General features: G+C 35.8%; 1 protein-coding gene, 1 long non-coding RNA gene and 1 pseudogene across 4 annotated transcripts; 2 read left to right on the top strand and 1 right to left on the bottom strand.

The window, feature by feature from the left end:
• Positions 1-76,621: 76,621 nt before the first annotated feature.
• CLIC5 (chloride intracellular channel 5) lies at positions 76,622-259,969 on the bottom strand. 3 transcript variants are annotated; one of them, XM_031964756.1, is made up of 6 exons: positions 259,284-259,969; positions 134,955-135,064; positions 128,359-128,484; positions 122,463-122,569; positions 90,767-90,951; positions 76,622-80,954 (listed from the first exon to the last, which is right to left on the bottom strand). In XM_031964756.1, the coding sequence occupies exons 1-6, from the start codon at positions 259,932-259,934 to the stop codon at positions 80,787-80,789; spliced, it is 1,347 nt and encodes a 448-aa protein (XP_031820616.1). In that variant the 5' UTR covers positions 259,935-259,969; the 3' UTR covers positions 76,622-80,786. The 3 variants fall into 3 exon arrangements, with proteins under 3 accessions (XP_031820616.1, XP_031820617.1, XP_031820618.1); XM_031964757.1 differs by lacking the exon at positions 259,284-259,969 and adding an exon at positions 196,493-196,793; XM_031964758.1 differs by lacking the exon at positions 259,284-259,969 and adding an exon at positions 169,639-169,816.
• Positions 196,939-201,169, top strand: LOC116423186. The gene is made up of 4 exons (XR_004233685.1): positions 196,939-197,374; positions 198,304-198,428; positions 199,026-199,221; positions 200,169-201,169. It is a non-coding gene; the product is annotated as an uncharacterized LOC116423186 (long non-coding RNA).
• A 15,061-nt stretch (positions 259,970-275,030) lies between the features above and the next one.
• LOC111720627 lies at positions 275,031-276,382 on the top strand (annotated as a pseudogene).
• The last annotated feature ends 11,976 nt before the right edge of the window (positions 276,383-288,358 follow it).

Here is a 288,358-nt window from a genome sequence, read left to right as displayed (position 1 = left end):
TGCTTCCCTAAAGTGGTATAAAAGGTCTAATTAAGAATACCAGAAATGGAATCTATATGATGAACAAAATATTCTCTCTTTAAAAATAACTTTAAAATATATGGAGGCTGAATTGTTCTTTGGGATCTTTGGTTAACAAAACGCGTTTTATAGGACTAGAGATGGACAAATATCTGATTTCCCCCAAAAAATCAAAAATTAAATTAAATGGAGAGAAAGTCAGATTCTTTAAACTATAGACTAGAGGACTTTTTTTTGATATCTTGGAAAATACTAGAATGTACTATTAAAGGAACAGAAAGAAGAGACAGATCTAAGATTGTGGAGTAGAGGCAGTAACCCATCTGAACTTTCTCAATATTACCCTCCAAACATCTTTAAAATAATGCCTCAAATCAAACTGATATCACCTGGAACTGCTATCCCTTAGTGGAATGCACTGATGATTTCACTGTATTTCAACATTTTTATCAATGGCTTGGATGAAGGCATAGATGATATGCTTATAAAATTTGGGAATGATCCAAAAAAGGCATAGATAAAACACTGAATGACAATTAGAATTCTAAGCAGTCTCAATAGGCTAGAATGATTGGGTTGAGTCTAATAGATGATGAAATGGAACAGAAATAATTATAATGTTCAGGCAGCTAAATGGCACAATGAATATAGAACTTGTTCTAATGTCAGGAAAGCCTGAGTTCAAATCCAGCTTAGATCTTAGTTTTGGAACCCTGGGCAGCTTGGAAGTATAGTGGAAAGAGTACTGGACTCTTAATGGGTTCAAATCTGTCCTCAGACACTTATTAGCAGTGTGACCCTGGGCAAGTCCCTTAATCCTGTGTGCCCCAGTTTCCTCATCTATAAAATGAGTTAGAGGAGGAAATGGCTAATACTCTAGTATCTTTGCCAAAAAAAACTCTAAAGGGGTTACAAAGAGTTGGACATAACTGAAAAATAACTCAATAACAACAAATACTGGACAAGCTCCTTATTCTCTATCTGCTTCATTTTCCTCAGCTATATTAGTTTGTAGAGTTAGAGTCCATTGTAACACAGCAGAATACTAACCAACCTAGTGTCTTAGGAAAGGTGATGTAGCTTCCAGACCTCTGCTTAAATTCTTTTTTTTAATTGAAATTTGATTTGACTTAAATTCAAAGTGACTACATGTTTTTTCTTTATTTTTCAGGAAGTCACATGAAGAACAAGAGAATAAATCTAACCCTCTCTTTGAAAGACATTTATAATTCACTTCTAAAAATCCATGCAGGGCTCCAAGCTTCCAAAAAAAATTGAGCCAACCAACTTAATTTCAAGCATTATCCAAAAAAAAGAAAGAAAATGTAAAAATTTTGTAATTAGACCTCTACATGGAAACATGTACTAAATAATTTTGGTAATTGTGGTTGTAACTGCTGCAAAGGCAAAGATGTGCCATTTTCACATGAACTGGTAGAATAGGGCTTGGTTTCTCTGATTGCACTGAATAAAACCATAGTATATTCAGAACTAGAAGAGACCTTAGAAAGCTAGGATACAAAATATAGTCACTCAGAGAAATCTTACTGAAGAATATAGACTATTAGAGCAGAGTATCAGAGCTAGAAGAAGCTGACTTCTATAGAGGATTATGGTGATTTGCTCACAGTCATTCATCCAATGAGTGGCAGAGCCAAAACCTAGTTCTTATTCTATCTCCAGAGTGATTTCTTCTCTACCATACCTTCATGAGTTCAGATACACCCTCAGACACACACTAGGAGTGCATAGGATAAACATGAATTGTAGCAAGTTTCTCAACAGATACACTATCATCTATAGAAAAAAATATCTAAAGGGCTTCATATCTATAGAATATGCTTATTCCATTTATTTGAAAAATATATTTGGATTGTTCTCTGGATATACTCCTTAATGATCTCAAGTGCATTTGGAAAGATATATTTCCCTTTTGGTTTGTCTCTTTGATATTACATCAGAGGATCTTTAGAAAAAGTTCTCTCTGTTATTAAATCTTTTGAGTATTCTTGTGTGATTTTGATGTGTATAAGAATCAAATTGGTAGAGGAGAGATCTTAAAGAAATATTTCATCTTGGGTTATCAACCCAAATGCTTTTTTAATAGATGAATTAAAATAAACATGTTGGAATGTTGTTTTCATGTCAGCTTTTAAATTCAATTTGGTGATTATAAGGATGACTTATGGAATATGACTTATAGAAGCCTTAATGCTCCAATTTCATATTTTCCTGAAGAATATTTTCAATGTCATAGCAGAACTGCTTAAATGAGTTCCAAAATAACTCTAAAGGGTCCCATCTAACTATCCAAACTGGATGAAACAAGTAGATAACGGGGTTGCTCAGACAATCCATTGAGTCGATCCATTAATGACTACATCTCACACAGGCACTAAGCATGAACAATTGAGCTGGGTGTAGAATTGAGTAGAAGGAGGAGTGTGGGTTGGATGACCATTAGGAAATTGTGCTGTGCCTTGAATGACGTCTGAGCTTTTCTTTAAACAGAGGTTCATCTTTTTAACATCAATATTCTTCTGAAGCTTCTACAAGGCTGTGAGTCATGGAACACGATGATAGGATCATAAATTTAGAGCTGGAAAGGATCTCAGAATATTACAGTCTTTGAAGAATTAAGGTTGGGGTTCACCCAAAGGGCAATGGAGATGCTCATGGTGGGTGTGGGTAGGCTGCAGCACATTGGCAACCAAGAATTATACAAGAGAAAAAGCTTAAAGACTGACTCAGAAAGAAAGATATATGACTGGAAAAGAAGGTAGACTAGTCATGTGACAATAATGAGATAAATGATGGGTTTCAGTGGAATCCATGTAATGTCAAAGCACCAGATTCTAAAACACTGGGGAGACTTCTTGTAGAAGATTTATGGGAAATCACTGACAAGAGTCATAGAGAATGGGAAGGTGTGGATGGTTGCTATCTGCATGCTGGAGGGACTATTCACATTGGTGAAACCATCAATTGAAGTATCAAAGTAAGCACTATAGCCAGCTATTGCAATTTATCAAGAAACCAAAATTTCAGGCTGTCTCCCAAGCTGTTTAATTAAATAGTATTTTTAAATCATAATTTAGTAATTTGTTTTTTTGTTATTGTTTTATAGCTGACTTTTTATGACCCCATTTGGGATTTCCTTGGAAAAGAAACTTGTGGAGTGGTTTTCTATTTCCTTCTCCAGCTGCTTTTACAGATGAGGAAACTGAGGCAAACAAGATTACTTGACTTGCCCAGGGTCATATAGTTAGTATAGATTTGAATTCATGAATATAGGATTTCCTGATTCCAGGCCCAATATTCTATTCATTATAACATTTGGCTTCCCAAAAAACTTGATTGCTTGGAGTCATACCGAGGTATACAAGGTTACTTCCCTTGACATTAAATATTTCCCACAGCATTGCTAGATATTCTTTTATATATTCCTTCCGTGCCAACTATTGCTTCTCATTGCTGATGACTTCCAAGTAATGCCTTCTCCTCAACCTGTCACTCTTTTCTCTTTGTGTTTATTCTGCTATAAACTTTAACCTGGAGGAAAAAAATAAGATGAACATAGATTTAAAAAAACAAACTTGCTTTTAATCTGCTATAAGTCTTGACCTAGGGGGAAAAAAAGAGGAGCCTAATTAGAAAAACTTGTTTGGAACTCAACTTGCACATAATTCTAAATCTAATCTTAGCCACCTTCTATGGCTACCCTGTACTATAAAGTTCTTGGAAATATTTCTGATGTATTCTCAAGTACTTTGCTATGTTCTGGATGGTCAACATTTCTTATAAAAAAAAACAGCTTGGTTTTCAGAAAAGTGGAACTTTTCAGTTAGGCTCTATTCACTATTTGTAATTATCTGGTTTATGAAAAGAATTTTGAAATTGTCATAGATCTGTTTGTTGTCATGTTGACATAGCCACAAGTCCACATTAGCTCAGATTTGTGAATTTAAATCTGTTCAACAATAATGTTACATCTTACATGTAAGATTTCATAAACTTCAAAATCAATGTATACTTGTTAATGTATTTGAGCCTCCTCACAATCCTATGAAACAGGCAGAGAAAGTATAAATCCATGCATACATGAAGGAATGAATGAAAATAAATAAATTTAAAAAGCATTTATTCAGTACTTGCTATGTGCCAGATACTATATTGTATGCTAGAGATACAAATACAAAAGGAAGATAGTTCTGAATTCATAACACTGCTTTCATGACATGGTTCCCTCCCAGTTTCTGACCTGATTGCTTCTTCTCTGTCTTTTTTGCTGGATCTTCATTCATAAAACACCACTAATTGTAGGGGTCTCTCAGTAGTCAGTCCTGGCTCATTTATCCCTCTTTACTACCTTGCTAACTCAACTGATTGGCTCTTTTAACTTCAATTAGTATCTCAATGAAAACCATTACCAAGTCTGTATAGCCAGCTCTAGTCTCTCTTCTGAACTTCAATTTTATATCACCAACTGCCTTTTAGACATTGAAAACTAGATAATTCTTAGTTATTTCAAATTCAACATTTATAAAACAGAATTCATTATTTTCACCAGCACTAACCTAGCTCAATCACTGGCCCCTTTTGTAAATTTTCAAATTACTATTGAGGTTTCTACCATCTTCCCAGCTGTACAGACATGTAATTTCTTCCTTCACAATAAAACTTGTACTTATGCTTTTCTTTCCATTCATATACGCATTATCCACTGAGTTTAAACTCTCATCACCTCTCACCTAGATCACTGAAATAACTTTATAATTGGTCTTTCTACCTCCAATTCTTATTCCATATGCCTGTCAAAGTGATTTTTTCTTTTTTAATGAGTTTTTTCTTTATTAACATTAGCTTTCTCAAAAGTATTTCATTTTCCCAGTTACATAGAGTTTTCAACATTCATTTTCATAAGATTTTGAGTTCCAGTTTTTTTCTCCTTCCCTCTCTCCTCTCTAAGACAACAAGAAATCTGATATACATTATACATGTACAAACATTTTAAACATATTTACATATCAGTCATGTTGGAAAAGAAAAATCAGAACAAAAGGTGAAAAAATCACAAAAAGAAAAGGCAAACAAATGAACAAAAAAGGTGAAAAGTAGTAAGTTTCTATTCTCAGTCTCCATTGCATATGGCATTTTCCATTCCAAATCTATTGGAATTGCCTTGGATCACTGTATTGCTGAGTCTATCATAATTGATCACATCATCTTGCTGTTACTGCATACAATGTTCTTTTGGTTCTGCTCACTTCACTTATCATCAGTTCATGTAAGTTTTTTCAGGCTTTTCTGAAATCAGCCTACTCATCATTTCTTACAGAACAATAATATTCCATTATATTCATATATCATAACTTATTCAGCCATTCCTTAACTGATAGGCATCCATTCAATTTACAATTCCTTGGCACTACAAAAAGAGCTGCTACAAATATTTTTGTACATCTGGATCTTTTTCCCTCTTTTATGATCTCTTAGAAGGGATATAGAACTAGTAGTGACACTGCTAGATCAAAAGATATGCACAGTTTTATAGTCCTGTGAGCTTATTTCCATATTGCTCTGAAGAATGGTTGGATCATTTCACAACTCCATCAATAATGCATTAGTGTACCAGTTTTCCCACAATTCCTCCAACATTTATCATCTTTTTCTATCATCTTAACCTTTCTGATAGGTATGAGATGGTAGCTCAGAATTGTTTTAATTTTCATTTGTCTAATCAATAGTGATATAGGGCCTTTTTCATATTACTATAAATGGCCTTAATTTCTTCATCTGAAAATTGTCCATTCATATCCTGTGACCATTTAATCAGTTGTAGTTTTATACATTTGAATCAGTTCTCTACATATTTTTCATAAATTTTCTCTCCTTCCCTTCTCTCCCCCCTCTCTCCCTGTTTCTTCCCACTCTAGTCATAAACTCCAATGACTATTACTTCCTGGCAAAAATACAAAGTCTTCTCTTTTTCATTTAAAGTCTTTAACAATTTGTTCCCTTCTTACTGAAAATTGTGAAAATAAAATTTATTTATAATTGATTTCATTTTTGTATTACTGATGCCATTTTTATAACTGCCTAAGTCATTTCATTTTTTTCTCAAAGTTAAGTTAGAAATTTGACTTTTCTATGAATCACTCATTGTCTCTAAGTTAAATGCAGAAAATTACTTTTCTTGCTCATCTCTATTCTTGTCTGTCTTAAGGAAAGTGGTTATTCTTGAAGCATACAGGAGGTTGCCAGAGAAGTCTGGCCTGTTATCCAAGATAGCCCACTGGTCCACTATTGCTAATTTGTCCTTGCAGGTAGACAAAAAAATGAACATTTCTTAGTGAAAAAATAGAAGGAGGTATTGTTGTTAGCTACTCATTGACGCTTTCCCATCAATCATTTTATTCCTCATGCCTGTTATTCTTTTTGTTCTTTAGTCATTTCAGTCATGACCCCAATTAGGGATTTTCTTGGCAAAGATACTAGAGCAGTTTACCATTGCCTTCTCCAGCTCATTTTACAGATGAGAAAACTGAGGCAGAGTTAAATGACTTGCCCAAGGTCACACAGCTAGTACTTAATTTAAATTCAATTCTTTCTGACTTAGACTAGGTCTCAATGCACTGTGCAACTTAGCTCCCACCTCTGATGCTATTGACTTTATAATCAACCATATACTATTTTCCCCATTTTTGATGCTGCCTTCAATTCTGAAGATCACTCTTTTTGTCCATAAAAGAGAGCTATTCCCTTCATTTGGGGTCTTAACTTTTTTGAGGGGATTGAGATCCGGTTTGTTGGAAAATTCATGTTTTATCACTAAAATGATCATGCTCAGAACTTTGTGCCCCAGTTTGCCTTGATTTATATCATAACACTAACTTTCCAGTCTTATACTTTACTCCCCTCCATTTACTTTATGGTTTGATCTAGTTGCAATTCCTTATACATAACATGCCCTATATAACATGGTGATCTCCCATTTCTAGAATGTTATCTTTCCTCACCTCTATCTCCTGGCTTCCCAAGCATCTTTCAAGATTCAGCTCAAATCTGCTTTCTGCAAGAGACATTCTACCAGTCTCCCATGGGTAGTATCTTGTCTTTGAGATTACTATTTTATTATTATAATCTATTCTAATAATCTAATATTATTATCATCTATTTTATTAACATATTGTATGCACTGAGTTATTTAACCCTTTTGTGCATTCCTAACATTTAGCAATTGCTGAATATGGAAATGGCAAAGCACTCTAGTATCTTTGCCAAAAAAAAATCTCAAATGAGATCACAAAGAGTTGGACATGTTTGAAAAATCGCCGATCAATAACAAAGTACCTCTCAGAGTGTCTGATTCACTCTGAGTATTTAACAAATATTCGTTAGCCATATCACTGATTCATGGACCTTATATATTAATAGCAGATGAGAGCATATACAAAGGAATGATGGTCAAAAAAAGATATTTTGGTCTGGAGAGTCACAGAGATGGTTAATAGAGTCATAGAGATTTAATGGTGTCATTTTGATCCTCTTAGAGCATGAAAGACAATTTATAGAGTCATATGGTAGTTGTCCCATCCTTTCAAATTGATTATTGTTCCTTGAGCAAGAGGTGGAAAATTCCTCTATGTGTGTTTGTGTGTGTATTTTGGGGTGATTTGCATATATATGTAGCATCAGGGCAGATGATAACAAGATGAACTGAATGGATGGATGTAAAGCATGATGTGAGGCTAGCTGGTTAGAGGGGAATAGGATATTTTGCATTCACTCACCAAGGATAATTCAGACCCAGGATAGAGTTCCAAAACCAAGATGAACTCTTCTTTGGTCTCTGGAAATAGTGTATAGAAGGACATTGTTCCACATGTAGCAAGCAAGGGGTTACAGCAATAAGGCTCAAGGCTAGAGGATGAAATGCAATCCTGAAGACATGACTTACCCAAGATCACCTAGGGAGTAGTTCTAGATTTAGATCTAGAATCATAAAAACATAGAAAGTTAGAATTGGAAATGTTCTGAGAGAACATAGATTCATAGGTGTTAAAGCTGAGAGGAATTGGAGATCCTCTAAGTCCAAATCCTTTACAGAGAAGTCAGAAAGTGACTTTCCAAGATTATATAACTAGTATGGCAAAGTTGGGACTTGAACTCGGTTCCCTTGACTTCCAGGCCAGTGTTCTTTCTATTCATATTTCATGTTTTCCACTTTCCTTTTTTTCCCCTTATAAAAGAACCCTATATAACTTCTTTACTTCTCAACTCTACATTTGTTCTTGCTATATGAAACTTAGATAATAATTATAATCCCATAAACTGACTTTTTTAGAATTTGTGAAGTGCTTTCTTTACTGATTCTGAGTGTCCCTTTCTGGACAATTTATGCCTTCAGACAATTATCTAGATCTCCAGGATCACATCGCCAGAATGTTTCAGAGGCAACTTTTGAACCCAGGTCTTTATGACTCCAACCCTGCCTTGCTGCCTCTAAACTTGACTTGTATTTATATAACAAAGCAGCTAGATGGTACAGTAGATAGAATACTGAGCCTGGAACCAAGAAAACACATCCATCTGAGTTCAAATCCAGCATCACATGCCTATTAGCTATGTGACCTTGAGCAAATCACTTGACTCTGATTGCCTCAGTTTCCTCATCTATTTAAAAAATGGGGAAGGAAATGGCAAAAATTCCAGTATCTTTACCAAGAAAACTCTAAATGGTGTCATGAAGAGTCAAAAATGCCTGAATCACTACATTTATATAGCAATTTAATGCTTCAAGAGAGATTTATTTACAATACCTTTTTGAAACTTAAACCAGACTCTGCTATTATTGTCACACTATTTTACAGGTGAAGACAGTTATTTTCTGCAGGATCAGGCAGTCAGCATATGTCAGAGGCAACACTTGAATCCAGGCCATTATAACGCAAATCTCTGAGAGAGTAACCAGAGAGTTACTCAGAATCAAAAGCAAGACTAAAACCCAGAACTTTTTCATTCCCACCCTAGCTCCTCCCTCACCACATTGCTCCCGCAGATGAGTTTGGCTCTGGCAACAGTATTCAGGCCACAGATGTAAGAAAGCCAGAAGCGGCTTTGATGTGAGGTGATACTAAATGTCATGGAAGAGATGAAGTTGCACATTCACGTGGGCATTTGGGTGCGGCGTGGGTGGGAGTAGATGTCAAATCTGGGAGTTTTGTCAGCTGCCTCTCTCCATCCTGTCTCTAATTGAGGAGCAAACAGTGGGTCAACAGAATCCTACATTTGTGGAGACTTCGTGGTGTCTTTATAATGAAATCAACACTGGATTCCCTTCCTTTCAAATCCGGCACAACTCCTTTGGCACTGTCTATTCCAATGAGAGGAGAACGACAGCATTGTTTATCCCTGCGAGTCTGGCCTCCATCAGTGGAGATGACATCACCCCTCACCCCCAGGTCCCAGCTAATGGAGCAGGTCAGTGACTGTGCCATGTATTATTGCCCGTTCCTGAATTTTATTCCTCCCCCTTCGACCCCACCTTTTCCAAAATGAGATTTTTATGGGGTAAATGATTCACTTATTAGGTAAAATAAACACACACTCAAAACGACATCAAATTGAAATGAAATGAGTTAAATTCAGAGTGACACGGAGCAAAAAGTCTGCCTGAAAATCGACAGACCCTCTTTCGAAGCGGGCGTGCCTGGATTCAGTATGGCTCCAATTAGGTTCCACTGGGAAGGGCTTTTAATGTTGCAAGTCTGCAGCCCTGGAGTTAAAGTTACCCCGGCTCTGGAAGGCGACGACTGAAGTTGGAAGGCTGAGAGGGAATTCAATACCATCCGGCTCCATCTATTGAAGCCGTGAAAAGCGGAGCACCTCCAAGCTGGAAAGGACCTTCGAGATCGTCCAATGCAGATCTGCTCGTTTTACGGAGGAGGAAACTGCCGTCCAGAATTGAGAAACCACTTGTCCAAGGTCACCCAAGTTGTTGGTGCGGGAGCTAGGCCTAGAATGTAGTTTCCTCGCCACAGAAGTTTGGGGAGGGAAACACACTGAGAAGAAAAACAAAGAGAACAAGCCTCTGGCGAGCTCCATCCCTTCCCTAATGAGGATGGAGACAAACCAGAGCCTTCAGTTACACCCAACCAGAGATCTGGACTTGTTCCCAGGAGATAGGACCTAAGCTGCAACCGCTGGGTTGAAGCATGCGCTCAAGAGAAGGAAAATGGAGAGGGAGCTCTCAAAACTGGGGGCCGCGCTGGCATATTTCCAGGGGCGTGTGATTGTTTATGGGTTCAAGTTGTGCTTGAGCCAGTTTGGCTTAAAGCTGCCTTTGGCTTTCCCTGGCTTGTCTGATTCTGCCATTATCATTTCTTCATATCCAAGACTCGGACAGGATTTTGCAAAAAAAAATGGCAAAAAGAGGGGAAAAAAAGGTTGAAAAGTTAGTCTGTGCAAACAAAATCCATGCTGTTTGAAGTAGAAAGAGAATAGTAGGCAACTAGGAAGCCCGGTGGATTTTGAGTCAGGAAGACCTGATTTCCAATTCTGCTTTAAATATTTACTAAACAGTGTGATCCTGAGCAAGTCACAACCTCCTTCAGCCTCAGTTTTTTCATCTGTAAAAGGAGAATAGTAATAATATTTACTTCATCGGGTTATTGTGGTGATCAAATAAGTTAACATGTGTACAACACTTTATTTTTATTTTATTTATTTATTTAGGAACATTTTAGTTGTAACCCCCTCAGGACATTTCTTCCAATCTGAAGTCAGATTCAATGGTTTGGTCTACAATGGGTACCTGGTACTTGAGATTCTTAGATAATCCTATGGCTGGTTATATGTATGTAGCTCATCAGACTTATTTAGCTTTTAGTAAAGATTGCATAGTAAAAGCAATTTTTAAAAAAAAAACCAACACCCCCAAATACCTGGAGTGTACTTTTCCACAAATATGATCAGCACCCATGGAAAGAGTAGGTGTAAAGTACTTTATAAAACTTTAAGTGCTACGAATGCTAGTTATTGTTATTAAAGGGAGAAAAGTTTTTACAAAGATTTTACAGATAAGGTCTGATATCTAAGCTATATAGGAAACTGTTAGAAATATGTAAGAATAAGAGCTATGTGGGGACAGCTAGATGACGCAGTGGATAGAGCGCCAGACCTGAAGTCAGGAGGACCTGAGTTCAAATATGATTTAAGACACATAAACACTTCCTAGCCATGTGATGTTAGGCAAGTCAATTAACCCCAATTGCCTCAGAAAAAAAAAAAAGAATAAGAGCTATTCCTCAATAGATAAATGATCAAAAGTGCGTCCTCGGGCTCTCCCTCACACACACACAAATATATGCCTAACCCCTACCCAATTCTTAAATTAAATATGCCTATTTATAGTTGTTGGCTACCAATTGGGTAATAATTTCCAAATTTTTTCATTCGTTTTCAAGTGGTTTTTCAGTTTTCTATTGCTTCAATAGTTTTCAAATTAATAATGCAAAAAAAGTTTCCAAAAGTTACAAATCACTAATTGTAAGAAATTTGCAAATTAAAACCACATGGAGATTCTATCTTACATACATGATATTGTCAACAGTGATATAAGATGAAAATAGCAATTGTTGAAGGCCTGCAGGAAGACAGGCACATTGCTGTACTTTGTGCAATTGTGTATTATTGGAAAGCAACTTAGAACTATATGCAAAAAGTCACTGAACTGTGCATAACCTTTGGCTGAGTAGCACAATTGCTAGGGATGTGCTCCCAAAAAAATTGAAGAAGGAAAGGATTTTTATATACTAAATATTTATAGTTTCTTTTTTGTTATAGCAAAAGAAAAAAATACATAGTTTTTCAATTGAGGAAAAACTGAATTAATTGTGGTATATGGAGAAGGAAGAGAAGAAGGAAAGAAGAGAAGAAAGGAAGAATAAAGGGGGAAAGTGGGAAGGAGAGAAGAAGGGAAGGAAGAAAGAAAGGAAAGAAGAAAGAAAGGAAAGAAGGAAAGGAAGGGTATCTGAAATGTATTCAGAAAGAGATTCATCCAAAAAGGAGTGTACAGTGAATATCGAATAAGATTAAAAGATATTAAGTGACATTGCAAACTTAGAAGGAAAAGGTCATTGTAAAGGATAGTAGTCTGGGAGAAATCTTGGAGGAGAAAAAATTTAAGCTGGTTCTTGTGTAATAAATAAATAAATAGTAAATAGGTGGAAAGGAGAAACATTCCCTTCAGGTGAGAAGTCCAATGTAGGCAAAAGTACAAAAGTAGGATAATGTTAAGGTGACAATCACTACAGCAACTAATAAATATAATATTTTGAATTTTACAAATCACTTTACATATGTTATTTCATTTGACCATACCATGGGAAGTAGGTACTTTTACTATCCCCATTTGATATGTGCAAGGTCACACAGCTATAAGTAAGTGTCTAAGGCAGGATTCAACTTCAGATCTTGCTGATCCCACATTCAATAGGTTCAAATAGAAGAGTGATGGGCAGTACAGTTAAAATGGGCCAGATGATAGAAGACTTTAAAAGTCATCAAAATGAATTTGAACTTAACTTTGTAAATCATAGAGAAAGGTATGGAAGGTTTTTGATTAGTGGAGTGGTGTGATCATGGAAGCAATATATTGAGAAATCTAGTTGGAGTGATGGTATTATCTCCCACCTGGCTACTTTTTTGAGCCTTCAGGATCTCCAGAAACTCATCATTCTGCAAGATGAAATCAAACCTGTTATTCCCAGCTCCTCAGATCATTTCCCCAACTCCTCTCCTACCTTCCTTACTCCCACACTGGGTACCCTACCCTCACTTTTCAGTTTCTATTTATGTGTTATTTTCTCCTATTAGATTGTGAGCTCCTTGTGGTCAGAGACTGTCTTCTGTCTTTCTTTGTATTCCTAGTGCTTAGTCTGGCACTTGACACATAGTAGGTGCTTTATAAATGTTTCTTGACTAACTGGTATGGAACTAAAGCAGAGAAATACGATCCTTCACTATTTATCTATTCTATGAGAATCTCTTGAACATGTCTGGGTAAAGACATCTTGGATAGTGCTTTTAACTTCTAGCTAGCATTTATATAACCCTTTAAAGTTTGTCAGGTGCTTTTAAAAAAATATCTTTTATTTTCACAACAATCCTGGGAGGAAGGTGCTATTATTGTACTTCTTTCACAAATGAAGAAACATGCAGAGATTGAATGATTTGCCCAGGGTCATACAACTAATAAAGATCTAGTTCCGGATCTGAAGTCAGGTCTTCTCCATTCTAGGGTCTAGAACTGTATTGGCCCTGTTCCAAATAGTTGTCCTGAAAGAAGATTAACAAGAAAGAAACTGGCAAACACAAAACCTCTCATCTGTCTTCAGAATGGCTTGCAGCCTCATGGTGCCCCAGAATAAACTTTTGCTTTCATGTTTTGAAATTCAGATATTCTCATGAGAAGTAATTGGGTATAAATGTACCTCCTACCATGGTTCTGAACGAAGAGTCAGAAGACCAAGTTTCTAATCCTATCTCTGACACTAATTAGTTGTGTGATTGTCAACAAGTCACTTTGAACTACAGTTTCTTCATCTGTAAAATGAGAAAATCAGATTAAATGATCTCTAAATTCCCTCCCAGCTGTAATATGCAATGCATCTCTGAGTTTGGGACTCATTCTCATGCCAAAAGAAGTTGGAATGAAGAGAGAGAGCCCAGAAAATGTCTTTGAGAGTGTGGTCTACCACAGATACATGACTATACTTCTCCATTTTTTTTGAGTGCTTAAATCCTGGCTTCTCTGTTTCATATCTCCCTCTACTGCCTATGTAGCCTGCCCACCCCTCTCCCTCACCCTTTAATTTGGTTAGTTGGTTGGTTTTGTTAGTGAAAATTGTGAGGTTTCAAAATGTTTCTTTGGGTATCTGTACTCTTTAAGTGGAAATTCCAGGAAGCCAGAGGCTTCTGGGTAATTTGTAAATCATAGGGAAAGGATCTGCCATTTTCTGGTCAAAGGTTGACTGTCTCTAATGACAAAACAAGGTCAATAAGTTATAGAACCTCTGCTACCCTACAGTCAGCAGACCCTGTTTTAAATCGCTTAAATTTAAATATAATTTAATTTATATTTAAAATTTTAAATAATTTCAGTGTTGTTTATTACAAATGAGGGGTATTGTTTATTTGAAGTTATAAAGGACTGACTAAAAAAGAAGCTCTGTTCTTAACTTGCTTTCAAATCTTCTGTTCTATCTATGAAATCAACTTTGGAGGTTCACTCCTTTCCCTGTACCTCTGTGAAAGTCACAAAGGGACTGGAACTGTGTGGATCCTCCTCTATGATCTTGCTTCTTCTATATTTGCCTTATTTAACTAAAACCAAGCCACTTTATAATTTGGAATAGCTAGGTGATTCAGAGGGTAGAGAAATAGACCCAGAGTCGAGAAGATCTGAGTTTAAAAATAACCTCAGATACTCATTAACTATTGTGACTCGGAACAGGACACTGTTCCTTCATCTCTCTTTGCCTTAATCCATTGGAGAAGGAAATGACAAACCACTCCAGAATCTTTGCCAAGAAAACTCCAAATGGAATCACAAAGAGTTAGACACAACTGAATGTTACTTTTATAATATTTTAATGATTGCTTCATAGGGTTATAAACTAAGAACTAGAATGTGCCTTAACAATGATGAAATAAAATCCCTTTAAGTGAAGAAAAGGAGGTCAGAGAAGTTAGATGTCTCATGCAGTTTAACAGATGTAGCGAATGACAGAACTGTATTCAAACTCAGCTTTCAGCTTCTGCATAAACAGAGAGATATGCTTGTATTTGACATTCACCAGTTGGTGAATACCTGGCTCCATCAAGGAAACACACAAAGCATCACACTTGTTCTAAGCATAGCAGAGGTCTAAGTGGTCTGGAGGGACCATTCTAGTGTTTGTGAGCCCAGAGATCCCCTGGAAACTTATAGAGCTTTCAGAGACAGTGCCACTCAGCCCATTTGGTTGCACCAATGGAGTTCTAGCTGGGATGAAGGTATAATGAAGTCCTGGATGTTTTGTGGCCACAAGGTCCAGTGATAAAATGATTCATTAGAAGTTATATAATGTATGTAATCTATTTCAAATTGTTTGTGATCTTAGGGAGGGGAATAGGATAAAAAGGAGAAAATTTGGAATTCAAAATTTTATTTTAAAAAACTGATTGCTAAAAATTGTCTTTATATTTTAAATAGAAAAAAATGAAATACTTTTATTAAAGAGAGAGAGAGAGAGAGAGAGAGAGAGAGAGACAGAGAGAGAGAGAGAGAGAGAAATTGAAGGAAGAGATCAAGTCAGAGGTTGTCTGCTTTTAACAGACCTAGCACTCTAGTTATCTGCTGTTGTCATAGGGTAGGTAGGTTGAGAACCTAGGCACTCGCTACTCAGAATGTCAATGCTGTCACCACATGGCTAGAAATAAGAAAGAAGACAGGATGAATCTCTTATTCATCCAGATGCTCAGTCACATTGTCTCTGAAGTACCTGGGGATTTTTGGGAGAGCTCAGGGTTATCCTCTCTAGAATCTCCCCACAATCATAGATTGATTGAAAATCCAAATTTTGCATCTTCAAATCCAGCACTCTTTTTAACTTACCATGTTATATCATGCTACTCTCCAATGGTGAGCCTGTTTGAGCCTTTAATTTGACAAAATACCTCTGTAGAGGAGGATTGATTTTTAACAGATTTCACTTCATTTCATTTCAATTCACATCAGTTTGATTTAACAAGTGTTTATTCAGAAGAGGGCTTTGTAGAGGGCTTTGAATACCAGGATCAGGTTTATCTTCTATTACTTGACACCGGGGAGACATTGAAGATTATTGAGTAGAAGAGAGATGTAACTGGAGCAGTGTTTATACTTTGCTTAAACTATTTAACATTTATATCTTTAGCTTAGCCTTCTAGCCTGTCCACAATTTGATAATTATATGTATATATGTGTATATATATGTACATACACACATATATACATAATTATCAGATAATGGAGTGCATATTGTATATATATACATATATGTTTATAATTTAGTATTTATTTTTAACATGTTATATTTTGAGTTTTAAATTCTCTTCCTCCCTTACTCTCTCTCCCATTCCTTGAGAAGAAAAGTGATATATCAATTATATATATATATAAAACTATGCAAAACATGTTTCCATATTAGCTATTTTTTTTAAAACAAGAAAAGTAAGGTGAGAAAATTATACTTGCACTCAGAGTTTATCCATTCTCTTTCTGGAGATAGATAGCATTTTTTCATGATGAATCCTTTGGAATTGTCTTGGATTATTCCCTTAATCAGAAGTCAAGTCTTTAACCGCTGAGCATCATTACAATATTACTGTTACTATGTACATTGATCTCCCAATATTTCTTAATTCATTTTGTATTAGTTCATACAGGTCTTGCCATATTTTTTCTGAAAACATTCCCTCCATTATTTCCCACAGCACAATAGTGCTGTACAATTATAATCATATCCCACAGCTTGTTCAGCCATTCTCCATTTGATAGGCATTTCCTCAATTCCAGTTCTTTGCCACCATAGAAAGAACTGCTATAAATATTTTTGTATGTATAGATTATTTTTTCATTTTCTTTGATCTCTTTGGCATTCTGAACTAGTAGTGGTATGTATGGGTCAAAGGCTATGCACAATTTTATAGTCCTTTCAGCCTAGTTCCAAGTTCCTATTCCTAATTCTACTAGGTTTTTCTGGTTCAAGTTAGACCAGTTCATCATTCAATCAACAATTCATTAGTATACTTATTTTTCCTTCATCCCTCATTGCATTTGTTTTTTTCTTTTTCTGATAGGCATGAAACAGCCTCAGAGTTATTTCAATTTACTTTTCTATAATCAATAATGATTTCAGAGTATTTTTTCATATGACTATAGATAGTTTTGACTTCTAAACACTGCCTGTTTATATCCTTTGACTTTCATCATTTGAGGAATGACTCATTTTTATAAATTTGACTTAGTTCTATGCTCAGTTTATATTTGAAAAATGAGAGAAACTTGCTATCAAAATTATGGTACCATTTAACAAAATGTAGTTCTTCTGATTATCCCTTTTAATTAGGTCTATTTTTGTTTTTGTTTTGTTTGAGATCATAATTGCTACTTCTGCCTTTATTTTTTTAAGTTTAGCTGAGGCATATTATATTCTGCTCCAATCTTATTTTAATTCAGTGTGTGTCATTCTGTTTTAAGTGTTTCTCTTGTAAACAACCTATTGTTGGGTTCTGGTTTTTAATCCTCTCTTCTATCTGTTTCCATTTTATGGGTGAGCTCATCCATTCATATTCACAATTATGATTACTAAGTGTGTATTTTCCTCTATCCCATTTTCTTCTGTCTCTTCTTCTCTCTCTTTTTATCTTTTTTCTCCTCAAAAGTCTATTTTCTTTCTAAGCACTGTCTCCCTTAATCTGTCCTTTCCTTTATCATCCCTTTCCCCTTTCTCTTATCCCCTTCTCCTCCTATTATTTGTAGTTATATAGACAACTACAGATATACACAAGTACATATGTATATCTATATACACACACATCCCTAATTTTCCCCTCAATTGTAAAGATTCTTCCTTCCATGCTGTTTTTATGTGAAATAATTTCTCCCACACTAACTCTCCCTTCGCCTTCTCCTAATGCATCCTTCTTTTTCACTCCTTCAATATTTTTTTGGAAATTGTTCTAAGAAAATCAACACATCTATACCCTATGTCTATGTAAATTCCTTTTAATTGCCCTAATAATGATAAAGTTCTTAGGAGTTCCATGCATCATCTTCCCACATAGGAATATAAAATAATTTAACTTTATTGAGACTATTATGATTACTCTTTCATGTTTACTTTTTTGTTTCTCTTGAGTCTTGTGTTTGAATGTCAGACTTTCTATTCAGCTCTCGTCTTTTCATCAGGAATGCTCAAGAGTTCTCAATTTCATTAACTATCCATTTTCTCCTAGAAGAATTATGCTCAGTTTTGCTTGGTTGGTTATTCTTGATTGTAATCCTAACACCTTTGCTTTCCAGGAAATCACATTCCCAGCCCACTACTTCTTTAATATGGAAGCTGCTAAATCTTGTCTGATGGTGACAGAGGGCCCACAATATTTGAATTCATTCTGGCTCCTTGAAGTATTTTATCCTTGACTTGGCAGCTCTGGAATTTTGCTCTAATATTACCAGGAGTTTTCATTTTAGATCTCTTTCAAGATGTGATTGGTGAATTTTAAAATTGTTATTTTACTCTCTATATCTAAGTTATCTAGGCAGTTTTCCTTGATAATTTAATCTGATAATTTCTAACCATATATTCTGTCCCTGCTTTATTTGAACCTTCTTCGACAACAGCTAAGTGGCAGGTAGGGGGAACAGTACATAGAATGCCAGGTCTGATGTCAGGAAGACTCATCTTCTTGAGTTCCAATCTGGCCTCAAACACTTAGTAACTGTGTAACCCTAGGCAAGTCATTTAACCCAGTTTGCCTCAGTTTTCTCATTTGTCAAATAATCTAGTAAAGGAAATGGCAAGCTACTCCAGTATTTTTGTCAAGAAAACCCCAAAGAGTCAGACACAACTGAAATGACTGAACAATAGCACTTCTGCAACAAGTTGGTTTTATTCACCATTCTTCCAAATCTTGCTTTAGGTTAGAAATTCTGTCTTCATCTCAAACTCTATTAATTGGTCTACATCAGTTCTTTCTATCCCTTAAACTATGCCTTAATTAAAAATGCTTTCAACGTAGTTTTTTGTTGTTATTGTTAAATCCTTCCCATTTACATTTTTAAAAATTTTAACATTCATTTTTAAAATGTTGAGTTCTGAATTCCCTCTCTTCTGTCACTTCTTAGGCCTTGATAAAACAAGCAAGATGATTTTGATCATACGTGTAATGCTATGCAAAACTTTAAAAATATTTTTCAAGGAAAGTGTCAACTGACAGTTTTTAAAGTTTGGAAAGACTTTATATTTGCTTATGAGTTGAGAAAGATGGAATTTAGCTATATAATAGCAAATACGAGATGAATTTAAACTAAATTCCAAAGTACTGTTTTACACTTACTGATGAAAAAGGATATTCTTTAATTCCATGTTTCTTATAAGTTCATAACCAGTAAACAATTTTAAGAGCCTTCTATGTGCCAGGCAATTGTGCTAAGCCCTAGAGATACAAATATGAAAAATGAAAGACAATACTTTATGCAGTTTGCAATCAAATGTGGGAAGACAATACACAAATGCAAATTGAAAAGACCAGGGCAGGGGTGGGGAGAGGAAACTTGGAGTAGTAAAAAGGCCAATTGCAGAGTCAAAAGACCTATGTTCAAGATCCACCCTTGACATATACTGTTTGTGTAAATGTGAAGAAATCACTTAACCGATTTCTGCTCCAGTTGATTGTTCAAATCTGTTTGTATATATGTATAATTATACATATATACAGACATACATATATAAATGAGCATGGCATAAAGCTTCAAATTTTAAGTATTAGTCTTTCTTTCTCAGCTATATATTCCAAACCAACCTCTCAATCAAATTTTCATTAGTATGTTGGAGAGAATTCACTATACTTTCCTATTTGCCCACTTGGGAAGATCCTGTCTGGCTCCTATCTCAAAAAAGAGGTTAGGTATAGAAGATCTATAGAAAATAGATTTGGTCTGATATAAATGCTTTTTAAATCTGGAGATGTGAACTGTCCAACATTCCAGCTGCTGGGCTCTTAGTGACAGCTAGCCTTCAGAAGATCTTTGGTATCTAGGATACCAAAATATACCAAAAATTCATCTAGGCTGATAATGCTCTATTCCTTTGTTGAACACTTAGAAAACATTATAGGGATGGTGCAGTAACATACTTTGTGAACATTGATATGTATTAACTTTAATAAAAATATTGATCATATCTGTGATTTCATTGATGCCTTATAGACCAGTGTAGATTGGCTTAGAAAAATAATCTTAGAGAATTATCTTGGAGCAAAGAGGTGACATAGACAGTTCCCAACTCAAATCCCAGTCTTCCTGACTCTGACTAGTTCTATGTTATATAGTCTCTCATATACTTAAAAGAGATAAACTAAATTTATCATGTTAATGAATGAAAATACTTTGCATTATGAGTTGGAGCATTGTGAGAATATTTTATGTGTGTATTTGTGTGTGTATATATATAGATATATTATGTATGTATATATACATATATAATTTATATATACATATGTGTATGTATATGTGAGTGTATGTGTGTGTGTGTGTGTATATATATATATATATATATATATATATATATATATACATATATATATATACCAAAAAAAACCCTCTCTATGTTTACCTTCCTTTCCCTCCTTTCTACTCTCTTTCTTCAGCATTGGAGCAATGGAACAAAGGCAGACCCCGTCATTTGAAAGAGCCAAAAATAAAATTAACGGAGGAATAAAAAACAGCTGGGGAAACCCGATCACTGTTATTCTGAGCCCATGAACCTGAAAAGATAGTTTATTTTAGAAGACAAACAAAATTTGCCTCCTGCTTGATCTGTGAGAGCATCCACCGTCAGAAGCCGTCTGCTGCATTTAATCACTCCAGGGAGCTGGGACAAGCAGTACAGGAGCTATAAACAAAGAACAGAAAGTCTTGGTTTCCATGTTAATTTGACAGTAAACAGGACTAATTTGACTTTGCAGCTGTTTATCGATACCAAAAGGAAAAATTGCAATTCAATAGAGAACACAGTAGCCCCAGTGCTGGGGCAGATCTGCTCCTAGCTTGTCAGAGGCCAGTCTGCCCCAAATCCTGCTCCATGTGAGAGGCCCGTAACGTGGGCTAGCACATGATGTGGTTTTCTCCTGGCAGTCAGGGAGCCCGTGGTAATATAGGATTCTGCCTTGGAAAATGGCTCTCTCCCTACAGGCCTTGGGATTAGCAGTCATTTGTTTTCCATTGATGGAGAAGGTTTTCCTGCAAAATGGATAATTAGGTGAAGTTTGCCTTTGGCTCCCTTCCTAACTGCTCTTCTCAATAGCCTCTAGTTTCATTCAATCATTGGACTTTTTATTAGGTTCCTATCAACATGCCAATCCATGGACTAGGCTCTAGGAGAAGTATAAAGTTTAGAGGAAAAATAATCCCTTCCCTTAAGGACATTATAGACAAACAGTAGGAGAAAGTAAAAAAAAATCCATATTTCATTAATGGTACCCAGAAAAGATATGTGGGGGGATGCTATGCAAGGTCCTAGGAGGAAAGCCATCACCAACATGGCAACCTATAGAGTGGTCAGAACACCAACCTTGGAGTCAAAAAATTTTAGCTTTAACTCCTCCCTTAGACACATTAACTGTGTGGTCCTGGGTCAATCACTTAATCTCTATGTATCGCTGTTTACTCCTGTGGAAAGTATACAGATTGGTTTTGTTGGCATCTAAAATCCCTTTCTGCTATAAATATGTGAGTTTATGAACTGGGGAGAGGCTTCTGAGAATTTGAGATCATGAATGCCTCCATTTTCTTATTCACTAATAGTGAATAACTAGAGACAAGTTCAGGGTCCATGTCCTGGTTCTCCCTAACTCCAGGGTTATCCCATACTGCATAATACAAGAGGAACACTTCTCCCTCTCTTTTCCTCACTGCCTGTATCCCAACCACCTCTCAAAGGAAAGGCATCCAATTAAAACAGAAAATTAAAATATGTAACCTGATTTTTCCCTGCTAGAAGTCTATGTAAACTTCTTCGTGTTCCTCTTGACCTTGCAGACTATGCCATAGCCCACTCAGAAACTGCCTTTTTGTATCCCCAATTCACTTCCCCTGTTCCCCATCAGAAGAGTTGAAGATATATATCTATACATACACACATACAAATATGTATATATCTATGATTTTTATTTGTGTATTTATATGCATATGTATATATACACACAATATATACATTTCTAGTTATATCTTTGACAAAGCATTTTAACTATATAATGGATGTTTGAGATCTGACATCTATAGATTTGTAATAGAGAGGAACAAGTATTACATCTCAGCCTTGAGAATAGGACTCTCAGTATTTGAGTCAAAAAGACTCGAGTCACCCTGGTATATTCTTGAAGAGATACACACAATTGCTGAGATAGTGAGAGAGAAAGAGAGAACGAAGTTGAGGAGCTTTAGTGGGAAGTCATTTTCCCCAGGGTCACCCAGGACTTCAGCTGAGTCAAAAACGATCAATTTTATGGGGATAATGGAACAAAAAAGAAAGTAAAAAGAAAGATTGAAAGGAGGAATAAAATGCAGTTGAGAAGATATAGATCGAGAGGTCATTGGACCTTAATGAGCATCTCCAGAGTAAAAGACTTGGGCTAAAGCTATAGTTTTACCCTTACCTCTGCAAGGACTTCTGAGGAAGTTAATAATAATAAAAAATAAAATAAAAAAGGTCTGCTCCTTGCCCCGTTTCCTTTCCTTATCCAGTTATAGGCATGGATTGCTACATAGAGCTCCAGGCTTGGAATCAGAGGTCAGATCTTGTCTTAGACACTAGCTGTATGACCCTGGACACTCAATCCTAGCTGCCTCAGTTTCTTTATCTACAAAATGAGATAGAGTAGGAAATGGCAAACCACTTCAATATGTTTGGCAAAAGAAGTCATGAGAAAGCATAACAGAAAATGGCTAAGCAACATATTTCAGATCTACGTACCACAACAACTGTGGGGATCATGAGATGTTTGTAAAATGCTTAGCACAGTGCCTGGCACACAGTAAGTGCTACATAAATGCTAGTTATCATTATCATCATTATTGTCATTTTCTGTATCTCGATTTTTTTTTCCTGAAACATAATGGGGCTAAGCGCTAGTTAGAGATAAACAAAAATTTTATTTATGCAGAGGCAAATTTCTGTCTGAGTAGTAGGAATTTTCCTAACTGAGAGTTCTGAGCTATTGTGATTGTGTTACTAATTTTTAATTGGAAAGGGAGCTAATTGTTGCAATAGAGTATGGCTGATTAAATCTCCAGAGGAGAATAAAAGGAGGGAGATAGATAGAAAGTTTTAAGGGACTTGCTCAGGATCACACAGCTAATAAGTGTCTGAGGTTGAATTTTGTGAATTTGAACTCAGGTCCTCCTGACCATGCTATCTACCACATCACACCCAATGTTATTGCTACAGTTTCTTATTTGAGAATGAGACAGTGACAGAAGATGCCTTTAAAATACCTTCCTACTCTAAATCTATCATTTTATGTTGGAGGAGACAGCATGGTCTTTGTTGGTTCTTAGTGGTGTCTGGCTCTTTGTGACCCCGTTCAGGTTTTCTTGACAAAAATTCTGACATGGTTTGCCATTTCCTTCTCTGCTCATTTTACAGATGATGAAACTGAAGCAAACAGGGTTAAGTGACTTGTCCAGGGTCATATAATCATTAAGTATCTGAGGTTAAATTTGAACTCAGGAAGATGAGTCTTCCTAACTCCAGGCCTTGTGCTCTTAACTACTGCACCACTTAGCTGCCCCAGCATGCTCACTACTATCTTAAGCAGCAAAGACAGAACTCCGATGTTAATTTTTTTGACTCCAGGCTTATGCCACAAAACTAATTTCCACTTGGGATAGAAAAGTAATTTTTATAGTCTTTTTCAAAGAAGAACTTTCCTCATTCCAAAATGTTAAAAAAAAAAAAAATCAAATACTTGATGGCATAATTTCCCCTTTACAATCAAACTGGAATGAATATGAGGTCAGCAATATTTACCACTGCCACCCATACCCTCCAGTCATTCAGTTTAGTAAGGAGGTGTACTGTCTTAAAGCTTCTTGTGTTCTATTACAAGTCAATCCATTTCCCTTTTAAATGCAATTGACTCTCTTCCCTTAAATCACATCTTCCCTGGCCAAATAAAGCACTCGGTTTAGAAACAGAACAGGGTGTTCAGCCAGCATCTCTCCATTTCACTTAAGAACCAAATGAAAGCAATGGATTTGCTACAACTCCATTTTGTTTAATGGAATCGATTAGCCCACTTCATAAAGCATAGTGAAAGGGCAAATATCTGAAGCCCAGACAGCAAAGGCCCATAGATGTGGCCTTGACAAATATGGAAACATCCCAGCACAGCTTGCTCCCTTAATTTAGATCATTTACTGATTTATTTGAGTGATTCATCACTTGCCAACCAAAAGAAAAAGGAAGGTACAAAGTTTTAAATAGCATTAAAGAAAAAAAGAAATTTGGAAAACCTAGGTAACACTGACTAGGAATTTGGAATTCTTATTCTGTATTCTTTATTACAATAATAATAATAATAATAATAAGCACTAATATAATGTCTTGGGGGTAGGTAAGTAGCCCAGTGAATGGAATGCTGATCCTGAAGTCAGAAAGATTTATCATCCTAAGTTCAAATCCAGCTTCAGATATCTTTTATCTGTATGACTCTGTATAAGTCACTTCACTTTAAGTGCCTCAGTTTCCCCATCTGTAAAATGAGCTGAAGAAGGAAATGATAAATCACCCTAGTGTCTTTGCAAAGAAAACTCCAAATGGAGTTATGAAAAGTCAGACATGATTGATAGAAAGAACAAGAAAAATAATGCTTTTTAGGTTTATAAAGGATATTGCATATATCATTTCATTTTATTTTTAGAACAGTTCCAGGTACTATTGTTATCCCGGTTTTATAGATGGGGAAACTGGGGCAGGTAAAAATAAAGGTCACATAGCTTGCAAATGTCTGAAACTGATGTAGACCAATTAATAGAGTTTGAGATGAAGACAGAATTTCTAACCTAAAGCAAGATTTGGAAGAATGGTAAATAAAACCAACTTGTTGCAGAAGTGCTATTGTTCAGTCCTTTCAGTTGACCCAAACTCTTTGGGGTTTTCTTGATAATTTGAATGTGGGTTTTTCTAATTCCTGTTCCATTGCTTCATTCACTGCATAATTTTAGCTGCCTTTAGGTGTGTTGTTTACCAGTAATGGTCCACCTGTCCCTCACCTTCCTGAAGGGAGTAGGTGAGGATTCTTGTCCTGGTCTGTCCACAGTGGGCTGCTTACCTTATCCTACTTAGAAGCAATGTAATATAAATCTACTTTCTATGATCCAGACCCTTCTCCTTATTCTCACTCCATCCCACCAGAAATGTTTTTCCTTATCCTTAGTTACAAGTATAGGCAACAATCCTCCCTGGATTCAGGAGTTCATGCCGGGCAGGATGCTACTGGAGCCAGCATTCCAGGTTGGATTTTGCAGCCAAACTGGCAAGAAATCCCTGAGAAGTCAGGGTGCCTGGGGGGAAGTGGGGTCAAGCCTGAAGGATTTGGGATTTGGAACTGGGATTGTGTTGTATAAGAACTAAACTGTGGACCTAATCCCTCCCTCCATCTCCAGAGTATAAAGTGATGCAAGATAGGGTGGGACTAATGTCAAATCCCATATGTTTGGGAAGATGTCTGAATATTTGTTACATGATTTTGAAGTAAATATTCCTTTATAACAACTAATGCAATTGTTAGTAGCTAATTGGAACTGAGGTTCAAGGTCATCCTTACTCTTAAGGGAATGATCAGTGGGGGCTGTAGCCAGTGGCAGTCTTGTCATTCTAAACCCCCTAAAGTGCTCTGGGGAATTTTGGAGGATCAATGAGATACAACATACCTGACTTTCAGGCAGAGAAGGCCAGGATATTACAAAAAGATATCAACTTAAAATGCATTTTAAAATAAGTAATAGAACCAAACTGCTAAGGGCATTGACTTTTATTTCCCAAACCACTTGTCAAATATAGATGGATCTTTCCCCTCACAGGCCCTAACATCTTCCATCCTGAATTCCCTAAAGATGGCATGATTTTTTTCTACTAGTTTCCTAAAATATTTCCATTTCTCTGTAAATATCACAACAATGTTTATTAAAGGCAAAATTTTGGTCAAATTGAGTCACAAATAACTGGATCAAGCTTTTGAAAGTGAACTAGTCCACTAAAAAAAGCTGTCTAATGGTGTAAAAAACATTATCCATATCCCATCCTCTTTATCTTAGCTTCTGGCATATAGTAGGGAAAGGCTTCTATAGTAAGTATTATTTATTCCAGACTCACAACTTTAAGTAACCAAAGTAAGTTGAGAGGAAGATGTCCAGGACAGTTTCAGAAATTTTAGCATCAGTATTCGGATGATAGGAGCTTAACTAGGTGATGTATTATATAAAATGCTGGACTTGGAATAAGGAAAACCCGAGTTCAAATACTGCTTCATATATTTACCAGCTGTGTGATACAGGGAAAATTACTTAACTTCTATCAACTTTATTTTCTGACCTATAAAAATGGTAAGGGATTATTAAGCATCAACAATGTGCCAAGCACTATGCTAAGCACTTTATAATTAATATCTCATTTGAACTGCTCAACTTAGAGAGACAGATATTATTTTTATTCCCACTTTACATTTGAGGAATCTGAGGCAGACAGAGGTGAAGTGATTTGCCAAGGAGTCACATAGCTAGTAAATATCTGAATCTAGATTTGAATTTGTCCTAAAGTCTCCAGGCCCAGTACTCTATGCACTGGGTCATCTCAGAGATAATAATAGCATCTATCATATAGGATTGGTATGTAGACCAAATGAGAAAACATGTGAAGCACTTTTAGAAATCAAAAATGTCATAGAATTAATAAAATTAAAAGCTGTTTATTTGAAAAGATTTTAAAAATTGTTGTCTTAAGATAATCTGATTTAGAAGGGGGGGGAGTCAACAAAATTAAAAAAAAAAAACATGACCAAGGAGAAATTACAACAAAACTAGAAGAAATAAAAAGAAATGGCAAAATTACTACCAAAACTTTTGAAAATAAAAAGGCAATGAACCATTACTTTCAAAAATAAAAATTAGCCAAACTAACAGAAAACCAAATAGACTTTAAGTAATCCAGTCTCAAGAAAGGAAATAAAACTCACTGTAATGTAATTACCAAAAAGAAGGAAAGGAAACTTTCTAATCTGATTCATTTATGATAGAATTCTATTAAACTTTTAAAGAACAGTTAGTGTTTATCCTACTAAAACTGAGATAAAAAAATGCAGAAAAAAATTTACCATCTTTTTTTAATGAGGCAAATACAGTTTTAATATCTAAAACAGACAAACATACAATAAAAAATAAGAATTACAAATAGAGAACTATTACTAAAGAATGTTTTTTCAACTATTTTAAATGAAATACTGACAGAAAGACTGCAGAAATTAATCCAAAAAATAATGCATTATGACAAAGTTGGATTTATATAGGAAGGTCAACATTATGAAAACTAATCAATACAATTATCTTTAAAACAACAACTAAAACCACATGGTTATCTCAATAGATGCATTATAATATTCATTTTTATTTTAAAAAGTTCTACAAATTATAGGCACAAAAAGATGTAATTTAATATAATAAAAAGTACCTACTTAAAGGCAAGCATTTTATACAATGAGGTTATATTAGAAGCTTTTCCAATAAATACAGGAGTAAAGCAAGGATTCTCAGGCTCCCCACTATAGCAATAGCATTAAGATAGGAGAAAGAGGTTAAAGGCATAAAGACAGACAAGAAAGAGAGAAAACTATCTCCCTTTACAGATAACATTATGGTTTACTTAGAAATTAGGGTGTCAGACATTCATTACATTAGCTCTGTGACTCAGGATAAATGACTGAACTGCCAAATGCCTCAATTTTCTCAACTATAAAATGGACTTGTGAAAATAATTTTTATAATAGCTTTTTCTTTTTCAAAGTATATGCAAAGATAGTTTTCAACATTCATCTTTGCAAAACCTTGTGTTTCAAATTTTTCTCCTTCCCTCCCCACTTCTCCCCTCCTCTAGACAGCAAGTAATCCAATATAAGTTAAACACATGCAATTCTTTTCTTCCTGGGTTATTTATACCTTCTGAATCCAATTCTCCCTGTGCAACAAGAGAACTGTTCGGTTCTGCACACATCTATTGTATCTGGATGTACTGCGACCTATTTAATATGTATAGGACTGCTTGCCATCTGGGGGAGGGGGTGGAGGGAGGGAGGGGAAAAATCGGAACAGAAGTGAGTGCAAGGGATAATGTTGTAAAAAATTACCCTGGCATGGGTTCTGTCAATAAAAAGTTATTTAAAAAAATAAAAAATAAATAAAAGGAGGGAGTTGAATTCTAAGAAAAAAATAAAATAAACATGCAATTCTTCTAAACATATTTCCACATTTATCATGCTGAACAAGAAACATCTGATCAAAAAGGAGAAAAAATGAGAAAAAAAAAAAGCAAGCAAGCAAACAATAACAACAACAAAGGTTAAAATACTATGTTGTGATCCACATTCAGTCTCTGGGTGTAGATGGTTCTGTCCATCATAACTCTATCATAATTGGCCTGAATCACCACATTGTTGAAAAGAACTAAGTCCACCACAGATGAACATCACATAACCTTATCGCAAGAGAACAATGTTCTCTTGGTTCTACTGTGAGGGTCAAATGTAAATAGAACTCAATTACCTAATGTTTAAAACATAATTTTCTAAAATAGAATCACTATTTGATTAGAACTTCTTAGAAAACTGCTTTCAGTTTAGCAGAAATTAGATTTAAACTAACATTTTATTTGTTATTGTTGAATCATTTCAGTCTTGTCTGACTCTTTGTATCCTATTTGGGGATTTTCTAGATAAAGATACTGGAATGATTTGTTATTTCCTTTCCCAGCTCATTTTAAGATGAATGGACTGAGGAAACCAGATTTAAGTGACTTGTCCATGGTCACACAGCTAAACTGAGGCCGGATCTGATCTCAGAGAGATCTTCCTGACACCTGGCCAGGTATTCTATCAACATTAAATGACCCCAATGTTTTATTGAATATATATTGAATATATTGAAATTGAATATTCAATTCATTACAAAAAACTAAAAGAGAAGCAGTTAATATACTTCCAAGCTATGGGTAAAGAATGAATTTTTAACTAAAATAATCAATGTGAGCAATTAGAAAAGCTACAATAAATAATTTTGATTACATAAAATTGAAAAGCTTTTGCACAAATAAAATAAAGCAGCCGGAATAAAAGGGGAATAATTAAATAGGAAAAGAGTTTTTGTATCAGCTATCTCCAGTAAAAGTTTGATATTGAAGTTATATAAAGTACTAATAGAAATATAAAGGACCAAAAGCCATTCCTCAATAATTGAGTGATCAAAGGATATGAATAAGCAGTTCTCAAAGAAAATTAAAACAAAAACCATGGTGAAAAAATGTTCCAAATCATTAATAATAAAAGAAGTGAAAATAAAAACAATGCTGAGATTTCACATCACAACTAGAAAATTAACAAAGATGACAAGAGAAGGAGACAATCAGTATTAGAGGGGTTTTAGAAAGAAATACATTAATAATACATTGGGTATAGAGTTAGAAATTGGTACAATCATTCTGGAAAACAATTAGAAATTATATAAATAAAATGACTAAAACATCCATATCCTTTGATCTAAAAATTACAGTACAAGGCATTTACCCTAAGGAGGAAATTCACACACACAAAAAAGCTCCATATACACAAAATATTTATAGCTAGTTTTAACAAAGAACTGGAAATAAAACTAATGTTCATTGATTGGGGAATGACTAAACAAGTTCTGGGACTTTGAATAGAATAGAACTGAGCTATAAAAATGATGGACATGATGGAAAGATCTACATAAAATGAAAAAAAGTAAAATAAGCAGAGTTACAAAAATAGGATACATAATGATTATCACAATATAAATTTAAAAAAACAAAATAATTGGAACTAAGTGGTGTGAAATTATAAAAAAAGAGACACCCCTACCTCCTTTGCAGAGGTTAGAATCTATGGGTGTGAAATATTGCATGTAATTTCAGATTTTTTTTAAAGTGTTAATCAGTTTTACCAATTTTTTTCTCTTCTTTTTTTAAAAAAAGTTCTTCGAGATCAGCCAAATCATTTCTAATGGAGCAGTAATGAACTGAACCAGCTATGCCCAGAAAAAGAACTCTGGGAGATGACTAAAAACCATTACATTGAATTCCCAATCCCTATATTTATGCACACCTGCATTTTTGATTTCCTTCACAAGCTAATTGTACAATATTTCAGAGTCTGATTCTTTTACTGTTGAACTTTTTATTTAACATCTACTGGTCATCCTGCCATCTAGGGGAGGGGGTGGGGAGGGTAAGAGGTGAAAAATTGGAACAAGAGGTTTGGCAATTGTTAATGCTGTAAAGTTACCCATGTATATATATATATCCTGTAAATAAAAGGCTATTAAATTAAAAAAAATAATAAAAAAGTTCTTTATGATAAAGGATAATTCTTTGGGAGCAGGAATGGAGAGATACAAGGGAAATATAGATGATACAAAACCAAAAAATAGCAATAAAGTCTATTTAAAAGAAATATTTAATTTTATTACCAAAAAGTTAACATTTATTTAAAAGGGATATTTAAATGCTATTATTGTTATTATTATTTGATGAAGCAGTTCTCCCAATTATCAATTTATTTTTTTATCAGTCATCAGATTATGGCAATTTACATAGTCTCAGGCCCTCACCATATATATGAGGCCATGACTAGATACAATTGGGATCTTATGCCTTCAACAATGAGGTTGGGTAGAAGAAGGAAGCTGTGTCAGGGAAAGGGAAGCTGCATCAAGAAACCACTAATTCTATCACATAAAGACATATAGAAGTGAATGAATATGAAAGGAAAAAATGTGGGTGATTGAATTAGGACAGGTATTGTGGTGGAGAGAAACACTCTAAATCAGGTTCATTGAACTCATTGAAGAGTATATTTTAGGAGTCAATAGGTAATGGCCACCAGGATTTGGAAATGGTGATAAATTTGTATAGAATTAACCTTAAAAGGAAAGAGTGCTCAGTGATAGAAATAGAGGGAGATTCTGGAAGTGGCAATGGCGAGCTAGGAGTTTTCTGACTCCTCCACTCTGATCAGTAAATGGGAAAGAGAAGGATGGGTAAAAGTTCAACAGTAATAGAAATGATAGTGAGAGAAGTAGAGATCTGGGTCTCAGTGAGAACTAGAAGATGAAAGACAGAAAAATGGGTGATTGAATAGACAGTATTGGTAATTATGAAACACTCTATCCAGGTTATTGGCAACAATGGAAGGAGTAGACATATCTGTAGTGGAATCATTAGGTAATGACCAGGATTTGGAATGGTGATAAATTGTATAGAATTAACTAAAAGGAAAGAGTGCACATGATGGGAAATAGGGAGATTCGAAGTTGGCAAATGGCATAAGCTAGGAGTTTCTGACCTCCATTGGATGAATGGGAAAGTAGAAGGATGGGAATAGTTCAACTAATAGAAATGATAGAGAGAAGATCTGGAGATTTCAGTTGAGAATAGAAGTATGTGAAGAGACAGAGATTAAACTTGAAGAAAAGTTTGCACTCAATTATGAATACCATCTTTGAGGCCAGATGGAAGGAGTAGTACATATCTGTAGGCAATCTTTGAGGATGAACTGCCTGAGATGGTAGAAGCAAAAAGAAGTCAATTGGGAATGGGATTGGAATTTGTGCAAAGATAACTGGGGTGAATTGGGATGAGGTGTAGAAGGTGGAGAATAGTTAATCTTGAGTAGAAACCTAGGAGTTTCAGAAGTCAGGAGACTAGGTATTAGGAGATAGATGTAACTTCGAAAAGTGCACTCAAATAATCATTTTGAAAGCCAGAGTGTGTTAGACAACTTACTTGGTCTTAGAAACTGCCTGCATTTAGCATAAACTAGGGAAAGTAGATGCCTGGCTTATAAGGTGTAACTAGGCCTTGCTTGGAGAAGCCTTAAAAATAGATCTGGGATATCAGTGACTATTAGGAGTAGATGTGAAGGCTCTGAGAATAGTCCGGGCATAAATTATGATGGAAAAGGCTAGAAGGTGTAAAGGACAACGATTTGATATATTTGTCCTTTTCCATAAATGGGAAAAGAGATGTTCTTATTATTAGCCTAAAGGCATAGGATTCAGCATCTATCTGAGGAGCAGAAGGCGAAGGTACATAGGGAAAATAGTTGGAAAAGCAACTAGGAGGAAAACGCATTGATAGATTCTATCCTTCTATAAAGAAATATTTTTTTTATTATAAAGGATAACTCTTTGGGAGCAGCAAGGGGAAGGTACAGGGGAAATATAGTTGGAAAAAAACTAAAAGAAGCAATAGAGTCTATTTAAAAGAAATATTTAATTTTATTATCAAAAAAGTTAACATGTATTTAAAAATATTTGCTATTGGTATTATTGGATATTGGATAAATATCGAATATTTAAATGCTATTATTGTTGTTATTTTTATTTGATGAAATGATTCTCCCCACAATTAAGTACTTATTTCTTATTAATCATGAGAACATGGCAAGTTACATGTATAGGCTTGGCCCTGGTCAGAGCCAGGATGATCTGCTCTGCTATCCTATCAATAACTCTACCTATAATATTATATGTACTTCAAAGCAGTGAAGATCATCTTTTCCCTTGGGAGCATTGTAGTCCTATTCTTAGTCAGCCTGAGGCAGAAGGCAAACAAATGACTATGGGTCCCATGCCAACTTTTCCATAAGAAGCCTCCTTGGGGTGACAAGATGCTTTGGTTTGGGTAAAAGATACTTGGATTCTGGGTGGTCTGTCCAGCTGCAGTGTCCAAATTCATTAGAACATCTGTCGTATGTTTACTTGGAGAATCCTATTTACTAAATTGTTATTGCTTTATTCCACTGGTAAAGAAAGGTCTATAGGTAAGCATGAAATGCTGGCACAGAAAGCTCTTTATGCATATATGTATCTTTATCTTTCTTATTTCTTCCCTTTTTTCTTTCTTCTCTCCTCTCTCCCCCCTGTCTCTCTCTGTCTCTGTCTCTCTCTCTCCCCCTCTCCCTTTCCTTTCTCTCCACTCTTCTTCTCTATGTTTTATTTCTCCTTTCTCTTATCTTTCTTTTTCTCTCTCATCTCACTCTTTTCTTCTCTTTCTCCTCTCTATTCTTTTTTCTCACCTCATTCTTTCTCCCCCATTCAGTCTTCTCTTCTCCCTTCTCTGTGCTCTTTCTCACCTTTCTTCCACTGTCTCCATCCTCTTATTCTGTCTTCTATCCCTTTATCCCTCTCCCTCTTCTCTGTCCTTTTTCTCTTTCTTGTCTCTTTTCTCTTGTTTGAGAAAGAGAGAGAGAGACAGGGGAAGAGAGAGAGAGAGAGAGAGAGAGAGAGAGAGAGAGAGAGAGAGAGAGAGAGAGAGAGAAATGAAGATGTAGGAAGTGAAAGTGCCTGAAGACACAAAATAAATAGAAAAAGAGAAATCAGATTTCCTAGCAACTAGTCTCTTATTTTTCATAGGGCAAAGTTATAAAAAATGAAAAGTTTTTCCCTTTTCCTTTTATCTACTTTCCCCAAATAATATCCATCTTTACAGGAATTTACTTGGGAAAACAGCTTTAACCAAAGTAGTAACAATAGTGGTGGGAATTTTGAATGATGTGACAAACTGCTGGGAGGAACAATTTTGGTCAGATGGGTCTTTAGTGTGCAAATATAGGTGGATTTTTTTAAGCTAAGACCTTTAACAAGTCTAGTTGAGGCAAGGTCATTCTTGGGGTTATTGGCTAAATTTCTTTCTTTTTTTTTTTTGTCATTCTTTTTTTTTTAATTTAATAGCCTTTTATTTACAGGTTATATGCATGGGTAACTTTACAGCATTAACAATTGTCAAACCTCTTGTTCCAATTTTTCATCTCTTACCCCCTACCCCCTTCCCCAGATGGCAGGATGACCAGTAGATGTTAAATATATTAAAAAATAAATTAGATACACATAAATTTCTTTCTTAAGAACAATGCCTTAAATTCAAATCATTGTAGCTCTTGTTGATTGGCCAGCAATGAGACCAACAACTTCCCTGATATCATGGTCTTTTTAGAGACTGAAGGACAAACAACAATCTCTGTGAGTAGGAGCAGGAGATGTCCCATTGGGACTCAACTGGAATGAGCCAGTTGGATAGCTCAACTTCTTTACTTTTCTCTTCTTTCCCTTCCCTTCCCTCTGTCCACATAGGGTAGCACACCCTTACCTGCAGGTTCTCTACCCAAAGGAAGGTAAATTTTGATGGCTGAAACCTCACAAGATATTTTGGGGTTTATGACCTAGGAACATGTCTTAATCACTATGGTTCTTATTGCTTTACCAACAATGGATCCTGAGTCAACTTGGTCATTGTTTGGGCCCTGATGGCTCAAAGTGAATGGAAATAGAAATTGTTCCTTTTTTAGACTGAAACCCTGAGGATATTCCCCTCTCAGATTGTTTTTTTTTTTTCTTTTTTCCGAGGTGGGTGGAGATTTGGGATTTTTCTGGGAGATTTTTTTTGACTCAGTAAAAGAGGCCATTCTCAGTTTCATTGCTTACCTAATCTTAGTCACTGATTGGATATCGCCTCAGTCAAACTGAGTTCTGTTAAAGACCTTAGGTTAAAAAAGCCAAGATCCCCCATTGTATTGGGGCCATTTTTAGTTGTACTGATTTTATCTTGCCACTGGACTCAAATGGTCAAGAGGAGAAAATGAAGCTGGTAACTTTGCACAGCCCTATCTCATTTCAATCCAATTCACTTGCATGTCATGGCATCATGGCTGAATGATGGATAAACAACAATAACAAATAGGTGGACTCTGATTCAATTCAATTCAATAAACATCTATTATGTGTAAAGCATAATAGTATAGGTAAGTGAGGGGGATAAAAGGACCAGAACAAAATATTTTCTGCCTTCATAGAGATTGTATTCATAACTATTTTATTTATACAATAAAATAACCGATTTTGTTTAATAATCTAAATTGTTCAATGACTAATGTTTAAAAAATTTTGGTATATTGATCATTTAATAAATATTAATGTTTTGATGCTATTAAAATGAAGAATATTCTCTCTATTTCTTTCTTTCAGTTTCTGTCTTTGTCTCTCTGTGTGTCCCAGCTTCTATTTTCTCTATTTGTCTCAGCAAAATGGTGAAATGGGAAAATTTGTCTTCATCATTCTTTATTCCTCTTCTCTTCCCTCCCAAACAATGCCCATGTGTCTCACCCCTATCTGTTTAGCATTCCTTCTCTGTGTATCCATTTCTAATCTTTTTTCCTATATATGTCAGAAATTCTGCTGCCCATGATTGGTGATCCCACTGCTACATTTTGAGCATTGTCCAAGTGACTCCAGACTTGCCAAATTCACGTGAAAACATACAACCATCTCCATTCACTCATTGCAAGGCTGTGTAGACTACTGGGTTTGAAATCAGAGGACTTGAATTCCCTTTGAGGTGAAAACCTTATCTGGATTGGTTTTGCATTTTAGATCAACTTGCCCTGAGATCTGAAGATGTGCTGTTCCCTTTTCCTCTTCACAGAATGTAGGGGGAAATGTCAAAAACAAAACCCATAAGGACAGTCAGGGTGAGCAAGCAGGAGTAGCAAGTTCAGTTTCTTTCTCCGGAATCACTGTATATTCTCCTTATTTTGCAAACTTTCCAGGTTTCTTGAAACCATCAGCCCTGTGAAAAGAACTTGTTTGGTTTCTATAGATCCCAAATGAAGGATGGATTTACTGGTAATTTACACATTTGTCATATAGAAATGATTTCTAATGATTCTTTTTTTATACCAGGATAGGTTTAGAAGAAAAAAAGAAAGGAAAGAATTTACTCAAAAATTTAGTTGTATATTTGAAAGAAGTATCAAGTTGTGTATATAATATTTGCAGTTTCATGTACAATCATCTTTTTTAATTGCACTATGTTATGAAAATGCTTAGTGTATTCCATAAATTCAAATAAAAGAAAAAGAAAGAAAAGTAGAAAGATCAATGTAAAATGAAACAAAGTAAGATTAGCTGATTAAGAATACTACATACAGATTTGGAAGAGGACATGGAACAAATAAAGTCTATTGCATTTTTTTTTTTGCTAGACTTTATGTCATACTCAGAAAAGGGTGAGCATCATTCATTACAAATTTCATCTTGAATCTTGTAGCATTAGACAAAGAATGTAGCTAGTATGATCAAAGGCAGAGGACCAGTCAAATGGTATTTAACCTTGGCTTTCTGTGTACCGGTGACTGACATTGCTATGTTTTTATAACTGCTGCTTAGGAACAATAGTTTTAGAAATAAAATATTGTCTAGACCTGGAGTCAAGTGAATATGATGTTAATTACCAATTCTTTCTGAAAAATGACTTTTTTCAGGTTAGAACATCAAATACATGGACAGTAATGTCAAATAAGTCTAAAAAATGATAGCTTGCAGCCAGATAATGAGGGGCCACAAAAGTCAGAGAAAATAAGTTTTATTTTATCCAAGATACAATAAAGATCAAATGACAGTTTCTGAGCAGGGACAGAACAGGAAGATTATTTTGGAAGTTATGTAAAGGATGAGACAGCTAGGTGACTCAATGGAAACACTGCTGGTCCTGAAGTCAGGGAGACTCATCTTCCTGAGTTCAAATTTGGCTTCAGACACTTTCTAGTTAAGTGAGTCTGGACAAGTCACTTAACCCTGTTTGACTCAGTTTTCTCATCTATAAAATGAGCTAAAGATAAAAATGGCAAACCACTCCAGTTTCTTTGTCAAGAAAAATCCAAATGGGGTCAGGAGGACTCAGACACAATTGAAAAAATGACTGAACCACAAAATGAAGGATAATTTGGATAGCAAGGGTAATCAATTAGGAGGCAAAGGCAAGAGTTTAGACAAGAGTTGATATGGGTCTACATTTGAGAGATGGTAGTTGAAAAGGAAAGCAGTGAAAAAGATGCAAAAGATGATTTGAAGGTAATTTCAATAGGACTTGAAAGCTGATTGGATGAGGAAAATGACAGAGAGGAAAAATACAAAGAGAAAATAATGCAGAAAGACTTGGAGGATTACATGGCCCTCAAAACACATAAGAATATCAAAAAGAGAAGTGAATCTAGTAGGAGAGATAATGAATATGTTTTAGACTTAGTTTAAGATGTCAATAGGATATAGGCATTTTTTGAGATATGGAGTACAAGAGATGAAAGAGTTTGATACAGATAGTTTCCATTTTCCCATTAGATAATGGAGATAACTAGAAGAAAAGTTTGGAGATAGAGGAGATAGCTACATAACTTGAGAAGTGAGGAAAATTACTGCAAGAAAGGACACAAAAATTTTAATGAAATAAAGGATAGCCCAGTTGGCATTAAATAGCATGAATTTATAGAAAACTTTACCCTGGACTTGTAATGTGATTTTCTTCAATTGTGTCTAGTAATTGAGGAGAATGACAAAGGCAGATTGGTTGGTGGGTGTTCTCACTGCTGAGAACTGATAGGATTTGAATAACAGAATGACCTTGGAGAAAGTTATTCAATAGTCAAAGACATTTGAGAATTGAGATATTTAGCTTTAGGATCAAGACTCAGAAAGGAAAAAATTAAGACCTAAACATAGATTATGACCAAAAAGGAGAAGTTGTGGAAATATGGACATAATCATACCTTCATGGTGTAATTAATTTAACAGTTTGTTTAGAAGAAAATGTTTTAGAGACCTTATTGAGGTATAGCATATACAAGTCTTTACTGTTATAATAAGCAGTTTTTTTTTGTTCCATGCACATTTGCTAAGTGCCCTACTATGTGCAAGGCAGTGTGCTAGATACGGAACGAGACATAATCCTTAACCTTACTCTACCAACTAGGTGGTACAACGGATAGATCATTGGCTTTGGAATCAGGAAGGCTCATCTTCCTGAGCAAAAATCCAACCTTAGTCACTTACTAACTGTATGAAGCTGGGCAAGTTTATGTTAGAATCCTTACAAGCTGCTAAGTCATTAGAATTGATAGAGACAATAATTATCTAATTTAGCATGGTTCAGTATGATTGATCTGATCTTACAAGGAGATGTTATGGGCCAGAATTTGAGACAAGGTACTAAGTGGAACTGATAGAAACAATGCTTGTATTTACTTACACCTTTAGAGAGCTCATATAAGCAAGAAGCTCTTAGGGCCAAAGAGCACTCTGGGAGAGCCAGAAGCCCTCTCTCGGAGGCAAGACAGATTCATTCCAACTTTCACCTTGGTGCTGGCTGGAGATATTTGGAAGAAGAGAAGCTGAAGCTGACAGAGCACTCTGGGAGGAAGCCCACAAACCCACTCTTGGAGGTGGAGTCAGATTCATTCCACCTTTCACCTTGGTGCTGGCTGGAGGTGAGCTAGAGGCAAAAGACTCGCAACGAGAGCTCTCAGAACCAAGGAAAGCTGAGGCCTCGGGTCCAAGGAAAGAGATAAGAAATAAACGTTTGGATTTTATCAGCTGGCTGCATTTGAAATGATTATTACTCTGAGCTGAAACTAAGGCTGCCACCAGAAAACCTCCCCAAGAAACCTGCTCCCACAGAGAACCATTATATTTTAAAGAAGAGAATACCACAAGTTTAACCCTATTTGCTCCAGTTCCTTAGCTGTAAAAAGAGCTGAAGAAGGAAATAGTAAGCTACTAAATATCCTTGCCAAGGAAAGCCGAAATAGGGCCATGAGTCTAACACAATTGAAAAAAAAATGATCTTCACTAAGCCCTTAACCTAACAGGAAATGGGAAAGGGATAAGATGAATCCAAAGTTAATTGTGTTATCGTCATGGTGCAATGTATAGAATTCTGTCTATGGGGTAGGAGGAGCTGGGTTCAGATTCCACATCTGCCACTAACTTTACCCATGTGACCAGGAAGGCAAATTACTTCACCTCTCTGGGCTTCTAGACCTCAGTTTTCTCATTTGAAAAATGAGGACATTGAACAAAACGATATTTCATTTCCCTTCCAGCCCTAAATCTATAATCCTATAAGTCTATCTTACACGAAAAGTTAGTTTAAAAACTACAAAACAAGGTAGTCCATGAGGTCCAAGGCCATGTGGGAGGTGACTTTTGACTTGGTCTTTATAAAGTAAAAGAGAAACAAGGTTTTAATATGTCTTCAAGTGAGGCTTCATAGTCATAATCAATGAGGATTATATCCAAGCTAAGGGCAAACTAGATGAATGTCTTCTACTTCATCGTATAATTTGGACAATTTGAACCATTCTTGGTGCAAAATGCAGAAAAAGATTCCAAGCAGGAATACACTCCCATAATTTGATTGCACAGTCAAATATCAGCCCTTGAAACTAAATCTACTGAGAATCATTATAAACTTGATGAAGTATGCCAGTTCAGGAAGTAGCCCACCCCAAGAAATAGTTTGTCTATGGGTTGCTGAGGAGACAAGGGTGTCTCCCCAGTCTCATTCAGGGATGTGAAAATATAACTGATGCAAGATAAATAGTGAGCCAATTCATTGTCCCACGTCCAACTGAATGTGGTCATAGCAGAAGGTTGGTGGTCTTTGATAGAGTCTAGAAAACAGGAGAGAGAGTAGGAAGAGTTGTTACTATGGCACTCAACTTGGTAATGGGTATTCAAGATTGTTCAGGGCATCAGGTGCCCCAATCTTAGACATAATGTTTTAGACAGAAATGTCCCTAGTTTAGAGAAGGAAAATTCCGTAAGCTAGCCTAGATTGATGGAAATTTATCTTAATAAGAGCTAGTTTCAGTTACTCTAATTCTATGCTTTCCAAGCAGATTTCCAAACCTGGAAATTGGAGAGTCAGGAAGCAAACCCAAGTCATCTGACTCCAAACCCCAATATTGCTCTTTCCAGTACAAATGGTTTCATGAACTGTAGAATACTGGAAAACTTTGATTGGTGTATGGAAGCATCCAATCTTTCTTCATGTCCCTCAGTTTTTCAGTATTCATGGTAAATCAGCCAAAGTCTCATTATTTTCTTGGATAGACTATTAAGCAGAATAAGGTAATTTCTATATATCTGTTTGAGGAATGGCACTATATAAATACATATGATTACTCTGCATATTTTAAAATGTTAAATATTATTAAATCTATCGAAGTATCACAAATGGGTTAAAATTGGAGGTATTTTTAAAGTACTGCTTTCCCTTTCTCTTCTTTGCTCTTATTTTAACTGAGTTATAGGAAAGAGCTTGAAATTGATTGAATAAAGTAGAAAGCATCAAGTTGTAATTTAATATGCTTCAGAGTTTATTTTTCATCATATATACATTCTCTTTATTATATTATCGTAATTTTGGTTCCCAAATTAAGTGCTCTAGCATTGGGACCAGATGTATATGTTACAACTAATGTTCAATGATGGGGGTAATGTCCAACATTAGCCTGAGGGGCTGGTTAATGTTTAATGTACTTGAGAAAAAAAGAAAATACATCTCCCATACATACAGAAAAACACTCTGCAGGTTAAGTTTCATTTTCTAGTTTAATCAGGAGAAATGAAGTCACAAAATCACTGAAGATGCTTAAAGTAATATTTTAATATTTAGTTTTTATTGAATAATAATAACTGGAATTTAGGTAATGCTTTAGATTTTGAAAAATGCTTTACACATATTTCATTTGCTCCTCACAAGAACCATGGGAGGTAAGGTACTACTATTACCCCACATTTTGCAACTGAAGAAACTAAAACAAGTAAAAGTTAAGTGACTTGCCCAGAGTCACATGACTAGTAAGCATTATCTGAGACTAGATTTATTCTTAGATCTTTCTGACTTGCTGTAATCCATTAAATCACCTAAGTACCCCTAATTGAAAATTAGACAATCTTCCTGGAAATTTTGGGCTAATGCTTGCTTTTAAACAACATTCTCCTCTTGATTATATAATATCTTACATTTTTAAAGTACTTTATAGTTTCCAAAGCACTATCATATACATTATGGCATTTAATTCTTGTAGGGCATTTAGCTTGCACAGTGGGTAGAGCATGGGGTCTGGTTTCAGGATTGTCTGAATTCAGATTAGATTATTATTAAATATTTATTAGCTGTGTGACTCTGGTCAAGTTATTTATAACCTTGTTAGCCTCAGTTTCTTTTCTGTAAAATGCAGGTAATAATAGCCACTTTTCTCTGAGAATTGTGAGGATCAAATGAGATAACATTTGTAAAGGACTTTGTAAAACAAAGTGCTAAACAAATACTTGCTCTAGTTATTATATTTATTTATTTTTGATTTTCCCCAGTTACATGTAAAGATACTTTTTATTATATATATCCCTTCATATTTCCATAGGAATCATATTGGAAGAGAAAAATTAAAACAAAAGGGAAAAACCATGAAAAAAAAATTTTTTTAAGTGAACGTAGCATGTGTGTTTTATATTCAGTCTCCATAGTTTTTTCTCTCGATGCAAATGACATTTTCCATCTAAAATTTATTGGGATTGCTTCGAATTTCCGAATCACTGAGAACCAACTCTGTCACAGTTGATCATTGCACAATCTTGCTGTTGCTATATACAATGTATTCCTGTTTCTGCTTGTTTCACTCAGCATCAGTTCATGTAAATCTTTCCAGGTTTTTCTAAAATGAGCCTGTTCATCATTTTTTAATAGAACAAAGATGTTCATTACTTTCTTATACCGTAACTTATTCAGTCATTCCTCAACTGATAGACATTCACTCATTTCCATTTCCTTGCCACTACAAAAAGGGTTGCTACAAACATTTTTGCACCTGTGGGTCATTTCTCCTCTTTTATTATCTCTTGCTATTATGTCAAGATTGCTAGTATAGCTTTCTTACAATGTGTTGTCTTATCTCTAAGAAGAAAGCAAGCATTTATTAAGTGGCTACTATGTTCCAGTAACTATACTAAGCTCTTTACAGATATTATCTCATTTGATTCTTACAATAACATGTTATTATAATATTATTACAAGTAATTATATATAACATTATTACTTACAATAAGTAATATTATTTTCCCCATTTTACAACTGAGAAAATAGAGAACAATAGTAGTAGTGACATGGTCAGGGTCAATCAGGTAGTAAATGACTGAGGCTAGAGCTTTTAACTTCAGGCCCAGTACTCTGTCAACTGATTGTGCAGCTAAATGGTGTAATGAATAAAATACTAGGCCTGGAGTTAGGAAGTCCTGAGTTCAAATGTGACCCCAGATACTGACTAGCTATATAACCCATGCAAATAATTTAACTCTATTTGCCTCAGTTTCCTCATCTTTGTGAAATGAGCTGGAGAAAGAAATGGCAAACTACTCCAATATCTTTGCCTGGAAAACCCCAAAACAGAATAATGAAGAGTCAGACATGACTAATCAGAAACAAAAACTGGGGTGGGGTAATCAGGTGCTACAGTGGATAGAGCACTGGGCTTAGACTCAGGAAGACCCAAGTTCAAATTTGACCACAGATACTATTTGTCATGTGACCCTGGACAAATCAGCTAATCCTATTTACCTCAGTTTTTTCATCTGTGTAATATGAACTATAGAAAGAAATGGTGAACCATTCCCATATCTTTGCCAAGAAAACTCCAAATGGGCTCAAAAAGAATGAATCAGAACTGAATAACATTAACATTAGCATAGGCAGAGTGACTTTTCTAAATGTTATAATGCTCCCAATATTTGATGTAGTATTCTATACAAAGTAGATCCTTAATAAATGTTTGTGCAATAAGTGAATTAATTTAACTATCAAGCCAATTAGAGGCAAATTCTTTTCTCCCTTATTTGGGAGCAGAAAAAAAAAGTGATGGAATTGTCCAGCATGGAGCTCTACCAAGATGGTAGATGGCAGACAAAGAGCAGATCAAGTCTAGAAAAGTGCTTAAATGCATCCAGTGAGAGGCAACTAGGTGGTTTAGTATCAATCTTCTAGTTAGGAGGACTTGAGTTCAAATTTAACCTCAGAAACTTGACACTTATTAGGTGTGTGACTCTAGGTAAGTCACTTACCCTACTTGCTTTGCAGGAAAAAAAGAAAAGGAAAAAAATGTACCTAAAAAAAGTAGGTAAAAAGTCTTTCTTTGGGCATACCACATATCATTCAGATGCCAGAGAAACCTGGAAGTCTGAGAAAGACCAATACTATAGCCAACAACCCCAGGGTTTTGTATTTTTCAAGGATGGGAAGGAGTGGATCTAGCTCAGCCAAGTGAGGGTGATGGCTGTGCTCCTTGGAATATTATTCAAAAACAGACCCATTTCATTTTCAACTGGAGGATTGAGTTTCCTTGACTGTTTTCAAGGCTGATATAGTCATATTTGGCTGCAAATAAACACTCCTTTTATTTCTTTTTATGTATTGGATCACTCCATAGCTGTCTAAGATAGTTAGTCTCTTTTTGATAGTTAGAATTATTCCCATGCTGATAAGTAGGAGATGATCAAAGTAAGATAGAAAAAAATGCAGAATGAATGATGCCCAGAAAAAATGATCAGGAGCCTTGTTTCCAAAGGCTCTCAGTGATTCCTTTTTTAAAAAAAATTAATTAATTGTATTTTATTTTGAACTCAAATAATAAAACAAGAATGTCTATAACATAGTAGAATATAAAAAAAGATATTTGCATGTAAAACTGTAGATCTATTATTCTCTTCTCTTGCTTAGGATGATCTCCCTACCCATATGCCTCCTTTCAAGGTCCATTTTAAGACCCTTTTCTTCCATGAAAGTTCTTAAAACCACTTCACAGCCCTTCAGTGAGCTCTATATCCATTTAACTTCAATAGCATTTCTTGAGCATGTTATTTCATTTCATTTATCATGTACCATTTTCTATTGTTATTTAAATTGTAAAGGGCAAGCCACTGCCTTTTCAAATTTGAAAGGATACATCATTGCCTATTCTACACTTCCTTGGATATGCAATGATAATTGTTAGCTTTTATAAATATAGTGCTTTAAATATATATTTTAAAATATAAATGCTAGCTTTTAAATATAGAATCAGGAAGAGTTGGACATGACTGAAGTGACTGAACAACAACAACAAAAAGTTTACAAAGCACTTTAAAAATTTTATTTTATTTTATCCTCACAATAATCATAGAAAAAAAGTAATATTATTATATCTATTTTGGAGAGAAGGAAACTTAGGCAAACAGAGATTACTTGGGGAAGGGAAAAGGAAGGCACAATTTATATAGTCCCTAATGTGTGCTTGATCTGTGCTAAGTACTTTTTACTAAAATTGACTTGATCTTTCATAACATCTCTGTAAGACAGGTGCTACTATTATCTCTACTTTACACTTAAAGAAACTGAGATGGAAAGAGATGAAAAACTTGCCCAGGTTCACCTAGGTAGTAAGTGTCTAAGGCTGGATTTGAATTCTTCTTGATTGTAGGTCCAATCCAGTGTGTCACATGACTGTCTTAGCACCTGGGCCATAGTATCAGGATAAAGTAGCACAGGTTCACACATTTTTGTAGTTCTACAATATCTGAGGAAGAGGATGTCTGTAAGTAATAACAGCTGTTTGCCCAGCTGTGCATCACCCATTCTAAGCAGCTGACCCAGATTATTGAAGGATTTATTTAAATGCTCTTGGAAGGAGTTTGGGGTTGAAGTGGGTCACACAGGTGGGTGTAGAGTGGTCTGGGTGTGGTGGATGGAAAATTGGCGTACTGGTAGAATAATATTGAAGCCTATGAATGATTGATAAATTATTTTGTTTTAGTATTTACCTATTCAGATTTTTAAATTAGATACAGGAGGCCATTCTTTGCCTCAATTTCTACCTACCCTTAAAGGTAGGCCCTTAAGGTTTACCCAGACCTTAGCTAAAAAAGGCCAAGGTCTCCCATTTCATCCAGGGCCATCTCCAGTCATCCTGATCTTTATCTGGCCACTGGACCCAGATAACTGTGGAGGGGAAAGTGAAGCAGGAGACCTGTCCCAGTCTTCCATCATTTAAATCCAGTTCACTTGCATGTTATAGCATCCTAATATCAGAGTCCTCTTCAAGAACAAAGGACAAACAATAACTTTTGTTTCAATAATTGGTAATTTAGGAGAGATTGTGAAATAGAACAAATAAGTCTGTATCTAGCAGAAAGAGAGAGAAGGAAAATGAGTGAGTACTTGGAATGTGATGGCAGTTCATCTGCCCTTGCTGTGCTTTCATGCAACTCTCACCTGTAGCTCCAAGAAGCTATACTGTTTTGGCAGACAGATTGAGGATAAGTGACAGGGTTCAGACGTGTTAGTGAGTTAGGCTCATATCTATTCCAAGAATGTGAAAACTTCCCCCAGTGCAGTGGGAATATGAGAACAGTGTATTCCAATGGCCGTGAAGGCAGCTGAAGCAGGTACTGGGGAGCACTTAGAGCTTGGTCCCCAAGATGACTCACTGCATCTTGGGACATCACTACTTATCTTGACTTGTGTCCTGCTACTGCACTTCAATGACTCTGGAAGAGAGAGTAAGGCCAATGACTTTCTTCAATTCTGTCTCATTTAAATCCAATTCATGAGCAAGTTAAGACTATTACCTTGTGATGTCATTAGTCCTTTTCAAAAATGAAAGATGAACAACAACAAACTCACACTGTATAGAATAGTCTGGCAACTAGGACTTTCCCTTTCCCATTCATATACATAAGCAACATATGAAGTAACTTGTTACAATAATTATCTCATTTGAAGCCTAAGAGACAATGTGATGGTCTGTAACGTCCATTCTGATCCCTTCTTCACCTTTAGATAAGAAATTCTGAGTAGAGTCATACCTATGCAGAGATTAGTTTCTTTACCTAACCTTACATTAATTAACTTCTAGCCTCTTTGACTGAAGTGAAATTCAATTTACTGGAAATTTTTGTATAATAAAAACAAATTTTATTATTGTCTATAGATAGAGAAAATTGGGTAAAGAGTGGACATTTCCTTGGGAAATTCCTTAGCCTGAGTCCTTCTCTCTGATCTGCTTGTAAAGTCAATATTATATTCTTTCTGCGCCATAGATCAATTTTCCTAATAAATGGATGCCCGTCAATTGGAAAATGGTTGGGTAAATTGTGGTATATGAATGTTATGGAATATTACTGTTCTGAAAGAAATGACCAACAGGATGAATACAGAGAGGTTTGGAGAGACTTACATGAACTGATGCTAAGTGAAATGAGCAGAACCAGGAGATCATTATATACTTCAACAATGATACTGTATGAAGATGTATTCTGATAGAAGTGGATTTCTTTGATAAAGAGACCTAATTCAGTTTCATTTGATCAAGGATGGACAGAAGCAACTACACCCAAAGAAAGAACACTGGGAAATGAATCTAAACTATTTGCATTTTTGTTTTTCTTCCTGGGTTATTTCTACCTTCTGAATCCAATTCTCCCTGTGCAACAAGAGAACTGTTTGGTTCTGCACACATGTATTGTATCTAGAATATACTGCGACATATTTAACATATATAGGACTGCTTGCCATCTAGGGAGGAGGTGGAGGGAGAGAGGGGAAAAATCGGAACAGAAGTGAGTGCAAGGGATAATGTTGTAAAAAATTACCCTGGCATGGGTTCTGTCAATAAAAAGTTATTATAATTTAAAAAAAGGTCAATTTTCCTTTTGTTCCTCAAGGTGTCTTAGAATTATTGTATTTGTTTTAATCTCTGGAATCCAAAATCAACCCCTCAGCATCTCTCCAATAAGGCAATTGTTCTGAGATAGCTTCTTGCTTTTATACAAATTACTTAAGGTGTGACTTGGTCTCTCTCATACAATGGCTTTGATTCAAGGAGATTTACAGGCCCTGTTCACATTCAGTTCTAATTGTTTGGTTCAATCAAATTGTTTGGTTCTTGTCTAGTTAAAGCAATGAAGCTAAAATGGAGTGATTTCAAGTGTGTAATGAGAAAACCAAATTATCACTCTTTGCAGATGATATGATGGTATCTTAGAGAACCCTGGAGAATCAACTAAAAAATTATTAGAAGTAATCCACAACTTTAGCAAAATTGAAGGATACAAAATAAATCCACATAAATCAGCATTTTTATACATCACTAACAAAATCCAAAAGCAAGAGATGCAAAGAGAAATTCCGTTTAAAATAATTGTCAATAGTATAAAATATTTAGCAATCTATCTGCCAAGGGAAAGTCAAGAACTATATGAACACAACTACAAAACACTTTCCACACAAATAAAGTCAGATCTAAGCAGTTGGAAAAATATTAAGTGCTCTTGGATAGGTCGAGTAAATATAATAAAGATTACCTAAATTAATCTATTTATTTAGTGTTATACCAATCAAACTCCCAAAAAACTATTTTATTGACCTAAAAAAAATAACAAAAAGAATTCATCTGGAAGAACAAAAGGTTAAGAATTTCAAGGAAATTAATGAAAAGAAAAGCAAATGAAGGTGGCCTAGCTGTACCAGATCTAAAACTATATTATAAAGCAATGATCATCAAAGCCATTTGGTACTGACTAAGAAATAGAGCACTTGATCAGTGGAATAGGTTAGGTTCATAGAACAAAATAGTCAATAACTATAGCAATCTAGTATTTGACAAACCCAGACCTGGCTTTTGGGATAAGAATTCACTATTTGACAAAAACTGCTGGGAAAATTAGAAACTAGCGTGGCAGAAACTCGGCATTGACCCACACATAACACTGTATACCAAGACAATGCTGAAATGGGTTCATGATCTAAATATAAAGAATGATATTATAAACAAATTAGAAGAACATAGGACAGTTTACCTCTCAGATCTGTAGAGAAGCAAGGAATTTGCAACCAAAGAAGAACTAGAGATCATTATTGATCACAAAAAAGATAATTTTGATTATATTAAGTTAAAAATTTTTGTACAAACAAAACTAATGCAGACAAGATTAGAAGGAAAGCAATAAACTGGGAAAACAGTTTTACATTCAAAGATTCTGATAAAGGTCCCATTTCTAAAATATATAGAGAATTGATGCAAATTTAAAACAGTTCAAACCATTCTCCAATTGATAAATAGTCAAAGGATATAAACAGACAATTTTCAGATGAAGAAATTGAAACTATTTGTAGTCATATGAAAAGGTGCTCCAAATCACTATTGATCAGAGAAATTCAAATTAAAACAACTCTGAGATACCACTATATACCTGTCAGATTGGCTAAAATGACAGGAAAAGATAATGACAAATGTTGGAGGGTATTAAGTGCTATTTTATTTTTGCACTCAACTACTGCTAATCTATCCTGGCTCCTAGATTTAATCAAAGAAACTCTGGCAAATACAATAAATCTTACCTCTGCTTTGAGGTGTCCAGAATCCTTCGGCCACTATCTCATATGGACACAGTTTGAGCACCACAGAGCACTCGAGAGTTTGGGCAGGCAAGTTTGATCCAAATTTATAGATGAAGAAACGGAGGATCAGAGAGATGTAATATTTTTTCCAAGGTAATATGTCTAATAAATGGCAGAACTTTTGACTTAAACTCCATTTTCCTCCATCATAGCTTCATATAGTCCCTTGAATGGCAACTCAATAATGCTTAATAAATAATAATTGACTTATTTTAGGCTTATACTGTGGATCTAGAACTGTACTGGAAATCACAGATCATCAAGCTCATCTATCAGAAGAGAAATTGAGGTCTAGAGAGGTTATGTGACAAGTAAACAGGAAAATCAGGATTTGAACCCAGGTTTCTTGACTCCAGAATCAGAGTGCTTTTTATTTTTTATTTTTGGTACCATGATGCATTTCAATAAGATTCCTAAATCCCCTATACAGGGCTGCCGAGAGTTTTTCTCTTGGGTAGTCCTAGAAAAAAAATTTTTTTAAAGGAAAGATGAAAACCAAATGGAGAGAATCCATAATTCTGGAACTCCTATCACATGCATAGGATTACAGATAATTTCTCTAGCAAAAACTTTCAGCTTCTAACATCTCTAACTCAAAGAATTTTCTTTGCAAGTTATTTGACATTTAGACTTTATACTCCATTAAAGTTAAAAAAAAAAATCTGTGTGACTCTGGTCAAGTCACTCCTATTTGCTGCAGTTTCCTCATCTGTAAAATAAGTTGGACATTCTAGCATCTTTCTTCTCATACTGAATTAGATACAACTGAACAATGACCACCACAAATGTGCCTGAAAGGCAAAAAGCAGTTCCTGCTCTTGAGGATCTCATTAGGTGATGAATAGATGAATAAATATTCAAACAACACAAGATGTACAAGCAAGCTATAGGTAGGGTACATTTATGCTATTATTGGAGGGGGGGAAGCATGAGCATTTAAGAGGGTCTGTTCTTGATGAAAGTGGGATTTCAGCTGAGATTTAAAGAAGATAGAGAAGCCTGGAAAGAGATAGATCCAGACATGGAAGATAGGAAATGAAGAAGAGAATTTAGGGCAAGGAAAGAAAAACTGAAAAAGAGATACATAGTAGTAACTCTGTAGCACAGCAGTATACTGAACAAATAAACAAAGATATGGAACAATTGCTCAGAATATCAGCTCCTCATCTTGCCTCCTTCACCCACAACTACGCACAACTATGCACAAATATATCAGGGATATCAAGAATGTCATAATGATACGCCATTGCCCATGCTTCTCATTTTAACCACTGTAATAAGCAAAACACACAGAGCACAACGCTGGCCCTGCACACTATAATTTTCTCTGAGCAGAAATGCTGCAAAAAGAAAGGAAAGAAAAATAGGGAGAGGGAGACAACACAATATTTTTTTCTCTTCCTAAAAAAAGCAATTCCACCCTCTTTTTCCTTTCATTAAACTTTCCTTAAGTGCTTTTATCGAAAACTAAGTAGCCACAGTGTTGGGATAGGGCCAGGAAATGATTGGAAATCCAGCGGATTTCTGGGATGATCATTGATGGGTACGTGTCTCATTTTTTAAATCCAGAGGCTCAGCAGGTCTGCACCAGGCCTGCATGCTGTATGGTTTCCTCACATTGAAATGATTCTCATTGCGGGGGAGAGGGTGGAAAATCTTCTCTGCAAACCTGTTGCCAGGTTTTATTGGAAAATTGCAAAGAAAGAAATGAGAGATAGCAAATTTTGCAATGAACTGTGATCTAAAGAGTTACAATAGAAGGAAAAAAAAGATGATTCCCAGACCAGCAATTGTCCAAAAATAAAACATTATTTTCTGCCCTTATACATCCATTCTTTCCTTACATACCTCTTTATAGGATTTAGGGCTGGAAGAGATCTGGTTCATGTCCCTTGTTTATCACTGTGGAAACTGAGGCTCGAGGGGAGATCCTACTTAACTAAAGTCATTTTGTTATTCAATTATTCCTGAGCCTTTGTGATCCTATTTGGAGTTTTATTAGTAAAGATACTAGGGAGGTTTGCCATTTCCTTCTCCAGCTCATTTTACAAATAAGGAAACTGAGACAAACAAAGTTAAGCGACTTGTCCAACTTCACACAGTAAGTGTCTGAGGCTAGATTTGAACTCAGGAAGGGGAGTGTCCCAGACTCCAGGCCTGGCACTTTATTCACTGTACCATCCAGCTGCTCTCTAAATAATAAAAACCAAATAGCAGAATTAAATTTCTAATAATGCTCCACATCCCTTTGCCAGTTGTTTTTCAGTATATTGCTAGCAAGAAACACATAAATCTTTTTCTTTTAGCCTTAAAACTGGAGGCTACTTCAGAAATCAATTAGTCCAATAATTTCTTCTTAGAGATTAGGTCCTGAGGGGGTAAACCACTTACCCAAGGCCACAAAGCTAGTAAATAACAGAGCCAGGCCCTCTCAACCCCAGTGAAACACTCGTTTTCCTGCAGCACTTTACTTCTCACAAATTTATTCACTTAGGTCAATGACATTCAGAGGCATCTCCAAACAATCCTAAGAAACCTTGTCTGCCATTTTCTTTCTTACCAAGCCCTTTTTGACATATCAAACCTTTCTGGGTCTTTAGCTCTTTCCAATCCCATGGTACCAAAGTCAAATAGAAGCTGATGCCTGCTAGTCTCATATTGAGTTAGAAACTGCAAATAAATATATATATGATATATTCTAATATATTTAAAAATCAGTCTTGACCTCACTTAGGCAAGCACATATTCTCACTGTTACATGCATAGATAGACACTTTAGTTGTTGCTAGGGTTATGGGAGAGGAGAGAGAAGGACCCTTCCAACTAGACAGCTATATATGAAAGTAGATAGAATATTGGGTCTGGATTCAGGAGGACTTGAATTCAGATGCATCTTCAGACACTCACTGTGCCTTAGTCTGACTCATAATCCTTAACTGTAAAATAAGGATAATAATAGTACCTACCTCCTGGGGTTGTAAGGATAGATGAGATATTTGTAAAGTATTTAGCAAAATGTCCAGTGCATAGAAGACGCTATATAAATGCAAACTATCATAATCATCATCATCATCATCAGTAGTAGTAGTAGTAGTAGTACTAGTACTAGTAGTAGTAGTAGTAGTAGTAGTAGTAGTAGTAGTAAGGTGCTTAACACAGTGCCTTAACAGTAGGTATTTAATAAATGCTTTTTTTCTTATTGATTCAGTTGCCAATCCTCTCACATTATAGAGACCAAGTAGGAGCCTCATGCATGGCCATGTCCTTTAGCAGGTAACCAAAGTAGTAGTATTTTTTCCATAGGAGACAAATAGTCTATGCTTTATTTCATGATAAGTATATTAATCTAATTCCCTATTATGATACAGATGAAGAAGCTCAATATGTACTTATTGATTGATTTAATTCAGTCTTCAGGTAGGTGGTACAATAGATAGAGGGCTGGGTCTTAATGAAGATTTGAATTCAAATCTGACCACATATATTTACCAGCTCTGTGACTCTAGGCAAGTCATTTAATGATGATGAGTTTTTTTTTTTTTATTTCCAGCTAAATTTCTGATAAGAGACAAAGGGATCAAAAGACTTGTAATACAGAGGACTTGTGTTCAAATCCAACTACCACATGATTTTTGGCAGGTAATTTTCTCTAGGACTCATTCTCCTCATCACTAAAATGAAAGGATTGACCTAGATGATTCCTAAGGTTCCTTCTGGCTCTTTAACTTTGATCCTGAAACATGAGATTTAGCTATATTAAAGAACATTTTCTTTCCATCATGGAGGTAGCTAGATGAATCAGTGGTTAAAGTTTGGGGCTTGAATTCAAGAAAACCAGAGTTCAGATCTGGCTTCAAATACTTTCTAGCTATGGGATTTGGGGAAAATCATTTTACTTTTGTTTGCCTTAATCTTGTGGAGAAGGAAATGTCAAGCCACACCTACATCTTTGCCAAGAAAAAAAAAAAAGCAAAAAACAAAAACAAAACAAAACAAAAAATCCATACAATTTCATGAAGAGTCAGAAGTGACTGAAACGACCACAGTGGCAATGAACTGTGAACCTCTTAGCTACTCTGATCAATACAGTGAATCATGACAATTCCAAATGATTCATAATAAAAAAAAATTCTATCCACCTATATAGACAGGAGCCATTTAAAAGGGATTAATTGTATCAATTTTTCAGTTATCTGCTACTGAACCTTTTATCTGATCTAACTAAAAGAGCAAAGACCCTTCCTTAATATATGCCCTCCAAATGTCTAAAATTGTGATTGATAATTAGAAGTTTCTGGAAGACATAAGAATTAAAATGAGAGCATCTAACTACTTGTCTTTCTAAGGTAAAGCATCTGAAATTTCTTTCCCACATCATTGCAAATGCCAAGGCTTGAAGAGGACTAGGACCAGCCCAGAATTTAAATTAATTCATAAATGGTGGTAAGAATAGGCTTGGCGGGGCTCCATTCCTTCTCCCTAATGAACTAGTGCATGATGATGGGTCAATTGAAGGGAGTGGCTGTGGAGACAGAGAGGGTGGTTCCTTCCTATCTCCCCCTTCTCTGTACTCAGGCACACTCTTAACAGTCACCCACCAGGGACCACCCACATGTTTATGTGAGCTGGAATGGGGCCGTAAGGGCAGGGCCTGGGCTGAGAAGCTGCACCATGTGTTTTGTTTTAGACTGGGGTAACTAAATCCCATTAGTGCCATGTCTGTATTGTTTCAGCCTCTATTCATTCCAGGGATTCTGCAAAGTGGCTCTATAACCCTAATTTGCTCTATTTTTGTTCACCAATGTAGAAATAGAACACAGAATGTCAGTCCTGGAAGGCATCTCAAAGATCATTTGGTCCAAACCCTTCATTTTATAGATGAGGAAACTGAGGTCTAAAGAGGGAAAGTGGTTTGTCTCAGGTCGTGATTACTGGCAGTCTAGACCAGACCCTGGAATGGTCACACAGTAGTGGAAAGAACTTTGGGTTGGAAGTCAGAGGATTTGTTTTGAATCCTGGCTAGGATGTTTAATGCTTGTCCTTTAAAACAGCTCAAACATCACCTTCAATAAAAGGTCTTTTCCATTCCCTTTTGCTACTATTCCCTTTCTGAAATTACCTCCCATTTACTTTATACATATCATATATGGATCTAGTTACTTACATCTTGTTTCTCCCATTACAATGTGAAGTACCTTAAAGAAAGGAACAATGTTTGTCTCTTTCTCTGTATTCCTAGCACTTAGCACAGTACCTGGCATGTAGTAGGTACTTAACAAATGTTTATTGATTGATTGATTATACAGACTGGCCTTTACTTGAAAACACCAGGGAAAGGGATCTCCCTTCATAAAAAGTAGTCAATTCTATTTTTGAAAAGTTCTCACCAGATAATTTTTCTTCTATTAATCTGAAAACAACTTTAAACCAATTCTGCCTTTGGTTTTCACTCAGAGTAAAGTCAAACCTTTATAACAGTCCTTCAAAATCTGAAGACATTTATGAGACCTACCTACATTTCTTAAATCCATACTTCAGGCTAAATATTCCCATTTCCTCCCTCATATGATATCATTTTTTATGATATAATTGGTCACCTTCTCCAGATGTGCTTTGATCTGTGAATGCCCTTTAAAAAGTTTGTCATCCAAAGAAGATTATAATGCATAGAGTCCAGAGGATCTCCTATACATTCTAGGTGCTTATTATTGTAAGGAAATTAACATAATTGGTGGTCACATCAAAATATTGATCCATAACGAGTTGGTAAACCATGAAAATGTACAGATCTTTTTCCTATGAACTACTTACAGTTCAGCTGAATTTCTCCAACCTGAAACTTGTACAGTAGAAATTTTTAAAGTATTGATCTTTACATTTGTTTTTAAATTTTATTTTACTGGTGTTAAAAAGCTATCTATCTTATCCACAAAAACACCACAGATGCCTTTGATGACTTGTTAAAATCCAGGTGCATGATCTATGAGTGTCAACAGCATTTCCCTAATCTAACAATTTTGTAACCTTATTTTTAAAAAATTCTACTTTATTTATTTTAATGTTAATATTTTAAAATGTTGACTTCCAAATTCCCTCCCTCTCTTTAACCCTTCATTCATCGAGAAGGCAAGCAATGTGATATCAATTATATATGTGAAATCATGCAAAATATATTTCCATATTAGCCACATCGCAAAAAATAAATAAAGTGGAAAAAAATGCTTTAGTCTGCACTAAGAGTTCATCAGTCCTTTTTTTATTTTTTTTATTTTTTTTTTGGATGCAAATAGCAACTTCATTGTGAGTCCTTAGGAGTCTTGGATCATTGTATTGATTAGAGCAGCTAAGTCTTTCACAGTTGATAATCATTATAATCTTATTTTTAAAAGAGAGACAGCAAGAAAGAGAAAAAAAGAGAGGAGGGAAGGAGGACGAAAGAGAGGAAAGGGATAAGAAGGGAGGGAGAAAGGAAGGAAGGAAGGGAAAGAGGGAAGGAAAGGAGGAAGGGAGGAAAGGAGGAAGGAAGATAGAGAAAGGAAAAGAAAGAAAGGAAGGGGAGAGAGACAGAGACAGAGACACATACAGAGTCAGAGATAGAGAGACAGGGAGCGTCAGAGAGAGAGAGAGAGACAGAGAGACACATAAGTACACAGAGTCAGAGATAGACAGAGACAGAGAGAGATATGATGTCAGATTGGTATTATTTGTTCTGGCTTGTAGTGATCAGTTTCCCTTTCTAGGGACTAGAATTAGACTAGGATTAGTTTCAGAATTTTGCTAGGGATTAACATTAAGTGTAAGAGTAAAATAGACAATAGGAATCTTCCTTTTTCCCCTCATGAAAACAGGAATACAAATTGTTTCTTGTCTCTGTAAACTCCCACTGTTCACAATTACTTAAAGATTCCTAAGGGAAGTTCAACAAGCACATCTGTAAATTCTTCTAGGACTGTGGCAAAATCCTGCTCCATATCTATCAGAATTCCGATGTTCTCCTAAGCTCCAATCTAGTTAACTGGTCATGTAATATTCCCCATAGCAAATTTTCAAGAAACAGTGCTGTGGCTACATTAAGGGTAAGTGCTTAGATGTAGGCAGTGTGTGTGTGTGTGTGTGTGTGTGTGTGTGTGTGTGTGTGATAGCACTCTGCCCATAGAAGCCTGTCTCTGGTATTTCCATTTTAGCCCAATGAGACCAAGCAAGCAAGGCTTTCCGGGGGTAATTACAGCTCAGTTCACTTATATGTGCTCGACAATAGTGTTGATATAATCCCCATAGAGGAGGCAGAGCATGTGTGAGGAGTTCCCACCAGAAATCTAAACAACGCCCTTGCATTGCTGACAGTTTAATAATGTGACAAAGTTCAGCCCGTTGAATGTCAGGGACAGGAATGCAGCTGGGGCTGGTCTGACCCAAAGCTTTAAAAATATCCCCTAACTCAGACCCAGCATTTGACAAATAACCTTTTCTTAGTCTGCTTGAATGCATCAGACTTAACCAAGTGCCATGTAGGGGCCGCATGCCACTGTTAAAATGTTAAATGGAGTGGCAAGACCCATCAAAACCACTTGGGGCTGACATTTATCTTTATTATTATTATTAATAATAATGCATATATTGCTTTTGGAGGATGCATTCCACAGTATTTTTAGAGTACTAAATCATGCAGCCATACATCAATGGGTCTGATAAATCACACAGTAAATCCAAATGCAAGGTAGTTGTCAGGTCAGACCTAAGGAGGAGAAGGAGGAGGAGAAAGAGGAGGCAGAGTCAGTTTAATTGCCCCAAAGTGGAGAACTGAGCAGGCTGGCCCAGAAAACAGGAATAATGACTACCTTGCCCATGACATTTCCAGAAGTAAATGGGAAGGGCTAGCTTCAGTATGAATTTTATAAGAGGGATCTAGAGAGTGGGGAGGGTAATTGAGAGAGGGGGAGATGTCAACAAACATTTAAACTCTTGGGGTTTCTATTTTGTCTTGTTTTGTTTGTTTTGTTTTCCTTCTTTCAAACCAGCCTAGACAATAATCCATATTAAATAGATTCAACAGGAGAAAACAACATCCTACTTTCCTTCCTCTTATTTCTATTCCACATTCTTCCTGCCTGTTACCTCCTTTCTTTCCCCTGTCTCTCACCTCTCCCCATCTCACCACCCCCCACAAAAAAAATTGAGGATAAAAAACCTCCAAGACAGAGGTAACAACAGACTCTGAGATGGAACCAGTTCTGCAGGCCAAGAGGTTACATATGGAGCCAGCAAATCATAGCCCCATGAAGGATATTACTAAGTTAAAGTTATGTATGGTAAAGCCCAAATCTTAGCGGTATTCATAAAGAGAAAGGTAACTAAATGAAAAGATTTAAAAGACATTTCATGAACTGGCTTTCCCCTGCTACCCTTTCCCTTCCACTCTCTGTCTAGGGAAGGATTTTTTATCCCCTTGCCCCAGATTCTCCCCTTTAGCTGATGGGAGGTGAAAAACACAGCCTTGTTTACCAAAGAAGGGACATCCCAGATGGATTTTAAGTTCATAGAATGTCTGAGGTTCTGTGTATGTGTTTATTGTCTTTTTTCTCAGATGTTTTAGGGGTTACCAGAAAAACCAGGCTTATTCCATGCCCCTTCTTAATTTATAAAACCTTGTGTAATTTCAGGGAAATTTAATCCATATGTTTCTGATTCATTTACACTTAATCATCGAAATCTTCTTTTGGAAAGAGTTTTTTTTTCGTCCCAGAAGCCTTTGCTTTCATTTGTTATGAGCCCTCTAAAGACCTCCCATCCCAGCCTACCCACTTATAAAGCATAGAAAGTTGTGTTTGGCCAAAGACAAAAACCAAACTGACCACTGAAGGTTTGCATTTGGTTTGAAATAGCGAACTCATGAACTCGCAGTGGGTTCTGGAAATGGGATTGAATTCTCTTTAGCCTCATTGTTTACACACTAAGAGTAGGAGAGCCTTCCATTAAAATGCTACAAAAAGTCAACGTGCAACCCAACCCTGAAAGCCTGAACCTATTGCCAACAAACCTTTGAAAATAGAGAAGAGGTATTGACTGGTTTGCCTTAGCCTTGGGAGCCCTTTTGGGCTTCTTTAGGAAAAAACCCTTCTGAATTGGGAAGAATATCTTAACAGATCACTAAACCAGAGGGACATATCCTCATACACTTTTGAAAAACTTTCAAATGTCATAAGCATCATTGTAGAAAGGTCAGATAGCTCCCCCAGTTCTCCATCCACAATAGAACATGCCCTGAATGAAAGCCATAGTACCATTGCTTTGATCCAAAATAAACATATGATTGATTACCAGTTTCTGATTAATTGATGCCATTTGGGTCCCCAGAGCTGCTGATCCCAGTTGAGGCCTGATTTTTAGCAATAAATGACTACACTTGCAAACCTCAAGGCACATGCAACTTTGGCACTTGATAGAACTCTCTTTGGATTTTCTCTCCCAAACCTTCATCTACAAAGCTTCTTTTCACTCCCTTTTTTCATTGACCTTATCCTCTCACTTGGCAAATTTAAAATTAGTTTCTAGGGAACTAAAGTTTTTTCTTGTTCTCCAAATGATCATTATTTTGCATCATAATGAGATGACCTTTCATTTCATTTCCTAGCTTCACTTTCCCATCCTCTTTCTTCCTTCAGCTCCCTCACAGAGCTATAAATGGGAATTTTTTTTAACTTTTAGCAAAAACATTTGGTGAGGGCTGAATGGCAGCCTCAGGGGCATAGAACACAACTCAACAGTTATACAAGAATAGAAGATGCCTGTTCCCTGTCTTATGGCACCATTAGTGTGAGTTGGCATTAAGTGAGACACTGTAATATCAGTCATTCCAAGGAGAAGGCACAGTCTTCCATACATATGAGCACCTAGAGGAAAAAAATTCTACTTATCTCCATAGTAGTTGTAGATCTGTTTGCCAGTGTTGTGCGAGGTACTGCATGGTACAGAACATTTAGACAGTACTGGGCCTGGAATCAGGAAGACCTAAATTCAAATGCATCCTCAGACATTTACTAGCTGGGGGACCCTGGACAAGTCATTTGACTTAAAACACCAGAGAAGAAAAAGGCAAACCCTCTAGTATCTTTGCCAAGAATGGGGCAGTGAGATGGCACAATGGATAGAATACCAGGTCTGGAGTCAGAAAGAGGCCTTTTTCTGAGTTCCAATTTGGCCTTAAATTCTTACTATGTCCTGTGTGACTCTAGGCAAGTAATTTAACTCTATTTACCTCAGTTTCCTCTTCTGTAAAATGAGCTAGAGAAAGAAATGGCAAACACCTCCAGTATCTTTTCTAAGAAACCCCAAATAGAACCATGAAGAGTTTGATATGATTAAAAAAATGACTGAACGACCCTGCAGAGAATATAGGAGAGGTATAAAGAATAGTTTCTGTTCTCTAGGAATTGATAATTTAGTTTGGAGAGACAAAACACATGACAATGAAATAGTTAAATGAAGTAATCATGCTAGACAGCATATATATGATTTTGTGTGTATGTGTGTATATATGTATATATACATACACACATACATATATATACACATACATTATAAATATACATATAATAAGATCCATGATTTCATAGGCAAAGGGAACTCCCAGCAATGAAATTTCCTCTACCAACGCAGTCATATAACTGTTCTCAAATTTAAAATCTTAGAAAAGTATCTGATGCACTGAGATCATAAGTGATTGCCTGGGATTACTCAATCACTCCCAGAGGCAAGACATGAACTTAACGACACTCAATAATTGCTACAAGGGAAGTTCAGATAAAGGGGAGTGTGATATTTTAGAAAGACTGTGGAACTTTGCTGTTTACTAGTAGTAGAATGTTAGATGCAAAATCATTTCTGTCAGCCTCAGTTTCCTCATCTGTAAAATGGAAGAGTACTAGATCACAGGTACTGCAGTTCTTGGAAATATTTCAGAAGGTTCCTGAGTTTGGATGGGAAAAATTAATTACATATTTATTTCATTATAATTGGTTTTCTTTGTAATCCTATGTATTTTTAAAAGCATTTAGAAACATTATTCTGAGAAGAGGGACTTCACCAGATTGCCAGTGAGACCTATGACATCCACAAGGTAAAAAGCCTGGATTAGGATATCTTTAAAATCTCCTTTAGAATCAAGATTCTATGATTCTGAGATCAGCTGAGGAAGAAGGAATTGGGAAAGACCTCAAGGAGAAAAAAAAATCTTACCGAAGTCTCTCTTTGTATGTCTCTTTCTCTGTGTCTCTGTCTCTCTGAATTTCTGTCTCTGTCTCTGTCTCTCTCTCTCTGTATGTCTCTCTCTCTGTCTCTCTGTTTTTATATCCTTGTTGTCACCCCCATAAGAACATTAAGTGCCTTCTAATAAGGGATTTTTTCCCAGCACCTAGCTATTCACCAGCACAGTGCACTGTGATGTCAGGATGTTAGTTTTAAAAAAAATGCATGATGACCGATGTAAACTTGACTCTGAGCTTTGCATTGTACCCTAGACCTTGGATCTGGTACCCCCGTGACTGCGGACTGTTTCTCTTTGTTGTGGTCTCCATCCTACTCCCTATAATTGTTGCTTCCACCTTCTCAAACCTTTAGGTCCCTAATTCTTGACACCATCATTCTTAGAATAGAAGTCAGCAGGATCACAGACCTCTCTGCCCTATCCATAGTCAATGACAAAGCTGCTTAAACTGTGGGTTGTGATCCCACAAAGGGTCATGTAACTGCATATGGGGATTGTGAAATTATAATTTATTATCAGTAAATGTTTGATTTGTATACCTATTTTGCATACTATATATCCAGGGTTACATAAAAATTTCTTGGGTGAAAAGGGATCACGAGTGGAAAAAGTTTAAGAAATCCTTTTCTATGGCAGTAACACTCTTCTTATCAGTGTTGATGTAGGGTAAGTGGCTGTGGCTGCCCCACCCCTGAATAAGTGTGTCCCCATCCTTGTCAGGGTAAGTCGCACCTGCTTGGACCCCTTTCATCAGAGCTATTTCAGATGATAATTTAGACCTTTTAAAGCCACCTGCCCAGCATCCACTCAGGAGATTTCCTTTTATCACAAGCTTATTGGGAGTAACTGGGGCACCTAATTATGGGGCAGGGGAGCAGGGTGGGATGATCTGTGTTCTTTGAGGATTAGCCAGCCTCCTTACTGCCAAATCCATGATCACCTGAAAGGAAATCCGAGTGCGGAGCACGGCAAATTTAGTCCTCCAGATGCCTAAAGGCAAGCACCTTTGAAACTTGGTCTTTTTTCTCCTTAGGAATGGGGGAGTTCAAAGGCATTTGATTTGGGGCTAGATGGAGCTTCGAGAGATTGCTTCCCCATACAGAACAAGGAAAACAAAAGCAAAAGAAATGCCTTCACAATCAGAAAGATCTTTCCCAATGCTTAGTGTTCATAGTTAGAGAAAAGAAGTAAAGGGCATTTAAGTGGTGAGACGTTTCAATCTGGTTGGTCTCACTCGAGAAAATGGGTCATGACCCATGCATGATCTGACTCACTTTTTCAGGATTCATTTCCAGAATTTCCTTTATCCAGAGAACTCAGAGACACCAATGTGCCCGAATCTAAAGAAACTATACCAAGGACAAAGCCAAATAGTTCAGGCTAATGTGTTTTTATTCATAAGTTTGTTGTACAGAGATACAATTTTGATTTTAGAATATATATGATATTAGGTTGAGGACAAAGAATTTGTATAAAAGTAAGAATTTCATCTTTATTTTGCCTGTTATTCAAGGCTGGCTTTCCATCATGTGATACCCAAGTTCTTCAGCTTTATTTCAGGCTATGTGCCAATTCTCTTTTCTTTTTTTTTTTTTTTTTTTTTGCTGAGGCAGTTGGGGTTAAGTGACTTGCCCAGGGTCACACAGATAGGAAGTGTTAAGTGACTGAGGCCAGATTTGAACTCAGGTCCTCCTAACTTCAGGGCTGGTGCTCTATTCACTACACCAACTATCTGCCCCCATATGCCAATTCTTTATATTCTAGTCAAATTGGGCTACTCTGACTACCTTTGATACACACACACATACACACACATTCTGAACTCTCTTGTCCTAGAGCCTTTGTTCACTTACTTTTGTGGTTATCAGTTGTTTCAGTTGTGACCAATTCTTTATGACTTCATTTGAGGGTTTCTTGGCAAAGATAATGGAGCAATTTACAATTTTCTTCTCCAGTTCGTTTTATAGATAAGATAATTGAGGCACACAGAGTAAAGTAATTTACACAGAGTCACAGTTACTACTGTGTCTGAGGCCAGTTTTGAAGTCACAAATATGAGTCTTTCTGACTTTAGGCCCACCACTCTGACCACTGTACCACCTAGTTACTCAATACTTGAAATACCTTGTCCCCCCTCCATTCCTATTGAACTGCTTTTTGTTATTTTTGTTATTAGTGACTTAGACAAAGAGATAGGTGGTATGCTATTAACTGTACAGATAATAATAATAATATAAATAAGGAGTGACTAGTCAACACACTACATAGAAAAGTAAACCAACATAGAAGATAAAAGTGTCTGGATCCCAAAGGATCTCAACCGACTAGACCATGGGAAGACATTCAATAGGGATAAAATATTGCATATGGGCTCAAAAAAACATTTTCATGAGTATATAATAGGAGGCATAGTTAGCACTTTGAAAATAATCCTGTGGGTTTAGCTTATGGAGTCCTACAAGCTCAGGAGAAATTAACAGTATTGTTTTTCTTGTTAATCATTTATTCTCAAAGATTATAATTTACTTTTCGTCTTATACCACAATAAATGTAGCAAGCCAAGAAAGGATGTGTGGGTTGCATTAAAAGAGGCTTAACTTCCAGGAATAAGGTGGTGATAATTTCTTTGTACTCTCCCCCAGTTAGACCATAACTAGAAGACTGATACTTTGTCCTAGGTGACAAAATTTAATAAAGTTATTGATAAGGTGGAGAACATGCAGAGGAGGTCAGCTAGAATAGTGAAGGCTTTCTTACCACTGTTATATGAGAGAATTGAAGGCATTGGTCAAGTTAATCCTGGAGTGGAGAAGATTCTGTAGGGATAAATAATTGTTTTCAAATACTTAAAGGACTATCATATGGAAGAGTGACCAATTAGATTTTTTTCTTCAACTTCAGAAAACAGAATTAATAACAGTAAGTGGAAGATGCAAAGAAATAAAATTAGAAAATATCAGGAAAGTCTTAAACAGTTAGAGATATGTGAAAATAGAAGGGGATGTTTCCAAGGTGGAGGCTTCCTACAGACTGGAAGTGGTCAAGCAATCAGATATGTGAGAGAAGGGATTTCTTTTCATTACAGCTGTTGGTCATTTTCTTTCCTACCTCTCAGACCTTGTGTACTACTTTGTTGTGTCAGGAGAATATTACAAGGAGAGTACCCAAGTCCTTTCCAGCCTTATATTCTATGATTCTATAAACTTTTAAAATAAGAAATGATTTATTATTTGAAACCCTCTATATATTCTTATCCTATATTATTTTGTCTTTCTTGATATCTGTATGTATGTATTATGTCCTCCTTCTAAACTAGATGGGAGATGAAAGAATGCCTGGAGGAGAGTGTAGTGGAAGGAGTGGAAAGATAGGAAGGGACCAGACTGTAAAAAGCTATAAATGCGAAACAGAAGGGTCTGTATTTGATACCAGCTATAATAGGAAGCCACTATAGTGTACTGGGGTGACATAGTTGGACCTGTTTTAGAACTTTTGGAAATTTTGGAAGATCGCTGTGAGGAGAAACTTAAAGCAAGAAATCCAGTAAGGAGGCTATTGAAATAGTCATAGTGATAATCAACTCTGATGGAAGTGGCTCTTTTCAACAATGGTATAATTCAGGCCAATTTCAATAGACTTACAAAGAAGAGAACCATTTGCATCCAAAAAGAGGACTGGGGGGCACTGAAAGTGAATCACTTCATAGTATTTTCATCTTTTTTGTTATTGTTTGCTTGCTTTTTTCCTCTTTTTGATCTGATTTTTCCTGTGCCACATGACAAATGAGGAAATACATATAGAAAATTTGCACGTTTAACATATTATTGGATTACTTGCTGTCTAGGGATGGAGAATGTGGGGAAGGGAAGGAGAAAAATTTGTAACACAAGGTTTTGTAAGGATGAATGACAAAAATATCTGCATGTATTTTGAAATAAAAAGCTCTTATTAAAAGAGAGAAATAAATTTAATATTAAAATAAACAGATAAAAAAGAAATAGTCATGGTGATAAATGATGAGAGTCTGCACCAACATGGTAGCTGTGTGAGTGGAGTGAAAGAGAGATGTCTGAGATCAGATCAGCCTAATGCTCTGGATCTCAATTGACTCTTCTGTCCAATGAATGGGAGAGATCAGCTGATCTCTGATACTCATTGATCCTCCTAGATCAAAATCCACCATTTTTCCTAGCATGATTTCTATGATCATTTACCCGCTCAGCTTTCTTACTTCCAGGATGATAAAAATCTTATTATCTATCTGTCTCTCTTTTCCTCTCCTCTCCTCTTCTCTCCTCTTCTTTTCTTTCCTCCAATCTATTCTCCTCTGTTCTCCTCTCCTCTCTTTCTCTCCTCTCCTCTGTTTTCTTTTTCTTTCCTTTCCTCTCTATTTTCTCTCAACTAGCATTTATACAGCACTTCAAGGTTTGCAAAGCACTTCCAAATATCAATTCACTAACAACAATTCTGGAAGGTTGATGTCATTTTTATTGTTCTTCAATTGTGTCCAACACTTTGTTAGACCACATGCAATATCACACCAAGACTGTCTGTGAAATTTTCTTGGCAAAGATACTGGAGTAGTTTCCCATTTCGTTCTCCAGCTCATTTTACAGATGAGGAAACTGAGGCAGAGTTAAGTGACTTAACTAGGGTCACATAACTAGTAAGTGTCTGAGGCCAGATTTGAACTCACAACTGGCACAATCTAGTTACCCCATTCTAAACCTTTGGTCCCCTGATTCTAGTATCCTTTTCCTGGCTTTTGTTATTATGACACTATTTTACCAATAGTTACATATGTGAGCCAGCAATTCTAGAATTTCACCTTTAATTTTCTTTCTGCCTCTTGGGAAGAAAACATCTGTTGCCAACAATTTCTTCCTACCCATGTTACTAAATAGGGCTATGGCCTTACTACTATTTTAATTTAATATCTCTGACCTATCTCCTTGGAAAGAATATTGAGAATTTTCATCTAGCTGAGAATTTTCTTAATATGAGAATTTTCCTAATAATTTTTCCATGAAGAGTGACGCAAAGAATTCACTGAATCTATCTATTACCTTCTTTTCATCTCTGAATATTGTTTTTGTATGGTTATGGTCATAGTTCCTCACCCCCAACCTCCTTTCTTTAATTCTTAAGCTGGTCTCTTAATTTTTATGTATTTATAAAGTACTTTGAAATTGGCTTTGTACTTTTTTGCAAGGTACTATGAGAAACAGTTCAAATGCTGAATACTGTGCAATTATAACAATCAAGCTCATTCCTGAAAAAGAGAGAGAAAAAATGTACCTCCCTCCTTTCTTTCTATATAGAGGTAGGAGACCATGGAGTTGGAACAGTTAGGTTTTAACCTAACTGTTAAACCTGATGTGCTGATTAGTCTTAAAAGATTTCCCCCCTTTTAAAAATTCTTTATTTTAGGAATAGCTCTCTTGGTAGGAGGGGTAAAGAGATATTTTAAGAAGTGAAGATAATCTAAGAACCCAACATTAAATATCTTAAAATTTAATTTAAAACCATGTAAAATAAACATTTAAAAAAGAAATTGCCTGTGATGATTTATTTTTTTCAGCTACTCATTTTAAATCCTCTAGAAAATTCCCTTTTCTAGATTAAGTAACATAATGATGGATTTGGTGATCTCTCACTCTTTCTAGAATGTTGAACATTTAATTCTGCTGTAAATCAGCATTACCTAGCACATTGTAGTGGGATAGTTATGTGGCACAGTAGATACAGTGTTGAGTCTGGAGTCAGGAAGACTGGATTCAAATATAGCCTCAGATATTTATTAGTGGGGTGACCCTGAGTATGTCACTTAACCCTGTTTGCCTCATCTGTAAAATGAACTGGAGAAGGAAATAATAAACGATTCTAGTAATTTTGCCAAGAAAACCCCACATGGGATCATAAAGTTTCAGACATAATTGAAATGACTGAACAACAACAGTGGTTAGATAATGTGATATAATAGAAACCACATTGGGCATAGTGTCAGAAAACCTGAACTCAAGTCTACTCTTAAAAACCTTGCTGGCACTGTGACTATGGGAAAGCAGCTGTAACTTAGTTTCTTCACCTATAAAATAGTGATAAAAAATACTACAACTCAGTATTGCCTACTTCATGATGAGGTGGTTGTGGTAAAAGTGCTTTATAAACTTTAAATTTCTATAAGAATGGGGACAGCTACATGATGTAATTGATAGAACACTACCCCTGAAGTCAGGAGGACCTGAATTCAAATGAGGTCTCAGACCCTAACTAGCTGTGTGATCATTTATCATTTAACCTTGTTTGCCTCCACAAAAAAAAGTTAAAAATAATTTCAATAGGAATGGGGGCTATAAAAAAGAAAAGTATGTTTGAATATTAAACAATATATCAACCAACACAAATATTATAAGCAGCATTCCACATCCATATTACCCTACCTTTAGCCCTGCAAAGAAGAAGAAAGGAACATTTTTCTGTATCTTCCTTGGGGCTTACCTTGATTGCTTTCTTTTTCTATTTTTTCTTTCCATTTACACTGCTGTAGTTATTATGTATATGGTTTTTCTGGTTCTGGTTAGTTCATCTTGAATCAGTTCATATAAGTCTTCCTATGCTTCTCATTCTTTATATTTATTATTAATTACAATGTAACATTCCATTAAACTCATGTATCACAAGTTATTTATCCCTTCCTAAATCAATGGTCATCTACTTTGTTTCTTGTACTCTGCTAAACAAATTATGATACATAATTTTAATGGGATATTATTTTGGTCATATTTTGTCATAAGAGATGATGAAAGGAATGGATTCACAGACACCTACAAAGACTAATATGAATTGATAGTGAAGTGAGCAAACTCAAAGGGATAATTTATATAGTGACTATGATCTGTGAAGAAAAACTGCTTTGAAAAATCTAATCATTCTGACCAATGTAATAATCGATCTTGACTCCAGAAGACTGGTGAGGAAATACAATACCTGCCTCTTGGCAATTAATCAATAGACAGAGAGATAGATAGATAGACAGACAGACAGACAGACTATAGGTGCAATAAGAGACAGACATTTTCAAATAGTAGATTTATTTCACTTGGTTATACTTATTTATATATCAAGGGTGATTCAGGTTTTTTTGTTCCTGAGAAGAGAGATTTGGGGGAGATAAATGTAATAATAATGAGGTCAAATTGGGGAAAAAGAAAAAAAGAAAAGGCAAGGGAAGGGAAAAGAAAAGAAAAGAGAACACAAGGGAAAAGAAAAAGAGTAGAGGAGAGGAAAGGAAAGAAAAAGAAAAAGGGAAAAGAACATAAAACAAAAAGCATCAGTAGAAATTTAAAAAAAAAATACATGAAAAGACCAGAGGAAAATTCAGAAATAGATGTGTATAAGCAAGATAATGTGAATACTACATTGTCAAATTTAATATATATTTCAGGTGGTGCTTTCCCTCTCTTAATTACTTTTTATTTGTGCTATAAATAAACAAGCTACACAGTTTGTGCATATGTGTTTGCTTGTCTCTTCCATTAGATTATAAGTTCTTTGAGGGCAGTTTCAAGCCCTAAACATAGTGAAGAATAGGCACTTTATGAATTTTCACTGACTGAATAACTGAAAAGACAAGCTATGCACAGAAGAGATTCTTGAAGTCTTGGAGAACTAAGACAGGAAAAGATGGATTAACAGTGAACTCAGACTTCACATCATTCAATGCAAACATGACAGTCTAGGAGAACTGACCTGATTATGATTTGATAATAAGAACAGGATGTGCTTGTTTTAGCAATTCCTGGGAATAAGCTGATTTAGGGTTCACATCAAAAGGATATGGCTGTTTCAGGCACTTTTAGCATAATTTCAAATTGATTTCCAGAATGAATGGACTAATTCACAACTCCACAAGCAGTATATTCACATGCCTGTTTTTGCACAACTCCTTCAAGAGGGATTTTCCCATCTTTCATCCTCTTTTCCAATTTTCTGGGTATGAGATAAAACCTCACAGTTGTTTTATTTTATGTTTCTCTTATTAATATTGTTCCAGAGCACTCTTTCATATGACAGATAAGTATTTGTGCTTCTTCTTTTGAGAACTATTTGCTTATATTCTCTGACCACTTATTTATTGGCTAATGGCTGTCTAATATGTATGTACATTCTTCTTTTTCATTTTTAGCTCGATTGTCTGCTACCTTTTAAATTTTAGAGCTTGAAACACAGGGATATTATAGTACCAATGGAGTCCATTAGTTCAATTCAGTTCAGCAAAGTTTTATTATGTTTATTTACCAAGGTCTTTCTTGATTCCCTCCAGCTATGAGAGACCCCTCTATCCTTCACTACTTTTTGTGTAGTTTTATATATATATATATATATATATATATATATATATATATATGAGTGCCTAAAACTATAGTTTATATTATATATATATATATATATATATATATATATATATATATATATTAGTTTTAATTATTTGTGTATATATCATTTTCTCATAATAGAATATGAGTTTATTGAAGGTAGAGACTATGTCATTTTTATTTTTGTATTTACAGAATGGTACATGAAAGTACCATTACATAGTACATAGTAGGTATTTAAAAGAAAGAATGAATATATATTTCTACTATGTTTAACATATATTGGATTACTTGTCACTTAGGGAAGGGGATGGGGAAAGAGGGGCAGAAATTGGAACATAAGGTTTTGCAAGAGTTAATCTTGAAAAATTATTTATGCATATGTTTTGAAAATAAAAAGCTTTAATAAAAAAAGAATGAATAAATACAGAGTGCTATGTTAGGTGCTAAGAATGATACAAGGGTTAGATAAGAAAGTTTCAGCTCTCATGGAAAAAGTAAGAGCATTAATTTCCCCAAGAACCTCAGAAAAGATATCATAAGAGTTAAAAATGTCAAATTTTGAAAAAGAATTAATATGGAACAATCAGAAACTCTGAATTGTTTGTTTTTTTTACCCTTGTTACCCTTGTTACTGAAGACTTTTCCAAATTGTACAAGTTCACTCTAACTTAGTATAATATCCTAGCAGCTCCTTAGCAAGAATGTGTATAAGCAAGATGTGTATAAGCAAGACAATGTGAATACTACATTGTCAAATTTAATATATATTTCAGGTGGTGCTTTCAATTTAATTTTCAATTAAAATTGAAAGTCAACCAATATTAATAGAATGATTTAAAGATGGCTTTCCTGCTGTTGGCTATAATATACATTTTGTGACTCTTTCCCTGGGCACCAGAATTTTTAGATATAAATCTTCTTCATTCTGGAAAGTATTGTGCTGCTTCTATCTCTTCAGTACCTAATGATTCGTCCATATTCTCTCATACCTAATTATTCCTCAACCCCTGAAATTGATCTCACCATTGAAATTGATCTCACTAAGGTCCCTAAATGATTTCTTAATTACCAAACTCAATGGACCTTTCTTGATACTTACCATCCTTGATTTTGCTATAGCATTTGGTACTAGCCCAGCCTTTATTTCTGGGTATTCTTTCCTTCCTTGGCTTTTAAGGTTCTCTCTTGATTCTTTTTTTTAATTTTCAGATTGTTCCTTGTTTTTCATTACTTTCCTCTTTCCCCCTATTAAATATTTGTGCATGTGTGTGTATGAACATGTGTGTCCCTTGAAGTCTCTGCTTTTGTTCCATTCTCTTCTCTTCCTGTACTTTCACCCTTGCAAACTTCTTCTGGTCCCATAGCTTTAATTATCTCATTCTTTCTTTCTTTCTTTTTTGCTGAGGCAATTGGGGTTAAGTGACTTTCCCAGGGTCACACAGCTAGGAAGGGTTAAGTGTCTGAGACCAGATTTGAACTTGGGTCCTCCTGACTTCAGGGCTGGTGCTCTATCCACTGCACCACCTAGCTGCCCCTATCTCATTAAATTTAAAATTTTTTGAATGTAAGAAGTATCTTTTGTTCCTTTTTCTATCACTAATACTTAGCCCTATGACTGCCACACAGTAGGTGCTTCTTGTTATTTGGCTATTTCAGTTGTGTTTGATGCTCTATGACTCCAGTTGAGATTTTCTTGGCAGAGATACTGGAGTAGTTTGCCATTTTCTTCTCCAGCTCATTTTAGAGATAAGGAACTGAGGCAAATAGGGTTATGTGATTCTCCCAGGGTCACACAAGATATATCTGAGGCCAAATTTGAACTCATGAAGATTACTCTTCCAAGCTCAGTCCTCTACGCATTGCCGAGGAGATAGGAAGACCTGAGTTCAAATTCAGCCTCAGATACTTACTTGTTTTGTGAAACTAAACACCTTTTTCTTCTACTCAATAAACTCTAGTGGCTCTCCATTATTTCCAGGATCAAATATAAAATGCTTTGGCATTAAAAGCTCTTTATAAGCTGGACCTTTCCTACCTTTCCTATAGTCTTGCATTTGAAGTGGTAATGTGAAGCAGGTTTGGGGGAGCATAATTTTATAAGATAATGGAGTAATGGTTTAATTTATGGCATGAAGAAATTGTGTCAAAGGCATCACAGGGCACAAATGACAATTGTCATTTATTAAGTGAAATAGCTCATGGACTTAATCAAATATGACTAAGAAAAACACTTAACCCCAATTGCCTCAGCAAAAAAAAAGAAAGAAAGAAAGAAAGAATGAGATAATTAAAGCTATGGGACCAGAAGAAGTTTGCAAGGGTGAAAGTACAGGAAGAGAAGAGAATGGAACAAAAGCAGAGACTTCAAGGGACACACACATGTTCATACACACACATGCACAAATATTTAATAGGGGGAAAGAGGAAAGTAATGAAAAACAAGGAATAATCTGAAAATAAAAAAAAATAATCAAGAGAGAACCTTAAAAGCCAAGGAAGGAAAGAATACCCAGAAATAAAGGCTGGGCTAGTACCAAATGCTATAGCAAAATCAAGGATGGTAATTAAATATGACTAAGAAAAACATTAAGCAACATGGTCAAGCAGTTTTTTGAGGAAACAACTTTTAAGATCTCAGGAGAGAGAAGGGATGAGGGCAAGGTCTAGGGAGGAGTTTGGTTGTCTATACTAATCAAGCAGTAGTCTCAGAGACTGGGGATAGGATAGATGGATTAACAATAGACTCTGCTTCACATCATTCTATGCTCACAAACTAAGTCTGGGAAAACTAATCTGCTTCTGATTGATAATAGGAACAGGATGGGATGATTTTTTTTTAGCAATTCCTGAGAATAATCTGGTTCAGAGTTTACATCACATTCTCCTCTCTTTTATATACTCTATAATTCTAGTCATATTTACTTGTCATTCTTTGAATATTCCACCTTGGGTTTCCTTGATTTTGCAATGGCAGTTCCCAATGTCTGGAAGGCTGTCCGTTCTCATATCTTTATCCAGCTGTTTCTAGCTTCCTTAAAATGTCAGCTCAAACAACATCTCCTTCAGAAAACCTGTCCTAGCTCCCTATCTATTAATACTATGCAGCCTAAAAACATTGCTAAATTGCACATAATTTTTGATCTAGCAAGACTAATACCAGGCCTCTAACTCCAACAAACTCAGAGAAAGAGCAAAAGGATCCCCATATACAAAAAACATTTATGGCAGTTTTTTTCTTGTATAAGAATGAAAAAACTATTTTTATAGAAAAGAACACTATGAGTGTGAACATCAATTGGGGAATAGCTGAACAAATTATGGTATATGAATATAATGAAATAATATTGTGCTATGATAAATAATAAAAAAAGATAATTTCAGAGAATCTTGGTCAAAACTTGTATGATCTCATGTAAAGTGAAGTAAGTAGAAAGAAGAGAACTATTAACACAATAAATATAACATTATAAAAACAGCTGCCCAGATCAATGCAATAATCAACCATAATTCCAAAGGACTATTGATAATGCATTGTTACCTACCAAATCTGTAAGAGAACTGATGGGACTCAATATGAATGAGACATATTTTGGGACATAGCCAATGTGAGAATTTGTTTGACTATATATATTTGTTATAAGGAGGTTCTCTCTCTGTCTCTGTCTTTCTCTCTCAATGGGGGTGGATGGAAGAGAGCAACTATAATGCTTATTAATTGAAAAAAATTAAAATTAAATCTTTAAAAATACAGACAACTGGGACTGATGTTCAACTTTCATCTTTTAGGAATTCTGAGGTACAGAGAGAGGACAAAAAGAATTACTATTCCTAAAAAAGCTAACAACTAAGTGCCTTTGGGCAAGACTTTTGGGGAGACTTGGATTGTCAGTTATCTTATTGGAGAGACTTTAACAATCTTTATGTAGGGAAGACATTCTAAAGAGAAATCTTATGGAGAACTAGATAAACAATTATTTTTCAATCTTAAAAATCTTAATTTGTTGAATTAAACATTATTTTCTGAAGAAAAGCAGTCAAAAAACGGCTGTGAGGTAGAACTGAATAAAGTGTTTTTCTGAGAAGAAAAAGCAGCTATTTTTTTAGAGTAACTGATTCATCACACTCTAATTTCAGCATTTTAGAGAAGTTGATAGTTGACATGGGTGAAAGGAATTCTAATAAATAGTTTTGTCTTTCCCCTGTTTTTCTAGAGCAAAGTGGTGATGCTGGTAAGTGACCTTTCTCACAGCAAATGTTACTTAAATGTTTGTCTACGTTTCTGTATATATGTAGGAATATATTTGTCTAAGTTCAGGTTTTGAGACTGAGAAGAGATTTATCTAATGGGAAAATTGGTTTCTTTGGTTTTATAAGAGTGAAAGATCTGAGCTAATTAATGATATTGTTTTGCATGTAAAATAATTTATGATATGATTTCAGATTATAACTACTGGATTTCCTTTGAAGTTCAATTTATAGTAAAATAACAAATCCAGAGCTAACCCTTTCATTTTACAGATAAGGAAACTGAAGCCCAGAGAGGCCTCATGTCTGACTCTTTGTGACTCCACTTGGCAAACATACTAAGGCAATTTGCCATTTTCTCTATCATTTTCAGATGAGGAAATTGAGGCAAACAGGTTAAGTGACTTGTCCAAGGTCACACATCTAGGAAGTGTCTGAGGCTGAAATTTAACTCATAAAGATGAGTCTTCCTGATTCCAGACACAGAGTTCTTCTATTGTGCCTCTTAACTGCCCTATTTAGACCTTTATTTTGACCTTAAAATTATCATTCTTTCAGGATTAGAAAAATCTCATTTCTTTCCTGTCCTTGCCCAGGAAAGGCATTACGTACTGCCATACCACTTGCTTGGCTATCCTAAGTGCCATATTGTTGTATCCATCTATCTTCTCTCTTACTCGAGATTCATCTCTTCTGCTAATTGCTCAACATTTAGGACGCAGACTATTGTGAGCCAAAGAACCCTGGCCTGGGATTCATAACTGGGTTCTGTTCACAATTCAGACACATGCAATTTCCTCACTTAAAAAACCAGAAGCTTGACAAAAAAAAAATCTTTAAGATCTTTTCCTATACTCTGATTTTTGTTATTTTAATTATTCAATTCAAGAAGCATTTTTGAGTGTATATTATGGCTAAGTTCTAGGGATATAAGGGAAATAAGGAAAAAATAGATTTTGATGTCAAGGAGCTTATAGTCTACACAAGAAAACAATATGTACACTGATAAGTAATTCAAAATACATGCAAAGTCATGGCAGGAGTCAGGTAGGATTGTGACTTAGAAAAGGCCTCCAATAGGAGATGTCTGAGCTGTGGTTCAAAAAAAATTAGAGATTTTATGAGTCAGAGGTGAGGAAAGAGAGCATTCTAATCATAGGAACAAAGAGAGGGAAGATAGAAATATATTATCATATACAGAAAAAATCCATTTTGCTACTGGCTATTATATACTAAAAAACTTGGTTAAACCTTCACAGAGCTGAAAATTTTTTGAGGAAGAAAAACTTACCCAAATATTATGAATATTTCATGAATTATGAATATTATGGGATAATCTATAATTATGTGTCAAATTACATGGTAGCAACCAGAATGCTCAATAAGATCATATATTTATAGCTAAAAGGATACTTTAGAAGCTACCTGATCCACTTTAATAATTGTTATTCAGTTTTTTCACTCATGTCTGACTCTTCATGGCCTTATTTGGAGTTTTCTTGGCAAAGATACTAGAGTGATTTTTATTTCCTTTTCCAGCTCATTTTACAGATGAGGAAACTAAGGCAAGCAGGATTAAATGACTTGCTCAGGGTCATACAATTAGGAAGTACTTCAGGCCAGATTTTAATTCAGAAAATGAGTCTTCCTGATTCCAGGTCTAGCTCTCTCTCTACTCCAGTACTACCTAGATGCCCCTAGTCCATTTTATCAATGTGAAAACTCAGACTCCCCAAAATTAAATGATTCATCTAAAGTCATGTGGATGTTAAGTGGCAGAATCAAGATTTGGGTCTACTTCTTCTAATGCTAAATCCACTTAGTATAATGGAGGGGGACTCAGTGAGGGTTGTGACAAAAAAGGACAGTTTTAAAGAGAAAGTAGGATTTGAGTTGGATTTTGAATAGGAAAAGGAAGGAAGGAAAGAAGGAAGCCTAGGATAGGGAAAAAAAAGTAGAATAGAAAAAGGAGAAGGAAAGGGAGTAAGAATGTCTACTATGTGCCAAGCAAGTGCTTTACAAACATTATTTCATTTGATCCTCACAACAATCCTTGGAGATAGGTACTATTATTATTTCCATTTTGCACTTGTGAAAACCAAGTTGGAGATTACATACCTTACCCACAATCTGCCCAATCTGAGACAGAATTTGAACTCAAGTCTTTCTGATTCCTGGGTATTATCCACTAGGTGGGTAGAAGAATAATAGATGGATATAGAAAGGGATGGAATTCAAGACTGACAGAGAGGAAAACTTTTGAAGAAGTTAGTCTGGCTAGTGGAAAGGATACATTTTGGGAAGTTGTGGGAAGATAATAGTGAGTAGGTAGAGCCAAATTATGGAAGCCAGGCAGAGGAAGTTTCCTTTGACATGGTAACCATGAAGAGGCCAGTCTATTATCTTCTCTCTCCCACAATTTCCCTCAGAGCTTCCCAAACACTGAGCTTACTCCAGTAATGTATGTGTCAACTTCATTATCAATGTGTACATCTCTGGAAAGTATATTGTCAAGATCAGTGAACTTATCCATAGCATTCAAAACTTCTCCATTTGCTGTAATCAATGGCTCCATATATGGATGATGTGGTGCTGGCAATGGAGTACCTGTATTTTTTTTTTTTTTTGGTGTTGTTAGACCAAAATTAGCACAGCTGTTGTGCTGACCTCATTGTTATATCCCTGTGAAACCTGTGTAGTATAACACCACCATGCCAGGAAACTGAATTGCTTTCATTTGAATTTTCTTAGAAGATTCTGAAGATCTCATGGCAGGGTAAGATAATAGACATTGAGGACCTTTCTTACTCTGTTGGACTGGACGTGTTTTGTGAAGGCCAAATATGTGTTACCAAAAAGAGTATTTTATGGAGAACTCACACAGAGCAAGTGCTCCCAAGATAGTCAGAAAAAGCGATACAGGACACTCTCAAGGTCTCAGAAACTTTAGAATTGATTGCATGACATTGGAGACAACAAGGACTGTCCAGCACGGCGTGCCCTCATCAGAGAATGTGCTGTGCTCTATGAGCAAAGCAGAGTTGAATAAGGTCGAAAGAAACACGAGATGCACAAAGTTAAAGAAGCCTCCCTCAGTGTTCATAGGGACTCTCTGTGTCCAACTCGTGGCAGAGCATTATGAGCTTGTATTGGTCTGATAAGACACAGCCAGACACGGTATAATTTAACTCTAATATAGTAATGTTTTTTTAGTCCTCTTCAAGAATAAAAGACAACAACCAATAAGGAGTCAGTGAAATACTGGAGCAGAAGAGTAAAGATGACTCTACAGATAAAAAGAATGGGGGAGAGAAACGGGATTTACTTGGTAGACTGTCTCAGTATTCCAGGAATGAGATGATGGACTGAGATACCATGTGTGTGCATGTATGTGTATGTGCACATATGTATGAAATGCATGAAACCTTGAAGGAACTCAAATATATATATATATATATATATATATATATATATATATTTCAACTAATTCATTTTTCAGCTAAGAAAATTGAAGCCCAAGATCATAAAAAGTAGTGACAAAACCAAGGATTTTTGTCTCAAAATCCCACGCTGTTTCCCCAATGCCATTGCTTGATGCTCTCTAGGAAACCTACTTGGGATTCTCTGGTCAGAAACTGATACTATCTTTCATTGCTATCAGTACCCAGGACACTCATCTCTTAGGGATCAGGACTGATAAATTTCCTGAGGTGACAATGAACTAAACTCAAACATCAATTTATCCTAGGTAGTACTAACCTAGCTCAATGCTTCATGCTTAAATTAATTTAAAATACATGTTATTGGACCGAGCAATAATAGTAAAACTAAAATTAGAAAGTTTTTGCTTCTTAAATAAATTGCCTGTATTTTCCTAGAAGCTGGCAATGACCCCCCCCCCACCCCCTTTCCTTTCTTTTTTCCTTTTTTTGCTGAGGCAATTGGGATTAAGTGACTTGCCCAGGGTCACACACCTAGGAAGTGTTAAGTGTCTGAGATTACATTTGAACTCCCGTGCTCCTGAGTGCTCTGTCTACTGCACCAACTTGTTGTCCCCTCCCCTTTTCTTTTCTAAAGGCAATTACGCTGGAGGTAGAATTCTTGGGAAAAGGTATATTGTACAGAGATTTGTGGGAGGGGAAGAAAGAGTATGGTTTGGCATAGAACAGCAGTGCAGGCCAGTGAACTGGGCTTTGAGGTCAATGGAGCTTTCTGGAATCCCAGAAAATTATGCCATAAGTGCAATCCCCTGAAACAATTTTATTCCACATTTAAAAGAAGTTTGATGACCCTTTCTGTTGAATTTGAAAATAAACCAAATTTTATTTGAATCATGTACCAATCAAAATTGGGAAATAATTTTATAAGCAGTTTAGATCCATGGGGAGAAAAAAAACCTTTTTTTTCCTTCATTTCAAAAGCATATTACATTTATTGAGGCTTCACAACAAAGTCCTATTATTTATTACCACAGTTAAAGGTCTAGTGAGAATCAGATGACTTTGTATTGGAGTATGTCTGCAAACAAAATGCTCTTTCTTGTGAGATGGAGAAATATTAATTATTGTTATATCAGTCTATAGATTTAGTAGGGTCTGTCAGAGGCTCGGAATAGAAGAAGAATATTCAATCATCTCTATTGAATTGCTGCTATCTTAATATAGGCTGGCATAGCCTATGTTAAGAGAATTTGCTCTTATATTAAGAGAACCAGGTAATAAGTGCTTGTCTCCTTAAATCTAGGCTTCACCTATAGGGCTTTAAAAAAAATCAACCAAATATTAATTTAAAGAAACATAATTTCTGCTATGGAAGATGGCTTCTGCTTTAACACATCTAGTATCAGCTTGGTATGTAACAGTTCTCTGATATGAACCTGGAAGGGATGGGGTAACATCACATTTTTAGTTCTTTTATTTATCAAGAGGATTACAATGTATAGTTATTGGACTTGAACTCAGAAGCCAAATAGATTGGCATTTTCTTTCTTAAACATAGAATGATTCAAAAGATCACATGAATTTGAAACAAGTTCTCTCACCACCAGAAAAGATCACTTCAGAGAAAATAAAAAATAACTCTCCAAATAAAACTTTAAAATAATGATGAAAGGTAGCAATGTCAAACACAAAAAATGAAGAAATGAACCTTGGGGAAACAACTCTATTATAATCATGGGATTAATGTTGTATCTGTCTAAGTAATATCTTCGATTTATACTCTCATTAAGAAGGTACAAAAGTTGTCTCACAGAAGCATTCAAGAGGAAATTTCTGTGGAGTCAACTTAAATTTGGCTATGGATACTCATATTTCTCTTATCATGGTTGATTTATGTTATTAATGTTTCCTTGAAAGACCTAATTCTTTTTTGGCTTCCTCAATAACTTTAATTCATTATAGAAATTTAGTCCATAGAAACAGATCTAGAGCTGGTTCAGTCTCTCATTAAGACTGTAATAGTGAGCAGAGTATATATGATAATCAGCAGGTCTTTAAGCAAATTTCCAAAGGAGAATGCAAGGATTTTCAAAACAATGAATAGGGAATAAAATTTCTGGTGTGATTAGAACTATAAAAGGTCAATGTGCTAAGAACATGGAGATCATATGATTCATCTCCTTATTTCACAGATAAAGAAAATTAAGTCTAGAGAGGGGAATAAGTTGTTAGTAGCTACACAGTGACTTAGAAATCAAATATGAAAATCCAAATATTCTGACTCTCAGCTCAGAGCTTCCACTATACCTTGCTGATTTTTAATTGCTCCAATCATTCCAGTTTTAAGATATTATTTTTAATGGACATTAATCAAATATGTATTATTTAAGTATTATTTAAAAGTGCCATTGTAAATGCTCAGTCATTGACTATGATGATTATACATGGGATTACCTCAAGAATCAAGATCATAATTGGCCTTAAAGATGTTATTTTTAAGAGATTTTCTCGCTATTGGCTTTGGGATATCCATCAGAGTTATTTGCATATTCCTTTTACAACTCTCACTAAAGCTGCTTGCCTTGGAACTGACAGTAGGTCCCTGTGTACACACTATCAAAGGTCTTTTAAGGGAAAGAAGGGTGAGGGTGTGGAAGCTCATAGAAAGGAGCAATGTAAAGTCTTTTCCAGATCATCTAGTTTGTTCTGTAAGGCTAAGGAAGCATTTCTGAGTATGACAGGATTTCACACTAATTAAAAGACCTCCGGGACCATTCAGGTCATCAGCCCCCAGAGTCCAATTCAGAACGTTTTCCTATAGTAAAAATGGTTAATTTCCTCATCAGGACTCATGTTTAAACATCTCAAGTTGCAGGGTTTCCATGGAGCCCGTGGAAAGGTTCTTTGAGATGGAGAACTGAATTGGCTCATTCTCTATTTTCAACCCTGCTTTCCCTCCACCACCCCTCACTCCCCCAGGGCTTATAAAAGTCTCACTGAGTCATTTCCTTCTACAGGCAAAAGGCAAAATACTGAGAATTAAGGTACATCCTTTTCCTTCTCTGTCTTCTGATCAAGATGTCATTTCCCCTTCCAAAATCCCAGGGGAAAGGGAGATTCTCTTCTCTGTTGCCACTATTTGGTGCTGTTCCCATGGAGAGACCAATACCTGTCTGTATTGACCATTGTGGGAAACGTTGAATCAAGTTTAGTGGTTTTGAGGTACTCTTTAAACCTTCTCACTCTTACCAGCAGGCAGTAAATAAGGAAGGATCTGGTCCCTGCCCTGCTATAGTGTTCCTCACAATGAATTCATTGGGAGACACACAGCTGGTGGGCAGTTCATTTTTTAAGCTCCCTGTTCACAGAATCCTTCCATTATGAGGGGGAAGTGATATAGGCAAAATGTTGGTCGGAACCACAGCAAGGAATTTTTTGTAGGTAAAAATGGAGGGAGGGGCCAGGAACAAGATGGGAAGTCAAAGGAAAGTGGAATAGCTAGCCTCAAGAGTGGCCACTGAGGGGAAGAAGCACATTCCAAAAGAAGACCACCATCATTAAAATTGAGACAAGTAAAGGAGCAGCTTAGATGAGAGGAAAAGAAAGAGCACTTATGAGATGGTATTTTCAGTGCCCTCTAAAGTTTGGTGCCCATGGATCAAACTTTGGTCACCCTGCCTTGGTTATAGCTCTGATGTCAGACACCTTATATATTTATTCTCTGACAAGGCTGGAAACATGACTTGGATGAACTGGTATATTCTACCAAATGGGACATAAACCATATTGAACTCTTGAGTTCAAAACACATAGCTCCCTCAGTATAAAAATCTCAAGGAATTTCTCCTTAAGTTATTCAAGACTCAATGGTACCAAGTGGGACAACTGGTATCAATGGTACCAGTGGAAATTTCTACTAATATAAATGAATCATCCAGAAACAACTAGATGGATTCATCTTAGAGTCAATAGACAAAGGAAACCAGCAGGTACTAAAGGAAAATCTTTTGGCTGTTTCTTAGTTCTTTGAGTGGAGATTTGGTGGTAATGAGATATAAATCATCCCAAGACCTGCCTGGCAGATTTCAGCACTTAAACCCTGGAGAGAACTAATTTTTTTCTTTTATTCCCATGGATCAAAACATATACATTGATAAATATACCTAACCCAGTGGCAAGCAAATATCAGTGCTCAAGCATTCCCCACTGGCAGGCAGACCCAGTGGGCCTTTTGGCATCAACATTGCTCCATCCCTTTACTCTCTCCTCCCTCTGGATAACTTACTTTTCCCTTGGCCTGCAATTACACTGGTTGAAAATCATGTATTCACCCTCTTTTTCACCATAGTCTGAGACATGTGAAAGTTTAGATTAGTTACTGCTGGGCAGCATTATAACAACATTACCAGCACCAAAAGTAGCAGCTGAGCCAGCTGTACCAGTGACTAAGTATAGGACTCACTGGCAAGAGGTTGCTCAAAAGTCCTGGCTGAAAGCATATCTGCCAGAATCCAGCAATCACCCCCACCCTCATCCTTGTCACACACGAGTACCTTTCTTGTTGAGGCAAAATTATTGCCTCTAACAAGATGTACTTAAAAGCAGCTCATATTCTTAGTCACTGGGGTCAACAAAAAGGGGGAAAGGGAAGCCAGCGTTGGTCACATGTTCCTAATGCACTCAAAAACATGGTTTGAGATGTTGGCAGAATAGCCAGCTAAACAATTCCAAGTGTGAGAGGCTTCAAGCACGTGGCTTAAACCAAAGTCAGGCCGTTGTCTAAAGAGATTAACCAATGGGATTTCACAATTCTGCCCTTCAATTTCCACAATGGGCAAAACCGGATGAACTCTAGATCTTTCTGAAAGACAGCAAGCTGATGTTATGATGACATCAGCAAGTTTGGTAATGAAAAAAATTATAAAATTTCCCAAGGCAATAGGGAAGAAGAGTCTGTGAAGCAGGAGTCTTTGGTGGAGAATGAGTTCTTTTGCAACAGAGGCAAGATGGGGCGAGAGATTGTTCAAGATTTGCAGAGTCGCTTGGCTACATCAGCATAAGCCATCTCGATTTCACTGTCAGCTGCACAGGTGTTGGTGAACTCATCTCGTGCATAGGCATTCTTGAGGTACCTCCATAGACCTGTCATCTCTGCAGGAATCTCATAGTTGCGATATTTCTTGGCTACAATCTGGAACAAAGACAACAGCAATTAATTTGAATGCATCTCTGAGGGAGCAAGAAAAAAGGAGAAAGGAAGAATAGCACGGCGATTGTTTTCTTGGAAAAGTATATTCCAAGATTATATTGGGCATCCTTACAAACATCACAGGCAGAAGGTGAAGTTGTAATATATATCCTTGATGTAGGGATTTTTTTGTGTTCATTTCTAAGCCAGCAAGACATTAAGAATCAGAGAATCTAATCCCTGAAAGGAAAATGAGTAGTCACTTGGTCCCAACCCCTACCCCATGTAAGTCTGCCCTCTCCAACAGCCTTTTAAAAATAACATATTGTTTCTCTCCCAATTACATATTAAAACAATTTTTAACATTTTTTAAAGTTTTGAGTTCCAAGTTTTATTCCTCCATCCTCTCTCTTCTCCTTGAGATAGTAAGCAATCTGATATACATGTGCAATCATGTAAAGCATTTCCATATTAGTTATTCTGTGGAAGAAGATAAATATATAGGAAGGAGGGAAGAAAGGAAGGAAAGAAGGAAAAGAAGACAGGAAGGAAGGCAGGAAAGAAGGCAAGCAGGCAGAAAGATAGAAAGGGAAGGAGGGAAGGAAAGAAGGAAGGAAGGAAGGAAGGAAGGAAGGAAGGAAGGAAGGAAGGAAGGAAGGAAGGAAGGAAGGGAGGGAGGGAGGGAGGGAGGGAGGGGAGGGAGGGAGGGAGGGAGGGAGGGAGGGAAGAAAGGGAAGGAAGGAAAGGAGGGAAGGAAAGGAGGGAAGGAAAGGAGGGAAGGAGGAAGATAGGCAGGCAGGAAGGAAGGAAAAGGGAAGAAAGGAGGAAGGAAGGAAAAGTGGAGGAAGGAAGGAAAAAAGGAAGGAAGGAAGGAAGGAAGGAAGGAAGACATGTCTGGAGATATAGAAGTTTTTATCAGGAGTCCTTTGGGCTTGCATTGCAACATTGTATTGCTGAAAATAGTCAAGTCATTCACATTGTTTCATTGTATTATATTGTTTTTACTGTCTTGAAAGTTCTGGTTCTACTCATATCACTTTGTATAAGTTCACATAAGTCTTTCCAGATTTTTTCTGAAATCATCCCACTTGTCGTTTCTTACAGATTAATAGTATGCCATTATCATATGCCACAACTTGTTCATCCATTCATCAACTGATGGGTGTCCCCCCTCAATTTTAATTCTTAGCCACCACAAAGAGTTGCTATAAATATTTTTGCACAAGTAGGTTCTTCTCCCCTCTCCCCATTTTTTCATCTCTTTGGAATATTGACATAGCAGTGATATTGCTGGATCAAACACCAGCCTTTTCAAAAAGGTGATCAAATGATCTATGCTTGAACATCCCTATTACCTAATCAAACAAATAATCCCATTATTGGGCAGCAATCTCTCTCTCCATTCCCCTTCCCAAAAAACACACTGAATCAAATTCTGTCTCCCTTCCATTTCTACCTATTGGTTCTGGCTTGATAAGCCACTTCAATTTGGTTCCATTAAAGAACCATAGAATCATGAACTAGACACAATCTAGTCCATTCCCTTATTTTACACATAAAGAATTTAGGACCTGAGAAATTAAGTGAGTTGCCAAAGGTCATGGATATTAACTGGCAGAAAACAAGATTTTTACCTCAGTTCTTTGACTCCAAATTCAATATTCTTTCCTGGGAGCATGCTGGGTACTTTGCTAAGCACTGAGAATTCAAATACAAAATTAAAAAAAAAAATAGTCCCTGCCCTAAAGAAGATTGTATCTTGCTCAGAGAAAATGCAAGCCACTTTGAGGAAGGAACATTAATAACAAGGTTGAAGGAAAGATCACACCTGAATTGAACCTTGAGGAAAGCTAAGGATTGCAAGAGAAGGATGGAGGGGAGGCGGAAATATATTCCAGATAGAAGAGACAGCCTGTGAGAAGGCAAGGAGGTGCAATACAGAGTTGGGGAACAAAATAGGGCAGTTTGACTAGAGCTTTAAGAAAATAAAAGTATATGAAAGTAGAATGCATAAAATGTACCCTGGAGCCATATTTGCATAACACATTCATCTCTGTGTAGCCTTTAATACTGGTGATCACTGGGATCTTTTTTCTTGGTGTTTTGTCAGTACTCTCTCACACTTCTTTTCTGAACTATCTATTTCCCAGTCTCTCTGATGTTGGGTTTTTCCTAACATAGTGTCTGGGGCTTTTACATGAGGCTATTTATTTATTTTTTAATGGTTATTACTACCAGGATAATATGGTCTTATGATATCATTGGGTGAAAAGAGGAAAACCGTTTGCAGAATAGCCAGTCAACCCATATCTAACTCTTTTCACTGGAGAGATGATAAGCAGTTAAAATAGTTGTTTGACAGATGTCATTGGAGTCAGAATGGCACAGGTTCAAGTTTCATCTCTGACACCTTTTGGTGGGGGCACTTCAAACAAGTTGTTCAACCTCCCTCTATCTACTCCAGGTGACTAAAGAAAGTAAGTTGCAGGGGCAACTAGGTAGTGCAGTGGTTAGCGCACCAACCCCTGAGTTCAATTCTGGTCTCAGACACTTAACATTTCCTATCTGTGTGACCCTGGTTAAGTCATTTAACCCGAATTGTTTTTTTAAAAAAAAGTTAAGTTGCAGAGAAGGGACCGAGCTTTCCTAATACATGGAATTAACTGCTGACATCACTTGGAATGGCTGGCTTTAGGATCATAAATTTTGAGTTAAAAGGGACCATAGAAACTCTAAGTACAACCTCCTTATTTCATAAGGACTAAGGAACCCAGAGAAGTCATTTGTGAAAGTTGACACAGACAGTAAATTTTTGAGACAAAATTTGAACTCAGATCTTCCTGAATCCAAATCCAGTGCCAGGCTATCTTTCATAGAGGCAGTTTCAAAACATAAACAAAACCTTGAGAAATACAATGTTTGAAACTAGGCAGTAATTGCAAGGAATGAAAAACTGAATTTATGAGGCAGCATCATGTTTAACCTAAAATAAAGAGTTCTCAAGGAAAAAAATCAGTAAATTTGAGTAGAAAAGATTAAGAGGAAAGAGATTTTTTTTCTTTCCTTTCTACTAAATAGGAAATGAATGTGTATGGATCAAAGTTACTGTGGCTATTATGAGACAACAAAATAGGTGACCAATGTACAGTATGTATCATTCTTCCTGAAAATCACTGAATGAAAGTGAAAAGCATGGTGTCCATGGGCTGCTAGGCAAACACCCAGCTCTCTCTTACTTCTTACCACTCCTTTTTCTGGTAGACAATATAATACTTATGCAAATGAAAGAACATTCTGATTTGGTTGTGTCCACACAGTATTTTTTGTAGGACAAAGAAACTTCTATTTGTTATGATTAGCCCTTTGTATACTACCAGCAAACAAGGTAGGTCTAATTTCATAGCTAAATTCTAGAATCTTAGAACATTAGCACTGGAAGAGATCTTAAGGGAGCATCTAGTAGACCTTTCTCCTCACTTACCTTACAAGTTAGGAAACTGAGGGCCCCCCTCAGAAAAAGTGCTTTGCTCAAGGTTACATAGACAAGTAGGAACAGAAAAGAAATCGGGCATCTGTAACTTTTTTCACTGTGCTTTGTAATCCTTTTTTTTTTCCCTGAGGCAATTGGGCTTAAGTGACTTGCCCAGAGTCACACAGGTAGGAAGTGTTAAGTATCTGAGACAAGATTTGAACTCTTATCCTCCTGACTTCAGGATTGGTGCTCTATCCACTGTGCTTTGTAATCTTTATAAAAATGAGAAAAGAATTTGTCTATTAAGAACATTTTGCAATTAATAAAGTGTTCACACCCAAAGAATCTGATCTTATGTTAATTTCTCTAATTTCCCAGGTGTTTTACATATAGCAGACACTCAATAACTCCTAACATTTGAATGATGCCTTGCTACCACTAATTTTACAGGGATGGACATTGAAGAACGGAGTGTTGTTTAGGCAAAGGCCACCTCGTGAGTTGGTGGCAAAAGTAGGTCTGTCTCATTTTTCCTGGGTCAAGTGTACTGGCTGCTAATCTCTCTGGTGTGTGTCACAGATTCTGTTGTCATTGGATAAAAAGGGATTATTTAAAACAAGCTGTGGGTAGAGGCCTAGCATGGCCATTTTAATCAAATTAATTGTCTCAAAAGAGGCAATCACCAATGTTGATAGAGGAAAAAAGTGTCTACAGTATACAAACTTTTCTTTAAAAATGTGTTGTTGTTGTTGTTTTAATAATATCACTTTGAAAACTGCTCTATAAAACAATTTGGAACTGTAACCTAAAGATATACAACCTTTGTTGTATTATACCCTTTGACCCAGCAATATCCACTAGTAGGTCTGTACCCCAAAGAAAAAAAAATTAAATGGAAAAGGACCTATATGTACAAAAATATTTATAATATTTTTTTAAATAATGGTGAAGAATAGGAAACTGAGGGGATACTCATCAATTCAGGAATGACTGAACAAGTTGTGGTATTATGGTTAGATAGAATATTATTGTGGTGTGGGAAATGACATTGGTGGGTTGGTGGTTTCAGAAACACATGACATGATGATCTACATGAACTGATACAAAATAAAGTGAGCAGAACCAAGAGAATACTGAATGAAGTAACAACAATATTGTATGATGATAAACTGTGGATGACAGCCATTTTCATCAAAACAATGATTCAGAACAGTTCCTAAAAACCCCTGAAGAAAAATGCTATCCTGAGTCTGAATGCCGAGTGTAGCATATTTTTAAAAACTTCTTGTTTATGTGTGCATTTTCTTTTGTAACATGGATCATATGGAAATATATTTTACATGACTTCATATGTATAATTGATATCGTATTGCTTGCCATCTCAATGGGTGGGAAGAAGAGAATTTGGAACTCAAAATTTGAAAAAAAAAAAAAAGAATTTTGAGTAAAATACAAACTCAATATGAGTCAATAGTGTGATATGGATCATGTTGAAGTGAAAGGTACCATGTCTAGAAAGAAGGAGATGATCTCTATTCTTGGGACTCTTTTAAGACCACATCTGGCATGCTGTGCTTGGTTCTAAGGACCACATTTTAGCAATGATGTTGATAGACTATAGAGTATCCAGAGAACATGTATTTTTAGACATGGACAATATGGGAATTTGTTTTGCTCAACTATGCATATTTGTTACAGAAGCTGTTTTTCTTGTGTGGATTTTTTTTTTTCCACTGAAGGGTGGGAGGAAGAAGAATAGGATAGCAAAACAAAACAAACAAATAAAAACAAAAACAATCAGGAAGAAAGCATCCAATGAAAGGTGAGCTATGAGAAGCAACATAGTGTAGTAGGAAGGACAATAGTACTGTAAGAAAAGAACTTGGATTCAAATCCTGGCTCTGAAACATTATGTCTGTGACCTTGGCCAATTCACTAAATGTTTCCAAGACATGTAAAATCAGGGAATCAAAATTTTTTATTTCTAAGCCCTTTCATGGCTCTACAATCTGATTCTATATGATGGTGATATGTTTTGAGTTTATGCTATGGGAGAATCTACTGAGGCAGCTAATGGTATTTCAAGTATTTTAAAGAATTAGGCTTGTCCTCTTGGAGAGAACTAAGAAAAAGAGGTAGAGGCTTCCAGGAAAAAAAAAAATTAGATTTCCTAATAAATAGAACAATCCAATAAACATTTAAGGAGTACCTATTACATACCAGGTACTGTACTAAACTTTGGGAATACAATTAAAAAAAAAAAAAAAAAGAAAGACTTCTTTCCTCAAAGAACTTACAATTTAAGGGAGAAAGACAATATAGAAAAAGAGATGAAAGGGGAACCACCAAATGGCATAATGTTAAAAAAAAAAAAACCAAAAAAAAACAAGCAGAGTTACTGATGGAAAATATAGTTAACAGCAAAATTTTGGAGGTTCTGAGCCATCTATGAAGGAAGGCTTAGGGTGGAGTTTATTGTTTCATCCTCCAGTCTCTAGTCAGAGGAGAGAAGCCATTGAGGAGCTGAGAAGGCCTAGAGATTATACTTCAGATGATCAGCTCATTCTCGAGGCTACATGATGCTCCAAGAAAGCAAAATCAAGTAAAGCTGCTGATGAAAAGTGGAAAGTTACCAAGAAAGTTCAGAACTTTACTCCAAAGCTAAATATATATATATATATATATATATATATATATAGTCTGGGCATCTGTAGTAGTAGAGAGAATGCTGCCTCTGGAGTCAAGAAGACATCTTTCTCAGTTCAAATCTGACCTCAGACACATAGACTTAGTCTATTGGGCAAGTCACTTAATCAGTTTCCTCATCTGTTAAATGAGCTGGAGAAGGAAATGACAACTACTCCAGTATCTAAGCCAAGAAAACCCAAATGGCATCATGAGGAGATGGACAAATTTGAAAATGACTGAACAAGGAGGAGAGCATCTCATCCCTCTGTAATTAATTGATTACAAGGATCACCTAAGGACCCCAATGATCTCATTTTAAAGATGAGGAGACAGGTCTCCAAGACAGTTAAGTGTTTTGTCCAAGTTAGCAGCAGTGGTAGTATTTCAACTCAGATGCTCTAATAATAAAGTTACCTTCCTTGCAATTTTCCTGGAAGCCCCAAAGAACTGCATTGATTTGACTGATTTGTTTCCTTGCCTGTTGGATGGACTTCTGGAAGGGCAAGCTACAAGTATTTCAGACAATGAAAGTTCAAACCAGGTTTTTGCTGAGAGCTCGAGCCAAGTGCATCCATGTATGAGGATGAACTTGAGAGGAAGCCAAGGGAGAGAGAATGTACGCACATGACTTTCTGACGTGCACAGGGACATTTTTGCCTCATGTTCTGAATTTGCTTTTTCATCTGAAAGCAGTTAGCTCCCACAGCCCAGATTAAGTCTTGGCTCCACAAGTCAAACTAGAGGCATGACTTGGCTCCTGTTTCCATATTTCCTGACTTGCAGAAGTTTGCCAGGTCTCTGGGATCTGATAAATGGGATCAGCAGAAATCTAAGGAGACACGATATGCTCCCTGGCCTCTTTACCTCACCATTGGTCATCCTGTATCTTATCCCTCATTTCTGTGCAAGAGTCACTAATTGAGCTTCCTCCAAGAAGGAAGTCCCAGAATAGACTCTGAGAATTGGAACCAAGTACACCACCTTGCCTGTGGCAGGTTTTCAACAAATGATCCCTCAGTTATAAAGTGAAGAGTTTGGATAAAGGAATGAATGAAATCTATTTTAAGGAATGAATAAATCTATTTTAATTTCCTAACTTTACAGATAGGGAAACTGAGACCTAAAGTGTTATATGACTTACATCAGGTCATAAAGCTAGTTAATGGCAGAACATAGGCAAGAACCCAGATGGCCTGATTTTCAATCCTGTCCTTTTCTTATCACCTCACCCTGGCTAAGAGAATTGGACTTGAATTCTGGCATTGCTAACAGGATCAAGTATCCTTCAAGACAAAAAAAAAAAAATAAAGTATGCTTAGGAAAGATATCAAAAGGCATGTAGTCCATTGATGACCATAAAGAACTATACTCTGGCCAGAACTACAAATGGCCACTGGATCAACTCCAAACCATTATTTTGATTCAAGTCATCAAGTTGTACATGCTTTCCTAGTCCATATGGGTACAATTGGCTCACTTACAGTTTCTGGCTAGAAACTACTGGCTTTCTTCTGATATTACCATCAGGAAGACCCAATTCACCCTCAGATACTTACTAGCTGTGTGATCCTGGCTAAGTCATTTAAACTATTTGCCTGAGTTTCCCCATCTATAATAGCATTTACTTCTCAGGGTTGTTGTGAGAATCAAATAAGATAATTTAAGTAAAGTTACCTGCAAACCTTAAAGAGCTGTATAAAATGTCAATGACCATTATTTGCAATTATTATCATTATTGTACTGTCTTCTCCTATTAGAATGTAAGCTTCCTGAGGGCCAAGATTACTTGCTTTTCACACTGATAACCTATATTTACCATACTGATATATGGTACATTGGTACATGGTACTTGGTACATTGAAAGAACTTACATTTCATTCATTTATTTATTCACTGTAGAACGGAAGAGAGTCATTCGACATAAAAGCTGTTATATTTTCAGACAAACTGCTGCTTAACCACAACGCTCCCATCTTACACTTGTGAAGTTGTATTTGAGTACCAAATACAAGACTTTAAATTTATCCTTATTAAATTTCATCTTATTAAAGTCAGCTTTTGTTACTCTGGGCTAGGCTAGAAAATCTTTTGGATCCTGACTCTTTTAACTACAGTGTCTAAGCTGTCTCTCCCAGCTTAATATCATCTGCCTTTATCTAAATTGTTGAGAAAAACATGAAATGGATCTCTGGGGGATTTTCCTGGGGAACTCATTTTATATTGACATAGTCCCTGTTTAACAATTAGTCTTTGATTCCAGCCATCCAACCAATTCTGAATTTGATTGTATTATCTAATACACATATTTCTCTATAAACTGGATGTAGAGACAAGATCCGAGTTCAAATCCTGTCTCAGACACTCATTAGTAGTGTGACCCTAGTCTGACTCAGTTTCTTCATTTGTAAAATGCTTACAGGTTGCTATGAAGACCAAATGAGATATTGTCATAAAGATCTTTGCAAACCTTTAAGCCTGCATAAAGTATTAACTATTGTTATTAGAATAATATATTATATTTTGTCAGAAGCTTTGCTAAAATCCAGGAAAAGTATATTCACAATATTACTCTCATCTGTATGTTCAGTAATCCTGTCAAAAAAAGAAATGAGGTTAGTGTGGCATGTGACCTGATGTTAATAAAACCATACTGATTCTCTGTAATCAAGCTTTCCTTTCTAATGTTCAGCATTAATGATTGCTCTTTAATCTTTCTAGAAGATGTCCAGAAAAGGGCAACCAGAATAGTGAAGGGACCTGAAGCCATGTTGCATTAGGAAGAATTGAAGAAATTGGGTAGATTTATTCATGACAAAAGAGGACGTTGAGGGATATGATTTCTGTTTCCAATTCTTTGAAGACCTGTCAACAGAATGAACCAACCAACAATTTAAGTATCTGCCACACATTAAAGATTAAGCTAAAGTTCTGGAAATACAAAGACAAAAAAAAAAAGGTTTGTTTTCTAGCAAAGAACATATTTAACTTGCTCCGTGTTGCTCTACTGGGAAGAACAAAAAGCAAAGTGTGGGAGCCATTGAGATGGAGATTTTGGCCCAGTTTTAGGGAGAATGCTTTGACAATCAGAACCATGAAAAAATGGGATAGTGCATTTTGAAACGGTGAACTCTCTGACACTATAATTGTTCAAGCAGAGAATGTTGTTAGGGTAACTGCAGAAGGTTCTCACAATGGGTAGGAGGAAGTTAGACCAACTGACCTATACTGTTCCTCTCAATTATATCAGGTTATGCTAAAACCTGATAAATATTTCATTTCATGATACAATCAATAAATGCAGTGCTAGTAGCTAGGTCCCATCGTTTGCTGTACCTTTTTTCTGCACTATTAAAAACTGAAGGATGGTGAGAAAAAAAATAGCTGCCTCATAGTAAGGTTTGCAAAAAACTTAACATATACTTTCTATCTCATCTGAGGGTTATTACAATGAAGCAGAATCTACTTGCAGAGCCTACATCATAAAAACCTGGAAAAAATTATAAGGGTCCTGTGTAGGAAAAATGTATCTTTGAGGGAAAGCATAGCATGGATGAGGGAGTAAATTTACTGACAGAAAAATGATAGCCCTGGACACCATTGGTAGTACCTCCTCTTGGAAGCCACCTAACCACAATCAGGAGGTTTTCTGCCTTACCTTGACTACATGGAGTTTGGGTAGCAGGTTGCAGTCAGCAAGGGTCAGCTCCTCCCCATCCAAAAATTTACGCCTGGAGATTTTCTCATCATCTCCACAAGTATCTGCATCTATCTCCTCAGGCAGGGGTGTATTTAGGTAATCATCCAATTTCTTCAATGCCTTTGTCAAGCCTCGTTCAAGAACTAGGAGGCAATACCAAAACAATTTTTTGGCAATGATTATTGATTCATTCAGTAACTATTTTATTTTTTATCATTTTTATTTATTAAATATTTTCTTCAGGTACATTTAAAACAATTTTTTGCATATATTTTTTAAAACTTTTAAGTTCCAGATTCTCTCCCTTATCCCCACCCTCCAGTCCCATTAAGAAACCACATGTGAAGTTATATAAAATATTCCCATAAAAGACATGGTGTGAAAGAAAACAGAGAGAGAGAGAGAGAGAGAGACAGACAGAAACACACAGAGAGAAAATGTTTCAATCTGTATTCAGACATAATCAGTTCCTTCTCTGGGTATGGATAGAATTCTTCATCATAAGTCCTTCAGAGCAGTAGTAAATCATTATACTGCTGAGAATAACAAAATCATCTATTGCTGATCATCCCACAACATACTTTGTATTCAGTACATTTCTCTTTATTTGAGTGTGTGAAGGACTTACCAGGTTTTTTCCTGAGAGCATCCTGCTCATTATTTTCCACTGAACAATATTCCATTATCACATACCATATTATTTAGCAATTCCCCAATTGATGGGCATCCCCTCAATTTTGAATTTTTTGCCCTGAGACAAGAGATTCAGCAACTATTTATTAAACCCTTCTTATGGATCCAGGTCACTGGATGGGGAGAAGGAGAGGGAGAGGGAGAGGGAGAAAGAGAGAGAGAGTCGCCATGGGATGTTCTAAATAAGAAATTCAGTAATAAATACAACACCTGAAGTTTAATGTCTCCTGGGTAGTCTATAAGCAATGTATATTTTCAATTCAATTTGACAAACATTATTAAGTGCTTTCCCAGGACAAAGCATTATATTGGGCATGGTATGATGATTGAAAAAGAAAGTATAATATTAACACAAGCAGTCTGTGGTTTTTTGCTCCATGAGATGTAGGAATTGTTTCATTCTTTACATTTGATTATCCAGAATCTAATGACAATAGCTGACACACAGAAGGTTTTTAAATAAGCTTGCTGGTTGATTTCTTTGCAATAGCACTGAGAGGTAGATAGTACAGGTATTATTATCTCCACGTTATAGATGAAGAAATTCAGAGAGAGTAATTGATGTTTTTCTGTCCACATGACTAGAGAGGGATGTCAAAACTTTAGACTAATTCTAGTGGTCTTTACACTACACCATCCTTTACACTTAAATAACAGGTATATTCTTATAAGATCATAGATTTAAGGCTGCAAGAGTCCTTAGAGGCGATCAAGTCTACCTCCTTTTTCATTTTATATATAAGGAAAATGAATCCCAGAGATTTTAAGTAACCTGCTCACATAACACAATGAATAAGTGTGTGAAGAAACATATGAAACTATGTCTTCCTGAATTCATTGTACCATGATACCTCTCAAATCATTAAGAGAAAACCGTGATGAAGAATCATGAAACCCCACAGTGATGATATAAATATGAAACTAGTTGGCCCATGGGATATTATTTTACCTAATAATGAATTTTAATATAACCAATTTATGACTCCAGATCCAATATCATTTTCTCTTTCCAAACTACTTTTCTCCTATCAAAGTTCTTTTGTAATAATACAGGATCATATGATCTGAGATTTAGAAACAGAATAGACTTTTCATTTCATGGGAAAATTAAACCTCCAAAAGATTCTTTAAAGTGTTCAAGATCACACAGGTAGTTGAATTCGAACTCATATTCTCAGACTTTAAATCTAGTACTCTTTCCATTGTACCATGATACCTCTCAAATAATTAAGAAATAACCTGTCTTGGGGAGAGAGGAAGGGGAAACTTTTTTTCTAAATAGTATTTTATTTTCCAATTATATGTAAAGATAGTTTTTCACATTTATTTTTTGCAAGATTTTGAGTTCCAAATTTTCCCCTCCTCCTTACCTTCCTCCTTCCCAAGACAGCAAATAATCTGATATACATTATACATATATCATCATTTTAACCATATTTCTAAATTTTTCATGTTATGAAAGAAAAATCAAAACAAAAGGGAAAAACCACACAAAAAAAAGAAAAATTAAACAAACAAAAAAAAGGTGAAAATAGTATGCTTCAATCTGCATTCAGTCTCCATAGTTCTCCCTCTGACTGTAGTTGGCATTTTCCATCCCAAGTCTTCTGGAATTGTCTTAGATCATTGTATTGCTGAGAGGAGCTGAATCTATCATAGTTGATGATCACATCATTTCGCTATTACAGTATACAATGTTCTGGTTCTGCTCACTTCACTTGGCATCAGTTCATGTTAAGTCTCTCCAGAATTTTTTTAAATAAGTCTGCTCATCATTTCTTATAGAACAATAATGTTCCATTACATTCATATACCATAACTTATTTAGCCATTTCCCAATTGATGGGCTCATCACTTTCCACTCAATTTCCAATTCCTTGCCACTACAAAAAGAATTGCTACAGATATTTTAACATATCTGGGTCCTTTCACTCTTTTGTGATCTCTTTGAAATATACATAGTTCCAAATTGCTCTCCAGAATGGCTAGATCAATTCAGAACTCCACCCACAATAATTAGCATCCCTGTTTTCCTACTTCCCCTCCAATATTTATCATCATTATCTTTTCCTGTTATCTTGACGGATCTGATAGGTGTAAGGTGGTATTTCAAAGTTATTTTAATTTGTATTTCTCTATTCATTAATGATTAGAGCCTTTATTCATATGAGTATAAATGGCCTTAATTTCTTCATCAGAAAATTATTTGTTCATATCCTTTGATCATTTATCAATTGGAAAATGGCTTGTAGTCTTATAAATTTGAGTCAATTCTTTATATATTTTAGAAATAAGGCCTTTATCACAAACTGTCTATAAAAATTGTTTCCTAGCTTTTGCTTCCCTTCTAATCTTGGCTGCATTAGTTTTGTTTGTGTAAAACATTTTTAATTTAATGTAATGAGAATTATCCATTTCACAATTCATAATGTTCTCTAGTTCTTCCCTAGTCATAAATTCCTCCCTTCTTTAAAAATCTGACAAGATACCTATAGGATGGGGAAGATTTGGAGCTCAAAATCTTACTAAGATGAATACTGAAAACTATCTTTACATGTAATTGGAAAAATGAGAGTGTGAAAGAGAGAGAGAGAGAGAGAGAGACAGAGACAAGAGACACAAAGACACAGGGACATAGACAAAGAGAGAAAGAGAATGAGAACCTTGATGAGTCATGAGTCATGAAACCCCAGATCTCAACAGAAATTGGTTGATGTAACTATGGAACTAAATGGCCCATGCAATGTTACTTTACATGGAATCAATTCATGACACTAGACAAGGTATGCTTAATGCCTGTGTTCCACCAGAAAAATGGCACAACCAGAGCAAAGAGTTTAATTATTGGCCAAGGACACCTCCAACTGCTCAGTTTCAACAAAATTTTTAGCCTGACTTTAATTCTAATAGGAGCAGAGGTTTTGGTTTTAGACAGGCTTTTCCCTTCACAATTTTCCTCCTTCTTTGCTGGTCTCTCAACAAATATACATGTTTTATCTTCTTTTCAGAACCCTTTTGTCGGAAATAATGGAATGGCACCAACCTAGGATGAATCAATTGAATTCCTATTGGAATTCTTGAAAACTGGCTAATGGTTGGAGGTTGTTTCCCAATACTTTCCCCTCCCTTGTGCACCATTCATCCTTTCTGCTTCATCATCTGCTTTGTGTTTCCAGTGTAAGAGGAAGAAGAGTCCAGAAATGAAGAAATGCCTGTGTTCCCTCAGTCACAGAGTCTAGACTTCCAAGGGTTTGTAAAGCTATGGGTTTTAGAAGAAATAAGGATTAATGGAGTTTTATTGTTTTTTCTTCCTGAAGCACTCATGACTTATTATTGTTTATCTAATAAGTCCCTCTGCACCTTTTAGTCATAGGGAACAGGAAAAGGGAGTATAAAGGAGAGCTGTCAATTGTGGAGAATACTGAGGTTGTAGTAGACTTGTAACAACAAGCCATTTGACTAATATTTTGACCAGCTCTTGATTGAGACTTCTTTAAAAAATAATTCAGATCTCAGAACTATATATTTGGAGGTATAAGGCACCTCAGAGGTTATCTAGCTTAACTGATTATTTTACAGATGAGGAAACTAAAGCCCGTGCAACTGAAGTGACTTGCCTCATGTCACAAAGGCAGCAAGTATCAAAAACAAGTTTCAAATTTGGGTTCCTTGATCCTCAAAATCCAGTGTTATTTCTACTATCTTTTCTATGAAAAAAAGAGGTCATCTACTGAGAAGTTGTTAGATCCAGCTTCTAATTCCACAGTTCACTTTGGATCTTGGAATCAGAAAGTCATTTCATTGTTCTGTGACATAGTTCCAATACTAAATGCCATAGAGAGTCACACTTTATGAGACTGAATAATTTTTTTCAGAAGAACACCAAGACATAAATCATCAGCATTTCTATATGTTACCAACAAAAGTCTAGCAGCAAGAAATATTCCATTTAAAATAACTGTAGACAATATAAAAGATTTGGGAGTCTACCTGGCAAGACAAAGTCAGGAAGAAGTATATGAACACAATTACAAAACACTTTCCATACAAATAAAGCCAGATCTAAACAACTGGAAAAATATCAAGTGCTCAAGGGTAAGCCAAGCTAATATAATAAAAATGACAATTCTATCTAAATTAATCTACTTATTCAGTAACATACCAATCAAACTGCCAAGAAATTACTTTATAGAGCTAGAAAAAATAATAAAGTTCATCTGGAAGAACAAAAAGTCAAGAATTTCAAGGGAATAAATTTTTTAAAATGCACATGAAGGTAGTTTAGCTGTATTAGACAAATTTCATAGTCCTATGTCATCAGTGAACCCAATCAAAACTTCAAATTTCATGTATAAGATGCTTCTGTGGAAGAAAGTATGTGTCCTTCTCCCTTTCCTTTCCCTCTCCCCCCCAACCCCAGTGTACTCAAGGTATACAATAGATTTAAAAGCTATAATCTGGTTTGGGATCACATCAAGGAAGGGAGAATTTATAGCGCAGAATTCGGCTCCTGTCTGTTTGTCTTCTGTCAGTCCCATTCATTTCTCTGCTCCTTAGAATCTGCCTCAATAAGAACAGGGCAAACAGCTTATGTGGAAGGGCACCATGAAACACAAACAAATCCCTTGGTCTCCACACCCTGGAAAGCCAACAAGCTTATCTAACAAGTGCTGTCTGCATTCAGATAGCCCTTGCCAAGAAATTTGTTTTTCCTCCTACCTTCCATCTCAGACCATTAACTCTGTCCCAATCTGGCAGCCTATGAATTCCATTACCTATTTCAGCCTAGGTCATGACAACAGCAGTGTATGCTGTACTTTCCATTTCAGCAAATATGAGGGGCGTATGATCGAAACCAGAGTGGCAAGAAAGCTTTGAAAATGTCCAAACAAGGCAGCTTAGATTTTTTCTGCCTTTGCGATCTGAAACCTCCCCCCAACCCCAATAACTTCCTTTGAGCGGCAGGCTGGGTAATTGTTCTGGCATGGGAAGCAAAAGTAGGGAGGGGTGGGGGTTTTCTAAGGTATCCAGAGGACTGTGATTCTCCAAGAGCTCAGGTTATTGACTAATACCTGTTTCTCTCACTACTCCATCCCCTCACCCCTGTAAAGATTTATCCTGTACCACACACAAACACACTGGGTGAAATATGTAATGAGGAAACAAGGGGAATAGTTCATAAATATTCTTAGCCATATGCAAACAATCTCAAATTTATTCCCCCTTCTTTTTTTTTTAAAGAGTAGGGGAAAAAAACCCACCCATTCCCTGATCACTTCCAGATTCATTGAGGTTGATATTACATAAGACCCAATATTGTTTTCTCATCGTAGAGAAATAATGACTTGGAAACAGCAATTTGAGCTAAGAAAATAATATACTCTTACCAAGGCACAGAGTCTGAATGGAGACTGGGAAGCCAAGTTTTAAAACACAGCCTCTAACACACTCAAGTATAGCTCAGAATTTCCTTCCTTTCTTTTTATCTGTCTTTTTCTCTACTTTTCTCTCCTTTTTTCCTTTCTGTTCCTTCTTTCCCTATAGTCATTAGCTATAGCAAGTAGTAGCTATCTAGCAATCCACTACCAGACTATATTACTCTCATGTTCAGTCAAAATTTACTTGGAAATGTGACCTTTAAAACTCATGGAGCTCTGATTATCCACATTTTTATATCCCTGCATCCTACAGTCTTCATTTTCATGAGCAGCCTTTTTCTGATACAAATATACACAAGCAAAAAGCAAGGAGGGAAATCATTGGCTATAATAATGGAGCCACCTAGTTTGGGAAAGCTGATAGTTCAATTTTTAGTATGAATACTCATACCTTGAAAATCAGCAAACTACAAAAGCAAGACTTGGTTTATTATTTTGTTGATTGTCTAGACTTTAAAAAATGATGGAGAAGATGGTAACAATGCAATGCAGATTTAACCTAAAACATGAGTTGCATGCATAATTGGAAAGCCAGTTAAAATATTGACAAGCATAATACTGGGTTGTGTCTATTAAACTTGAGAATGCTAATTTAGAAAGCAGCAGTCTAGTCTAATGGAGAAAACGCTGATGTTGGAATAGGAAGATGTAGGTTCAAATTCTACCTCTAAAACTATCTGCTTTACCATAAGCAACTGCTTATCTTCTCTGGTTCCATTCTTAATAATGTTTCAAAAATATGACCAAAGGACTTTATAGTAGTTTGGTTATAATATATTCATAGTATTATTATAAAACAACATTGTTAGGAAGAAATGTCATATTAGAAATGCATATGTTTTGGACTATATGGAACCAAATATAGTTGAATGAATTTTTCACTTTGCATCTGCTGTTTATGATCACATAGACTCAGCTGGAATGTGTAAAAATAGCAAGAAATGAAACAGGAGACAGATGAAAATTTTACACAGAGGCAGTGAGGTCGATTGGATCTGAAGTCAGGAATACTTTGAATTTCACTTTAAGTCTGAATCCCACTTATAATACTTATTAGCTGTGTGGCTACTACTTCTATGGACAAGTCACTGTTTCTTCATGTGTAAAGTGGGAATAATAGTAGTATCTCACTTATTTCTTTCTTTTTTTTTTTTTGGTCCTCATGGATCCTTTTGGCAGTCTGGTGAAATCAATGGACCTTTTCTTAGGATGATATTTTTAAATATATAAAATGCAGAAGATTACAAAAAATTGAAATGCAATTATCAAAAAAAAATTTAAGTTCATAGACCCCAGGTTAAGAATCCCTGAATTGTAGAATTTTACAAACTTTTTTAAAGTGACACCTGAAGGTTAGCAATTATTATATTTTTAAAGACTTCTTTGTATTTTGTTAAAAGACTCGAATCAGACACTGCTAAGACTGTTATTCCCAGGACAGCATCAATATATACCACTTCTTTTAAAGAAAAGTTAAGGAGTTACCACATCTTACTGATTTTTGATAGGAAAAACAAATATTAGCACTCCAATAGATCTGATTAGTGTGAATAACCCATCCGTGCTAGCTTATGGGATTCTTCCACATATCTTCCCATAAATCTAATGGGGAGAAGAAAGGCATCTGGGGAGGAGAGCTGGCACCTACTTTACTAGAGCCTGTCCTTGTATTCCTATTCTTGTATTGTCCTTTCATTATATACATAATAATTAAGCACATGGGTTTGTCCATTGGTGATCCCTCATTCTTGCTCTGTGCCTTTTTTTTCCCTGATAACATTCTGTATGGGCCTTAGCAGAATACAATAAAAAAGATGTAGACAAAAATCACAAAATTGTCTTCCTGGGCACCTAGTCAATCACTCAAGTGGTCACTGTATGTATTTGCATTCCTTACCTTATAGCACTCTCCCTCAGGTATTTGATACTCTCAAACTCTACTTGAGAAAAATCATATCTCATTCTCTTCTTTTATACTGAATTAGAACTAACTAATAATACCCATTCTGATAGGGATATTAAACAAGGTTTCCCAAAAGTCTAAATCCCATTTTTAGTTTTAATAGCTTAAAATGGCACTGAGATTTTTTGGGACACCCTGCACTTTAACTGGCTACCAAGCTACAATTTAATACAAATATTAATATCACCATGTTAGAAATGAGGAAACTGAGTCTCAGGGACTTGTCCTCCATCATAACCATACCACCATGTAAATAAGTAGTTCATTTGAGACTTATGAGATAGAATTGTAATTATCAGGTAAGGTTGAAGTTTGGAGATGGAGTGAGGAAGAATAAGAACTTCTCTCACACTTTTTGAGAAATCACCTATTTCAGGTTTAAGGCCTAAGGTTATGTTACTAATTTATAAATCTGGGAAAGAAGTGGTGTTCAGAATGAACCTGGTTTCTCTATCATTAGATTGAGAAAGGGGAAGAAGAAGTGAAAGAGCAAGACACAGAAAAGGAAAAAAAAGAGATTCGGGGAAAAGGAAGTAGAGAAAGAGAGAAGAGAAAGGTAGAGAAAGACAGAGTGAGGGAGAGATGTTGGAGACAAAAGGTCAGTGTCTCAACTTAGACTTATCTGAACATCCCAAGACCTTTCCGGTCCAAGGAGCAGGCTGGACAGCTCATAGGATAAATCTCTTTCATTCATTTGCCAACACTTCCATAATCCAAGCCTGACTGGAATAATTTCTTAGGTTTGGCTTCATCATTTCTGCATGGCTGGGCCCAATTTTCTTGGTCAGCTGTTCTAGAAGATCCTTCTACAACAGAGGAAATCGGACTTGGATTCACAGCCAGAATGGGCAGTGTTGTCAAATTGACACTGGCTCTGAAAAGCTCAAAAGATCTCATTTCTGAGAATACTTCAATGTCTTTGTTTTTAGATTTTCATGACAAAAAGAAGATAGAAGGGGGGGAAAGCCAGACCAGTTTACCAAAAAACAAAATGGAACTGGCAACTTAATCAAATCTTCTTATTCAACCATGTAGATTGTCAGAAAAAAAAAAGTTTATAGTGCACATTAATACAAAGCTTGTTGTTGTTGTTAATGGTGGTGAATTTTAGTTTGAAGTTTATTTTTTAGAAAGGGTTTCTGCATGAAAAATTTGAGAGGTTAATCTAAATGACCTCTAGGTTTCATAGGATTTCCTAAGTCTAAGATTATATGAAACTACTCAGTGCTCAGTAGACAGAATTATAGGTATAAAATCTGCTAGTCTAGACTATAGGTCAAAGAGGCATGTATTCATGGGTTTCTTTCATCCTTGGAAGATGGCAACAGGGGATGGGAAACGCTCTCTGAATGCCTCCAAGAGAAGATTGCCAGAGATAGCCATATTTCTGTTCTATTTATTTTCCTCCCTACAATTCCTCAAGAAATCCATTTGAAAAAGTTCCCAAGAACAGGGACAGGCTCAATTTTATATTTGTTTCCCTATGGTCTAGCTCAATGCTAGACATTCAGAGGGCATTCAATAAATGCTTTTTAAATGACTTGTTTTGAAGGGACCATATTTCTTGACAGATAGTCTATACAAATCAATATGACAATCTTAGGATTAGAAAGAGCTATGACATTTTCACTTCTTTTGTTGTTGTTTGTGTGAATTTTATTTTCTTTTTCATTTTTTTTCCTTTTTGATCTGAGTCTTCTTGTGCAGCAAGATAATTGTATAAATACATATACCTATATTGCATTTGCAAATATTTTTTACCATATTTAACATATATTGGATTATTTGCCATCTAGAAGAGGGGGGTAGGGGAAAGGGGGGAAATTGGAACACAAAGTTTTGCAAGTTTCAATAGTGAAAAATTATCATCCTTGTATTGCTTTGAAAATTAAAAATCTTCAATAAAAAATAAAATAAACAAATAAACAAAAACTATGAATTTGATATCAGATGACCTGGTATTGGATCCTAGCTCTGAATCAGAATGACACTGGTGAGAATATAAGGGAGAATCAGAAGACTTGAGTAAAAATCCTTTCTCTGCTGTACACTACCTGCAGTGTTGAACAAGTCACCAAAACTCATTGAGCCTCAGTGACCTCATCTGCCAAATGATATAGATGAACGTGATAGCCTCAGAAGTCAGTGACAGGTGTAAATTAATAATCCTATTATCCTAAAAAAAATCATTTCGCCTTGTTAAACCTCAGATTCTTCCTCTAGAAAATAAGGGGTAAAATCCAAGTGTCCAGAGACATTATATTTAAAAATAATAATAATAAAAAGCATTAGCTTTGGGTAATTATTTGGCTATTTTAAAGCAAGTTGGTGCTTGCATTTTTGTTTTTCTTCCCGGGTTTTTTATACCTTCTGAATCCAATTCTCCCTGCGCAACAAGAGAACTGTTCGGTTCTGCACACATATCTAGGATATACTATAACCTATTTAACATGTATAGGACTGCTTGCCATCTGGGGAAGGAAGTGAAGGGAGGGAGAAGAAAAAGCGGAACAGAAGTGAGTGCAAGAAATAATGTTGTAAAAAATTACCTTGGCATGGGTTCTATCAATAAAAAGTTATTTTAAAAAAAGAAAAAAAAAGAAAAAATAAATAAAGTATTTTTACATGGAAGGACCTACAATAAATAAATAAATAAAGCAAGTTGGGACTAACATACCAAGCTAAAAAGGTGAGTTACAGTATTTAGGATGACTTCAGCTTGTCTCTCATCCAATAAATATTATATTTAGGGTTTGGCTTATATATTATATAGCAATAAACATTTATTAAGTTCCTACTATGTTCAAGGCATTACACTAACCACTGGGAATACAATAAGGATCAAAAGACAATCCCTGTCCTCAAAGAGTTTATGATCTGATGCATATATGTATGAATACATAGGTGTGTACATGTATAAACATATGGATGAGTGTATACACACACACACACACACACACACACACACAGAAATTCACATTTAAAATGGAAGGGAGATAGAAAGTAAGATGCACCACTACAGAATCAAATAATTTTCTCAATCTCCTAAAAGCTGAATTTGAAAGAAAAAATGATCATTTTGGGAATCGAATGTAAATTTCCTTTTATTTATACAAAGAATCCCCAAAATATTTATCAACAACAAGAAGAAAGCAGCAAGAGCAGGGAGAAATTAAGCAAGCCAGACAGTGAAAAGAGCAAAAAGAATGAGCCCAAAGCGAGCAGCTATGAATGGAGCCAGAAAAGGGGGGGAGGGTGGGAGCTGGGGAAGCCAAGCCTTCTCACTGGGCTGCTAGAACGTGTTCCTTAGTAGTGTGCCCAGCTCACCCTTCAGCAGTGGGAGGGTGGCGACCTCTACTGACCTAGATCAAGCAAAGCACTTGGTTTTGAATCCTGCTCCTGTGCAACCGAGGGGGGAGAAGGAGGAAAGGGGGAAAGGAGAATGTGTGTTTCCTATTAGGCTTTCCAGAAACTCATAAATGGTTGTAAACCCCATTGTGCTAATAGAAAGAGCGACATAAATGCTGACTAAAGTTATTAGTCCTGGTCGTAGTTTATACGGCACACTGAATTAGGCTGAAAACAGCTAAGTTTTTTATGGTTATTTTATAACAGGTTATTATTATACATTGAGCCATAGGTTGGGCTTAATACAGATGTTCCTGTAATACCAGCAAGGAAAAAGAAGAAGAAGAAGAAGAAGGGGGGAGCAGACTGTGACCTCCCTGGGTGGTGCATCAAATGGTTAATGTTTCGGAAGTTCCACCACCTTGCTCCCCTAAAACAGTCACAGATCTAAAGCTTTAAAGTCCAACCTCTCTCCTATTTTACTTGAAAAGACTCAACTAAAAACCACTCAGATTGATATAGTTGGGCATAGCTGGGATTCAAACTCAAATCTATAATTACCAGAACCAGAATTCTTTCCATAGCACCAAATGACCTCCCCTGATGCTCTATCTTTGATGCTCTTTTTGCCTTTTTTCTGCTGATATCCAATAAAAGGTCACCATAACTGGCATAAGAACCCTTGTGGGAAGTCAGACCTCAATTTATGATTTTCCCCAATTTAAACAATTCCAGGTTCTTTTCATATTTTCAGCTTAGTGATTCTGTGACTGTCCTTTAAACCTCTTCCCATTTTTTTGTATTTTTTATTTATTTCATTAAATATTTTCCAATTACATTAAACTATTTTTGACATTAATCTTTAAAATTTTTGAGCTCCAAATTCTCCCCTACTCCTGCCTCACCCATTTGAGGAAGCAAATAATATATCAATTATACATATGAAGTCAGAAAAATATAGTCTTCCCATTTTTTGAAGGAGAAAAAACAAGTATTTATTAAGTGCCTAGTATGTGCTAGGGATTGTGCTAAGTACTTTACAATATTATTTCATTTGATTTTCAAAAAACACTGAAAAGGATTTAGCAAAGATCTTCCTCATGAGCACATCTTTTGTGGGGGAAGTACAACCTTGGGGATTTCTCATGGGAGGAAGGGGAAGTACCAGGGAAGAATTTGGTAGCTCAGAGGGAGGGATTAAGGAGGAGCCAGATGGAATGCACCTGGCAGAGCAGGTCCCAGATCAGATTAAAAGATATGCTAATCAATATCTCAAAAGTTGTTAAAAGATGCCCACAAATTGAAGGGTTAGACAATGGAGGCTTGGTTATACCTGGTAATAACCAGATGATATGGAAAGAGAATAAGCTCAAAGTTCACATCAACATGATATATCTCAAAGGCATCATTTGAATCCAAACAATCCTTAATAAAGCACTGTAAAATACTGGCATAAGTGTATGTGTGGGAAGGGCGTCCAGAACAATGCTTATTCTATTATAAATATTTAATAAATGTGTGTTGAATGAAACCCTAAATTGATACTTTATTCTTACCATGTTGCATAAATTAAAATGTATCTTATATTGGGACAATAATAACAGAAATAACAAAAATAATACACAAAGATTAGTAAATTCTTCAACTTGCTACTGTTTCCCACCTCTGCTTTAGGCCCTAGCTCAGATTTTTCCCTCCTTTGTACCTGTCCAAAATCAGTGCTCAAAGACAGTTTCTATGGACAAGCAGCACAAAAGGTGCCCAGGTCAAGCAATATGAAATGTTCCCTCAAATCCTGCTGAGGTAACCAAGGGCTGAGACAAGGGTGGGCCAATGGGCTAGGGGAAGAGTTCTCCTAGAGTTCTACAGACCTGCAGTGTGCTGGCAACTTTCTTGTTTAACAATTATTCTTCCTAGCTTGTGCTAAGTTCAATTGGTTCTATTTACTGAAGGGTTGCAAAGAGTTCCTTTCTAAATCTGGGCACATAGAGAAAAATCTTCCATAAAAGACTACACTGTGTATCTGCTCTTTACAGAGTGAAAGAGAAAATTGGAAGTAGGCAAGGGAAGTCAGGGGAACGATTAAGTGAAGCAAATTTATCTTTAGTGCTGCTATACCTTTTACAATGAATCAGAAAACAGCATTTCTTGAACACTGTGGTCACGATGAAGGGTTGGTGATTATATCTCAAACTATGTTCCATAGATCTCTGGTTCTCTACATAATGTCAAAAGGAGTCTGGGAGAAAGTTTTGAAGCTAATACCATTTTCCCTTTAAGATATTAAATTTGTTATTGTTCAATCGTTTTTCAATTGTATCTGGCTCTTTGTGACCTCTTTTAGGGGTTTCCTTGGCAAAGATACTAGAGTGGTTTGCCATTTCTTTCTCCAGCTCATATTACAGGTGAGGAAACTGAATCAAACAGGGTTAAATGACTTGCCCAGACTCACACAGCTAGTAAGTATCTGAAGCTGGATTTGAATTCAGATACATGAGACTCTAGGCTAAGTCCACTTGGTTTTATTTACTGAAGGGTTGCAAAGTGTTCCTAGCAGCCCAGTAACATATTAAATAATTTCATCTACAAAATACTAGTCACACAATATGGGCATATTAAAAAAAAAAAAGCCTTACTCTTTTCTCTGTTTTTCTCCAAAATTTATCCTTACCCAATCTTATCTAGTGTGGATGTGTTGGGTCCGGGATATATTCCTTCTCCTTCCTTTCCTTCTCAGACTTCTTAAAGCAGAATTTATAGATTCCATAAATGTATTTCAAGTACTAAGACATTCTGTGGGGGAATTGGCTTGGTGAATGATAATATGAATAGATTATTAATGAAGAATTGCTACCACACCTTTATGGTTAGGATAGGCATTATTATACTAAATATTAGAGATGTACTTGGGTATAAGACCTTACAATTTTTAAGCCATTGAATAGTTGGACAGCCAGGATTCCTAAATAATTTTCTCCCCATCTCACCTGTCTGGGAGAACACAAGAATCTAGGCTGCTAAGTAATGTAGTAGATAAAACCCTGCACTGAAGTCAGGAAGACTTGGATTCAAATGCTATCACAGACACTAGTATGTAAATCAGAGTAAGTCCCTTAACCTCTCTCAATCTTATTTTTTCTCATTTTTAAAATGGGAATAATAAAGTAACTATTCCACAGAGTTCTTATGAGATCAAAATATATAAATAACACAGGTAAAGAACTTTACAAACCTTAATGATATATGTATCTATATATCTATATATACATGAATATGTACATGTGTATGTGTATATGAATATGCACTTGTATATATACACATAAATGCTAACTATCATTATTATGAGTCATCCAAAAGGTAATGGCCTCCATGAATGGCCTAAAGGAACTCCATGCCATTTTTTTTTTTTTATCAAAGGCACTTTTAAGATATTTAAACTAATTTGTTTATTGTTCCAAAAATGAAACCATTTTTGAAGAGTTCATGAAACCCTGCATTCCAATTTGGAACTCAGGCCTGGTCATATAACCTTGAGAAATCCAAAGTAAAGTTGGAGAAAAACCAGAGAATCAGCTGAAATAATTCAGGGAAGGCAGGTAGGCTATAAAAGTTAGGCTTCTGATAGAAAGATAGAGAAGGCTTCAAGGAAATATGGTATACATTTATAAAAATCAAAGAAGATCTACAGACAGAGCTTGGGCTTGTTGGCTAAATTTCAGTAGACCAGGTTCTCCCTATTTTTACTCCCAACCATAAAGCCTGGAAGAGAGAATTTTTAGAATATACCAACCAAGAAGGAAATAGTATTTTACAAAGTGGCTAGTGAATACATGGAACTCCTTAGTCAAAGAAGTAGTAAAGGCTGCAAATATAAATAAGTCCAAGTAAAATTTAGATGAATTCATAGAAGGTAGATCCTTAATAGGTTATTAAGGAAAATTAGAGATATTTCAAATTATTTTCCAACTTCTAAAGTCACCATCATGAAAGATAATACATGAAAGATAATAAACCATGATCCTTTTCTACAAGGTATCCCCTTAATTCCCATCCTACAGATGGAATATTAGGTTTGATGGAAATGACCAAAATAGCCATTCATATCATACTGTGTTCTTTTGTATTTAGGGGAAAGGCTAAAAGTCCAAGAATTCTTTTTTCTATCCCTTAATTCAAACATGAGACCTTCCCACTTCCAGAACTATGGGCTTGTGCCCCATAGACCAAATCTGAAGTCTGCTGTTGTGGACCACTTCCCAGATGATTACAACAAAGTTCAAGCCTTAATGCAGCCTCTAGGACTTCCCACCTAATTAGATAAGAGTATTACCTTCCACCTTGTTCACCTTAACAGAACCATAAGTGGGCATTTCAAGTACTACTAGTACTGGTTTTTAAATACCTTTCCCAAACTTATCTATCCCAAGAAGACCAACAAAAAGTAGTTGACTTTAGATTAACAATTCATTCAGATGTGTTTCTAATCACCCAGTTAGTAGCAGAAGAAGAATGGTGTCTCATTGTTCCTGTTCTTCTATCAAAGGAAACCATCAATCTTTCCAAAGGTCATTTAATTTGTATTTATCTTATATTTATCAGTATGTACAAAATAAATAAATAGAAGGGGAATAAATATAAATAAAAAATAAGGTAATTAAATATAAAGTAGTTCAGGAAGGATACTAGTAAGTGAGGTTTGGAAAAAACATGTATAAGATGATTTTAGGGACTGAATCTTGAAGGAAAGAAAGGAGTTCTAAGAGCTGGAAATGAAAAGCAAATACATTCCAGCCATGTGGGACAATCAGAACAGAGACACAGAAATAGGACATGGAGAAACAAAGAGAAGGCCATTTTGACTGAATCTAAGGACACAAAATGAGAGGTAACACATAATGAATTTGAACCAGGTTGTGAAAAGCTTCAAAAGTAAACAGGAGATTATGTTTTATTCCCAAGGTAATATGAAGCCACTGGAGTTTATAGAAGAAACAAGTAATATGGTCAGACTTGTGCTTAAGGAAAATCACTTTGGCAAATTTGTATAGAATGGACTGGAGTGGGGAGAAACTTAAGACAGGCAGTTCAATGAAGAAGCTATCTAAGTAAAAGGTTGCTTGAATTCATGTGGTAGCTATTTGAGTAGAAAGAAGGTCATGTATGGGAGGCTAAAGTGGTTTTCTCTGATCCTCACATTTGAGAATGACTTCCCTTCTCCCCATGACCCTGACATGGTACTTCATGTTCTTATCATTCATTTCCTATACCTGAAGTGTTGTCTCTTCTCTTTTCTACTCCAAAGATTGCCTCTCTTGCTTCAAGAGAAAAATGATAAGATTTTGGAGTTGATTGGATATGTAGGATAAAGGATTATGGGAAGTGGGGAATAATACTGAAGAACGGTAGTGCCTTCATCAGAAATAAAGAGTTGTGAAATAAAGATGGACAACTGTAAATGTCTTTGCAATTCTCAGCAATACAATGATCCAAGACTTACTCTGAAATACTTATGATGAAAAATGCTATCCACAACCAGGAGAAAGAACTGATTGTGTCTGAATACAGATTGAAGCATTTTTTTTTTTTTTACTTTCCTTTTTTCCCTTGAGGGTTTTTTTTTTTTTTTTTTTTTTTTTTGCAACATGACTTTTATGGAAATATTTTGCACAACTTTACATGGGTCTCCTTAATGGGGGATGAAGAGGAAGGGGGAGAATCTGGAACTCAAAAATTTAAAAACAAATGTAAAAAATTGTTTTGCATATAACTGGAGAAAATAAAAATATATTTTAAAAACAGAAAAATGGATGTTTTTGGGAATGAGTTCTATTTGAGATGGCTTGAGTTTGAGATGTTTCTAGGACATCATTTGGAATATCCAAGATGTAGCTAGTGCTGTAGATGTGAGGTTCAAAGAAGAGATTCAGGCTGATTATTTATGATAGAGATAATAAAATGCATAGAGAGGATAATTGAACCCATGGGAACACATAAGGTCACTGAAAAAAGAGAAGTTGCCCAGGGACAAAACTTAGGGGAGCAGCCAGAGTTAGGGGACATGATATAGTTGATGAACCACCAAAAGAACAACCATCTATATAGGAAAAGGAAAGTGAAGTGTCATGAAGATTCACAGAGGAGACTGAAGAAAAAAGAAGGAAATAGTGGTCAATAGTGTCATGCAGAAGAGATATCAAGAAGGATGAGGAAAGAGAAGAAAAAATCAATTTGACAATTAAGAGATCATTAGATCATACATGTCATACCTCCTTGCAACTCTTCCTACACTGGAGAGAGTGAAGTTGGAAGTTCTCATGAGCTTGGGAGTGCTGAACGATGGAATAAATTGATCTGCACTAAATATGGCATTAGCATTCTATATCTTCTGGAGCAGATAGGGAGGAGACTTTCTCAAGGTTGTCTAAGGTGAGGTAAACTGGCCCAGATCAGAAACAACTAATTTCAGATGAGTGATGAGGTTAGAAGTCAGATGGAAAATATTTGACAGTGAATGAGATAAGAAAAAATAGAAGTGGTGAATATAAATATTTTTTCCTAGTAATTTGGTCAAGACAAAGAAGAGCTATAGGATGATAACTTGATGGAAGAATAGGATCTAGTGGAGGTTTAAGAATAGAGACCTTTATTGGAAAGGACTGGCATATAGGAGAAAGTTGAAAATTGGAAAGAGGGCAGGGAAAATTCAGGGGCAATGAAGAAGATGGCAGGGGCTAGGAATCAAAGGCACATTCTGAGGAGTTAGCACTTCATTGGAAGAGAATGTATTGAAAAGGAACTGTCAATGGTTTTAAGATGAAGAGCAAGCATCTTAGGGAGGGAATGGGGGAAAGGGGAGAAAAATTGGAACACAAGGTTTTGCAAGGGTCAGTGTTGAAGAATTATCCATGCATATGTTTTGAAAAGCAAAAAGCTTTAATAAAGAAAAAAGTTGAAGAGCAGGAAGTCCCAATTTTCTCATAAAGCATGAGGTATAAAGCTGAGGGGGTGGCTGAAGGGAGAAATGTGGGGGGCTTGGAAGAGATTTGGAATGGCTTCTATGAGAGTTAGATAAAGGAATCAATTAGGGAGGAATAAAAGACTATCTTGCTGCAGTGATAGTCCAGTTGATGATGAATAACAAGTATTTATAATGTGAATATAATAAATGTATTTATAATTAGATGCAGCAGAAATTTTTCCAGCTCCATTCAGCAGAACAGGAGTAGAATAAGTGAGGCAGATGGAAGAACAAAAAGGTAAAGGATTTAAGAATAAAAGAGTGGGTGCAGCTGAATTAGTTAACTAAAAACTAAAAGATTAAGATTGAAAAGAAAAATAAATAAAGTCAGAGCAGAGGAAATAGCCTGAGAAAATCCTGAAGGATCAAAGGATTAGATTTCCATGGATACAAATCAAGACTCTTTCATACCTTGGAGAACTAATGGTCACCTCCACACCATAAGGAGGTATCAGAAGAGGCAAGTTGCAGAAATCACAATTATAAATTGTTTTCTGTCTCTCCTCTAAAAATATGTCACAGTTCAACTAGGGAGACTTTAAAATTAATTTGGGAGACAGGAAGATGTGGGGCCTTGAAGACAACCTCTATGGGCTACAATTTCTTCACCTTCAAAAGGAAAAGGATGGAATTCAATGATTTCTAAGGTCTGTCTGTTGTTCGATGATTTTAACATAAAAAGACGTTATCATTATTTTATGTCCAGTTTGGCCAAAATGGGACAACCCATTCCTTCTCTCCCTCTCTCTTTCCCTTTTTCCCTTCTTTCCTTCCTTCTTTCTCCCCCAGGCTGGAAGTGTAGCAGCCATTCATAGCCTTGTGAGAAACAACTAGCATGGAAACTAACTTACTGGGCTCCCATTCTGGGCTGGTTTGCCCTACCTGTCACATATTGCTGGCAGACTTAGTGCAGGCTTCTGATTAGCTTTCTCCCTACTGCAGCTCAGAACTCCAAAACTCAAGTAATACACCAGCCTCAGCAACCCCAGTAGCTGGGATTACAGATAGGCTACATCCCGCCAAGCAACCTATTTCTTTCTGATGGTCCAGAAGGACTAAAAGAACTTTTCTTCAAGCTATTTTCCAAACACAGATGGGGGTTATAATGTAAGCCACTATGAAAACCTAACTGCAATGCCGAGTATGTATAGCCATAGACATAGAATGAAATGTACACACACACATACATACACATGTATACACATATATACATAAATACATATATACATGTATATATATATAAAATCAATTTTTTTTTTTTTAGTTTTAACACCACTATACTTTGCAACCAAGTGGGGAAACCTGGATTCTCATTCTATCACTAATAACTTTCTTGTGTAAGCACATTTTTTTTTTTCTGGATAATTGGCATATGTGGCTATTTATTTAAGGAGGTATGTGATGGCCTCTGGTGGTACATAAAAAAAAAATCAGAACACACACACACACACACACACACACACACACAGTGTATAGGCTATGTGAGTATTTCTCTCCCTATACATGCATATGTGTATATCATATGTATATATGAGCACATATATACATATATGCACAAAGAGATCCACACATACAGATTGCATAAAAAGGATTCCTCATAAAGTATGAAGGAGCAGTAGCAAGAGGTAAAAGAGCATTTAACTTATGGACAAATTAGTCATTTAATGTTCCTTTATTCCTGGCCCTTGATCTGACTCCAGGCCAGGCTGAGAGGAATCATTCTGGTCAGACGGCTGGAAATTCCACCGCATGGAATGGTGTTGGTGGTCTCCTCGCTCAGTTCTGAGGGGGGAGCCCACACAGTGAAAGGCCTTCTCATCCCACTAATGAATGCGCCCACCCACATAGGACCCAGTTCTCTCCCTACCCCTCCTCCACCATTGCCTTCCTTTCTGAGCAGCCACCACCACACGCCAACCCCATGCCCGCCCAAGGATTCATTTCAAGAACATCTCTGAGCCATAAATTATGAGTGTTCCTCTCCAATAATTCAGCCTCTGGAGATCAGCCCCTGGACAATTCTGAGAGGAACTAAGTGGCGCCAGTAGGCCCTCAGACAGGAGGGAACGTGCAACTCTGCAGGATGCCTCGAGCCCTCCCCCTTGAGCCCTGAGGAGTATCCTCGGTGGAAGATTGGGTGCACCAGACCTATGTTTGTTTTTCCTTGCAAGAATTTTAAGCAAAGTAAAAATATAGCTTGACTGACAAACAAACAACAACGAAAAACAAAAACAAAAACTCAACATCAACAACCAAGGCTGGACATTTACACATTGGAGTTGCCAGGGAAGTTGGGCTGAAGGGTGGCTTTGTGACCAGGTTGGGTTTGGAGAAAGCACCATGTGGTTTATGAGGAAGTGAAAGTAAGTAGACAGTCACATCCTTATCCTCATTGCTCTAGTGGGACTTGTTGAACCACCCAGTTGCATACCACAAAGATAACAGCAATGGGGACCTTCTCCTCCTCTCCTCCCAATCCCATTCCCTCAAATGAAGGGAGAGTGATACAAGTAATCACATATTGGGGCCCGGATACCTTCCTCCACAGGAGCTGCTTGATGAAGGAAGAGATAATGGATCACTGGTAAGTGTCACCCCACTTTCCCAATTCGGTGAAAATCCTCTTATTCATCTTAATGCCAGAAAACTCCCAAAGCAATTATGCCCAGAGCTAAGCAAACTAATTCAGGGTCACAGGATTATAAATTTAGAGCTAGAAGATGCCTTAAAAGTAAACCAGTCTCTAATTGAATTTTTACAGATGAGGAAATTGAGGTCCACAGAGTTTGCCACTAGCCCATGGACACACAGATAGTAAGTGGCAGACCCTAAGGTTGTTTGTTTTAAAAAATGCTCACAAGAACCTTAGGAATGGAAGCAGTTTGGGGGTGAGTAAGAAGAGATTTGGCATCAGAATACTTGAGATCCAATCCCAGCTTCATCAAGCAGCTTCTTTCTCTTCTTCCTCTACCACTCCATGGGTCTGGCTCTCCCTTGGTGTCAGGAAATGCTTTCTCTTTGGACAAATAGGAATAATTACTCAGATTACAACATCAGGATTCCCCCGAATCCCTTCATTCTAGATTTGGTATCAGATTTGGTGCCCGTGAGATATAATGGGGCAAGAGGATAATAGTAACTGATATCTAAACATCTGTTATCGACAGTCTCCTATTGGAACCTCCAGAAACTTCAGGAGATGAAAGCCTTAAGCATCACTTTCCCCATTTTAACTCACAGCATAAATAAGGGGAGTCGGGATCAGAATTTGAACCAAAAGCTTTTGGACTCCACTTCTGGCATTTATTTAGTACTTAATACCACACTAGCTCCTAAAGTTAGTCTTGAACTCCAGAGATGGCTTCTCAGATTTTACAAAGCCCAGGATGTGACAGCTAAAAGGAACTTTTATCCATTCAGTCTGATGGGCAGCTAGGTAGTACAAGGGATAGAGGTCTGAGCCTGGACTTCAAATCTGACTTCAGACACTTATTCGCTTATGGCCCTGTATAACTGTGTTTGCCTCAGTTTCCTTATCTGTAAAATAAGCTAGAGAAAGAAATGGTAAACCATTCCAGCAAGTTTTTAAGAAAACTCCCATGACTAAAACAACTGAACAACAATAGTCTAACAACCTTTACAAGTGGGTGAAACAAAGGTATAGATAGACTACAAACCATGCATCCAAAGTGATATAGTGAAAGAGACAGGTCTAGAACCTAAATAGCCTCTTCCCAATCTACTGCTCTTCTCATCCCCACCCTGTTCTAATGTTTCTTCCTTCTTAATCCCTATGGAAGGGGAGGGGAGTAAGAAACAGAGACTGTGGAAAGAAGCAAGGGAAAAGCAGAAGAAATTGAAAGCCTTGTAATTGAAGGGGCTTAGAATAATAAATACATGCATTTTCCTTTTTACATCATTTGCCACTTCCTGGAGATCTGGAACAGATTCTCCATCCTTCTTACTTTTATGATGCTTTAAAAAAAAAAAAAAAAAGAAAGAAAGAAAGAAAGAAAGAAAGAAAGGAAAGAAAAGAAAAGAAAAAAAGAAAGAAAAACATTGATCCTTTGATAGAAACAGGAGTCCTACACTTCCACAAATAACCGCATATATCCTTGTTTTAATCCTTTCAAATCTTTTTTTTTTTTTTTAAGCCAAAGAAATTAATTAAAAAAAAAAAAAAAAAAAAGGAAAGGGGGTGGAGAGCAAGAAGAAAGCAGCTGGAAGTTAGAGGATATCAAAGTACCTTCCACGACCTCAAAAGGAGAAATCAAGCTGGATCTGTGCTCACAATCTCCTTCTTTGGGTATGACGACACTGACAAAGACCCAGGCTGGACTTTCTTTCCCTGAGGGGCTATGACTGACTGACTGGCAAGCTAAGCTTTGCTTTCTCTAGCTTTCTCACCCCAAATGCCAGGAGAGGGCAGCACACACAACCCTATAAAAAGAGATGGGAAAGCAAAGATCTGGTCCAACTGCAAAACATGGAGAGGTCCAGAATTCATAATTGATGGGATTTAGAACCAAAAGCATTCTTGGAATCTCAGAGGTCATCGAGTTATAGGATCATCTTTAGGCTTCAATGGGCCCTCAAAGCCTATGCTTCTCATCCTGAGGCACACAGGTTAAGTAATACACCCAGGGTCTCCCAGATAGTGTCTAAAGCAGGATTCAAGCTCAAATGCACACGTGCTTCCAAGACCCTCATTTTACAGATATGAAAATTAAGGACTAGATGAGTTAAGTTACTTGTCCAAGGTTATTCAGGTAGGAAAGATCAGAGGAAAGGTTTGAATCCTGTGTTCATCCTACTCTGCTCACCTAGACTAGCTCCTTCCTATTTTATAGAATAGGAAAGTGAGGTCCCGAGAGAGGAAGTAATTCTACTCTCCTAGATCCTCAAGGACAGGGCTTCTTTTCTTTCTTTCCTTTCTTTTTTTGTCATTGTATCCCCAGTACTCCTCATAATGCATATTAGCCACCTGAAAAGTGTTTGTTGAATTAAAAGGAATTGCCTTAGGTAACATTGGAGAAAGCAGCATAATCAGGATGCAAACCTAATTTTGTTGACCCCAAATCAAGGGGGTCACTAAGTAAAGGGAGTGGGAGGGAATCCTGATATTGTAATCCCAGTAATTATTCCTATATATCTAAGAGAGAGCATTTCCTGGCACCAAGGGAAAGTCAAACTAATGGGTGAGAGAGGAAGAAGGGAAAGGATAAAGGATGCTTTTCTACACAAGGGCAATTAGCTTTGGTGGCAAGGACAGAGATGGAGAGCAGACACTGAAAATACTGTTGTCCACCTCTCACTCTATGCAAAAAAAAAAAAAAAAAAAAAAAGCACTGCTCCTTTAATAGCACTATAATTCCATAAATAAATACATATATCTTCTCTTTCATCTTTTAAAATTCCTTTTTTTTTCTGGAGGCGATTGGGGTTAAGTGACTTGCCCAGGATCACACAGCTAGTAATGATTAAGTGTCTGAGGCTGGATTTGAACTCAGGTCCTCCTCACTTTAGGGCCGGTGCTCTATCCACTGAGCCATCTAGTGCCCCTAAACTTATACTATATGTATAATAAAAGAGGAAGAGAGGAGCAAGAAGAACCTGGAGAGTAGGGGAAACTAAGCAAGGCTCAGACAGTAAATTGGCACAGTTGAACTAGCATCAAAAAAAGACTTCCCAAGTTGAAATCTGCCCTTAGCCACTTCCCCGCTATGTGACCCTGGGCAAATCACTTCATCTTTTTTGCCTCAGTTTTCTTATCTGTAAAATGAGCTGGTGAAGGAGATGGCAAATCAGTCCAGTATCTTTGCCAAGAAAAACCCACAAAAAGGGGTCACAGAGTTGAGCATGACTGAAAATTACTGAACAACAACCATCATTATTTCCAGGCCTCCATTCTTTTATATTAAATAGCCCCAGAGTTCTAATGGAGATAGACAAATAAATTTTTCCTTATATTTTACACACAGAACACATAGAGGCATGATGACAACAAGGAAAGTTTCTTTCCATCAATATGCCTTTCCCTAAAACCCTGGGGCACCAACATAGGTAATTTGGGGGATGGGGTGCTGGGGAGAAGGGAAAGGAGAAAAACTTCCTGCCCAAGTCTTGAGCTTTGGCTTCCTCTTCTGGCCAATGGGGACAAATATTTATATCACTGAGATACTATCAAGAAAATTGGCTTCCTTTGCATATATAGATAGATAGTTAGATATACAAACATATATACAAATATATGTATGTGTATATATGTATATATACAGGTATACACACGTTCCTTTGTATATGGTTCATGGAGGTAAAAGCCAAGATAGCTACTATAAGAATGAGGAAGAGGAGGAAGATGGCAAAGTCAGGCTAAAATACAGAAAAGAAGAGTACTAAGAACTTGGGATGGGCAGAAATCACACAAAACTTAGAAGAAAAAGAAGAAATAAAAACACTCCTACACACCCACATCCACACAGAAAACTTCAGCAGGAGTAGAATTGTAGAGTTGGAATATGCTGAGCCTAAACTAGGAGAGGCAAGGGAAAAGGTGAATGTCATTATTCTATTGCAAAGGAAAATATGAACTAAAATGAAATATGGAGGAGAATGAGAAATTAGAGCAGGCTCTAAGAAGTGAAGGGAAAAGAAGGGTTAGGGCAATAAATGGTGGGGGGGAGGGAGTATTTGTATAGTTTATCTTCAATAAGGGCTAGAGGAGGTGAAACAAAAGGAAAGAAAAGAAAACTTAAAAGTAGATTAGTACAATCAAAAGAGCTCTTGTATTTGGCATTGGGCATCCTGGATTCGAATCTTGATTTTGTCACTTGCTACCTGTGTGACCTGGATTCTCAGTTTCTTTATCTGCAAAATGAGGGGATTGAACTAGATTGCTTCTGAGGGCTTCTTTAAATCTATGTTTCTAAGAGTTTCTGAGAGTGATGGGGACATGGGAAAGTTTCTTTAAAAGAAATGTGTTGGGAGGGATTCATTGGCAGAGAAGGAATAACTTCCTAGTTAGAGATTCTTTGGCGAAACCCTTAATTATTATAATTTAATTGTAATGTATCCAAAGGACATACTTATGGTCACTGAAATTCTGAGAACTGAGGACTTTATGAATTTCAAGATCAGGATGGGGAAAAAAAAAAAAAAAGATTTACAAGCATTTCTCACACTTACAGAGGATTTTGCTCCTGGAAATGGTGCTTGCTATAAAAACCAAATTTGACTTTTCCATAAAAATGATAAAATATTAGGGGGGGCCTACTCCTGACACCTACCTTTTTATAGAAATAATTATAACTATTTAATCAACAATAAAACTTTTCAAAGTATCTGCAAATCAATAAAACAGGTCAATATAGTAACATCATATAAAATTATATTAATATTTTTATTTTAAAGATGAAAGTAAGGAAGACATGGGGAGAGATGGAAAGTCAGGGTAACATCAGGGAAATTTATCTCCATATCTATCTTGATTTCAGGCACAGATGTATGGAGGAATGCAACTTGAGTGAAGGAGGGGACACATACTTTTGGATGAAAATTTCCCATTTAACCAGGAAGCATGAGGACATAGCAAAACCCAGGTGTCAGAATCCTGGTATCATATTTTGCCTATGCTGCTGCAACCCTGAGAAGTAATGGAAGTTTCCATAGGCATTCTAATATTAGCACAGGTAATGAGGATTGTCCAATAGTTTTCTGAGAGTAGCTCCAGTTTTACTGGGAACCAAGATATTTAAGACCAGATACTAAATCTTACAGTCTTGTGACCCAGTTCTTATCTAAAGAGACTATAGCAATTGGAGAAATGGATAATAATCCCAAGAGAAGCTTTCCTGCCTTGGGTGGGACAGGGGGAAGTATGCACCTGGGATTGAATGAAAAATAATGATTTTTCTTTTTATACCCTTTTTAGTTTAATTCAATTAAAGTGCTACAGGAGTAATGATCTTTTTAATAGAAATTATTCATCGACAGCTTATAGTGAAAGAAGGAAATAACCAATAGGTGGAAGAACAAACCAAGAGACCAACACACATAAATTCTAGAGCAGGGGTCCTGAAACTATGGCCCACAGACCAGATGCAGCAGCTGAGGACGTTTATCCCCCTCACCCAGGGCTATGAAGTTTCTTTATTTAAAGGCCCACAAAACAAAGTTTTTGTTTTTACTATAGTCCAGCCCTCCAACAGTCTGAAGGACAGTGAACTGGCCCCCTATTTAAAAAGCTTGAGGACCCCTGCGTTTAGAGATTGGTATCTGCGTCTAGAGATTGGTATCAGAACCTGACGTGATCTGAAACAGGGGCCACTGCATGAGTGATAGTCATCTGCCTTTAGGATTCTGATTGAGAGGAGAAGGCAGCTTGATTGGAATATTGCCAGTGATTTGCCATTAGACTTCCATGACTGAGGAGAGAGTCAGGTTGAGGACTTTGTATAGCTCTAACTCACTTAAATCTAGGGATTTAAGGGAATTGTAAGGAAATTTAAGGGAAGACATCACCCTTTGTAATGTCACTGGTCTTCTTTAAGAACAAAGGAACAACAATAACAACTCTTCCATTTACAATCAGTTGCCAAGTCTTATGGATTTTAACACCACAATATTGTGAGAGTTCTCTCTATTTTCGCACCCAGCACTCTACCATCATTTTTTACTTGGAATTTTGCAGAACCCTCCTAATTAGTACCCTTGACTCCAGTCTCTAATTCCTTCTCCTCTTTCTAATTCAAACTCCATATTGCCACTAAATTTACATTCCTAAAACACAGATATTTGCTGAACAAGTTGAACAAATATCTTTATAGAATCTAGTAGGGAATGTAGCAGAAAAATAAGACAAATATACAATTAACATTAATACAAAGCAGGATATGATAAATGCATTAAGGAAATAAATGCTTTGGACATTACAATATTGTCTTCAATTAGGGATATCAAGGGAAAACATCATGAAGAAAATGGAATGTGATCTAAGCTTTCAAGATTGGTTAGAATTACAATAAAGATTGAAAGGAGGACACTGATGATAGAGATAATAGCATGAGTCCCACAAAAGAGTGGGGAGTGTCAGAGGGACAGAGTAGTAGATCCATTCTGGTAGGAACAAAATGTAATAGAATTATGATAGATACAGATAGAAAAAGAAGCTGATATTAGGATATGAATATAACAGAAGCTCAAAATTCAACAAGGAGCTTCAACTTAAATTCATCATGAGATAAGGAGTCATTGAAAAACTTTGAGCAGAGGAATGACTGCACTTTGGACAAGGTTTTTAAACTCTTTGTCTTAATTTCCTCATCTCTAAAGAAAATAATGAGAGGCAGCCATTGATTTGGTGGGTTGAGCATTGGATGAGAGTCAGGAAAACCTGAGTTCAAATCCAGCCTCAAATTCTTATTAGCTACGTGACTCTGGGCAAGTCACTTAAATCTCCATTTCTCTTAATCCACTGGAGAAAGAAATGGAAAACCACTCTAGTATCTTTGCCAAGAAATGTGCCAAACACAGTCACAAACAATCAGACACAACTGAAAAACAACTGAACAAAAATTCTTCACAACATATAAAGTAGATAGTTGAGAATTATTAGCTCATTTTAACCATTAGATGAGCCAATTCCCTTCTTATAAACCTTTAATGACTCCCTATGGCCTAGCAGGGGTCCTCAAACTATGGCCTTGAGCCAGATGCAGCAGCTGAGGACATTTATCCCCCTCACCCAGGGCTATGAAGTTTCTTTATTTAAAGGCCCACAAAATAAAGTTTCTGTTTTTACTATAGTCCAGCCCTCCAACAGTCTGAGGGACAGTGAACTGGCCCCCTACTTAAAAAGTTTGAGGACCCCTCGTAAAGCAAAGGTTTTTAACCTAGGGTCAACAAACTCAAGAGTGTTCATGAACTTAAATGGGGGGGGTGGGAATTACATTTTTATTTTTCATAATCTTTAAATATAAGTAAGCATTTCCTTTAATTATTTAAAGATATTATCTTGAGTCCATAGTTTCATCAAACTTGTTAAAGGAGTCCATTACACAAAAATGTTCTCCCTGACCCAGAGGACAAAGTCAAATATCTTCACTAGTATTCAAATCTATCCCCACCTTATCTTTCCAATCTTATCTCCTACTTCCCATTTTCCAAAACACTTTCTTTTGTTTTGTCCAACCAGTTTAGCCCTGCCTTTGCATCCTCTTTACCCTTCCCCTTCTAAATTATTCTCACTTCTGGGTTTTTCTTCTCTCTCACTCCCTCACTTTTGGGTTTTTCTTTACACTCTCACGCCCATTTCTTTATACCTTCCACCTTCTTTGGTATCTACCTGAATCCAAATCCTTCAGAACATAGGCCAAAGTTCTGCTATATTAAGCTTTGCCTGACTAGCTTTCTCTGCACCAAGTCCTCCAAGAACTCCTATAGCACTCAATGTGTATTTCATTGACTGTCTTGTAATAAGAATTATCTTCTTATGAACATCACCTCTCTCTAATTACATTGTGAGCTCCTTGAGGGACAGTGTCCTGTACACTTCCTTGAATATGACAAAATGCTTTGAGCATAGTGGTTAGTAAATATATGCTAATTGATAGATTGTGCCAAAATGCTCTTCCATTGAGTGTTTCCCTGGGAACAGGATGAGATAACAGAAATATCCATTGTGGAAAGAAAGGAGAGAAGGAAACTCTAAACAGGTATGGAAATAAAAATGATCCATGGAGACTTCTTATAGATGGAGAGGACCTCAGAGAACAGGCTCATTTTACAGGTAAGGAAATTAAAGTTCAGAGAAAGGAAAAATTTGCTCAAAGTCACATGACTACTATGTGATAGAGCCAGAAAAATAATGGGTCAGCATGTAGTATTCCAGATAAATATCTTTCAAATGGTACAGACATTAAATTCAAACCTAGAGAAGCAAAAACAAAACAAAAAAAAAAAAAAAAAAACAAAAAACTTTCTTTTATTGTTATTGAGTCATTTTAGTCATGTCTGATTCTTCGTGACCCATTTGAAGATTTCCTTGGCCAAAGATACTAGAATAATTTGCTATTTAATTCTGAAGCTTATTTTATAGATGTGGAAACTGAACAAGTAAGTAACTTGCCCAGGATCACACAGCTAGTAAGTGTCTGAGGCCAGATTTGAACTCTTGAAAATGAATCTTTCTGATTCCACTGAGACACCTTTCAGCATGAGAGATCTCTAGCTATTGTATTAGCCATGAAGCTGACAGTAGAGACCAAGAGTCCTAGCATTACATTACATTTTTTCTGCCCTCATCTCTCATGTCATGATGGTTTCTCAATCCTTCCAAGAAACTCTAACCACATGGCATATGGTATAATGAATTTGGAGTTAAAAGACATGGGCTCAAATCCCAGGTCTACTTTGTGCCATCTTCAGTCGGCCATAACCATTCTGGGCTTCAAATCCAAGGATGTGCTGGAGCCAGCTTGCATAGGCTCTCAAAAGTTTGACTGTTAAATTTTCGGTGTGAACATTTACACCTCAGAAATCAGCAAAGGCTACAATACCAAATCAGGGCTCGACTACTGTTTTGTTGATTGTCTAAATTTAAGAAAGTGATGAAGAGAATGTAATAATGCAGATTAAACTTAAAACTGTCAGTGCTTATATTTTTTGTTTTATTCTGAAGTCAGTTACGAATTACCAATATATCCCTATAATCAAGTCTCTCACCTATAAAATGAAAAAATTAAATAAAAAACTGAGTCATTATATATATATATATATGCAGTTCTTAACAAAGTATGATGGCACAGTAAATACAGCACCTATGCTAGAATCTGAAAAATCTGAGTTCAAACCAGCCTCAGATACTAATTATGTGACCCTGAGAAACCACTTAAACCCAATTGCCTTAAAAAAAAGAAGCATGGCTCAAGGGCCCTCTGGGATTCTCTTAGACATGTTTCAAAGGATCAGTAAGATCAAAACTAATTTCATGGTAATTGTAAGATGTTATGTACATTTTTTACTCTCATTCTCTTCTAAGTATGCAGTAGAGTTTTGAAGAGGTTACATGACATGTGGATTAAAGATTTAGTTACAAGCATGAAGATTGAGTTAATATCTCATCTGTATAACTATATTTCTGCCATTAATCATCATACAGATTATATATATATATATATATATATATATATATATATATATATATATATATGGCTAAGTGATTTGCCAAGGTCACACAGCTAGTAAGTGATCTGAGGCCAGATTTAACTCTGGTCTTTCCAACTTCAGGACTGATGTGCTTTCCACTGCATCATCGAGCTGCCCCTAATCATCACACATCTTAGATGTTAATGTTTGGCTACAAACCCAAGTGATGCTAAAAATACTCAGTGTGGAATAATTTGTGAATCTCATGCTTGATTCCATAATAATTGGGTTTACTTTTGTACTGAGAGCATAAAAAACAATTTTAAAATTTATATTTACAAAAATATAAAACAGTGATAATTTTTACCATTTTTTGTCTTGGAAAATAGTTATTTTTTCATAAAAGCATATTATTTGTTTTGACACATAATGGATTTATTGTTATTTTTAATGAATTTATCAATTAATTTTATAAATATTTTAAAATTCATCAGTTTTAATTTCTAATATGATAGTGATAGATAAACAAACAAAAATTTGCTCAAATTTTTAAGAGAATAAAGCATTCCTGAGACCAAAAACATTTGAAAACTGCTAGGTTAGATAACTTCTAAGGATTCTTCCAGATCTAAAATATTCTTCTAAAAGAGACCATAATGAAAGCAAAATAGCTTCTTCAAACTACACTGTCTAACACATAATCAAGCTTACAAATTTAGCTACTCCCGAACATGAGAATCCTTAGCACTGTTCAAATATAACTGTGCAACAATGGACACTTGGGAACGAAGCTACATCCCTCTTTCATTTTACAGGTGAGGAAATTAAAGCTCTCAAGCTCAGCAATTTTAAAAATAAGCTTAGAGTATCTACAATAGGGTCTCACTGACAATTTCCTTATCTGTGGCAATGGTGGAAGTGTGCAAAAGCAAAGAGAAGCTTCAATACCAGATGACATTTGACTGTAGATTTCATAAATGGTGATGAGAAGAAATAAAGATTGTGTGATGCATGCAAGACAGCGGGGTCCTGGGTCTGGGTATTACTCACAGGCATTATCTTGTTGCTTTGTGTTCTTAATGTATGCAGAGAACTTGGAGAAGATATCAATCCCAGCTGTGTTGGATTCCCTGTGTCTAGCAGCCAGTTTGGGATACCTGAAATGGAAGAAGATGGGACCGTAAATGGTTGTTTCTGATGAAAGAAAGGAGAACATAATTATCAACATCAGTGTTATTCAGCATTTTGGACCAGTAAATTACTTTAAAACGGTTTTTCTTTTCACAAATTGGACATGTAATAGATGAGATGAAATGGCTAGCCACAGTTGAGAGATAGACAAAGAGATTTGTCCAGCATGAAAGAGCATAACTTAGTAGTAAAACTGGTATCTAGACTCATGGTTTGTAGCCTATGTAGGAGCTGATAAAAGTAGAATTTTTATTTTCCAAAGGGAAAAAAATCACAAAGTAGCCCATTAGAATTGTTTCTTAGAAATTTAAGAGTATCAAAGCCAGAAGGCACTTAGAAAATGAAATGTTATAACATTTCAGAGAATGTCAGAGTTGGAAGAGAACTTAAAATATAGAATATTGGAGCAAAGGACATGGAATGTCAAAGTTGGATGAGACTTTAGAGATCATCTAGCCCAACAAATTCATTTTGGAGAGGAGGAAACTGAGGCTAGTTTTTGGATGATAATCTGTCCTCCTCCAGCTTTCCTTGACTCTTTGTGGCTCTACGTGGGATTTCCTTGGCAAAGATACTGAAGTAGTTTGCTGTTTCCTTCTCCAGATCATTTAATAGATGAGGAAACTGAGGCAAAGAGAGGCAGATGACTTGTTTTGAGTTATACATATGTCTGTTATATATATGTCTGAGACTAGATTTGAACTCATTTACATAGTTCTGACTCTAGTATAGATCCTCAACAACTCATACCTAGACTATTACAAAAGATTTTTAATCAAAAATTCTTGTCCCATTCCAATTGATCCTCAGGCACTTTGAGCAAAGTGACCAGCTGGATTCAGAAAAAGATGCTTTTACCTCTGAGTGGCTGGACAGTTGAGTGTTAGTTACTCTAGATTCTATATGTGCTGCTCTGCTCACTTCTCATTCTGTCTTTATTATGTTGTAAAGAATAGAGCTCTGTATTTATATATTTATATATATCTGACTTTAGTCAGGACACCTGAATCTGAATCCTGCTTCAGATACTTGCTTACAGATGTATGACCCTGTACAAGCCACTTCACCTCTGTTTGCCTCATTTTCTTCAATATAAAATGGGGATCATTAAAAGCTCCTACTTCTCAGTTGTCTTGAGGATCATATAAGATAATAATTGTAAAGCATGTACCTGTCACATGATAAGCATTATATAAATGTTAGCCATTATTCGTATTTTCTCACTTTGCAATCTTTATTTTAATGCATTATTTATTTTTAACATCCTTTTTTTAAAAAATTGAATTCCAAATTATTTTCCTCCTTTTCCCCTTTCCCCACTTATTGAGATAGCAAGCAATATGAAATCAGTTCTACAGATGAAATCATGCAAAACATTTCCATATTAGCCATGTTGTTTTTATTGCTTTTTTTTAAAAAAAAAAAAAGCAATAAAAATAGAGAAAATGGAAAACTCAGACTTCAGTTTGTATTAGAGTTCATTTCTTTTCTCTCTGGAGATAGATACAATTTTTTATTGTGAGTTCTTTGGAAATGTCTTGGATCATTGTATTGATCAGATTACATACGTTTCACAGTTGATCAATGTTGTACTATATTGCTGTAACTCTGTACAATCATTTCTTAGTTCTGCTTACATTACCGATTCATGTTTTCCCAGGTTTTTTTGAAACCATCCCCTTGTTATTTCTTAAAACACAATAGTAGTACATCACATCCATATACTACAACTTTTTCAGCCATTCCCCAGTTGATTAGCATTCCTTTATTTTCCAATTCTTTGCTACCACAAGAAAGCTGCTATAAATAATTTTGTGTATATAGATCCTTTCCACTTTCCTTTGATCTCTTTGGGATGCAGATCTACTAGTAGTATTTCTGGACTAAAGGGTTTCCATAGTTTTATAACCATTTGGGCATAATTCCAAATTATTTTCCAGAATGATTGGACTAGTTCCTGACTCCACAATGTATTAATGTCCCCATTTTTCCACACCCCCTCCAGCATTTGTCATTTTCCTTTTCTTTCATGTTAGACAGTTTAATAAGTATGAAGTGGCACATCAGATTTTTAATTTTAATTTGTGTTTCATCAGTCAATAGTGATTTAAACCATATGTATATGTGTGTGTGTGTGTGTGAGAATGATTATTGATAGCTTTGATTTCTTCTTCTGCAAACTGCTTGGTTACATCCTAGCCATTTCTCAATTGGGGAATGCTTCTTATTTTTTATAAATCTGACTCATTTTCCTATATATTTGAAATATATATTTCCTATATATTTGAAAAATAAAACTTTTAAAAGAAAAATTTACCATAAAAATTATTTCTTAGTATCATGTTTCCCTTTTAATTTTGGCTTCATTGGTTTTGTTGTGCAGAAAACTTTTTAATTATATATAATCAAAATTATTCATTATATTTCTCCAATCATTGTTATTTGCACATATGCCATTTAGTATCTTTTCAGATGTATTTGACTTATTTTCTATTTAATCAACTAGACTATAGACAGGGATAATGTTTTAATACACCTATGTATTCTCCACAGCACCTAGCACAATGATCAATAAATACTTTTTGATTGATGTAAACTGAATATTTTAAAGTTAATTCCTTGGCAATTAGCATCACCAACTGTTAACCTGACTGGTGGTCTTTCACCACCTGACTGGTGGTCTTTCACAACCTTACTGGTGGTCTTTCACTAATATGAGTTATACACAGATAAGAAAACTGAAAAAAATATACAAAATAATTGTGGGGAAAGTGTGGAAGTCTGAAGAGGACTAACAATCATGAGAGTAAGAAAAGAAGTTCTGAAAGGAACTAAGTATTAACAGAGATATAGATGAGGAGGGAAAGCATTACATAATTGAATGTTATGCATGGAGAAAGCACACATTTTGATGAACTGGAGACTACCCCCAGTGACCACTCAACTCTGAAAATATATGTAGGTCATCAGACCCTTACAACTAGATGCTTCTCTCCAAGGTATAAGAAAAGAACTTCTCTCCTGAGCCACTGATCAGAGCCCCTGACCAGAGGTATTCATATAAAGAACTAGCAGGAAAGGAAAATCCCAGACAGTTGTGATTAAAGATGTTCTTAGTTTCACATGTTGGGAGTGATTTTTATGTCTACCATTAACATTTCAAATAATTCTCTTAAATACCAGCAGAAGGAACATTGGATTGGTTGCTTATTGTACTGATCTGGATCTAGAATTTCCTTTGAATATAGGACACATCATAAAAATTAGATTTCTCAAGAAAAAAAATCTAAGATTAAAAAGTGAAAATTCTGAACAAAATATTTATTATGAATTTTTTTTAGAGATTTCTTCATTCAAATTCTTAATTTGTCCTTTTATTGTTATCAATTGCTTTCTTCATTTTATCCTTTTCATTGTTCTCTTACTAATGACATGATCTTAGGACATACTTGTATTTATAAAGTAGACATAGGGGAAAATTTGTAACCTATAATAAAGACCAGTTAGGAATATCCCCAAAATGGAGAAAGCAAATGGTCTGGTGAAAAGAAAATGCAATTTGGAGTTAGAGAATTTTCACTCAAATTGCACTTTATCACTTATTATTTATTATTGACCTACAGAAAGTCACTTAACCAACTGAAATTCAGGATTCTCATCTCTAAAATGAAGAAGAAACTTGCATTGGATGCCTTAGAAGTCTCTTTCAGCTCTAGATCTATGATCTTCTGATCCCACATATGGTAAAACTATCTAAGATGGCGGGGTGCATCAAGAATGATATCTTTGGGGTCTTGGCAACCAATGGAAGACAGAGTCATTGACAATACAATGGATTACCTCTATGAGCTGAGGAACTATATGTGCAATAGAACCTGCTACCAATCTCTACCTATGAGTGAATGGGCAGGCATTACAAATCCTTCCATGTTATATTGAGAGGGACAGTTTTCTTGCCAGTACATAGACATCCTTTGGGGGTCCTTATGCAAAAATGGTGGCCACATTATTGGAGGTATGAGAGCGCAAGTATGACTTAGGGCTTAGGATGAAAAATCTGAGCTTAAAAAGTACCTTGTGAGAGAGTAGGGAACGAAGCTACAAAGAACCTCACAATCCATTTTGTTCAATTTTCTCATTTATAGATGAGGGGACTGAAGTCAGGAGAGATTAATGATTTGCTGTAGGTCACACAGATAAAAGTGACAGCTGGGATTTAAAGCCACGGCCTCTAACTCCAAATCCAGAACAAATCTTTCCATTATACCATGGCTTCTCACTGCACCACTGGATTCCTGATACCTATTTTTCTCTCTCCTCTCCACTCTAAAATGCATAGATCTTTAATTCAAGTGTTATGGAGCATAATTATGACTTAAATATATGTCAAGTCAGCTATGAGTTTTAATAATGTATGTGACATAATTTCACCCACCCAGAGACCCTAAATATAGATAGATATTATTATCCAGTCCATCTCTCTCTCTCTCTCATTCTCTCTCTCTCTCTCACACACACACACACACACACACACACACACACACACACTCTGTGACACTTTCACTTATCTGCTATACTAGTGAACTAGTTCTTTACTGCATAGGACATCATGTGTGTGTGTGTGTGTGTGTGTTGTGTGTGCAAATTGCCTCCACTGATAAAAGGTAAGCCATTTGAACTTACTAGTTCAAAAGAACTGATTACTAAATTTTCAGTGTGAGCATTTACTAGCAGAAAATTAATAATGGTAATAATAATAGCTCACAATTTTATATGCCCCTTACTATGTACCAGGCACTATGCTAATTGCATTACAATTATTATCTAATTTGATCCTCATAAGAATCCTAGGAACTAAATACTATTATTATCCTCATTTTACAGAGAAGGAAATGAAGGCAAAGAAATTAAGTGATAGTGTGTCTGAGGCCAGATCCGAACTCAGATCTTTCCAAATCCAGACCTGAGGCTTGATTTATTGTTTTATTGATCATCTAGACATGAGAAAGTGATGGTGAAATTTTAATAATGCTAATTAAAACTAAAAGTGTTCCATGTGTATATTTTAAGGGGAAATAGAGCTAAATTATTAAATATTTACTAGCATTTATTTAAATATTTCTTTAATTTTGGACAGGCCCCCATATATTTCTTCATTGTGGTCACCTGTAAAGCCAACCAAAGGCAAAGCTAGTCCTCTTTTGTCCCCTTAATCAAATGTGATTGCCCAAAGCCCTAAAAGAGTAAATCTTGAAGTGAAAAATAAAAAATGAAGACAAGAACTCAGAAATAGAATATCCTCAAGTATCAGAATCACAGAGACTCAACTGGTGCTATTTAGAGCTGCTGGAGGGAACATAGCCATCATGACACACTATGGGTATTTGTATATTAAACATTTTAATCTCTAGGTGTGGTATGAAAGCATTTGTTTCCCATTAATGGAATCTTGGTATCAAGAGTGAATGAGGTAGGTCAGTCCCCTACTTTCCCTAAGTGGAAGATGGAAGACTCAAGTCAAGAAGGGGTATTTATACCATAAACCTTCTTTGTGTCTAAGCCTTTTTGGCACCTGATAGATTTCTCTATAAAATTTAAGTTTTCTCTGAGAAGACTCCAATTATTGCACTCTTTTGACCAAACTAAACTTGATGAACACACTTTTACAAATCAGACACATAATATTTTCTGATCCCAGTATAGTTTCTCCTCACCCCAATATTTCATAAGCCCCAAAAAATAAATACTCCCTTACTTTTGTGGAGTCAAGGTTTCCTCCAAGAACTCTTCAATCTTGTTGACATCAGTTTTAACATCCCCGTTGAATGTCAGAAATGGTGGATGGGTCCCAGGGGCCAGGTTATGCAGATCAGCGGGCTTTCTACAAAGAAAGTGAAAAGCAAGTGTTGGTTCATATTACCCTACTTAATGTTTCAGGAAAATTAAACTCAAACAGAGATCTGCTTCCTTAGTCACCTTGGGTGAATTCCCCATGTCAAACTTTTGGGAAGACATAGACAAGAGTCACATAGGATTAGTAGGCATGGATAAGTTGCAATCTGCATCCCTGGAAGGACCTCCTAAATTAATGAAATTTGAAACCTATTTAAATCTAATACCCGACTCTCTCATTCATAAAGACAAATCTGACCCTTCAATAAAGGCAGGTTTTATGTGAAAAAAAGAAAAATATTGAAAAAGGACAAGAAAAGGCTTAATAGGAAAGAAGGTAATGCGGTATAAAGTAGGCAATGGATAGGGTTAAGAGAGAAGAAACTTGGATTCCAGTCAGTGATTAACTATCAACTGATTATCCTGAGCTTACTACTTTACTTTTCTGAACTTCAATAAAATGATCAATAATATTTAAAAAATGATTGGTAAGTTCCTCTTTTAGCCCTCATACACTCTGGTTCCATAGTCTTGAATTTTACTGAAAGATAAAAAGCCCATACTTTGAGTCCTACTTGAAAAAAATGGGCAAGAACAATCCATAAATAGGTGATTAGCTATAAGCTTAGTTTAGTTATACCAATAGCTTATATATAACACCATATCTTTTGCTTTTAATAAGTTCTTTTGGAAATTAGCATAGTTTGGTAGCACAAATATCGTTTGCCTAACAAAAATATACTTAACAGAATAACTGAAAATAAGAAAAGTATGAATTGTGCAACAAATGCATCCTCAAAGAAAATTTTTCTCAGACACAGAGAATTTAAGATTCTTTGCTGACATTCTATATAAGATGAAGTGGTCCTACTATTCACTCTATAGCTAAATTCTGGTCACTTCTGATTCACAATGGTAAGACTACTACTGTGATATGTTAACAATCCCTAATAAAAATATCAGGCATTGGAGACCATTAGATAGAGAAAAAAAAAAAATCAACAGAGGCATATTAGACATTAGTTCACAAACTATATATCCCAACAGACTTTGAAGCAAACATCTATTAATAAACAATGAAAGGACATTTCAAATTTAGTTTCTTATGCTATTGTTTTTTCCCAACTAGGGATTATATATTCAACTCATCTGATGTTACTGGATAGAGATGTCTAAAAATGGCGTAGTAACTTAACAAAGAAATTATTTTGGGGTTTTTAAAAGTTGTTTCAAGAGTAGGTAGAGCTAAATATTTAATGATTATTACAACTTCAAGGAATTAATACCCAAGATAAATAGTCATACTGTAAGAGTACATAGTGTTATATAGTAATTGCATTTTTATTTTGTGACATACAGCACCATAGAATTTATTGTTGTTCTTCATCCTTCATTGTCAAAGAGATCCAATGACCTCATGAGAGTAATATCTTGACTTGTGGAGGAATTAAATTTAAGTGAAGCAGAGCTGCACAAAGTCATCAGCCTCATTTTCTCCTCCAAAGTCAACAGAATCCAATGGCAAGACAAATGTCAAGAAGACTGGTAATGACTCAGGATGCAATGAGACCATTGGATTTAGTGTTAGATCATCTTAAAGAACTCTTCATTTGTTGTTGAATCATTTCAATCTTGTATAATTTCTTGTGACCCCTTTGGGGTTTTCTTGGCAGAGTCTGGAGTACTTTGTCATTTCCTTCTCCAGCTCATTTTACAGATGAGGAAACTGAGACAAACAGGGAGAGGTATCTCGCACTGTGTCACACAGAGCTAATAAGTGTCTAAAGCTGGATTTGACCTTAGGTATTTCAGATTTCAGGCCCAGTGTTCTATCCATTATTCCATTTAGCTGCCCTTATTTCATTGTACAGGAGAAATTTTTATATAGAGTAAGGGAGTGACTTTCCCATGATCACACAATTAGTGATAAGAGAGGCAAAACTAGAACGCGGGGGGATCCCTTATTTCTCAGTGTAATGCCATTTTACCAGAAATGAAAGATTTGTAGCTAAGTCCAGTGGGTGGAGTCCTTTACCTGATGTTTAGATCAAAATCTGACACTAGTTTTATGACTCTGGAAAAGTTACTTAGTTTGTCTCTGTAAGCTTTGCTGTAAAATGGAAATAATAATGTCATATCACTCTTGTGAAAATCACATGAGATGATATTTGTAAAGCACTTTGCAAACCTAAAAGAACTATATAAATAAATGCTACTTAGCATTACAGTTATGGATACTGAAGAGCCTTCTTCACAAAGAAAAGGAATTAACATGAGTTTTGCTGCTCCAAAATTGCTCCATAAGGACCATAGGGCTTTTTAAATTAGCTGAAACTTTCCCTGTGTCATTTCCTTCATTAGGATGAACTTTTTAAAAACAAGAACTGCCTTACTTTTCTATTTGTACCACCAAAACTTAGCATGGTATTTTGTACATAGTAAGCACTTAATAAATCCTTTATTCATTTCTGACAGCAATTAAAAAAGAAAAAAATCAAGAAAGACGTTTTTCTGACATCTTAAATGAAAAGTACTTTTAATTCAGGGAAGCTAGGTCCACAATGGTGGACCACCACATCTGGAATTAGGAAGAGCCTCATTCAAATCCAGCCTGAATACTGCTTTACTGTGTAACTCTTGGCTTAAATCATTTAGTCCTGTTTGCCTCAGTTTTCTCACCTGTAAAATGAGCTAGAGAAGGAAATGGCATAGTGTTCCAGTATCTTTGCCAAGAAAACCCCCATTTGAGGTCACAAAGAGTCAGTCAGATATGACTAAAACAACCAAACAGCCATAAATAGCAACTTTTAATTAACAGCAAATAGCAATGTGACTGTATTAACTATCTGTGTACCATGACTGGTTATAAAAGACATGGTCAGCATAAGGGGAAAAAAAGCTGTGACAGGCCTGTGACAGTTTCTTGGTAATAAATAAGCACAATCAGCCTGAGCAGGTGAAAGTTGAAAAAGAAATAAAGAAACAGCATTAAACAAAGGAGAAATATTCCCCTAAAGTAAGAATTCTTACTTGGGATCCAGGAACTTGTTTTAAAAAATATTTTGATAACTATTCTGCAATACAATTAGTGGTTATTATTTTTTAATAGTACTATATATTTCATTTTATGCATTTAAAACTTTACGTGAGAAGAGGTTCACAGAATTCACCAGACTGCTAAAGGATCCATAATATAAAAAAGGGTGAGAATCCCTCCCCTATAGGAAAGAATAAGGTTAGAAAGAAGGGGAAATTCAATGTGAAGGATGTGAAGTTAGAGTTCCTCTTTAAATATACTCTTTGAAAAAGGGCCCTTTCTAGGGGCCTTGGCAATGGGGAAAGTAGTCGTGGAAGGGTTATGAAAATAAGAAGGGAGTAACTGGAATTAAGATCAACCTGAAGTTAAATTAAAATTGTAGAGAAATCAATTGGGAGGAGGGGAGTAGATTCTTGGGACAAGGGAGGAGGCAAGGAAGAATTTCAATTACATTGCTGTTCCCATACCATTCCTAAAACATACACACACTTACCAGCTGTGCTTTGTGGCACACCTTCCAAAAGCATTTAAAAAATCTCATTTACTTAGTTTCATTGTTTATTCTGTATGTGTTCCTCACTTCAGACAAATAAAAGGGCCTGTTTTAGTTTCATCTCCTTTTTTTTTTTTCCTGAGAGCTAACGATGTAAGGAAGCAGTTCTTGGATTCCTAGCAAGCAAGATGTAACACTGATCTTATTTTTCAATAATTAGTACTTTTTGCCCTGAAGGTCAAGAAATTAGGATTTTAGAGGGTGACTATATTGGGATTTTACAAGAAAGTTATAAGGAAGTTTACAAGGAAGGAAGCTGTGTTGTTTTCAGTTGTGTCCAACTCTTTGTGATCGCATTCAGGATTTTCTTGGCAAAAATAATAGGGTTATTTGCCACTTCCTCCTCAGGTTCATTTTTCAAATGAGGGAATTGAGGCAAACAGGGTTAAGTGACTTGCCCAGGAGCTTAGGAAATATCTGAGGGCAGATCTGAATTCATGAAGGTGAATCTTTCCGATTCCAGTCCTGATGCTGCCTAATGCTGGAGAAGAAAATAACAAGCCCCTCTAGTATCTCTGTGAAGAAAATCCCAAATGGGATCACACTAAGTAGTACACAATTGAAAAATGACTGAATAATCAATAATATCTACCTCCTAGAGCTGCTGTGAAGATCAAATGAGATAACAGATATAAAGTACTTTGCAAACCTAAAACTGTCATACAACTGCTAGATATTTGTTATTATCATCATTATTCTGAATCTTAATTAATAATGTAAAGGATTTGGATAAGCCAAAAAGACAGAGGACATTATTCTAGATGAGGGAAATAGTATGTGAAGGGAATGATCAAGAACAAGGGGTAGGCCGGACTAACTGAAGACATTCTCCTTTATGAGGAAAAACGCTAGGAGATTAGCTTGGAATCAATTAACTTAAGTCAGAGCCAGAATGTAGAAGGCCCTCAATGTCAGTATATAAAGCCTGGCAATAGGGAGCCATTGAAGGTTTCTGAGCATGACAAAGAAATGATGAAAATGACATTTTATGAGAATTACTCCTGCAGCAGCTTATAGAATAAAATATAGATGAAATTGAAAGTAGATTGGTCTTCTGCCTCCAATGGGAAAACTAATGTGCATTTGAAGAGATAAGACTTTGGATGTTAATGTGAAATGGAAGGAAAGGACTGAAGCGAGAGATACTCTGAAAGAAGAATGAACAAAACTTGCTTCAAAAGAGATATTAAAAAAAAAAAAAACTTTCTGTCAAGAGGCTGAGATGCTGTAGGACTGAAAGAAGACATAAATATAGGTGAATTTGTCAACAAATATTTATTAAGAACATACTATGTACCAAACACTGTTCTAAGTACAGTTTGGGGATTAAAAAAAAAAAGACAAAATACAGCTCTCCTATGTGTGTTTTTACTTATCCAGGAAGTTTTCAGTTTTATATCTCTACATTGTTATAGCAATTGTGAAGATGTATAATTGCAATTTCAGGGGTAAGGAAAGACGGGGATATGAAGGAGAAGGCAGAGGGGTTGGTATATGGGGCAATGAGATGGCTAGAAACCATCTGTGAACATGGAAGCATGAAAGAAGAGCCAATGCTTGAGATAGCATTTGTGGCCAGATACATGGTGAAAGCCTGGGGTAAGAGCCCTCAATGTAGTATGAAAATAAGGAATAACAGATGCAAGCAAGAATGGTGGTCTACAGAGATCTATATACTGAGTCAAATCAAGTCAACAAGAATATGTTGACAATGTGCCGGTCTAAGCTCTGATAACTGGAGATTGTGTGTGTTTGTGCAAAGGATAGGACTTGTGCCCTGGCTTAATCCACAAGAGAAAATATAATATCAGTATTAAGTAAGCAATGAGAATTTTAAGTCTGTCTAAATATAGCATATCTGAATTATGATTCCAAATTGAGATCATCTCTACGCTCCTGTTCATAAGGAGAGTCAGGAGATACACAGGGAAGGGTAGTTCAGTTTACAGAGCATTGAGTTTTAGGTGATTGTGGAAAATTCATGTAAAAAGTTTACTTAACAGATGGAAATTTGCAGTGAGAGATCAGGAGGTTAGTCAAGACAAAATATAATTCAACAATATATGTATAAGTATATATACATGTAAATGAATCCATGTGCACATGTATATATGTGCAAATAAACATGTATGCACACACATGTATCATATAAATATACCTATAGAGAGATATTTATATATCTATATCTATATATACCTTTGTGTATCTATATATATATACTTATATGTATGTATATATATATATATATACATATACCTACTTATATATTTATGTATATGCATGCCTGTATTTATATATATATATATTTATATACACATACATGTACATCCATATGTGTATATCTATATACATGTATATGAATGAATGAATGAAAGTAAGGATGTTAAGAATGAAAGCAAAAATAGATAAAAGGACCCTAAAAGAAAAGATGATCTCACTAGGAAAGGGGGTATACGAGAGAAAAGCAGAGAGCTAAGAACTGAGCCTTGATTGATGATTTCACTTCCATCCCCAAGTTAAGAAGGTGAATTACTAACAGACAAAAGAGTGTTCAACATAAACAGCTTAACTTTCTTCAAATCTGGTCTCCTATTAGAAAGTGCCTGAATGTCTTATAACCAGTAATCAAAATGTTTTTTTTTTTTTTTAAAATGACAGAAGTCACATCACATGGAGAAATTAGAGGGACCAACCCTTTGTCTCTAAATCCTAATTACCTATAGGGAATTTCAGTGACATAAAAAAGTAAGAGCATGGTTCTTTTAGTCCTGGAAATTCAAAGATTCCAACCTACTCCACCCCTTGAAATGTCCTAGGCTAAAGGCATCCCCATCTGGAACTGTGTGACTCTCCTAAGTGGTTCTGTTACCTTTTCAGGTCCACAGTGGTGACATTGAACACAACCCCTTTCAACCACAGGATCATGAAGAGACGCTGAGAGAATGGGCAGTTTCCAATGCTTTCACCATCTGATCCAGCCTATGAAAAAAAAAATGAAAGAATTTTTATTCATTTCAATCCAATAAACATTTATTAAGAAATGGAGGCAGTCTTTCAGGGGCTGGGAATACAAAGACAAAAATAATATTTTCTTGGTCCTTAAGATGGTAATAATCTATTGAGGGGTAATAGGGAATAATACATACATAAGGAAATAAATGCACAAAAAATACAAAAGAAAAATATATAAATACCTATATGCATACACATATAAATAAACATATATATATATATATGTATATCTCATATCACATGAAGAAATAAGAGGGTCCAATACTTTTTCTCTAAAAACTAATAATTTGTAGGGAATTCCAATGACATGAGAAAACAGCATGGTTCTCATAACCCTAGAGTGATGAGAGCAGCATCTGGACTAACTATGAAGGTAGGAGATAAAATGTCCTCTATGGGAGAATAGTAAGGTTGCAGATAGACCTTAAACTTAACCCTAAAGAATACTATTCATATTTAAATAGGTAGAGAGAACCTTAAATTGGACCCTAAAAAATACTATTTGTGTTTAAATAGACAAAAGGCAGATGGAAATATAGGCATTGAAACAGAACAACTTGAGCAATTGAACAAAAACTAGAACAATCAGGGCATCTGTCAGAAACAGTAAACAGAAACAACTGAAAAAAGCCACCATTCTGATTGGGGTATGTTATCTTGCTCACTCCCTAAATAAGAAATATTACTGAAAAGTCTCTTGGGTGTAGGAATAATACCTTCATAGTAGATAGCACTGTCTACAATAGCATTGTCTTTTTTATTTCACCTCAATTATCAGATTGGTAATAGTGAAGTATTTCAGGAAAATTAAGTTACTAGAAGGGAGAAAATGAGACAATGCTTACAAGCTATTTTAAAAAAAATAATCTCTTGGTGGTAAGAAGCTTAGCTAATGATAATGAATTATTTGACCATACCATAATGATATGTACCACCACCAATACTAGCAAGTACTTATACAAGCCAGTCGTTTTACATCTGTTACTTCATTTATCCTCACTACCCTGAGAGAGAGATACTACTATTCATATCTAATGATATGAATGAAAGGAGGGATTCATATCTTATCACATATCTAATAAGTCACATATCTAATAAGTATTTGATGTGTGATTTGAACTCAGCTTTTTCTAATCTGAGATTGAATACTGTAGTCTCTGTATCTCCAATTAAGAAAAGCAAAAAATGTCCTTCAAACTTATATGGTTCCTCCTTCTCACTCCACAATGACAGTGGAAGCATGTTGGCTGTTCAGTCCACATTGTCATGAAGGAAAACTATTTCAAAACCCTCTGACTGATAGAACACTTTCTGGGCCCAGCTCCTAAGTCAGTCTTGACTGAACAACACTGGAAAGAAATGAGAGCTCTTAATTCTAAGACCTTTATGAGATGACCTTCATCACTTATTAGGCATCCAACACACAATAGACACTGTTCACCTTTCCAGATCATTGCCTAGTACTCAGGAACACCCTCCTCCAATACTTTTTTGGTTTCTCCTGTTTCCCATTTAATTTCTCCATATACCTTTCACCTCCATACACAGCATTTAAAAGTTTAAAGATCACAGAGCTAGAGCTATAAGGGACACTACAGTCATGAAGTACAGCCCCTTCTTTTTACAAGTGAGAAAACTGAGGCTGACAGAAGTTAAGTGATTTGTCCAATAGTCATATGACTAGTTATCAGGAGCAGAATTTGAACCAGAATATCCTAACTCCAGTTGTATTAGAATTTTTGGTCTATGACCTTTAAAAAAACTACCCAGATCCTTTAGAGGCACACAACTCTTCTATTGATAGAAGGGACAATGATAAATGCCTAGGTTAAAATGTTTTTTAATATGACATGTGAGAAACATTTTTTAAAAATTCCCAACTTGAAGACTTTGTCAAAGAAGTGGCTTTTCAGTTGGGTCTTAAAGGATGTGACAGATGAGTGATTGATCAATCAATCTTAATTAAATCCAAATTGTCCCCAAAAATTTTATAATGCAAAATCAGTATGTTAATATTTAGGATAACACAGTAGCACAGAATAATAAACTTTGGATCAAGTTCTGAGATCATGCTCTCAGACACTTACTAGCTGTGTGACCCTGGACAATTCATTTAATTTCTAACTGCCTCAGTTTTCTCATCTGTAAAATGAGGATAATAATAGCCCTATCTAGCAGGGTTAGTATGGGGATAAAATGAAGTAATATTTTTAAAGTGGTCTGCAAATCTTAAAGCTCAACATAAATACTAAATATTAATAATATTATTGGAGGTTCTTAAGTGAGGCTTGACTAGAAGACATTGAGATATAAAGACACTATTCTTGCCATGTAGTTACTCTTGGTAATATCTTATCAAAAATAGGATAGTTTTCATATTGAGGGTTCTTGTAACGAAGAAGGACTTTCATTGTAGTCAGCAGGATTAGGTTTAAAAAGCTCATTGGAAGTCAGCAGAATAATTCCTGTCTTTACTCAAAGGCTTTAGAAATGTGGGTGTATTTATTACTGCAGAAGGTGTCTGATCTGATTGTGTAAATAAAAAAAATTTCTTTCTTTTTTTTCCAAAAGGTAAAAAAAAAATCTTTAAGAAAGATTTTTAAAAATCAACCTATTTTCTTTAGTGTTTAAGTGGGATGTTATTGTACTCCAGAATCGACATAAAAAGAAATATTAAAGAGATGGCAAACCATGAGCAAACCATGTTGAAGGAAGGGCAGTGCATACCAGTCTGTGCTGATATCAATTTAACATTAAAAATATGGAGGAAGAAGGCACCCACAGTGCATTGGCAGCTAAGCATTGAGGCTACAAAAACAAGTAGAAAAAAATAATCCCTGCCTTCCAGGAGCTTTCATTCATTTTTTCTATCTCTCTGTGTGTCTTTTTTGGCTCCTCACTCTTATGGAAGGGTCGTTTTCAGTCAGTGATGTCCAACTCTTGCTGGTTTGCCATCCTTCTCCAGCTCATTTTAGAGACAAGAAACTGAGGCAGACAGAGTTAAAACTTGCTCAGGTTCACACTGCTAGTAAGTATCTGAGGCCAGATTTAAAACCAGGTCTAGCTGACTGCAGTTCTGGCCCTCTCTCCAGAGTACCACCTAGCTGCCCTCGAGATAGAGATAAATGAGCTAGTGCTTAATTAAGCTCTTTAAAGCTTACAAATTATGTATACATACATAGAGAGAAAGAGAGGAAGACAGAGAGAAAGAGATTGAGACAGGGAGGGAGAAGGTGGAGGAGGGGGATGAGGAAAGAGGAAGAGGGGAAAGAACAAGGAATAGGAGGAAGAGGAAGGAAGACAGAGACAGAGACAGAGACAGAGACAGAGACAGAGACAGAGACAGAAAGAAGAAGAAGAAGAAGAAGAAGAAGAAGAAGAAGAAGAAGAAGAAGAAGAAGAAGAAGAAGAAGAAGAAGAAGAAGAAGAAGAAGAAGAAAGAGAGAGGAAGGGAGGGATAAGGGGGAGGAGAGGGATGAGAAAGAGGGGGATGAGGAAAGAAGAGGAGAAGAAGAGGGGGAAGAAGAAGGAATAGGAAGAAGAGGAAGGAAGACAGACACATACAGAGAAAGAGAGACAGAGTGAGAGGGAGACAGAGAGAGAGAAAGAAAGAGAGATGGGGAGACAGAGAAAGTGAGAGAGGGAGGGATAAGGGGGAGGAGGTGAAGGAAAAGAAGGGGAAGAGGAAGGAAAAGAAGGGGAAGAGGAAGGAAAACAGAGACAGAAACAGAGAGAGAGACATAAGAGGCACAGAGAGAAATGGAGAGGAGGTGTGATGGGAGCAAGGGAAAAAGAGATGAAAAGGAAGGGAAAAAAAGAGGGAGAAGGTCAGAAATTTATTTATAAGAGGAAATAGTTAAGAGCTGCCCAAGCAGAACTGGATAGGTTGCACAGTTGGAGGAAGTAACCAAATTATATAGTTATTTCTCTCCTGGCAATTACATACTCACCTAGATTTAAGAGTTACATGGAAAACTCAGACCTGTTCCAGAGCTGGACAAAGGTAATGGATATGAAATTATAGGCATTGTACCTCTGTCCTAACCAAACCAAGCAACCTATCACTTCTTCCTTTTTCACTTTGTTCAAATGTTAGAAATGGACCTGCCCCCTAAGTAGCTAAGTGTGCATGGGCTCCATTATATGTGTGAGGGTAAAATGACTGGGCATCATATGTCACCTACAGAGCTATAATTACTGACAGTTCTTTATTCTGCAAACCTGCTCAAGCCAGACTATTGTTAATTTTAGTAACACCTTGGCCCACTGAATAGTTGCCAATTTAAAAGGGAGTTCATCATGTGTTTTTCCAAAGATCACTGCAAGAAACCATGGCCAGATTGAGGGAAGAAAGAAGTAATTAGCATAGTGCTTGGCACATAGAAAGTACTAAATAAATGCTTGTCCTTTTCCCTGATATGTGTACTTTACAAATATTACTCCATTTGATACAACAATCCTGGGACAACCATACTATTATTATCCTCATTTTACAAATGTGGAAACTGAGGCAGACTGATGTAAGTGATGTAAGGGTAAGTGACTTGCCCTAAAGGTCACACAGCTATAGTAAGTTTGTAACATTACATTTGAAATCAGGTTTTCTTGACTTCAGGCTCATTGTTCTACTCATTGAGCCCTCCTAGCTGCCTCCTTAATCATTTAAAACTCATTTTAAACATCAGCTTTTTCATAAAGTCTTTTTGTACAGACCTTCCAATTATTAGTGCCTTCTCTTACTCCAGAGTACTTTTTATTTACTTTGTATTTATGTTGTGTTTATATATATATATATATATATATATATATATGTTGCTCCCTTCAAAAAGATTTTCCAGGGGGCAAAATCTCTCTCATTCTTTTAATCTATTATGTGCCTGGTATTAGTAAGGGCTTATTAAATGCTATTTGGTGGATAGGTTGACTGATTTAAGATAGTATTACAAAAACTCTTACCCCCTGTTAGGGACAATTTAATTTCAGTTAAGTTTGAACCAATTTTTTTTCTGTTTGAAATGTATGTCATTAGTGGGTTTCTTTCAGTAGAGGAAAGAATCTGGTATTTAAAAATGAAATTATTGCAATTTTAGAATTGGAAAGGAGTCTTAGATTTTATCTAATACAAGACTTACAATTTACAGATGAAGTAACTGAAGATCACTAATAGGCGAATTAATAGGTATAAGGTCCCAAGTAGTGATAGGACTAGAACCCAGGACTTCTGACCCTTAGTCTACTGTCTTGTTTCTAAAATCTTTCTTTCTTTCTCTCTCTCTCTCTTTTCTTTCTTTCTTTCTCTCTCTCTTTTCTTTCTTTCTCTCTCTCTCTTTTCTTTCTCTCTCTTTTCTTTCTCTCTCTCTTTTCTTTCTTTCTCTCTCTTTTCTTTCTTTCTCTCTCTCTCTCTTTTCTTTCTCTCTCTCTCTTTTCTTTCTCTCTCTCTCTTTTCTTTCTCTCTCTCTCTTTTCTTTCTCTCTCTCTTTTCTTTCTTTCTTTCTCTCTCTCTTTTCTTTCTTTCTTTCTCTCTCTCTTTTCTTTCTTTCTTTCTCTCTCTCTCTTTTCTTTCTTTCTCTCTCTCTCTCTTTTCTTTCTTTCTCTCTCTCTTTTCTTTCTTTCTTTCTCTCTCTCTTTTCTTTCTTTCTTTCTCTCTCTCTTTTCTTTCTTTCTCTCTCTCTCTCTTTTCTTTCTTTCTCTCTCTCTCTCTTTTCTTTCTCTCTCTCTCTCTTTTCTTTCTTTCTCTCTCTCTCTCTTTTCTTTCTTTCTCTCTCTCTTTTCTTTCTTTCTCTCTTTCCTTCCTTTCTTCTTTCTTTCTTCTGAGGTAATTGGAGTTAAGTGACTTGCCTAGGGACACACAGCTAGGAATTGTTAAGTATCTTATGAACTCGGGGCTGGTGCTGTATCCACTATGCCATCTGGCTGCCCCTCTTCCATTCTATTTCACCCTTATCTCCTCCTGCACTATGGCTCTGGCATTGCTAATACAAGAGGGAACACCTGGTATAGTAGATAGAGGTCTAGCCTTAATTGTCAGTAAGACCTGAGTTGAGGTCTTGAATGGCACACTGGCTAGAGTTCTAGGTTTAGAATCAGAAAGACCCTAGTTCAAACCCAACTTTGAACACTGATTGACTGTGTGACTGAGCTATTTACTTAAATGTCTCTTGACCTTAGTATCTTCACCTGGAAAAATAGAGATAATCATAGTACCTACTTCTCAGGGTTGTTGGAAAGATCAAATCAGATAATATGTAAAGCACTTTGTGAACCTTAAAACATTATATAAATGCTAATTATTGTTATTGTTGTTGTTATCATTATTATCCATGGGTAAAGAAACTTCCCAAACCAGAAATTCCCTATGTAAATGAAATTATACACCAGAAAAATTCTCCTCTCAAATTTTCCCCCACCCCTTTCATCTTCTTTCTTTGCTCCATTAAATACAATTATCCCCTGCACCTATCCTCCTTAGGACCCTCCTTGGAACTCTCCAACCTGCTAAACTAATCAGTGCTCAATGAGGAAGTAGCTATCAACAAATACTTGATGAATTGAACTAAAATTGAAGGCTAAGAAAGGAGTCCGTTGATTTTTTAGGAACATAGTAGATAGAGGAAACAAACTGAGAAGATGAATTCTGGAGGAGAGATTCAAGTTGACAGAATACCTTGTAGGTTGCTGAAATGAGAAAGTACTTAGTAAGCAATTATCAAGATGGTCATCCTTTAGTTCACAATCCTCTTGAGGATTGATACTAGATGCTCACACAGAAACCAGAGAGCTCTTCACTTGTATTTAAAGGGTAAAGTTGGTTGGTCTGTACTTTTGCAGGGTATACCCAAATGGATAAATTCACAAATCCATTTGAAGTCGAAAAATATAATACCATATCTCACATGTGTAAAAGATATACAAAATACTGAAATTTGATCCTTTCTAAATTAATTTAATTAAATTACCCGAAGTGGACCAGTTATGTGAACTTACTTGAGGTCCTAGAAAAAGGAAAAAATGGAGGAGATGCGAACCCCAGTGTCTCTATGGCAAATGGAGATTGATGTGTGGATACAAATATGAGGTAAGTCACTCAACTTTTATGAGCATGTATTTCCTCATCCGTTAAATAAGGAAGATAATGATAATCCCTTGCCCTCTTAGAGGGTCACTATGAATATCAAATTAGATCATGTCTGTAAAGAGTAAAGCTCTAACAAAGCGCAAGATGTAATTACTACTGGAGAGAGGGGCAAAATATGCATCATTTGGTTTTGTGGCAATGGCTAGTGAAGAAGGAAAAATCTTAAGTGTGGCCCACGGAGTTATAATTATGAGGAATTGTAGAGAAGCAACAAGATAATAAAAACAACAAGGAGACTTAAAGCTAACACTTTAAAATGAGGGTAGGGTATAATACTCCTGCTGGAGAAAGCAGCAGAAATTGTAATGTCTGATTAGCTTAAAATCTGGCAAGGTTAAGTCTGATGGGAGTCATTAGGAGAAAGATAAGACATATCTCCAGCCCAATGCAGTTACTAGTTCTGCCAAAATACATTGGGTGAAAAAAGAGAAAAAAAACCATAATAAAACCATGGTAGCTACTTAGGAACTAAACTATAAATATTAAAAAAAAAAAAAAAATTCTAGTAGAAAAGCTTCAATTAGGTTTTTATAGAGACCTAAAACAATATAAGCTTTATACTAGTATTCCCGACAATTTTCCCCTCATCTCATTCCTGGCCTGAGAGTGAAGATTTCTCAGACAGGGTAAGAAGTCCTCAGAAATGTCCTATAATGGGAATTGAGATGAGGGAAGAGGGAAACAGGGCAGTGGAAGGAAGAAGCTATTCCTTTTGTCAGTATGTTGGAGCAGTGGATAGAGCACCAGATCCAGAGCCGGAAAAACCTGAATTCAAACTTACTAGCTGGGTGACGCTGGACACCCTGTATGCCTCAGTTTCCTCATCTGTAAAATGAGCTGAAGAAGTTAAATGGTGAACACTACAGTATCATTGCCAAGAAAATTCCAAATGGGATCATGAAGAGTTGGACACAATCGAAACCATGGAACAACAGCAAACAAAAGTCAGTATGATGGAAAAATTAATTTCTTTATATATCTGCCTTGAACACTTAATAATTTTATTAGCCTGAGCAAGTGACTTAACCCTTCTTGCCTCAGTTTCCTGACCTGAAAAGTGGAGATAATAACACCTCCCTCCTAGGCTTGTTGGGAGGAACAAATGTGATTGTTGTAAAGCTCTTAATGTAGTGTCTGGCACAGAATAAGTGCTATGTGGGCTATTATTATTAATGGTATGGTCTTCATCAAGAAGCCTGGAGCCATCTTAGGTGAGCTCTGCTCATGTTTTTCACCTAAATATATCTCCATTCTCATCTTTATTCACATATAATGCTGGAAAAAAACTTAGACACCATCTAGTCCCCACTTCTTTGTAATTTAAGAAACTGAGGTCCAGAGAAGAGAAGTGATTTGCCCAGTGTTATAGAAGCCCCGATAGGCAGTTTGGGGATTTGAGCCCCAAGTCCTATATTTGGTCCTATTTGAACCCTAGGGTCCTCCTAATATAGGACCCAGGTCTTTCTATTTGCTGCAATACTTCTCCTCCTTCCATGCAGATTTATGGATGAAGATTCTTCCTGCTCTTCAATTGTGCTGTGGTTACCATATCTTTCAGCTTCTCCATCACTTATTCTTTCCCAATATTTTCTTGCTTTCCGCTCTTCTTCTCTACCATTTCTAGCTCCTGTCGTACTTTACTCCCTAGTCATCTTCTCCTGATCACCATTGCCTCTAGCAATCCAGACAATTCTCTCTGACTATAAATTATAAGTGAGTTGCCAATCTATATTGGTGGAAGACATTTCCATGATGGAAGCTCTTCATACCATAAATCATAGGTCTGGGAGAAAAATAAAGCTAAAAACCACCAGACTTTTGTTTAAAGCAGAAAATTTCAAGTAAGAGTAGTCAAAGATTATTTTGATTATATTAGGAACCAATGTTACAAAATGAAAGATGGAATGAAAAGGGGTCTTTGATCCCATTGCTGTTTCCTGAGAATCTGCTACTGAAGTTTAATGTAAGCCTTTGTCTTGCTCGAGAACACCAGGAACTTTTCCCCCCACAAATATTTATTATATAGACATGTTATTCTTTAGGCTTTCTCACTGAACCTAATACTTGGAACAGCAAGGCGGGTTTGAATCCTTCTGTCCCAGCAATGTACCCAAGCACAGGAAACCAAAATCAGATATAAATCTACAGCCTCAAATAAAAAGAATTCCTTCCCACATGGTCTTAATTCTAAAGAGACGCCCTTCTTGCATAAATTTCCCCTTGGGAGAATCCTCAAACCTGATAGAGGAAACATGTTTTCCACTCAATTAGACCACTGTCAAAAAGTTTTCGTTTTCTTCTCCTGACATACTTTTTCATTTGTTATTCAGATGCTGGAGAATTATTTCCAGCACTTGGTCATGGAGTCATTTCTTTGACATGCATGTGAGGGACCTCTCATGCAAACAGATCTGGCATGTGAGTCCTGCAGTCCTCCCATTGCAACAGATATGTCTAAAGTATCTTGACACACATATCCTAAACTTCACACTAATTTCTATACTTTAAAATGATGATAACCAAGGTTCCCCATTTTCCTGGGGTCTATATGGATACTCAAATTTTTAATATAGATATCCTGATTCCTTGTCCAAAGTTTACAGATCTCAACAAATATTTGAGGAAGAAGTGAAGAAATAAAAATACAAAAGAAATACAAAAGCCTGTGTAGTCCTAAAATGCAAAAGACTCATGGTTTAGTTGTGAATCAAGGCTTAGGTGCATAGAACAATTAGAAAAAAAAAAAAATCAGACTTCAAGGGACCAGAAGTTCTGTTACAGGAAGTCATGCAAGTTAAAGGCCTTATTGTTGCACTCTTTGAAAAACAAAAAGAACCTACAATGAACCTAGATTTCATTTTGGTCTTTAAAAAAATTGGTTAAATCTAAAAAAGAAATCAAAAGTAAAACCACTACAGAAATTGTAGCTAACACCCAATTTATAGAAGTCACTTAAAGGCCCAGGAAATTATGGCTATAAATAGGTGGTAATGTATTTACTAACAAAAAAACCCCATGCTGAAAAAAGCACTCTGTATAAAGATATTATCAGAGAGATGTATGAGCTGAACAAGAGATAGTTTGACAGTGGAGCAATAGCTCGAAATTGTGAAAAATAGCCTAGTTGCATTATTGATGTTCACACAATGTGAAAATCTAGTGGAAGGACCCCAGGACCTTGGATGGAGCCTTATGATTACAGGACATTGACAAGGATCTCACCATAGGAGAAAGAGATGGATGGGCCAATATCTATACTTCTGCAGGGGGTACCAAATTCACAAATCCATTAGAAATAAAAAAAGTCTAATAATACCATTTCTCACATGTGTAAAATAAATGAATGCACTTTCCTTACAATAATAAGAATATCATTATCTTCACTTTAGAGACGATAAAATTGAGATGAAGAGAAATTTAAATGATTGAATAGAATTACAGCTAGTCACTGTTTGAGCTAGAACTCAATCTTCTGACTCCAAGACCAATACTTTTTCCGGTATACCCAATTATTTTCTTAAGATGTAATGAAGCAATTGAGGTAACATTGTCAACTTCCTTGAGTCTCTAAAGTCTTACCACAGAGATGGCTACCTACTCTATTTAGGAATAAAGTCACCTGACTATCACCTCCTCAATTTATTAGGGAAACTTTTCTTTTTTCTTTTTAATACAGTAGTTGCCACAGGCAAATGGGCATGAACATCTCTGCAAACAAATGGTTTTAATTTCCATGTAAGCCTTTATTTTAAATTACTTTAGTTCCTGAGTTCAAGTGTTATGACTTAAAAACAAACACACAAGCTTCCCTTTAATTAATTTGGAGGTGGGAGATTATTGGGATGTTTTTTTTTTGTTGTTGTTGTTTCTGGAAGAAGTATTTGGAAAAACATATGCTCCTATTTCTTCATAAACAGTAAAATTTTGATTAGTCAAAATCTGGAAGGAACAGAGAATTTTCTGATGGAATACATTTTCTTATTAACCCTTTCAAAGTCGCCCTAGTTGAGTACAGGCAAAATCAGATTAGGAAGAGAAGATTTTCTTGTGAGCCCTATTTCTGGGGGTGGTGATGGACATCATCATTATCCTCTGTGACCTTAAGCAAGTTATTTTATCCCTAAACCTCTATTTCTTTATCTTTAAAATGGGGAAAGCATGCAGGTTTGAGAGAATTTAGATCCCAGAAGGGAAAGGAATTTAGAAGTATTCAAATCCAGTGGCTAGGAGACACAGAGGGTAGAATACTGGGCCTGATGTCAAGAAAATTCATTACTCTGAGTTTAAATATGGCCTTAGATATTTACTAGTTGTGTGACCTTGGTCAAGTAATCTAATCCATTTTGCCTCAGTTTCCTCATCTGTAAAATGAACTGAAGAAGGAAAGTGGCAAATCATTCCAGTATCTTTCACACAAACACCCTAGTCATGAAGAGTTGGATATGATTAAAAAGACTGAATAAGTCCAGCTTCCTGAGGAAATTAAGGTCCAGAGAGGGTTTGTGCCTAAAAATAACACAGAAAGTCAAACCACTGAGCCAAGATTCAAACTCATATCCTGCAACTGTAAATTCTGTGTTCTTTCCACTATACCATGCCTCCTTCAATAGATTGAGCATAATGATTTCTAAGGTTATCTCCATGGTCCCCACCAGTTCTAATATTTAATAGTGACTCATTTGTTACCTTCTTGACAAAACTAACTCTGTCTCTGCCTCTCTATACAATTTCTCTCTCTTCTGTATTCCCATAGCACTTTATCTGTATTTATATTTGTACTTTATGTTGTACGCATATGGAATCATGAAGGGTTCAAAAATTAAGGATCAAACCAGCCAGCCACCAGTAAAAGTCCAAAGTCAAAGAGCTAGAATTTATATAAATGCTTTAAAAGTTTCCAAAACAACTCAAATTAAAAAAAAAAAAAACCAAAAAAAAAACATGAATGTTAAAAATTGTCTTTTCATGTAACTGGGGGGAAAATAAAACATCATATAAGAAAATTTCTAAAATATTTGACAAAATATCATCTCTTCTGATCTTCCCAACAACACTATAAGGCAGATATAGTTATTGTTTCCATTTTACAAATCAAGTGACTTACCCAATATCCTACAACTAAGTGTCTGAAGTATCATTAAAACTTCCTTATTCCAAATCCAACATTATCCAGCAGCCTCTGAACTTCAAAATGAGAAATCAACAAGACTGCCAAGATTCTGGCAGGAAATGTGAGTTTGAGTTTAAAAGCAAAGTTGGAAGACCAAGGGGAAGCTACATAGAGCACATTAGAGAATAAACCCTGAGGGGAAATGGCTTCTATTTCCTTGTGAGTGATTTTTTTTATTTCTCTTTTTAAAACTCTTATTTAATATTGTATTTCCCCCCAATTACATAGAAAAACAATTTTAACATTTCCCCCCTAAAATTTTGAGTTCCAAATTCTTTTCCTTCCTTCCTTGCTCTTCCTCATTGAGAAGAAAAAGCAATTTGAGATAGATTACGCATGTGTAGTCACACAAAACATTTCCATGTAAGTCATTCAGTGAAACAGAACACAGACAAAAACACTCCCCCCAAAACAAAGAAAATTTAAAAAAAAATCTTTAATCTGCGCTCAGGCTATATCAGTTCTTACTCTGGAAAGAAATAGCACCTTTCATCAACAATCCTACAGAATTGTCTTAGATCATTATATTGCTGAGAATATTTGTTATTCACAGAAGATCATCATAAAATATTAGTTACTATGAATGATGTTCTCTTTGTTCTGCTAATTTTGCTTTGCATAAGTTCCTATAAGTCCAGGTTTTTCTGAGAGCATCTTGCTCATCATTTTTTCTTTCTTTCTTTTTTTTTATTATACAGTTTTTTTTTTTTTATTTAATAGCCTTTTATTTACAGGTTATATGTATGAGTAACTTTACAGCATTAACAATTGCCAAACCTCTTGTTCCAATTTTTCACCTCTTATCCCCCACCCCCTCCCCCAGATGGCAGGATGACCAGTAGATGTTAAATATATTAAAATATAAATTAGATACACAATAAGTATACATGATCAAACCGTTATTTTGTTGTACAAAAAGAATCAGACTCTGAAATATTGTACAATTAGCTTGTGAAGGAAATAAAAAATGCAGGTGGGTATAAATATAGGGATTGGGAATTCAATGTAATGGTTTTTAGTCATCTCCCAGAGTTCTTTCTCTGGGCGTAGCTGGTTCAGTTCATTACTGCTCCATTGGAAATGATTTGGTTCATCTCATTGCTGAGGATGGCCAGGTCCAGCAGAATTGGTCATCATATAGTATTGTTGTTGAAGTATATAATGATCTCCTGGTCCTGCTCATTTCACTCAGCATCAGTTCGTGTAAGTCTCTCCAGGCCTTTCTGAAATCATCCTGTTGGTCATTTCTTACAGAACAATAATATTCCATAATATTCATATACCACAATTTATTCAGCCATTCTCCAACTGATGGGCATCCACTCAGTTTCCAGTTTTTGGCCACTACAAAGAGGGCTGCCACAAACATTCGTGCACATACAGGTCCCTTTCCCTTCTTTATGATCTCTTTGGGATATAAGCCCAGTAGTAACACTGCTGGATCAAAGGGTATGCACAGTTTGATAACTTTTTGTTGCTCATCATTTTTTAAAGCACGCTGGTATTTCATCACAATCATATACAACAACTTGTTCAGCCATTCCTCAAGTGATGGACAAACATTTTTTCTATTTCTAATTCTTTGAAACTACTAAAAGAGCTACTATAATTTTTTTGTATTTATAGTTCATTTTTCTTTTTCTTTTTATGTCTTTGTGAGACAGACATAGCAGTGATATTGCTTGGTCAAAGGGTATGCATGGTTTTATAGCCCTCTGGGCATAGTTCCAATTGCTCTCTACAATGACTGAATTAGTATACAACTTTGCCAGTAGTGTATTACACATCCCCTCCAACATTTCTCATTTTTCTTTACTATCATATTAGCTAATTTGACAGGTGTGAGATAGTATTCAGAATTGTTTTAATTTGAATTTCTCTCATCAATAGTGAGTTACAGAATTTTTTACATGACTACAGATAGCTTTGATTACTTTTTCTCAAAACTGTCTATTCTTATCCTTTGGCCATTTATCAATTGAAAATTGGCTCTTATTTCTATAAATTTGACTCACTTTTCTATATGTTTGAAAAATGAAGTCTTTATCAGAGGAACTCACTGTAATTTTTTTTTCCACAGTAATAATGAACAACTCTATTTCCCACCCACCCCATTTTATATTCTCCTTGTTTATCATCTTTTCTCTTCTTCTATGCTATACATTTTCAAAAATGTTTTGCTTCTGACTTCTTTTCCCAAAGTGCTCTCCCTTCTATTAGCTCTGTCTTACCTTTCTCTTATCCCCTTCCCCTCCTACTTTCTTGTATGAAAAAATAGATTTCTAAACTGAGTATGTATATTATTGCCTTTTTGAGCCAATTCCAATGAGAGTAAGGTTCATGTGTTCTTCTTCCTGCTTCCCCCATTTTCTCCTCCACTGTAAAATCTCTTTCAGGTTCTTTGGTGTCTATTAACTTATTCTACTCTGCCTCTTCCTTTCCCCTCCCCCCTAGTGCATTCTTCTTTCTTATCCCTTGATTTTTTTTTAGACAATCATATATCATTCACATTCAATTTGTACCTGCCCTAATAATGGGAAAGTTTTTAGGAATTAAAAATGTCATTTTCCCATGTATGGAATATGAAAACAAGTTAACTTTATTGAATTCCTTGCTATTTATCTTCCCCATTTCCCTTTTCATGTTCTTTTTTTTATTTTATATTTGAAATAAAAATATTCTATTCAGCTTTTCTCTTTTCAACAGGAATTCTTGAAAATCCCTGATTTCCATTGAATGATCATTCTCCTGCCTGCCATCAATCACAACATTGGTTTTGGTCCTAACTCTTTTGCTTTTCAGAATATCAAATTCTACAACTTATGGTCCTTTAATGTAGAAGCTGCTAAATCATGTGTTATCTTGATTGAAATTCCACCATATCTGAATTATTTCTTTTTGGCTGCTTGCACTATTTTCTCCTTGATTTGTAAGGTCTGGAATTTGGTTTTACTATTACTGGGAATTTTCATTTTGGGATCTCTTTCAAAAGGTGATCAGTGGGTTCTTTCACTTTCTATTTTACCCTTTAGAGTATCAGCACATTTTTCCTTCGTAATTTCTGGAGAAATGATATCTAAAGATCTTTTTTTTTTTTTAATCATGACTTTCAGGTTCAATAATTCTTAAATGATCTATTTTTCAGGTCAGTTGTTTTTCAAATGAAATATTTCACATTTTCTTCTATTTTTTCATTCTTTTGATTTTGTTTAATTTGTCCTTGATATCTCATAGTCATTGGTGAATTTTTGTGCCTCTTTAGCCATTTGGCCTATTATTTTTTTCAGTAACTTTTGTGTCTCCTTTGCCAAGTTGTTTACTCTTTTTTTTCTCCAGGATTTTCTTGCATCACTCTCATTTCTCTTCCCAATTATTCTTTTATCTTTCTTACTTGATTTTTAAAATCTTTCCATGATCTGAGACCAATTCATAGTTTTGTAGGAGTTTTGGCTTTGTTGCCTTCTTCTGAGTTTGTGTTTTGATCTTCCCTGTTACCGTAGTAACTTTCTATGGTCAGGATCTTTTTCTGCTGTTTGCTCATTTTCCAATTTATTAATTGACTTTTAACTCTATGCTAAAGTAGGACTCTGCTTCCCAGAGTGGGCACTATATCAAGCTTCAGGGTTTTTATGTAGCTATTTTCAGAAGTAATTCTAAGGAATTATAAGTTTTGAGCTCTTTCAAGGTGGTTTTGAGAGAGTTGTGTTTACTACTCTGTTGTACTGTACACTGGTTTGTGAGCAAACACAAGCACTCCCTTGAATCCAGATGACCAGAGTCCTCTAAACTGTCTTGGGCTGGAAAAATTGTTTTACTTCATCTTTTTGTGGGTTCTGGCACTCTAAGAATTTGTTTATTTAAAGGTCTTTGGAGGGCTTTGGGGGAAGAGATCAGGCAAGTCCCTGCCTTGACTCTACCCTTCTGGCTCTGCCTCTGGGAATATAGCTTCTGGCAATGACAGAATCTATGATAAGAATCAATCAGAGGCAGCAGCATTTTATAACATCTCCCCCACACACACATGCTCAGGTGGAGGGAACTCAGCCAAGGGTTTCTCCAAAAATAGAAGAATGAGTGAGTAACTAAGCACCAAGCTTCCCTTTTGTTTTGAAACTCACTCTTAAAACCTTTCCTGAGATTTATTTGTTAGCTCTTATTGCTCAGGGAGCTGATTGAATATCGCTGAATCAACTATTGAGAACAGAGCTCTTAGGACAATTCAGATTCATTGTTCTGGATTCATTCACCAGGCATTTAATTAAGCCCTTTAGGCAAGGCAAAGATCTGTGGTACAATGTGTAGAGAATTGACACTGGGATGAAAAAGCTCTAGCCTTGGTACTCACCTTGGATACATACTGGCTAGGCAACTCTAAATTATCTTGTGTGATCCTTTTTATTGTTGTTGCTACTATTGTTGTTCAGTCATTTCATTCATGGCCAATTCGGTGACTCCATTTGGGATTTTCTTGGCCAAGATACTAAAGTAGTTTACTGTTTCCTTCTCCAGCTCATTTTGCAAATGAGGAAACTGAGGCAGAGTTAAGTGATTTGCTTAAGGTCACACTAGTGAGTATCTGAGACCAGATATGAATTTAGGAAGCTAATCTTCTTGACTCCAGGGCTTGGCACTCTATCTAATGAACTATCCAGGTGTCCTAGGTGTGATCCTGGGCAAGACGCTTAACCTCTCAATGTCCTAGGCAATTCTAAATAAGTTGCAAAAAAAATTAGTGAATTTGAATGAAGGGAAGGAACAATTAAAACAAAGTTTAGATCTAGGGGTGGGAATAGCAAAAGCTGTCTGGAATATGACTAAAGTCATGATATATGGATATAATGATATATATTACTACAAAGGTTTACAAGAACTGATGCAAACAGGAATAGAACCAAAGGGGGGAAAACTATATATATATATATATATATATATATATATATATATATATACATACACGTCCATATATATAGTTTTACCACAAAAATGTAAAATGAAAAGAATCACCAAAATCTTTTTTTAAAAATAATAGAACAGAAGAAATATAAAAAGATATTTTGAACTCTTTTACAGAAAGTGCACAGAGAGACCTTGGATGTGAAATATTGCATATATTTTTCAAATATTTTCAAAGTATTGATTATTTTTGCACCTTTTTTCTTCTCTTTTGATTTTTCTTTATATAAAGAAAACCAAACAAACTTTTATATAGAATCACCCTCTGAGAGGAGGGAAAGGAAAGATACACAGAGGGAAATTTAAGCAATGTAAAACAAAACAAAACATTTCAATAAAATTATTTTTAAAAAAAGAAACCAAGGTCTATAATCCACCCCATCCTCAATATGCATGACACTATTATAGAAGCTGGGGTTTTGGGTAGAGTTAGGGAATGTACATCTAACTATGATGTTATTAGCCTATGTCCCTAAAATAATAAAGATAATAGGGGTTGTTCTTTAAATTTTAGTCTTAAAGAATTTCCTGGGATACTGAGAAATGACTTGACTAAGATCACCCAGCTAGTATTTAAGCAAACACAGAGCATGAATCCAAATCTTCCTGATTCAGAGGTTGGTTCCCTATCCGCTGGACCAAATTGCCTCCCAGATCCTATGGGTCAAAGACAAAAATGTTAAAGAAAACAAAACCCCCCCAGTCCCTGCCCTCAAGGAGTCTGCATGTAGGAATAGAATGCACATCTATCTATGATAGCCATGTATTCCTAGCGATGAAAATAAGAGATCAAGTAGGACTTGCACAGCACCCAGTGCTGCAATTTGATTCCCCCCCTCCGAGGCAATTGGGGTTAAATGACTTGCCCAGTGATTTCTTGCCACTTCTATCTAATAAAGAAAAAAGACAGGGGAGAAGAGGACAGAGGAGAAGATCATTTCAAGAGTATCCTGAGAGGATTATAAGATTTTCACATTGGAAATTAGCAAATGCTTATACATTTGGGCTTGATTGACTTGTTTTGTTTTTTATCTAATCTTAATAAAGCAAAAGAGAGGAGGCAGCTAGATGATGTAGTAAATACAGCACTGGTCTTGGAATCAGGAGGTCCTGAGTTCAAACATAGCCTTGGATACTTAACAATTCCTAGCTGTGTGATGCTGAAAAAGTCACTTAACCCCAATTGCCTTGCAAAAAATAAATAAATAAACAAAAAGTGATGGAGAAAATATTAATAATAGAGATTAAATTTTGTATTGCTCCATTTCCTCCCCTCCCCCGTCCATTGTTCAACATACACCAAATTATGGATATTAAATTTTGCATTAGTCCTCCTCCTCCTAGCCCACTGTTAAACATATAGCATCATTCCCCAGACTGGTTGCGCTGGTTTTCATGGACATTTTATCTATACTTCAGTATTTAAGATTCATTCTGCCTATAGAGATAGGACACCAACATTCCCTAGAGCCTGGATAGAAATTTCTCCACCTCCCTACCTCTGCTACACAAAGGAAATTTGGATTTTGCTTCTCCGCATTCAACACAAACAAGGTTAGTACTGGTAGAGTGCTAAAAGAGCTTTTACTCTAATTCCCTGTTTCTTACTAATGAGGCTTATGACCAAGAAAAGATAAGATGATTTGCCCAAGTTCTTTCTTTATCAGAAAAATATCTTCTTTCCATATGGGCCTATCAGACTAATACTATAAAATCAACAGTGAGGACTACAAATTTTGCTGCAGTTTTAGAAATGGAACTTAAACATGGTAGACATTCCAATTGCATAGTGGGCTTTTTTTTTCTTGCAAGGATTCCAAGGAAGATTTCATTTTGTCTTTTCAAGTGAGAGAAGGTCATTCTTAATTTGTTAGCAACTACATTATACACCTACTCCAAAGCAAGCTATAATTAAAAAACAGCTTGGCTTTTTTAATTCCCTAGGACTTAAAACGGAAGTGAAAACTTTTTTCCAAACTTCTGTAAAGGGAAGGAAATGTTCTGTTTTACTATATTCCTATTAAGAAAAAAACAAAAAAAAAAAAAACAAACCTAATTCTGCCATTCTGCTTTAACAGCAGTTTGATAAATATTTAATAACCAGCTCTCCAAGGGAAAAAAATGTATGCAAAGAAATGTTTAAGTTTAATCTGCATTATTAACAGTTTTTTCATTATTGTCTTAAGTCTAGACAATCAATAAAACAATAAATCAAGCCCCAATATAAAGCAGTTTGTCAATTTCTGAGGTATAAACATTTTCATTGAACATTTAACTATCAGGCTCTCCAAAGCCTGTCTGTATGAGTTAACTCCAGCATACTCCTGCTACATATTCTACTCAGTGTTACCCCAATTAATGTCATTATTATAGTAACATATTTAAGATGTTAAAGATGATATAGCCTATCCCCAACATAATGTTCCCAATTAAATGATTAATGATGTAAATAGCCTATTACTTATAACCACTCCTATCCCACTAAATCCTACTCTGCCATCTCAGTCCCCTAGAATTGAGAAGCTCTGGCTTCTTCTATCTCTTAGCCTGCTAGGAAATCTTTAGTTTCTTTCCTTAGCTCTGTTCCTATGATAATGTTTCCTTCATCCAAAGGGTTATGATGTCAAAAAAAACCCAATGATTTATATTAAGTAAGGTACGCCTATATAAGTGAATATACAGGAGTTGGACCATATGAACTCTAAGGTTCCTTCCAGCTCCAAATCTTTATAAAAACGGTTTCACTCCAGAGAATGCATTTTCTCTGTATAATGAATGCATTTTCTTTCTATTTTCACTTTCATTATCAAAGTAAAAGTCAGAACGACATAATCTACTGAAAAGCCATAGATACCGTTGAGAAGCTAAGTCACATACACACACATCCCCTGGGTTTAAGACAACTATATATATATATATATATATATATATATATATATATATATGTAAACAACTAACCCCACTACCTGTTTCATTTTCTTATATTTCATATCAATATGGTGAAATCGTAGGTGGCCATCACACAGATACAGAATGTCCTGATACCAGATACATCATACAGTCAGCCCCTAAGCATTCCAATTAGCATTGTCTTAAAGACAATGAAATATAAGGGAGAAAAAGTTAGATTTAATGAATCAAAGAAGCCTGGGTTTGAGGCAAGACTCAGACACTTTAAGTAAAACACTTCACCCCTGTCTCAATTTTATCACCTGTAATATTATTATTATTAAAATAATATTAAAATAACTGGACTATCCCACAGGGACTATTGTGATACAGGTGTTTTATAAACTATAAAGCACTTGATTAAAAAAATAAAAAATAGCACCAGATCAAGTACATTTCATATCTGTAACAATAAAGGAGAAGATCACAAAAGATTCAAGATCCATATTTGAACTGAAATCTACTTGACTCTAAGTACAGCACTTCCTGCATCTAGATCCTTATCAATGGTTTTCAAAAGAGTTCTAAAGGGACAAGAATGATATGATAGATGGCTCCAAATCATTAGTAATAAAAGATGGGAATCACCCTAAAGTTTCACTTCCTACCCATCCAGGGAGTAAAAATCACCAAAAAACACCAAATAGCCAGTAATTAAGGGATTGTGGCACTACAAGCAAATTAATACACTGTTCAACCATTCTGGAAAGCAATTTGGAATTACTTCAAGAAAATGACTAAAATGGCCATGACTTCTGATATAGAGATAGATCCCACTGTTAAATGTATTGATATATATAGAGAGATATATACATATAAAAACACATACAACTGAAAGAGATCACATGGAAAAAGATTCCATGTAAACTAAAACATTCATAGTCAAAGCAATGCTTTTTTTAATGGAATACTTTCTATATTATTATTGTTTTTTAGTTATTTCAATTATGTTCAACTATTTGTGACCCCAATGAATTATTTTCTTGGCAGAGATACTTTGCAGTTTCCTTCTTTATATCACTTTACAGATGAGGAAACTGAGGCTTGTCTAGTGTCACACAAAACTAGTGTCTGAGGCCAGATTTAAATTTAAAGGGTGTGAAAGCCAGCCCAGTGCTCTGTCTATTGAATCACCTAACTGGCCCATCTATATTGTAAAAAACAAACAAACAAACAACAACAACAAAAAAAAAACAAACCAGAAAACAAATAGTAGGAGTTAAATAGTAGAGAGAACACTGGAGAGAACAGTGGAAACTGCTAGCTGTGTAACCCCAGGCATGTCACTTCACATCTATTTGCCTCAGACTTCCCATCTGTAAAATGGAAATGCTTATAAAACCTACCTTCCTGGAATTATTGTATAGATCAATGAAATAATATTTGTAAAGTGCTTAGCTAGTACCAGGCACATAGTAGGCATTATATAAATGCTAACTGTAAATATTATTATTATTGAGAAATTCAGAGACATGGAAAAATTTGTGTAAACTGATGAAGAACAAAGCAAGTGGAGAACAAGATAACAATTTATTAAAAAAAAATATTTTTATTATGCATATTAAAACAGTAGAGGAAAGGCAACTAACCTCTGATTAACTAGGATGACCAATCTTGGTCCTGGAGAAAAGATAATGAAACACATTTCCTTTTGTGTTGTCAGACCACATTTGGTTGGTTTTACTAAACTTTTTTGGTTACAAGGCAGACTTTGAGGAGAGGGTGGGGTAGAGGGGGTGGAGGTATACATCAGGAAATGACTGAGTTGTAAAAACAAAAGGCAGTAATAATTTTTTTCAAGTATACCTTGTCCATTTGCAAATATGGAATAAAAGTAATTTTAGACAAAGGTATATAGTTCTTTAGATGGTTCAAAATAGTTTCTTCAGTTTGATGGCTCAGGATTAACCAGTTTCACCTGTTTCTAAAAATTACTTCCAGTCCTTGGATAATGAGAGACTATTTTGTCCTTTCTGTAGCTCCCTCTTCCTCCCCACTATCTCCTCTTTAATAGCCTGGGGCAGGTCAGAGTTACACCAGCTTCCATTTATTTTGATGGCATATTACGAAGGAAGGAAACTTGCTATTATTTGACTATGTTTAGAGTATGTGATGATAAGAAAAATGGCCTTTTAAACACAAATAGCAGCAAGGCCCCTGCTAGGTCTTATCAGCAGCTTTGGTCAGCCAGTCCCTTTGATTGTTTTTGGACAGAATTATACAGGCTCTTTTCACCAAGAGAGAGGAGGAGGTCTTTGAACAATTAGGAAAAAATTGGTTTGCAACCAAAATGAAAAGGACTTGGGTGGAAAGAGTCGTGGTGATCCCTTGTATCTTTCCCACCATGTAGTAACAGCAGAAGTAACAGCAGCAGCTGGTGATAGGAATAGTAATAATAGTAGGAGTCACAGTGTTAGTAGTAATTAGAAGTAGGAGTAGGAATAGCAACAGAAGTAGCAGTAGCAGTGGTGATAGTTTACAATTCCATTTATAATGAGGAAATTGAAGTTTAGGGAGGTTCCCTGACTTCCTGGGCACTTAACCACATACAAAGTAATAATTTTTTTGTTGCTGAGTTGTTTCAGTCATGCATATCTGACTCAATGAGCCCATTTGGGATTTTCTTGGCAAAAATACTGGAGTGGTTTGCCATTTCCTTCTCCAGATTATTTTTTTATTATTTATTTATTTATTTATTTTTGCTGAGGCAATTGGAGTTAAATGACTTGCCCAGGTTTTCCAGCTTATTTTTGCAGATAAGGAAACTGAGGCAAACAGAGTTAAATGACTTGATGAGGATCATACACAACTAGGAAGTATCTGAGGCCATATTTGAACTCAGTTCCTCCTATCCATTGAGCCACCAGATGACTCAAGTAATAATAATGGTAGACCCTTAAAGTTTGCACAACACTTTCTGTAAATTATCTCATTTGCTTCTTGCCCCATCCTTGTGAGGAATGGGGCACAGGTTCTAGAGGTCACCAGAACTGAGTTCTAATCCTGATTCTGACTCATGTTTTACTTGTATGAATTTGAATCACATGTACAGGAAAGGTCTGAGGCAGTATTTCAACTCTGCTCTTCTTACTGATTTACAGTCAAGTTGTCTATCCAGGGAGCTACCTTATTATCTACTACTAATCACACCTTCTTTCTATGGGACATCTCTGTTTGAAGGCATGCATCATACACAGTTTCATTTCTCCTTCCTGGCCATGCAATGTAAATAAAAGTCAGACATGATCATTTATTGCAGTCAGATCTGGATCCCTGTATCTACAGCCCAAGATAAGGTGAGATGAGGCAGGCCAGGGGGGAAAAAATAAATAAAATAAGAGTGTGCTTTATTGGGGAACAAAGCCCAAGGGAGGGCTTTGAGCATATATTACTTGGAGTTCAGACATCAACTATCTGGGGAACCCTGAGCAACGTCACAATGTCACTCGATAAGTTTATTTCCTACTTGGTAAGATGAAAGGGGTCAGACTAAATGATCTCTATAGTCTCTTCCAAATAGGACATTCTAGGATTCTTCAGGTTACAAGTGGCCTCCTGCCAATCACCATCAGGACATGAGTAAATGTGGAAAAGTCTGGTGGGGAAAAAACAACAACAACAACAAAAAGAAAGAAAGAAAAAAAAAAAACAAACCAAACAAAAACAAACAAACAAACAAACCAAAAAAAAACAGTGAATTTTCAAGAGTATTTATAGATTTATTTGTTGAACAGTGGTGTTGCCCCATGCAACAAAGGTCTAAGTCACAAAATCAGGAAAGGTCTAGAGCTAAGATCTCCCAAACACTCTGCAAGCTGTTTCAGCTCAGTTCAAGAATTATTAAATCCCTACTCCTATTAATGCCTCTGGAAAAGTAACTTGAGTCTCATTTTTCTCATCAGCAAGACACCATCCACTTTCACTTAAAGGCATAACTCTAAAATTAGGTAATTGGGTGGATAAAATGTTGGGTCTGGAGATAGAAAAATTGAGTTAAATCTGGCCTGAGGCACTTTCTAATGTGACCCAGAGCAAGCCATTTAACCTGTGACTGTCTTCATCCACTGGAGGAGGAAATCTGGTCTCAGACACTTATTAGCTAGGTGACTCTGGGCAAACCTTTATTTGCTTCAATTTTTTCAGCTGTGAAATGGGAATGACAATAATAGCACCTATTGCCTAGGGTCATTGTGAGGACCAAATGAGATAATAATTATAAATTGCTTAGCACAGTTCGTTGTACATAATAAATGCAATATAAATGCTAGCTATTATCATCTTAATCATTAATATTATTATCATCATAATTAATTATCATTATCATTATTATTATATTCCTAGTTAGCATGGTTTCACACTCCCTTCAGATCATTCCCCACCTTCCACATTTCCAGACTCCTCCCTATATACCTATGGAAGAAATCACTTGGAAAAAAGCTCCATCATAAAGTGATTAAATGATCATTTGGCAAGGAGTAGAAGACAAAACCTGGCTAAAATTTCTCCTCCTCTTTAATTCTGCCTAGTGTTTGATTTTGTTGCCTGAATGTGGGTAAATAATGCTATAGGTTCTACCATAATGCTGCCATGACACCCCCATAGGACATACCCCTGTGAAATTTCTTAGATCACAGAACAGCACACAAAGATAGAAAAGCACATCATGGGCAATTCTGGAAGAACATGTCACCTTTTTTTTTTTTTAAATTAAAGCTTTTTATTTTCAAAATATATACATGGATAATTTTTCAATATTAACCCTTGTAAAACTTGTGTTCCAATTTCCCCCCTTCCCTCATCCCCTCCCCTAGATGGTAAATAGTCCAATATAAGAACATCTCACTTTAAGGAGTGACTAAGATTTTCTTATCTATATAATGAGAGAATTGAAGTATCAGAATTTAGAGCTAGAAAGAATCTTTGGAAGTCATCTAATCCAACTCCCTAATTTTATAGAAGAGTCAACTGATGCCCAGAGAGAATGAGTGATTTGCCCAAAGTCACAAAGCTAGTGTCAGTCAAGTCAGATTTAGGTTAGTTGAGAGAGTCTAGATTACTGGTTCTCAAACTTTTGTTTTCAGTATCTTCATCCTGTTAAAAATTATTGAGGATTTCTCCAAAGCGTTTTTGTTTATCTGGATTATATTTATAGACATTTACCATATTGGAAATAAAAACTATTTTTGAATTTGTAGATCCTCTAAAAGGGTTTCAGAGATCCCCAGGATTCTCTAGACCGTACTTTGAGAACCACTGGTCTAGATCTTGCTCATAGGTCTTATAGATCTAGAATAGGAAAAGACCTCAAAAGTCATCTAGTCGAAGGCTTCTTAAACTTTCCCCACTCATGACCCCTTTTTGCCTGAGAAAATTTAATGTGATTCCAGAATATATAATATATATATAATAGGTAAATATAGTTACATAAAATAAACATATCAAACATTTACTGCTAATAAATTATAATTTTGTCACCCCTCATTTTCACTTATGAGACTCTACATGGAGTTGTGAACCATAGTCTAAGAAGCTCTCATTTAGTCCACTCTTATTCTATAGAATGAGAAACTATGAGCCAGAAGATGAAATAGGCTGTCACAGGTAGAAAGCATCAGAGTCAATTCAAGGCAAGCCATCTATCTACCTGGATGCATCTTATTGTTTATATGTCTATCAGAATACTTAATAGTCAGTCAAATAATTTTATTAAGCATCCACTATGTGCCAGGTATTATGCGGAGCACCTATGCATGGGGATATAGAGATAGGTCAAAAATAAACTCTGCCCTCGTTGAAGTTCACAGTGTAATGGGAAAGCAACATGCAAAAAATTATGTATAAAAAAAGCTTTATACAAGATAAAATTGGGGACACTAAGATTAAGGAGGATACATTAGGCCAGTGGTTCTCAAACTTTTGTTCTCAGTATCTTCATGTTGTTAAAAAAAAAAAAAAAAACTATCGAGGATCTGTTCAAAGAGTTTTTGTTCACATGGGTTATATTTATAGCTATTCACTATATTAGAAATAAAAAATAAATTTTGAATTTGTAGACCCTTTGAAAGGGTTTCAGAGACCCCAACAATTCTTTGGATGCACTTTGAGGACCACTGCGAATTAGGCCTTTAATAAACTGCTGTAGATTGACAAATGTGGTCAATTGTTAACAAAGTGGTTCAGTTGAAAAAGTATTAACCAGAGAATCAGTTATACTAGTTTATATAGCCAATGGTAATTTTCTTAGTGTTGATTTTTTTTTTCACGTGTAAAATGTAAGTAGTAATTCTACTCTACCTGTCTATGACTATAGGGAGGTTGGGATTAAGCAAGATAATAAATGTGGAAATGCTTTAAAAAATTTGAAGAGGTATAACACCAATATGGGACAACTCTAAATTCAAATCTTATTTTTGCCACTTTCTACTTTGTACCCCAGGTCTCAGTTTCTTCCTCTGTAAAATGAGGTGGATGGACTAAATGCCCTCTGAATTCTCACCTTGCTCTTAATCCATATAATGTGAGATCATCTAAAAAACTGATGGGTTTTCTCCAATAGCGTGGGTAATTAAGAAGTGACTTTTTAATTGACTCAGTGGCAATATGATGGTATAGCAATGTATTGAAAACAACTGGATAATACAATATAACTCATTTAAACCAAACCAAACAATATGGTTTTGGGATTCATTAATAAAAATACAGCATGTAATGCTAAATACACTTCCCCTTAGTAGCCAGTAAAATTGGGATTACAATGGGTGGTTATGAGGAAAAAGTCTTTGTAAACTTTAAATCACCATGAAAAATGTCAGTTTTTATTGTTATTGTTATAATTAAAAGCACATTTGTCATGGAGGTTTTTAAATTCTTCTCCTAAAATGACATTTCCTCCCCTAAATCTCAATCTCTCCCTCTGTCTCTTTCTGTCTCTGTCACACACACTTATACACATACACAGCTCTTAGAGTTGTGATCCTGAGAAAGAAGACTTTTCTTTCTTTTTTAAAAAAAATTTTTAAAGGAGGTGATCTGACATTTTCTCCAGAATTCCTGTGAGAAGTTCTTTGTAAAGTACAGAGACTACAGCATCAACAGGATGTAAAGCAGGGTATAACTTTCCCATATGACACATTTTGACAAAAAAAAAATTTAGTACATTGTTCCAAATTGCTATGTAAAGACACACTCTATAACCAATGTGCTAAATAACTAAGAGATATCTGTGCCCAGTGTTCCTTGCAAAAAAAAAAAAAAAAAAAAAAAAAAAACCCCACAATTTAAATTAAAAATCACATCTGTGCACATCTGGAAATCACATAACTCCTGTTTAAGGAAAAAGAAAAAAAAAATCTCTAACTCCAGGACAGTAATCTGGTACTTCTGTATTCTAAAAAGGGTAGTGAATCTCAGCCAAATTTCCATACCTCTGAGTGGAGGAGGGTCCTGCCTCCTGCATATAATAATGGCAGCCAGGTGCTGAAAGTTAACACTGAAACTGATACCAGGGCCAGGGTTAAATTATTTATTGAAATTCCATGAGTCTGCCCGCTGTATTAGAAGCCAGAAGAATTTGCATTCATTGAAAATATACAAATTAAAGTAGAATCCAATCCCGCATCTTTTAAGTCATTAGACATTTTCCCTACTGGAATATTGGATCCTTACCTTGTAATAGTTTAATTTGTAAAAACTGGATATGCTGCTGCAGTTATTAAATTGGGTTCTTTAGCGCTATCACAGGGGAACTCATAGAGCCCATCTGTAATGAAGTACAATTAATCACTAGGGAATCTATTTGAACCATGGAGATACCACAAGGCCAAGGCAACTTAAATTTAATGTTCTCTGCCTCAGTTTCTTCACCTGTATAATGGTTAGAGAAAAAAAAATTCCTGCCACTGAACACTGAAAAGTGACATCCAGATGAATATGATAGGTATATTTTTAAAAGCACTTTTGGCTAAAACATTCTTTTTAATTATGATTGTTTTCTTGAACAGAAATCTTCAAACTGAAGCTGTTCCCTGGGCTACCGATTTTGATACTGACTTCCAAAAATACCTCAATTATGGCCAGAAAGTAAATTGAGGTGCTAGAAATCTGTCTCAAAACACAATGACCTGAAATGCTTCCATGACAAGAAACCCATATGTCTTGCCTGGTTAGGTATTACAGAATGTAAAATCAGTAGCAGTTATTCCTGATTACTAAAGGGAAGTATATTTAGCATTCATTAGGTGTCAAATATACATGTTTAATAGTGCTCTGGGAAACACTCACTGAGACAGGGAAAGCAAGAGAAAGGAGCTAAGTTGTATGTATTGGCCAAACCTCTATCTAGCTTAGCTCTTAAAAAAAAAAAAAAAAAAAAAAAAAAGAGGGGGGAGGAGGAAAAAAAAAGTTTACAATGTGTCTTGGATTTCTTTCTTTCTTTTCTTTTTTTTTTTTTTTTAAAGGTTTGAGAGTAAGTATAATAAAAAGTACCACTAATCCAACTATTTTAAACCACCAAAAGCCAGACTCTTAAATGGTAGCATTAAAGTCACTAATAGTCTGTAACCTGAGGCAAGTCACTTGGCTCTCACTGATTCAGTTTCCCTTGCTATTATAGGACCAATTTCTCCAAACTCAACTCTAGAAAGTGCAATAAAAAGTTTTTGGTTTTTTTTTTTAAGTCCTCTGAAATTTTTATATTGAATGTGGTGAGAGACAAGATGGTATGCTGGAGTTAAAATTAGAGGACTTAGATCCAGATCTCACTTCTGCTATTTTCTACCTGTGTATTTCAAGCAAGTCAGCTTACCTTCCTGGGCCTCAACTATCTCATCCATAAAATGAGGAGGATAGAATAAATACCCACCTATTCTCATATTTAAGCTTCAGCCATTGAGGCTACAACTAGTCTTGCTAAAAAAGTAATTTTGCCAAAAAAGTAATTTTAGTTTCCTTTTGACCTCTGGAAGAAAAAGGTGCTTTTGCAACTAAAAGCTAGGTCCAAGTTAATTTGGTGAAAAATTACTGGCATCCAGTTTCACCACCTGCTTCACTAAGTTAGCTGGCAAGTTCCCTTGGGCTCTGCCCTCGGGAAATTTCTAACTAGCCCTTCCAATAGCAATGCATTGTTCTTTTTCCCTTAATTGAACTTCCTATCTTTATCAGCAGGTCTGTTATTCCCCATATCTGCTCTTCCTCCGTTTCCTGCAGTCCCTACTCCTTATTTAAATTTTTCTTGTAGACTAGTCTCCAAACATTTTCATCTTAATCCATTCATTTTACATTTTCTCTTGCTTCTGACCATCCCTAAGAATATCATTTTAAAAAATCATTTTACCCCAAAGCCCACTAATTGAGAATATCCCACAGGGCTTTGACCTGGGCTTTTTTCTCCTTCTTTAAGTTCCCTTGATGATTTCATTGACTCTCATGTATTCATTTATCATCTCTAAGCAGGTGACTTTCATAACTGTTTTTCCGCTAACTTCTCCCCATGTCTAGTCTCACATTTCTAACTATCTATGAGCTATCTAGATATCTCAAAGATATCTTAAATTCAACATGTCCAAATTTAACTCTTTATCTCTACCTTCTCCCAAGCCTCTTCTTAACTTCCTTATTACTATTAAGTATACCCCCATGCTCCTCACCCATCACTAAGGTCATCCTTGATCCCTCACTCTCACACTACATGTCTAGTTGCCAAATTCTGTTGGTTCTCTCTTTGCAACATCCCTAACACATACCCCATCCTTCCTTCTGATTCTTCCATTACCCTGGCTGAACTTGAACTATTGTAGTAATTCTATGATTGGCCACCCAGTCTTGTCTCTCCCTACTTTGGGCATCCTCCACTCAGCTGTAAAAATGATCTTAAGAATAGATCTTGCCATGTCACCCCCTTCATTCAATAAACTCTTTATTATCTCTTAAATCAAATATAAAATCATCAGGCTTTCATAAACTGGTTCCTTTCCAGTGTTTGTATATCTAACTCTCCCTCCATGTACTCTGTAAATCAGTAATATCAGTCTCCTTGTTGTTTCTTGTACCCAACTGTCTGTCTCATAACTCTTTGCATTTTTGGCAAATGGGGACAATCAGAGTTACATGACTTGCCCAGGGTCATACAGCCAGTGTCTAAAGCAGGATTTGAACTCTGGTCCTCCTGACTACAGGTGCCTTATGCATTGTACCACCCAGCTACCCAAGACATGCTTCCTGGCTTCCATGGCTTCCTTTAAGCTGCAAGCAGCTTTCCTAGGTTCTCTCAAATCTTAACTCTTTCTTTTTGAACTAAGTCTCAAATTTAGTCTAAATATAACTTGTTAATCAAAGTTGTTTACATGTTGTCTCCCCTCCCCCCATTAAACAGTGAAATCCTTAAGAATAGGGACAGAATTTTTTTGTTTTGTTTTGTTTTGATTGGTTTTTTCTGCCTTTTTAAAAAAATCCCAATAGTTAGAGCAGTGCCTGCCACATAAAAGTAACTTAATAAATGTTTGTTGATTTGACTCACCAAGCTATTTTCCAATAGAAAAGTGATCATTGGATATGAACAAACAATTCTAACAAGGAAAATTGCAAAGTACTATCAAGCATATGAAAGAATGCTTCAAATCACTAATTATAAAAAAAAAAAAGTACAAATCCACCTGGCAAACTAGCAAAGATGATTTAAAAGGGATCGCTCATATTAGAGGAATTGTAGAGTGACAGACACACTGCTATTCATTTGGTGGAGCTGTGAACTGGTCTACCCACTCTGTAATTTGGAATTATGCAAAGAAAGTGACTAAAATTCACATACTCTTTAATCTAGAATTTCCCCTGCTAAGCACACATAAAGTGGTGTTCCTATCTATTAATAAAATCCATCACACACTACATATATACTACATATAACTTATTAATGATGGAAAGGGCTAATTGTGGTAGTGTATTTATCCTTCTAATCCTAGCTAAGAGGGGAAACTGAGGCTGGTGTGTATATATATATATATATATATATATACATATATATATACACATATACATATATATGGTTCTCAGTCAACATAGTGAGCTCCTAGAATTGAGGGGTCACCAGTTTGCCTAAAAAGGGACAGACTGGCAAAGGTCAAAAACGGAGCAGATCCAAAGTTCTGGCCATGGAATCAGGCCATGAGAAACCCTTGCACTTCTATCCTGCATGAGATGGAAAAACAAAAACAAAAACAAGCCTTTTTTTTCCCCTGAGGCAATTGGGACTATATGACTTGCCCAAGGTCACACAGCTAGGAATTGTTAAGTATCTGAGATGAGATTTGAACTCTGATCTTCCTGACTTCAGGGCTGGTGCTCTATCCACTGCGCCACCTACCTGCCCCTCTTCTTTTTTATGATAAAAAAAAAAGAAGTCTCCATATACACTGAAATATAGATAACCAGCAGTTTTTTTTATAATAGTAAAGAATTTGAAACAAAGTCAATGCCCATCAAATGGGAAATAGCTAAACAAATTGTACATGAATGTGATGGAGTATTACAGCATGATAAAAAAATGACTGTTTTGATGACTAGATAGAAGCATGAAAAAATGTGTGTTCTGAATGAAATGAACAGAACCAAGAAAACAAGGTATGCAATGAATGCAATTATATAAATGAAAATAACAACAAAATAAACTGTTTTCTGAGAAAACTCCCTTTACCAATGAAATTCAGTATCTTTTCTATAATTGACAAAGAATTGCCTGGCACTGAGTAATTAAATTATTTGCCCAGGATCACACAACCAATAAGTATCAGGGACTGAATTTGACTCAAGTCTTGATTCCAAGGATGATAAATAGATTCCCATAAAGTTCCCAAAGACTAGTAAATCATAGGGTTTGATGCCAATTTTTGTACAACCATAAATTAAGAATTGGAGGCAGTTGGTGGGTCAGTGGATAGAGCACTGGAAAAAAAAGACCTAAGTTCAAATCCAGCCTCTGACACTTCCTAGCTGTGTGACACTGGGCAAACCATTCTAAACTTCTGACAATCTGACAAAATGGATCTATGGGAGAAGGAAATGACAATCCAATTCAATATATTTGCCAAGAAAATCCCAAATAGGGTCACAAAGGGAAATGACAAACCAATTCAATATCCTTGCCAAGAAAATCCCAAATAGGATTACAAAGGGAAAAGGGATGGAAGGTATAATGTGACTGAAAATCAACTGAAAAAAACAACCAAGAGCTAAGAATGATTTTTATATTTTCAAATAAAGTTTAAATAGGGCAAGAGTAGATTTAGCTTTATGGCTGCAGTTTTCTGACCTCCAGTTTTAGGACATTTATAAATACTTTGGGCCCAATATTTACATTCTAACATACCCACATCTGGCCATCCCTCTCCTCAATCCAAAAAATGCCTTTTAAAGGAGGGAAGGCTTTTTGCCACAATCACCTACATAAATGCCTGCATACACAGATCTTCATTTGTGTGGTGCATATGCAATCTTAAGGGGTCAAATTTCACAGCAGGTTGGCTAGAATCCAGTAGCCATTCTCACTCTTTATTATCCCCTTGCCTTTGTCCTCCACTGAATTCAACCTGGTGAATGTCAGTATTAATTGGGCTGTATCAGTATCAATGGGGCTGCCCTTCAGTTGGGAGCTGGGCATCCCCACAGAACATGCATACCTGTGCACTGTTCTGAAACAATGAGAATGACTATCATCAGCCAGGGAAGAGGAACAGCCTCTTATTATTGCCGTGGTAGTAGATCTAGATGTAAATGTGTGAGTGTGTGAGGGGTTTACCTATAGACTCCACTACCTTGCTCTTTTGATTTTTAGTAGCTAACTCCCTTAACTCTGCCTTGGTTTCAAGAAAGGCAATGATTTTTTTTACCTGGTTTTCTCTTTTACGGAAGAATTCTCTTTTATATAAAAACTTCACTTATGATGGATATTTATTATAAGATTTTATAAAAAGAACAAAAAGCGAGTGATCATTCTTATTCTGTTCTTAAAAAACAGATTACAGTTGAAACATTCTACTTCTGGAAGCTGTGAAACATTCAACCTCCAGTCATTTTGATATGTCATCTCTCATTCCAATAGAGATGTCAGGCTCCTTTGCAGTACCTGGCAAATCAGATTTTTATCAGCTTCATGGATAGTGTAATCATCATTTCTATGTGAATACTTTGTGAAAGACAATTTTCCTTGTTACCATCAGAAAAAAAAAAGAAAAAAAAAACTTTCTAGTTTAAAAAAAATCCAGCTGAATTATTTTTTTCTTGAATTACTAGAATGAAAAAGCAGCCTCTCCTCCCTAGCTTAACAAGCCTATGCTGCACACTCCTGCTGCGTTTGTTATTTTTTGTTCTTCATTCTTGAAGACAATCATGACATGCAAGTGAATTGGATTTAAATGAGAGAGGACTGTGCAAGGTCACCTGCCTCACTTTCTCCTCCAAACCATGAGTCCAATAGCCAGATATAGATCAGGATGACTGGAGATGGCCCTGGATGAAGGCCTTTTTAAGATAAGGTTTTTTTAACTGGTCTCAGTTTGACTATGGCTTTGCCCAATTATTGATTTAAGGCCAGATAAGAAATGAAGAAGAAAATGTCTTCTTTTAAGAAATTTTTAAAAATCAGTTTGGGAATAGAAGACCTTAGGGTTTCTGGTCAAAACAGTAACAATTGCTATTTACATTCACTCTAAAATCAGAACCCAAAGAATGACCAAGCAGGACTTGATTTAGGACTATTGTTGGCCAACAATGAGAGAGTGATGGGTTTAAGGCACAGTCCCTAAGAAAGAAATCTAGCCCATAAACTGCAAGATATTTTGCTAAGTTTCAGTGATCAAAATTTATATCCCTTTGGCCAGAGCACCCACAGGTTTGGGTATGGGTATGCCATACAGGTAAGGGTATGATATGCCAAGTGGACAGAGGGAAGGGAAGGGAAGGATGCCCAATGTCATTAGGGCATCATTTGCTGAAAACTCTTCCACAGTTCATCACCTAACGTAGTATTTATGAAATCATTTAGTGCAGGGATTCTTAATTTTGTGTGTGTATGTGTATGTTAAAGCCAATCCTTTTGGCAGTCTGATGAAATCTATGGACCGACCCTTTCTTCAAATAATGTTTTTAAATCACTGAAGAAAATGTTACATTTCAGTTCTCTAATTGGTGAAAATAAAAATGCAAGTTGTCTTTGTTTTCCATTCAAATTAACCAACCCTCTAAAGTCTATCCAGGGACTCCTTAAAGATATGTGGATTTTAGGAAACTAAGCCCTAGTCTGATCCAACTTCCTCATTTATTTAAGGCTGAAGAAACCAAACCTACCTTTTCTGAAAGTTATCACCTGGGTGTAGTTGATCAAAAGAAGGCTGGGAGAACAGAGAGCAACCCATAGTCAATCCCAGTTTTGTTTCCAAAGCAACTACATTACACCTTCATCCTAATCCACTTTGTTTCCTTCTTCTAATCCCTCCTACTCCCACTCCAAGCCCCCAACCTCTGCCTTCTCCTCTAGCCTTCCTCCCTTCAGAGTAGTAACAACCTAACAATGACCAAGAAGCTATGCAAGAAATTACACCACAATTACTTCCCTAACTATATCCTTTCTCCCAGATCATCTCATAGCTGCAGCACATTTCCCTCACAGGGGCATCCTATCCTGAAGGGGTAGGGCAGGTAGGGAACAGGAGACAGAATCACATGGGATAAACTAGTTTATATATGATCAAATCTCATTGTACAATCTTTCCCCCAACCCACTCCTCTTTTGAACCTCCCTATTTCTCCCAAGGGCACCACTATTCCTTCAAGCACCCAAGTTCAAACCTTATGATCCTTACTTCCTCACTCTCACAATCAGGTTCCAGACCTTTTTGTTTCTATCTCCACATTTCTTATATATGTCCCTCTCTCGACACTCATAACTATTACTCTAGTTTACACCCTTATTTCTTCTTACCTAGACTATTACAAAAGCAGAGAGTGGAGCTGGTGACTTTGCACAGCTCTCTCTCACTTCGATTCAATTCATTGCATGTCATGATAAGGAAATGAAGAATGAAGGAAAAAACAATCTCTGAAGTAGGAGCTGCCCTACTGAAGAAGAGGCAATACAGCTTTCTTCCTTCCTTCTTTCCCTCTCTCCCTCCATTCTTCCTTTTCTTCTTCCCTCCCTCCCTCCCTTTCTCCTTCCCTCCCTTCCTTCCTTCCTTTGTGAGTGTACTAGGAGGGAATGCTATACACATATATGTGTAAATTTAATCATACATATATACACACATATGTATATGTTTGTGTGCACTTATCTATATCTATCTACCTATGTGAGTATGATTAAAATTTGGACACTATTGACTTAAAAAAATAAAGTTTAAACTCCTTAACCTGATATTCAAGGTTAAGCCAACCTGCAGTTCCAAATTTACCTATAAGTACCCACCTTTCCCAAACTCTATATGCTAGCCAAGCTTGATGTGCCATCTGTGTCCTTTCCCAGATACTTTTGCTCACACTTACTCGGCCTCCTAGAATGCCTTTCCTTTTATCCACCTTTTCCAGTCCTGAATATACTTCGAGACAACTCAAATCTATCTTCTGCTATAAACTCTCTCCCAAAATATTACAACCTGAATTCCTTTGACAATTATTATCTGCTGAGTAGTTTTGATCAGAAATCAAAAGGTAAAAATCTAGGATCTAAAAAGAAATTATTCAGGAATCATTAAAGAAAAAAAAACCACCTGGGTAATGGAAATAGCTTAGTATTAGGCTGAAATGTGGAAAATAACCCTATTTCATTCATGTTTGGGCAACTTGAAGACTCTTTAGTTCATTTTGTGTTAATTCAATTTAACTATGAGAAACCACAGAATAAGGGGAAATATTTTACAGCCTTCTTTCTCTCTGAAATAGGATATTTCTCCTGGATAGGAGAAATAGGCCCTCTATTCTTGACTTTTCATTTCCAAATCCATTATAGTCAAAGGGAAAGAAGTCTATTCAATCTGGTGAGTTCCAGGTAAGGCTCAGGAAGGTATCCCTTGGTGTCCTGGTACTGAGGGCCAGGCTTTGCAACCAGCTTTGATGTCTCAAGTAGCAAGAAGAGACCTTTCTGACCCAGGTCAATGAAAGTTGAAAGGAGTCATGGAGGCAACAATTTCACCTTTGGACAGGTATTTGATGGGACCACAGTTAATGGAGAAACAGAAATAAGATTTGGGCAAACTCCTCCCAAAGTCTGAGGTGGTGTAGGAGACATTATGTCTGATAAGTATTGGGGGAAATGTTTTTTTCTCTGTTCTTGCTATATTGCTGAAGTAAATATCCTTTAATAATATCAAAAATTAAAATGTAATCCTAAAGACCCAGGAGGAAAAGAGTAAGAATTGTAAGGGAGAGGGAAACGGAGACAAATGGTACATTTTGTCTTAACCAGGACCTTTCCAGAGATGGCCTTATCAAAAATATTATTAAATTATGTTAATTATTCATGGAGTGCCATGAAGTCTATGGCTCTATGTGGCTCTCCAACTAGATTGATTCTTGATGACAGGGATAATAATCTGCTGCATACTTTGCTTTACTGCATAGATCAGGCATTAAGTACATTTATTGTGTGTCCCGATTTCTGAGATAAGGCACCTTCTCAGGAAAAGTGTATTATCTTGTCCAAAGAAATGGGGATGTCAAGGGCAAAGATCATGGAAGAACTCTTGCCATTAGCTAAGGGTGTGGTCTCTAAAATACTGCAAAATGTCCCTCTAATTTCTTTACCAACTCCACCCGCTGGGGTAGTTTGCAATGATGTCAAGATTGGCTTGCCTTTTGGAAAAGATGGTTTATGAGTTTAATTTATGGTGGATAATTAGTACAGAAATGAGGAACTCATGTCATTTCCCATCTTCATTAAACACATTTTGTGTTGTTATTAAACACCCTAAGCAATGTCCCCGAGCAGAAGATGCTACACTTAGCAAATGCTAACTAGATGGTGTGGTAGATAGACTGCTGGCCTGCAGTCAGGAAGACCCTAATTTCCTGAGCCCAAATTTTGGACACTAACTAGCTGTATGATCCTGTTGAAAACTATCTTTGCATGTACTTTGAAAATAAAATGCTACCATTAAAAAATTAAAAACAAAAAACAAACAAAAAAGACAGGTAGTTAGTGGATTGGACAAAATCTAGAACTTGATAATTTAAAAATCCCGAGTTTGAATTCTCCCCCATTTGTTAGCTAAATGACTTAGAACAATTCTCTTATACAATTTCTCGTATACAAAATGGAGATAATAAATAATAATAATAATAACAATCCATTCAATAGGTTAGTGTGAGGTTCAAATAAGATAATATATGTAAAGCAGTTTACAAACCTCAAAACATTATATAAATGCTAACTAATGCTATTATTATCTCTTATCATCATATTGGCCCAAACTCGTCAAGACTCAGCATTTCTTGAGGAGCCACAGCCATGCTTACTAATTCTCAGATTACTCACACTCTGGGCCACTGCTCCACCTCTTCACTACTTGTCAAGAGGCCCCTTCCTATACCACCACACCCTAATCTTCCCCCTCCACCCACATCTCCAGTTTCTATCGCTTCCTCCATTAGAATGTAAACTCCTGGTAAGAAGGGATCATCTTATTTTCTAATATTTGTATCCCTATCACTTGGCACACTGGTTCTCAAAGTTCTCAAGAATCCTGGGGTCTCTGAAACCCTTTCAAAAGAACCACCAATTAAAAACCAGTTTTTAATTCTACCCATTAAAAAAACCTTATTTTTTTTAAGTGATGCTCACTAATTTTTAATAGTATAAAGATACTGAGAACAGAGGTTGAAAACGACTGACTTAGGACTGTCCCTGGACCATTGTTATTTTTGTTCAGTTGTATGTAACTCTACCTGACCCTGGGAACTTTGCTATGGGGTTTTCTTAGGTAGAAAAGTTTGCCATTTCCATCTCTAGTGTTCCCATTTTACAGATGAGGACCTGAGCCAAAAATGAGATGAAGGGACTTGCTCATGATCACATAGCTAATTATCTAAAACATATTTAAATTTAGGTTTTTCACCACCACTTAATAAATGCTCTTTTTGTGCTACTGTTCAGGGATGACAGAGATGTTGATACTGTGAAAGGAGAAGTGATTATCTGAAAGATCAGAGATTGGGCCCTAAATTCTGCTATTTTTTTGTGTGCTCTTGATAAATCATTTCAGTCCTGTATAAGTCCTATGTAAAAAGAGGACGATGGACTTGGTGACCTCTGAAATTTCTCATAGCTCTTCTTAACTCATGATCTTGTGGCTACTATCCCAGGGGCAATGGCATTTCCAGGCTACCACGTGCTTATCCCAGAGACATAAATGTCAAGAATATCACTTGACAGAGTTACATCCCCAAAAATACCCAAGAGAAAAGGGCAGCAGGAAGGAGAAATGCAAAGGACAAGAGGGAGTCGATGACTTGTATTCAAGGGGAAGGTCTAAGCAAAGTCCAGCAGCTCGAAGCAGGGGTCCAACACCAGAAATGCAATACTTGCCCATAAAGAGAAATTTTCCTCAATTCCCCATGTCTATGACAGTGTGACAACTTCCTGGGTCTCAGCTGCTATGAATATTTCAGACAGGCTATGAATAGTAATAATGGAAGATTTATGCAGGGAATTGATCCAGGAAATTCAAAGTTCTTCATCTTGTTACTCAACCACTGCAAGAGAACAGGTCAGGGATAGGAGCCTAATTCTAGTCAAAGCAGACAGAGGTTGGAAGTTGACAGGTTAGGTTATCATCACTTTGAGAGGCCCAATATACAATTTCTGCTGCTATGCTACATTCTAGTAAAATGAGTACCTGATAGCTTACTAGTGCTGGCCACTTCCCCAAATGTAAATCCTTTGTGGGGAAGAACCTTGTATTACATGCCTTTGTACTCTTCACAGTGTATAACAGAGAGCCATGTACACAGTAAAATTGGAAAACCATTAAATGTTAATTAAGAGTTGGAGAGAAGCTTAGAAATCAACTAATCCATCTCCCTCCCTTTAGGGATGAAGAAATAAATTTAGGGTTCAGAGAAGATAATGATTTACCCAGAATCACATAGGCAGCTAGAATTAAAAGCCAGGTCAAGTCAAACTAAAGTCTCTTATTCTATATTTTATGGCTATTCAATAACTATTTCTTAAATGAATAAATATATATATATATATATATAAGGTGCAGGATTGAAAAAAGAGTTGATAATGTGGAAACAGAGGACCTGGTTTCAGCTCCAGGCTCTGATGATCTCTGTGAGACTGGACAAGTAACTTCATCAACCTGGACCTTCATTTCTTAATTTGAAAAATGATAGGGCTAGATGAGGAGACCCTTTCAGCTTCTGACATTAAATGTCATGGCCCTTGACTGAAAGACACGTAACTGAGGAGACCAGAATTATGTATGCAAAATAATTGGAGAACACATAAAATGAGGCAGTTTGTGGTTCTGTGAAAGAGCATTGGATTCAAAGTCAGGGAACCTGAATTCAAATCCTGGATCTGTGTGACCTTGGGAACATCACCAGGACACCATCGAGGGAGCTGGAATAGATTATCTCGAAAATCGCTTCTAGCTATAAGTCTAAGATCTTAAGATCATATGAAACTTTTATAGAAAAAATCTTCATAAATCAAATGATTTATAAATGAGTGATAAAAACAGTGCATGGATTTTTTTTTTTTTTTTTTTTACCTACCTAGGTAAAGGATAGAATATGGGCAAAATAGTAAAGTGTGTGAAGTTTATCTTTTGTCCTGACTTCGTCTTTCTATATTCCTCAACCTCTTCCCCACCATTTACCCCTATATGGATGCCCCTCATAATACTTTTCCATTTCTTCTCTGCCTCCTCTTCCTCTCTGCCAAGAATCACAATCAAAACAGTCCTAAAAGCCAGTCCTTGGGTTCCTGAATAGATCCTAGGATTTATATGTATCCGTTAATTCAACTTCTCCCATTTTACAGGAAGGAAAACCGACGCCCAAAGAAGTCAAATGTTTTGACCTACATCAGATACTAGCAGAAATTCAAATTCAGGTCTCTGACCACTCAATCTATATTTCTTCACTTTGCAGCATGCTGCTTCCAGATTATACTTTAGTTGAAACTCAACTCATATTCATGTTGTTCTCTTAAAACAACTTGAAATGCAAATGAATGGTTATTTTTTACACAGTTGTGGACTGAAAGGTTTTTTTTCTTAATTAAATGAAAGCTCTAGATATTAGAAAGTAGTTCCTCACTACTGGCAGATGGACAGAATGTCCCTGAAATTACCCTAGGTTTATTGTCCTTTAAACCAGATTTACTTTTAGTCTGAGGAATTTTCTCAGTTTAGGTTGGGACCTAAATGAGGACTCCATAGTTTCTTCCCATCATGGACATTTTTGTTCCCCTAAAAAAGTTAACTGGACCTGCAAGACTTGCTAATCTCAAAATTTGCTGAAGATGGAGGAGAATGGATTCATTTAAGTTTCTTTCAGGACCTGGAAGCAGGTCTATCTACCACTTTCTGCCTAAATATAATATGTATTTGATAAGACTTGAGACCTGAGATTTAGGCCCTGAAACAAGTCAGTTTTATCAAATGCTCTAACAGGAAATCATTCAGGTTTATGCTTTCACCTATCACATTGGAAACCATCTTTCATCTCTGAATGATTACATTCTCATCATCTCTTGCCCTCTTGTTCTGGCCTTAGAAACTTTGGTAATTCTAATGCTCTGGCTTCTGATGTTACTTCTATATTCTGGTGCATAATTCTAGTTCATTCTTTCTTTTCTTTGTACCTTGTACCTCACTTGTACCTTTCCCTTGTACTCCAATCTACAAGAATATATATTCCAAAATTTAATCAAAAGAGAAAATAGAACACATTAATTTATAAATAATAGTAGTAGCCGGCATTTACATAGCATTTTACATACTTATTTTGCTTGAACCTCTCAACCCATTATATCTGTGAATATGGTCCTCTACTTAATAAATAAGCTTGAAATGAGAAATAGGACAACGTGAAAAATGGAAAAGAACTATTAAAGAGTCTATAAAACACTATCCTTTTCACAGTGACAATGAAGCCACTATATTCAGACTCAACTTTAAAAATCCTGGTGTGCAAATCATTTCCAATAGAGCAGTAATGAACTGAACCAGCTATGCCCAGAAAAAGAACTCTGGGAGATGACTAAAAACCATTACATTGAATTCCCAATCCCTATATTTATACCCACCTGCATTTTTGATTTCCTTCACAAGCTAATTGTACAATATTTCAGAGTCTGATTCTTTTTGTACAGCAAAATAACAGTTTGGTCATGAATACTTATTGTGTATCTAATTTATATTTTAATATATTTAACATCTACTGGTCATCCTGCCATCTAGGGGAGGGGGTGGGGGGGTAAGAGGTAAAAAATTGGAACAAGAGGTTTGGCAATTGTTAATGCTGTAAAGTTACCCATGCATATATCCTGTAAATAAAAGGCTATTAAATAAACCCCCCCCCCAAAAAAAAAAAAACCTGGTGTGTTTTATAAAAACGTACAAATGGTTCTAAAGAAAACAAAGGTCAGAATGAAGCTAGACTAGACTGATTATATATGGAAGAAATCAGTGCTGGAGTTGCTAAATTTGAGGGTGTTAAGAGATCAATTCTCAAGATATGTGAAAACAGGGAAGATAGCAAATGATTGGAAAAATTATAGACTTTATCTTTACTCCAATTCCCCCCAAAAATAAAAAAGATCAAGAGAATATATATGTTTCCAATTCTATGCCTATTTTTCAACTTTTGTTATTCAGTCATATATGTCTCTTCATTTCCCCATTTAGGGTTTTTCTTGGCTAAGATACTCGAGTGATTTGCCAGCTCCTTTTCCTGATCATTTTACTGAACAGCTGAGGCATACAGGATTAAGTGACTTGCCTACAGTCATACAACTGGTAAGTGTCTTGGGCCAGATTTGAATTCAAGATGAGTCTCCCTGATTTCAGGCTCAGTGCTCTATCTGTTGTACCACCTTGCTACCCCTTTTCCAACTCTATAAAATCTTTATGAGAATAATTTGAACTTATATAGAGGGCATCCTTGATGAACGTATGAGAAGACAGTGGGTTTTGTCATTTTGCAAATGATATGCAACAGCAAATTATATCTTCCTAATCACATAATTAAATGAAAGGTACAATGCATTTAAGATTTCACAGTGCTTAATGTTTTTTGACTTTTTTTTTTTAATTCAGTAGATCACAATACTGATTTAAAGATCTCTTTTAACAGAGTATTTCCATTTATGTTCCAAACATACATGATTCCTTACAAAAACATAACAATAGAAATAATTTTGCTCAATAACCTTTCAATTATTAAGATCAAATAGGTTATAAAATGGGCAGCTGTGTGGGGAAGTAGATAAAGTTCCAGTCAGGAAGACTCATTTTCTTAGGTTCAAATCTGGCCTCAGAAACTTACTAGTTGTGTGACCTGGGCAAGTCACTTAATGTTGTTTGCCTGATTTGTAAAATGAGCTGAAGAAGGAAATAGCAAACCATTTCAGTATCTTTATCTCAAAAATCCCAAAAGAGTCACAAAAAATTGTATCTGGATACAATTGAAATGACTGAACAAAAGCCAAAACAAAGTTTTAAAATTGGCATGTTTGTCAAAAGCATTTGCTCCTGTCTTAGAAGACAGTCTAATGAAGAATCTAAATCAAAAGGGGATTTTCAATAGATGGTGACTTTCTCCAGAGATTCTTATTTACAGGTGACAGTGTGTAGATTCTATCAATATCTATAATATTATAGATTACAATCACTTTTTAAATATTCCCCTAGTTATAGAAAAAATGAAGGATAAGAAGTATTCTCCTATCTATTCTGTCTATTGATAGGATAGAAATTGGATAGTAATTGAATGAGGAATCACAGTTAAGTGTCTATATTTCAGGATATAGGAGTCTTGGATATACTTGAGTATATACTGTGCAGCCTACAAGATACTATTGTATGGACAACCAATAGAGCTGTCCATCATTGCATGTATCTTGAACAGACAACAAGAATGGACAAATGAAATGACATGAAAATTTAGAATGAGGATGACGATAGTAGGGTAGATGGCCTTTGGGAAATTGTACAATGTCTCTTTAACCTCTTGCCAGAGAAACTGTACATTATGAGTGCAGAATTGTCAGACACAAAGCATGTTGACTTATTTTGTTTAATTGTATGTCTTTGTTATAGAGAAGTGTGGGGGATTCATTGAGAAGTAATTTAGAAGTTAAAATAAACATCAATAAAGCATTTTTTAAAAAATTACACAAAGCTTTTAATGATTCTAAGCTTCTCACTGGCTATTCTTTTTAACATTAATATTCTTTCAGTAATGCTGTATTAACTCTGAGACATGGATTACAATAGTCTGAAAAATTAAAGGAGTAGGTCGTTCAAAAGGTATGGTGGACATTTTCAGGCTAATCTATACCATCAACAAAAACTGCACAAGAGCAGAGAAGTATGACTCCAAAATGTGAGATCAAGGGCTAACAATTACCATGGATTCTATTAGTGTCCGCCCAATAGCAAGAGATTTAGAGAAAGGCCCTGCATATATGAGGATTCCCATTCTCCCTGATGCCGGAGGACGATGTCTGGGATGACATAGTCAAGAACTGCACAGAAAAAGCAGTTAAATAAATTGTAATCTATACCAATGGAGGGAGTACCGGCACTGACAAGACTAAAGATCCCTTAGAGTAACTGAGGTAATAGAATCTCATAAGTATAAGACAATTTTTTTTTTTTTTACTATTGGAGAATAACAATAGAATAATAGTAATTCTTATTTTTACATATCAATTTTTACAAAATTTTTTTCTCAAAACAAGCCTTTGAGAAGGTGCTAATAAACTTTACACATAATGCTTTATAGTTTGCAAAGCATCATACATATGCTACCTCATTTGATCTTTGCAACAACCCTGGGAGATTATTATGCTTATTTTACAGATCAAACAAGATTAAGTAATTTACCCAGGATTACACAACGAGTGAGTGCTCAGACTGAATTTGGACCAAAGTTTCTTTGGTTCCAAACCCAGTGTTCTATTCAGTATAATGTACTTACTACCTTTCTCTAAATATGAAATGATAGACAGGAAGAATATTAGTGGAAATATAGCAGAGGGTGGATTAGGATTGAGAAAACCTGAGGGAGCAATTTCAATGGAGTGATTTAAGATTGAATGGGGAATAAGTGAATTCACAAAGGAAGGAGAGAAATTAGATGGCAGTAAAATGATGAAACATATATAATTAAGTATGTCTGTGTTTTAAGGTATGGAACTCTTGGGTATATTTGAAAGCAGAAAGAAAGACCCTAGGGAGAAGATGAACATGACAACAAGGTGAGAAAGAAGGAATAAAAACCATAGCATGGGTGAAGAAGAAACATTTTGTGGTATTTGGCCTGTGGTATCCTGACTCTGTTCCCTGACTCTCCCTCCTGTCTTGAATATTGACTATTCTATAGGGTTGTTAATCAACTAACTGGTTGGTTCATCACCTTTGAATGATAGTAAAGAATTAGAAATTGAAGGGTTATCCATCAATTGGGGAATAGCTGAGCAAGCTGTGGTATATGATTATAATGGAATACTTTTGTGCTTTAAGAATTGATGAGTAGGTTAATTTCAGAAAAACCTGAGGAGACTTACATGAACTGATCTGAGTGAAGTGAGCAGAACCAGGAGAACACTGTACATTGTAATAATATTGTATGATGATTTAATTGTAAATGACTTAGCTCTTCTCAGCATTGCAATGATCCAAGGCAATTCTCAAGAAGTCCTGATGAAAAATGCTATCCACATCCAGAAAAAGAATTGATGGAGTCAGAATGCAGATCAAAGCATACTATTTCACTTTATTTTTTTGTGTGTGGGATTCTATCTTCTTTCATAACATGACTAACATGGCAATATGTTTTTGCATGATTGCATATAATTTCTATCAAATTATTTACTATTTGGGTTAGGGAAGGAGAATGTGGAACTAAAAATCTTTTTTTTAAATGTTAAAAATTGTCTCTATGTGCAATTAGGGAAAAACAAAATTTTTTTTTTAAATAGCTGAGAATTTGAGAATCAAGTGAATTGGCATTAATTGTCCTGATTCATCAGGCCAGAAGAGCTAAGAAAAGGATCTCAAATTCTCTTCTGATTTTGACTTCCTTGATACCTGGGAATTTCCTGTCCTGCTCTGCTGATTCCAATTTGCTCAGTACTGTGGTTATTTGGATTTCAAACCCAAGAGGTTCTTCAGTCTAACCTCTAACCAGCATCTTCTATTCCTTAAATCATGTTTTGGCTGGGCTCTTACACACACACACACACACACACACACACACACACACACACACCATAAAATAATTGAATCTTTAAAGCTTCTCTACATAAATTTTAAATCTTGTTCATATTTGTTTCTGAGGTCATTTTTAAAGGCACCTCTGTGATTCTAGCCTTAGAGACAAACATACTCAGTAAGTTAGTGGTTTAGTGGATAAAGCATTGATATGGAATTAGGAAGACCCAAGTTCAATTTTATTTTCAGACATTTGTTAGGGTCACAGACCCTTGGGCAAGTCCCTTAACTGTGGGTTTCAGTTTCCTTGTTTGTAAAATGAAGGTAAAAATAGCAGCTATCCTCTAGGATTCTCGTGAGGATTAATTGAAATAATATTTGTAAAAGTGCTTTGCTAACTTGAAAATTATAGACATATTATTATTATTATTATAGAGTTTCAAAGTATTCAACTGATGAAATTCCATCCCTTCAGCTACATTTACTGGGCCACCACTTTAATGCTACTGGTAGCATCAAGAAACAATTGCAGTTGCTTTTGCAAGCAGTTTTCTCAAGTCCATAATCCATTGAATGTACCAGCTTGCCATTGCCTTGACAACGACCAAAATCTTTTTTTTTTTTTTTTCCTAAAGAGAATAACTAGGGCAGTTTCTAGTTCTCTTCAGTCTAAGTAATGGGATCACAGTTTGACTCCATTAAAACACACACACACACACACACACACACACACACACACACACACATTTTCCTAAAGGCTTTTCCTTTTCTTGTTCCATTACCTACTATATTGTTATGCACAATAGTTCGTTCTTTAATGAATTAGGTTCTAGATAAAGATGAGGATCTAGAGCTACAAAGAACCTTAAAGTTTATCCCAACCTTTTTCTTTTTACAGATAAAGAAACCAAATCTAAATCACATGATGACACAGTCAAAATCTAAATCCATGGTCTCTAACTACAAATACAAGCATTTTTCCTACTTTACTACAATGGCTTTGTGAACTGAAGGCAGATATCTCCTCCCAAACTCTATCCACAAAGAGAATGTTAATTCATTCAAGAGTCTTTCTTTGTATGTCCAATGATGAGCATAATGTCTAGCACTGATAATAATGATAAATTTAAAGTTGAAAGGGACCTTAAAAGTCATCAGGTCCAATCTCATTTTATAGATGAGGAAATAGGCACAGGGACATTAAGTGCCTAGGGTCACACAGCTGTTTAGTGTCTGAGGGAGGATTTGAACCCAAAATTTTTATTCTAATTTCACTGTTCTATCACACCATAATAAATGTTTGTGGACAGATTAAAAGCTAAAATATATCACTGGACATTAAAGTCATGTAGGGACCCCGAGGTCTTACTTTCCTCCTATCATACAATAAATATATTTTGTATTTCCAGTACTTAGCACACTGCATGGCTAACAGTAGGTGTCTAATAAATGTTTATTGATTGACTGATATAATGCCAGGTAGAGTGCTACACACTTTACAAATCATTATGTTATTTGATTTTCACAATAACACTGTGAGGTGAGTGCTATAATCATCTTTATTTTGTTGTAGTTATTAAGTCATTTTAGGCTCGTCCAACTCTCTGTGACATCATTTAAGGTGTTCTTGTCAAAGATATTAGAATGTTTTGCCATTTTTTTCTCCAGCTCATTTTACAGATGGGGAAATTGAGGCAAACAGGGCCATGCAGTTAGTAAATGTGTGAGGCTGGATTGAACTCAGGAAGATGAGTCTTCCTGACGGCAGAACTGGAATTCTATCCACCCTTCTATCTAGATACCCTTAGAAGGCTATTAGTCTTATGAAAAATAGCGATTTCAGTTGTGTCTGACTCTTTGTGATACTATTTAGGGTTTTCTTGATAAGGATACTGAAATGGTTTGATATTTTTTTCTGCAGCTCATTTTTACAGATGAGGAAACTGAGGCAACCAAGTGTTAAGTGATTTGAACTTGGGGAAGATGAGTCTTCTAGATACCAGACCTGGCACTCTGCCACCTATTTGTTGTTGTACCATATCTCTCGGTAATATGTTTGCATTTCACAGTGACCTCTTAGAATGATAAAGCCTTATCACTTATCACTAAGCTTATCACTAAGCACTATTAAAATAGTGATTGTATGAATAGAGAAGAAGGGACAAATAGGAGATAGGCTATGTAGGTAGTACCAGTAAGGCTTGACAAATGATTGGATATCTCAAGTTCTATCCCTGACCTGTCTCTTGAGTCCCACATCTTCAGCTGTCTATGACACGTTTCCATATAGAAGTCCTAACATGTTTAACCTACCTAAACCAAATGTCCTACTTGTTCCCCAAATCTAAAGTCTATCCTGTTTTTTTTTTTTAATTTTTACAAATAGATACCATTACAACCTTAATCTCATTTACTGAAAACCTCTTTTACCTTTCCCTCACCCCTTCAATTCTGTGTATTTCCCATCAAAATGTCTCTCGCATTATTCTTATTAGGTCTTCCAATTCATTCTCATTGATGTCACCTCAGTTCAGGCCTTCATTATCATACTCTTGGAGCAGACTTCAATCCATTTAGCACTTTGCTGCCAAATAAATCTACCATTTCATCACTCCCTCTGCTTAAAAAGCTTTCCTTGGCTCCCTGTTGCCTATAGCAAAGCTTTTTAAATTATGGGTTGTAACCCCTTATGGGGTCTTGTTGCTGAATGTAGGGGGCACAAAATTACTATTTATTGTCAGAAAATGTTTGGTTTATATGCCTATTTTGTATACCTATACACGTTGGATCTGATTTCTCAAATGAAAATGGACTGAAAATGGAAAAGTTTAAGAAACCCTAGCCTATAAACTAAACGAAATCTTTTAATCAAATTTAAGATCCTTCATAATCAGATCCCAGTCTACCTAACAATCTTATTTCTCACTATTTCCTCATCCAATCTAAAAGGACTTCTACATTCTATTTCTCCTAATATATCCTACACATTTCAGCCTCCCTCCTAAATAATTGACTTGACTACCTCCCCCTCCACGCCCTGCATTGTGTTGCTGATTGTTTGACAAGACAGACCATATATGTGAATGATTGAGTTGTATAGAGCAGTCTTAGTCAGCAAAAAGTACACTTTATTGTTAATGCTTGGTTCTCCATTTATTTGAATTCTATTCATCCTTTGGATTCAGCTCAAATTGGATCAATTTCTACAAAACCTTCCTTCACCAGCCCACTACACATCTTTCTCCTCCTACTTCTTTGCCCATAATTCTACACTTCTTTTCATGTAGTATTTTTTGGTTTCCAATCTCTTTCACAAGCATTCTATTATTGGACATCATCTCATTTGTGTGGTAGCATGGAACAATGAATAGCATGCTCAACTTGGAGTCTGGAGGGCTGGGTTCAAATGTTGCTTCAGACATTTAACACATATGTGGCCATGGAAAAATAACTTCACTTCTAAGAATCTCATTTATCCATAAAAGGGGGTGCTAATTATTGAACAACCAACACAAAGGAATGTAGAAGAAAGGAAACTTGTAAATCATATAAATACAAATATGATTCAACATGTATGTGTTCTCTCTGTCAGACATGGTTCCAAGTGTTGGGAACACAAAGGGAGAAAAAGTACATACCCTTAAGCAGCTTCCATTTAACTAGGAGTTGTTATTATTGACTAGGATATCTTTAAGGTCTCATTGATTCTAATTCATCCTCTGTTTTCAAAGATGTTCTGACACTTTTGAATCTAGTATATTCAATTGTATCTAATTTTAAAGATCTTTTCCCAAAGATTAAAATCAAATTGATGAAATAGGGAGTAGGGGAAAGGAATCATTCACACTTCTAGCTGGAAAGAGAATATTCTGGTCACTTTCTCCCAAATCCAATAGTAAGAATTGTTTTTCCTAAAAGGGTATCATGGAGTAGGAACAGTAGGATCATATTCAAGTAGAAATGGTAGGACATGTATTGACTTAGAAAAATACATATTATACATAATATTATCTATGTTTCAATGTATTTGGGGGGAACTAAGGGATACAGTAGATAAAATTCCAGGCCTGCAGTCAGGAAGATCTGAATTCAAATCTGCCCTCAACTACTAGTTGTATGACCCTGTTTGCCTTGGTTTCCCCATCTGTAAAATGAAGTGGAAGAGGAAAAGGCAAACCACTTCAGAATCTTTGTCAAGATTCTGATCACAAAGAGTTGGACATGATTGAAATAACTGAACAACCAAAAAAAAATAAAAGGGGGATTTATTTATTTTGTTAAATATTTCCCAATTACATTTTAATCTGGTTCAGTACACATTCAGGAATGTTGTATGTTTGACTCCAGCAGCAGACAATTGAAGTTATGCCCCAGTTTCAGAAAGACCTAAGTTAAATTCTGCCTTATACTGACCAAGTGCTATATGTACCAATGGAGTGAGTGATAAGTTTCCATGTTCCAGACAATTGGAGTTATAAATTACATTTGTTTTGCCAATCAGCAAATTTATAAATTACAATTCTTTGCCATCTCTTCATCAATGATCATAACAGAAAGTCTCCATAGTCAAGAAATCACACCTCATCCCCAAATAAGCAAATAAATAAATATGAAATAAGTACTTATGAGAAATCCCATATCTCCAGAAAATTTGTTGTTCATCCCTCTCTCCTCCATGACTTTGATCATAAACAGAATTGAGGCTATACCAAAACCAAATGTCATTCATTTGAATGAAAAACCTCGTCCAATTTAATAGAAGCAGCGTCAAAACAATTATTGACTCAAATGAGCAATCTTTACCATCAAAACAGTTAAATCTTTTGTTCTGAGTAATAATAGCTAACATATTTATAAAGTGCTTTCACATTTTTCAAAGCACTTTACATATATCTATTTTGATCTTCACTACTGCCCTATGAAGCAGAGTACTCATTTTACAGATGGGGAAACTGAGACAGATAGTTTAAGTGACTTGATGAAAATCACACAGCTAGTGTGACTAAGGCAAATCTGGGTCTCTCTTCAAGTCCAGCACTATTTAATATGCCCTCTCTGTCCCACAATAGAAATGGCCTTTACATTATATTTTTGTTGGTGGTAGTGTTCTAGAAAAAAAGTCATTACCTATATAGAAGGAAAAAAAAATTGGAATTTAAAGTCAGGTTTTTATACTTATCAGATGTGGTGGTAATGGCTCTTAAAAGGAGATCTTTCCCACCAGCCTAAGATACCTGAAATTCCTACCAGTAAAAGTACTTGCTTTGTTGGGTTAAGGCTTTATCATTCTAAGAGGTCACTGTGAAATGCAAACATATTACCGAGAGATATGGTACAACAACAAATAGGTGGCAGAGTGCCAGGTCTGGTATCTAGAAGACTCATCTTCCCCAAGTTCAAATCACTTAACACTTGGTTGCCTCAGTTTCCTCATCTGTAAAAATGAGCTGCAGAAAAAAATATCAAACCATTTCAGTATCCTTATCAAGAAAACCCTAAATAGTATCACAAAGAGTCAGACACAACTGAAAAAGACTGAAAAACAGCAACAAAATAGCACAGTGGATCTGGAAGGGGAACATCTGAATTTAATTTCTCACTCTCCCACTTGTGTGAGCTTGGGTAAGCCACTTAACCATTCTAATTCTCAGTTCCTTCCTCTATCAAGTGAAGAGACTAGATTAAATCATCTCTAAGGTTCCCTTTAGCTCCTGATCCTATGAATTTATTAATCCACTAGAATCTAAAAGTTCTTGAGATATGGGACACAAGAAAGTTGATGGTGGAAAGTTTCATTTTTGTGTCTGAGTCTATAATGTACTTTGTGTTCTACTCATATAATAACAATAATAATAATAAATAAAATAAAGCCAATAGCCATCTAGCCTATTGTTCCCATTCTACAGATGAGGAAATTAGCTCAGGCTTGCTTGGTCACCCAGACGATAAATGACAGAGATGAAATTTGAATCCCGACTCCAAGTCCAACATTCTTTCCACTATGCCATGATAATAGGGGTTAGGGAAAGGGTGTGAGACTATGTAGGGAAGGGAAAGAGCAGGGGAAGAGAAGATCTGGAGGCTGACCAAAGTGAGAGGATCTATAGGGTTTGAAAATGCAGAAATCAAATATGGATTACAATAAAAAAAACCAAGAGATAAAAGTATTCAAAATTAACTTTATCAAACCTGGCTTTGATACTGGATCTCAATTCCCTCAAAGATAAAATGAGAAGGCTGGTCTGGGAGGCTCCTCCACAATTCTAAACAAGGACCCTCACATATTGAAATTTCATTTTTATATCTAAGTTCATAGAGTACTTTGTAGTGTGTCAAAAATTATAATTTTTTCTATTTATTCAATATATTACAAAAACAATGGTAATTAATTTGACTATATTATTTCACATTGAGCTGCTGATTGTTTGACTGGATAAACCATATGAGTGAATGACTGTCTCAGTCTCTGCCAGAAATTAGTGCACTTACTGGGCACCTATTAGATTTAAAAGGGCAGCTAGATGCTGGTGCAGTAGATAGAGTACTAGGTTTGGAGTCAAGAATATCTGAGTTCAAATCTAGACTCAGATTCCAGCTGTGTGACTTTGGAAAAGTCACTTTTAACTTCTATTTTTCTTAGTTTCTCTTCTGTAAAATACAGACATATTGAAGAAGGAAATGTCAAACCACTCCTGTATCACTGCCAAAAAAACCCCAGTGGGCAAAGTCCATGGGGTTATGTAGAGCAGCAAGTGAACAGCAATAACTAGGTCCAAATCCCTGTGGAATCAATAACTATAAAGCATTACTCGAAAGCTCCTGTACATGCTTTGCCCATCAAGCAGTGGTGACAAAGCACAAGAAGAAACACTGAACTTTCAAAGATACCTAGTTCTGATCTTAAGTGCCTCCAAGTGACGATAAATGGAGCCTTTGTTTGGCAGCTGTATTGGATTTTCACTTTTTCAAGCTTTGGAGGCAGAAGAGAGAAAGGTGGGAGTTAGGAAGCCAGGAGAATACTGATCCATCATATATAACACATCCTGTGTTTGTCCTTGCAAACCATTTTATATTTTCTTTTGTTCCCTGACTCTTTTTCTTTTATAATATTACCCTCACTTCTACTTTCAATACCTAAAATTTATAGGGTCCTTTCATCTTATTAAAACTAACAAACAAACATCAAAACTCAAACTGCTTATAGGATCTCGTATCCTTATGCTCCAGCACCTAGCACAGGGGCTACATGGTACATGTACATGATATGTGGTAGGTAATTAATAAATATTTGTTAATTGACTAATACAGTATAGAGCAGTGATGAGACCTAGGTTTTAGTTCTGGCTTTTTTATTTATTAATTATGTGATTTTGGGAAAAATCATTTGGCTTTGCTGTGCATCAGTTACATCACTTATAAAATGGAGACTTTTATCCATTATGAATTACTGTTGATGCTGAAGTTATCTAACTGCTCTTCTTTGCAGAGGACATCCTATCAATTGCACTGAGTTCTAGAATACCAGGGTTTAAATATACTCCAGGGTTGAAAAGTAAGGTTCAAATTTCCTGAATGAAACTTACTGAAAATGCAAAAGAGCTCATTCTAACCATCCATAACTCAAAAAGTGGAAACTATTTAGATTACAACACATAGTTGGGTGAATAGCATATCAAATTAATCTATTAATATGTATGCATTGGGCAACGAGGTGGTACAGTGGATAGAGCACTGGCCCTGGAGTCAGAAATGCCTAAGTTCAAATCTGGCCAAACACTTACTAGGTGTGGGACTTTGGGTAAATAATTTATAACCCCAACTACCTCTACCTCCTCCTTCCCCTTCTTCCCCCCAAATAATAACAAAACAATACATGTATGTATTTCACAGAAAGATAAAGGAGCTGGGCCAAGAATGATGTAGATCAATTGGGTTGCATTTTTCATTTATAGTTTTCTGTCCTCAAGGATCTTATAATCATATATGCAACATATAAATGCATATATATTAGCCTATGTATGTATTAGTTATTAGTATGTATATTATTTGACTTAAAGAGATTGAGTGAGCAAATATAAAACAAATGCAATCCTGCCTTTTCTATTCTAGCTCTTTTCCAGAGTTCCAAATTTGCTAGATTTTTTTGAGAGAAGCTGTGACTGAAAGCAATCTTTTGCTGTTTATTGGCAATAAAGGGAGGCAATCAAGGAAATGGTGGAAAGGGTAAGAGTGAGCTTTCCTCAACAAATGAAAGCTTCACAAATTTGGTTGGTCCCATGGCTTTTTAAAAATCTGCTTGGAAGGCTGAGAAGCGCCTGGCTCAAATTTACCAAAATCTTGAAATTCCTAATCTGGACTAGGTAGCAAAATTAAGACTAGTTTAAATAGGACATTCAGCTGCCTACAAGGTTAGGACTGAAGGGTTTGCAAGGCTGCCTCTAAATATGTTCTCCAATCTAAGAATATAAAAATATTAGCTCTGACTTGTTACCTGCTCAGATCCTATCAGAATAGTTCCATTTCTCCTTTTCCTCTTCCTCATCCTGACTGCATGCTGACCTTCCTTTCCCTGCTCCTCCTTGACTCCCCTCAACACATACACATTTCTAAAGGAGAGGTTCTACTGTACTCCACTTCTCCTCAGGATTATTATCTTCTCCCCTACCTACCCAATGGTGATGAGTCCTAGTCTTTCAGATCAAAGACCATTCATACTGTTTTTGATGCTAATAATGGCTAATATCTAAGTAGCTCTTATCACATGCCAGGCACTGTGTTGTGTTTTATAATTTTCTCATTCCATCCTCACCACAACCCTGCAAGCTAGGTTCTATTATTATTCCAATTTTATAAATAAGGAAACTGAGGCAAACAGAATTTAAGTGACTTGCCCAGGTTCTCACAGCCAGGAAGTATTTGAACTCATGTCTCCTGACTGCTAGTCCAGCACTCTATCCAAGTTACTATTAATCCTTCTGGAAAGGTGGAGGCCCACCACCTGCCCTGCCTCTATGTCCTCAGGCCCACCAGGTCCTACTACATGATCTGCTGTGTAGACCAAGGCACTCTGCCATCCATTCTGCCCACCCAACCTTAAAACTTCTATTCTTGCCCATCTGGCCTATAACTGAACTGAATACTAACCCAGTTAGTATATGAACTCCTTGAGACAAATGGCCATCTCATTTTTCTAAATGCATCCCTAGCACTTAAGGTCCTTGGCAAATACACATGCCTAATAATATCTTTTACCTGTTAACAGCAGAAAAATCCTTAAGCATCATCCAATGAAAATTTGTCTTTTTCCCGGGAAGCCTGAGGTCAAAAAGTTAGACATCTTGTTTAAGAGCATTCTCACTGACACCATCCTTCTTTTTGTCTCTTACATCCCTTACAATGCTCATCAAAGCTTTTTTAACCATTTATTTCAGGTTCATCCATTCCCCTCCCACTGCTATCATCCTAATCAGAATCCTCATTATCCCTAATTCAGACTACTGCAATTGCTTCCTAGCCTTTATTATCTGTGATTCAACCTGTCCTGCAAACTCATGCAACCTTAATTTTCCTTTATCTATTTTCATTCTGTTATTCTTTTTTCTCAAGAATCTACTATACTTTTTCTTTAAAGTTGTACTTTGTTTATTGGAAATTGAGTGGATGTCCATCAGTTGGGAATGGCTGGCATATGGTTATAGTATATGAATGTATTGGAATATTATTGTTCTATAAGAAATGATGAGCAGGCTAATTTCTAAAAAGCCTAGAAAGACTTACATGAAGTGATGCTGAGTAAAGTGAGCAGAACCAGAAGAACATTGTGCACAGTAACAGTAAGATTATGGCTGGACTGGCTCTTCTCATCAATGTACTGATTCAAGACAATTACAATAAATTTGGGATGGAAAAATGCCATCTGCATCCAGAAAGAGAACTATGGAGAACAAATGTGCATTGAAGCACAGTTTTTTTCATCTTTTTTTTTTTGTTTGTTTGTTTGTTTGTTCATTTGCTTTTTCTTTATTGTAGTTTTTTTTCTCTTTTGGCTTGATTTTTCTTATACAACATGGCAAATATGGAAATAGGTTCAAAAGGATTATACATATTTAATCTATGTCAGATTGCTTGCTATCTTGGGAAGGGGAGAGAGAAAGGAAGAAGGGAGAAAATTTTGGATTTTTCTTGTATTTGGAAAAATAAAATACTATTGAGAAAAAAAAAAAACAACACTCCATCTTGTTTGGTTTTCAAGGTTATCTATTACATGACTCCACCCTACTGATCTAATTTCCTATAAGACTTCATCCCAACATAAACCCTCTATTGTCAATTAGCCAAATTCTTTATTGTCACACATAAGTACAAAATTGTCAATTCTTAACTCAGTGACATGCTGGGCTTTTTTTCCCCCATCTCTACTCACCTCTCTCCACTTATTTCTTCTTCCTACTCATCTCTACCCAGAATATTCTTCTCCTCAATCATGTAGCTTTTCACATCCATCAAGGCCAAATCCTAGTACCACTAAGAAGTTCCATAAAGACCTATCTGATTATGTTTGTCTATATTCTATGGGCAACACACAAATTAAATTTGAAATTTAGATTGGTGACTAAGAAAATTTAAACAGCACTATGACAACTATATGGGGGCAAAGATAGAAAGGGGGCAGGGAGAAGGGAGGCAATATATAATAGATGTAAGGGGAAGAGAACTAGATCTGGGGTTAGGTGAGAATAGAATTAAAATTGTGCCTCTGAAATAAATAGCTGTACATATGGCCATGCGTAAGTCATTTAAACTCTGTATGCCAAAGAAAACTAACATTATAAATTATAAACTGGGTGTGATCTAAGTGAGAACCCAATCCTGTGAAATCGCAGGTTCTTTATTGACTATGGGCAAGTCATTTACACTCTCTAAGACTGAATGTGTTCATTTGTTAAATGGGAATGATAATAGTGGAAATACAGAATTTTATCCAATTGTTGTGAGGGAAAGAGAAGATTTTAAAATTCAAGTTATTAGTAGAAAAATGGTAACTAGATTGGCCCAGGAGAAGAAAGAGTAAGAGAGGAAAAAGTTATACTGGTTAACTATGTGACAGTCTTCATGGTGACAGAAATGAATCCCAAATGATTCTTTTTAGTCTGACAGCTTCATATGGCTCTCTGGCATAGTAGTTAATACCCTTAGAATCAAGATTTGGGTATAATTTCTAACACAATTAGCTATGTGACCACAGGCAAGTCACTTAAACTCTCAATGCCCTGAACAAATCTTGGTCACCTTGGGCATGCCTTTTTACACCAATTCAACACCAATAAATAAATCAATAAAGCCTACTCCAAACTAATGAGGAATTCCTTATCTCTTAAGCCAGATTACTTTGGTTTTGGTGTCATTTTATTTATTAAGAAAAAAAATTGTGGGCTTATCTGTTGTACCTACAACTCATTTGGGCAGCTAGGCAGCAAGGGGCCTAGAGTTGAGGAAGACTCAACATCTGGAATTCAGATCTGGCCTGAGACACTAACTGCATAATCCTAGGCAAATCACTTAATCCAGTTTGTCTCAGTGTCCTCATTTGTAAATGAGTTAGAGGAGGAAATGGCAAACCACTCCAGTTTCTTATTTTTTCTTTGTAAACTAAGTATTTTATTTTTTCTAATTACAAGTAAAGATAGTTTTCAACATTCATTTTTTAAGATTTTGAGTTCCAATTTTTTCTCCCTTCATCCTAATTCCTGCTCCAAGACAACAAGCAATCTGATATAAATTATTCATGTGCAATCATGTAAACATATTTTCACACTAGTCATGTTGTAAGAGAAGAAACAAAACAAAAGGGAAAAGTCACACACCAAAAAAATGAGGAGTATGCTTTAGTCTGCATTCAGACTTCATAGTTCTCTCTCTAGATATGGATAGAATTTTCTTCATGAGTCTTTTGGAATTGTTTTGGATTGTATTGCCAAGAAGAACCAAGTCATTTATCATCTCTCTCTTTCTCTCTCTCTCTCTCTCTCTCTCTCTCTCTCTCTCTCTCTCTCTCTCAAAGTTGAGCTTTGTTCTTGGGGCATGAGGGGGATTCTCTCAAGTTTTTTGCACTGGGGACCACTGGGACTGGCAGCTTGCCTCTGCACACTAGAGTAGAACAGGGTTCTAGGATTGGCAGTTTGTCTGCTGCAGTGGGGCTACAGGCCTCATAGTTGGCCTGCTATGTCACTGGTAACTTCAGTGAGGACCTTGGGGTCTGGATTGCTGATCTGTGCTGTGGCTAAAAGCATCCCATTGGCTTGCCCTGACACTGCCTGTTCTGGGTTGTGCTCCCTTTTACTCAAATGAGACACATCTTTCCTAAAGTCATTCTAAATTTTCTTGGACTGGAAAATTGTTTCATTTCATCTTTTTGTTGATTCTGTTGCTCCAGAATTTTTTAAGAGACTTGATTTAATTTTGTTTCAGGGAAACTAATGTCTGCCATCTTGGCTTGGCCCTTGCTGCCTGCCCTTCCCCCCAGTATCTTTGTCAAGAAAGCTCCAAATAATATCCTGAAGAGTTGGACAGGTTTGAAAAACTATTAAATACCTTAATCTCTCAGTGCCTCAGGCACTAATATAACCCTAGGATTTATCTACTAGGTAACAGATGGGTTGTAATTTGTGTTAGTAAAGGGAATTTGAATACTGAGGGTCCCTGTCAATCTTCATCCCCCCACTAAAAAGTGATATAAATATCTTCCTTAAGACTTTATTCTATAAAGTGTGTCCTTATTTCTTCTTTAGAAGGAACTGCTGAGAGCCCTAGACAGTGTAATCATAACAAAAATTTTCAAACATTTTCCTATCCCATGAATGAGAATCCAGTTTATAAAAGAAAAAACTCGCATCAGAGAAGGTAAATCTTGCTCAAGATCTCTAATTTAATGAGTGATGAGTGACAATTAATCAATTGTCAGCCCATTAATCAATATACATTTATTAAGTTACAACTATGTTAGTAGCTAGGGACAGTTAATTGGTACAGTATATAGAGCACCACTTCTGAAATCAGGAAGACTTATATTAATGAGTTCGAATCCAGGCTTCAAACACTAACTGTATGACCCTGGACAAGTTACTTAACCTTAATTATCTCAATTTTGTTATCTGTGAAATGAGCTAGAGAAGAACATAGGCAAATCATTACAATAACTTTGCCAAGAAAAACCCCAAACAGGGTCACAAAGAGTGGAGACAACTGAACAACAACAATAATAATAAGTATGTACTAAGCACTCTGCTGCTCACTGGGGACATAGAGACACACAATTCCTGTCTTTGAGAGGGATGACAAATAAACCAACATGTAAAAACAAGCTATATGCAGAATAAAAAAGAAATAACAGAACATAAGTATTAGAATCAAGAAGTTGATATGTTGATTAGTCGTTAATTTGTTTTTCTTTCAAAAAATTCTCTAGAAGATGGAGATAGTAATATATGAGAAAATTAAGTTGATGCAAAAACAAGATAGCTATTACCAAAAACAATTGTGGTCTTAGAATTGTCTCAAGCTCAGAAAAGTTTAGAGATTTTCACAGTAACTAAATATCTAAATTTAATTTACTAAATATCAAGAGCAATTGAATTATTTAGCAGTTCAAAAATGAAAATTGTTTTTAAAGGATTATCTCTCCATTTTGTTCTCTGAACTCCTCTGTACTGGACAAAGTATTGGATTCATTATGAATGCAGTTAGTGCATAATATGGATTAATTATCTTTTGTCAGGGAAATTGATCATTGTGGTTATTTTAAAAGCCCTTTGGGATAGTGGAGATTTTATGCCATTGAAAGAAGTTTTCAAGATTGTCAATGTCACATTTCCTACGCACAGATGACTATTGGTTGCTTGTACCACTGAGAGAGGCCTTTTTGGCTCTGAAGGGCCCATTTGTATTTTTAAAGTCATTCAGGAATCTGAGACTGAAGCTACCTACTTACTCCTAGGGAATCTGAGGAAGCCCCAAAATAGCTGTCTTCCAGGAGAGAAGCAAAACTAATCTCTTTGTTCAGGTTTCCTCCTAGTCTCCTGATCTGGAAGCTGTGATTGAGGCCATTTCTGACTGGTTCTACAATACCACTCAGCTCCAGATATATGACTGCCTCCATTGGGAGTGGATAGTTTTTCCTCATCTTTTATGGTCTCTATCTCTCAAAGCACCTGGACACCCACAGGATGAGCTGTCATAGAAACAGAGGGAGGAAGATGGGAGGGGCTAAGAAGGGGGAGGCCATCATAAATCTCACAAACACATATCCAGAGATAATTTAGAAAATTGAATATGTGTACATACAACACATTTTAAGTAGATTCAGTAAAACTGAAATGACACTGTAGAAGGCAGGTATAGTGTAGGGTGTATCCAATATCCTAGCGCAAAAAGAGCCAATAACTGGATTTCAGATTTTTTAGAGGGAGCAAAGAAGTGATGCTAAGTGTCCAGGGATTTCTAGAAATCTAGGTAGTTTCAAGGTGCTTCAGGTTCCCTTTATAGTTTAAAAATAATAAGAGGTCACTTGTGTACAAGGATTTCCCTTCCATCCCAAGAAAGACTCAAGTTAAACCAACACTATGAAGTTTCTGCTTGCCCTTATGCCCCTGACAGTCACATCTTATTTTTCACCTCAACCTTAACTCCAGGTTTCTGGGGTTGCTTTTGCATTTTAAATATATATTTTTAATCTCATTTTTTCCTCTATCTTCAGCCTCCCCAATGTTTGAATTCTGTTACTTCCTTCCTTCCCTAAGAGTTTCTAGAGACAATATTCAATTGGCTTCAGGTTACTCATCTCCTGAGGGTGCCTTGCAAGGGACTGATCAAATGTTTCTTTCTCTCCACACAGGCAGGACCCAAGAAAGAGCCACCTCTCCCAGATCTCTTCTCTTAGCTACAGGTTGCAAATAAATTAAAACAGCTTTCAGCTTAGGCCATTACTGCATAAAAAACAGACTGCTTAATTTTGCTCTGTGCCTCCCTCCTGTCCATTCAGCCCTCTCTAATGTCCATCATTCTAAGGCTTTCCCTTTTGTTCACTAACTCTATAATTAGCTTCCAATTTGATGATGATGTGATCCCCATCACATTTATTATAAACACCTTGCAGGAATTATCCTTGCTTTGCAGAGCAGGGAGCACCTTTCTTTGCTTTTCCTTTTAGGTAAGCTCTTAAAAAGACAAGGAAAAGTACTGAATTCGTTTTCAGGTATCACCAAAGGAGAAACATATCTACAATCTTTGACCTTCCTTTCTTTCCCTTTCTTTCACAGTTAGGTTCCTAGAGGCTTAAGTATCAGCCTCAGCATCCAGATACCTGCCTCCACTCCCTCCCGCTTTATCTTCCTCTCGGTAACAAGCCCAGGTGGGAAGACGAGCGGAGTTCCTGCCTGGCTCTGGAGCTGGGGAGGTGACGACACAGTCAGTCCCAGGCGGCGGGTTTGACAAAGTGCAGGGCAAACTCTCCCAGAAGAAAGTAAACAGGGGATACCTGCCAACTTTTCACCTGACTCCTGTCTCTTCCCCGGGAGCGCCGGGGTACGAGAGAGCGGCCTCGGATGCAGTATTGCGCCGGCCCCTTGTGGACCGCTGCCCCCGGCAGGGCCACTTGGTCCCTTCCTCCCCTCCTCCTAGGGCTGCACGTGAGCCCGGCAAGGGCACGGACGACCCAAGGTGCCAGTGAGCGGCAGGTGGGGAAGCAGCGCCCGGCGCAGACCTACCTTGACGAATAGCTCAATTTCAGGGTCCTTGCTGTCCCCGTTAGCAGAAGCCGAGTCAGTCATGCTGTCATCGGCAGGAGCCACTGCCCGTATCCTCAGAGGTGGCCGCTTCAGCAACAGCTGGATGCTCTCCCTCCCTCCCTCTTTAATACATGCTAGTTCCCCAGCTGGGGACCTTCCGCGGCAGAGCGCCCACCCAAGAAGAGAGGAGCCAGGCTACCAAAGGAGGAAGAAACAAGTGAGCCCGTGGGGCTGACAGCAGTTCCAGGGTGCAACAAGTGCCGGGCCCGTCTCTGTTGTGTCACCGTATCCTCATCTGTCAGCGCTCCCGAGCTCCCAGGCGGCCCAAAATAGCCGGGAACACAGCGGGGCGGGGCTAGCGGGAGGTGGAGGAGGAGGAGGGGACACCGCCGGGCTTGTGTCTTAGGCTCTCTCAGCCCCAGCCTGGGTCCGCGGAGCGCAGCTGGGATCTCCGGCCGGGGCTGGGCTTCGCCTCCCTTTGCGCATCCTAGGCGCAGCCCCCTTAATCGAAGGAACTGGGCTGCGGGGCAGGGCAGGGGAGGGGGGGAGAGGGAGATAAACTCGGGTGCGCAAAAGGGCAAAGGTGATGGGGGGCGGGAGGCGGAGGGGAAGGTTGGAAGAGAGGAGGAAAAAAGCAAAGCAAGAAGAGAGTAGAGAACTAGAGAGGAAAGGGAAGGAGAGATAGATAAGAGATGGTTTTCAGGTCCTTATATTTCTTTAATGAAGAGTTTCCTCGGGACAACAGGGTACTAGTGTTACCAGCTCCAAAGTACCGTTTCTGCAAGATCAGTGCTCAAGAGGGGGAAGAAGGAGACAGGGAATGAACCCTCCCCCCGCCCCATCCCCATGAGAAATAAGAAGGTATTTATCACTTTATAGACAGGAAAAAACGAGAGTGAGTCAACCGAAGGGATGTGGAATAATGGGAGGGTGCCGGGTGTCAAGTTAAGGGAAAGGTGAGCCAAGTCGGTCAAGTTCATTCATAACCAAAAATCATTGTTCTTATTAACCTCTTTCTTTTTCTTTTCCCTTTCGTTTTCTTTTTGTTTTCCTTCCTCAATAGAAACTTTAACTTTGGCAACTTTTTTAAAACGATGTATCAAATTTCCTTTGTAAATATTTGTATTTAGTAACTTTGCATTTATGTTGTATTTACTGGATTCGTTCACCCCATTAAAATGTAAGTTCTTGCTAGTAAGGGTTGTTTACCCTTTAAAAAAAAAAAACAAAAACAAAAAACTTGTATTCCCAGTGCCTGAGATATAGTATTTATTGATACAGCCCATAAAAACTTTTGTTTGCTTTTTCCTATTGCATCTGAATCTTTAATTTACTGAATTACCAATATATAGCTGGTGGTAGTGGTGTGTTTTTTTTTAATAGTTGCTTTTATTTTTTACCTGAACTATGATCTCATCAGTGCAGGGAATTCCAGGAATAGAATGTCCCTTCCTAATGCACAAAACAGATCTGCACCTTCTCATAGAATTCCCTGGGTAACTGAGAGGTTAATCACAGGATCATAAGGCCAGCTCCTACTAGAGACAGAAGAAGAAAGTAGGTCTTTCTGTCTTGGCAACTACCTCTCTTTCCTTTCAGAGGTCATTATTATCATTAATAACACCATTCTCTAATATTTATAAGTTCTACTATTTTTTGGGTTTGTCGATCTCTTTACAATCTCAATTGATAAATTTAATTCATTTATGTTAATTAATTGATAAAGCTGACTTTTATTAAGTACCTACTGTAGGCAAGAGTAGAAAATGCAAAACTACATTTCTCCACAGGAAGCTTACAATCAATTTGGACAAATCAGGAACCAACATAAAAACAGATCATTTAAGTGGAAAGAAAAACAACAAAACCATTGAAACAGAATGCCAAGAAAAGATATTGACCATGCTTGATCTGGGTAAAGCAATGTCATCAGAAAATATTTCTGCCACCCCCATTTCTTTGCAAAAGTGAAGCACCATTGGCATAGAGTATTGCATGTATATAATGTTAGACTTTTACATATATATATATATATATATATATACACACACATACATATTTATATATGTATATATGTGTGTGTGTGTGTGTGTGCTGGTTAGTTTGGGGGAACTTTATAATTTTTCTTTATCTTGTCTTTATATATTTTTATAAAGTAATAATAATAATAGCTTATATTTATGTATTATTACTATATGCCAGGTACTGTGCTAAGCACTTTACAATTATCTCATTTGATCATCACAACAATCCTGTTGCTATTATCATCTTCATTTTACATAGTAGGAAACTGAAGCAAATTGTAATTTAAGTGATTTGCCCAGGATTATACAGCTAGTATCTGAAAACATATTTGAACCCAGATCTTCCTTATTCAGGCCTAAATACTTTATTCACTATACAACCTCGCTGCTAGCTTTTTGGTAGGAGATGGAGGGAGGCAATAGTTAGGAATTTAGGTGATATAAAAGCAAATGATAACAATAAATTTTTTATTTTTAAAAAAACTCAGATAATAATAAAAGAGAATATAGAATGAGCACCACAAGACTGGTACAAAAAAGTGGACTCTTCTAGAAGTTCAAAGGTCATATGGAGTGAGAAAACTTCCCTCTGGAGATTAGGATTTATGGTGGGCTTTGAAGAACAAGCAGAATTCAAAGAAACAGAAGGAGTAAAGTCCCAAAGGTCCTTCATAGTAAATTATGGTAGGTACATCACCATCAAACCAGAAGGGTGCTGCTATTTTTTGCTTCAGAGGAAGCACCTGCAAAGCTCTACTTGAAGTCTTTACAGCAGGACATTTAATCAAGATTGTGGTTAATTGCTTTCATTGTTGGTTTCGGGTTTACATCACTAAAGCACTTGGAAAAATTGTTTTGTGATTACACATTCCAGATTAGTGACATACCCATGTAGGGGAGGAGCAAAGAAATGGTTGGTGGACAGAGCAGTAAGCTGATGAAGAGGCTTGGTCCTTCCCTGATTCTGTTATCTTAGACAGCTAATTTTTCTGTACTGAGAATTTCTGTCTTTGAGATAGGTATAACATGCACAGCAGGAATATGGTAAGGAGAGCTATTATTTTGAGCTCCCTAAAGGGAAGGTGCTTTGTAAACATTAGCTGTGTGATGTTTGACAAATCACTTAGTTTCTCTGAGACTCACTTTCTTCATTTGTAAAAATATAGACAATGATAATCATGCAATGTATTCCAAGGGGTTGTGTTGAGAAATCAGACAGTAAAATATGAAGTATGACATGCATGTGAATTGTCAATTTTATTCTGTTAATATTTGTTGTATGTACACAATCGGAGACAATCCAAGCTTAGTTGAAAGCAATCACTTGATTGAAAAGCTGACTTCTTATTAGTCTCTAGTCAACCAGTGAATTTGTCCAGTGATGAATTGTTTATTGTCAGTATGCCCTAATAGAATACGTGTAAAATCACAGTCTTAGCTTTTTGAAAATAAAGTAATTAGCACATAACTCAAGTTTCAAAGCCGATTGTTATGGGATACTGTCCTTATTGGTGGAGATCAATGTTCCTCAATTGTGTATATGGCAAGGTAAAGCTGTGGAAATAGTGAGAGAAGAGAGCTTTTCAATTTTTTGACTGTTTTCAAACTTCAAGTCATTTTGTGTCTTGCAGTCACTTTGGAGATTTTTGGATTACACTTTTCAGAAAGAGAAGATGGACAAGGTCAACTGTACTTCAGGTTGCTTGCTGAAGGAAAGCCTGAGAAGATATGAGAAACACTGATCACCTCCATCATATCCCTATCTTTCTATATTAGAGATTTCAGAGAATTTCTTATTGGGTGAAATCTAATTCTCCCTCTTGGATGAGTTGAATTATCTAATCCCAGTTGGAGAGCTCCTTTATTCTGTATTGTCTGCTTTATATTCCCCTATGTATACTTTTTCCGATTTCTGTTTTGCTATGGATTTGGATAAGTGGGTTTCTTGACTAATTGTCATATGTATTTTCATTGTAGAGCAGATATTTACTGACAAAAGAGTTCAAGCCTTGTATGTAAAACTTGGGGTCCTTCTTCTGTTGTCCTCAACTCTATCCCACTTTTCACTCAGATGTAAAATGTTAATCTCTACCAATAAGGACAGAATCCCTCATCAATGTGTTTTGGGACAGAGGTTACAAATATTTATATACCAATATAATAAAGATAAATTTTTTAAAGCCAAAAAAAACCCCTAAGAGATTGGTAATAGAAACTGATGATGACTGAAATATCTACAAACTTCATTTAGTACTCAATATAGCAGAAACATTAGTATGACAATTGATCTATTTGATCTATTCTAGTGAAATATGATATCAAAATTTAAAAATTAGTCCCATAGTTTTGGCAAAATTATAAAGGTATTTACAAATTAAGCTTAATAGATTTAAAAAATTGAAATCCTCAAATTGTTGTTGATCAAAAATGTGATTAACTAAAACAGTCATTCCAAACAGATGATGAAATATACATTTTTCTACTCTCAATAAAGAAGGGGGAGTAATGGGAACAAAATGTTGCTTATAATATCAGATAAGACTAATTTGTCAGTTTGCTTTAAATTTTCCTTTTATAAAATTCAATGGGAAAAAGCAGGAAGTGTGTTTGTTATGAAATGATGTCATATAAAAAAGCATCAGTAAAACTTTAAACATAAAAACAAATAAAACAATCTTTCCAAAATGGGGTAACAAGTAGTAGGCTTATTGAAAATAAAGGAAAAAATGAAAATCAAGCTATATGTATTTATAAGAAGAACTAGCCCTGCATTCTCCTAGTTATCAAATACTTTTTTATAGTACTCCATTAAAATCTTCATCATGGTATGGAAGTTCCCTGGTCTTGAAAGTCATGCTAACACAGCAGTGAACAGACTCTGATATTTTTTGCAGAGTTGGGAAGATTTCCTGATTGTCCTCAACACAAAAAGTGTGTCATCTGAGGATCAGCCTAGCTAAATATGGAGTAGTTCAATATTAAGTTAACTGTAGAGTTCTCCATGAAGTGGTAATAAAGGTACCAGAAGTTGTAATATGAAATAGATTTGGGAGAGGATAGTTCAATTGACACAAAGAATTTATGTTATAGATATCCATCACAGGTAACAAAGGTTCATTATACATAAATTAGCTTCATGGACTCAGCAAATGCAATTAAGCAAAACAGAGTTGTAAATGAATGAGCAATTTGCTTTTCAGGAACACAACATTTTATAGTCCCAGTGAACAGAGGCAGGATTTAAGGAGGAAGGGGAAGAACCAGGGATGGGATGCATATAAGGAAAATTACTTTCCCCAAGACCCAAAATGGTCATGATCAATCAATCAGCAAACTTTTGTCAAGAACATACTATGTGCCAGGTGCTGTAAAATGGGCAAGTTGAGATAGGAAATTAGAGTCTCTATCAATCCACACTATATTTATTTCCCTGTTGTTAATCTTTATCGATGAGGATATTAGACACACTGGAGAATTACAAATTCTTGAAATATTAAAAAAGAATTATTAGCAAATAGCCATAGATTTATCCATATGATATTTTATGTTAGCATTATAAAAAATCTATCTGAAAACAGATTTTTAAAAATCATTTATATGTCAGCTATTTAGTATCATTAGTTGGAGGCATTTACAAAGTACTTTCAAAATACTGAACAAGGGTTCCAACAAAGTTTTGTTTAAAATTACTGAAAAAAGTAATTCTGCTTTAATAACTCTAGAGCCAAAACAATGTCTTCTAACTTGATCTCTAGAGTTTCTGAAGTCACAAAATTCACACCTGGCAGGGTGAACTTTTGAGTATTTTTTTCAATAGATTTCAAGTAGATTTGCTCTACAACTTAGAGACTTCTGGAGTTCCTCAGGATCACAGAGCCAGTAGAATTAGAACCAAGACCGCCTGACTGAAGCCAGTTCTCCTTTTAGTAAGCTACATTATCTTTCATGCACAGTATATTAATATAAACAAAACAAAAAGTCTCTGCCCTCACGGCATTTCCATCCCACTTGGGGTAATATAATGAAATACTATGTAATCTGTGGAGGGAGGGGCAGAATATCAATTTACTAGGGAAATTGAGAAAGACTTCCCCTAGGAAATGGCCTTTGACTTGAATGATGAAGGAAGATTTTTAAAGGTGGAGATAAGGATATTGTACATTCCAAGTATTTGAGACAGCCTATAAAAAGCATGGAGCCAGGGCATGGAATGCTAATTCTGGAAAGAGAAAGCCAGTGCAATTTGGCCATAATATATACAAACAACCAGGGTGTGTCAAAAAGGACAACGACCTAAGGAAGTAAAACTTAGAAATCATAAAACTTTGGCACGTGCATTCTTGCAGTAGAAAAGTAGATGTAGTAACTATTATAGTTACTAATTCTTCTTCCTGAATAAATTTTTAAAAAAATACTAATTTTATTTTCATGTCATAACATTACAAAGTTGATTTAAGGGCAATATTCACATGATTTCCTGCTTTTCCTGAGCTCCCAAATTGTTAGTTATAGTTCAATGCTTAAGAGAGATTTACATTTCTTTGTGATGCCCCAGATCTCCCTTTTCCAGTGTTTTCTATATAGGAACATGAAATCAATCCCAGAACCTTCTGTCTAGTCTGAATGGAGTGACCAATTCTAGGCACTAAAGAACCATAATGTATTCCTACAGCTATGATTGTAGCTGAGTTAGTGGATTAGTACGAATTAGTATTTCCCTAGGAATAGATTTTGGGGAGTTGGGAATAAGGGGGCCTTTGGGGGACCCAAGGGCAAAGAAAAGCAAACAAAACTTGATAAAAAAGGCACATTTGTAACTGGGTAGGGCCAGAAGGCATAGATCAATTGCTATATAAACAAAGGTTGCCTTGGGTGTGCCCAGCTTTAATGATAATATTGGTATTGGGAATATGTTCAGTGATATTTGAGCATGGATAAGGGAATGAAAATGATATGAACTGAATATTGAAATCAAGGTATTCATGCACTCATTGTGTGTACAAATCTCTGAGACTACCTCCAGTTCATCCTGCCTAAATTTTAACTGTACATAATTTGGCAGCCTGTCTCCCCCATTAGACTGTAAGCTCTTTCAGAGAAGAGACTGTCTTGCCTTTCATTGTATCCCCAATGCTTAGCACAGTGCCTGGTATGGGAATCTAATAAATTCTAGTTAATTATAACTTTAAGGTATCACCTAGAAGGGATAAATTTCTCATCATTATGATGAGAAACTTTAGTTCTGGAGAGTCTGAAGCAGAAACACCTCCTACTTCAGTTCCAAGCAAACGGGCCTACTTGGTCCCCATGCCCAACAGGTCAACTCTTACCTTCTTGTATTTGCCCAGGTTGTCCCCCATGCCTAGAATAGTTTCCTTTCTTACCTCTGTTTCTTGGAAACAGTCTGGCTTCCTACAGTGATTAAGTTCCTGTCACTTCCCACAAGATGATTTTCCTAATTTCCAAACCCCCCCCCATTGTTACTACTTCTTTCAAATTTCCAAATTTCTTTGTATATATATTGTATTTTTTAAATTGATTCCCGTTCTTAGTAGGATGCAAACTCCTTGAGCTCAGGGTCAGTTTTTTGTTTTGTTTTGTTTTGTCTTGTCTTTATGTTCCTGCATTCAGCACAGAGCCAGATATCTAGTAAGTGCTTGATACATGCTTTTTTTTTAAATAATTACTTTCTATGTAACTCCAAGAAAATTATTTTCAAGAATAACTGGACTCTTCTAACCTAAGTGTCATGTCAGAACATTTCTGCTGGTATTTCTAGGAACTACTGATTTTGCTCACCTAAGGATTGGCCAAACATAAAAAGTCATGCTACAATTTAAATGTGGTTGAGAATGAAGCAAAGAAGAAAAAAGAAGAGTTCCTGTTTTATCAAATCTAAATTTCACTGTTCAGCTTTCCAGTTCCTCTTAATTTAACCATATCAATCTGTCCAAAATGATTTCCCAGGAGAACCACAGACCTAGAACTGGAAGGGCCGTTAAAGATCATCCAGGAAAACCCCTTTTCTTTTTGCAGATGAACAAGCTGAGACCTAGAGAGAGAAAGTGTCACATTGGAGCTAATTAGTGGTGGAACTGGAATTTAAATCCATGTCTTCTCACTCCAAAGCCATTTCTCTTTCTACTATATCACTCCAATTTCTAATGAAGGAAAGAAATGCAATAAGCATTTATTAACTACCTACTTTGGAGGGAAGGAGAAAGAAAGAAAAGAAGGAAGGAAGGAAGGAAGGAAGGAAGGAAGGAAGGAAGGAAGGATAGGAAGGATAGGAAGGAGGGATAGGAAGGAAGAAAGGATAAGAAGGAAGAAAGGATAGGAAGAATAGGAAGGAAGAAAAGATAGGAAGGAAGGAAGGAAGGAAGGAAGCAAGGAAGGAAGGAAGGAAGGAAGGAAGGAAAAAAAGAAGGAAGGAAGGAAGGAAGAAAGGATAGGAAGGAAGTATAGGAAGAAAGAAAGGAAAGAAGGAAGGAAGGGAGGGAGGAAGAGAGAAAAGGAAAATAAATGAATAGGTAGATAGATTCATATATGTGCATATTATTTTATCCAGTTGAATTGGATAATTGCTACTTTGGGGAAGAGACCTTTAATTTTTCGCTTTTTATCCCATGTTCAGAAGAGCACTTGATATATGGTAGGCATTTAATAAATACTTTTTTATTGATGGACTGTTTGTTGACTTCTTCAAGAAGATTATATTTCTGAACTTACACTGGATAGCAAATACTGTTTTTTAAAAGATTATACCAGTGGTTCTCAAAGTATGGTCCAAAGCAGCCTGGGAATCTCTGAAATCCTTTCAGAGTCTACAAATTCATAATTAGTTTTTATTTTTAATGTGATCAATATCTATAACTATAACCCACATAAACAAAAACTCTTTGGACAGATCCTCAATCGTTTTTAATAGGCTAAAGATATTAAGAACAAAAGTTTGAGGACCACTGGATTATAGAATCATGAGGACCTATCAGGTCATCCAACCCAATCTCTTTGTTTTACAGGTATTTGAGGAAAAAGGCCAGGAGAGGTCAAGTGATCTGTTTAATGTCTAACAAATGGGAGACTGAGTGATCATTTAATTTAGGTCTTCTGGTAACAAATCCATCCTACAATTTACAAAGTGCTTTTCAATCTATTTTCTCACATTGATCCTTACCACAACTTTTTAAAGTATGTAGGATAGTATGGTTGCATAGTAGATAAAGTGGAGTCAGAAAGATTTATCTTCTTGAGTTTAAATCTGGCCTCATTCACTAGCTGTGTGATCCTTGATCAGTCACTTAACTGTGTGCCTCAGTTTCCTTATCTGTAAAATGAGTTGGAGAAAATGGCAAACTACTCCAGTATCTTTGCCAAGAAAACTTCAAATGATATCACAAAGAATTGGATATGACTGAAACAATTGAACAATGTCCAAAAGGTAGTATGTGTACTAAGATCATAGGACCAAATCCTAGTAAGTCCTAAGTTCTTTACACTATGAAGCTTCAGTCCTATATTTCTTTTGTAATTTCCACAGCACTGAAAAGTTAGATACTGGACCCATATCACACAAACATAATAAATGACAGAGCTATCATTCAAATTGATGTCCACTGACTCCACATCTAGTTTATCTCCACATCTGATCCTTTTTTTTTTCTCAAAGTCATCAGATAAAGATTTTCTTTCAATCATTTACTAAAACTATACTATTGATTTAATATTGTAGAAGAAATGAGGAAGAGGAGAAGGGAGGAATATTAAGGAAAAAATTGAGTGACAGCATAATGGGAGGATGGGTTTGGAATTCAAAGGATCTCTGATACTTTGGTAAAGTAATCAAGAATAAGTAAATATAAAGTTCAGTAGGGACCAATGCAGGTTTGCCAAGTCCCATGAATACACAAGGTCAAAGAATTAGGTGTCACTATAAAGTACAATGATCTTGAGAGCGTGGGAAAAAGTAACAGTGTTTTTAAAAAAATAAATATGATATTCATATACTTCAGTAGATTTATCCTGCCATGCCTCTGGATGATACAATCATGCATCGCCAATCCTGATGGTATTCCTGAAGACCCCTTCTCTCACTGGTGAGTTTTTCCCAGAATTCCATTTTGGGGCAGAACCCAGACCAGTTACTTCTCATTCTCCAGAAGTACAACTTGTCTCAGATACCTCCCGACTGTTCACATTACTGCACTTTTCCTGGAACCTTCATTTTAGGAAAGTTCCTCAGAACATTCATTTCTTATTCTCTTGGATTTGACTACCATGTTACATCCTACTTTTAGTTCCCCTTTTATATACTGACTTTTCCTCTTTCCCTTAGAATCTAAGTTTGTTGAGATCAATAACTTTTTTTTTTTTAATTTTTTTGCTTTTATTTGTATCCTCAGCACTTACTACTGTTACTGGCACATGCTGGGTCTTGCTTAATAAAGGCATGTCAACTGACTGATTTACCAGATCTCTGGAATTATCTAGGTTTCACACCCACAAAATAAGGAAATTTGCATAATACAGGAATTTATTTTTGTTAACTAACTTTTGTGGGTTAGAGAAAAACAAATGTTTGTTAAATAAAAATAAATATAATTCAGTTTAGAAAGGGGCATGGAAAAAATTGGCATAGCTTCATTAGAGGTGAATGATAAAAAGAAAAAGAATGAAGAGAATGCTAATGGAATTGGAATTATTCAGAGTAGAAAATAAAAATGGATAGATAATTTGCCTTAGGGACTGCTAGGTGGCACATTTTTTTTTTTTAATCTTTGTACTTTTAAGTCTTATTCAGCTCTAAAATTCTCCATTTCTACAATTGTGAATATATAATATAAACATCTATCATAAAACATAATAATATACATTTCATATTATACTATAATTATATAGTATTTGTACACATATAGTAAAATATTTATTATATCTAATATATGTATATAAATAATAAAATCTGTTTTGGAAGTATTTAATGAAAAGATAGTTTTTTATCTAATGACAATTATTTAAGAAAAGACTGTCATGAAGACAGGGGCATGGCACATAGTTGTACATTTCTGCCAATCCTTTTTTGTTTGCTTGTTCCATATCCTTCTCTTTGTCCTTTTTTTGAATAACTTTCTATATTTTTATTTTTTTAAAAGCTCAATTATTCTACCTGACAAACTCTAGTTTCTCTATGCATTCCTTAAAACTATCCTACAGTCATTGTTGATAGTAGCAAAAAGGGTCTCCTTTTGATTTTTTTTTTTAAAGCTACAATACTTTTTTTCCTAAATTCTGCTCTGTCCTAACACCAGGAGATAAAAATAATTCTTTCATGATATACTCTGCCCTTTGGGCAGTTACTAGATTGTTTATAGTCTGCTTCTAGAGATGATACTAACATCCCACAGGGTTTGGGTGGGAATAAAATCATATCACTGTACCTTGGATTACCCTCTTGCCCTTCTAATTAGAAGGTACAAAGTACTTCACACATCTTATCTATTATGCTATCTATTAGGTGAAAGATGGACACCAATTGTAAATGAGAAGCTCTGAAAATGACTGAGCAACCTTACACCAAAGGCGCTAGTCTTCCCTGAACAGCCCATATATCCCACACACATATATACATACATGTGTATTTAGGTTATATATACATGTGTATTATATATACATTATATTTATTTATATATGTATATGTGCACGTATACCTATACAGAGAGATAGACTTAAGAGAAATAAGCTACTACATGTTTCTTATAATGACCTTAACCCAAGAAATGGTGAAAGTAATCACAGGATCATAGATTTAGAGCTTGAAGGGACCTTAAAGCCTAATCCCTCTCTCATTTTTACACCTGAGGAACTTGAGGCACAGGAAGTTTTGGTGACTTGCCCAGACTCACAGAGTTTGTAAATGTGCAAGGAAATCCAATTCTTTTGGACTCCTACTCCAGTGTCCAACCTTCGTAGTATACTACACTGTCTCTTGATATCATTCAGGAAATGCATGATAGGAAAATAAAGTCAGCTAGCCTTCAATGGTTTCTCTGTCACAAGTCTTCCCTACTTGAAAAACTGTCCTCCTTACGGAAATTTTCCTTAAGTCTTGTTTTGCCTACATCCTTACCTGCTCCATAAATTTCATGAATTTCTTATTGCCTTCAAGATAAAAAATAAACTAGCTTAAAAACCCCCTCCCTCTCTAGCCTCATTATGTATTATAGTACTATCCACTCTCCTTTCTACAATTCATTGGAACTGGCTTTTCTTTACCATTTCCTCATATGTAGTACTCCATCTCTTTGACTATATCCTTTGGAATGCACTCCCCTTCTCATCTCTACCTCCTAGACTCTCTCCTCCTTCAAGACAGAGCTCAAGCATGACCTTCTCCAGGAAGCATTTTCTTCCAGGGATGTGCTGGTAAATACTAACCAATCAACTCTCCCAAAAAAATATCCCCAACACACTTTTAAATTTAATATACATTGTAAACATTTTCTTGGGGGAATTTAGGTGGATAGAGTACCAGGACTAGAGTCTGGAAGACTCATCTTCTTGAGTTCAAATCTAACCTCAGATATCTTCTAGCTGTATGATTCTGGAAAAGTAAGTTACTTCTTGTTTCTTTCAATTTCCTCATCTCTAAAATGAGCTGGAGAAAGAGATGGCAAACCACTTCAGAAAACCCTAAATGGAGTCATGAACAGTTGGAAATGACTGAAAGTGACTTATCAAGGAAAAAAAAAAATTCTCCATCAGTTTCTTCTGTCTAGACAATCAATGGAACAATATATCCAGTCCTGATTTCTAAGTTTACTGATTCTGATGTGTGAATTTTCACACTGAAAATTTAATAATGACTTCTCACAAGCTACCTGGATACAGTGCATCCTTTTCACCCTCCATAACTAGTTTCTATATAACAAACTTGGTTTTTATTTTGTATTTATTCAACATGTTCTTAAATCAAATGTGTACATCTTGCTTGCCTCAATAGAATGCAGGTGAGTTTCTTGAAAATAAGTACTGATTTGTTTTTGATATTTGTATCTTTAGTACCTAAAACTGTGGCTAGTAAAAAATGCTGATTGATTTAATTGAGAGTGAAGGAAAACAGATGGATAGACTGAGTATTGTTTCATTTCCTATGAAATATTTTTTAAAGCCTAAAGGAGGCCTCCAGCACATTGAGGAGACAGAGGATTCATGGAAGACACAGGCGAGCCTTGCAACAGATATGAGACTGCTAGAATTGTCAACTGTCCCAGTGGATAGAATATATATATATATATATGAATGAAATCATCAATCCTAGAAAGTTGTGAGCAGAATGCTATACAGAAAGGAAGTTTCTTGTCCAAGCTCATTGGACCTTGATCAGGATCTGCTGCCTCATTAACTAGCCCTATTTCCATTAGAGAGTAATCTAATGATGACTATAATAATTCCTAGAGTGTCAGCATGTACATTGGGAAGCACACTGGTCTTCTGAATCAGAATACCTGCATTAGATAACCCTCAACACTACATATGTGGCTCTGGGCAAGTCCATCAGTCTTCCTGGGCTTCAGTTTCTTCATTTGTAAAAAAAAAAAAGGGGGGGGGTTGGGAAAAAAGGGGGTTTGGGCAAGAGGTCTTTCCAGCCCCAGCTTCTGTAGTCTGGTGATGATGATGAGTCTCTCTTCTTTATGTTAATATTACTGCCACTCATAATAAAGTAATGGTATCTGAAATTTATGGAAGATCTTACTGTTTGCAAAGTGCTTAGTAAATGTCATCTTGTTTGATCATTCATATCTTTATATATATAAATATATGTGTACATTATATATATATATACATATAAATGATCAAACATAACCATATCTATACATATTACATATAATGTTTGTGTTTGTATAGTTTAAAAATAACTTGAAGATATTTAACATAGGGAAAGCACTAAGATCAAGGAGGATCATAAAGCCTTCTTGCAGAAGGTATTTTTTAGCTGGAATTTAAAGTCAGAAGGCATGGATGAGGGAGAGAATTCCAGGCACAGATTGCAAATGCCATTAGTTGGGAGATGGAGTGTCTTATGTGAAGAACAGCATAAAATCCCTGGAGTTTCATCTTTCAGAGGAATCAGAAATCCAGTCCCTATCCTTCATCCTCACAAAATCAAGAGAACGTGAAGAAAGCTCCCAGCATGCTAGTTGGACCCCCTTTAGTGGCAAACTTATAGGAGGGCAATCGAGAATGGCTGTGATCTTCATTGTTGGCAAGGATACTCTCATCTGTAAGATTACAGACCCATTAGAACATTGAAGGATAGACAAAGCCATTGTTGCTAACACTTTCTCCCTTCTCTCTGCCCCCTCCCCCTGTATAAAACACGGCCTCTGGATAAAGAAAGCTGAATATAACACTAGTCATTTTTCTTGGATTGACACAGGCTGGCATGATTACATCAGCTCCCATCACACTTAATGTTACTATAAAGCTCCAAGAGTCCAGATGCATGACTAACCAGAACTCTGACATACACCCTGCATTACTCACATGCTAAAGACTCATTTAGTGGGAAGCCATTGAATCCAAGGACACAGGGCTGGGCTGCAAAACAGCCACACCAAACACATTATGCTAAGTTCAATGGTCAGCTCTGGCTCCTCGGCTGTTTCTTCTCTGCTGGTTATGGAAATGCCATGGGCATCTACAAGTGAACCCTGATATAGTGTCCTCCTCCCTATCATGGGGGAGGAGGATGTGAGGATGAGAAAAATGAATACAGGGTCCAGAAGATGATGACTATAATAATGCTCAGGGAGACAGCATGTACAGTGGAAAGTACTCTGCTTCCCTGAATCAAAGAACCTGGGACAGTCTGCCTCAGTACTACCTAAGATGGACCTGATGATGATGAACTTATCTTTTTCATAACTTCAGTACTAATTTCAGTTATCCCTTCCATATTGCAGGGAGTTAGGAGAATGTCATCCCATGATTTAGAAAATCTGCATATTTTTTTGCCTCTGCCTTTGTATAGAGAAGAAATTTGGTATTAAAAGATAAAATATATTGGTATTATACAATTCTATATATTTACTTTATGCACTTCTGAGTTCCTTAACTTTTTTGCTGGCATTTGAATGTTGATTGAAACTTCTGCAAAATGCTCTCAAAATTCCCATTTAATTTCTTATACTTATCCATGATGTATCAAAATCACCATGGGGAAAGTTCAGATGTAGAAGGAATAATTGTATATTGAAATAGTAAGGTAGCTGGATAGAGCGCTGTCTATGTCTGGAATCAAGAAAACTCATCTTTTGTGCATTCAGATTTAGCCTCAGATACTTCCTAGCTGAATGACCCTGAACAAGTCACTTAACCCTGTTTGCCTGAGTTTCCTCCTCTGTAAAATGAGCTGGAGAAGGAAATGGCAACTCCAAATGGAATCATGAAGAGTTGAATACAACTAAAACGAGTAAACAACTTCATGGTTATTATAAGGATTAAATGAGATATTAGTAAAGCTCTTAAAAGTGCCTAGCATATAGTAAGGGCTTAATAAATGATTGATTCTTTCTTCTGTTTGTAGCTCCAGTGATCAATAATGCACCACACATAATTAGCAGTTACTAAATGCTTGTTGGTTGATGAATTCTAATGCCTAGGGCAAAACAAGGAAAGTCTCCTCAAACTCAACTAAAAGAGAGAGCTTAGAGGACACAAGGCCCTATGAAGTCAGAGAGATCATAGAACAATTTGAAAACATTGCTAGGGAGGAAGCAACATGGAGTTTAACTGGGGAGTAAGTTACCCGGGTATGGCAGTTCAGGTCATAGTAAAGGGTATCAAGAGGAAAAGAAACCCATCTGGTAGTTTCCTAAATTTTTTAGTTACCCTTGCTAGCTAGGTGCTGAATTCAGCTGTTTCTGCTTGCTGAAAGAGTATATGTGTTATCAGCTCACTCTAAATTTTAGCACCCTGGGGTAAAATGGGAACCACCCTACCCTACTTGCAATTATACTGATTAGAGACCCTTAGATGATCTACACAAGGAAATTTGTGTCTAAATCACCAAATCTGTGGGGGCCAAATTTAGGGGTGGATGTCTTAGAAGAATGACACCTAATTAGACAAAGCACTATATTCTCAAGGGACATTTTTTTTTTTAAGCCAACCATGGCATATAATAGACTATAAAATAAATTCTCAGTGAAGGAAACTCTAATAACTTGTTTAAAAAAAAAAAAACTGGCACATTGTCAGTTGACTCTGAAGAATGGGGGTTTGGGTTACCAAGAAACCTTAGTTTTGTGTATTGTTGCCTTGTGATTCTGAGGTAGCTATGGCTTCAAGTTACCAGCCTCAGATCTGCAACTGAATTAGGCTTTCATGAGAGAAAATGGACTTTCTCATGAGATTCAATGGACCCATCATCTACTAGCCACTTCCTTCATATAAATACACTCCTGCCATGAATCCCTTCTTTCAGCTATTCAAAAACATTAATTCAGTTCAGTAAACAAATGTATGTAAGTATGTATGTATATAGTTCCTATTATGTTCATGGAACATGTCATACAAAGATTAAAAAAGGCTATCATCTCTGCTATCAGTAAATTTATAATTAGGGACATTTAGGTGATTCAGTGGATACAATGCCAGCCCTGGAGTCAGGGGACCTGACTTCAAATCTGATCTCAGACACTTTCTAGCTGTATGAATGCTTAAAAAAAAAAAAGTCTACTGTTGGATAGGGAGATATGACATATGTAAAATTTATTTCAGGTATGGAGAATAGTTTGTATGAATGCATGAAGACAATAAGGTCCACCAACCTGTGATGGACAGATAAGCCCCAAAGCCCCATGAACAGCAGCATCTCCCATTTCTCTCTACATAAAGTCATCATTCAGAAACATCCGAGTGCTGACCAATAATTACTCCTGAATGGTCAGTGAACTGTGTCTTGCTGAAGTAACAAATCATGCTGAGGGAGGTTCAAGTAGGTAGGTCAAAGTACCTACTGTCAGACAAACCAGTCTCAAATCCCTGGCTCTGATCTTGCACCTAGAAAAGCAACTATTTCTACAATATGTGACACAGAGTAAGTACTTAATAAATGCTTGTTTTCTCCCTCTTTTCTTTTCCCTAGAAGGGACAATGGATTCAGTCTGACCAGATTTATGTTTAGGAATTAGTTACGTGTATGACCTTGTACAAATTAATTTAGGTGAGATAGATACTATTATTATCTCTATTTTATGGAAGAAAAAATTTAAAGAGTTGTTTCCAGGATCATGCAGTATCTGAGGCAGGATTTGAATTCATGTCTTCCTGACTATAAGCTTTGGCACAATGGATGGTCTTTGTGCTACTTAGATGACTCTATGTGTGTGTATAGAGTGGAGGAAGAAGAGGGAAAGGAGAGTAAAGGAGGTAAGGATGTGTTCTTTGATAACTCCTTCCCAAAACTACTTGTCCCCTCCTTCCAGTGACCAAGGTCCCTGAAGTGGCTTTCCCAAATAACTCCCCACATTGAACTTGTGAGAAAGAAGAGAGAAAGGCAGGGGTAAGGGGGAGAGGGAGAGAGGAAGAGAAAAGAGAAGAGGGAGGGAGAGGGAGAGGGAGGGGGAGAGGGCAGAGGAGAGAAGAAGGAAGCAGGAAGAAGGAGGGGAAGAGGGAGGAGGAAGGGAAAAGAGAGGAGGAAAGGAGAGGGAGGGAGGAAGAGGGCAGAGGAGGGAAAGAAAAGGAAGCAAGGAGAAGGAGGGAGAGAGAGAGAGAAGGAAAGAGGGAGGAGGAAAAAAAAGGAGAAGGGGGAGGGAAAAGGAGGAGAAGGAGGGGGAGGGAAAAGGAGGAGAAGGAGGAGGAGGAAGGAAGAGAGATAGCGGGGGAGGGAGGGATGTGTGTGTGTTTTTGAGTTGGGAAGAGAAAGGCTGATGTCCTATTGCATCTGCATCTTTCTTCCTTGGATTGAGTCCCACTGATGAGCTTGATCCATCAGGACAGTAGAAATATACATTAACAAACTCATGTTTCTGTAAGGCTTTAAAAACTATAAAATAGAATGCATGCTTCTTCAAGATCAGTACTGTTATTTAACTATTTTGACTTTGCTGTCTCTAGCACCCAGTGCAGTTCTTGTCCTAGAATAAATACTTGCTATTTGTTTACTAATAATAGAAAAGGATTTGTTATCTTAACCAGAAAGAAATACTTCCATGTTAATGGAGGTAGATAACAGAGAGTCTAGTCAATTTGACATTTATTAAGCACCAGAATTAGAAAGAAAAAAACATTTATTAAGCACCTACTATGTCTGAGGCCCTGTGCTAAACACTAGGGATAGAAAGACAAAACAATGAACAGTTTCTGACCCCAAGGAATGTATGTGCTACTGAGGAGATATGATTACACAGGCAGATAAGTAAATACAAGGTAATTTGAGGAAGGAAAAAGAACTAACAACTTGTGTGTGGGGGTGGGGGGGAATGGGAAAAGGGACTGATTCCCAGACAAAGACTTATCAGAGAAAAATGTCTGAGCTGAGCCTGAGGAAGGTAAAGATTCTAAGGGGCAGAAGTGAGGAGTTTGTTCCTTTCAGGCAGGAGGCATTAGCATAGATAAAGGCGCAGTGACTGGAGATGTAATGTGGAGTTTGAGGACCACCAATCTGAAGTCCAGTTTTGGCTAGAAGATAGACTTGTTGAAAAGAGTAATGGTAAATAACATCGGAAAGTAAGTAGAAACTAGATTATGGGGGATCTTTAATGCTAGGCTAAATCATTTGTATTTTGTCCTAAAGGCAAAAGCAAAGGTAAAGAAACTAATCAGTCTCTAAAGTAGAACAAGAAAACACATAGTAGGAGGATACAATTCCTTTTAATAATTAATAGAACTATTATGAAGAGGTACATTAGCACACTGAATGTGAAAAGATTTCAGGATCGGCACAAGATATTAGCTGTGAGTGTCCCTATCATAGGAACATAAGGGGAAAGGTAGAGTTGTTAAGTAATCAAGCTTATCCTAAGGACAAGGATTGAAGAAGCATTTCGAGGAAGTTATTGATGATCCATAGAAAGATTTTGCAAGTCTTTATATGATTAGTGCCAAGCTTGCATTTGCAGTAGAAAACTTTAGGGTCATACCACCTGATTAGAAGGACCAAAACTAACAAACAAAAACACAAAATGGAATTTAGGAAGCAAAAAATAAAACAGAAACACACACATATGGTGGGGATTTATTAACTACTACCTTAAACACCAGGGAAAAAACAAATATAAGTAAAAAAGACAATCCCTATTCTCAAGGAGCGTACATTCTAATTGGACAATACAAAAAGGGAGTTGGAAGAGAAGGTGGTAGAGAAGAAAGGAGGAAAGGTACCTGAGCAGGAGGAAAAGAAGTCCAGAGAATGGAGTCAGAAATGCAGTGCATAGTTGCTGAAGTCACTCCTGAAATAATACTTGGACAACCAGTCATCAAACATGAAAGCTGGTCTCAATCAACAATTGAGAATGAAAGCTAAAAGTTAAGATGATAGGAGGAGTCAAAGCAATACAATGAACTAAAATAAATAATTTAACATCAATCCAAAATGTCATCGAAGAGACTTGAGAAGAAAAGAAATCAGAGAAAAGAGAGAACGTCTAAAGAGGGAGGATATGGAAAATTTCTGGTCATCTTATAAGGATACAGGAAGCACTGCTACAATGAAAGCACAATTTGAAACAAGTACAAAGCAAAGAACTTGCTCAATTTTAATATAATGAATTACTGAAGAATTTCATCATGTGAGATAGTGGAACTAATTTCTTGGCAAAACTGGAAAATGGCAACTCCAAGTAAGATTCATAATTATTGCCTGAGACACTTGTGTTATATGAATTGATATGTAGTATATGAATTACTAACAAAGTAATTTTCACCAAATCCACCTTGGATATAAGGTTTTCTACCCTACTTAACAAAAGACATAATAAATTTATTATCAAAAAATGAGAATATCAACTATCCTCTAAGCTACTTACATGTTTATTCATATTCTATAAAGCATTCATATCTTGCGTTGTCCAAAAATTTTATAAGCACTGAAAAAGAAAACAATTTATCAGCTGAAGCTTTAATAATTACCGAGATGTCCTACCCAAAAACAAAATGTTTATGTGACCTTCACTGAGTATTCAGAGATTTTGATTAAGCTCAGCACCCATTTGTGCATTGAAAATATATAAAATAAACATAGATATAATGAGAATACTGTAGGAAATGGTAACTATGTGGAAAAAAAATATTTTCTATTAAAAATACACCATCAATACTATAAAGAGTAATTGATGTAAAACATGGGTTTTTATGACAACCTAAGCTCACTGTGTTTCATTATCATATCTTTTGAACAGAATTGAATATGGTTCTCAAGGAATTAAATGTGGTTCCTAAGTTGAGAAGAAAGTTACATCAGAATATTGAATTAACCAGTTGATATATAACAATGACATCAAGTAGAACGGCTCTACCAAAGAATATATTAAACAGCTCCTCTTTCACATAGAAATTTTTCTTATTATATTTCTTATCACATGAAAATATTATTTGGACTCAATCAGTGCAAATCTCTCAATATATAACAAAAATAGAGACTGAAGATTTTGGCCTTAAATCTAAAGGTCATATGGAACCAATGAAGAAAAAATACTATTTACAAATCTCTTGATCTTCTTCAGGCTCCTCTATCAATTGTAAAATTATTATAGATACAGAAAAAGTTGTCACACATAAGGAGAAACAAAGGTGATGTAAAAGAAACAAGTATAAATATTTTTAAAGTCCCTAAGAGAGCTATTATCTTAAGTTTTAATGGAAATCAGATGAGAACAAAACCCCATGGGAACCAGACATAGAATAAGATTTTTAATGCATTTTATGCAGATTTTTATGAATACTTTGATTGCCAAGACCTGATCACCCTTGAAATGGGACACGGTGATACTATTGAAAATGTCAAGGCCAAAATCTAAGACAAGGAAGGCATTCCCCCAGATCAGCAGATATTAATCTTTGCTGAAAAGCAGCTGGAAGATGGGTGAACCTTGTCTAACTATAAAACCAAAAAAGAATCTATTCTGCCCTTGATCCTTCATCTCAGTTGGGATGTAAATCTTTGTGAAAAACTTGACAGGTAAGACTAGGTCCAGTAATACCACTGAGAATGTTAGGGCCAAAATCCAAGACAAGGAAGGCATTCCTCCAGACATGCAGTCTTTACTGGAAAGCAACTGAAAAATGTAAGAACTCTGTCTGAAAGAATCCACCCTGCACTTGATCCTACACTTGAGAGGAAGTGTCTAAATTCCATCAAATTTCTTTCAAGCTTTTAAATGATTAGAGATTTCCCTACACACACACTAGGTTGTCCGATTTTTCCCCCAGTGGTGGTTGATTGGTTGGATATCTATTTCAAAGACTATCTCTACCATCTAGAACAGATAACTATCTAATAATTTTAATATTTATTCTTTTTAAAGAATGCTTTGAAATTTCCTATCAGATTGAAGGCTTTCCATAAATAAAACTCAATCTGTCGATCATGGGCTGTCTATACAATATTATGATGAGGAATCTTAGAAGAACTGACTATTCTGAATTATTAAGTATGAAATACATGCACACAGCCAAGGGCATGTGAGTGCACAGGGAACCTGCTAATGGAGAAAAGTGAAAAGAAGCCCATAAGGAATAGAAACAGGAGTAAGAGGAGGCTAGGGGCATTAAAGACCAACTCTACCATTATCATGATCAATCACAATAAACATTTATTAAGCACCTACTATATGCTAGATGAGGAAGTGCAAGAGATCTAAGGAAAGTTAAAAGAAAAAAGTAGTCTCTGCTCTGAATGAGCTCATATTTAACCATCATAATTTTATGCTGGTTCAGATCCAGCAACCAGTTTTGTTTAATTTTAATGAAAAGTTCATGGAGCATAGCAAAATGGTAATAAAAAGAAAACATTTTTGGTAGGAAAAACTGGAAACAAAGTATTTTTCTATTGATTGGGGAATTCTTGGACAAACTGTGGTACATGCATGCACTTTAAGAAATTATGAATATGAGGAATTCAAAGAAACAGTAAAAGACTCATTTAAACTGATACAAAATAAGGAAAGTAGAGTGGGGTTACTATATAGACAAAATGACTGCGGCAATGGGAAGAAGAACAAAACTTAAAGGCATATGAATTAGATTAAATTCAGTGGTCATCATTGGTTCCAGAAGAAAGGTGATGAAATTCACTTCTTTCTAAGTAAAGGAAATTTAGACAAATGCTTTCAGTGCTTACTACCTGACAGAGAAGTGCCGAATTAAAAAATCAAAAAGAGACATGCATTTTTGGACATGGTAGTAACTGAGAACTTATACCAGAATATTCAGCTATGTATCAAGAGTTTCATTTATGGGATTAATGTTTTTTATTTGCTCAGTTGGGCATAGAGCTAATCAATGATAAAAAATACTTGTTAATTGAAAACAAAAATAAGCTTTTTTTTTAAAGGGGCATTCTTGGATAAGTAATACTACATAAGTTATCAGATGAAAATGTTGTGTTAGTTGTTTTTGCTTAAACTTTTTTTTTTTAATAAGGGAGGGTGGAGAACAGTATGTGTATACTGGGAAGTATCTATGGTATAAAAAACAAAAGATGCCAATAAAAAATTTTAAAAATAAAGGTGTATAGTATAATAAACATTTTTCTACAGATTGCTGAGATAATTCTGTTATTTTAAAAGAATTGATTTGTAAGGCAGAAGATGATTTGTTTAGCTTAGAAACCACTTAGGTTTCTAACAACAACAACCCAATAAACTAGCATTTATATGGCACTTTAAGATTTGTAATATACTTTATATGTGTCATCTCATTTGGTACTCAAGATAACTCTGGATAAGGTGGTGTTATTATCTCCTTTTTACAAATGAGAAAACTGAGTAAACAGAGGTTAAGTGATTTGTCCACATTCACAAAACTAGTAAGCGTAAGTAAAAGTAAGATTTGAGCTCATTTTCTTAGTTTCAAGACAAATGCTCCATTCACTGTTCTACCTAGCTACCCTCCTCATCTTTCAGTCCACAGAGCTTGGCGTGGAACCCTTTGATGATGTTAACAAATGTTTGTTGAAAGAATTGAATTTGATGATATTAACAAATTTGTTGAAATAGATCATATTGAATTGGGTGAAGTTTTTCAATCACCATATAAAATTAGGCATAAAGTCCTGAGTATATATCTATACAAACTGTACCTATGACAAAAGTCCATGACACGGGACAAAATGATTCTATGATGATAATTATATTCTATCCTAACCAAGTACCTGGTGACCAATTCTCAAAGTGATCCTTGCCAATATTTCTCTATAATTATACATTATTTTATACTACTCAAATACCTTGTAACCAATTATCAAAATGGCCCTTCCCAATTTCTCTTAAATCATTCCATTTCCTTTTGACATTCCTTCCTTACTCCACCTACCCTTCAACCTTCTCACTCCAAACAAAGACCAAGAAGAGTTTTCAATTTGGTATGCAGAAAATGTTTCCACCACTCCTGTGACCCATGACACATCAGAGACTGCATTCCATATATATAAACACAATATAAATCTATTTTTATTAATGATTATTAATAAATATTACTGATTTTTCTTAATGGGAACATCAGTTAGTTTGTGGTTATACTTAAAAGACCACAGACAACAATAAATTGTGAATTTCAAAACAGGCATCTAAAATGAAGACTTTTAGGATTGTAAATTTAGAATTAGAAAGGATCTTAGAGATCATCTAGTCCAATCATCTCATATTTTGTTTCTGTTCTGTCAAGAGTTCTGACTCTTAAGTGATTCCTTTTGGGGTTTTCTTGGCAAAAACACTGGACTGGTTTGCCATGTCTTTTTCTGGCTCACTTTACAGGTGAGGAAACTGAAGCAGACAGGGTTAAATGATTTTCCCAGGATCCCCCAGATAGTAAATTTCTTAGGTCCATTTGAATTCAGGAAGGGGAGATTAAAGGGGACAGGATGTGGCAGATTCAAAGGTCTATCACTAGTCTGTCTATTTTAGCAGGGATGCCTTTGAATTCCTTGGGATCCTGATTCCAGGCTCTAATGCTCTATCCACTGCACCACTTAGCTGCCCCTTTCCTTCTATTGTACCCTTTTCTCTTAGATTATAGTTACTTGGGCTGTGTTATTTTGCTCCATATGTTAAGGAGAGCTATTTCAAATCAAAATGGATCTTTAAAAAAGAACCGGCTTGAAAAAATGCCCTATTTTAACATATCTTGGTTGAATACACAACATATTTTCTCTAGAATCTCTATTTAAAATGGACTTTTACAAGAGTGAGCCAGCTCTGGGAGGAAGTAGTGCAGTCCAGTAATAGAGATATCATAGAGACTCTATTACAATGGGATCTGAATTCAAATCTTCCTTCTGATTCTTACTACCTGTTACTTAATTTCTCTTATTTTCTTATCTGTAAAATGAAAAGGGCTGGACTAAATGATCTCTGTGGTTCCTTTCAGCTTTAAACTTATTTTCTAAAAAATGAAAAAAATTAGGAAGGTACTATTTCTTCATTAAAAGTTAGCATCTATTATTGAATTCAAAGAGGAAGCATAAACAAAAATGTTAAGAGTTGGGCTTCCTATGTCTAGCCCAATAACGTAACTTTGGTCCTAGTTTTATTATATCCTAAGGTTTCTCCAATTCTTTTAAAATTTGGCATCAAAAAATAAAGTGTCAAAACCAAATCGATTTTAGTTTACTTTAGTATGAAAACAATACTAAGTTACTTCTTAGGGCAGTGAGGTAGTACAGTGGACAGAGCGTTGGGCCTAAGTCAGAAAGACTCATCTTCCTAAATTCAAATCTGGCCTCAGATGCTTTGTGATGCCGGGCAAGTTATTTAACCCTGTTTGCCTTGGTTTCCTCATCTGTAAAATGAGCTAGAGAAGGAAATGGCAAACCTCCTGCATCATTGCCAAGAGAACCCTAAATAAAGTCATGAAAAGTTGGACATGACTAAAAAACGAGAAGTGATAATTTAGGAATTAAGATAAGGAAATAAAAAGGAAGGATGTGACAGACTTAAAGATCCATGAAGATCAGGAATCACTAGCCTGTTCATTCTAGAAATCTCTGAAATCCCCTTTTGCTTTTTTGTTTTCTCACTAAAAAGTCCTTAATTCTGGGCTTTTCTCAATCAGTCCCTAGAGGGCACAGTTTCTTTAGTTTATCGATGCTGTCCTTTCAGCTCACAGGAGAAGAATTAATAAAAATTAGGAAGAACAAATATGAAACACCTTATGTTACAGAATCCAGGAATTTAGAGGAAGGGGTCATCCAGTCCAATGCTTTCATTTTGTAGATGTAGAAATGCAGGCCACAAAGTTTGAACCGACTCTGGACCAAAGCCAGATAGTAACTAGTAGATTTGGGTCCACTCACTGATTGCAAATCTAGCACTCTGGGCATTATATTATTTATGATGCAGAAAATGTGGATCTTGGGAAGAGGTTACCATACCCAACATCTATAACGTAATTTTCTATCTTCCATGGGTATAATCATAATTTAAGTCCTCATCACATCTCATCTGGTCCTAATCAGCCTCCTTACTTCCTTTTCCAATCCTTCTTCTACATGTCTCACAAAGAACGTGTTTAATCGCCACTCTCATTTTAAAAAGAATTTTCATTGGTTCGCAATTGTCCTTAGGAAAAATAAAAATTTGTTTGGCATTTTAAGTCCTTCACAATCTGACTCTAGTTTACATTTTTAATGAGAGAGAGAGAGAGAGAGAGAGAGAGAGAGAGAGAGAGAGAGATGATAGATAGATAGATAGATAGAGGAACTTATAATATACCACTCCCCTTCATATACTCTACCTTCTGTATAAGCTATTCCCAGAACTCAGTATTCTGTGCCTTGAACAGGTTGTCCCTCATACTTAGAAGGAACTCCCTCCAAGTCTGAAGAAGGGGTAAAGTCCCACTTTTGGATTCAATCTGGGGGCGTCAGAGGCTCCTTGACTTTGCTAGGAATTATTGTTTTGATTTCGGCTCTTTGACTTATAATTTGACTGACCATGTGATACATTTTCAGGGATATTTGAGAAGGAACTCTCCTCCAAAGCTTCCCTTTACTTGTTGGACCTTGAATTGCATAATTAGAAAAGCATTTCTGTGGCTTATGACTTCATGTGCCCTATCATGATAGAAATAACACTGCAAGATCATACACTTAAGTGTTACCAGTCATTTACAATTTGGTAATTTGTAACAGAATGTTTCTTGAGTTCACAAGTAAAGGGACAACCGAGCTGAACCTCCCAACATGCTTTTCCAAACAACTTTAAAATTAATGATATTTTTGTGGTGTCCAAGAATCAAAAATCGAGGGGTTGGCCATCAATTGGGAAATGCTGAACAAGTTGTGTTATTGATTGTAATGGATTACTATAGTGCTATAAGAAATGATGAGCAAAATAATTTCAGAAAAACCTGAAAAGACTTACATGAACTGATGCAAAGTAAGTTAAGGAGAACCAGTAGAACAATGTAAACAATAACAGGAACATTATATGATAAATAACTATGAATGACAGCTATTTTTAGCAATATAGTGATCTAAGACAATTACAAAGGATTCATGATTAAAAAAATCTTCTATCTGCCTCCAGAGAAAGAACTGATGGTATCTGAATACAGGTTTAAACATACTATTTTCTCTTTCTTTCTTTCTTTCTTTCTTTCTCTCTCTCTCTCTCTCTCTCCCCCCCTCCCTCCCTCCCTCCCTTCCTTCCTTTCTTTCTTTCCTTTCTTCCTTCCTTCCTTCCTTCCTTCCTTCCTTCCTTCCTTCCTTCCTTCCTTCCTTCCTTCCTTCCTTCCTTTCTTTTTTGCTTTGTTTTCTTCCACAAAATGACCAATATGGAAATGTATGACATGAGTGCATATATATGTGACCTATACCAGATTGCTTACCATCTCAAGGAAAAGGGTAGAAAGTAAGGAAGGATTAGAATTTGGAATTCAAAAAACAAGACAAAATTAGTTAATTATATGCAATTGGGGAAAAATAAAATATATATTTTAAATAATGCTTCACTAATTCTGAAGCAGCAGAGGCAACAGAAGATCAGGGTGGGGCATTTTTCTATTCTAAGAAACCTTAGGTTTCTTAGAAGAAAATTGTAATACTGGGATAGAAACCTGCCTGAAGCCACACATGTCGGGGCAGCAATGGCAGCCTGCAGCTGCAGCCGCAGCAGCATCTCTCAGATCAGAGATAGTAAGGAAGTTGGACAATTGGTCAGAAAGAAACTATCCTTTGGTGGCAGCTGGTTCAGCTACCCCTGAAGGAAAATTCTATTGCTCATTTGCCATTCTGGGTCACAGTTCCATGGTCAGAGAGAAGTGCTACAGGTCAGACAGAAAGGAGCAGGGGTCCTAATCACAGTTCCAGAGCCAAGAGAAATTCTAGCACTTATGGCTGCAGGGGACCGGAGGCTCTTCCTTGTTAAGATCAGAGAATAGACAAGGAGAGCTGTGACCATACCTGTCCCAGGAATAAACCACCTTGGAAGCACAAGAAAACTTGGAGATCCTCAGAGATAGATCTGAAAAAAGCAGCACCAAAAACAAAACAAAGCAAAACAAAAACAAAAACAAAAAATCCTGAAGCTTAGGGCAATATCATTTTACCCTCAAGTGTGTAAAGCCCAACTTTAACCTAAAGTTCAAAATGAAGAAATATACTGGAAAAATGAGCAAATGACAAAAAAAGAATTCAATCATTAAAAAACCTACTTTCTGACAGGGAAAAAAACAAGACAAACCGAGAAGAAAACAACAATGTGAAAATAGTTATAAACAAAGCCTCAAAGAAAAATGCTAATTCAATCCAAGCCCAACAAGAATTCTTGGAAGATTAAAGAAAGAGATTAGTGTAACAGAGGAAAAATGGGGGAGGGGAGTTGAGAATGATGCAAGAAAATTATGAAAAGAAAATTAACAGCTTGGTTTTTAAAAATTACCCATATTTCTTAGATTCCTGGGATAAAATAAAAATTGAAAGAATATACCTATCACCTCCCAAAAAAGAGCCCATATTCCCAGGAATATAATAGTGAAACTCCAGAGTTCCTACATCAAAGAGTAAATATTTCAAGCAGTTAGAAAGAAACAGTGGCGGAGTCAGAATAACACAAGATTTTAGCATCTTCTACTTTAAAAGAGCAGAGATCTTGGAAAATGATATACTGGAAGGCATTGGAGCAAGGATTAGAACCAAGAATAACCCACCCAACAAAACTTAGTATAAAATTTTATTTTTATTTTAATGAAATTAAATTTATTGAATATTGAATATTTAATGAAACTTAATGAAAAATAGATAATTATGAAATAGAGTAATTTCAAGCATTCCTGATGAAAGACCAAACCTGAATTATAAAATCTGACATTTAAAGACTAAAAAAAACATGAAAAGTTAAATGTGAGAGACTAATCAAAAAGGTCTCAATAAAATTAAACTTCTTACCTTTCTATATGGAAAGAAGATTCATGTAACTTTATCATTTTTATGACAGTTAGAAGGAGCCTATGTACATAGAGGCATGGATATGAGTTGACTATGATGAAATGATCTCAAAAAAAATTAAGGTGTGAGAAAGAAGGATGCACTGAGAAAAAGGGGAAGGGAGAATGGGGAATGGGGAAATTTTATCACATAAAAAGATGTCACATAAAAAAATCTTTACATTGGAGGAGAAAATGGGGTTGGTGGCAGGCAACCTTATTCTCATCAGAATCGGTTCAAATTGGTTTAAAGGAGAAGAAAACACATACACGCACATTACATGTATATATGTATGTGAAATACAAGAGGGAAAAGGGGAGAGATGATAAAAGGGAAAACATTAAGGGAAGCAAGGGTTAAAAGCAAAGCAGACTTTTGAAGAGGGACAAGATTAAAAGAGAAGAAAAAAGAAAATTGGATGGAAGGAAATACATAGTAATCATGAGCTCACCCATAAAATGGAAGCAGAGAGCAGAACGGATTAGAAAGCAAGATCCAATAACATGTTGTTTACAAAAGACACTTGAAACAAAAAGACACACATGGAGTTAGAATAAATGACTGGAGAAGAAACTAATGTGTTTCAGCAGAACTGAAAAAAAGTAGGGGTAGCAATCATGATCTTAGATAAAGCAAAAGAAAAAATAGACCTAATTAAAAGGATGATAAGGGAATCTACATTTTGATAAAAGGTATTATGGGCTATAAAGTAATATAAGAAAATTTTACCATGAGTTTCTCTTGTAAAGACTTCATTTCTTGACTATATACTGAATATAGAACTAGGTCAAGTTTATAAAAATAAGAGCTATTCCCCAAATGATAAATGGTCAAAAGGAATCAAAGCCATATATAAATACTCTAAATCAGAACTAATTAGAGAAAGGTAAATTAAAATAAATTCTGAGGTATCACCACACAATTGTCAAAAATAACAAATGTTGGAGGGATGAGGGGGAAATAGGTATACTAATATATTATTGATGGAATAGTGAACTGGGTCAACATTCTGGAGAACAATTCGTAAATAGGCCCAAAGAGATATAAAACTATACATACCCTTTGACCCAGCAATACCACTACTAGCTCTGGATTCCAAGTAGATCAAAGAAAAAAGGAAAATAAACTATATATACAAAATATTTATAGCAGTTCTTTTTGTAGTGACAAAGAATTAAAATTGAGGAATTATTCATCAACTGGGGAATGACTAAACAAGTTGTGACATATGATTGAAATAAAGTTCTACTGTGCTGTGGCAAATGATGAGGAAAACGTGGTTTTAGAAAAACATGGCAAGAATGAACTGAAGCAAAGTAAAGTGAAAAGAATCAGGAAATCATTATGCACAGTAATAGCAAAGTTGCAATGATAATTAATTAGGAAAGACTTGACTTCTCTTATCAATACAATGATCCAAGACAATTCCAAAGGATTCATGATGAAAAAATGCTATCTACCTCCAGAGAAAGAACTGAATGCAAAATGAAATATATTTTTCTCACTTTCTTCATTTTCTTGCTTTTATTTTGAAATATGGCTAAAATAGAACTATGTTTTGCCTGATTTTACATGTTTTAATGGTATCATATTGCTTGCCTTCTCAATGATTAGGGAAGGATTGGGAGGGAGGAAGAGAATTTGTAACTCAAAATTTAAAAAGAAAAGAATGTTAAAAAATAATAAATTGAAAAAATATTTTTAGAAAAAGATCATCTGAACTTTGTTCTATTAAAATTGAAGTAGTAAATTAAAAATTAGAGGTCAGAAGACATCTCTCAAATCCACCACTGTAATTCCTGCTCTTATCTCCTCTTGCCATGATATTTGCAACAGTCTGCTAATTAGTATTCTTGCCCCAAGTCCCTCTGAATTCCAATACATCCTTACCAAAGAGATTTCCTAAAGCAGATGTCTGCCATAATTGTTTGATCACTCAATAAATTTCAGTGCTTCCCTATTACTTCTGAGATCAAATAAAAAGTCTTTTGGGTGGTATTTAAATCCCTTCACAATTTGACCTCAAGTAACCTTTTAGTTTTATTACCAATTACTCCCCTCCATATGCACATGGTCCAACAAAACTGGACTTCTCATCATTTCTCATATGAGAATGACTCCATCTCCCAACTCTCTGTCCTCCCTTTAACTATTTCCCATGTATGGAATGCACTACTTCCTCACCTCTGCCTCTTAAAATCCTCTTTAAAACCCTTTAAGAAACTTTTAGAAAGTTTCTTTTAAAGTTCAGCAAAAATGGTATCTATTATAAGAAACATATCCTGATTCCTCCCCATCTCCCGGCTACTAGTGACTTCTTCTCCCTTTGAAAACTAACTTTCATTTTGATATAGTTGTAGAGATACAGGTTTTCTCTTCTTCCATAACAATGTAAGGATAGGGATTATTTTATTTCTGTCTTTGACATCTAAAATTGGCACAGAAATTATCACACAGTAGACAACAAATGCATGTTGATTGATTTTTAAAATGTATAACATGGGGGTAGCTGGGTGGTGCAGCCCTGAAGTCAGGAGGACCTGAGTTTGAATCTGGTCTCAGACATTTAACACTTCCCAGCTGTGTGACTCTGGGCAAGTCACTTAATCCCAATTGCCTCAGCAAAAAAAAAGAAAAAGAAAAAAGTTAATAATAATAAAATAAAATATATAACATACAGTGTTGGAGGTAGAAGTAACCTTAGACCACAGAACACAGAATGGCAGATCTAGAAGTAATATAGATTAGAGAATATAGAATGAGATTCAGTGGACAGAATTTCTGGGCTTAGAGTTCAAAGATAGCCTCAGATATTTATTGCTAAGCAAATTATTTAATTTTTGTATGCCTTATTTGTAACTCCTTCATTTGTGAGGATCAAATGAGATAATAATTGCAAAGTGCTCAGTAAAGTGCCTGGCATGTAATAAGTAATAAATAAATTATTATTATTATTAATCATAAGTTCCTCATTTGGTAGATAAGGAACCAGAGGAACAAATATGAAAAGTGACTTATTCAAGGACACTTACCCATGAAACTGCATAGAAAAAAATTCTAGACCATTTCAGATTTTTTTTATCTTTTCTAAATCTTCCTAAACTTGTGGGCATTTACTTGGTCCACCCTACATACACACTGCTACATGACTTTACCAATGCCTTGTTAGCAAAATGTCTTCTATAAATAAATGATCATTAGCCCGCTGACCTGAAACAATGAGTGGGCAAGATCACTCTCTTGCTTTCCTTAGAGAATAAAATGCCTTCATTCATTTTTAATATCATCCCAGATACTTTGTGGGTCAAATTTCCACAATTGCCAGAGTAATTAGCTGACTCTTCTTAGAAATCTCTTCCAAGAGGCTGGAAATAAATATATTTTCTAAGACTCTAAAAAGATAACCCTCTAAATGGTCAACACTTGGGAAGGAGTTTCTCTCTTCATTTCACAACCTGGCCCAATGAGCAATTATTCACATTCTCATGCCTTTGTTCAATGTGAAAACAATATTAAATTGACTTCTTTTCCTTTCTTTTTTCCTATGATAGATGTAGGAAATTGTCTACTCAAAGGAAAACATCAGTTATTACAAACTGACTCATGCCTGAGAGTAATTTCATGCATCATTTACAAATGGACATTTGGGCAAGCTAGAGAGACATTTTCTCATATCCCAAAATACTGATTCCCCAAGAGGGAGCTCGATTTTTTTGAACAACTTGTCTGAGTATCAAAAATCTAATTCCTAATGGGTTTTAATCTTGACATTATGAATTCTTGGCTGAATCACTTTATGTCTCTGATTTTTTATTTCCCAAAGCACTTTGTAATACCCAAAGCTTTAGAGAAGTCCAAACTCTGATAATTCTACTTCTATCCCTCTTTTCGTACCACTTTTATCCATTTCTGGTTAGATGATCAAATTTCTTCAGCACTTATAAATGGATTAGTTCTAGAGTATTAATTGATTTTCTGAAAGAGAAGCAGGAAGAGTGAGAAGAACAAGAGGAGAAGGAAAAAGAGGAGGAAAAGAAAGAGGAGAAGAGGAAGAAGGAGAAGGAAGAAGAGGAGGAAAAGGAGAAGGAAAAGGAGAAAGAGAAGGAGGAAGAGAAGGAGGAGGAGGAGAGAGGAAAGGGAAGAAAAAGTGAAGAAGAGGAGGAAGAGGAGTTGTGGAGAAGGAGAAAAGAGGAAGGGGGAGAAAGAAGAGAAGGAAGTGAAAGAAGAGGAGGAGGAAATGAGAAGGGGAAGAGGAGTTAGAGAAGCATGGAGAAGGGGGAGGAGGGAAAGAGGAAAAGGAGGAGGAAGGACATGAAAGAGGAAGACCGGAAGAGGGAGAAGAGGGGAAAGAGTTCATATTTACATAATGCTTTTCCTGCCCGGTGAGACAAGTAACAAGAAACTGGGACTTAGAGAAATTAACTGACTTATCCAAAATCACAGAGTTACTAAGGGATGGAGCTAAAACTTGAGCCTAGACCTTCTGACTCCAAGTCCCGGGCTCTTTTCTCTATGCCATGGTGACCTTCTAATAAATTCCCCTCCAATAAAAGCAAAAGAAATCCATAAAGAGGAAGAAAACAACTTCACAAAAGGAAACTTGTCACTGACTCATCAGGAAAGGGTGGAAGTACCTTGGGAATTTTCCAACCTGGTCCTTGTCCTTCACTGATGAATCTATTTCTTTTTAAGTGAAGATAGATCTTTTTTTTGACTTGTAGTCAGATATAGATCCAGAATTTTCCAGTTCTGCCTTCAGTACTACTTCAGGACCTATTACTTTTTCAAAATGAGCTGATTAGCTTCTTAGCTCCGTGGAGCTCATGGGAAGATTAAAAGTTTGTAGACTTGCACAAAGTAGATCTATCACAAATGTTGATAGAGTTGAAGAGAATTAGATTTGGATACAGAGGACACAGTTTCAATACGAAAAAGTTATTGAATATTAAAAAGTGGTAGGGAAGCTAGATGGTGCAGTGGATGGAGCGAAAGTCACAAAGACAGCGGGCCACAGAAAATGAATTCAGTTCTGTTGACAGTGGTCACTGCAAATCACCTACAATCTAATCTTAGATAATATATAAGAATAACGATGAGAAAAAAATAGGTTATAGTGGTCAGGAACAGGAGACAGGAACAAAAGAACTTGCTGTCTAAAGGGCATTTCCTTAAAAGACTTTATCCTGAATTCCCTTTTGCACTCTCCTATGGGAAGACCGATATGGGAAGATAAGAGATTGGACTCCAGACATCCTTTAGCTTTGCATAGAGCATGATAGTTTGGAACAATGGCTTATTAAGGATTACTCTGCCAAAGCCAAAATTAGAGTCGCCTGGAAAAAAACTTTTTCTGAGAGTACTAAGCATCACACATGGATTAATAGCCACAACCACTGGCCTCCAAGCATGAATGGTAAGGGAAGGGAGAAATGCTTTTCTGAGCCTTCATTTCCCTTGATTGATTATCTCAAATTTACTCTGTATATTATTTATTTATATATATAATTGTTGATATATCCCTCATTAGACTGTGAGCTTGAAACCAGGGATTTTTTGCTCCTTTTCTTGGATAGCCAGCAATTTGCATAGTGTCTGGCACATAGTAGTGCTTAATAAATACTTGACTGACCAACGACTCTTTGATATGCATGGAATGTAATAGATTCAGAATGTTGGTTGAAAAATGACCTTTAGAAATCAACTAGTCTACCTTTTTTGCTTTACAGTTAAGGAAACTGAAGTTCAAAGAGGTGACCTGATTTGCTGAAAGTCAGAAGTAATAAATAGCAGAGCCAGGTTCTGGGTCAATGCTCTCGAACTCCAATTCCAACATTTTTTCCACTAGACAATGGTGCCTTTCCCTGTTTACTTCTTAAATTCCTATCTAGTCCTTAAACCCCATCCTATCATCTCCTTCTCTGATGTCCTGTCAAGAAAGACCATTTTTTTTTTGCCAAAATAATTTTGTTTTCAACCTCTCTAACATAAATATGCTTTATTCTGTACCATTTTAATAATATTAATTATAATATCTGGTAAATCTTGATAAATAATACTTGCATACATTATTGCATTTACATCTTATCACAATTCAGCGAGGTTGATATTCTTGGTATTACTTTCTAGATGAAGAAGAAATTGAATTTCAGAGGAATTAAGTGATTTGTCCATGGACACCAAGCTAGGAGAATCAGAGAAGAAGCAGAGATCACTGCCCTTTTCTCTGTGCCTTATCCCACTTTGATAACTATGCCACAATAATAACAATAAATAAACAAATATTTATAAAGCAGTTTGCAATACACTTTACACATATTATCTCATTTGATAATTACAACAACTGTATGAGGGAATGTGATTCTCATTTCACATTCGAGAAAACTCAGGTTGAGATAAATTAAGTGACTTGCCCAGGATCCCACAGCTTAGAAGGATCCTAGGCAGGATTTAAATTCAGTTCTGATGGACTTCAACTTGGCTTCTTAGTTGCTTTAAGTTTTAGAAAAGATAAACAAAGTCTTATCTAAATTTTGATTTCCCAACCCCTGCCTTTACAATTGTCTTACATGATGTCCTCATACAAGAGATTAAATTATTTTATGAATCTCCCCCAGTACATAAATCTGGAAAGTTCCCAGTTTCTTGCAGTGTAGCATGGTAGACAGAGCACTGGTATTGGAGTTAGGAAAAACTAGATACAAAAGCCACCTCTGAGAGGTATTAGCTGGGTGAACCTGGGCACATCCCTTAATTTCTCTGATTTTAAGCTGCCACCTAAAACTGTATATTATGGAGAGAATGCCATCTGCTGTGGTGAAAGGACTCCCTCTGACAACTGGACACATGATGTCCATTTCCTTCTCCACATCATTTTACAGATAAGGAAACTGAGGCAAACAGGGTGAAGTGACGTACAGAGTCATACAGCTACAATGTAAGGTCAGATTTTAACTCAAGAGAATGAATCTTCCTGAATCCAGGCCTGACATTGAATCCCCTATAACACTTACTTGCCTATATAAATGTAAGCTATTAATATTTTTATTTTAAATTAGATCCTTTCTGTGGATAAACAAAACATTTAGACCATGTCTATAATGCACATCTGGTTGAATGATTTTGCCATTTGGCCAAATCAGTCAAAAGAAACAAATTGCTTCCCTCATGGGTACTGATGATTTCATTTTGATATTTTGTCAAAACATCTGGCTAGTTCCTTCTTTAAAAAAAAAAAAAAACATCCAATTTCATAGGCATCATATAGTCAAAACAATTTCTTCATCTAAAAAGATGAAGAAATTGTCTGCTTTTCTGTTGTGTTTTCCCCTCCCATTAGGGTGTTGATAAAGATTTAGTTGGGAGGTCTTAACTACATTCTGTTATATCTGCATTCTCAATAAAGGAACAATTCTAGAATCTCTCTTCCCTTTACTTTTAGCCCAACTGGATAGCCTTTCCTTACTGCCATTTGAGCTTTTGCTACCTGAGCCTGTGTTCATCCGTGTGACCAAAAGCTACCCTCGAAATAATTCTAGAGATGCTTTCCTACAGGGAATGTGAACGTAGCTGCAAATGCTCATGAAATGCTCTATTTAATATCAGAGGATATCTGACTAAAGTGGACTTTCTAATTGAAAATTTTAAAGAGAGAAAATAAAAAAATTCAAGCTGAACTTAAAGAAATGAGAAGCCAAAAAGAACATTACATATTTCAAGAAATTAATAAGGAAAACTGCCATAATAATCTAGAACCAGAGGTAAAATAGAAATTGAAAGAATCCACTGATCAGCATCCAAAAGAGATCTCAAAAAGAAAATCCCCAGAAACATTATGCCAAATTCCAGAGTTCCCAGGTCAAAAAAAAAAATATTTGAAGCATCCCTAAAGAAACCATTCAAATACTATGGAGCCATAGTCAAGATTACAAAAAATTACAGCTTTTTGTATTAAAGGAATGGAGAGCTTGAAATATGATGTTCCAGAAGGCAAAAGAGATTACAATAAAAAATAACCTACCCAGCAAAACTGAGTATAATCTTCAAAGGGGAAAATGAATATTTAATGAATAGATGGCTTTCAAACATTCCTGATGAAAAGACCAGAGCTGAATAGAAAAATTGACTTTGAGATACAAGACTCAGGAGAAATATAAAAATGTAAACATGAAAGAGAAATCATAAGGGACTTAATAAAGTTAAACTGTTTACTTTTCTGTATGGGAAAATTATACATGTAATTTCTAAGAATATTATCATTATTAGGGCAATTAGAAGAAATCTACATAAAAAGAGTGCATGAGGCATGATTAAAAAAAACTATAGTTGAGAAAGAAGGATGCAGTGAAAGAAGGAGAAAGGGAGAGGAAGAATGTGGAAAATTATTTCATGTGAAAAAGGCACTCAAGGAAGAATTTTTACAATGGATGGGAAAATCATGGGGAGTAGGTTAGGCAATGTTTGAACTTCACCCACATCTAAATTGATTTAAAGAGGGAAAATATATGTTCACATACTCAATTTGGTAATACAAATTTATCTTACCCAATAGAGAAGTAAGAAGAAGAAAAGAAGAAAACAAAGGGAGAGGCTTAAAAAATCAGAATCCAATAATATGCCATTTGGAAAAAACACACTTGAAACAGAATCACACAGACAGAATTAAAATAATGGACTGGAGCAAAATCTGTTATGTGCTATGTGAAGTAAAAAAGGCATGGGTAGTGAATACAATCTCAGATAAAGTAAATGCAAAATTCTTGCTAAACATCTTGCTACTTCTTGCTAAAAGGAACCATAGACAGTGAAGTAATATTGATGCATATATGCAACAACATATACACTATCTATGTACCAATATATGTATCACATTTCCACCAATTGGCAGAGCATCCAAATTCATAAAGAAAAAGTTAAATAAATCACAGGAGAAAATAAATAGTAAAATTATCCTAGTGGGTGACCTCAACTTTCCCTTTTCAGAGCTAGATAAATCTAACCATAAAATAAATAAGAAAGCAGTGAAAGAAATGAAAGTTAGATGTGATGGAATTCTGGAGAAAAATGAATGTGAATAGAAAGGAATATACTTTGTTCTAAACTATATATGACACTTTTACATAGAAAAATATTGATCACATATAAGGGTAAAAAATCCTCATAATCAAATGCAAAAAAGCAGAAATATTAAATGTACCCTTTTCAGACTAAATTGAATGAAGAGCCATGAAAACAAAGATAAAGATTAATTGGAAACTAGTTATATAACATAGCACTCTTAGAAGGGGAAAGAAATTCAGGCAATGTAAAAAATAAAATATTCAATAAAATTTATTTAAAATATTTAAAGTATCCTCATATATATGACTAACAATGAAATTAACAGTGTTTTCTTGCTACAAAGAAGTATGATGTGGACAGCTAGGTGGGCAGTGGATAGAGCACCAGCCTTTAAGTCAGGAGGACCTGAGTTCAAATCTTAACACTTCCTAGCTGTATGACCCTGGGCAAGTCACTTAACCCCAATTGCCTCAGTGAAAAAGAAAAACAAAAAGAAGTATGACATATGAAGAACATAAGAAGACTAGATATGTATAAGCATCAAAATAAATTCAATTTTTTTTTTGGAAGTAGGCCTTCCTAGAAGGCTACTTTTCATAATGACCTATATAACAAACGCCAAGCTCTGATTTCAAAGAAGTATATCTTTCAAATTTCTTCCCCAGACACTTGCCTGACACTGCTGCCCTCAAGTTTAGGTATTGAGGGGAGGGTATTAAGCTCTGAAACTTAGGCAAATGAGTCACTAGATGAGAGAATATATGCGGGGAAAACTAAGAGAGGAGGAAATGCGACTCCCAAAGATGCAAAAGCAAAGAAATTACTTATGTTTGGTGCCAGTTTATATCAGTTGTAACCAGAAATAATTAAAGCGTAAGGCATCATTTTGTCCCCAAAGGACTAATACTGATATACCAAAGAGAAACAGGTTCCCTGAAGAATACATTTTCTCTTGCTAATAAAGTACTCTTCAAATTGGACCTGTGCCCTCCTATCAAAAATTGTTTTTCATGCATTTCTTATTTACTTCTATGTAGCTATGCTAACCTTTTTCATTTTTCTCTTTTTATCCCCAGTTCCTATCACAAAGGATGCTAAATAAATGATTGTTAAATGAAATTCAATTGGCCTGAAGAATGAATAAATCCACTAATTAGCAGCCAAATGACAAAACTCTTATAGAAATAGTATTGACTGTAGCATCTTCAAACCTAATATCAACTTGAGGCTATGTGGTGAAATAGAAAGATCATTGGATCTGATATTACAAGCAACCTGGGTTAATCCTGCCTTGAGCACAGCACTTTTCTTCTCTTTGAACCTTACTTTTCAATATTGCTAATAATGTCTCCATCATAGGGTTATTGCTAACAAATCACTTGTAGATTTTAAATATGATCTGTTGTAAAAATAAATTTTATGATTTTCCCAAGTGTCCACCTTTGTTTACCAATAGAAGGGTGATTAGGTAGATACCTGCATTTCTTTCTCTTCAGTAAAAAAAAAATGCATCATGTATTTGGCAAAAGCCCTGGAATAGGACTCCGAGAATCTGGGTTTTTTTTTTTTTTTAAATCGTCCCCCACCTTTTTTTTTTTTTTTTTGCTGAGGCAATTGTGGTTCAGTGACTTGCCCAGGGTTACACAGCTAGGAAGCGTTAAGAGTTTCAGGTCCTCCTGATTTCAGACTGATGCTTTATCTACTGCACCACCTAGCTGCTCTCCTACTTAGTTCTTTTAGTAATTTGTTGTGTGACATTAGTTAAGTCATTTGAGGCACCAAAATCTCAGTAATTTCACTTACAAATTCACAGAATTTTACATCTACTCCATGAAGCCTTTCTGATACTTCACAGATCTCTCCCCAATCACCCTCCATTTTACATGGCCAAAATATTTGATATTTATTTAAACCTGTTCATATCACTTCCTACCCATCCCCTCAGTAGAATGAAAGAAACTTGAGAGAAGATTTGGGTTTTGTCTTTGTTTCCTCAGTACCTAGCACAGGGCCTGGAAAAGAGCAGGTACTTATGGAATTGGACTGAAAAAAATGTAGAACGACCTGTGGCTTTTAATCATTCAAAAGTTCTATATTTCTAGCCTCGTTAGCTTTTTGATAGTTGATATCACCAGCAAACAAGTGAACACATGCCTGATAACATGCTGGCAGAAACCCTGGCAGACCTTTCTGTCTGTCTGTTTTACTTCTTGGAAATGAGTGTCCTCCAAGTGCTACAGCACACTGGGTTTTTATACTCTGGCTATTTTTAGCTGGTGCTGGCTGTGCCAGGCAGAACCAATCACCTCCTGAGACCAAAAGGAACTTTACCCTGGGCCAGGCTACTCATTTTGTAATCTCAGTGAGAAGAGCTCTGCAATCAAGATTTTATGAGTTAAGTCTCTAATACCTAACTACACCCTTTATGAAGTGCAGGAAGGCAAGATCAGGTGGGCTGTGCCATGTACATTGTTGTTGTTGAGTGATTTTTGTCATGTTCAAATCTCTGCAACCTCATTTAAGGTTTTCTTGGCAAAGATACCGGAGTGGTCTGTCACTGCTTTCTGCAGCTCATTTTACAGGTGAAGAAACTGAGACAAACAGGATCAAGTGAGATACCCAGGGTTCTGCATCTAGTAAGTGTCTGAGGCAGGATTTGAACTCAGGAAGATGAGTATTCCTGACTCCAGACCCAGCACTCTATCTACTTCGACACTTAGCTGCCCCTGTACTGCACACAAAGGAATCAATTTAGAGTCAATTAATTCATAAATTCTATTTAAATGTCATTTGCTAAAAAAAAAAAAAAAAAAAAAAATTGGGGGTGGGGGGGACACCTGGTGGTCCAGTAGATAGAGCACCAGCCCTGAAGTCAGGAGAATCTGAGTGTTTCAGACACTTAACACTTCCTACTTGTGTGACTCTGGGCAAGTCGCTTAACCTCAATTGCCTCAGCAAAAAACAAAATAAATTTATTTTTAAATTGTGTTTTAGGCAGAAGGTTTGATTCTTAGGGTAGTATGAAACAGTGACAATTCAATTCAACTCACTTCACTTTATTTAAAAAACAGTCTTGCACAGTGGGAAAAGAACTGGATTTAGAAGCAGAAGTCCTGGGCTTCAAATATAATTGTTACTTATTACCTCTATGACCTTGGGGAGATGATTTGTCCCCTTTGTGTCCAAGAGTTCTCCACTATAAAATAACAATCGGGGCTAGATTTGATTCAACCAATGTTCATTAATCCCTTCAATTTGCTTTATACTAAGCCAGATACTGAGAATACAAAGATCAAAAAGGAAATTGTACCTGACTTCAAGGAGAAAAACAACATGTACACAAATAAATAAGTACAAAGTACATAAAAAGCAGTATGAAAGTGATTGTAAGGTGTCAAGAGTGCTGATCATTGGAAAGAGGCAGAAAGGATGGGATGTTAGGAAGGTGAAACTTTCCTCATGTGAAACTTGGGGTTCCAAGAGGCAGAAAGCTATTTTTTTTTTAATTTAATAGCCTTTTATTTACAGGTTATATGCATGGGTAACTTTACAGCATTAACAATTGCCAAACCTCTTGTTCCAATTTTTCACCTCTTACCCCCCACCCCCTCCCCCAGATGGCAGGATGACCAGTAGATGTTAAATATATTAAAATATAAGTTAGATACACAATAAGTATACATGACCAAACCGTTATTTTGCTGTACAAAAAGAATCAGACTCGGAAATATTGTACAATTAGCTTGTGAAGGAAATAAAAAATGCAGGTGGGCATAAATATAGGGATTGGGAATTCAATGTAATGGTTTTTAGTCATCACCCAGAGTTCTTTCTCTGGGCGTAGCTGGTTCATTTCATTACTGCTCCATTGGAAATGATTTGGTTCATCTCGTTGCTGAGGATGGCCAGGTCCATCAGAATTGATCATCATATAGCATTGTTGTTGAAGTATATAATGATCTCCTGGTCCTGCTCATTTCACTCAGCATCAGTTCGTGTAAGTCTCTCCAGGCCTTTCTGAAATCATCCTGTTGGTCATTCATTACAGAACAATAATATTCCATAATATTCATATACCACAATTTATTCAGCCATTCTCCAACTGATGGGCATCCATTCAGTTTCCAGTTTCTAGCCACTACAAAAAGGGCTAGGCAGAAAGTTAAATAGGTAATATGCTCAAGACATGAAGGACTACTTGTGCAAGGGAACAGTTCCTGTCCTAAAGAAGTTGGCATTCTACTCTGGAAAAAGAATATAGTACAAAAGCTAGTAAATACAAAGTAACATAAATTAATTTCAAGAGGCAGGGAATAGTGATAATGGTGGAAATCAGGAAAGGATTTATGCAGGACCTCCAAGGTCACCTAGTCTAACTATAACCGAATAAGAATCCGCTTAACAGCTAAGACATGGCACTTGCCATCAAGGAGTTTACAATGCAGTGTGACATTTTGACTTTTTCATTTTGAAGGGGTCCAGGTAAGTCTCTATTTCTCTCCTGGCTCCAGATTTCAAAACCATGCTCTTAACACCAAGTACCTTCATCACTCCTTTTTCCCTCACTTGTCTCTTTTCAACTCCTTTTTGTGTGTTTTCTTCCACCATTACAATGTAAACTTCTTGAAAACAGGGACTATCTTTCCTTTTCCTATATTTGTGTCCCTATTGCTTAGCACAGGAACTGCTACAAAGTAATCATTTAATGTTTTCCTCCTTTTAAAAAATATTTTTCCATATTTCTTTCCTCTCTCCCTTCCTCTCTCTCTTCCTTCCTTTCTTTTTTGAAGTCAGGAAAACCTAGGTTCAAGTTCCATTTTCTAGCACATAAAGGCTGGATAACCCTATAAATCTATCTAAAACTAATTTACAAATAATAATAATAATAATAATAAGGAAATGCTGCTGATTCTCATTTATAGAAGGGTTTTCCTCCATGGGATGTTCCCTACCTGATCAAATCAGAGATCTGAGATAAAAAGAAAAGTGGCTAGGTGAGATAGAACAAAGAGCTAGAAGACACCCCTAGCACAAATTACTGCCACCTGGGAGGGATTTAGAGAAGATTTATAAAGTTCTCTACCTAGAAAAATTCTCCTTGCTCCTATTTGTTAATCAAACCAATATACTTTCTTTAGTGCCCACTATACATTATGCATTTGATTTTTAAAGCATGATTTAGCCTCACAGGACTCATGGGATTTTAACCTCATAGTATCTTCAAATTATAATAGACTTTAGAGATAATCTAATACAACCTTTTCATTTTATAAAAGCTCAAAGAAATGTTGTGACTTGAAATTAGATCATCCAACTGGTTAGCTGCAGAGTCAGAACAGGAGAGAGTGTTGGATTAAATGTCTCCCATCTCCCTCACCACTCAAACATTCCATGTCCCGGGTCCTTACATTTTTGAAGTTACCTTTCTATTTGATTACTCTATATTCCATTGCTCCTTACAGTTCTGTCATTCTATGTCTTGTATTCTAATATTCTATATTCACAAGTTCCTTCTAAGGGAAAAGGCATAAGAAAAGAGTAGGAGTGATAAAAAGGAAGGCAGATAAAAGAAGATTGTGGTCAGAAACAAAACAAACTTTAGAGAAGGGACTGGGTGAAAAGAGATAAACAGAAGAAAATAGGATGGAGGGAAATGCACAATTTTGTACACTCAAAACTTTGAATTTGAATAGGATGACCTCATCCATTAAAAAGGAAATAGATAACAGAATAGATTAGAATCCAGAATCCAACAAAAACACACTTCAAACAGAGGGACATACACAGAGTTAAAATAACAATATGTTGTTTACAAAAACACACTTCAAACAGAGGGACATACACAGAGTTAAAATAAGGGGCTGCAGCAGAATCTATAATGCTTCACCTGAAGTAAAAAAAGGCAAGGGATAGTAATGATGATCTCAAATACATACCAAATGCATAATATCCAGATTCTTAAAGAAAAAGTTAAATGAATTAGGGGAGCAAATAGTAAAAACTATCCTCATGGGGAACCTCAACTTTCCCTTCTCAGAGCTAAATAACTCAACAAAATCAATGAGAAGTTAAAGGAATGAATAGAATCTTAGAAAAATTAGATGCAATAAACTTGTGGAGAAAACTGAATGGGAATAGAAAGGAGCATACTTTTAAAAAATTTATATGGCACTTTTACAAAAAAAATGACCTTGTATGAGGGCATAAAAACCTCACAACCAAATGCAGAAAAGTAGAAATACTAAATTCATTCTAAATTCCATAATGCAATAAAAATTATATTCAATAAAAAGCATTGGAAGCACAGATGAAAAATTAGTCTCATCCTAAAGAATAAGAGTGTAATATTCTTCTCTAAAATGTAATGTTCTTTGGGAACAGGTTTCTTGGGGGGCTTCTGGAGGCAGCCTTCGTTTCAGTTCAGTAATCACCACAAGTGCAGCCAGGGATTAAAGTCCAAATCCTTTATTGTCTCCTTCAAAGTCTTGTCTCCTTCACTGGGGGCCTGGCTAGTTTTTCTGGAGACCTTTCTCTCTCCTTGGTTCTGAGAGGCCTGCCTTCTCTAGCTTCTGAATCCTGGTTGAGGCTCCTAGCTTATATATGCTTTCTTACAGGTGTGAATCTGTGGAACTATAGTAAGTACTAAGTACATGTACTGAACTAGAGAACTGTTAAGCACCATGCTAAACATCCATTGTCTATCAATTCCACTGATTTAGCACCTTGTTTCAAGTTCTGGCCCATAACAGGAGAGGGTCAAAGAACAAATAATAGAAGCAATCAAAAATTTCATTAAAAATAATGACAACAATGAGAACAATATACCAAAATGTGTGGAATGCAGCAAAAGAAATACTTAGGAGAAATTTCATATTTCTAAACATTTACATCAATAAAAAAGAGAAAAGGCAGATTAATGAACTGGACATGAATTTTACTTCAAGCATCCTACGCCCTTTGTTCGAAGATTTTAAATTCTATACTCCCTTCTATCTCAAATACTTTAGATTTTAGTGCAGCTAGGTGGCACAGGATGGGTGAGAGAGAAGAATGTCCTGGTAATTGTCCCTGTAACAAAAGGATCATATTTCAGTTATTCATGACGAGGCTTCACCCACAGATCCATGGCAGTCATTGTTGCCAAACCCCCTGAGCTTTAAGAGTTTCCCAAACAAAGCATATCCCTATTTATTTTAGTGGTTGCTTAGTGACTGCCACACGCGGAACTCTTGTAAACAAGGGAAGCTGACAGCTACCAAGAAGACCTTATTTCACGAGCTCCCTACTGACTCATGGAGCTTTCAGAAAGGCAGAAGTACTTTGTTTATAGAGCATATAAGTGGGGCACATGTAATGGAGTGACTTAAAAAACAGCTTTCTAATCTTTGTCTTCACAAGGTTGCAAAAGTCAGTGGAAAAGGACAACTGCTCAAAAAATGATTAATCTCTTCACTACGAGATGGGTTTTATCAGGTATGAAACTGCCAATCAGAAGTTTCTGAAACTTATTCCTTGCAATTTCCACAGACAGGAAAGCAAAAAATGAAAGGATAGCGGAGATTGAGGAGATAAGGAGTTATAAAGCAATAGAGTTTTTCTTAGTGGCAAGTGAAAAAATCAGTATCTCCTGTGATGGAGCAAAATAACAGGCATAGAATCACCAGAAGTTTAATTGGTGCAAGAACAAACCTGAGAAGATGGACTTGTCCAGAACTCAATTCTGAGACAGATCAGCCTAGAATATTTGCTACTTAGTTTCTAAAGGCACAAGAAGCCTTGTAAAGGAGAAGACATATTGCTATAGAAATTGAGGAGTGAGGAAGACAGGGACCAACTGCTCTCTTGTTGTCTACTCCCAGATGAGGGGAAAGAGAATACTTGAAAATAAAACTAGTCCATTAATGAACATTAAATTTCTATTGGTTCCATCAGTGTGGGTTATCCTTGCACTGGTGCAGATAGCAACCCATTTTTACCTTTACTAAAAATATTCTGTTGTATCTTTAGTAACATATGCTCAATATAACGAATGACAGGATGCTTTGAAAATGGGCCAAATGGGCTCTGGAGCCACAGCCTACTTCCTTTGATAGTCACCAATGTTACTAAATCAGAAAAGAAAATAATTAAAGGCTCAGCTTCTACCAACTTCTTCATTTTATAGATTAGGAACCCCTTAGTCCATCCCTTTCATGGGGAGAGATGGAGAGACTGACCCAACTTCACACACCTAGTAAGAAGCAAATTCAGGCTATGAACCCAGGTCATCCAACCTCAAATAGAGTGTTCCTTTAACCACAGCACATTTGGATTCTGATTCTGCTCCAACTTTTGCAGAATTAGCCTTACCCACTTACTCTTTTACCATTCATCATATATTCTCATGCAACCTTAAAGTCACAGAATGAACAAGGTCTCCAAGATAATAATATGATGATGTTGTTTTCCTGGAAAAGAAAAGCTTTAGTTGAAGGAAAAGTGAAACTTTCAAACATAATAATGCTGAACAATAATGCTAGACTTAGAGTCTGGAAGATCTGTGTTTACTGTGGGTAAATCATTTAATTTCTCTGAGTTTCAGTTCCTTATCTGTAGATTATGAGAGTTGAACTTTAAAGCTAAAATCCTATGGGAATATAGACTAAAGCCAGTTGAAGTTATGAATCATGATGCATAATATATATATATATATATATATATATATATAAATATATATATTACTGTTTTTATGACACAAGAAATACTGGGATGACTCTGGAAAAAAATGAAGAAGATGAAATCAGAGTTGGGAAAGGAATCTTAAAGAATATTTAGTTCAATTCTTTATGTGTACTAGGGCCCAGAAGAGAGGAAGCCACTGCCCAGGGAACAGAGCCAAAATTCGAATCAAGGAATTCTGGTTCTAATGTCAGTGGTATTTTCACTGTAGCCTTTTAACCAGGGTAACATGATCATCATCATTTTCTGTGATCAATGAAAAACCCTGAGAGACAGTATCTGGGTAATTAATAGGCAATTTTTAATTAGGCTAAGAAGCAATCAAAAAATCAGTGGTCAGTGCTTTGTCTTAGTAATCAAAGACAGCCAATGGAGATACTGAATGGCTTAGGACCTTTTGTAAAAGGGAATGTTCCAAAAGTGAAAATCAACCCTGGTGAGTGGATATTTAAAGAGAAGGTCGGCTAGAAGGCTTCAGCTCCTCTTAAAAGAATACGGTTTGTTTATGAGACTCAGCCACTTCCTGGACCAGAGAAGCCAATTCCATCCAAACTACTCTGGTTGGTTTTCTCCTTCATGAGCCAGGTCATCCTAAATTAATGGAGGGATACAAAATAGGGGTTCTTGTCCCCCACTGCCAAGAATCTATCAACACTAGATTCTGGCTAAAGTCCACTCTAAAGTAAAAATATCCTAATTGAGTAGGATCCCACCCAAGATTGAAGAGCATGTTCCTTGAGGTCAAGGATAATCTTATCAATCAATCATGTACTTCAGAGCCTGGCTTTTTACAGAGACTTTTTTTTTTTTAAATGGAGATTAACTTTACTTTTGAATGAGGAAATAAAGGAAAAAAGCCTGGATCTCAAGTTAATAATTGGTTATTAATTTCATAGTAAGACAACTTTCTCTCATTTCCTCCTCTTATTATTGATGAGAATCTAGAATTTCATTGGCAGAAGAAATTTCCTGTGATGAAATGCCTTCAATCAATGCAAATCTAAACCTTCCCAAATCTTCTATTTTTAGTTGTTTTAGAATATTCATGAGAAGTTTAACTGATTTTCCCTTGTTTAAATGGCAACCTGTATGAGAGAGCAATTGAACTCAGATTTCCTTGACTTTGGGGGCCTGCTGCCTCTGTAAAAAGGTGGGAATTTGACTAGACAATTTTCAAATTATCTTCCAGCACTGGCAATTCATATTTTAAAAGCCTCTATTTGAAAGTCTGATATTCTATGTTTTCTCTTCTGATATTCTAAATTTTAAGACATTTTCCAGCTCAATCTGTATTCTAAATTCCCATCCAGTTCTGGGTTCTAAAATTATATTCTAAATTCCTTCCATCTCTAAGTCTTATGAATGTCGTCATGAGACTCCTTGGTGCCTATGATCTTTTTTAGCAGAACACTGGTCCATGTGAAAAGACTTGATTAGCCCTTGATAAAGCAGAAATTCACAGTAGGAAATTTATCTTGGTTCCAACTTTTTTCTCATTTAGATAGATTTTTTTTTTTTTTTTTTTTATGTATAATTCCTTAGTCTTGTGAAATGACAATTGGGCTTATGGGACAAGTTCAAGTTTGTACAATCTCCACAGAGGTTTCCAAAGACACAATTTGATCTACCTGCTTTTGTTTAAGCTTGAACAACCTTTTTTTTTTTATCCCATGAAATAAGATATTTCCAAATATGTCAGTATTTGACATTTAGTATGAATGAGTTGAGATAAATCATATAAACAGAGTTGTGAGATAGTTTTATAGAAAGTAAAATGAATAAATAAGATTCCTCCAATGTACATTCTTAAATGGGTAATGTATTTTTAATGAAGCATATATGTGCCTCATCCACTTATCCTTTCCATCTTCACACATACACATACATGTGCGCTCACATATACCTGCACACACCTGTTAACTACTCTGCATTAAAAGGAATGATTCAAATAGCCAAATAAAATGCAATATCTGTAGAAGCCACTAGGTGGTGAATCAATTTCTGAGCTAAAAGTTTAATTGTGCAATCCATTCTAATAAGTCTTTTCTGTACTTCTGTGCATTTGTAACTAGAATTTGCTTGATTCCTGTGTCTTTTCTGATTTTTCCTTTCAGGTCCACCCCAGGATTTGTTTCTAGTCTTATTAGTAAAAAATAACATGCATCATAATTCCTACAATGAGGCAGCTTAGAGAAATTAAATGATTTATCCACAGTTACACAATTATGAAACTTTTGAGGTGAGATTTGGAGGTCCAGACTTCAAGTACAGCATTCTATCCACTCTCTCATACTATCTAATCTCACTTGCTTTCCCAATGTTATGTTATCTAGAAAGGATGGTTTACACATATATTGTTTAGTCATATCAACTCTTCATGACTCCATTTGAGGTTTTCTTGTCAAAGATACTGGAGTAGTTTGCCATTTCCTTCTACAGCTCATTTTACAGATGAGGAAACTGAGGAAAACAGGGCAAAATGACTTGTCCAGAATCACAGGACAAATAAGTGTCTGAAGCTAGATTTGAACTTGGGAAGTTGAGTCTTCCTACTCCCAGGTCTGGCTCTCACTCCACTGTGCCACCTAGTTAGGTTATACATACATACACATAATTGTCTAATGAATTCAAATATAAAGTAAAAAGAAAACAGAACTTTTAAAATTCCAGAGTAGCTATTCAGACATTCTTAGAAAGGATTACATATATATATATTCTTAGAAAGGATTGGGTATGTGTGTGTGTATGTGTATATATATATATATATATTTTTTTTTTTTAAAAAAAGGATTCTCTCTCTCTCTCTCTCTCTCTCTCTCTCTCTCTCTCTATATATATATATATATATATATATATATATATATATATTAAGTTCCCTCCACCCTGTCTTCCGTACCTGATTTTCACAAGTATATCCAAATGCTATTTTAAGGAAGTTTTCTCCAGTGTTCCATTTTTAAAATCTCATGGGAAAGGGGAAGGGAAAGGGGAAGGGGAAGGGGAAGGAAGAAGCTAATTAGCTCACATTGAAGCAACCTTTACTGATAATAGAAATTCTTAACATGAGATTCACAAATGTGTTTAAAATAAAATATTAGTAACTATTTTAATATAATTTATTTCCTTTATAAGCTTATATATTTTGATATATTTTTCTGAGAATAATGAAGTCCCCAGACTGCTCCACAGGAGTCTGTGATACAAAGAAGATTAAGAATTCCTATCTTAAGGCAAGTACCCTTTTTGGAGCTCCAAGATGGGTCCCCCAGGTTAATCCTAGCTACTGTCCCTCCAGATGCTGGTCCTGGAAAACTTTGTATTAGCTATCCATGTAACTTCCTTGGTTTGTTTGGAACATACTACAAGCTTGAACTTCGGAATAAACAGAGTTGAGGAGACATACAAATGCATAAAACAGTACTTTCCATTTTTTAAATTCCTGAAGGAATTCATAACTTCCCCAAAGCTCCTGATTCAGGCCTTGACTGTGTCTTCCTTGTACCTATTTCTTGCCTTATTGGCTAATAAAAAGTACAAGACAACAAAGTTCCAAGCAAAAGCTATATCACATAGCAGTTACATAAAATAAAGAAAAATGCATATAAAGTTTTATAAACTGATGAGGTAATCTGTCTAAAATAAGTTTTATCAATATGAAGCAAAGTATTTAAATATATGGTTCCAATTTCTGATAGTATTTTGCCTTAGACATAATTAACCTGATTCTCAGTTTTTGAATCTTTATAATAAGAATAATAATATTATACTAAGTACCGAGAGATACTACTGTGTGTGATAGGTAAAGGTAGCCACAGCTAACTAGAAGAACTGGAGTCTCACAGGGCCTCTTGTGTATTTATTGTGTGACCATGACCAAGGTATTTAATTCTAACCTAGATAATTATCTAAGGCTATAAATTCTGATTGAGTTACAGATCTATTGCAAACAAACAAACAAAACACTTAACTATCTATTTCCCAAAGTTGTTGTAAAGGAAGGGATTAATAAATTTTAAAGTGATAATAAAATGGAAGATTTTAGCATACTAATCTATTTTAATTGAAAGAATAATTTCTTATTTTCTGAATTTAGATCAATTGAATTTTTTAAAGATATGAATTATGGGATATTACAAATTATGGGATACTTAACAAATAGTTAAGTCATACTAGGGTCAATACAGCTAATAAATGTCTGCAGTTGGACTTAAATTTTGGTCTTCCTGAATTCAGGTACAATGTTCTTCCACTGTGCCATCTAGTTGCCTATGAGAGACATTCTGGCATGGGGGAGAATGCAGATGAAAAATGAGTGAATGAAATGCATTTATTACTCATTTGCTATGTGCTAAGCATTTAGGAAGAGACAAGTTAAATCTTACCTTTAGTATTTACTGTGTAACCATGAAGGCAGTTGGTGGAACAGTGGCTAGAATGTTTGGCATAAAATCAGAAAGATTTGAGTTCAAATTTAGCCTCAGACACTTTGTAGCTACGTGATCCAGAGCATCTACAACAACCTCTGTTTGCTTAAGTTTTTTCAACTATAAAAATGGGGGTAATAACAGTACCTACTTCATAGGCTTGCCATGAGAACCAAATGAGATATTTGTAATATGCCTGGCACATACATAGTAATTGTTTAATGAGTACTTTTTTCCTTCCTTCCTATGGGGAAGTCACTCTGAACCTCAGTTTCCTCAAATGTAAAGTGGAAATAACAATAATACTTATAATCCCTACTTCAGGAGGTCATACTAAGATTTAAATGAGATAGCATATATAAAATGCAATGAAAACCTTGTTCAGTCATTTTTCAGTCATACTCAATTCTTCATAACCCCATTTGGGGTTTTCTTGGCAAAGACACTAGAATGGTTTGCCATTTTCTTTTCCAATTGATTTTACAAATGAAGAAACTGAAGAAAACAAAGTTAAATGACTTGCCCAGCTAATAACTATCTGAGACTGGATTGAAATTCAGGTCTTCTAGCACTCTAACCATTTTGCCACCAAATTGCCTTCTTGAAAACTTTAAATCAGAATCAATTTCAATTATTAATTACTATTGTTTTTGCTATTGCCTGGCTGCCAGGAAAGAAAATTAATATTGTCAGTACAGATGGATATGGGGCTGAATCCCAGACAGACTAAGAAAAAGAAAGGCATCTGGGTAAACTTTGGGAAATATGCAGTGTTCTGAAGAATCTTCACAGACTAGGTATCAGCATGACCAAAGCATATGTAAATAGGAATATACGCTCCAACATCCCTATCAGTAGTTTATCCAATTTTCCCAGGGAAAATTGAGGGAAAACTCACCAGTGGATATGCTATCTGTTCATTTCCCGTTTGGGTAATTGTACTTGTTAGAAATTTTTCCCCATGTGAAACCTAAATCTTCCTAGTTGAAACTTTAGCATATTGCTCTTAATCCTAAAATCAATCTAATCCTTTTCCCACAAGGCAGTCTTTCTAAGGTTTGTTAAGAACCATCATGTATCTTCTGAGTGTAATTGTTAAAAAATGATGTTTAAGAAAGAGACATCTTTGAAAGAAGTAAAAAAAAAAAAAATGACTACCAAAATCCAGACTATTCCAATGCTTGCCTTTGAAAGGATATTTTCTTCTTTTTTTCTTTTTTCTTTTTTTTTTTACAGTTATTTTGATTTTTGATTTTTTATTATTATTAAAGCATTTTATTTATAAAACATATGCATGGGTAATTTTTTCAACACTGACCCTTGCATAACCTTTTGTTCCAAATTTTTCCCTCTTTCCTCCCATTTCCTCCCCTAGCTGGCAGGTAGTACAATACATGTTAAATATGTTGAAATACATGTTAGATCCAATATACATATACATATTTACACAGTTATCTTGTTGCACAAAGAAAAATCAGATCAAAAAAGAAGAAAAAGAAAAACTGAGAAAGAAAACAAAATGCAAGCAAATAACAACAGAGAAAGTGAGAATTCTATGTTGTGGTCCACACTTGGTTCCCACAGTTCTCTCTCTGGGTATACATGGCTCTCTTCATCACTGAACAAGTAGAACTGATTTGAATCATCTCATTGTTGAAAAGAGCTATGTTTATCAGAATTGATCACTGTATAATCTTGTTGCCATGTATAATGATCTCCTGGTTCTGATCATTTCATTTAGCATCAGTTCATGTAAGTCTCTCCAGGCCTTTCTGAAATCATCCTGCTGATTGTTTCTTATAGAAAAATAATACTCCGTAACATTCACATGCCATAACTTATTCATCCATTCTCCAACTGATGGGCATCCACTCAGTTTCTAGTTTCTTGCCATTACAAAAAGGGCTTTTACAAACATTTCTGCACATGTGGGTCCCTTTCCCTCCTTTAGGATCTCTTTGGGATACAAACCCAGTAGTAACACTGATGGATCAAAGGGTATGCACAGTTGGATAATTTTTTGAGCATAGTTCCAAACTGCTCTCCAGAATGTTAGATCCATTCACAGTTCCACCAATAATGTATCAGTGTGCCAGTTTTCCCACATCCTCCTCCATTGGTTGGTCCTCTGACCAACTTTGGTTATTATCTTTTCCTGTCATTTTAGCCAATATGACAGGTGCATAGTGGTATCTCAGAGTTGTCTTAATTTTCATTTCTCTGCTCAATAGTGATTTGAAGCATCTTTTCATATGGCTACAAAGTTTCAGTTTCTTCATCTGAAAATTGTGTATTCATATCCTTTGACCATTTATCAATTGAAGGATGTCTTAAACTATTATAAATTTGAGTTAATTCTCTATATATTTTGGAAATGAGGCCTTTATCAGATCCTTTGGATGTAAAAATGTTTTCCCAGTTTTTTGCTTCCCTTCTAATCTTGTCTGCATTAGTTTTGTTTGTACAAAAACTATTAAACAATATAATCAAAATTATCTATTTTATGATCACTAATGATCTGTAGTTCTTCTTTGATCACAAATTCCTTCCTCCTCCACAGATCTGAGAAATTAACTATCCTATATTCTTCTAATATGTTTATAATATCATTCTTTATGTCAAGATCATGAACCCATTTTGACCTTTTCTTGATATCTGGTGTTAGGTGTGGGTCTATGCCTAGTTTCTGCCATATTAGTTTCTAATTTTCCCAGAAGTTTTTGTCAAATAGTGAATTCTTATCCCAAAAGCTGGGGCCTCTGGGTTTGTTAAATACTAGATTGCTATAGTTATTGACTGTTTTGTCCTGTGACCCTCACCTATTCCACTGATCAACTTCTCTATTTTTTAGCCAGTACCAAATGGGTTTGATGACCACTGCTTTATCATATAGTTTTAGATCAGGTACAGCTAGGCCACCTTCATTTGCTTTTCTCTTCATTTATTCCTTTGAAATTCTTGACCTTTTGTTCTTCCAGATGAATTTTGTTGTTATTTTTTCTAGTTTAGTAAAATAATTTCCTGGAAGTTTGATTGGTATAGCACTAAATAAATAGATTAGTTTAGGGAGTATTGTCATCTTAATTCTATTCTGAAAGGACATTTTCAATAAGTTCAAAATGGTTACTTGACTACATCAATAATCAATCAATAAATGAATGGACTGAATCTATGTTGATTTTTTGTTTCCTCTTTTTTTTTTGTTAGTCCATCAAAATGATCTTTGATCAAATTAATAACATTTTTGATATTATCAGACAATTTCTTGTAAGAATAGTAATATCAATAATAATAGGAGAAACTAAATACTCTTGGCAGTACCAGAAATATGGCTATAGAAACATGGAGTCCTAGAGATAGAAGGGAGATTAGACATCACCTAGTCCAAATTTTAATCATCCACAAGTGGTTATACAGTCTTTACTTGAAAACTTTTAGTAACACATAATTCACTACCTGCCAGGGAAGCTCATTCTATCTTTTGATAGCTATAATATTTAGGGAAGTGAGCTGATAACATAATGACAGTGAAGATAGCCAACCAGTCAGAATTCTTCCCTGGCACCCAACATATATAAAAAATCCAAGAGAAGACCCCCCTAGACTATTAGATAGACCTTCTACAAAAAATAACGGTCTTGGAATTTGTTCTTATGGTTATTGGGTCTTGAAATTGGACTTCTTGAAATCATTTTTGACAATTAACTAGAACAGCAATACATTCTCAGGCACTTTATCCTATATAGAACAGAAGCTATTTGACTTAGAATGTGTGAGAATTTTAAGGGTACAAATTATAGACAAGCAATAGGACTATAATTTTCCATTTTAAATTCTCATGCTTTATACAATATTAATTCCCTCCAAGGGAAGGGGCCTGAACCCAGTGCTTGTAGGCTGAAAGGGTCAATAAAATATGTAACTATAGGCCATTCATTATTCTCTCAAGAATATTAAAATATCAAAACTAGTTTGAAGTTGAAATCTCCTCAGAGTCTCTGATTCAGCCTAATTTCTCTAATACAGTCCAACCTCTTCATTTGAAACCAGTTCACCTCTGACATTCCACTACTGGGAAGAAGGTAAATGGAAAATGGAAAAAGTCCTAGAGCAGGAAGGAAATGGAAAAAAAGAGAAAAAAGAGGAAGAAATATATGTGCATGGGTCTGTTTTTCTCTTAGATCCTGCAGCTAAACTGATCCCTAGAGGCAATGTGAGAGAAGACCAAGAAGAGGGTAGCATTCATTTTACTACTGCCAGGAAAATGTAGAATGAATATTACCAAAAATGTAAGAATCTTGTTAATGCTTAGGCTCTTCTAGCTATGTAGACTATTTATTGAATGAATTAACTTTTATTCAGTTCAGTAGATCAATCTCCTTTAGAGATTTTTCAGTTCTTTGTCATAAAGGTATATCTTATTTCTGGCCCAGGATCCCTACCTCCGAGATCTTTAAGAAACTGCCTTGCTTCTAATTCCCAAATCTCACATCATAGCAAACTGTTCTGCTGATTTCCTTCTGGTTATTTGAAAAAAAATTAGCTATATTAAAAAAAATAGATGTTTATTTTGAAACTAGAAAATCTTGAAAATAATTCAGAGTTGAGTTAAATAATTCATTAAATTTCTGCCCAACAAAATCAACATTTTTTGGCTGAATTCTCAGCTTTCTAGTAATCAGGTATTTTTTAACACCATTCCCCCCCCCCCCCTCTGCCAGTTAAAATCCAATGAACTCTTTTAAACTCAAATTTAATACTACCTCTTTTTATATATACTTTCTGCATTACCCTACCTCAAATTAAACATTCATATCTTTGGACTTCACATACCAGTTTGTTCATGCTTCCCACCCATCCCCAATATTTGCTATTGTTTATTTTGTATTATAGGTATTCATGCACGCTTTATATTCCACATTTAAAATCCAACTCACTGCATCTGGGGCCATCTCTAGTCATCCTAATCTATATTTTACCTTTGAACCCTGATGGCTCTGGAGGAGAAACTGAGGCTGTAACTGTATAGACCACCCTCTTTTAAATCTAATTCATGATATCATGGTCCTCTTCAAGAAGGAAGGATAAACAACAATTTCCATGAGCAGAGTTGTCCCATTGGGGACCCAACTGAAACTAGTCAGTTGAGCAATAGAATTCTTTCTTTTTTCCCTTCCCTCCCTCTCTTCTTTCCTTCCTTCCTTCCTTCCTTCTTTCTTTTCTTCCTTCCTTCCTTTTTTTTCTTTTTCTTTCAAAGCTATGGGTGATCCAAATGGCATTTACTAGTAGGTATAGGTTGGCAGTAGCATATATCCAGCCATAACCCTTGAGAAAGAAGTAACTTAAGGGATATGATGGAGGAGATGGATTATCAGATGGACAACTAGAGAAGAGGGCAATAGCAATTAAAACAATGTCTTAGTAGGCACTGATACTGCATATAAGAGAAAAAAGAAGACTATATGATGATCAACTGTGTATGATTTTGCTAATCTCAGTAATAAAATGATCCAAGATAATTCCAAAGGACTTATGAAAAATGCAGTCCATCTCCACAGATAGAACTTAGGGAGTCTGACTGTGGATCAAAGAATGCTATTTTTCACTTGCTACATTTTTTTCATGTTTTTTTTCCCTTTGAGTCTATGTCTTCTTTTACTATATGATTAATATGGTAAAATGTTTTGTATGATTGAACCTGTGTGATCTATATCCAATTGTTTGCCATCTCAAGAAAGGAGAGAGGTAAGAGAGGGAAAGAAAATTTGGAAGCCAAAAATCTTAAAAATATGAACCTGGAGAAAAAAATAAAATATTATTTTAAAAAAAGAGAGTCAAAGAAAGGCCTCAAACATGATAAGTATAGCCTCTGTATAGGATCTATCAAAGGCAAAACCAAGATGGCAGAGTAAAATCAGGGACTCTCCTGATTTCTTCCCCAAGTCCCTCCAAATACCTTTAAATAATGACTAAACAAATTCTAAAGTGATAGAACCTACAAAAAGATAAAGTGAAACAATTTTCCATTGGCAGAAAAGACCTGTTACACAGGTGAGAATAGAATGCAGTCCAATGCAGGCAGTACCAGGCCCCAGTCAACCAGGAACAGGCCTCAGGGTGAATCAGTTGTAGCAGTGGCAGTTTCCAGATCTCTCATTCCACAGAAAGGAGATTGGACAGTGGGTCAGAAGGAGATTTACAGGAGTCTCTTTCCTGGCACCAAGGGCAGAATACCTATATTTGGATCTGGGTCACAGCCCTAGGTCTTAGTCCCAATGTGAGGAGGAGCACTAGCATAAACAGAATTTATGGCCACAGGAGAGTAGGGTTCCTGGTCACAGTTCCAGGATTGAAAAGAGTGCTTATGGTCACTCACAAACTAGTGTATAGTACAGGAGAGTAGTAAACATATTTCTCCCTAGATCATATTGCCTTGGAAGAGGCAAAAACTTACAGGTCCCCAGAATTAACCTCTGAAAATAGCTGCACAAAAAACCCTGAAACTTGAGATGGTGTCCCTTCCAGTCCAGAAGCAGAGCCCCCACTTTAGTGTAGAGTTAAAAGCCAATAAATAGACTGGGAAATGAGCAAACAACAGAAAAAGATCCTGAGTATAAAAATTTACTATGGTGGTAGACAAGATCAAAACACAAACTCAGAAGAAGACAACAAAAGTCAAAACACTCCTGTATTCATAGCCTCAGAGAAAAAAATTAATTGGTCTCTTGCCATGGAAGAGCTCAAAAACGATTTGAAAAACCAAGTAAGAGAGGTAGAGGAAAAATTGGTAAAAGAAATAAGAATAGTGGAAAAAAAAGTCCTGAGTAAAGGAAACATTAAAAAAAAAATCCAATACTTTGAAAAACAAAATGTGCCAAATGGTAAAAGAAGCACAAAAATCCAATGAAGAAAATAATTCCATGAAAAGTAGAATTGAACAAATGGAAAAGAAGATATAAAAACTCATTGAAGAAAATAATTCCTTAAAAATTAGAATTAAGCAAGTGAAAGGTAATGAGTTTTTGACCCATCAAGAAACAAACAGATCAAAAGAATGAAAAAAATAGAAGAAAATGTGAAATATCTCATTGGAAAAACAACTGACCTGGAAAATAGATCCAAAAAAGTTAATTTGAGAATTATTAGATTACCTAAAAGCCATGATCAATAGTCATCACCTTTCAAGAAATTAACACAGAAAACTGCTCTGATATTCTAGAATTAGAGGACAAAATAGAAATTGAAAGAATACACTGATCAACTTCTGAAAGAGCTCTCAAAATGAAAATTCCTAACAATATTGTAGTCAAATTCCAGACTTCCCAGATCAAGGAAAAAATACTGCAAGCAGCAAAAAACACCACCACCACCACTCAATTCAAATATTGTGAAACCACAGTTAGGATAGCACAAGATTTAACAGTTTTTGCCTTAAAGGATCAGAGATGATATTACAAGGAATAAAAGAGTTAGGATTACAACCAAGAATTACTTACTCAGCAAAACTGAATATAATCTTTCAAAGGGGAAAAATGGTTATTCAATGAAATTAAGACCTTTCAAGTATCTTTGATAAAAAGACAAAAGCTAAATAGAAAACTTTACTTTCAAAAAGAAGACTCAAACTGCTACATGGGAAATGATACTTTCAATTCTTAAAAAAACTATCACATTATTAGAGCACTTAGAAGGGAATCTTGAAAATTAAAGCACTAAAGTATTGTTAGTTATGTTTATACTGATTTGACTATTCTGAAGAGCAATTCAGAACTATGTCCAGAGGGCTATAAAACCATGCATACATAATCTTTACTAAAGAAGTTTAAAAAATAATACTAAAAACAATCTCTGTGTACAAAAATATTTATAGCAGCTCTTTTAGTGGTGGTAAAGAACTGGAAATTGAGGAGATAATCAACAATGGGGGGATGGCCTAACAAGCTATATTGCATATGATTGTGATAGAATACTATTATGCTTTAAGAAAGGACAAGAAGAATGCTTTTAGAAAAACCTGGAAAGATCAGTTTGCATCTGAACTTTTGCAAAGTAAAATGAGCAGAACCAAGAGAAAATTGTACACAGTAACAGCAATATCATATGATGATCTGCTGTGAATAATTTAGCTTTTTTCATCAATTCAATGTTCCAACAATTCTGAAGGACTTATAATGAAAGGTGTTGTCCATTTCCAGAGAAAAAACTGAAAGAACCTGAATGCAGATGAAAGATATTTCTTCTTTATTTTTCACAGTATGACTTACCTGGAAATGAATAACCACACATATGTCAAATAGCTAGCCTTCTCAGTGGGAGGAGGAGAGGAAAGAAGGAGAGAATTTGCAATTCAGAATTTGAAAGAAGAATGTTACAGTTATTTTTACATGTAATTAAAGAAAATACAAATTAGCATTTTTTAAAGGATAAAGGGGACTTTATCACATGGTAAGAAGAGGCTGGGATGGATTTCAATCTACCCCAATGAAGATATATCTACACCATTTAAATCACAAATATGTACAGTTTTTAAGTATCGAAAACTTGAAGTATTTCTTTCCATTCCTAAGTACAAAGAAAATGCTTGAGAAATTTTTGGCAATTCATTTCTTTTCATAAGTGAAGAACTATGAATGAATCCAAAACAACATATATTTTGTCAGACTGTATCAATATATTTTCAGGTTAATTTTTGCTTAAATGCTTTTTTTCCCCTTTCTATTCTTTATTGTAAGAGTTTTTTCTCTAGCATCCAGTGGGGAAGGGACATTTTGGGAAATGAAAGTGATCTAAAAATCAAAAAAATCAATACAATTTAAAAAAAGAAATATTTGGTGAATTGTATTAAATGGCTGCTCTTTAAAGTAAGGTCCATAATAATAATTGCCTCACTATTCATTAATGTTTAGTTTTCAAATTAACAACAGTTGTGAACAGTCAGAAAAAAATATTGAGAAATATTGCATACATTCTAATATATAATAATTTATTCACACCCGAAATAACTATCATATTTCATGACATTCATAAATTTCATCTGTTCTGTAGCATATTAATGCCCTCAAATTCAAAGATCATGGAAGGCTCATCTCTGCATATTGCCATCATTAAACATTAACACAGACCATCATTTTACTGTTCATTACTGAAGCAAAAATTAGTTTACAAGATTATTTAGATAATGCTATCAGGAACAAAAGGACAAAGTCAAAGACAAAGGCTGCATTTATTATTCTAAGAACTAAGTCCCTATCTAACATGTGAAATACACAGGAAATAAAACTGAGAAACATTCCCACGCTGACTTTCACAAGTAGTGTCATAAAAATAAATAAATAAATAAAGATGCACATTGATGGAAAGAATTTCATTTGTTGAAGAAATATAAAACTTAAATTATTCCAGAATAGAGAAATTTGAGGCAATTCTTAAGTTCATAGATAAAACATAGAAAACTACATGAACTCCTGGAGATCAGAGTCCAGTTCCTTAATTTTCCAAGGAAGAAAGATAAAAGAGAAAGTGATTTATTTTAAACCACACAAATAGAAAGCAGCAGAGCTCTGATTTGAATCTAGCTTCCCCTATATCAGTCGGACATTAATACATTCTGACTTTTTGTCTGCCTCCTTATTCTCCTTGGACCTCAGTTGCTTCACCTATAAAATGATGGATTTAGATTAAATTATCCTCTGAGGTCCCTCATAGTTGACAATCCATTTATTTTTTTAATTATAGTTTTTTTATTTTCAAAATATATATTGGATAATTTTTGACATTCACTCCTACAAAACCCTATGGTCTTTTTTTCTCCTCCATTCTCCTCCTTCCCCCAATCAGCCAGTGATCCAAGATATGTACAAAGTACATGTATATCATAAATGGCAAAATCAATATAATTGTACAATTCCTCTCTATATATTTCCACAATTGTCATGCTTCACAAAAATAATCAGATCCAAAAGGAAAAAATTGAGAAAGAAAATAAAATGCAATCAAACAACAAAAAGAGTGAAAATACTATGCTGTGATCTACATTCAGTCCCCACAGTCCTTTCTCTGGGTACAAATGGCTTTCTTCACAAGACCATTGGAGCTGGCCTGAATCACCTTATTATTGATGAGAACCTTGTCAATCAGAATTGATCATCATACAATCTTGCTGTTAACATTCCATTTTCTAGGGTTCCTACATATTCTGACATTCTAATGTTTTTAATGATTTGGGGGCGGGGGGAGGTTGTATGAAATGTTATGGTTTTATAAGTAAGATTTAATGTTTTGTGACATTTAATGACATTTAATTTTTTAATGACCTTTTAATCTATACTAATACTATTCATATGAGAGCAATTAATCAGCTGGTCTTTTATCAGTAATAATAGATAGGATAAATACGCATTTTAACATGTTCTTAAAATGAATGTTTTCATATATTTGAGAAGACTTATATGGGTTTAGGGATTATCAATTTCTTTGGAAAAGTTATTGAAATAGCACCATAGTATAGAGTCCAGCCCTGATATCTATCAATTGCACATCTGTGAACAAATGGTTTCACTAGTCCAAGTCTTAGTTTCTTCATTTATACAATAAGCAGTCTACATCAGTGACTGCTGTGAGAAAAATGCTATATAGTATAATATAAATATATAAAATACATGGTATAAAATACTATATAAGACACAATATATTCTATCACAATACACACTTAAAGCTAAGAGTCCTATCAATTTCTTCATTTTATACGTAAGGAAACTGAAGCTTAAAGCAGGCAGCATTTATTTACCCCAAGGACACAGAGATATTATGTTAACAGAATTAAAATTTAAAGTGAGGTCCTCTGATTCAATATTTGGATTTTCTTTCATTCAACTACGTCTTTGACTGTTGTTGCTTTTTAACTGTGTAGCTTAAGAAAAAGTCTCAATATATGCCATTGTATGGCAGTGGTAGCAACACAAACAGAAACTGAGCCCTTAAACCATACAAAAGGAACTCCAAGAGCTGTGTAATAACTTAGAAAACCACATGTTATCATTATCTCTGTTACTTTATTCTTATCTATGTTATTAAATATTTCCATATTATAATTTAATATGGTTTGAGCAGTACTTGGGAGTACTGTGAACAATGTGGCTGAAATAATCAGATTGATTATTGTTTTTTAATTGATTCCATTTACAGTTAATTGATTTTTCCAAGGCATGTTCTTTGTCTCCGAAATTAGGTTACAATACATTGGACCTGTAATGAATTAAGTTTAGAAATCCAATTCCCTTATTAATCATTGTTTTATTCTTGTGTCAAGGAAACCTGCTACATTTGAAAGAAGTAGATGGATTCCATGGAATCCTATATTTATACTACCAAACAATCCTTACTTTGCTATCCAAAAATTGAAGCTACCATCTCTAACCTGGCAGGTGGATTCAAATATTGAACATTTCTTTTGTCATAGGAGGAAAGGAAGAAGTTGTTGCTAGTCCCTCATTCCCAATTTTTCAACTAATCATATTGTCTCCCATGCCTCAGTTCTGTGGCCAATCATATTGATTTTGCCATTTATGATGTCAAGCTCTTTTACCAAATCATAACTTGTTTCCTGCCTACAAAGTCCTATTCTTTGTTTTGAATTTCTCTAAAAACTATAAAAAGTGTAGTTATTCCCCACCTTAGGGTTTTAGCTTTGCTGAGAAAGCTGAGGTCTTTATTGGTAAATTCACACTTTATTAATAAATAAATTGTGCTCATAACTTTGTGACTCAGTTTACCTTATTTTAACCATAACACGGCCGTGGGACCATGTGCTTGATTCCTCTGCGATATAGCATGGCAATTGACCTTCAAAAAGAAAATCCCATCATATCACCTATGTATCTATATATCTAAGAGGGGTATCCTCTTACCTTAACGAAGAGATTGATTTCAGGGTCATTGGAAAAGTTTTTTTCTGCAAGCAAGCTGTCAGATCTGGAGAACAAGCTGGTGGAGGTTTTGGTGGATTGCAAGCTGAAGCTAGTGGGAGAGAGCACTGGGTGCCCTGAGAAAGTCCTGCCCATCCCTTCATCATCTGAGTAAGGATATGGACTGCTCTTCTCAGATTTATCTTCATTCAGCTGGTAGATTCTTTGCTCTGGTCGCTGATACATTTCTTTAGGTTTCTTGTCCACTTTATTCAATCTCTGGTAGACTGATTCAGGTAGTTGATCAATGTCTTCGGGAGATTCATAGGCTTTCTCAGACTGTGGATGGGAATCTTCATCCTGCTCATAGACTTCTTCAGGATTCTCATAAGTTCCTTCTCCTTGATGAGAAAACACCATGCTGTACTCCTCATCTTTACCCCAGAAGGAAGACACAGAGTCATACTCAGCAATCTCTGAAGTCTCTTGGACATTAACATATGTAATTTTTTCACTGGTGGTGGAATCTAAGGATAACTCATCATTGCAAATCTGGTCATAAAAATTATTTTCATTTTCTTCTGGATCATCAGGGACTTCATATGTCTCTTTTTGGATAGTATCATAGATAGGGCTGCCATCTGTGTCTTCCATCCTTGTTTGTCTGAGCTGCCTTTCTTTAAGGGAGCCTGGGCAAGATTGGACAGAATAATGAGACAGGTTATTATATACAACCTTTTAAAGGAAATAGCATTTGCTGAACACATATAGTAGCTACCAACAGCTACAGATGACAGGTCTCTAACAATCATTTACATAAGGCTTTAATCAGCAAACCACATTTCCATTGCGTGGAAGATAAAACTAATAAAATATAGTTAACACTTTCATTTCCATTGATATTTGAAACTGGAAAGTATATAGTTTTTGTTTTTGTTTTGTTTTCCTCTTCTACTCCATGTTTATTTTATTTTATCTTATTTTATTGCCCAGATTTGGGATTTCATTGGTTTAGACAACTCCTGGCAAGGAAATTCCCTCCACAAATGGTGTCAGTAACTGTTCTGTAACTTAGAGTCTTACAAGAATAATGACAATAATAGCTAGCATTTATATAGTGCTTTAAAGTTTATAAAGTGCCTTACAAATATTATCTCATTTAATCCTCACCACAACCCTGAGATTATCCCCCTATTTTATACTTGAGAAAGTTGACGTGGATAAAGGTTAGATAATTTGCCCAGGGTCACACAGCTAGGAAGTGTCTGAAATCAGATGTCAAACTTGGGTCTTCTAGACTTCAAATCTAGTTTGTTTTTTTGGTTTTTTTTTAATCCCTTAAATGACATAATTGTCTATAATAGAAACACAATAATATAATATAAAGTTTGGAGAGGAGGAGCCACTGAGAGTGCAAGTGAAACTTTGCCATGGTCACATAGTCAGTATGTGTCAGAAGTCAAAAGTGAATACAGGTCTTTTGTTACTCTAAAACTAGCTCTCCATTCATTATACTGCTTCTAATAGTTATTGTGTATCTCCCCTTATTCCTCACCACCCTCTTCCCATCCTACACACACACACACACACACACACACACACACACACACACACACACACCTTTTTTTCCCTGGGTACTTCAGGTAAAGTAAAAGCTGAATTATTTTCTCAGAATGCACTCAAATCTTCAATATATGACCATCTGTTGGTAAATAGAACTTCCTTCCCTACCCAACCCCTCTGCTAAATTTTGACAAAATTCAACAACCAATTTTGATTCCTAGAAAGCTCTTTACAAGGATAGGAAATCCTTTTCTGAATAAATAAATGGCTTCAAAGTATCTCTGGATGTGAGGAACCTATAATGAATGAATTTTAACTCTTGCACATGTCCAGACAGGCGATAAATCGAATTTATATTTCCTATCAGCTAGCAGCACCATTCCCTATCAAGATGATTAATCATCAGAAGGATGAGAAAATGGGCCCAGACCACATTAAACAAAGGGCACAAGGATTCATAATAGGTCATTTTCATAGACACAATCAACAAATTTCAAAGCTGAAAGTCTCCTGAGAGACCAATCTCCTTATATTATATATGAAGAAACTGAAGCTCAGAAAGGTAACCTGGCTTTCCCAATAAATTTAGAACTAATTATAAGTCAATCAGACAAATCCCCTCCCCTTTTTTTAAATTGCGATAATTGATCCTCAGGGAGGTCAAGTGTTTTAGTCAAGATCACAAGTAGTGAGGAGTTAGATCCCAAACTGAGATACCCTATCTCCAAATTCAGTTGCCCTTGAAGCAGTCAGTAAGAATTATGATACTGTAATTAATGATAATCAGTTCTGCTGTCATTTATATGGCACTTTACATAGATTTATAGAACCTTTTGCATACATTGTAATGCAGCATGGTGTAATAGATAGAGATTTTGCCCAAGAATCAGGAATTTCTGGGTTCAATTACAATTTCTGACATATATGGTTCTGTGACTTATAGGATATTGGCTAAAGCTATTTAAAGATGATGCTGATGTATATTGGTAGAGGAAATTATCTCATTATATCATAATTGTCAGTGAAGACAGGTGGTATAAGTATCACTCTCACCTTTTTTACAGAAGAAGAAACTGAGGCTCATAGAAATTACATGATTTGCATAAGACTAGCAAAGAGCAGAACCAATATTTGATACTAAGTTTTTCTGCTCCAAATCCAGAGTTATTTCCACTATATTATGCTACTTCTCAATTTAGACCTGGAGCTCTGACTTCTTATTTAACTCTCTCCTTCCTACCATTTTCTGCTTGAAACAAAATTTTGTGTAGGATCAAGATGATATTCACTAATGAACATTTTATTGAGCAATTTACTTTGTGGTGGGTATAGTGCTGAGGATTCAGAGACATTGCCTCTCTGCCTTTGAGGGGTGAGGAGCAGAATAGGAGAACCAAATACTTCAAAGAAGAAAAAAACACTCATCTGAACTTGAGTTGAATTAACACAGATATAACTTGTGTGTGGGAAGGTGATAGTGTACATATATAATTCTGCCCAATCAGATTAATTCTGTGTTTAATTGTGTTTAATTCCTAGTCACAGTATAGGAAAAAAGAATGATATAGTGAATAGTCAGATGAAGTCCGACTTAATAACTATGGATCCTAGGCAAATAAATCACTTAACTCTATTTGTTTCAGTTTCCTCACCTGTAAAATGAGCTGAGAAAAATGGCAAATCATTCTATTATCTTTGCCAAGAAAATCCCAAAGGGATCCCAGAGAATTGAATATGAGTGAAAAATAAACAAGAAGTCACAAACTCTTAGTGCCCCAACAAATTTATATCTAAAACTATAAATTGCGGAACAAATATAGATCTGAATGGATAAAAGTAATTTCACCACCCCCCTGAGAGCTCTCCATATAGTTCCCCCCACAAAAGAAATTTTTTTTAGTTAAACATGGTAAATATATATGTGCCACATAAGAAAACTCAGATCAAAAAGGGAAAAAATAAGAAAGAAAATAAAATTCAAGCAAACTACAACAAAAGCAGTAAAACTGGTATGTTGTGATGCACACACCTTTAGCTTCTTCCCCCCACAATCATTTTCTCTCTCTCTCATTTTTAAATTCTCCCTATCCCCTGATTTCTTCCCTCTGGCCTGCAAATACACTAGAGTCTCTTCTATCCTTTAAAAATCCTCCATTTCACTGTACCCTTCACTCCAGTTATCTCCATCTCTAGAGCCTCCTTCTCATGGTCAAATTCTTAGAAAAAGCATTCTCTCCATTCTTTGCTTCCACTTCTCTGCTTGCTTCCTCAATCTTTTGCTATGGATTTGCAAAAATACTAGAGTAGTTTGCCATTTCTTTTATCAAATAATTTTACAGATAAGAAAACTGAGGCAAGCAGGGTCCTTCCTTGTATGAGGACCATGACATCAGGGAGGGGATGCCATGACATATAAGTGAATTGGATTTGAGTGAGAGAGGCTGTGCAGGATCATCTAATCTACCTCACTTTCCCCTCCAGAGCCATCTGGGTCAAGTGGCAAGATCTAGATCAAGACTGGAGATGACCCTGGATGAAATTGGGAGACCTTGGCCTTTTTAAGCTAAAGTCTTCATCAGGTCTCAGTTTGACTGAGGCTGCACCCATTCGTTGATTAAAGCTGATAGCAATTGAGGCAAAGAATCCCCTAGTCCAAAAAAAAAAAAAAATCTAAATAAAAATAAATAAATCCGGGAGGGAAAGATCCTCAGAGTTTCTGGCCAGAGCAGAAATGATTATTTAAATACAATCTGAGTCAATTTGGACCCAAATGATGATCAAATGGGACTTGGCCTGGAACTTATTGGTAAGTTTCTTCAGAGTCAGATTGGTTTTGGTTTAAGGCATGGTCCTTGAGAAAGAAATATAGCTTCTGTAGGTATGATACCCTATGTGAATGGAGAGAAGAAAGGAAGGAAGGAAACAAGGAAGGGAGGATTGGTTTTAGTTTAAGGCATGGTCCTTGAGAAAGAAATCTATCCAGTAAATTCCAAGATATTTTAGGAAAGTTCAGATGTGCAAAAAAGAAAAAAATGCTTTTAGGAGTGTCTGTAGGTATGATATCCTGTGTGAACAGAGAGAAGGAAGGAAGGAAGGAAGGAAGGAAGGAAGGGAAGAGAGGAACTCCAGTTTAACAAGTTCTTATGGTCTCTGGGATTAAAAACAGACTCCATATTTAATTTCACATCTTTTTTATAATTGGGTCTCAGCCTACTTGTCCAGGTTTATTGCACTTTACTTACCCTTCATGCATTCTATATATTAGCCTAACTGGACGATGGCCTACTATATAATGTGCTACTTCCTTTCTCTTTTCCTTTGCTTAGGTTATAGCCTGACCTGCTTAAAATGCACTCCTTTTTCACTTTTACTTGTTAGAATTTTTACTTTCCTTCAAATCTTAGCTCAAAGACGTCCATCTACATTCCTGCTTTCCTCTTCCCAGTGGCTAGTGTTACTCCACCAAATTGTTTTATGTGTACTTATATACATGTCTTTGCCCATTGGGAAATGAGCTCCATTAAAGCAGGGACCATTTTGATTTTTGTATCTGAATCCTTAACACTTAGCATAGTGTTCAGCACATGGTTAGTTCTCAATAAATATTCTTTAAATGAATGAATAAATGAAGATCCTGCTGCCATACTCCTTATCTGGTCCTTTATTTCCATGATGACCTTTAGTCCTTTGATCCTTGCCTCTTTTCCAACTTTATTACTCCTATTCTGATTACACTTTCCTCCTTAGCATGCTAGCCCTTTCAGAAAAAGCACCGTCCTGCACTATTGAATTTCTTGCCCCTTGTCCTGTTGCTAATCTACAACCTATGGTCACCTTTACCATTCATTCTTCTCTGGAGCTGCTGATCCTGCTAAAAGAAGTGATGAAATCTTGCTGACTGGGTTTCTTCCCAAGGTCTGTTCTCTAACCACAATGAGAGAATCACTGATTTAGAGCTGGCAGGGACCTTCAAGATCAAATCCCATTCTACCATTTCACAGGTGAGAAAACTGAGGTCAGAGAGACTAAATGACTTATTATGGCCACTAAAATCCCACCTTCTACTGGAAGCCTTCCCTTAATTCTAATGCCTTCTCTCTTTTGATTATTTCCTATTTATCCCATACATAACTTATTTTGGATATCTGTGTTTGCATATTGTCTTCCTCATTAGATTTCATAAGTTTCTTGAAGGCAGGGACTGGCTTTTCCTCTTTTTATATCCCCAGCATTTAGCATAATTCCTGGTAGATAATAAGCACTTAATAAATGTTTATTTATTGATTGATATATCTATGGCAAGAGTTAAGTTCATGTCTTCAATATGTCTGGCATTCTGTCTACTACACTGGATACTTCTTTTTATTCAGTCCTTATTTTCGTGGCAGCATGCTCCTTACCATCAGTTTCCTATTTCAGATCATTATTCCCTTGCAACTGGACTATTCCAAATGTTCTCCCTAGCTTTAGGGTCTTCTTTCACCAATCCATCATATATATATATATATATATATATATATATATATATATATATATATATATATATATATATATATATAAGTTTATTGTTGTTGATTCAGTCATGACCAATTCTTTGTCACTCCATTTAGGATTTTCTTGGCAGAGTCACCAGAATGGATTCCCATTTCCTTCTTTAGTTTTCCTTAACTGTAAAATGAGCCAAACAGAATTAAATGACTTGCCTAAAGCCCTATAGCTACTGAGAGTCTAAGGCCAGATTTGATTTCAGAGAAATGACTCTTTCTGACAGGCTCAGAACCCTAGCCATTGTGCCACCCAGCTGGCCATCTTTTTACATAGCAGACAAAAATAATAATCTTTCTATTGCATAGGCTTGGCCATGTCAGTTTCCGTTCTGAAAAACTTCAAATTTTTTACTATCTCCAGAATAAAATACAAACTCCTTAGCTTGTCAATTAAGGGCCTGCATAATCTGTATCCAACCTAATTCCAGCCTTAGTTCACATTATTCTCCTTGATGTAACAATATTAACAACACTTATGTAGTGCTTTAAAGTTTGCAAAGTGAGTGCTTAACAAATATTATCTCATGTGGTCTTAACAACCGTACTATTATTATCTCAGTTTTTCAGACGAGGGAAGAGAGAAGGCAGAGGTCAAATAACTTTCCTAGAATTGCACAGTATCTGAGGCTGGATTTGAACCTGTCTCCAATTCCAGATCCAGTGCTCTGCTTACTGCACCACCTGGCTTCTTTATAATGTACTCTGCATCTATCTAAGTTTTCTGAACTCAGTATACCATCTTTATATTCATGATGTCTACAATACTTGGAATGTACACTTTCTTCATCTCTTTCAAAATTCTTTATGTCTTCAAAAACCATGAAGCCTTTTTCATTCCCACGGCTGAAAAAAAAAAAATCATTTCTCACTCATTACTCAAGTACTTTGGGTAATCAACTTTGGTTTAATCCAGACAAACTTGGATCACATTTTTTTTTGTATCCATATCATATGTATACTATTTAGATATCATTCCTTCAGAACAGGGACTGTGTAGTTTTCACCTATCTCAAGTATCTAGCACAGTGCCTTTCATATAGTAGGTACTTCAAAAATATTTAAGGAATGAGGCTTGTTTATTTACTTCTGTTTTAATTCACCCCCTTATTTTAAAATAATAATTTATTTATATATATTTATTTAATTCATTCTTTAAATCATGATACAAAAAAGTAGCAACATTCATTCATTTATTTGTAATTGGTGGACCAAAGGTCCCAAAGCCACTGAATTCACATTGATTGGGACTGACAATAGGGACAACCGCAGAAGGTAATTTTTACCTTTGGCTTATTATGTCTCTTGCCATAGATGGTATAGTGGATAGAGCACTGGGCTTAGAAACAGGAATATTTAACTTCATGAGTTTAAATGTGACCTCCAACACTTATAACAGAGTCACTGTATAATCCTGAACAAATTATTTAACCCTATTTTCTCATCTGTAAAATGAACTGGGGGGAAAAAATGAGCTGGAGAAGGAAATGGCAAACCACTCTAGTATTTTTGTCAAGAAAACCCCAAATGGGATCATGAAGAGTTGTTCATAACTGACATAGGACTGAACAACATAATTATGAATTTACCGCAGGAAAACATCCCAATTTATCTTAGGTATAGTTCATGTCTAGGATAAATGAAGTAAAAGAACCTCCCTCCTCCATCCCAGTTGACATACAAGCATTCAAAGTTAAAATGCAACATGAGTAGGATAAACAGTCTTTATTCAGCCTCACCAAAATGCAGAAAACTTACAGGAGGCCATAAACTTGTAAAAAACATAAAGTACTTAAGAAACAACCTTTGGTCCCTTATAGAAACAAGGGTAACCATATTTGGAAAATTTTCCATTAGGCTTACATGTCTGACACACTAATTAAAATAGTGGTTTTTAATTGAAGAATTGAAGAATCTGATTTTAAATTGTTAACTAGAATTAGTAATTTTCTTCTTTGTAACATGGCTATGAAGAGTCCTATCAAGATTTATTTAGATATGGTGAATTTATTGTTTCCAATAAAATTTGAACTTTCAATGTAAAAATAAAGAGCTCTGCCATTGAGAAAATTTTGTATGATTATGAAAAATCTAACAAAAAAGTTCAATATCTCTTAAAAGTGTATCTCCAAAAAAGTATTATGTATTTTATATACTACATATATTATATGAATACATTTTATACTATATAAAGCACATATTCCATGGAATATGTGTACTGCTTTCTACAAAATATACATTGAAGAAATAAATACATAATATATTTATATACACATGTATATATGTGTATATGTATTCACAGATTTTTAAAATAAAAAATAACTTTAGAGGCAAATAAAATAAAATAGTGCTTTTTCAGGTCTTCTATCTCTCTAATTCGAGGTTTCCAATCACCAGACCTCTAATCACAAGGGTCAAATGGGTCATGCTTTTGCCAAGAGACAACACAAGGAAATCCCCTTTTCTTTCTAGAACATTTGATTGCTATACTCTTAAACTCAAAAGTGGAAGTCCCTTGGACAAAGCAGTCTCCAAAGGCTGATACTGTCCAAGAAAACTCCTCTTCTCTTTTTACCCAGGAGATAAAACTTTTTTCTCTTATACATGGAAAACATGGTCCATGAGCTGTCTTCCTGGGGCATACATGTATCAGCTTCTGCCACGTGGCTATCTGTAGAAAACCTATCAAAGGTGCAGATGCCGCCCTTTCTTGGGCTAGGGATGTCCACTCTCAGAAGGAATTGTCTTTTCCTGCTTCATGGACAAACTAATGGCAATATCACAGGATCACAGAGCTAGAGGATATTTCAATTAGCATCTGTCTAACCCTTTCATTTCAGAGATGAGATAACTGAAGTCAAAGAAGATTGAAGGTTACACATATAATAAGCATAAGAAACAAGGTATGAACCTGAACTTCCTAAATCCAAGGTCAGTACTATTTCTACTGTATCATGCTGCCTCCTTGTGGAAGTGCCATAGGCTTCCCAATGCTGCCCAGGGCAGCCTTGACCAGTTCCTAGAAAGAGGAAGGCGAGATGCCTTCCCCTTCCCCAGAAGAGCCCACTTGACCAATCTTCTAAATAAAATAAAAAGAAGAAGAAGAAGAAGAGGAACAAGAGGAAGAGGAAGAAGAGGAAGAGAAAGAAGAAAAAGAAGAAGAAATAGTCCTAAAAGGACTAAGCTAGTGTGATAATTCCCTTTATTAAACCTTAAAAAAAAGATGGCTCTTCTGACAAGACTCCACCCTTCAGTCAAGTACCAATGAACATAAATATGCTCCATGGAGTTTAGGGGTACTTTTCTAACTCAAGACAAAGTCCAACAAATTGATCAGAAACTTTCACTTTTTTCCAGGAATTTTTCTTTCCCTTGAAGTTTTGCCACCACAAAATGTTTAAAATTTTCTAAGAGAAAACATGGTCTATGTTTTTCTGCTAAGAAAAAAATAATAAATGTGGTAGGGAAGGTAGAGAAGATTGGGGAGTAAATGGTGAAAGTATTTAGAGATACCAGAAGACTCTTTTTTGTTTAGATGCTGAAATCTAATCTTGTAATGAGGATCCATTCTTCTGGAGTTGGTAATCTCATGTTTATGTAGATAGGCAAATTATTAGTACTCTGTGTGAAAGAGCATTGAAGTAGAGATGAGGAGAATGTCTCTAATACTAACTCTGGACCTCAGTTTCCTTGGAGGAATAGGGAGCTGTTGAAGTTATTTAATAAGGGGAGTGACATGGTTAGACTTGCTCTTTGGGGAGATTAATTTGGCAACTGAGGGGAGGATGGATTGGAATAGAAATAGATTTGACCCAGGGGTGGGTGATAAAGGCTTTCATCAGAAAGTAATAGCTTCAGGAAATCTATAAAAACTGTGTAGATGGGTTATATAAGAAATAAGAAGGTACAGTCAATCAACAAGACTTGCCAACTGATTATATATGGAGAGAGGAGTTGAGGATGACATCAAAGTTGTGAATTTAGGTGACTGGCAGTACAGTGGAGCCCTTGACAATAATGGGAAATTTAGGAAGAGGGAAGAGCTTGGGCTGAAATCATCTCTTCTTGGTGTCTTTCACCAGCCTCTTATATAGTGTGGATTTGAGGCCCTTCCTCATTCTGATTGACTTACTCTGAGCAATTACCTTCCTAAAATGTGAGATCTTGGCCAGAGCAGAGTGTAATAAAATTCTCCATCACTTGGAAGACCTGCCTCTCTAAATGCAGCCCAGGATGCTGTTTTTGCCACTTCTTAAACATGATTTGAAGTAATTGATCCATAAGCAAAAATTCCCAATTATGGCTCCAATACTTAGTACACTCCAGGTATGGGAGATTGATTGTATAAATACATGAAGTAGAAAATGGCAGAAAAATATTCAGTAAAGAGCTAATAATCCAAATCAATCTGAAAGGAAGATGGAAAGGTGAAAAAAAAATACCTGAAAAGTGGTTTGGAACAAGATTTTCAGAGGGCCTTCTATGCCAACCTAAGTGGCAAATAGGGATGGAGTTATGGTACCACAGACTTAGAAGCATTGTGTTTATTTGTTTATTTTTGTCATGAGAAGAGGATAAAAATGATATAGATGGAATTACCTTTATTTCCTGGAAATTTAGCTTGGAAAAGGGAGTAAAATGACAATGTTTAGTGACAGCAATCTCTGAAGGGTGCATTTTACCTTATTTACTATGAAATCATTGTTAGGAGAAGGCTTTTATCTCAGTCCTATTATGTCTTTCTCAGGCATAACCAGCCCTGGCTTGGTTTTGTTTTCAAGTTTTTCCAGGGGCACAGCTCACCACTTTTTTTTGTTGTTGTTTAATCGTTTCAGTTTGAAATAATTTTAGTTTTTCTTGGCAAAAATACTGGAAGGGTTTGCCATTTTCTTCTCCAGCTCATTTTACAGATGAGGAAACTGAGGCAAACAGGATCAAGTGACTCAGGATCACACAGTGAATATGTGTCTGAAGTCAAATTTGAACCCAGGAAGTTGTCTTTCTGACTACAAGGCCAGTATTTTATCCACTCTATCACCCAATTGTATTCACAGCTTCTCAGGTCCACCATTCTCCAATTCTAACCTCTTCAGTATGGTCTTTACTTTTTCATCATTTTTCTTCCTATAAAGCTACTAATTTCAGGTTCCCTATTGCTTACACTCCTTGAAGCAATAATGTCTAATAAAATTAGCCCTAGACTTGTAATTAGCAAACCAAGGCTTGATTCTTACTTCTGCCACTTATTGTCTATCTACCTGACTAAGTCAGTTCATTTCTCTGAGTCTCAATTTCCTCTACCTACCTAATAAGAAAATCTTGGTAAAGGAAAGTCCTTAGTCATTTTAGAAGACTATATAAATATGAACTACTCTTCTCTAATACTAAGTGAGGGGGAAAGGGCTGCAAATTGATTAATTTGCTCCCCTCCTGGCTGAAGTACTTGGGCTGTCAATATCCAGTCCCACTATTCCCACACTATTCAAGACTTCTGCTCTCTCCTGGGCTATTGTAATAATCTGCTAATTGGTCTTCCTTCTTTTATTCTATTCTCTCCCAATCTATCTCTGGAGCCACTTGCCAGATTAATCATACTAAATGGGAGAATTGATTATTTCATATCCCAGAGGCAGGCAAGATGAGAGAAATGTGGGGAGGGAATTGGAGATTTGTCCTAGGACAACAATCTGGTGTGGTATATTAACTCCCCAGAGGAACTGTTGTCCCTGACTTCCTAGTAATCATCCAGCAATGTACTGCATAATTGCTCAGCCACTATCGCTGGATCTCATCACCATGGTACCTCTCTCTCAGCTCTAAATCTATAGGGACACAGATCAGACTTTCTGGTATATGGATTGCCACCTTTGTATCTATGTATCTATAATAACTGCCTTCTGTCCTCCTCTGACCCCCAAAACTTTGCTCCAGGAACAAATAAATATATCTCTATTTAAATTAGCCATATACCCTCTATATTGCCCACACCTTCAGTATTTTATTATGACATAAATTATATATGACATAAAATAAAAATCCTCTATTCTTAACTACATGTATGTATATTATATATGTAGAGTACATTTATATATATATAAAATATATATTTATATATATAGTATTTTTATAATATTTATATAGTCTCTCCCCATGCTAATCTATCTTTCATTCAGTCACCAAAACTTCCTAAAATTTCCTAAAATTCAGTTCTATCATACTCCTATGCAAAATTCTGGTGGTTCCTTATCATCTCCAGGATCAAATACAAAACCCTCTGTTTGGGGTTCAAAGTCTTTCACAACCTATCCCCTCTTCCCCTACCTTTGCAATACTTACATCTTATAGCTTCACCCTCCTCCTCCTCCACCTTTGTTCTTTTTGATCCAGGGACTTTCGTCTTCCTATTTTATACTTTGTGTGATGATCATCTATGATTGACAGCTCTTCTCAGCAATTTAGTGATCCAAGGCAATTCCAATAAACTTTGGATAGAAAATGCCATCCACATCCAGAGAAAGAACTATGAAGACTGAATATGAATTGAAGCATCCTGTTTTTACCAAGCTTTAAACCCTGTTTGAGCCCTTTCATGGTCACTGGAACAAATTATTCTGATCCTTCTATTCACTGCGGGAAGGCTTCACACCTTTCACATTTGTCATATATTGAGGAAGGACCAGCACCTGTGGTATGAGAATTTGCTGAGCCCTTTTCAGAGCCCTTTTAATCTACCTTTGGTGTTCACTGTCTCAGACTCTCATCTATATAGTTCCAAGAAGCTGTAGTGGCCACAGTGGCTCTACCCCAGAAAAACTGTCTTGGCAGATGGACTAAACCAGGTTGAAAGCAATTAAATTGAAGGTAACGGACAGGCCTATCAGTGAATTAGGAGGTGCTTAATAAATGTTTAATGATTGAGTCTTTCCAGATTATCTTACTGAATTTTCTTCTTCTTCTTCTTTTTTTTTTTTTATCATTACCCTTCACGTACTATATACATTTTGCCAAATAAAACTCTTCCTATTTCCCCAGCTTTGGACTTCTCACATTGATCTACAAATCGCTATGGACTATTTCCTAGCCTTTCTTTCCTTCCTGGCCTAGCTTTGCTAATACCACCTTCAGGAATCCTTCCACTATTTCCTATTCTCTCATTCAACCCCCCAATTATCCTCTTGGGTCTTTCACACAACTATGTTTAGACCTTTCTAATGCATATAATAATGATAGCCAGCATTTGTATACTGTTTACTTTGTGTCAGGCACTGTGCTAAGCACTTTATTTCTATTATTCTCCCCATTTTATTGCTGAAGAAAGGGGTTTGCCCAAGGTCATACAGCTAGTAAGTGTCTAAGGCTAGATTTGAACTCAAATCTTCTTGACCTAGGCCCAGTGCTTGATCCACATGCCACCCAGCACGCAGTTAGCATATTATAATATAAATCACAATGATCTGTGTGTGTTTACCTTGTGAGATCCATGATGGCAGGGACAAGGTGTTATTTTATTCTTGTATCCCCAGGGCTTTTTATGGTACATTGCACATATTAAACTCCCAGTATATTTGTTGTTGAATTGACTTCACAACTGAAGCAAGAATATTTCTTGAGTAGCAGGAGCCCTCAGTGATGGGGGAGCTTTATAGAAATTAATTAGGATGGGTTGGTTGATGCAGGTTCATAAGGATCATAGAATTCAGAGCTGGAGGGGACCTTAATGATCATTAGGCATGCCCTTCTTTTGCAGGAAATTGAAGCAACTTGTCCATGGACACATAGAGAATGGATCTATATACATTATTATTAATTTTAGATGATAAATTCCTATAATACAGGGTCTTTTAACATAGTCCATTCTATGGACCTTTGCCTTCAAATAAATCAGGAAAGCTGACTTACATATTCAATCCCTGTATGTGTTTATATTATATATAAGTATATACAGATGTGCAGATGCACATGCATATACATGGTGTTCTAGAAGTCTTGATGCAGTTTTAAGCTACAAAAATTTAAAACAGCACTAAGACTTTTAGGAGGTTATGTACGTATATAAATTTAGACGAGGTTATCAGACAAAGAAAGGGTTATGTTCTCCATATTAAAATAACTTGCTGGAAATCTCTGGCTGATAAAATAATGATTAGATGAAAATATGAAATGATATCATTAATACAGAAAAAAGGAAGTAGAAGAGTAAGGACATCAAGAATTGTGAGATGTCCTTTCCATCCACTGTAAGCAGAAGAGCAGGGATTCAAATCCAGGCTTGGTGACTTGCAATTAGTCTATAATGAACTAGAAGATATGTAGATTATTCTATTTATTTGTGAGGTGATTGAAGAACATTGTGGTACATGGGATTTGAAGTTAGAGGACTTAAGTTTGAACCTCATTGCTACTATTTATTTTGATGATTAGTGAAAAAAGCAGAACCAGGAAAACAGTGAATACAGCAAGGGCAAGATTATGTAATGGTCATCTATGATGGACAGCTCTTCTCAGCAATTTAGTGACCCAAGGCAATTCCAATAAACTTTGGATAGAAAATGCTATCCACATACAGAGAAAGGACTAAGGAAAATGAATGTGATTTGAAGCATACTTTTTTTTTCTTTTTTCCTTTCTAATGTTTTGTGTGTGTGTGTGTGTGGTTATTGTTGTTCTGATTTTTTTCTCCCAACATGACTCATATATAAATATGTGAAAAAGGAATGTACTTGTACAACCTGAAAAAGAAGAGAGTAAAGAAAGAAAAAGAAAAAAAAAAAAGGATCATTCACACTATACAAAAAACAAATAAACAAACAATTTACTTTAAAGATGACCTTAAACAAATCACAGAGGTTCCATGAGACTTAGCCTACTCACTCATAAAATAACAAAATTATAGATGCTTTCTACTATTCCTTCTGGCTATAATTCAATGCAATCATCACTGATCCCTGCTGCCCTCCACTGGCATTTTCCTTTTTTTTTAGTGTGATGATGATGATAATAATAAAAATATCTTGATTTTGTATAGGACTGCTAGGTAATACAATAGAATATTGAGCCTGGAGTGAGGAGGATCTGAGTTCAAATTTATCCTCAGTTATGACAGACTCTTCATGACTAACTCCATTTGGAGTTTTCTCGGCAAAATACTGGAGTAGTTTGCCATTTCTTTCTCCAGTGCTGAGGCAAACAGAGTTAGATAACTTCCCATGGTCACACAATTTCCTGTTTAGCACTCTTTCTGTTCTCACATAGGGCTGGCTGAGGTAATGGCTCCTTTGCTGTCTCTACTATGAAATATTTTCATGTAAATTTATCTAAGTGCAAGGTTTGTTTTTTAATACTGCAAAGCTCTCCAAGAAAATTTTCACTTTGCTCTAGAAATCAGACCTACAATCAAATACTTATTATAAACTATTTGCTATAGAACTAGAATAATTGGGTTTATTTTTGAAAGTAGGCAAGCATTGTTTAATATTGAGAGAAATGATTATTAATAACCAATATCTTGGAGAAATTCAAAGGCTCTTTCCTCTCTCAAAGTCCTGATTTTAAAATCTCTTGAAGGACATTACTGATGAGATTACATTAACTCTCCTAGATCTTGGTCAGACTCCACCCAGTTTTAACAGGAATTTAATCTAAGATGGAGAAGCCCATTGTGTTCTACTCAAGCTTAGGTAGAGATAGATTCTTTTGTCCACATATCCCAAGGCTGGGAGAGTGATCTAGTTTAGAGATATTTTCTCTGTCCAAACATGATATATGATGGATAAAATCAGCCTCTCACTGGAAAGCATTATAAACTGTAAGCCCCAAGCTATGTCTTTGGTCTTTGATCTAACAGAGAAGCCAAATGACCATCCTCTTATTAATAAACTTTTGGCCTTATTAATAAACTGATTAAATTATCCAGAAACCATATCTCTTGAAACTTTTTAATCATCACAATATGAAAATTAGGCTAATGTGACTCCCCCAAAAAATCATTATTTGGTAGTTAGCCTCTTACAGGGTCTAGTATAAAATACCTGGAGCTCCATCCAGAACTTAGTCTACTGGGTATATGGCTTCTCTAGCTGGAACATCCATCAGGCTATTCATGCTTTGGGGGTCCATTAGCTTCCTACTTTGCTTTGAATGCAGATAGGAGAGATCTCTGAGTAACTGTGCTTCTGACATCCTTTCATATAGTTCTGGGAACAGGTCTAAGATATGTACATACAGTATCATGAGACCTAGAGATTAAAATAAGACCAATCCATGGAAAACAGCTGCTCAATTGATTAATAAGTCCAACTGTAATAAATATTACATGATTTTCTGCAGATGAATGAGCTACTGCTGTAGTGATGGCCTTGATGCTCAGTTACCTTGGTGGAGCTTGTGCATATACTAATTGGACCTCTTGTTCCAGTTCCTAAAGAAAAGTCACATATTCTTGCCTCAGAAAATAACAACATCCATATTAAGGATTGTATGCAAATATCATATAGAGAATACAGAATTTTTTTACATCATTTGCTTATTTCTCAACACATTCTTCATTCCTCCTAGTATGGCTACAGCAAGCCAGTGGTTAAGCTTACAGGAAGTTTCTATAGGCTCTTTAGCAATTTCAGATCTCTGATGGCAGCTTTAGCCTATGACATACTTTCAGGTGTATGTCCTGGTTGGTTTGGAGTTCTGGATTTCCTTTTGACACCATTTTATGTCAGTCAAGAAGATGCTGGCTGTCTTGGATTTTGATCTATAGTTGGAGGCTGAATTGTTGGTATAGCCTTGCAGATTTTATCAGAAATATGCTTGCTATTGTTCACTTGGTTCACCCTGGCCTGCTTGTTATTAACCTGTTTTTCTCTACAGTGAGTGATGTTAGTTCTGTATTCTGCTAAGAATATTCTTGAATAGCAGTATCCCTATCTTCTTTGAGATTTTGTGGAAATAGTCTATAAGGGACCAAAGGTTGTTCAAACAACTCGAGTTGTTACCTTTTAAGGTATTATTTATAAGGTCCTGGGTCACTAGAAAAGTATAAAAGCCTGAAGTACTAATAAGATTACTCCCTGAGGCAAGCAGGGAAGTATACTGATGGGGATCAACTTAACCTTATAGCCCCAACACCTAAGGAGGCCCAGGGTTACCCTACTTTACTGTCTCTAATCAGAAAGCTAAGTCATGTCAAATACCCCAAATTAAATTTCCCTACAAATCTATCTATGGCCCATGCCATCTTTGCCCAATCCTTTTGGATTAGTCTGCCTCAGAGCATTCTGCCTCATGGTGTATTCCCTTTCATTCACCCCATCATGTCTCGTGATATCTTTATTCTTCTTATAGCTAACTCTTTTTAGAGTACTAAAATCTTCTATGGATTTAGCCTAATGGAATACTCCCATCTCATGATCTATTTCTTTTCTCCTGGTAAATTGTGAGTTCTACTACAGAATTTATCTTTTCCATTGTTAATTGTTAAAACCACTTTCCTGTCTAATTATGCTCTCCCAAATCTATTTCATATTTGTCATTCCTGGTATTTATTGTATCTCTTTATTTTGCCTGTAACCTCTTTTAAACAAATGTCACTTTTGTCAAAAAGAATAGCCATTGTGAATTCTTCACATGACTGGACCCCCAATATTTGGTTCCAAACCCTAACATTTGGTGCCTATTGCTCTCTTCAATCTCATCATTTGGTGCTTAACCATCATTCTCATCATTTGGTGATGAACTCAAATACATCAATATGGTCATGTGAGAATTTTTAATTTTTCTCACATTTTATCATAAAAAATTTTCTTAGTTCAACTGGTCTCTTCCTGAGTAGAGCTTGTTCAGTCTGCTCTTCATTTTTATCTCCAGAAAATTATATATATATATATATATATATATATATATATATATATATATATATCTTGAAGCTGTTGTCTCAGTATGATAGTAAGGACTGGGAGGGATGTACAGAGATTGGCTATCACAAAGGTATGCTAGATGTTTGCTTGGAATTGCACAACTAAATGGAGGGGGAAGAGAAGAGATTAAATTTTTGGAGGCTTTATTAGGGTACAGATTTTTATTTTTATGTTTATTCAAGAAATACTAGATAACAATAATGCAAGATTTGAACAGTAGTAATAGATCATTGTAAAATATACTCATCATTTGGCACAGAGACCCCAGCTTCTTGGGATGGAGAATTGTTCTCTTTCAGAAAAAAAAATTCCCACTTTGTTCATTTAATTTACCAATACTAAACTACTGAGTGATTAAAGTCATGAGAAAAAAACTGAAGGGTAACATTAGTTCAGTATCAAAAGATTCCTTTCTCTTGAGTCAATGATCAGAACAGGAAAAATGCCAGTAACTTCAGAAGTTAAAAAAATGTACCAGATTTTAATATAAAATGGACGACAAATGAATCAGCTACCATAATGACCTACTTATATGCTACTTTTCTCCCTAATAAAATCACTTCTCAGCTTTGGGCATGATGGGCTCTTGGAGATGCCCTGAAAATTTCCTTTTGTCTCCTTCTGAATGCTTTTATTTCATGTGTCCATTAGAGGGCAATGTTGTACGTTTTTCATCACTGAATCTTGGACCACTGAGATTTCTTTATTTTTCACTTAGAGAAAGGACAGGGCTCATGTGATCAATTATCATTATTTTATGTTTCAATTTGTGAGTTTTCCACATAAATTGTTAGAACCGGAAGTGACTTTATACCATCATCAGTTCTAAATCCATAATTATTCTCACATATTTTCAGTCAGCTTCTTTTTGTTTTTCTCGGGGGAAAAAATAGCTGGGAACGAAAGTCACCAGCACAAAGATAGTCCAAACCCAGGCACAGTCACTCTAAATGATAGGCAATTATTTCCCCAAAAAACTAAGCCAAATCTCCATAGGGATCAGAGTTAAAGGGAAGGTGCTTCTGTTCCAAGGTACACAACTAGACTCTGGAGGGGGTTGTAACATGTGGTAGTAAGAGCCATGAGGTAATGAGTGAGGAAGGCAGTCACTAATGGAAGGAAATGCATTTCTTCCTATTGTGAGAAAGACTGAAAAGTTAGTTTTCCTTAGTGTGGTAAGTTTCAAGGTAGTATAGAACCTCCGACAAAGAGGTTTTCATAATGTGTGAGGTTAAAGAAGTTTAATATTCCATTACTGTTCTGTAAGAAATGACCAACAGGATAATTTCAGAAAGGCCTGGAGAGACTTACATGAACTGATGCTGAGTGAAATGAGCAGGACCAGGAGATCATTATATACTTCAACAACAATACTAGATGATGACCAGTTCTGATGGATCCGGCCATCCTCAGCAACGAGATCAACCAAATCATTTCTAATGGAGCAGTAATGAACTCAACTAGCTATGCCCAGAAAAAGAACTCTGGGGGATGACTAAAAACCATTACATTGAATTCCCAATCCCTATATTTATGCACACCTGCATTTTTGATTTCCTTCACAAGCTAATTGTACAATATTTCAGAGACTGATTCATTTTGTACATCAAAATAACCGTTTGGTCATGTATACTTATTGTGTATCTAATTTATATTTTAATATATTTAACATCTACTGGTCATCCTGCCATCTAGGGGAGGGAGTAGAGGGGGGGGGGTAAGAGGTGAAAAATTGGAACAAGAGGTTTGGCAATTGTTAATGCTGTAAAGTTACCCATGCATATATCCTGTAAATAAAAGGCTATTAAAAAAAAAAGTTTAATATTCCACAAAACAATTAAGTGATCAATAGAAGCCATGAGCAAATAAGGAATCAGGGAGGTAGGAAGGCGCAGGTGGACTCAGCTAATCAAAAAGAGTCTGGTGGTTTTGAGAAAACCACAAAGATAATATGATGAGGGAGAGGAAGCATGTTTATACATGTTTAAAGGGAAACATATAGTGACTGAATCAGAAAGATTGTAACAAGGAAGGGAATGGACCAATCTGTTCTCTGAAGGGAGAGGCTGCTACTTCTGTGCTCAAGGTTGGCTCTTGCCAAAGAGGAGCAAGCTCACTTCTGGCCAGAAATGTTAAGATGATTACTTAAGACATAGCATAGAAGCCCCTCCTTCTTCCAGAAAATAAACAACCAAGGATGCTTACAAAAGATATGGGGGACTTTGGAGGGAAATACAAAGGATTATCCTAGTTGAGATCCTTTACAAATCCCCAGATCCTTTTCTAACCATTCTTTCCATATTCTCCCATACATATTTGCTCAACGTTTTAATCAGCTTTTTTTTATAATTCCAAATTGAACCAATTTCAATTCCAATAAAAACAATAGCTAGCATTTACATAATGTTTTAGGATTTTCAAACCACTTTACAAATTTTATTAGGTCCTCCCAACAACTTTGGGAGGTAGATATTAATTCCCTAAACAGTTTGTATATCACACCACACTGAGAGATTTGACATAAAGATGTTTCCCCTCAAAGAACAATTTCCCTTTCTATGTGACATCCTTGCTGCAATTTTAGTCATGCTACAATCATTTTTTGTTTTCATTTTTATCATTTTATTATTATTATCATTCTATATTAGATATTCTATTATTTATAAAAGAGGTGTTTGTTTACTTTTACTGATATACTTATCTCTCAAGAGGATACTCCTGGAAGAGATAAGATTAAGTAAGCAAGTGAGCATCTGTTTCTCTTCTGAACATCATTTATTTAGCTCAAAAGCTCAACAGATAGCAAACTGAAGTAAGGCTTTTAGCCCCAGGCTTTTTACACATATACTTAAGCTTCACTCTCCCTGACTGGAACTTTACATATGCACTGGGAAACATTTCCCATTGCTTTTATATATATATTCTTTTGCTCAACTTGATTTAAAGTATAAAACTGACAAATAAAATATTTTATAAAATTTATCAAAATTGGCTTATAACTATTCTATTCCCCCTCAAGATTTTGATTTTTATCCTAGGGCACTAACATTTGGGGAATGTATTTCCTTCCTTCAGTGACCTCCTTCCTCACAAGTCACCTTTTTATTTTTACCACCATCTAGTAATTTCATGAAACTATGACCTAAAGGAAAATATAACTTGCATTAAAGATTTGGGGAAAGGAATAAGCATTTATATAGCACTTAGTATGTATCAGTCACTGTGGTAAGTACTCTCTACAATATCTCATTTGATCCTTCCAACATCCCTGGGAGGTAGATGCTATTATTATTCCCATTTTAGAGTTGAAGAAACTGAAAGCAAACAGAAACTCAAGGTCACACAGCTAGCAAGGATCTGAAGTCATATTTGAACTCAAGTTTTTCTGACTAGCGGACTGGTGTTTTAATTACTATGCCTCTAACTAGAGTTTTTATTCTGTAAGAATAAAACCAGAATCACCAAAACACTCTTAAAACTCCTGGCTGTCCTATCAATCCTGAAGCAATTTCCACTTCCCTCTCATTTTTTCAATCAGGTATTACCTAAGTGGCCTTTCAAAAAACCACATTCTTATAATCCACTTTCAAAATCTATAGGGAAAAAACAAGAAATTGTCTCATCATCTGCTTAAGGGCTCTGTATTTCAGGCAACAATTCATCAAGGAATGCAGAATCGAGTCTTTCACTGGTGTCATTTCTTACCCTATCTCCATCTCTCCCTAGCAAACTCTTATCTTTTTCTGTGACTGCACTTTGGCAAATCTCTCTGATGTCCACATATGAGGCTTCTGAGGTCCTGATACCTAAAAGAGAAGGAAGGGGTCCCCTACCAAAAGAGGCAGATCAAATGCCACCTGGCACATTGCAAGTGCATATGGCATACTGTCTAAATGTATTAACTCAGTTCTGTTTTGCATTTGTCTTTTTCTTTTGCAAATCAATTCTCTCACTTATAGAAACAATTAAATGACTTTTTTTTTTTTTTAGCAATAATTTTTACATAAATTGTTGGGGGCAAGTTATTCCTAACCCCCCCTTCATTTCCTATCCCAGGCTGATTCTGTTGCAATGTGGCAAAATACAAGGAAATGCCAAGGAAGGTATTCTGGGCTGATGCTTCCTATCCTATCCAGCATTTATCCTATGACTGGAAAGTTGACTCCTCAATAGGAGGAAAATAAGAAAACTAGGTGAGAACTTTTGTGGCAATTCCAGTTAATATAGTTACATGAGTAGCTTTTCCAGGGTGTCTTTGTTCATGTTCCTCTCTGAGGCATGTTCTTTAAACTTCTTGAGCTCTCAGCCAGCAAGGCACAGTGAGAAGGACTTTATATCATGAGGCTAGAGATAGTTGCATCCTTGATGATACATCTGAACACTTCTCTAATGTGAGTCAAAGATTTTGAGACACCATTGGTCAGAAGGCATGGGACACTGATAAGTAATGTTAGCATTACTTAGTAATGATAAGTAATATTTCCTAACCTATCACCCTAGTCGGTCTGATTGTGGTTATCCATAGGTTGAATGACTAGTTACAGGTGATCACTAAATTAACTTGTGTCTAGCAACAATATCCAATACTACTGACCATAGTGGTTTGAATAAGGCCACATGCTGGTGATGTTGTTATGGTCCATATCTACTATGCGTTTACTATTGAACAAACACCATTTAAGGTGATAGGATTGTATATAGTATTGTAAGAGTGCTGAAATTGGAGTAGAAAAGTCCTAGGTTTGAGTCTCATCTTTAGTTCTTACTGTTTGAGTGACTTTCAGCAAGTTACTTAACTCTCTGAGTCTTCTTTTGTTTAATTACAAAATAATTTTGTAATTATCATTGTAATTTTTTAAATTATAAAATAATTACCTAACTGACTTTGAAGATTCCTTCTAGCTCTAAATCTGTAAAGCTCTGAACGTAGACAGGATTTTGGTTTCTCAGTGACCTTCAAGGCATTTATTTGCCTTTTAACAAAAACCTGAAGGTGAGTTCAGCTCTGCTCAGGAGTCACAGGTTTATAGCACATGCCTACAGACTGGCTGTGACCTTCAACCACTATTCATCAGGATTTCTATACCTATTTGGTTACTTTTAACTGACCATAGAGTTAAATGACTTTGTAGAAGAAAGGAAGATGGGGCAAGTTCAGGAAGGCCATTCATTGTCTCTAAGGTGGCAAAAGAGATCCAAGTTCTTGCAGCTATAGATCAATTAGAGAATTCATCTTTCTAATGAATGGCAATAGTAGGCTTTCCATGGACTGAACTTCTAGAATAGGCACCTCTAGGAAGTGAATAGCCAATTAAGAATATGGCATATGAAAATAAAATATGAATTTCTGGACTACAACATAAAATGAGGAATAATGGGCTTTTGGGCAGGAATGGAATATGTCCAATAAAGACTAGTAAGAAGGCATCTGTACAGGGTCTTACCAAAATCATGCTTCTAACTGGAAAGAAGAGGACCAGGAAGGAAATGGCTGATATTTATATCATACTTTAAGATTTGCAAAGTACTTGTATTATCTCTCTGGAGCTTTAAAATATCTTGGTGAGGTACATACTACAATTATTACTATTCCAATTTTACAAATAAGGAAAGTGAGGGCACAGAGAGGTTCAGTATTTGCCCATGATCATGTAATAGGAATTATCAGAAACAGATTCAATTCAATTAGTAAACATTTATCTGTCTCCTATGTTCCAGGCACTGTGCTAAACACTGAGGGTACAAAAAGAATCAAAAGATAGTCCCCACCTTCAAGAAGCTTACAATTTAATGGGGGAGATAGTATGCAAACAAATATATACAAAGCAAAATATATACAGGATACATAGAAAATAATTAAAAGAGGGAAAGCAGGATCATATACAAAAGTACTTATAGTAGCTCTCTTTGTGGTGGTAAAGAATTAGAAATTGAGGGGATGCCTATCAATTGGGGAATGGCTGAATAAGTTGTGGCATATGAATGTAGTGGAATACTATTGTGCTATAATAAATGATAAGCAGGGAAATTTCAGAAAAATCTGGAAAGACATCAACTGAGGCTGAATGAAATGAGAAGAATCAGGAAAATATTATATACAACAACAGCAAAAATGTGTAATGATGACTTAGCTCTTCTCAAAAATTCAGCGATTCAAAGGCAATTTAAAAAAAAAAACTTTGGATGGAAAATGCCATCCACATCCAGAGAGAGAACTATGGAGTCTAAATGAAGATTGAAACATAGTGTTTTCATTTTTCAGTTGATTTTTGACCAATATGAACATTTTTCCATATTGAAGGGGAAGGAAAGAAAGGATGGAGAAAAAAGTTGGAATTCAAAATATTATAAAAGTGAATATGAAAACTATCTTTATATGCAATTTAAAAAAATACTATTATGTGGGGAAAATAAATTAAATAATAAAAAATGGAAAAAAGAAAAATTTGTTAAGTTCCTACAAGAATCATTGAAGAGGATATTTGTTAATAACATGTAAAGATATAATGGAATATAATTTGGGAACTGGAATCTCTAAATATAATAATCACACATTTACGAGTGAATTAAAATAAATTTTGTTGTAAGTACAAAAAACAAGAAAAAGAGAAAACAATAGAATTAAGAAGGGTTGGGAAAAAGTTCCTATAAAAGGTTGGATTTTAGTTAGGAACCATTTGAACAAAGTTCTTTCTAACTCTGAATCCAGCACTCAAGCAATTGTATCATCCTATCTATCTTCTCCTGTCTACTGAACTAGATACAATTGCATACAGAAGAATAATAGAAATAACTTCCAGAAATTCACCAGTGACAGAATAACACATGAGCCAACAATAAGACCTTGTTATGCCAAAGTTCCCTTTTAATGTCATGACCCAGTTTCTCCAATTGTCCTATTTAGTTATTCTGCCTTAGGTTTCCCTCTTAATGTATGAGATAAAAGGTTTTATAGACATTCCTTCTTAATGTTTGACAAGATAAAGGTTTATCCATTTTAGATGTCATTAGAATATCAGTAACCTCCCCCATCATTAGGTTATTGCCATCTAGGTACCTCCATCATGTCATTGTTCTTGTTATTCTATAAAAAGCTTGCTGTCCCAATACTCAGGGCTGGATTCTTTGAGATGATAGACACATCCATGGATCTATTGGTCCCAGTATTTCTCTGCATTTAATAAACTATTGAATTGGTCTCTAATCTCTTGTTTTGCTCAGTTTCTTTGGCATTACAACCTGTGGTTGCAAATACAAAAAAGAGAAGGTATTGTTGGCTTTTTAAAAAAGTGATTTTAGACAAAGGATGAGGATCAAAGAAAAGAATAGGATTCATGCTCTGAGGGAGATGAAACCAGGAACAGTTGATCAACTTACTTTGTTTTCTCTGCAAAAAGCCTCCACAAACTTATTATTTATATAACACTTATGTGGTAGATCTTATGCTAAACAATTTACAATGATTAGCTCATTTGACTGGAAAATCTTGTTGCAAAGGATCTCTGGAATGGAAAAAAATGTCATATACTTAATATCCAATCAATACCCAAGGTGGTAAGAGAGTGTCTTTCTGTCCTTTGTTACATTTTCATCATAAGTCCCAGATGAATGCCATCCTATGGTATAGTCAAGGATAGATGGGAAACTCTGAAGAACTACTGGCACATATCTTTTAAACACTATGTAGAGAATGGGAAAAGTGCTGCAGGATTTTTAGTTGGGCAAAGATTGGCTTATATCCTTCTCTTCTCTAACACAGTTGCCTGTATCTTTTCTCACCTGGATTATTCCAACAGCTTTCTGGCTCATCTGCCTGCCTCAAATCTGTCCCTATTCCAGTCTGCCCTTCACTCAGTTGCTGCAGTGATCTTCCTGACTATGGAATTCTTCTACTAATAAACTCCAATAGTTTCCCAATTACCTTTAGAATCACATATAAAATCCTCTATTTTTTAAATCTCTTAACAATTTGACCCCTTAACTTACACTTAATTCCTCTTCCTTCCCTAATACATATACTGTATAATTCAAAGACACTGGACTACTTGTTCTTCACATGGGATACTGTACCTTCTGACTCAGTAATTTTTGATTGGCTGTCCTGAACACCTGGAATGTTTCTTTTCCCTCAACTTTGCCTCCTGGCTTCTCTGGGTGATCCTATGCCAGTGTCTCCCATGTCATGCAATAAATTCTAAAGTTAGGAAGAGATCTTGAGAGTGTCAAACAGAAGATTTTGTATTTGATCCTGGAGATAATAGGTGGTTTATTGAATAAATAGAGTATCAAGATCAGACCTACACTTACACTTTAGAAAGAGTACTTTGACAGTTGAATGGAAGTGAGGAGAGACTTTGTTGTGCCCACAGTTCTCTTTTGATGTCCTGACCTAGTTTCCCCATTGTCCTAACTATCTCAGGTTATAACCTTTTCCTCTTAATGTTTGATTTAGTTACTCTGCCTCAGGTTATAACCCTTCTCTCTTAATGTTTGATAGGATAAAGGTCTTATATCTTAGACTTTAGGCTATACTTATTCCCTCTTAATGTTTAATGGGACAAAGGTCTTTATCCATTTTAGACAACATTAGAATATCAGGAGCCTCTCCAATACCTCCCATTATGTCAACCTAGGTGCCTCCCCCCATTAGATTATCCCCATCCAGGTACCTTCCCCATTATGTCATTGTTCTTGTTATCCTATAAAAAAGCTTGCTGTCTGATACTTAGGAATGGATTCTTTGAGATGATAGTCTCCTCCAGCCCTGGGACCAAACATGGATCCATTGGTCCCAGTATATCTCTCCATTTAATAAACTATTAAAATGTTCTCTGTCTTGCTCAGTTTCTCCAACATTACAACTTGAAACAGGAAGAACTATCAACAGGCTATTGCAATACTCTAGGCATGATGTTATGAAAATGGTAGCAATGTAGAAGAAGAGGAAGGGGCATATATGAAATATGTTATGAAGGTAAAATTAGCAGGACTTTGCAAAAGACTAGGCTTGAGGTGGAGAATGAGGATGATACCTAGGTTGTTAACTTGAGTGATATAAAGATTGGTGGTGTCCTTGACAACAATAAGCAAGTTAATAAGAGGGGAAGATTTGTGGGGGAAGATGCAGAGTTCATTTTTGGATAGGTTGAATTTAAGAATTTAAGATACATGTATGGGACATTTATTTTGAGATGTTCCATTGGCAGCTGGAGATAAAAGTTTAGAGCTTAGGACTGGATAAGTAGATCTGGAAATCATTAGCACTGATGTGATAATTTAATCTATTTGAGCTGATGAAATCAACAAATAAAGAGTAAAGAGAGAAGAGAAATAGCACAAAAGAGAACCCTATGCAACAATCATGGTTGGTGGGCAAGGTCATGGACAATTTTTCCAGCAAAGTAGACTATGGAACAGTAAGTCAAACAGGTTGGAATCCAGGAGAAAGAGGTGTCATGAAAACCTAGAGAGAAAAGTGTGTCAAGGAGAAGAAGGTGATCAGCAGCATCAGGGGCTTCAGAGAGGTGAAGAAGGGTGAGTGTGGAGAAAAGAGTGTTCCATTTGGCAATTAAGAGACTGTCTACAATCTCAGAGAGAGCAGTTGAATGATGTGGTCAGAAACCAGAGTGTGAACAGTTAAGAAGAAAATGAGAGGAAGGGAAGTGGTGTAATCAAATGTAGACTTCCTTTTCTACAGGAAGGAACAATTTAAAAGATAGGAGGAAAATTTTAGTAGTGTTTCTGAAGCCACAAGAAGAGAGAATTCAGGAGGGAATGATCAATATTTTCATGTCTTAAAGCAAAGTTAGAGGATGAAGACTGATAAAAAGCATTAGATTTGCTAAATTTTATAAGAACAGTTTTAGTAGTAATTGGGGTGAACTCTGAAACTGTCCTCCTTGACTTTTGGGATGAGCTGTGAAAATCTTTAACAGAAACACACCCTTCAGGGCACTTAAATGGTTTCATTAAGATTAGCCCAAGACCACTCCCTACTTAGCTGAAACTTAAGTGGTCTCATTCAACTGGAAATCTAGGCCTGGGGGCAGTGACAACATTGAAGGAATCTCATTCAGTAGAAGCCCCTCAGATTTAACTCCAAATCTTTGCAGAAGTGCAAAGTAGGATTATGCTTTGCCAAGGGACCTCTCCTCTTGGCACAGTTACCTACCAGGACTCTTGCCTGCTATGAAGATACCCTCTTCTCAGCGATAATCTATTTCTCTGCAGGACCTCTTGACACTAAGAAGTCTGTCTTCCTAGCAAAGCTGGCTTCTCAGCCAACAATAAACTTCCTTTTTGCCAGTCACACTTTTTGGGTTCTTGAATTCTTTCACATTGGACCTGCATTGACCAGAGGGGTATTCCCACAACTCTGCACCAACAGTAACCACATCAGTAGCTTAACCAGAGCAAAAGGGTTTGCACTGAATTCAAAGCAAGGAGAATGTTCTTGCATACAGCATAGAATTTAAAGGGCAGAGTTAACAAATTATTTTTTAAGTTGCATACTCATTTCTACTGTTTAACAAAACTTTTTATTTATCAGTCAGATCTCATGTAACCCTCATGAAGATTCTATTTAGAGTATGTGGCAGATATGATTGCCATTTTATAAATAAGCAAATTCAGGTAAAGAAAGATAAAATGATTTATCTAAGGTCACACAAGTAATTAATGATAAAATCTAGAACTAGACTAAATCTTGGTTTCTTAAGTCCTTCAGAATCTTCCTTTATTAACTGCAGAGCTGCAGTATGTATATTCTGTCAAAATCAATTGTTGTGTTAATTAACTATGCTAAACTGTCTTTTGTTTTTCTTTTTCTTTTTTCTTCTGTTACAAGAAAGGTTCTCTGTGTAGGGGAGGAAGAAGAGATATATTTGGAAATGAAAGTGATATAAAAACAAAATAAATCAACATAAAATAAGGTGGCTTAAGAGAAAGAAGGATCATGGGAATAGTGTAGCAAAAAAAAAAAAAGGAAAAAAAGATGGTTGTTGAATCATCTTTTTAAATTAAAAAAAAAAAAAAAATAGAGAAGAGAATAGAAACAAGGCCA

The sequence above is a fragment of the Sarcophilus harrisii genome, chromosome 4 (genome assembly GCF_902635505.1).
Source record: "Sarcophilus harrisii chromosome 4, mSarHar1.11, whole genome shotgun sequence".
Taxonomy (NCBI): Eukaryota; Metazoa; Chordata; class Mammalia; order Dasyuromorphia; family Dasyuridae; genus Sarcophilus; species Sarcophilus harrisii.
This window is presented reverse-complemented; position numbering and strand designations above follow the sequence as displayed.

Bases quoted from the DNA above. Each gene is read 5' to 3' on its own strand.
- CLIC5 (XM_031964756.1), bottom strand. From the start codon at position 259,934: ATGGAAGACACAGATGGCAGCCCTATCTATGATACTATCCAAAAAGAG. The intron at 128,485-134,954 runs GTAACAGAACCA...CTTTCTTTGTAG, and splicing joins ACCACTGTGGACCTGAAAAG to AAAGCCCGCTGATCTGCATA. The intron at 80,955-90,766 runs GTAAGGCAGAAA...TCTTTGTTCCAG, and splicing joins CCAAACTCCATGTAGTCAAG to ATTGTAGCCAAGAAATATCG.